The sequence below is a fragment of the Bos grunniens genome, chromosome 28, assembly GCF_055505025.1.
Source record: "Bos grunniens cultivar Pamir isolate PY7600 chromosome 28, Bosgru_T2T1.0, whole genome shotgun sequence".
NCBI classification, from domain to species: Eukaryota; Metazoa; Chordata; class Mammalia; order Artiodactyla; family Bovidae; genus Bos; species Bos grunniens.
Genome location: NC_141192.1, coordinates 2368187 through 2626871, shown reverse-complemented (window position 1 = coordinate 2626871; position 258685 = coordinate 2368187). Strand labels below are relative to the sequence as shown.

Sequence of the window (258685 nt, the reverse complement as noted above, 5' to 3'; positions counted from 1 at the left end):
GGCGAAAGGGAAGCAGAGCATGGAGATGTGGAGCAACTTCCCACAGTCAACAGCCACGGAGTGAGGAGCCCACTCACACGCCCACTCTCTCACCTCGGGGTGGGCACTCAAACTTCCCACAGTCAACAGCCACGGAGTGAGGAGCCCACTCACACGCCCACTCTCTCACCTCGGGGTGAGGAGCCCACTCACATGCCCAGCTCTCACCTCGGGGTGAGGAGCCCACTCACACACCCAGTGCTCTCACCTCGGGGTGAGGAGCCCACTCACACGCCCATCTCTCACCTCGGGTGGGGAGCCCACTCACACGCCCAGCTCTCACCTCGGGTGAGGAGCCCACTCACACGCCCAGCTCTCACCTCGGGTGAGGAGCCCACTCACACGCCCAGCTCTCACCTCGGGGTGAGGAGCCCACTCACATGCCCACTCTCTCACCTCGGGGTGAGGAGCCCACTCACACGCCCAGCTCTCACCTCGGGGTGAGGAGCCCACTCACACGCCCAGCTCTCACCTCGGGGTGAGGAGCCCACTCACACGCCCACTCTCTCACCTCGGGTGAGGAGCCCACTCACACGCCCATCTCTCACCTCGGGTGAGGAGCCCACTCACACGCCCAGCTCTCACCTCGGGGTGAGGAGCCCACTCACACGCCCACTCTCTCACCTCGGGGTGAGGAGCCCACTCACACGCCCATCTCTCACCTCGGGTGAGGAGCCCACTCACACGCCCAGCTCTCACCTCGGGGTGAGGAGCCCACTCACACGCCCACTCTCTCACCTCGGGTGAGGAGCCCACTCACACGCCCATCTCTCACCTCGGGTGAGGAGCCCACTCACACGCCCAGCTCTCACCTCGGGGTGAGGAGCCCACTCACACGCCCACTCTCTCACCTCGGGGTGAGGAGCCCACTCACACGCCCATCTCTCACCTCGGGTGAGGAGCCCACTCACACGCCCAGCTCTCACCTCGGGGTGAGGAGCCCACTCACACGCCCATCTCTCACCTCGGGTGGGGAGCCCACTCACACGCCCATCTCTCACCTCGGGGTGAGGAGCCCACTCACACGCCCAGCTCTCACCTCGGGGTGAGGAGCCCACTCACATGCCCAGCTCTCACCTCGGGGTGAGGAGCCCACTCACACGCCCAGCTCTCACCTCGGGGTGAGGAGCCCACTCACACGCCCAGCTCTCACCTCAGGGTGAGGAGCCCACTCACATGCCCACTCTCTCACCTCGGGGTTAGGAGCCCACTCACACGCCCACTCTCTCACCTCGGGGTGAGGAGCCCACTCACATGCCCAGCTCTCACCTCGGGGTGAGGAGCCCACTCACACGCCCAGCTCTCACCTCAGGTGGGCACTCAAACCCTCAGTCATGTGTCTCTAAGTGTGGTCCACGGACCAGGAACCTCCACAAGACCAGGGCACTTGTTAGAAATCCAGAGTCTCCATCTGTATCTCCAAAAGATCCCCTAGTGATTCGTTTGCACATCAGACTTTGAGGAGTGTTAGCAGCCCCTGTTCAGCCTGGAAAGGAGAAGATTTAGGGAAACAAGTTGATGTCTTCTTGTCTTTCAATGTAACTGTGGGTGAAGGAAGAGAAAGCTACATGTCAGGGTGGGAGTTGAGGGGGTGCTGACTCACTGACTGAGAAAGGCGTCTCTAATGATGACAGCTGTCTCCACATTTGGCACGAGTATCCTGGGGAGAACTGAGCTCAGTGTCACTAGGGATGTTCAGTAGAAGCTGATGACCCCTCTCCCAAGACTGGGATGGATGCGGAAGTCAAAAGGGACCTAATGCCAGCTTTTGAGACCCCGGGTTACATGTGGGGCTGCAGCGTGCCAGTGTCATGAATCCAAAGTCTATGCAGAGGTTGGCCACATGAAAGAATGCTTTCACTCACATGAATTCTTTCAAATGAGTGAAATAATTGCATATAAATGAGGGGAGGTCAGGGCAAAATCTGGACTCTAAGCACGTGGAAAGCCTTTCGGCCCAGATAACAGACACGCTCTCGGTGGACACAACTGTCTTATGTGGTCCTTCCACATCACTGGCGTCAGTGAAGCCCCGTCTCTGTGCTTCCTTGCACTGATACCCCGTCATGCATCTGTGTTAGGAGTACATCCGAGAGCCCTCCATCCAGGGAAGTGTGATTTCAAAAGGCCTCCGCATCTGTCCTGATCCACACATGTTAACTACACTTCCACTGCCAACTTTGCCAACTTCCCAGAGGATGGATCCTCTCTGTTGGAAACCTTTTGACCAATGTTCAATGTCACTAATCACTGGGGACATTCAAATTCAAGCCATAATGTGGTGTCACTTCAGACCCATTAGGAGAGTGACTATAAAATTAAAAAAACAGAAAACAAGTGTTGGTGAGGATGTGGGGAAAACTCAAGATTTTATGTATTACTGGTGGCAATGTAAAATTGTGCAGCTGCTGTGAAGGCAGTTAAGGCAGGTCCTCAAAAAGTTAAACAGAATTACTATGTCGTCTGAAAATTTCATTCCCCTGTACGAAAGAATCAAAAGTATACAGATCTCCAAGAGATATTTGCATACCTGGATTCATAGCAGCATTATTCACATTATCCAAAAAGTGGAACCAATCCAAATGCTAGTCAACAGATGCACAAACAAAATGTGATATAGACATACAACTGAGTATTATTCAGCCTTTAAAGGGAGGGAATCCTGACGCACGCTGCTACACGGATAAACCTTGAGGACATTAAGCTGAGTACAACGAGCCACAGCACTTCATGGTCCCACCTTTATGAGGCACCCGAGTAGTCACACTCCTAGAGACAGAAAGAAGAATGCCGATTGCCAGGGACTGGGGAGGGGGTGGGAAGGGTGGGGAGCTGATGTTTAATGGGTACAGAGTTCCGGTTGGAAAAGGTCAAAAATGGCTAGAGTTGAATGGTGGTGAGTGTACTTAATGTACACTTAAAAGTGGTTAAAATGGCAAATCTTATCGTATTTAAATTTTGGAAAACAAAACCAAAAAAAAAGCTATTGAGCAGCACAAACATCCCACTAACCCTGAGGCCCCAGCGCCGGGTTGGAGTTGGCAGAGCCAGTACACATGCCTCCACAGAGGATCGAGGAAGAGGAAGCTCCGGGGCCCTGCCTCCCAAACAGGTCCTCATCTTCCTGGCTCCCACGCTCAGCAGCCCACTCAGCAGCCCACGCTTCCCCTGGTGGCTAAGCCACAGTTCCGGTCACCGTCCCTGCTGCTCTCAGTCTCCTGCCCCCAATTCAGTCAGACCCCAAATCTGTCGACTCTACCTCCAGATATCTATCAACGCATGAGCCATCTGCACCCCACCACCCCTCACCCCCACTCAGAGCCCCCTCACTGCCACCACTCCCAACACGACTCCCTTCCAAACCGCCACTCCCCTCAGGTAGCCCAAGGTCCCACCTAATACCCCAGGGCTCCCTGCTCACCCCAATAAAGAGTCGGGCTCCAGAGCAGGGTGTGCAAGGCTATCCCATGCTGCGGGACACCAGTCTTTCCGGCTTCATCTCCTGCCTGTTCCTACAGCTCCCTTGGACTCCCACCACCTTGAGCCTCTGTGAGTTGGTCATATGGGCCATTCCCAGCCCCTCTGCACACTCTTTGGCCCTGCCCACCGACCTGTGCCCAGCAGAGTGGAGTTGGTGTGTGAGTTCAAGACCAAGTCAGAGAGCACCATGCCACTTCCACAGGTCCCCTGGAATGAGCGCTCTGTGCGTCCCCAGCTCCCACAGAGCAGTCCACGTACTGGGTCACTCTGCTATCGAAAAGCCCACCCTGGCCCACATCAAGATGGCTTAGAAAGACCCTGAGATGATAACAGGAAGAGAGAGAGAGCCCCGCCCTCCTGTTTCAGCTCCAGCCTCTGGCTGTCCAAGCCAGAACCACCTTACCAAGCCATTCCCAGATTCTGGATGCACAAAACTGGGAGAGACACTGAAACAGTGAGTGCTGCCGTTGGAGGCTCCAAGTTTCAGAGTACGTATTACACAAGAGACAACTGGAGCCTCTCTCCCAGCCTCCCTTCCCTCTCCACGCTCACCCTCTCCCTGGACCCTCTGGACCCTCAGCCCTCCCCACCAACCTGCCCGTGGCCACTGCTGCCCTGGGGTCTTCCCCTAGACCCCGTCTTCTCTAGAAGGACAGCCCTGATGCCTCAGCTCCTCACCGTGCACCTCATTTTCCAAGTTCATGGCATGTTGTACTTCCCCACCACAGCCCATATTATAGTTGCCTGTCTTTCTTGCCCACCCAACCATCAGGTTTGGAGGGAGGGATCTTGCCTGTCCACATTCTCCCTGCATCCCCAGCAGCTAGCATGGTGCCAGGTCCAAGGTAGGCCACAGGTAAACATCACTGAAACTCCATGGAATTCTTCTTCAAAATTCTATAAAATATATTTTGGGAGATGCAATCAATGCCATTTTGATCTTCTTTGCTCACTTTCCAGATTGTTAATACCACCTAGAAGAGTTAAGCCACTACCACACCAGAGCAGGCATTCTTCTGCCCCTCTCCTGTGATACGGGCAGCCAAGGAAGGAGACTGTGGCCCCACAAATGGGGTCTCAGGCCCCCAAGGCCCAGGAACAGATGCTCCACAATGTAACACATAAGTCGGCATTCACATTTAGCTAATGTTCTTTGATGAGAAATTCCAGGCCTGCCAACAAAAGGGGGCCAAAAAGCTTGTCCAGGACTGACAACATCCAAAACCCAAGTCAGAACCAAGTTAATCTCTGGTCTCGTGGCGCTAAAGTGATGACATTAGACAAACCGCATTAAGTGAAAGTGGCAAGTGTTTCTGAATTCTATGTATTGATACAGGGAGCACTCGGCATCAGACCACAGTCTTCTGAAGTATTTCATCATATCTGGCTGCCAAGTGGTAAGGCCAGGTTAGTACACATGTGGGTTTAACCTGTAAGTCACCTAAAAAAAAAATCAAAGGTGCTCTCCTTCAAGACAAGAAGGATAGTTTCCGCTGGTTTTCTTTCTTCTCATTTCCCCTCAATCCAATGAAACTAACTGTAGTTCCATAGACAGAGAAACTAATATTATTACAAGAAAATTAAGTGGCTCTAAAAGGTAAACAGCATCACCACCTAAGGTGTCCACACATCCATTTTAACTCTGTAAGTAGAATTTGAAACTTATCAAGCATGGAAGAGCTTTAGAAAATTCTAGAGGAAACATTGTTTGACATCCTCACCTCTCAGTGAATTTCTCTATGAGTTTTTGAAACAAGGTAACTCTGAAGGTTGCTAGGAAGTCAAACCAGCCACGAAGAGATTTTTCATATTCCCAAAAGTTCCAACAACTTCCTTTTGAGCATGTTCTTGGGGCTTCAAAAATTTAATACTAGCTGATCCCAGCTAAGCACATTTGCTAAAGGAACCCTGACCACATTATCTTTGCTGACAGGGAATCCACCCCTGAGGAGACCTTTAGGTCTTATTCTTGGCATGGCAGATGGGGAGAGGGACAGGGCAGAAGCCACCAGAAGCCAGGAGGGAAAGAGAAGCCATATTCGATCCTCTCCAAAAATGTCTATAGCATACTTGAATCTAATCTGAATCCCCCAGGCTATTGGCAGAAGATGCTAAGAGAAAGGGTTTTTCTAAGTAAAGCTGAGCTCATATTGGTGGCCTTGGTCTAAAGTAACTCTCAGTACAACTCCCTTTTCTTTGCTGCTTGAGCAGGGAATCCAGCAAATCAGAAAATATGTGTCCCTCCAAAGACGTTGGACACCTCTGTCTTCTCTTAGTACAAAACAAGGTTTTCATAGACAAAAATTAGGGTAAAATAAAATAAATAAAAATCAATAGAGTTATAATAGAGTTCAATAAATCAATTGAACTAAATTATAGTTCAATCAATTATAGTTCAATTTCATATAAAATATGAAATATTCCTATAACTGAATATCATATAGAAAGAAGTATGAATAAACTTAAACCAGACGTAGAAACACAGATGACTCTTACTGGCTAAATATTCACAGCAATAAGATCAAGCCATAGAAGGAAAACATTTAAATGAAACTGAATTAGTTATTATCAATCAAATTAGAATAAGGAGTAAATAGAGACACTTCATAACGGTGAAAAGGCCAATTAATCAAGAAGACATAATGATCCTAACTATATGAATCTAATAACAGAGCCACAGTGAAATGAGTAGCATTACCCAACAGATGGACAAAATTAAACATTCTGACAATCCCAAGTGTTACCAAGGATACAGTGCAATGAGAATCCTCACACACTGCTTGCGAGACTAGAACTTGGTACAAACACTGTGTTAGTTATCTATTACTGTATAATGAAATAACACAAAACAAAAACTTTTTAGAAAATTAGTAGTTTAAAACAACAAACCTTTATTTTCTTGTGATATTGTGGGTCAGGAATGTGGGAGTGGCTCAATGTCCCCCTTGACACTGAGTCAAGATGTCCTGTGAGCTGTATATATCTGGCCTTCCTCAGTCAAGCAGTCTGAGGGAAGATGGAAGGTGCCCACTCCCACCCCCTCCCCAGGAAAGGGGGCCCTGCAGACTTGCCAGCCACATAAGCAGAGGGGCAAACCACCACCTGTGCCCACCCCACAGAGGTACCTCTCAGGCACTGCTGACAAGAGGCCCCCATCTGTCCAGAGCTAAGGGTCAGGCCTGGAATCAGGGTTCACACGTCCACTGGCCCACTTGTAATCGAGGAAGTAGGCTTGTAACAGAAAGACCAAACACCAAAACAACAGTCTTTTGTAGAGATGAAAGCCTTTATTACAGGGAGGCCAAGCAAGGAGACAGGAGGCAAAGCTCAGCTCTGTCTCTCCCATCAGCTTTTTGAGCAGGGTATTTATCGTGAGAGTAGGGAATAGGAGGGAGTCGGAGCTAAGCACTGCCTCTTGGACGAGTAAAGGGAAGTTTCAAGAGTCCTCTGTGCGGGCATGACTGTTTTTCCTATCTGTTCATGGGACACAGTACGCATTGAGGAGGGTTCTGTGTGTTACATGTGGATTTTTAGCCTGTGACATCCAAAGTTCACTGATGGGTTATTCTGGTCCTTCAGAGCATCTGCGCAGGTGGACTGGAAGAAAGTCATTAGCAGGCTGCTTCCTCATCTGAGGTTTCTTAGGTATGCTGTAAAACAAGAGATCATGGTTAACCATCTCTCTTTTATGCTGTGGCTGTGGAGGTGCTACTTCATTTTTCCCTTGTTTCACATTTGGTGACTGAGCAGTCCACTCTGACCCTCAGTATCTTTATCTGTAAAGTGGAGACCATTCTAATTCCAGATTCCTATGATGGTAATGAAGATTGGGTACTTTAGTATGCAGAAAGCACTTAGCCCGTTGCCCAGCACCCACTACGTGCTCATCAGCCTGGTTCCCGGGACCACAGCCCCTCATTGCTTAGTAGAGGTCTGTGGGTGGCCTTACAGACTCAGGGCTTGGCAGTAGCCAGCTCCAGGATGGGTGAGGGGTCTTGCTCACCGCACCCACATCTCCCATTCCCGAATGCTGAGGATGTCATTGTTTGTGGGTTTCCTCTCACCAAGCAGGCCTGAAAAAGCTGCAAGAGGAAAACCTCCAGGAACACAGGGCCTCCTGGTACCTGGGGGACGTCTCCTGATTTTGCTGCAGCTGCAGTTCAGGCCCAAGTTTAATAAAGGATAGTTCCTAGACTGAGGGACTAAAGGGGAATTGGATTCAGTTGACAAAGCAAATGCAGCTTAATTGGAAAAAAGTTGCTCCTCCCTCCCTGTGCCAAGTCCAAGACCAGAATCCTAGAAGCGAGCCTGGTGGGAATCGTCATGGCCTCTGGGAGTGAAGGAGGGAAGGGAAGGCTTGTCTGCTTGGAGTCCTGGCACAGGCCACGGGCACAGTCAGGACGACCCGCTCCCTGAGAACAGAGGCCTGTCAGAGCCTGTCCGAAGCCCCTGCACCAAGAGGGACAGGGCTGAGGGAAGTGACAAAGCTCCCAAATGCACACAGGAAGTAACAGCCAGGAGTCTGGATATGAGCATCAGGAGGTAGACCTCCAACCACGAAGCAAAGTCCAAGGTGCCTTGCAGTCCAAAAAAGAGGTCCGGACAGCTTAACAGGCTGCAGGGCCTGCGGGCAGCCAAGCCCAGGCAGGATGGGAAGGTCACAGTCACAGCCGGGTGGAAAAACAAAGGCTGGACCTCTGCAGAGTCCATGGGGGAGCTGTCAGAAGGACAGCGGAATGAGAGCTTCCTGTCCCTGCTCAGACAGGAGACTCAGCAGCCTCTGTGGGGCCCCGGGATGAAGCTGCATCCCGGCTGGACCACCACCCCCTGGCTGGCCAGTGGGGGAGGCCACAGAGTCAGTCCGAATGCCTATGATGACAACAGATCTTTCTAAGTCGAGGAGCTTTCCTGATGTCAGTCATGGGGGAAAATGTGGGTCCTTCCAGCCACGGCCCCTGTCCCAGGGCAACCACACGAAAAATCCAGAGCCAGAGCCACCAGGCAAGCTGTTCTCAACTTCCTGACCCACTGAACCCGTGAGATGTAATAAAGCATCAGCATCTTAAGCCACTAATTTTAAGGTGATTTGTCACTCAGCAAGAGATCACCAAAACAATGGAACCTTCCAGCTGGGATCCTCTGTGCTCCACTGTGCTAGAGAGGACAGAGGAAGATGGAGTGCTCTGCTTGGGTTAAAGCAGACAGACCCCTCAGGAGGAGGTGGCTGGCCAGGAAGAGAGCAGAAAGGAAACCTGGCCGGGTACAAGCTCTGGCAGCCAGCCCTCCCTACTTCAAAGGGCTGGGCTCACTTTTTAGGAGCCTGGTGAGTGCCTTTCAGGTAGGCTATTATGATCGCCATTGTACTGAAGAAAACCCCGAAGCCAGACAGGTCAGGACACACACACACACAGAGCAGAGCTGGGATCCAAACCCCAGGTCTGTGCTCCCACAAAGCCCACTGCAAAGAGCTGCTTTTCCAACACCATGGATCCCCAAGGGAGAGCCCAGCCACACTGTTCAGCCTGCAAGTGTACGGGAAGGGTGGGGAAGGGTCCTGAAAGCAGAGCACCCCAACCTGGCTCCTCCGCTCCCTCCCCTAAGCAGAAGTAACTCCATCCATCCACAGAAACATGCTCCTCCCCACAATCCCATCCCTGCCCACCAGCCCCATCACTGAAGCCCTACACAGACCTTCAGAGGAACAAGAGGGGCTCACTTTATGGTCTGTTTAGCTCTCAGCAGTCAGACAGAGAACAGGCACAGAGATGCACCATGCCTCAGCAGGCTATACTGCAGATGACCGTCCCACAGCCTGAGGCTTAGTCTTGGGATCTGCAGGCTTTGGGCGAGGCCCAGAGGCAGAGCTGTCATCTAGGGACACTGCAACAAAAGGTCAGGCTCCCCCAAAGTCAGAAAGCTCCACTCCTGGGACCCGGGTTGGGTGGGCAGCAATAGCGAGACAGGCAATGAGGAGCCTTAGACTGCGGGGCTGTCTATGCAGCAAATGACCCTTACCCCCAGGTCTGCTACAGGGCCTCTCCCCAGCTTCCAAAGTCTCCTAAGAATGTGGGGTTAGAAGATGGTGCTGGGATTAGGCAGAGAGGGATGCTCAGAGGCTCAGAGGGTGACAGGATGCTAAGTTTCCCTAAGTGAGATAGGGGGAGAGGAAAGCATGAAGAGATCCCCAGACTCCCTTCTCCCAGAGTCCCTGGTAACGATGAAGCTGAGCTGAGCCTGCAGGTGTGTCTGAGCTAGGAAGGGAGGCAACCTAAGATGGTGGAGGCACCAGGGGACCTGGGCTGCTGGGTGAGGCGGGCCAAAGAGGGGATAGGCTCCTGCACCCACAAACCTCCTCATTCCAAATTCATCCCACCAGTAAACAGAGAGGCATCTTCCCCATAAAGAGGGATTCCAACTGCTGCCATTACTAATCACTGGCAATAAAACTGCTAAATAAAGACGGAAGACAATGATAAATCTACAGGAGGGCTGCCCAACAGAACAATTATGCTTGGGAGACAAGCATTCATTCATAGACATCATCACTAGGCATGTATTATTAATAAAATAGACATTGAGCTCAGTAGATAATGAAAGGAAAGGAGACCCCAGCCTCCCCCACCCCAATAAAGTCTCCCACCACCCCTCAACCTTGGCAATGAGCTCTATCATGAGCTCTCTGAGACTGGTGAGGCTGCCAGATGGTGCCCCGGCCTAGTGAAGGCATGCCCTCTGTTTCTTTCCATCCTGGGGACAGGCACAGATCCCTCAGTCTCCACTGCTGACTCATGCCTGGGCCCAGCTCCTCCATTCCAGGTTTCAATATCTCCCCTCCTATACGGGCTTCCCTGGTGGCTCAACGGTAAAGAATCCACCTACAATGCAGGAAAACCAGGTTCGATCCCTGGGTTGTGAAGATCCCTTGGAGAAGGAAATGGCAACCGAGTCCAGTAATCTTGCCTGGGAAATCCCACAGACAGAGGAGCCTGACAGGTTCATGGGGTCGCAAAAAGTCAGACACGAGTGAGCAACTAACACTTTCAACACTTTCACTCCAGTTGTTACATAACAAATTATCCCCAAATTGAGCAGCTTAAAACATTTACTATCTCACAATTTCATGAGTTAAGAATTGGCCCTGCTCAAGGTTGCCGTTGAGCTTCGGCCAGGGGTGCAGTCTCATCTGACGACTGCTGGGGAAGGGTCTCCCCAAGCTTGTCTGGGGGCAGGGGGCCTCTGGTCCTCCTGGCTGTTGGCCTCTCTTGGTCTCTCACCACATGGCCCTCTTCACAGGGTGGCCTCTCCATTCCCTCAGTGGCATTCCTAAGCCCCACAGTAGCAGCCCCCGAGATGGGAGCTGCCATCTTTTCATAGCCTAACCTGGGAAGCCATACCCCACAATTTCTCCTGTTCTTTTGAAACGAGTTAATGTATGCAGTCCACACTCCAGGGAAGGGGATTACACAGGAGGCAGGGATCACTGGGCTTCCCTGGTGGCTCAGATGGTAAAGAATCTGCCTGCAATGTAGGAGGCCCAGGTTTGATACCTGGGTTGGGAAATTCCTCTGGAAAAGGGAACGGCAACTGACTCCAGTATTCTTGCCTAGAGAATCCCATGGATAGAGAAGCCTGTGGGCTGCGGTCCATAGGGTCACCAACAGTCGGAACGACTGAGTGACTAAAACTTTCACTTTCAGAGATCACTGGGGGTCATTCATAAAGTGCTTGCCATACCCATCCATGTGGGAGAGTGGGTGTGGGGAGATGGTGATGAGATGGGACTGAGAGGCAGAGGGGCCTGCAGGCTCAGAGGAAGTGCAGAGCCAAAGAAGGTGAAAGGAGGAGGGAGGGAAGGAAGGAGGGAAAGGAGGGGAAATGTTTTCTCCCAAGCTGTGTTTGCATCTCCTCCAGCAGAACAACATGCTGAGAAAGTGACAAGGAATTTGGGGATACGTGTCAACCCCACACTGGCTCCTTAATTCCCCAATTAAACATAGTGATGCAGATAAAAAAATAGGGAAGGTGAAGAGGATCCTTGCAGAAAGTGGGGCAGTGACGTGTGGTCAGAAGTCCTGTTCCAGCTGTCCGGCACCTGCTCTCTTCTCTCTCAGCACTTCTCCACCCATGCCCATCACCCCTGCCCCCATGAGAAGGGGTGGCCCGTGGAGAAACAAGAGCCCAGCAAGAGAGTATCTGTTCAGGACAGGAACAAGCCAGCACAGTGTGGATGGCAGTGGGCCCCACTGCCCTCAGGCTCCATCACACTGTTGCTCTGCCTGGCTCCTGGGAGGAAGGAGGTCAGAAGGACCAGCACCGGGGTGCCAGCTCAGAATAGACCTCTAGAGAAGGAGATATGGACATTATCGAAAGCAAGAGAGTGGATGTGCCACCCATTTCCATGAGTAACTGATGACCACTTAAACTGTGAAGGAAGGGCGGAGCCGGGGCTCCAGAAACTAGCAGAGCCAGGGAGGCACACTGCCTCAGTGGGCCCCAAAGATGGGATGCAAGGATCCCAAAAGCCCTTGTAACTGCGCACACTTTCTTCCACCACCTACCCACACACCTCCAAGGGACTTTTCCTCACCATGCTGGATCAGCAGGAGAACTAGCTCAGGCAGGCTGCAAGACTGAATTAGACCCAAGTGCCAGAGGCACCAGAGGGGTGGTGTGCTGCCTGGTCCCCAGTCAGCCTCCAGCCCACTCCGCTCTACCGACGATCTCCCCGCCCTCTGCCTTCCGCCCAGGCGATGGGGAACAGGCAGGCAATGGGAAGCAGGAGGAAGTGGGGGAGGAATAATTATCACCCCAGCTCTCTTGCCAGGAGACTGCGGGGTGGCAGTGGCTGGATCCCTCTTCTGGGCACCAGTGCCCCTGCTCGTCAGTCCCCTCTAGGGGAAAGCAGAGCCCACTGGTGGCAGCGCCCTCTCGTCAGGCCCAGGGGTGGGAATGGCTCTCCACGGTTACCAGCCCTTCAGGTCGTCCACCACCTCTCGTTGGCCCTCTTTTATCACACCTACGTGCTTGAAAACAGTCCCTCTCATAAGGTCTCCTCCATCACCCATGGGAGTGTGCCAGCTGGGCCCTGACTGATGGAGATGAGCTGGAATCAGTCAAAATATGGGAGCTGATGGAGATCAGGTGGAATGATAACCAGACAGAAAAGGAGGAAGGCCTTGGGAGTGGGGGCCATGGGCTGAGCCACACGGGGTATTTGATGGCTGTGCACGAGTGTCTAGCTGCTTCAGTGGGCAGTGAAAATTCCAGGGAACTCTCTGTAACTCCATGCTTGGAATACCAGTCTGCTCACAGGGAGGGGCATGATGCCTGCAGCAGCCTTGGAGAAATGGGAAGTGGGGTGCCTGGCTCACCATGTCAGCACACAGGGAATCAAGCTGTCTGCCTTGGTGTGGGCAGGGCTGAGGAAGTCTAGAGAAGGTGCACCGTCCAATCTGCTGACCCACTTTGCTTCAGCAGGATGCTCTTCCCCTCCAACAAGGCAGGAGGGCTCACAACACCTTGGAGTTCACCAGAGAACATACCTCTGCCTGGAGACCGTAGTAGTAGGGAAGGAAGTGTAGCAAAAGGCAGAGCCGGGGCTTTGCCATCAGAGGACCCCATGTAAAAATTCCAGCCCCAACAGTCACTAGCTGCTTCACTCTGGTTGGTACTTAAACCTCTGAGCCTCACTTTTTTCAGATGGAAAATTAGAAAAACAATAGTAAATTTCGTGAGCATCAGAAATAATAAGTGAGAAGCATCTGATAGAGTGCCTGGCACATGGACAGTATCCATTAATTATCATTATTTTTATAATAAAAGATAAAGTCAACCCAACAGCCCTTCATAGTCTGATACTGCCCTGCATCTCCCATAGGGTGGAGCTGACTCTGGCTCACATGGCCTCCTGCCTGTCCTCAGCCTGTGCTCCCCAGTCTCCCTCCACCCCAGTCCTCCTTGGCTTCGCTCTTCTCACTGTGGTCTGCACTGACTCTTGACATGAAGACATCAACTTTCCCACAGGCAGAAGTTCCATCCATTATACTGAAGCCTCTAAATCAAATTTCTCATGCTAAGACTTTGGAACATCAACTGATGAATGGACAATTTAAGTTAGTCAGGGGTTTAGTATCCACATATGTATCCATACAGCAGTGTTTGTGTTATACAGACTATTGGCCTTTATTATCTTAAAAAGAAAAGTGTAATGGAGATCAAGTTGCTAAGTGGAATTAAAGCAGGAAATGATCAAAATCCTTAGGCATGCTGCCACAAACAATGCTGTGCTTTCACACTGGTGCTGACTGGGCCAGTCTGGACACTGGGTGCTCATCTGTGTAAGGAATAAACCAGTTGAAGTGCATTTGCTAAATGCTGAGAGGAAACATGAAGAGAAGCTTCTAGAGGCTAAGGGCATCAGTGGAGGAAATGCAGGCATGTGGATTGAGAACTCACTTCAGAAGAACATTCCAGAAGCAGAACCATATATGCTAATACGGAATGTTCCCCAAAATAAATACTTAAGAGAAAAAAGCAAATATCAAACAGTATGTATGATATGCTGCTACTTATATGACAGAGGATACATACATATTAATATCTCTGGACAGATAAAAAGAACCAGATTGCAGAGGGCATCTCTACATAGAGAAACCAGAGGAGGGAAGAAGATATAATTTACCCCACTTTTTTTCTTACCATGTGATTGTAGGTTATAATGATTTATATGCATAGAAAATTCATGCATCCATATGTTCTGCTTATAGCTTGCTATAGATTTCTTAGCCAAAGCAAACAGGCTGGCATTCCATCTCTTCTTGACAAATTATTCCAAAAAGTGAATGAGTCGTCACCAAAGTCAACTTCACTTCTCCTACTCAGTCCTTTCCAGAATCCCTATCAGCAAGGCTTTTGCACATTGAAAGATGTTCAACAGACTCGTGAAAAAATGTTCAACACCACTACCATTAGGGAAATGTAAATCATGAGTATGTACTCAAAAGAATTGAGAGAAGGGTCTAAAAGAGACGTTTTCACACCCATATTCATAGCAGCCATATTCACAGTAGCCAGAAAGTAGAAGCAACCCAAGTGTCCACTGATACATGGATGGATAAGCAAGACGCGGTCTGTACACAATGGAACCATGCTCAGCCTTAAAAAGGAAATAAACTCTGACACTACAGCGTGGATGAACTTTGAACACATTACGCTGGTGAAATAAGCCAGTTACAAAAGGATAAATACTGCATGATTCCACTTACACGAGATACTTTGAGTAGTCAAGCTCACAGAGACAAAGGATAGAAGGGTGGTTTCCCGGGACTAGGGGGAGAGAGAAATGGGGGGTTGTTGAATGGGCAGAGTCTCAGTCATGCAAAACGAAAACTTCTGCAGACAGTTTGCACAAGTATTATGTTAAGAATATGTGAATTTACTTAACATTACTGAACTGTACACTTAAAAAGGTTAAGATGATAAATTTCATGTTGTGTGTACTTGACTACAAGTGAAAATAAAATAAATTTCCTCTGTCTTATAAATGTCAATGTAGTTATCTGACAGAGCCCCTTAGAAGTTACGTTCAGTTCAGTTCAGTTCAGTTGCTCAGTCATGTCCGACTCTTCGCGCCCCCATGAATCGCAGCATGCCAGGCCTCCCTGTCCATCACCAAATCCCGGAGTTCAACCAGACTCACGTCCATCGAGTCAGTGATGCCATCCAGCCATCTCATCCTCTGTCATCCCCTTCTCCTCCTGCCCCCAATCCCTCCCAGCATCAGAGTCTTTTCCAATGAGTCAGCTCTTCGCATGAGGTGGCCAAAGTACTGGAGTTTCAGCTTTAGCATCAGTCCTTCCAAAGAAATCCCAGGGCTGATCTCCTTCAGAATGGACTGGTTGGATCTCCTTGCAGTCCAAGGGACTCTCAAGAGTCTTCTCTAACACCACAGTTCAAAAGCATCAATTCTTCAGCACTCACCCTTCTTCACAGTCCAACTCTCACATCCATACATGACCACAGGAAAAACCATAGCCTTGACTAGACAAACCTTTGTTGGCAAAGTAATGTCTCTTCTTTTGAATATGCTATCTAGGTTGGTCATAACTTTCCTTCCAAGGAGTAAGCATCTTTTAATTTCATAGCTGCAGTCACCATCTGCAGTGATTTTGGAGCTCCCCAAAATAAAGTCTGACACTGTTTCCACTGTTTCCCCCTCTATTTCCCATGAAGTGATGGGACCAGATGCCATGATCTTCGTTTTCTGAATGTTGAGCTTTAAGCCAACTTTTTCACTCTCCACTTTCACTTTCATCAAGAGGCTTTTTAGTTCCTCTTCACTTTCTGCCATAAGGGTGGTGTCATCTGCATATCTGAGGTTATTGATATTTCTCCCAGCAATCTTGATTCCAGCTTGTGCTTCTTCCAGTCCAGCGTTTCTCCTGATGTACTCTGCATAGAAGTTAAATAAGCAGGGTGACAATATACAGCCTTGACGTACTCCTTTTCCTATTTGGAACCAGTCTGTTGCTTCCTGACCTGCATACAGGTTTCTCAAGTTACGTTACATATAGTTAATGTTTGTTGTTTAGTAGTTAAGTCGCGTCCAACACTTTTGTGACCCCGTGGACTGTAGTCTGCCAGGCTCCTCTGTCCATGGGATTTCACAGGCAAGAAAACTGGAGTGGGTTGCCATTTCCTTCTTCAGAGGATTTTCCCGACCCAATAATAGAACCCAAGTCTCCTGCTTTGCCAGGAAGAGTCTTTACCACTAAGCCATCAGAGAAACCCAGTTAATATTTACTTACTCCCTCTAGTTGGTGTTTTAAATCATGATGACTAGCACATCATGTTGAACTCTCAATTTTTAAAAAGCATATAGCCACTCTATGACCCAGATACAGAGCAGCGTGAAATGACAGGGAGCAGAGGTATAAGGGTGGGGGACAGACCGGTGGTTGCCAGGTTAGGGTTGAGGGAGTCTCTTAGGGGCGATGGTGAGTTCTGAATCTTGATTGTAGGAGATGTTTACACAAAAATATACATGTGATAAAATGCCATATCCTTCCCCATAAAAAGTCAGCATATGTAGAAACAAGTAAAACCCAAATCAGGTCTGTATTTCCGAGTACTATCCCAGTGTCAGTGTCCTGGCTTTGACCTTTGTACTAGGGTTCTGTCAACATTTTCTCTGGCGGAAGCGGTGACAGGAATGAGAAAGCTCTGTGCTGTGTTTGCAACATGCTTGTGAGTCTAAAATTATTTAATAATATAAAGATGTTTTATCTTTTCTCACGATTTTAAAACAATTTTTTTGGAGTATTGTTGCTTTACAATGTTGTATAATTTTCTGCTGTACAGCAAAGTGAGTCAGCCTTACATATCCCAATATCCCTCCTCTTGGATTTCCTTCCCACTTAGGTCGCCACAGAGCATTAGGTAGAGCTCCCTGTGCTATGCAGTAGGTTCTCATTAGCTATCTATTTTATACAAAGTGGTACATACACATATATATTTCAGTCCCAATCTCCCAATTCATCCCACTCCCTCTGACCCCCCTTGGTGTCCATAAGTTTGTTCTCTACATCTGTGTCTCTGTTTCTACTTTGCAAACAGGTTCCATCGTAGGAAAAGAAAAGGGTTTTTTAAAAATTATGTATCCAGTATTTTGAGAATGGGTGGTATTTTGTAGCTGTCCAGAAACAGAGCCTACTTTGTAAGAGGTAAGGTGCAGCTGGACCTCTGTCCACAGGACCTCCACGTGACTCAGGCAGAAACAAGGCCCGTCTACACCACACGTGGGGTGTTCTGGTTCATTGTGCTCTTGTGTCCCTTGTCCCTTCCACCTAGAGGGCTTTCTCCCTCAGCCCAGAGGGCTGTTCCACCCTCTTTGTCATCCTTTTCTGGGAGAGCTCACAGCCCTCCTGGGCAGCAGTAACCCCCGTGTGCCAGGCACAGTGCCCCCACAGCTAAGCCCCATTGTCTCCATTGACAGATGAGGACACTGAGGCTTGGAGATGACGAGGGACTTGCCAAGGTCCCACAGACAGTGGGTGGATTCAAAGCTACCCCCTAGCTGGCCTCCTGTTCCCCCTACGGGCCACCTCAGCTGCAACCTGCAGACTGGCCTCTGGCAGCAGGTGCCAGGCAAGCCGATGGCGACAGGGTGCTAATTCAGGGATGAGGGCAGAGCAGCTGTTCTCTGAGTCCTGGTGGCCTGGGGCCACGCAGCTCTTATGCTCCCCGTTAGATAAAGTGCTCCACTTAGGAGAAGCTCTCTCCCGGCTACGGGGCCATTAGCTCGCTGACTCCTGGAAAAGCCGTTTGGCCGGCACTGACAGATGTGGCCATTACACAACCACTTAGCCTCTCCCTGCCCCATCCAGACCTTTGCAGGGGGAGGGGGCCTTGAAGCAGGCAAGGCCCAGGGGAGGGTCTGCAGGATTCACTTCCTGGCCACCCACCTCCTTTCTGCTCTTAGGCTGCATTCTGCCCAGCCCACGCTGCTGCAGCAGGCGGTGGCTTCAGACAGCGTGGTTTCAATGTGCCGCAAAGGACCTTGTTATCCTGAGAGTTGTTCACAAACCGCCTTCACATGCACCGTCTCCCTTGATCCTCACCAGAACCCTATGAAGTCAAAATTAGGATAATTACTTCCTCTGTGCAGTTAAGAAATGAGACACAGGAAAGTTAAACAGCTTGCCCAAGATCACCAAGCTAATAGAAGGCCTTGACCTCAGGCCTCTGATTCCCAGATCTGTGGTGCTTCATCCACCGCACACTGCCGTGATCCTGCGGGGGTGTTCCCACGGATGCGGAGCTCAAACAGCCTCAAAGCAGGGTCTCCAGCGCCAGGGGGTAGGACAAGGGTTCTGTCTGCCTAGCAGAGGCATCAGGCCAGAGTCGCAGCTTTGCCCCCTAGCAGCAACTTCCCCATTGGCAGAACCCGGGCAGCCCTTGCCCTGGAGGTACCCTGGCTTGGGTCATTTACCTCCCACGCTCTCTGGACCTTTTGTTCAAGCTGGATGAGTGCCCCCACCACCCGCGTGGTACAGCCATTTGACAGCTGGCAAACCTCCTCTTCCCTCCAGCAGCACAAGCTTCTCTGCACAGAGGTTGCTGTGACATCTGGGGCCCCCAGCTGATCCAGACCAGGGCTCCACGGCCAGAGCCGCAGCCTCAGCACTGTCTGATAGCGCATCTGGGTCCCTGACCCTGCACAACAGCCAGGATGCACCCAGCAGAGTCAAGCAGCCAGTGACCGGTGGGAGGGGTCAGTGCCCACGTCCAGAGGAAGAGCTCTAAAGAGCAATGGCCCATCTCCTGCACAGAGCAGGCTCAGAAAACAAGGAGCTTTGCTCTGCAGAGGCCGTCCTCCCAGCCCAGAGGCCCGAGAGCAGATGGCAGACAGTGGTGGCAGCAAGAGAAGGCTCAGTCCTGAGGCCCAGCCTCCAGTGACCTCTCTGACAAAGTGCAAAGAGAACACCCTGGGGTGCTGGGTATGTATGCCCTTGGATGATGCTGCCCTCCACTAAGATGCCTTGTTTTGCCCTGAAGTGACTCAGAAAAAGGTGGCTTATAAATATCTGTCCAGGTAGGGTATAGAACTTTTCTCTAAAATATCCTTCCTGGTGGTTATGAGGATAGATCCTGGTTTATCCAAACCTGTCACCATGCCTCCTGCCACAGGACTAAGGGAGCATGTGGGCCTGGCTTGTTCAGGAGGACAGCTCCTGCAAGGGAAAAGATGCTGCTCTTCACACAGACAGAAGACCCCTGGGGCCTGATGCCCCACCAGCACTGAGCTCACTACCCACCTTAGACAGCACCAAGTAGTGCTGGGACCGTGACGTGAAAGTTGCTCAGTCGTGTCCAACTCTTTGTGACCCCATGGACTGAGGCCCGCCAGGTTCCTCTGTCCATGGAATTCCCCAGGCAAGAATACTGGAGTGGGTTGCCATGCCCTTCTCATGGAGATATTCCCAACTCAGGGATGGAACCTGGGTCTCCTGCATTGCAGGCGGATTCTTTACCATCTATACTACCAGGGGGTCTAAATGCTGAATCAATTCTGAGCTTTATTATCATCAGGAGGGGATTCTAGACAAGGACAGGCAGTGAGGATGGCTCAAGGGGACGCCTAGCATGTCACAGCCCCAGGATCCATGACTTTCTTGGGCACAGGGCTGGGCACACCTCCATCTTTATGTTTGTACACAAGTTCACCACCTAGGTGTTTAGCCAAGTCCCGGAGAAAGTTCATCAAATGTTGGACTCTCTGGAGTCTGGCTATGCCCAGGAGTGGAGCCCAGGAGTGGAGCCCAGAATTGGAGCTATCTTTTTTTTTAAGAGTATTATAAGTCCTTTATGGTGCCTGTCTCTAAAGAGCATAAATATCCTCCTTGAGTTTAAAGTGTCTAAATGAGTTGGTTTTTTCACATCTGAGCCCTGCTCTACTGCTGGTGTGCTCTCCAAGGAGGGGGCATATTTCCAGTGTCCACCCAGATGGCATGTCCCAGGGCAAGGCCAGGACCACGACAATTGATATCTGATAAGACCAGAGGTGGACACCCAAGCCATTCTCTTTTCCTGTCCCCTAAACAACCCACACCTGACTCAGCACCCCAGCTCTTACTCCAGGCTCCCATTCAAGCTCTGGGACCCCAAGACCCAGATGGCAAGATACATGGATGTGAGTCTGCAGAGGAGTTGGGGTTTGCCACCCCCGCTTCCTAGGAAAATCACGTGAGCTGTGGGAGAGTATGACCTCTAGGAGAAGGCACATCCTCAGGCTCTGAGAGCCAACCAACCCTGTTTCCTTCTTGAGAATATGAGGTTTTTACCCCCAAAAGGTCTTCCAACCCTTGATATGCGTGGGGCTCGGTCGAAGAAGAACTAGTGTTTACATTGCACTTCCTCTGCGCCAGGCAGCACTTAGCAGTCGATTCATGTAAACTTCAAAGAACCCTGTGAAGCTGGTACCATAATTTTTCCCACTTTACAGAGAGAACCAAAGCACAGAGAGGCTAAGGGACTTGTTTAGAGTCACACGGTCAGTAAGAGCTGGGATTCTGAACAGGTAAAACAAGCTCTTAACCACTTCAGTCAGGTTCTGAACTCACCAGAGCTCCACTCTTCCTGGTGAGGCCAGGAAACAAGAAGAGAGAGTGCGGCTCTGTGATGCGGAGTGGGGGCCCTTCTAGGTGCTCCTCTCCCAGTGGCTCCAGGCACCATCAGCGGCCCCAGTCCCTGCTGGGCGGGCCCTCTCCCAGTGGCTCCAGGCACCATCAGCAGCCCCAATCCCTGCTGGGCGGGCCCTCTCCCAGTGGCTCCAGGCACCATCAGCGGCCCCAATCCCTGCTGGGCGGGCCCTCTCCCAGTGGCTCCAGGCACCATCAACAGCCCAGTCCCTGCTGGGCGGGCCCTCTCCCAGTGGCTCCAGGCACCATCAGCAGCCCAGTCCCTGCTGGGCGGGCGGGCCCTTGGACAGGTAGACACGATGCAAGGGCCAAGTGTGCTAGCCAAGGGGCAGATAAAATGGGTTCAGGCTGACCTCTGCCCTGCGAGACTGGACCCAGGAGAGGGAGAAGCTGGGGTGGTATCTCCTCCCCTCCACAGGCCATCCCCACCTGGACACAGTCCATAGATGGTGAAAAACGCAAAGTAGTTACCCCAACTCTCCGCCTGTCACCTGCTTCCCTGATGGCTCAGAAGGTAAAGAATCCACCTGCAATGCAGGAGACGTGGGCTCAATCCCTGGCTTGGGAAGATCCCCTGGAGAAGAGAACAGCTACCCACTCTAGTATTCTGGCCTGGAGAATTCCATGAACTCTATAGTCCATGGGGTTGCAAACAGTTGGACACGAATGAGCAACTTTCACTTCACTCACTCACTCTACCTGTCCAACTGGCCCTCATTACACCTCCATTGTCCTCTTGGGGTCCAAAGACTGAACCCAGTTATTCTCATGAACCCATATATTCAGCCCTCTCAGGGTGACAGGCAATGAGGCCAAGCTCTCCCTCTTCCCGCTGAAGGCTACCATCCATGCAGCTTTGGAGAAGTTGCCCAAACTTGCTCTGCCTCAGTTTCCCTATCTATGAAATGGAGTAGTAATGTTTACCTTGTGAGTTGTGAGATTAAATGAACTAACTTCTGTAACGTTCCCAGACAATGAAAGGGTGGCAGAGTCTTAATAAAGGGAATTATTTATTAAGGGAGATCCTTCTACCCAACTGAGAGACCAAACACTGGGTATTCCTAATCAAGCACTAAATCTGAGAGATGGAGAAGGGAGCCCTGAGTTCCATAGGAGCCAATGTCGTATGCCCAGGCCACCTACCTCCGATTCCTTGTCACCCTCACTGGTGCTCAGGTGCCCACAGGTCATCACCCCCAACAAGACTGGGCCACTGACCCCATCATGCCTCCAGATTCCTTTCCCATAACCCAGAGAGCATTGAGGAAAACGCTTCCGAGGGCTTCAACCAACAGAGGGATACTAATAATTAATCAGTCACTCAACCCCAGGGGCTGCACCTCCTTCCCAGCTTGAGCCCAGCTTCCTTTCTAGAGTGACATTATGAAACCCTGCAGATGGGACAGCCTACAGGGGTTCCAGTGTTCCTGGGTGGCTTAGCGGTGAAGAACCCATTTGCAGTGCAGACCCGCTCCAGCAGGGTGCTCTTGCCTGGAAAACTCCATGGACCGAGGAGTCTGGCGGCCACAGAACACGGGGTCGTAAGAGTCGAACACAGCTTGGTGACTAGACAGCAGCAGGGACTCCATCAACGGCTGCCCTCACTGCTTCAGAGGGCAGTTCTCACCAGGGAGGGCCAGCGAGGGCGTCCAGTGAGGCCGTGTCCATCCAACCATCCCTCCGTCTGTCCCAGGACACAAGAGCTGACTCCTATGTGCGCCAGAACCGGGGAGGTTCTGGCCTATACAGAGGCCTGTCTTGTCCCAGAATCTGCTAAAAGTTTTCAGAGCCGAGGCCTCTAAGCCCTCCCCTGGAAGCTCCAGAAGGACTCCATTTGCAAGCTGGCCCAAGTGGAGAAGCTCGCCTGCCCGGGCCTGTGGCCGGGGAGGCTAGGGGAAACAAAGAGAGAACCTGAGCTCTTTGTATCTTTCTTTTTAACTCTTCTAAATTTATTCAGGTATTTAAACAAACAGAAACTACAGCATGCAAGGTGATTTTCCCCTTTGTACAACAGAACTAAGTATTCCATATCTCTGCAGAGGCTTGCTGCTTTTTTTTTTCCTTTCTTTCAGTAATATCAGGCAGACTTTTCGATGTTATCCAGTTTTGCACAGTCACTAGAGTGTCGCATCATGAATTATTAAATCAGTGCTTCGTGGTAATACATAATTTCTTATCAATTATTCATGCTAATGTGTGTGTAGTTTACTTAATTGTGTTATTGACGATCAAAAGTAATTTCCTGAAAGTCCTCAAGGACACAAAATTTAATCAGCGTAACTACTTTTCAGATGCAATGCTGTTAAGTATTCTTAATTTGCTCAACAGTTCACTTATTTATGTTCCTTTCTGGAGGAAATACGAGTTTAATCAAACAATTAGATTGAAGAGTTAGTGTACATAAGGGCTTGAGCTTACATCGTTCAACGGAACATTCGTAATTACAGAGAAACGGAAGCAACTTTGCCGCTTTTTGGCAAATCGTTTCATCTTTGTACTCAACAAGCAGAATACAGCAGGAAGGACTTGATTTTTTTTTTAAGGAGACAGTGTATTTTATCAAACGCTTTGTGGTAATCAGAGAACGAGGCACAATACATTAAGAGTGTTATTTGGGGGGCTTCTGGAAGGGAAGGTAAAAAGGGGGGCAGGGTGATCTGAAGCTAGAACCTTTGATTATAATAACTGAAAGAAAAACAATCATAAAAGCAATAACGGTTTGCATGGAAACACCATGAGCAAGCCATCAGAGACTGCAACCTTTCTGGGAACAGATATCCCTGCCAGGGAGCGACAGGACCCACGTATTGCACATTTCCCCTGTGATCTCTTCAAGTTCACTGTCCACACAAGAAAAAACAGACACGCCCAACCGAAATGGAAACTTCTAGGAGATCTGGCCCTTTGGAATTAATTCTCTGCACACCGAAAGGGAGCCCTCTTCCCCGTGCTCCACTTCTGCACATACGCCATTCTTTTTTCCTACTTCTTTTCCCTTCCATTTAAAAAAAAAAAAAAGAAGAAACAGCTAGGGAGCCCCTTCCACGTGCCAGAGACCTGCAGACAGGAAGTTCATCCAGACGCGCACTTTTCAGAGGCATTCCCGGGGGTTCGTCCTCCTCTGAGGACTCAGTGTCTCCTGGACCACAGCACTGCTTTCCAGATGGTCAGCGTCCCACCAACCTAGAGATCCAGTCCAGAGAGGCAGGGGCTGCAGGCGGGTGCTGCTGTTACGGGGCCCACACTTGCTCTGGGGCTTCAGCGTCAAGGTGGCAGCGCCAGTTCTTGGAGCTGACGGCCCGTGTGGTTGGCCAGCAGTGCCCAGTGGCAGAGCTACCACGTCCCCCCAGGGACAGGCTCTGTCCTGCTGGCACCTCCCTACTCCACAGCTTCTTACCTTCCAACCCAACCACGCCCACAGCCAGCATGGGAGAGAGGGCACTGCTGCTCGTCTTGCTGGAAGGGACAGAGCTGGCTGGGATCTCAGCAATTGCCTGGCTCTTAATGTCAGGCGGACAGTCCCATTTCATAACATAAGACTGAGCCCTGGGCATCTCTCAAAGATGACCCATGCCACAGTTCTCTGGGTTGATAAGACCTCCAAAGGCGGCCCAGGAGAGGGACAGGTAAGTGAAGGGTGAAAAACTCGCCTTCTCTCCAGACTTCTGGGCTGAGATGGAAATCCCAGGGGTCTCACCACAGAGCAGACTCTGGTGCCCACGAGTACCGTCGGGGCCTGACACCAGAGAAGCCAGGACAGAGCAGCCCCACTGGGGGGACTCCAGAGGCACTCTCCACTCACTGGGGGAGCTGTGGTGCTCGCTTCCTTTCCTGAGTCTGTGAGGAGGCCCAGGGCAGCAGGCTTCTTCCTCGCTCTTTGGAGAGTTTTCCGTGGGGGCCGAGGCTGGGAGAAGCAAGGGGGGAGGGCACGGCGGGCTTGGCTACTCGGGCCCCTCATACGCTCTTCTCGCGCTCACTCTGTTCCTTGCTGGGAGGGGTCTTGTCCTGGCTGCCGTCCGGGGGTGCCGGCTTGGCCACGGGGCTGGGGCTGCTGCTGGTGGATGGCAGGAGGTTGGCCGACTGCAGGACGGCCTCCGAGTGCTCACGAGCCTTCATGCGCAGGGCGGCCACGCTGGCCGTGCGGTTCGTCTGGCAGCCGTAGGTGGGGAGGAAGGAAAGTCCCATGGGGTCGGGGACACAGCACGAGCACAGAGGGCCCCCTGGAAGAAGGAAAAACAACAGGCTGCCATCACTGTCCACATTCCAGTCTCTCAGACTTAGGGTTGGGGTCAAGGGGTTGATTGATGCTGTTTATTTCCAAACACTTTAGGGAGAGCTGACAAGACCTCGGGATTGATAGGACAAAGGATTACTACCAGAGCATCAGGGAGAACCGACCAGCCTTGGTTCCCTTACCAACAGGTTGTGTGGCCTTAGACTAGTATCTTGACTTCTCTGAGCCTGGGCTTGTCCTTCTATGAAATGAAATGATCCCCACCTCACAGGATCATTATGAGGATCCAATGAAGTAATGCCACACGCTCCAAACTATGTGCCGAAGCATCCCCAAGGACTCACAAGGGCCCTGCAAGGATGTTTAAATTTTCAAGGGCAGGCGGAAGCCAGCCACATCTATCAGATGCCACGCCAGCTGCCACACGAGGCAGCCCACGGCTTCAGCAGGAGACCTCGCTGCACTCCTTTCAAGGATGTCATATTTCTGTGAAGCCAGATTTTGCAAACACCAGACAAATAATCCACACGGAACAGAAAATGAGGAGCAATGCCATCCAATGTGATTCCAACTTTAGAGAAATCATGCAGAGCTCACTGATGTGCTTCCCATTAGAAAATAATGGTAGCTCTTTAAGAATAAAAGAAAACTATTATTTTTCGTTCAATACATGTGTTATTTTCAAATGACTACTAAGCTTTTGGGACAGAAACACTTACTGAGTTGCTTGGACCTAACCATCTAATGAACAGAACTGCAGGTATTTTTTATAGCCCAAGAGAGACATGAAACATTAACCTGAGGTTCAAGGGACACTCAGGGCACCGTGAACTAAAGTTTGAGAAGTTCTGAAGGTCTTGGTTGGGAAAGGACTCAGTACAGGTTCAGTGTGTGGAAGGGGGCTTTGGAACAATTGTCTGTCTCCAAGGCTGCCGGCCAGCACTGCATGAAGCTCTCCAGGGCCAGGGCTGAGAGGAGACCTTTCCTTTCATGGGTCACCCTCGACTGTGCACTTAACCAGTGGCTGTCTCACAGGCGCCTGGCACTGTTCTGAGCCCTAATGACCGCTCAGCAGGAATAAGGCAGCAAGAGCACCGGATCATGGAGCACAGTTCCAGGGGAGAGGCACAGTGTAGTCCAGGCACGCTTCATGTGAAGGCAGGCAGTGGCGAGCACTATTTAAAAAGTGAATGGAGTGTGATGCTTGGTAGACAGCTGAGTGCAATGTCAAAGAAACAGGGACAGGAACACCCAGGAGAGAACATGACAGCTAGGGAGAAGACCAGAGCAGTGGCACTGAAGTGGGGACAGAAGTCACCTGCAGCAGGCATTCAGGTGACCAAAGCCAGGGCTGCAGGGGAGGACGACCGCCAAGGAGCCAAGGAGCCACCAGGGCCAGGCAGGACGCAGGAAGAGGAAGCTTCAGCAGACTTGAGTCAAGTGTCTGGAGCGTAACTTCCTTGAGGAGAGGATGGGGAGGCTGCTGTGATGATGGGGTCCCAGCTGATGGCACTCTTAGCTCAAGGTGGCCAGAGGGGAGGTGGTGAGAGATGGCCAGATTCTGGATTTATGTTCAAGGTGAGCGCCTATACACATTGCTCACAGACTGTAGGTGGAGGGTGATGGAAAAGAGAATTCACAGATGACACCTGAGTTTGAATGAATGAACGGAGGTGCCATTTCCAAGATGGGGACCAACAGAGAGAAAGGGGTGTACGTGTGTGTGTGTGCGTGCGTGTGTGTGTGCGTGTGTGTGGAGGAGGACATGGAGAAGCTAGCCATGGAATCCTGAGGTCCTAATGACCATCCAAGCTCTGCAAACAGAGCTGAACCATGCTGGCACCCCTACAAGGGCAGGCGTGGGGGCAGGAGACACACAGACCTGCCTCCAGACTGGGTGGGTGGACTCAGCTGCTGGCCTGACGTGATTTGAGAGATTTCCTGAGCCTCTGGACAGGTCAAATGGCGCCCCCCACCCACCACAGCTTCTGCCCCAGCCAGTCTGGGCCAGCTCCAGAGACTATCCCACCAGGGGAGCAGGAGATGGGAGTCAGTGCCTGTCCCTGAGGCCTGAGCCCAGGAGCAGGCAGCAAAGCCAGCCCTTCTAGGTTCCACCCACCCCTTGGCTCTTCTAAAAGTGCTCAGCAGCTTTGGAGGGAGCAGCATTGCAAACAGGGAGTAGTTTTGGACCAAAATCCACATCTGTTGAATGAATCGAAATTCCCCCCTGTGGTCTTCAAGACCCTGAGTGCTGGGGCCCCCAGTGCCCTCTCCTCGTGCTTGTCATGCGCTACCCACGCTTCCTTTCGGATGTTCAAACCACCATCACACTGAAGCCCTGCACAGGAGCTGTGCTCACGGGAGCAGGCCCTGTACGTACCAGCACCGCAGCTCTCAGCACATTGTGACTTTGTGCACCTCGGCTTTGGAGCACTCCTAGGCAGTGGGCTCTATCCCCTTTTGCAGATGAGGAAACTGAGGTGGAATAACAAGCGGCAGAGCTGGACCTCACACTAAGTCGCTCAGTCGTGTCCGACCCTGTGCGACCCCGTAGACGGCAGCCCACCAGGCTCCCCCATCCCTGGGATTCTCCAGGCAAGAGCACTGGAGTGGGTTGCCATTTCCTTCTCCAATGCATGAAAGTGAAAAGTGAAAGTGAAGTCACTCAGTCGTGTCCGACTCCCAGTGACCCCATGGACTACAGCCCACCGGGCTCCTCCGTCCCTGGGATTCTCCAGGCAAGAGCACTGGAGTGGGTTGCCAGTTCCTTCTCCAATGCATGAAAGTGAAAAGTGAAAGTGAAGTCGCTCAGTCGTGCCCGACTCTTAGCGACCCCATGGACTGCAGCCCCCCAGGCTCCCCGTCCCTGGGGTTCTCCAGGCAAGAACACTGGAGTGGGCGCCATCGCCTTCTCCACTAGGCAGAGGACTGGTGCCTTAACAACCATGTCCCTCTGTCTGGAGAGAGGACACACTCCTTCCCCTGTCTTGGACCCTTCATCGGGTTCTGCCTGGGAGTGAAGAGACCTTTCCTCTGACTCGGGGTTCTTGTCTCTTTTTAGGGCTCCATTTGACCGTCGTGGCCTCAGGGAGCCCCTCGGGACCTCCCGTCCAAAGCAGGTTCCCGGGTTATACTCTCCGTCAGAGCCTCATGCTCTGTCTTCACGGCACCGGCCACAAACAGCAGGTGGGTCACTAATGGTTTGGGACTGGCTTGTGGTCTGTCTGCCCCATACACCCCCAAGGGGGCCTCAATCACTACTCTGTCCCCAGCCCTTAGCACAGCACCGGAACGGGCCAGGCCTTTAGAAATAGCTGTGGCAGGCAGAAGGGAGACAGGCAGGGCCACCAGGCCTGGCACCCGCTTGCGGGATCAGCCTTCAGGAGGCAGCCTCAGCAGCATCAACCATGCCCGCAGCTGGGGCATGCCCAACCTCCTTTCCCAGGGACAGGCTTCCCTGTACTGGAGTCAGGCTTCTTTCTCTCCCCAGAAGCACATTTGGGCATCTTTCTCTTCCTCTCCAAGCCCGCTCAGAAGGAAAAGGAAACTCACCCTTACAGCGCCCACTGTGGCCCCTTGTCATCATTCTGGCCGCCCTGAGCGGAGGGCATCATTCAGCCCCACGTTCCAAGTTAGGAAACAAGGCTCCAGGAATTGCCCAGGTCCACACAGTTTATTACAGAAGGGGGCCTTCTCCTGCAGGTCGTCCCCTTCTCCTCGACTATGCTGCTGCTGCTGCTGCTGCTGCTAAGTCGCTTCAGTCGTGTCCGACTCTGTGCGACCCCATAGACGCCAGCCCACTAGGCTCCGCCGTCCCTGGGATTCTCCAGGCAAGAACACTGGAGTGGGTGGCCATTTCCTTCTCGAATGTGATAGGAGGTTAAAATGCAGCCGTCACTTCCTGCCTCAATTTTGATGGAGGGGCCGATGCGGCAGGCAACAGATGGCGAGACGAGCGTGAGCGGATCACAAGCGCCCAGTTTACACACAGAACTCTGAGAGCCCATTCCACAACTGCACCCCCAGCTGGCTTTCGCCTGGTCGCATTTCCAGCGACAGCAGGAAGCAAACAAAAAGTTAAAGGGTTCAAATTCCACATCCTGCTGGTTCTGCTTCTCCCAGCGTGCTCACAGGCAGCCACACACTGACAGCAGTCTTGGCCTCAGTGAGACCGGGGGTCGAGATCTTGGGCTGGAACAGTGCCTGTGCCCTGAGCCCAGGGGCCACACCAAAGGCCAGGACTCACCCAGCAGGGGAGGTCTTCCTCCCCTCCAAATCCCTCCAGGGGGGAGCCAAGCAGGAAGAGAACAGAAGACGAGCACAGTGAACCCTCTCAGCAGTGGAAATACTGATGATTTTCCTTTCTGTGCCTGCTTAGAACATTTCTCATTTTTCTACAATACCTGTGCATTTCTTTTAAACACATAAGTTTGATTTTAAATTAATGTTCAAAAGAAGGAAGACTGATACTAGACCCCCACCCTCAGCACATTTGGGGAGGGGCCACGAGGGGCTGGGGGTCTGAGGGCAGCTTGACTGGGGCTGTAGGCTGCGGGGGACCCTCAAGAGGCCACAGTCCCCAGAGCCAGGCCTGGGCAGCCAACCCCATGTCAGACAAGCCCCAGAGGGGCAGGCTCAGCATATGTGTCTCGGGCTGGTTCTCGTCCCCAGCAAGGCCTTACTCTGATATGACACCAGAGAGGGCGTTGATCAGGCTATGACTCGGTGAAGAGCTCATCACCTGCGAGATGAAGAAGTGCCACTTGGACAAGACACAGCCTCCTGGATCCGCAGCCTACGCCTGCTGGTTCACGCCTGCAACAGGCAAGTCCCCACAAAAGTCACTGATAACTACGTTCCTGGCCCACAAAACCCAGATTCAGAGGTGGAAGATACAAGTTAGTTCATGGAATGGAGGGAGGGACAGAGTCTATGCGGCTTGCCCCCTTCACCCCGACACTAGACATGGGGAAACTGAGGACCGGATGAACCCAACAACTCTGGGAGACTCTGCTTATAAACGCTAAGGGCTATGCGTACAGCCTTTTTAAAAAAAAAAAAGGAAATTCCAACCTAGGCGACAACATGGATGAACCTCGAGGACATTATATTAAGGGAACTAGGACGGTCAGAAGAAACACAAATTCTGTTCGATTCCACTTGTATGAGGTACCCAGTGGAGTCACATTCGTAGAGACAGGAAGTAGAATGGTGGCTGCCAGAGGCTGAGGGGATGCGAGCGAGGGGTGGGGTGTAACAGGTGCACAGTTCAATTTGGAAAGATGACAGGGTTCTGTAGATGGATGGTGACGATGGTTGTACAATAATAAGGACATATTTAACACTTCTGAACTACACACTTAGCCGTGGTTAAGACAGAAATTTTACCATATGTGTATTTCACCACAATTAAAAATAAATTCTTCAAAACAAAACTGTAAGAGCCAAGGGAAAGTGAGGTCAAGGTCCTCGAGAGGATGAAGACCGCTCAAGACTGGGACTCCTTGTTGGCCCTCCAGTGGGTGAGGACCCCCAGTGCGTCTCAGGCCACCCACACACACATGTCCATGAGCAGCACCCTCAACCCACCCAACCCCCACACCTCTGGCCGAGGAAGCATCATGGTACGCACACCTCCCTCGAGTCCTTTCTCTGTCCCTTGACTGTACAGTACCGGTCAGGTGGGGACTCCCAAAGCAGGACATCAGACCCTGAGAGATGTGCCCAGGCCAACAAAAGTCTTTGGCATGAAGCCGTCACAGACATCTCCCTCTTTCCTCATCAACACCCCAAGTCTGGAGAGCAGCTGACTGTCTATCAAAGGCGGGCAGGGGGGGTGGCCGCCGATGCTCTTTGTGAAGTGAAAATCACTCAGTCTTCTCTGACTCTTTGCGACCCAATGGACTATATAGTCCATGGGATTCTCCAGGCCAGAATACCAGAGTGGGTAGCCTTTCCCTTCTCCAGGGGATCTTCCCAACCCAGGGATCAAACCCAGGTCTCCCGCATTGCAGGCTGAGTCTTTACCAGCTGAGCCACAAGGGATGTTCTTTGGTGGAGACACAAATGTCTGAAAGCCACACGGAGGAGTGCTGAAAAAAATGAACCACTGCGACTCACCTCCTCTCTGCTCTGCCCTGCCCTCCCTGGACGAGAACACAGAAGGCATGCCGATACAGAAGGCAGACACAGACAAGACCGAGAGAGGCCATCTGAACCAACAGACGAGCTCAAAGGCAAACACGGAAACGAATAGAGTTCAATGATATTTATCCGGGAAATGGGTAAAGTCTACGATCTGTGCCCAAAGACCCAACTGTCCAGAGGGGGATGTATCTCAGCAGTAGAGCATGTGGTCAGTATGGCTTCCCAGTAAGTTTGCTGTGACACCGTATGGTTGTGGGTTGCCTTAACAGAGGCAGAACCTGCAGAAAAAATGGAGGGTAAAGTCACAGTCAGACCGTCAGGCCAGAGGGAGGAAGCTGTAGGGAGGAGTAAAAAGTGAAAGAACGGGGCCTTTTAGGCACAGTGGACATGAGGAAACTGCGTCTCCCTGGTTTAGGGCAGAGTAGAAGCAGCAGATGGAGGGAGAGAAGGAGGGGTTTCTTTTCTTTACCATCAGTGTGGATGGTGGTCTCTCTCTGAGGGTGATGGGTTTCTGGTCATGGACACTGAAGCCCCCTTGACAGGATGTTGTAGAGAATCTTCATGCACACTATGGGCTAACAGACACATTTTTAAATCCCCTTCAACAAAAAATGAGTGGTTTTAGAATGGGATGTGAATTATAAAGCTACGTCTTCCTTCCAACTTAAACATGCTTGCAGAATTTCAACTGATTTCAATTGAACTTAAATTGTCCAAACACCAGCGTCTCCCTTAATTTCCATAACCATTTTTTAACATAGGGGAAAAAATGATTTCTACAAATAGGATCCTTTTAGACCTAACTCTTGATTTCTCCATGATTTCACAGAACCAACAGCAATGAGATTTCTCCAAGTGTTCTCCTGCCCGAACACCTTCATCAGCCTGGAGCACTGTGGACAACAGAAATAGCAAAGTATGAACGCACGCTTTGCAATGCTCAAGGCAGCAGATGACCCCATGGTCACCAGGTGAAAACCCAGACTCCAAAACATGCATTTTGCCCTCAGAAAACAGGCTCAAGGCCCTCACCACATACGTGAAGACTTCCAAATGCACGGCTAACATCACTTTTCTGTCTTACAAGGCTGCCACAAGCTAGAAAGCAATGAGACTGTTAATAGCAGAAACATTGATGGACAGTACTGAGATAAAAGACAAAAAATCTATAAAACAGCCAAAACATTCAACATGCGTGGTAATCTGGAGCCATTTAGTACAAGGCAAGCAAAGTGTCAGGCTTCAGAATGGCCTGAAGCCGTCGGTCCCTGGCCACAGGAGCCACCGCAAGGGACAATGATCGAAAGGGCTCTGCAAACCACACCAGGCCTGTGTCTGCTAGTGATGGGGTGGCGTGGAGTCAGCCACGAAAGAGACTGTCCTCCTCTTGTAATGTCAGGGTGGTAGCAGATACTTTAGCAAATGTCTGTGCCAAAACCGAGTCAGAATTATCAACATGCTATCAGATGAGAACGGTGACAGGCCACCTGTGGTCTGACAGCCAGTGGCAGCCTGCAGACGAGGAGGAAATGGGCTCTGAAGTTTGACTCCTGGTTCCACTGTTAACTGGCCATGGGACGTCACACCTCTTTCCAAGCTCCAGCTTCCTCATTTATAAGAGGTAATATATCCACCTCTATAAAGCACCTAGTACTAAGTCCTCCAACAATTAGGATTTCCATGACCACATGCAAAATCAAGGGCAAGAGTAAGTTACAGCACACAGCTTGTTCTAGTTAGCAGTTCAGTTCAGTGACCAGCGAGGAACTAGACTTGCTGTGAGCATCCCCGGGAGGACACACAGATCCTCCTCGAGATGTGTGGCTGTGCTGCGAGCATCCTCCACCCTGCCTTACACACAATCCCGACACTGCTCTCACAGCTGGGGGCTTCCCTGATGAGCCCATTCCCATCAGAGCAAAAAGTAGAATAGTTTATAGTGGGTTACCATTTCCTTCTCCAGGTAATAATAATTTATTAATAATAAATAATTAATAATAAGAATAATTTATTAAGAATAATTTATTCTGCCAACAGAATCTTGAGGAGTGAGCCAACAAACTTTAAAAGTCTCATCTTTTAATGTCTGGATTTCCATACTTGGGGCTCTAGTTTTCTTTTGCTTTTTATCTGTCAAAAACCTAAAATCATGAGTGGTATAAAAATTAAATTAGTACAAACAAAGTCATTCCCATGTGGCAGATAGCAACAAAAAATTATAAAGAAACTAACCACCCAATTCTAGAGAATTGACTGAATAAGTTATAATCACCTTATTGAATGCACTAAAGCTATGACAAAATTATATTGTAAGAGGATATTTGGTGCAAAAATACAGTAATAGTAGAATATTAAATTTTAAAAAGTAGGTTAAAAAAACAGTAGGTCAAAATTATCCCATTTTGTGTGTGTGTGTATATATATACACACACATATCTGTATATACACACACATACATATATACATAGTACATACGTGTATATGCACACGTGCAGCCATGTACCATATCAGTATAAGGTCACAGGCATGTATAGTAAATAACACAATTTAGAAATAGAAAATATTTATAAATTTAAACATTTGATTTTTTAATTCTAAATAAGCTTTAAGATACATAAATTTATTGGAGATACATATTTGTAAATGGGAAGAAAACAAATGTACCAGTAACAAACATTCATCGTGGCTGATGCTGGGTGCTAAGATTATGAATAAGCTTTATATTTTTGTGCTTTGTGTTTTGTTGTATTTTCTGCTTTTTCTAAACTGACCGAGCATTACTCTCACAACAAGTGTCTTTCTCGTGACTCCTGATTTCCCATCTCCTTTCATTCAGATGATGGGAGAGATGCTCTCCTTTAGAAGGGAGTTCCACTGAAGTTTCTAAGGAGTAAGAACTGTGTCCTCAGCACCCAGCCAAGACTCCATGGCTGCTAATGGCCTCAGTCTGCACTGGAGCTATTGACTGGCAAGCATGGAGCTGAGGCCTGGCTGTGGAGGACCCACCAGGAACATTTCATCCATTTCCTGTTTGGTGGGGATCGAAGTCAGTGATCCCTTGCATGGGATGCAACCCAACCTGCCAGCCAGCAAAGCCCCTACAAGGCCAGGACTTCTTCCCTCTCACCTACCGTAGGTGCCATCACCCAAGCCTGTGCAAGAGCCTCCTGCTCCCCAAATGCAGACTGAAAATTGTTTTGTTTGGAGAACTTACTACCTCCTGGACACTAAATTAAAACACACAATTAGATTTCCATTAAGTTACAGCAAATTCTGCTGAATTGATTTAATCGGCCTACATTGCTATATGACATCATGCTTTAAAGGCTTGGCCTGAACATAAATACTTAATGTAATAAATACAGTCTGAAGCATTTGATCTCCTCGGCAGTTTAATTGATCTACTACAGAGTCTGACAGGAAAGATTAAGTTAGTTCTGTCTCGTGTCTGCCAATAGCATATTTTCATCATATGAAGGCACAAGAACGACAATTTCGGTTACAAGTAGAGCTGTTGCACACCAATTTTTTGCTAAATGTTCATGTTAAGAGTAAGACTATTGAGCAAGTAAGTGCGCAAGTGGATTTATGAAACTTTTCATATACATATAGTTCATTTCTTTTTTGCTTCATTGCAAAGTAGAACAGGCATGTTCTGTGATTCCTAATACCAGATCCTTACAGTTTGTAAAGAGTGTGGGGTAACAGTGTTGGCAGACGCCTATAATATTTAAGCAGAGATTTTTCAGTGCCATGGCTAAGTGTGTTCACCAATAATCAAATATACAGTAGGGTCCAATTCACTCAGGTGACTTCTTTCACAGAACTCCCAAAGCGCTTTCTCCCATCTCTGTGTTACGGTTCTTATTGCCTCTTTAACAGGAGTTGTGTTTATTTTTGTACCCACCTCACCTCCCAAACTTGCAGGGTAAGAGCCTTCACCTGTCCTCACCCCACAGCCCTGATTCTAGAGCTAAAACGTCCACTCTGGATACAAAGCAAACACTCGATTACATTTGGGGGAGGGAGGGAGGAAGGGGAAGTCTGTCTTTCCGGATCTAGGAAGCACATTTTGATTCCTCAAAGTTGCCATCTCCCAGGTCCTAATCTGCCTCAAAACCCCACGAAAAGAAAAACTATGGTCACCACAAAGCTACCCAACCTGATTAATGCCCAAAATCCCCAGGTTCATTTGCCAGGTTACCCTGGGGTGGTTTAGTTGCTAAGTCATGTCTGATTCTTGCGACCCCATGGACTGTAGCCTGCCAGGCTCCTCTGTCCATGGCGTTCTCCAGGTAAGAATACTGGAGTGGGTAGCCATTTCCTTCTCCAGGGGATCTTCCTGACCCAGGAATCGAACCCAGGTCTCCTGCAGTGCAGGCAGATTCTTTACCAACTGAGCCACAAGGAAAGCCCCTACCCTGGGGGAGTAGACGCTAAATCCCTCCCCGTCAACCCCACGTGTGCACGCACTGTCCCAACATTTGTTTATTCACCCAGCAAATGCTCCCTGATGGGAGTCAGCTCAGCCAACCACTCCTTGTGCTGTGGCCCAGTCTGGGGCCAGGATTGATGTCCCGTTTCTGCTTGGATGCCATTGTGGGGGCAAGCAAATGATGACAGCACCCAGAGCCAAGAGCCCTGCTCAGCAGGGGAGCGGCGGGACAAACACTCTAGGTGGTCTGATGCCAGTGAGTGCCACCCTCCCTCCTTCCAGCAGCCCCCAGAATGGGCAACCTGCCCCCCTGCTGGCTCTGGGCATAAGCCAGGACCTCTGCTCAGCTCTGCACTCCAGGGCCCCATTGATTAGCAGGAAGGGCAAACCCATCAGCACCCATAGGAAATGGCTTCTGGAAAGTGAGTTGCAGTTTTTAAAGCCAGAGAATGACAGCAGGGGCCTGTAAAAGGAACAGAATCAATATGGGGTGTGGGGAACTGGACACTGGGGCACTTGGGTCCCTGGCCTGTCTTGCCTCTGGCAGGCACGCTATGCGACCTTGGGCAGTCCTAGCCACCTCTGAGCCTCAGTTTCTCCCACTGTATCCTGGAGAAGCGGGGGTAACATACTCATCAAGGAGATTCCTTCCAAATGTTAAGTGCTGGCGTCCTCCACCCCCGTCTTCCTGACATTGGCTAGGCACAGAGGAGCTGGGGCTGACCCAACCACGTCCCCCACGAGGACAGATCACGTCTAGCCCTCGGGCGCCCTGCTGCCCCCGCACCTGCACCTTTGGAAATAAGCCAGGGCTCCTGCAAGGCGGCGCTGCTTTTCTGAAGCTGCACACACGGTGGACCTTAGGCCAGGAGCCTCTCCCATTGAGCAGTCAACTCTGCAGGAAGTGGGATCCTCTGCCTAGTCAGACTTCACTACCTTCTACTCTGCACCAGCCTCTGTGTTAAGGGCAGAGGTGAATGCCTTGGAAGGATCTACAGGTGAGTCAGATAAGGACCGTGCCCTTAAAGCACTTATAGTCAGGACTGGAAAGTTAGGTGAGTTCAGAAACAAGCCTCTCAGGGCTTCCCCGGTGGTCCACTGGCTAGGACTTCCCACTCCCAATGCAGGGGGCACAGGTTTGATCCCTGGTCAGAGAACTAGATCCCACGCGCCACAACTAAATTCCCACATGCTGCAACTAAAGCCTGGTGAGGCCAAATAAATAAATAAATATTTGTTTAAATCCCAACTCACGTCACAAGGCCAGAGTATCCTCAATACCTGCGCAGTCAGTCTCCACAGAGGGCCTTCAATGAACCACGCTTCAGTGTTCACACCTGTGTGCAATTCCCTCACTTGCATCTGAGCTGGCTCTGTGAGCAGCTTCCATCAATAGAATTCAGCAAAAGTAGCACTGTGCCTGTTCTGAACGTAAGTCTTAATAAGACCTGGCATCTTCTGCTTTTATAATCTCAGAATCCAACCAACATCCAGCTCCCACCAAAGAGAGAGAGAAAGAGAAAGGCAGGGCATTCTCAGCATCCCTGCCAGGGCACCAGGCACAGAGGCCTTGCCATCCTGTATGTATCAGCCCCAGCCACCATCTGAATGCAACCTCATGAGACACTCTAGGCAAAAGCAGCAACAGAACCATCCAGCTGAGCCCAGCCCGTCCTTGGAATTGGGAGAGACAATAAAACCGCTCCCTGCAGCCGCTTTTATTATACTAAGTTGGGGGGTAAAGTAAAACAGTGTGGAAACTCGGAATAGAGGTTATCAGGGAAAAAATTTATGAGCCAATTTCTTCAGGATCGTAGACAAAAAAGCCCTAGACAGAATACCAGCCAGTCCATCTATATATAAAAAGAATAATATGTCACCTCTAATTTGGGTTAATTCCAGGAATGCACAGTTGGTTTAACATTAAACAATCAACCAATGCAATTTACTGTATTAATATTTGAGAAAGAAAAATCCTGTGGTTTTCTCAACAGCAGCAGGAAAAAGTATTCCATGAAATTCAACATCCCTTCATAGTCATGATTTTTTAAAGTAATAATTAAAATAAAACTCTTAGAAAACTAGTGCAAGAGGAAAATATCTTCGCTTGATAAAGCGTATGTTAAAAATAAAAAGGCAGACAGCGAACACGATGGTGAAACCTTGGTGAGGCTGTGAGAGCTTTCCCCTGAGATCAAGAATGAGGGCATAAAGCCAGGATCAGTCACAAAGCCCAGCTGTTGTATGATATGATTCCACTCAGTGAAATATCCGCAGTGGCAATGACAGAATGTCCACAATCTGCAGAGACAGAAATATTAGTGGTAACATGGGCCAGGGAGGGTTGGGGGTGACTGGCTGCTAAGAGGTCTGGGGTGATGAAAATTTTCTAAAGTCGATTGTGTGATGGTTTCACAACTCTTGTCTATACCAAAAAATCACTGAGTTGTTCGTTTTAATGGATGCATTGCATGGTATGTGAATTGTATTTCGATAAAGCTGTTACTGAAAAAAAGAACAAGGCAAGGATGCCTATTTTCACCACTTCTGTTCAATACCGTGCTAGAGGTTCTGGCCAGCACAGCTGGACAAGAGAGAGAAATAAGTGCAGTCTGCCCTCTCGTATCCCCAGGTCTTACATCCTCAGGTTCAACCAACCAACTGAAATCTATCCGCCAATTGGTTGAATACAGAGATGTGAAACCCTCAGATATAAAGGACCAACTGTACTCACTATATTACCACATTTTCTATAAGGGACTTGAGGATGGGCAGGTTTCAGTATGGCAGGTGGGGAAGGGCACCCTGGAACCAATCCCCGTGGATACCCAGGGACGACAGTATAAGAACTGGAAAGGGAGAGACGTATTATTGTCGTTATCTACAGATGATCTGATCATGAACAGAGAATACCACAAAAAATCGACAACTAAACCTAATTACACAGATAAATCTCCCACATATGCCGAGTCAAAGGAACCAGGCAGGAAAAAGACATCCCATGCGATTCTATTTATATGTATATACATGTACCATTCAAAAAATTCAGACTGGACAATAGCGTTTCAGAACGCCTACTCAGGTGGCTGGCAAAACCGCATTACCATTGCAGTCAGCATGACAGTTTCTTTTAGGGGGAAGGAAAGTGACATGGGAAGAACGGGGCTTCTAGGGCACAGGCAGAGCTCCAGAAGAAGGCTGGCACATGAGTGCTTAAAAGTATTCAGCAAGTTCTACATGCATATTTTCTGAATTTTCCTGATTATCATAGTTCATAACAAAATAATTTTAACTGCTTACTAAGATTGTGATTTTTCTTTAAAAATCACAACACACAGGAAAAAGTGATTAAGAGAATTAAGAGGAAAACATTTCCAGGGGCTTGAAAGAGGAAGAGGCTGCCTCCAGCTGTGAGTTTAAGCCTGATGGGGAAACACTTATTGGCCAGTAAAGCCCTCCCAGTCTCAGATTCTGGACGCTTTACCTTGGCTTGGAAGCCCAAGGGCCAAGTCGGGAGGGCACATTCTGGGGTAACTACGGGGCTTTGTTCCCAGGAAGGACATGGCCAGACCCTTTCCCAGCACTGGATGCCCTGCCCCTGGCCTCTCGCCTCATCCTCACACATGTGATACAGGCTCAGGAGGCTACTCTGCAGAATCGACTGAGCACCCACTGCATGTCAGAATACCCTCATCTGGAGGGACCCAGAGGGATGGAGCTAGGCTAGAGTTGGGACCAGGTCTGGCTGCCCCCGGGCTCCTCCACACCTGGGCCGCCCATGGGACCAGGGCCTCACCTGGAGTGGGTGGAGAGGGGAGCGTAAGAGGAGGTCAGACCTCCTTCCTCAGCTCTGCTGCGCTTCTCTCAGCTGAGGCCTGACTCCAGGGCTCCACAGACGACACAGAGCGTCCCCACAGGACTGCCTTGCCACGCAGGCGGCCCATCTTCCCCCCTGTCCCCATCTTGTTGAGGACGGTCAGCTGCGATGCCCCGCCTAGCCAGTAACAGCGACTCCATGGCTAAATTATGAAAGCTGTCCCCTGGCAGCTGTAAGGAGTTTCCACCTCACACCCAGCTCTCCAAATCACAGGCTAGATACAGCCAGGCTAAGTACACCAGGGAGAGGGCCTCCGCGGACTGTGGCCCGTCCTGCGGCCAGCACTTCCCCGGAACAAACCCAAGCACTTCCCTCGGCCATTAATAACCTCCTCTGCGTTAATGAATTGTGAACACGAGGCTGGCCATTAAGACAGTGCAGGAAAACTCTTTGTGTTGCAAAGGCTTTTTCTCTGGACACTCATTACTGTTACGCAAACCCTGGCTTCATGGGGTAGGGTCCTCCTGCCTTTTTCTTTTCTGGTTTCCATGGGACATCCAATACAGAAATACCCTCACTGCCTGCCTGGTCAGGATGGGCCCTCTCTGACCACCCCGGAGTACAAAGCACATCACTGGCTGCGTGAAACCCCAGGGAGGGAATGAGTGCCCTGACCAGCAAATCTTACCAGGGATGGGAAGGAGCCACCATCACCGCCAAAAATCAGGACAATGGGGGTTACAGGAAATAGGTGAATGTCAGCAGTAACAAGGACTCCCCACGTGGCACGAGTGTAAAGAACCCACTTGCCAAAGCAGAAGACACAAGAGATAAGCGGGTTTGAACCCTGGGTCAGGAAGATCCCCTGGAGGAGGGCATGGCAACCCACTCCAGTATTCTTGCCTGGAGAATCCCATGGACAGAGGAGCCTGGCAGGCTACAGTCCATAGGGTCGCAAAGAGTTGGACAGGACTGAAGTGACTTAGCACGTCTGCATGAAAGTGATAAAGTTCACAGAAATAGGAGAAGCTTGGAAGAAAAGACGTTTTATTGGGTCTTAGAAATATGAGTGGGACCCAGTGACTTGGAAATGAGAATGGAGGAATCCAGTTAATAATGATAGTGTTAACTCACACCTCCCACTGGTCTAGAAGCCTCAGGTATTCTAACTCATGCTCCCCCCACTTATTCCTATAAATGCAGTCCTATAATGTCAAATCCCCAAATTTACAGATGAGGAAGCAGAGGTAGAGATTCCCAGTACTTTACTCAAGATATACATGGCCAGGGACTTCCCTGGGGGGCCAGTAGTGAGAATCTGCCTTCCAGTGCAGGGGACACAGGTTCGATCCCTGGTTGGGAAACTTAAGATCTCACATGTCACAGGGTGACAAAGCCCACAAGCCACAACTAGAGAGCCTGCATGCCAAAACTAAGAGCCAATCCAGACAAATAAATCGATTAATTAAAATACATAAGTAAACTTCAATAAAAATTAAAAGATTAGCATGGCTAAAGAATGGAAGTGTGAGAATCCTCAAGGCCACCCAGAGCCCTTGCTTAAAGCTACGGGGCTAGTTGGCTGCTTGGTAATTAAAGGAGGGAACTTTCACAAGTGTGTGGTTTTCAACCACCTGGCTCTGTCACCACTGGACAGCCTCCTGGCCCCTCTGTTGGACTCAGCCCAGTGCCCACCCAGGGGCCTGCCCAGCAGAGACTACAGGCTAGTCTGCCACACCTACACACGTAGGCTCTCTGTTTAACCAGCCCACCCAGAGGGTTCATAATCTCGTGTCCTTCAAGGGAGCCAACCCCACCTCACATGCTTCCTGGGCTCCTGATTGCTTCAGCAGCCTTGCTGACCCATCTAGCTACATCTCCCCGTGAAAACCCCTCCACTCACCCCAGCGCTGAACCTGCTGAATGGCTGTCCCCAGTGCTCCAGCCCCAGAGCGGCCCCCCAGCCTCCTGGGGCCTGGCAGCAGAGCCGCCCAGCCCAGGATGTGGCAGGGGCAGGACTCCAGGAGGCCTCTGCCCTCAGCCCCTGGCCTGAGGCAAGTCCACCAAGCCAGCCCAGGGTGTACTGTGCCAGTTCTGAGCTGTGCATATTTTCCAAAGCCAGGGGTCCTTTCCAGCTTCATCTTTGTTTTCCCAGCTCTCCAGCTGCTTCTGAACCCCAGGACTCTACCCTCAACACGTCTCTCCGTGCAATGAAAATGAGGGCCTCTAATTTCCTAAGAAAACCATAATCCAGAGTTTTCTCCTACTGACTTCTCAGTCTGGGTACTAAAGCTTTGCTAAGCAGCTGGGAGACCTGTTCCCCTTCATCTTTTCTGGACCACATTCCCCCTTAATAAAAAAAATTAAAAGCAGAATCTAGACACACCGGCATGTGCTAAGCCACAGTGAAAGGGCTGCCAGCACTCAGCCCGTCCACCCATTCACGTTGGAGGCAGAGCTTGGCGACACCCCACAGCTCTGTGCTCTGGCACCCCCACCTAGCACAGTCCCTCTGTAACTAGCTCTCTGCATCCACTCTTGCTTGCCTCTTTCTCCTCCAGTGCCACCTGCTCCCGGAGGAGATAGTCAACATTCCAAGAATGCTTTTGTTCTCAGAGCACATTCAAAGCCAGTGTTTCCAGGAAAGTGAGTTCAACAGTTACTTTAAGGACCTAAGGACTTGAAGGACCAACAGCTAAAGCAACTCAGCGCGCTGCACCTTGCCAACCTCCAAGCTGCCCGCAAACACTCCTGGAGGCTCTCAGCGCGCTGCACCTTGCCAACCTCCAAGCTGCCCGCAAACACTCCTGGAGGCTCTCAGCACGCTGCGCCTTGCCAACCTCCAAGCTGCCCGCAAACACTCCTGGAGGCTCTCAGCACGCTGCGCCTTGCCAACCTCCAAGCTCCCCGCAAACACTCCTGGAGGCTCTCTCAACGTTCCCCAGGCAAAGACTGCACATCTGTCACAAGAGCACCTAGAACCAGAGGACCAAGACTCCCTACTCAGAGTCCCTCAACTTTATAGAGAATGCTCTGCAGGCAGTCAGCTCTAGAAGCACTGGCCAGGGGTGCTCCATGCGCCTCCAGGGAATTGATCCTGCCTGGGCACAAGCAGCCCGCATCCCCCTCACACTTAGGGCGAGCTCTGGTGCATCCTTGGCTTGGATCCTCAGGCCCTGGTCTGGAGTCTTGGGAGTGACACCAAGAGCACCGTCCAGAGCAGGGTTGGCACAGGGCTGGCTTTAGTCCGTGGCTATACGATCCTACCAGGACCACAAAGTCTGGGGAAGGAGACACGAGCACTGGTCTGAGTCCAGAAGCTGAGATTCCCTTTGATTCCTTTCCTGGGGTCATTTGCAAGTTGCCTCCGGCCTGGAGGAGTGGGTTAGGATCTGTGGGCTGGAAGGGCTGTGGTGCTCAGCTGACAGTGGTCCTGGTCTCTGGGTGAGTCCAGACTCTCCCCCACCAGGGCTCATACCCAGTGGATTCCTAGCTGCTCTCATTTGCCAGGGAGAAGAGGTGGGGGGGGGGGGTGGTCCAAAGCCCCTACAAGCAGGTGCCCACCCAAAGGAATGAATGAATACATCGTGTCTGGAGGAAAGAGCGCATCAGGACCCATGGCGATCAGCCCTGATCTGAAAGGGGAGACCTTGCTGATATAAACGACATGTGAGCAAGTGGTTTTCCTTCCTTGAACCTCAATTTCTTGTTTACGAAAAGAGGGATGGGCGTGGAAGTCCAGGTATACACCTTCTAGCGCCCACATGCATCAAGTTCCCAACATGAGGGTGCCCCCTTTTTGCCAGAAGCCCCTGAGAAGCAGAGTTCAGGGCACCAGCTTTGCCAGCACCTAGCTGCCCAGCCACCTGTGTGGGTGAACTCAGGAGAGGGAGGCTGGGGGACAGCCCAGAGGTCCTGGCCCTGAGCCAGGCCTAGAAAATTGGGATTGCTTCTCTCTTGGGTCCAGACTGGGCCACGCACTTAACTTCTGTAGCTCGAGGAATCCTGATAGAAAGAGACATTGGCTTTAAGAGTCTACAGGTCATAGGCCTCAAACCACTGAACAAACACTCCACAAAACAGTCAAGGGTTGAACCCCGGGGCATCCAGAGCCCACTTTCAGATACACACTTGTTACCCCAGGTCCTGAGGCAGAAGTGAGTCTACCAAGCACATCTCCAGGGATGGCCAAGCCCACCTGGACTGGAGCAAGGCTGTGCTGATCAGCTGACGTGGTGGAGACTTCTAGCTCAAAAAACCCCAGTGTGGCAGTGCCACCTCACAGGTCAGGCACTTTTAGAATGCGAAAGAGCCCCAGCTAGTGCCAGCTGTTACCTCAGAGCCATCCCAGCCCCACGGACCTACTGTGCTGCTCTAGAGCCTCCCTGATACATCGCTGACTCCACTGGCCTATGTGAGAACTAAATGGGACCAACCACGAGACGGTTTTAAACAGCTAGATTACTGGCATGGTTTGCTCTTCCCTCCTCCAGAAAGAAGAAAGAAAGAAGGAAAGAGGCAGAGCGCGCAGAATCGATGCTTTCGAACCGTGGTGCTGGAGAAGACTCTTGAGAGTCCCTTGGACAGTAAGATCAAACCAGTCAATCGTAAAGGAAATCAATCCTGAATACTCTTTGGAAAGACTGATGCTGAAGCTGAAGCTCCAGTACTCTGGCCACCTGACGCGAATAGCTGACTGATTGGAAAGACCCTGATGGTGGGAAAGACTGAGAGCAGGAGAAAAGGGTGACAGAGAATGAGGTGGTTGGATGGCATCACCAATTCATTTGATATGAACTTGGGCAAACTCTGGGAGACAGTGAGAGACAGAGAGAGCCTGGCATGGGCGGTCCACGGGGTTACGAAGAGTTGAACGTGACTTGGCAGCTTAACAACAGCCACCACCAGGCAGAGCACAGAAAAGGTTTTTGATAATCACTCACTTCCCTGCCTTTCCAACACAACTCAGCTTGCAGAGACTAACAAGCCAGCTGCTCAAAGAGATCAGATAGTAAGGGCCATGGCGGGTAAGGAGTAAGGATGAGCAGCGAGAGGGGAACTTTGCTGGGAAGGGCAGAACTGAGGAGAAGCTATGACTACAGGGAGAAGAACACAGAAAGCAGAGGCGGGCGGGATGCAGTAGAAGTGCCCCACAGGGAGGCAGGCCACAGGCTGGCCTGGCCAAGGATGTGCCCATTCGGCCCAAAGACTTGGAAGCCATGTTTAAAACATGCAATTGTTCTAAAAAATATCTGGATTTCCAGCTTCTCCTGAAGTTTCAGTAGTTCTGGCAACGTTGGTTCCGTATATCCATCTGCCTACCAGGGGCTGTCTTGAATGGCAGTTGACACTTGAATGGGCAAATGCTCCCCAGCCCACCCCCCAGCCCCACCCAGTTCTGCTGAATCTCCAGGCGCCCCTTAGCGTGATCCTTGCATAACTGCTGATGGTAGGGAAGCGTGCCTTTTCCCCACCCCTCGCTCAAAAGTGGGAGAAAGACACACAGACTGAGCAGCTTGCGTGTTTCAAAAGATCAAGAGCTCATTAGTATCTGGGGGAGCGAAGGCAAAGCCTCATGTGCTCGCTTCGCTCACTGCCTGCCTCGCTCTGTGAACGTGGAGTGTGCCGCCTGCCCCAGCACACCTCGTGTCCCTGACTGCAGCCAGGAAGGCCCTCCAGTGAGGATGCCCAGGTTCCCCGAGCAGGTGCCACCACAAAGCCAGGATGTGCCCTGGCATTGTGTGCACTGTGGTTCCCACCACCTCTGCAGAGCCGGCACACCCAAGCGTTCCCCTCCATCAAAGGAGAGTCTGCTTCCAGCCAGGCAAGTTCAGGGCAGGCCCCAAGGGTGTACTGGGGTGGGGGGAGTACCCACAGCAGAGGAAGAAGAGGAGGATGACAGATTCGCCTGCCCCTCCCCCCGCCCTGCTTCCTCCTGAGCTGTCCTGCGTCCCCCTCTCGCCACTGCCTTCGGCCTCTCAGGGACAGTCAGGCACTCTCTCCTGCTCCCTGCCAGCAACCTGGGCCTTTCTCCCCTCCTTCAGCCACCACAGGCCTCCACCAGGGCCTCAGCTTGCCACAGATCCCTCAAAGGCTGTCCCAGCAAAGAAATGTAGGATTCATCTTCAACTCATGAGGCTGGAGTGAGGCAAGCAGAGAATGTTGATAAAATAGTCAGTCACTCCCAGGAGCTGAGCTGGCCCTCACCAAAGTAGAGATGATTCAACAGACACAGGATTGCTCCTCTGTCTGGACAAGCTCCCTGAATGATGCCTACATCCCACTGGTAATCTCTTTCCGGAACCTCCTCGTAATTGAGACCCCCACCTTCACTCTCGGAGCCCTGTCAGTCTATTAGTCTGTGACTGTGTCCCAAGGCCACTCTGCAGAGGGCCTCTACATGGCCCCTGGAGCTGAAGGAAGCAGTAGGAGGGCACAGGTCCAGAGATGGATGGCGCTGAGCCTCATCCTCCCACACCAGGATTTGCCCAGCTGCCTGGACCACTCAGAAGTGGCTGCAGGCCTCAGGCCCCCACCTCCTACAGTGAAAAATCCCACTGTGGGAGCGCGGTATCCAGGGCCTGCAAGCTCTGGCCCTGCACCTTATCTCTCGGCACCATCCCATGAGCACCCAACATACGGGCCATTCTCCAGACAAGCCTGGATCTCCTCCCTGCTGCTCTGCATGCCTGTTCCCTGTGCCTAGAACACCCTTCTGCCCTTCTCACCCTTTAGGAGATTCCCCAGGGAGGCTCCATCATGCCCTCCTTCAGACTCCAGAAACTACATTTGCAATGCAGATTGCCACGATGTGCGTGTATGTGTGTGTGCATGCATGTGTGTGTGTGTGTGTGAGAAGAACCTGCTGGAGGGAGACCCCCCTGAGGCCAGGAAACCCCAGACCCTAAAAGAGAACTCACAGGAAACACCCCGGGGGGCCTCTCCCACTACTAAAAGGCCAGAGCCCACACCTGCACCTCTACCTCCGAGACCCACTGTGACAGACAAACCCCAACACCAACTTGCTGCCCACACCCACTCTGGGGCCCAGCCCTGCTCCCGGCCATCACAGCTGCCTGGCTTCCTCACAGAGTGGCTTTTGGGCCAAGAACTAAAAGACACTGGATGGACCCATTCATCCAGTGGGTTGCCTGAGAAACCCCCAACGGACAGTCCCACCAGAGTCCCTCTCTGTCGGCCTGACAAAAATGCCCCAGATGGTTTCCACCCTTCAAACCATAGCAGCCTTTGAAAAGAGAGCAAATCTAAGAAAACCACAGCTTTAACAGTTCAGACCTCTGACCTGGAGTAGGAAATAGCAATCCACTCCAGTATTCTTGCCTGGAAAATCCCAAGGACAGAGGAGTCTGGTGGGCTTACAGTCCATGGGGTCGCAAGAAGTCAGATATGACTGAGCACGCATGCCGATCTCTGACATCAGGAGGCCCCGGGGAAGGCTGGTGGGCGAGCTGCGTGCATGGAGAGGGTCCTCACAAGGTGGGACAATTGTCCATCGCAGGCCTCACCCATGAGCTGCAGGCTAGCACCTAACACTGATCAACTTGAAGTGGGGAAAGGAGAGGGTGGGATGAATTGAGACAGTAGCATTGGCACATACACACTGCCACGTGTCAAATAGACACGCGGCGGGAAGCTGGTGTGCATCACTGACAGCCCAGCCTGGCGCTTGGTGATGGCCTAGAGGGGTGGGGTGTGAGGAGGGCACGAGGCTCAAGAGGGAGGGGAAGTATGTATATATACAATTATGACTGATTTGCGTTGTTGTATGGCAAAACCCAACACAACGGTGTAAAGCAATTTTCCTCCAATTAAAAAAATTTTTTTTCGCTCTTTGAGGAAGACGCGGTCGCGGCTGCAGCGGACTTGTGTGCCGCCCGCTCCTGCTCCTGACTCACCGCTGTTCGCTCTCGCCGAGGAACAAGTCGGTCAGGAAGCCACGCGATTTAAAAAAAAAAAAAAAATTTTTTTTCAATTAAAAAAACATAAAATCAGTACCAATGCAGTGGCCCCTCCTGAAATAGCCACCTCTCAGCCAGTCCTTTGGCCAGCGCACTGAAACTTAATGACATTCACCTGTATTCTCAGGACATATAGAAATCAGGCAAGATAGCACGTGTGCAAGGGGATGCTGTTTGCAGCCCTGGCGGAGCCTGAGAGAAGGAGAAACAGAGCTGCACCCGCCCCAGGCGCAAGGATGGGCCAGACCAAGAACAAGCTCCACGATCCCCGGGGAGGAGGCGCAGGCCAGCCGAGTCCAGACTCACCTTTCAGGGAGGCGACGTGTGACAGGGCCTGGGCGTAGGTGGCTGTATTCAGGAGGGTTCCCGGCAAGCAAGAGGGGAAGAAAGGCCCTGTGGGACCCACAGTGCGTCCCAGGCTGGCAGAGAAAGAAAACCACAGGGTGAGTTCTCCACCCGGCGTTCCCGCCAGCCCCCGCCCCCAGGCCCGGGGTCAGCCAGCCTCACCTCTGCTGGGCCTCCAGGGCCTCCTTCTTGCTCCGGGCCTGGTCCCCCGGGGGCGGGGAGTTGAGGTTTCTCACGGGTGGAGGCGTCACCTCTGCCATGGGTTCCTTGGCTCCTGGCTCCTGGTCAGAGGCCCCTCTCTCCGTTTTCCTCCATTTGGCTCTTCGGTTCTGGAACCAAACCTGAGTCCATGAAGGAGACACACACACCCGGAGAAGGCAGAAAATCAGACAGAAGGAAGCAGAACCTAAACCCAAAGGCCTGGTCCCCATGCCTGGGCCCGTAGACACCCAACAGCAGGTGTGTGGGAGCACAGCCTCCTCTCTCCAGAGATTTAGCAAAGCGATGCTCCCTGAATTGCAGCTTCAGACCCACAGGTGGGTCGGAAAATCAGTGTAGAAAATGTGATAGGCATTTTTAAGATTTTATTTTTAATGTGGACCATTTTTAAAGTCTCTGTTGAATTTGTTTGGAGAAGGCAGTGGCACTCCACTCCAGTACTCTTGCCTGGAAAATCCCATGGACCGAGGAGCCTGGTAGGCTGCAGTCCATGAGGTCGTAAAGAGTCGGACACGACTGAGCGACTTCACTTTCACTTTTCACTTTCATGCATTGGAGAAGGAAATGGCAACCCACTCCAGTGTTCTTGCCTGGAGAATCCCAGGGACAGAGGAGCCTGGTAGGAGGCTGTCTACGGGGTTGCACAGAGTCGGACACGACTGAAGCGACTTAGCAGCAGCATCGGATTTGTTATAATATTGCTTCTGTTTTATGTTTTGGTTTTTTGGCCATGAGGCATGTGGGATCTTAGCTTCCTGACCAGGGATTGAATCCACATCCCCTTGCATTGGAAGGCAAAGTCTTAACCACTGGACCACCAGGGAAGGCATTCTTAAATGAGGATCACATCACAGCAAGTATCCAAATGCACCGCCCAGAGTAAGGGTGAATTACCCTCTTGTGGAAATTCTCAGTGCATGCAAGTTCATTTATTTGATGTGGAATGTGTTTCCTACGGGGAGTAGGGGGGATTCATCATCAAAGCAGTTTGTAAAACACTGCCCTGCGGTTTCCTCCTGCAAAATACTCATTCTCTCTTCCAGCAGGTGTGGCCTGAGTGTGTCTGGACTCGTGCATGTGATTTAATCCTGACATATCATCACATCACGACAAGTACATCACTTGTGCACCGAATAGAAACACTGACTCTGGAGCTGGGTCCGGCTCAGAATCCTGGATCCCAGTGAATCTGATTCAGAATCCACTGCGATCTTTTCAGGCAGGAAGCTCTTCTACCCCCATTTTACAGATAAGAAAACTAAACACAAAGTATTTAACCTGTCCAAGATGATTCAAGTGCCATGTGGCAGATCCACAATTTGAAGCCCAGTGGCTTAGCTGGGGACCGTGATCCAAACTGTTTGGGAGTAATAATAGTGGGCCCCCCCGCCACCCGCCACAAGCATTGTTGAGAAAAGAACACGGAGCGCGGCGCCTGGCACAGAGCAATTAATCACGCAGTGCACATGGGCTGGTGTTACTGTCTGCACCATCTTCAGGTTAGGAGGCAGCTCACGATTCACCTCCTCTGAGCGCCTTCTCAGAGGCGGGTGTGGAGTTCTTCAAGCCCTGGGAACTAAGACTGTGTTTGTAGGAAAGCCTCAGGGCAGCCAGGCAGACCGGGCCCAAGGTGTCCCCAGAGGTCAGGGAAATCCTGCTGTTCTTAACTCTATGCAGCTAAACCTCTTTCCCCTCTTTCCTGGGAGATTAGTCCTGGTTTAAAAAAAAAAAAAAAGCTTGGTAGACCTCCTCCTATTCCCCTGGGCATCCTCTCCTCCTGTCGACAGACTGGCCCAGGAGAGAGCCTGGGAGTTGAGGCTCACCCCACCTCCAAATTTTCATTCTCCTTTAACTGCGTTTCTTTCTTTTTTAATCTAGTTGGTTTTTAATTGCACATATCAGCAACCATTGAATAATGATTTTATCTATATTCTAAATTTAGGGCAGTTAAATGCAAAGCAAAATGCAGACACTTTCTGGCGTCTTAATTGAATGAAGGTCACAGCTATAACAACATTTAATTGAGCTATTTTTCATTATCATATTTTAATGACTTTGCACTGACAGTTCGCCTGCTTCTGAGGAAAGAGCATGATGGAGTCGTTTATTTCCCTATTTAGTTATTGTTTGACAACATCAGCTTCGATTAAGACCCTGCTTTATAGAACATTAATCATATTTGAATGAGCAAGGGGTATAAATGTAAACACATTTCCCTTCCCGCCAGCAAAGCCATGTCCCCACATGGAGGCTCACTAAACAAATGCTTCACAACCATCGTCTGTTTGCATAACAGCCAACAATAGCCCGAACAACAATCCCCAGCTTTAACTGTCACCGCCCCTATCTCACCCTTGCACCTTTCAGGGAGAAGTTATGATCCTGCACTTCTGAATGCTCAATAATTGTGTCATTTATCTCAATTTGCAGTTCAGTCTTTAGGCAGCTATTGGCAAGCTGGCATTAAAAAAAGAAAGGATAAACAGCATCCTGGCCAAAGGAGATTTTCATTTCCAAATAATAATCAGTTTAATTTGCCCGCATATGACCAATGATTCATGTTCAGATTTAATAATCAGGATCACATAATCTGATTATAGGGGAAATAATTTGTTTACAACCCCCAATTTACTGCTCAGAATTCCATTATCTCTCTTCAGCCATTGGTTTTTAAGAGATACTAACATGACCCAGGGGAACCGAAAGCAAACTATTATATTTCCTACAATTAGATCTTTGCATAGTCTTAACCCCAAGCCCCTACATAAAAAAGAACAGAAACAGCATGGAGGAAATCCCATAAATAAAATGAATATATAATTGTGCTCAAAGAATAGCTCTCCCGGAGAGGCGGCGCTGCGAATCTATTCCTCCTGCATTCGGGCACATCTGCTGGGCTCGACGGGCTTGTGCACTTAAATGTAATCACCATGGAGCTTCTAAAAAGAAATCCTGCTTAGAGACGGTCACCGCGGGCCACACTAGGCTCAGAGGCAGCCCTTCGATGCTGCCGTTTAAAGATTTTTAAATTGCCCATGTTCTTCACATCCACTTCACTGAAAGAGTCCACACACTGGAGAAAAGTTGGACATGATGCAATTTCTGGAAAGCAGATCCTACCCTGTTCCCATATGAAAACAGAGTTCTCTGCAATTGACCGGCCTTACCCCAGAGCGGTCAGAACTGCTTTGAGAATAGCATCTCAGCTCTTTTTTTTTTTTTTCCAAAGCAAGGAAATGGATGTGCATTGATGTAATTTAGTACCTTAGAGACGCGGACAAATTAGTGTAGAACATTATCACTAGTTAATTATGAATGACCGATTAATCAACCTAATCTAATATTCCACATTATGTTGATGTTATTAAAGTGCATCATGAAAATGACAGATAGTCTTCATTTGCTTTCTTTGGCCAAATGTGCACTCTGCAGTCATGATGTCAAAAAAAAAAAAAAAGTTTGCCAGTTTTAATATTAGAGAGTTAAATAATTAAAACGAAGGTTTACCTGCACTCTGGCTTCTGTGAGGTTGATTTTCATGGCTAGCTCTTCTCTGGTAAAGACATCAGGGTAGTGTGTTTGGGCAAAAACTGCCTCCAGAGCTTCTAGCTGGTAAAAGGAAAAAATATTTACTGGTGAGAGGTTGCGGCTAGGTGAGAGGAAACAGAGGCATATTTCAAATTTTCTATGAGTGGTGAGGAAGTCATTTCACAGATCAAATAGGGGAGGAAGAGGAAGAAAAGAGCTCTTTGAAAAGATCCCACAGAATTCAAATTTCAACTGCGATGACTTAGGAGCGAAGACTCACTAACAACCTCAGGGCTACGCCAAGAGGTAGGAGAGAGCAGCTAAAATGTATATGCCTCTACATTTAAAGTGCAGCCTGCGGGGCTTTCACTATTGGGCTTGGAACAGCAGAAGCAACTTGCACAAGCCCTCACTGCGTCAGCTCCACGGAAGCCGCCCAGGCTTTCTGCTCCAGGGTGCTCTGGGAGAAGGACAGGTTTAAGGGCCCTGGAAACACTATGTCAAGGCTCCAGTTGTAGCCCTTCCACCGATGGACAATGATACCGTCTACAATTCCCTCAACCTCTTGGGCTTTCTCGTCTATCTGCTGGGGGTGAGAATACCTGACCTGCCTCCCTCAGGTTATTTCGAGGTTGAAATGATATTGCTACATGGCTGATGTGAACATGTCCCCGAGATTATCAGCCTGACACAAATGGGCACCAGCATCACTGCCTCTTCATTTACTATCTAGGATGACAACAAGGTCCTCTGCCCTCTCTCCAAACAGATTCCTCGACACACAAATTGTTCAGGAAAACAGAAAGATCCGGTTTAACATAATTAAGTCGGCGGCCTTATTTTAAAAGACAAAGAAGAGCTGCTCAAACTCTGAGTGTTTTGGAGGCAGGAAGTGGCTGGCTCTCAGAAGGGGGACATCATCACCTGCTGAAGAGTGAACGTGGTCCGGTTACGGCGCTGTTTTCTCCGCAGAAATCCATCGTCGAAATCTCCCGTGGAATGGTTGCCAAAGGGTGCAGTGCCTGCGGTGAGCGAACTGGGTCAGTCTGAACACAGCTCCACCCCACGGTCCTCACGCAGAGCCCCTGCTACGCACCCTCACTGGGAGACCGTGGCCTGTCCCCTCCAGACGGAACCTCGTCTGGCTACAAGTGTTTTTCTCTGCTCCTCTTTTCCACTCTCGCATGCGCTGTCTCTTTCTGTCCCAGTAATCTCTGACTTTAAGCTCAACTACGCCTATTTCATAGGGTGATGGCAACCTTGCTCCCCTAGACAGCCAAGCCCACTTGTGAAATTCGGGACCCTCTGAGTCAGGAAGGGTCACTGACTTGAGATGGAGCCTTCATCAGCTTTCTGGCTCCAGCTGCATCTCTGCACCTTCAGCTCATCCCTTCTACTTCTGATCCTTTAATAGAAACCTTGAAGTTTCCCTTTTGCTCACCTGTTACTTTACTTTTCCTTGTTTCTATAAACAATAAGGATTAAAGGCTGGGAAAGGGAGAAGAAAGAAATCTCCAAGAGATTTCCCCAGCGCTCCTCTCCTAGAACTTCAAGGCATGAGCAAGAAAGAAGTTTATAAATGAATATTAATACCATTGGTCACAGCTCATCGGCGCCATAGTGGATCTGTTATATAGATGTCAATTAATAAGAAATCTGCTCTAATAGTGACTGTCCTGAATTCCAATCAGACTTCAACAGAACCATTCTCAAAGGGCATCCCAGCCTCTGGCCAGGCTCATAAAAGACCCACTGCTCCTGATTCTCTGAAAAGAAAGGCATTCTTTCCACAGTTCTCTCTGGCAGCCTCCAAAGCTCGTATTAAGCCGGAACAGAGTTTGGCCCCAAACGTGCATTCAGATCATTTTCCAAATGTGCATCATTTACTTGACAGTCCACAAAGACTTCTTAATAAAACAAATGAGCAAGTTCCCATTAGCCAATGAATGCTGTACCTGCCATGGGCTCCGGTCTCAGAACCACTGCATGCTCGGCATTAGGAGCTGACAAGTCACACCGCCCAGGCATTATCCCTCTGAAGGACCCCAGGCCCAAAGTAGCAGGGTCCTTCGGGCTTTTAAAAATTCTATGTACTAAAAGGAGTCCCTCCTACTCATTACGCTACTCCCCTCATCCTATGCCACGAGACCTCCACTCTCTGGTGAAGACTTCTCCCTCCATTGTCTCATCCAAATTGCTTTCTTCCTTGAAATCCTCAAAATATTTTTCTCTAGCTCATTGGAAACTTCAAAGAGACAGACTCTAAACAGTCTTATTCCCATTATTTTGTGGGAAACCAAATTGTCTCCTTTTAAAACAAAGCACCTGACTGGTGAGGATGAAGGGTAACCTTTAAGACTCTCCAATCACAATCAGCCTCACAAATTTCTGCTTGCTTGTCCCAAATTGTATCACAAAGTGTACATATAATATCTTTAAATGAAACCCTTTATGCCATACTGGATCCTAAAAAAGGGTGACAATTGATCAAATTAATAAGAACAAAGATTGACAACCTAATAGAAAAGAAAAAAATATGAGAACATGTTTTTTACTTAAAAATAAATAGAATGGTTGATAATATTATGAAAATTTAGACCTTTAAATAATTAAACAAAATATTTTTGCAAAAAAAAAAATAAGATGCACAATTATAACCAGTACAGATAAAAGCCTAATGCATTTTACACGCTCTTCACCATTCGTAGGAGCACAAATAGGTAAAGACTTATTAGAGGATAATTTGACAATATCTGCCCAAAATTTTAAGTGTATATACAGGTATTTAGTCTATAAATATACTTAAAAAGTGTGCCAAAATAGAGAGAGAATATTGTTCCTGGTAACATGATAACAGAAAAAAATGGAAACAACCAAAGTGCCCAACCGTAGACATTTTCTGTGCAACATATAATGGAATACTACACAGCCGTTTAAAATAAGCCAGTAGATCTGCATACGTTAACACAGAAAAATCACCAAAACCTGTATTAAGAAGAGGAAAAACCAAGCACTGAGTGATGTGGCAGTATGATCTCAGTACAAAGAAGGCATAACGTATACAGGCAAAAATACATACATGGGGGTAAATGCAGGTAAAAACATATTTTTCTTGAATGAATCACAAGAAACCAACAATAGGGAGTATCTTTAGAAACAGAGATAGAGAAGGAGGATCTCACTTTTCAGTGTACAAGTTTCTGTTCTATTCGAATTTTCTGAGCAGGTAGATGTAGTCCTTTTTAATTTAACTTCAGCAAAATTAACTGAGAAGTGAGACTATGAGCCATGTTTGCTCTCACCTGTATGACTTTCTAGATTAATAAAAATTAAAAAGCCAATAGGCAATAATGAGATGTCAGATTCCAAAGATCTGTCCTCAGCCTTTCCATCTGCAGCAGTCACCTCCTCCCCAGCAAGACTAAACTAAAACACCCCTTTCTGTAAAGCTGGCTTTGAAACACATCTGCCAAGGAATAAAAAAGTTCTTAAAATCCCATTTCCTTTTCTTCTGGTCACGGAAATCAGAATCACCGTTGAGGTGGATGTGCCCAGATGCAGGAAAAAAAGATGAGCTGAGCCGAGGGTAGCAGCAGCTCAGTGCTCTGGGGCCACGACAGGCTGGCCAAGGCTCTCCCCAAGTGACTTCTGCAACCCACTCTGCCGGCTGGACTTTCCCCTTCAGTCACCCTGGCAGCCCACCATGCGCTAAATGCCCAAACCTCAACCATCCCACTTTAACTGGAGAGGTGAGCTGCCGAATACCAATCAGTCCAAACCCGAGATTCAGATATGCAGAAAAGGTGTGTCTACTGCAAAAGCAGAGGCTCTCCCTGCAGTCCTAGGTCAGGGGATGAATCTCTCAGACCTTTATAAAGCCCATCAGCATGGGTCCTTGGGAGTAAAAGGAGGTAAAATGCAGTCACGTGTCTGTCCTTCCCTTCTTAGGAATGCTGATCAAGCTGGCAGGGCTTCAACACTGGTCTTCCTTAGCCTGCTTTAGAAAATCTTACTGAACTCTTAAAAGCTTCTATGGAAAAAACAAAACAAACTTTCTGAAATCCCTTGCGTATGGCCCAGCTCAAGCCGGCTACTGCTGCAGGTAACCAGCGCAAGGTGAAGGAGCATGCTCTGATATTTCAGGTCCTCCACCATCTCACTACCTTTCGCCCTGCCCCATGCCTTTGATTTCTTTACCTCCAAAACTCACTCACCTCCCCCACCCCCAAATAAATCAGAGGAGTAGGTTGCCACCAAGTCTTGGTATTGCTCCCAGTTATACGTCATGAGACTACTGGTCTGAGGAAGGTGCTGTTAAAGGGCCAGAGTGTGTGGCTTTGCATTTGCCTGAGGCATTAGTAATCTCCTCAGTTTGTGGAGGGCCCACCCCTGAGGAGTCCTCAAGACTAGCCATCCAAGCTCTCCCCTTCTCACCAACTTATCCCCACCTAACAACCTACGGCAGGGGCCATGCCAAGGTTCCTGAAGGGAAATTGATTCTAAGAACTGGAGACCCTCAAAGACCCAAACCCTGGCCATGGGATGCCCATGGGAGTGGGAACTGGTTAGCATTGGGGGTCAGAAAACCAGTGAGTCACAGAGGAGGAGCCATGCCAGGGCACTTGGTGGGCAAGGCCACCAGACTCCTGAGGGCCACGTTGTCCTGGAGCAGACCTTGAGGACCCTGAGCAAGACTGCCTTGGGCAGGGAATGAGAGCAGCCTGGCAGAGGGTGGTTGGGCCATGCAGGCCGCCTAGTCCACCGTGAAAGATTGATGCAGCCCCCTGGGCAGGGGAGTCTCGATTAGAGGCGTGACACCAGCATCTGTGCTAGGAGGATCCGCCCGTCCTGGCAGGGCACATTGCCTGGGGCTGACCAGCCCAGGCAGGGATGGGGGAGGTAGGAGGCAGGTGGCCACGGGGGCGGAAGGCTGGAGCGGGATGTGGGGAGGGGTCTAGGGGGCCTGTACCCAACTGCGGGTGGCTGTGCCCCTCTCCAAGCGGGGACCTAACCTAACCAGCCCCAGCTGCCGCTTGGGCCCTTTCTGGCGGGCACCGGCTTTTTGGAGCAGCTTCGGCTCGGCGCTTACTCACCCTCTAGCTGTGGTGGACAGTGGAAATAAAACATCGCCGACGGCCCGATTGACTGCACGGCCAGGACTCGGGAGGGTGACCGCAGAACCGCCAAGGCACGCGTACGCGTCGATCTGGCCCGGCTGCAGAGCAAACAGCGATAGAGTCGAAGTCTCCCTCTGCCTTAGCCTCCACCCGGCCCGGGAGCGCACTGGGCGCTCCCTTCCTGGAAAACCCCCTCCCAGCGCCTTCAGCCCACTGTGGGCACTGGAGGGGAGGTGGAGTGCCGTCGCAAGCCGGAGACCCTGTGGGCAGCCCTTCCGTTCGAGTCCACCACCCGGACAGACGTCCCCCAGCCTCGGCCCCAACACCAAGCCTACGCAGTCTGGTTCCCGGCTCTCAGGGGTCCCCACCGCAATCCCTGCTCCCAAGCCACCTCCGCAGAGTCGGCGAGCGCGCCAGGGCGCACCGGGCTCGGTGTGTGGGTGGGGAGCCGCGCGTACCTCGGCGGGCGGCGGGAGAGGAAGGCCGGAGCGCGACCGCCTCTGGTCCGTTCGCCGGCTCGACTGGCAGCGGGCGGGGCTGCGCGCGGCTGGCGCCCGCAGGACCAGAAAAGTGACTCGGGAAGTGGCCAGATGTCTTGCTGTCTGTCTACAGCGCGCGCCGCCGCTCAGCACTCGCCTTTATAATCTCACGCATAATTGGCCTTAATCTGATTATTTCCAGCGCTGTCTACAGCGAGTAACTTGGATAGGTCTACTGGGCCTTACAAATGGCCCACGTGGTGTAAAAAAAAAAAAAAAAAACCCGTCATTTCTTAGCAAACATCAGGAATGTCTTTCCTCTTTTTCTTTAGAGGGTTGAAACAATCACCACTACCACCACCCCCAAAAGGCATTATTCTCTGACCACTCCACCCCACCCCCACCCCGAGTTCCCTCTGCCTCAAACCTTTTTCTCCGCAGGAGCTTGACTTTAGGCTCCCCTTGTCAGAGGCCTGGTGACTCCCGGGCTGCGAATTGACAAAGAGCTGCTAATTGTCGCCACCGGATGGGTTTTGGGGGGACTCTTTGCACACGGCTTCCCTTTCCAAGCGACCGTACAAAAGGAAAGTTTGATTTTGTTCTCAGCAAGGGGTCCCTGAATTTATGTTCGCTTCTCCATGCAAATGATATGCGGTGGGACCCTTCGCAATTACTTTTAAAATGCATCCGAGGCAGTCACTCAGCGGAGAGAGACCGCCCTTCCCTCTGCCTGGGTGAAAATTAAACTCTAAAGTACCGGGCTGAAATTTTCAAGTCAGGGGCGCGGGATTGGATCAAATCACATAAACTGCAAAAAAAGCAAGTCTAATGGCGCATAATTGGTTCTGTAATAGCATTACACTAGGATAATAGCCCGTTACGGCCCCCTGCACTATTAAGTGCTTCCCTGGCGGAAAGCCTTTATGATATTAAAGGGGGAATATAATGATATTTTGGTTATTAAATGCGTGTAATTAATTTATGCACCACTGAAAATAAAGTTGGTATTATGACCCACTCAAGATGCATCAGAAGATGCAAGTCAGACAACTGTTGATAAGTTCTGGTGTCTGTGTTCCGTCTAGACTGCTGATTTTATTTTGGGACGATGGCTTCTTGGACAGACTGCATAAATTGAATATTTTATAAACATTCTAATGCTGTGTTCAGGATCCCTGGTGAGGCAGTAGGTCGGGTCCTGCATCGCCTGGGATCCAGCCTTGATCTTAAAGACACAGTGAGTGGGAAGCAGAAGGCCTGGGGGCCCACACATGCACACCCACCCCCAAGGAAGGTGCATCGAACTGGAGGGCAGATTGGCTGCCAGGGCCCTGGACCACCCGTGGATGGCCCTCTGAAAACCGCCAGGAAGAAGAACCAGGACGGCTTCCTCAGAGACAAATCGGGCCGCTACACTTCAGAGGCCCCTCCTGGGCTCAGCCCACCCAGGCGCAGAAAGCCGACCTCATCTCAAGGAAGAAACCACTGGAAACGCTGGCTGGATTCTGAGTGGAGACAGCCTGCAGCGCCAGCTTCACCAGGGCCACCGACTCCAGGAGTCCAGGCAACCCGCCAGCGGGGAGCATGCCTGCAGGTCTGGGCGGCGGGCGCAATAGCAAGCTGGGCTGGTGGGGTAGTGAGAGAGCCATTTCCACTCCATCCGGAAAGGGCTAGAGCCCTGAGAAGCGACCCTGTTTCAGCTCAGGCCAGGAAGCTCAGTGCGCTCTCTCTCTTTGTCTCCCTCAGAGCACCCGTGCTCTCTGGAGTTCTTTTCAAGAGTCGGAGTCTCCCCCTTGAGTGTCTGGGCCTGCCAAAAGCTCCCTCAAACTCCTACTTACCCTAGGCGGCCTCCTGCAAGCACCCTGCGCGCTTCGGAGCCGAGTGCCTGTGGAACGAGGTGAGGAAAACATCTGGGCTGGCTCCACAAGATGCTCCAAGGAGCACCTGAGTATCTGTGTAGGAACCCTAGGAACCAGGCGCCCAGCGCCGCGTTGGCCCCAAAAACCAACTAGGTCCAAGCCCATCTCAGGTCCCCATTCCTGACATCGGCCGCAGCAGTTTCCTGTCAAGGCCCAGAGATGTCCTAGGCGCTGGACAGGCTTGTCCTGGGTCTGCAGGCGGGGCGCTCCCCGAGCCTCCCTGTCGGTCAGAACCCTGGACAGCGGCACCTGTTTCCACCGGGAGGCTAAAGGACGCGACCAGTCACAGGGTCCCCTCTGCGGCCCTGTGCTCCGCGGCGGCGGGACGCACCCCGCCAAATTCTGGGTGTTGGGACCCGATCCCCATCCTCTTCTTGTCCCAAACGAGAAAGTTACTTGGGACGCTCGCTCAGTGCTCGCAGCAGGGGCCGAACTCTCCGTTCCGCAGCCCAACGCCCAGCTTCTGCCCCGCGGCGCCAGCCGGGAAGCCTCCCACGGCCGCTCTCCGTCTCCCCGGCCTTCCCAGCGTCCCGCACCCGAGCCTGGCTGTCTCCCCGCTGGGACGCTTAGCCGGGCTCCCGCAAAACACTCACCCAGAGCGGGGCTCAGAGCCAGCGGGACCCTCGGTCTCGTTTCCCCGAAGTTCCTCTCCCCCAGCCTCGAGGCCGGGCTCGTTCCTGTTGGCAAAACAGCGAATAAACAACCAACCAAGCAATCACGGAAAGTAAAGGCTACAGCAAACTTTGATGACGGCTCTTTTTTTCCTCGGATTGTCTCCGACCCTCCGGGCCGGGACCGGAAAGAGGTGACTAACACGTATTGCTACCATTTCCCTCCCCTCTAAAAAAGAGCTTCGGTAACGAAAAGGTTATTTTTTCTTAATTCTTGTGCGGTAAAATGTATTTTCCAATTAACCAAATTCACCGATCTGTCCCGCTTGGACACTCTGATAATTTACAACCTAAAAGTGTACTTTCTTTATCTAAAGACCAAGGTGACTGCTTTTAATTTTCTCTAACCTCTTTACACTTGATGTTCACCAGACTCATAATGTTAATTGGCTTCATATACGGATCATCAGTTTAATGAAGAAATAAATCCTGTGTTGCTTTATGTTTTAACAGTGATTGCTTTAATGAGGAATGTGACGTGTTCCAAAATCAAAGCTGCAGGAGACATTAGAGGGGGCTTCTATTAGGACGGGAATGCTTATTTAAAGTTAAAACCACGGGTCATATTTCAACAGATTCTATATCAGCACGGGCCTTCCTCACTCCCACCTGGGTTGCTTCTGTCTCTAGAAGGATGCAATTGTGTGGTTGGTCTTCAAAGGCTCCTTCTCTGTATTTAATACACAGCAGCCGCAGTCTTCATTCTAAGAATCATTTTCTAGTTACTAAACAAGCATGCTACCTTACCTCCTGCCCAGCAGAGCAAAGAGAAGCTGGAACAGAGTAGTGAGTCCAACTTTCAAGGTTGTTCACTTAAAAAAAATAAAATCAAGTGGGAAGACAGTACCACACACCCTAAGATTTGTGTGCAGCTGTTACAGAGCGGTGCCCCTAGCGCAGCGCATCCCTACCACTGAAAATTCAAGCCTCCACTCTTAAAAGACAGACAACTTCATCTTGGGCAGAGTGGGCAGTTGCTGACCCAGGCTCTGGCCCCTGAGAATGTCTACAGGGGACGCGCTGGGCTCCCGGCTGGGTGATGGTAGCTTTCCATCTCTGTATCAATTAATAGGAGAGTAAATCTGCTTTCTCTAATGGGTGTTTGATTTTTCTAATTTTAAGCTTGTTCTCTATGAAGAGAGAACTGTCATCACAAAAATACTGAGAGCAGCAATAAAATGCTGGAAATTGGAACATCTATACCTGGAAGCCCTAAATTGTCCTTCTGTTGAATTATGAGTTATTTTTAATTGATTCCTGGAAAGAATTCCAAATCCTTAAAAAATGTAGGGGGTTGAAACTCCAGGTCAGTGTCTCCAACATCACACATGGTATTTATTTCTTACCATTTGCTCTGTTTTAGGAAAATGGAAAAACATTTGGAGACACCACTGTCAACATCTTTTGAGTCCGGATGCATTGTGTTGGATTTGACACTTCAGCTGTACTCAGAAGAGATGTTTCCAACCTCCCTTTCAAAACCTTCTTTAGCAGAAAAAATTTCAGTAAACGCAGTTTAAAACCATAACAATGGGGTCAAGCAGATAAAAATACTTCAATTTTCAGGGAGGAAAAAAGAACAACTGAATTCCTGTTTACGAGCTTCCAAAGTGTCCGGATGATCCGTAACGTTGTTTCCCTGTTTAAATCCTTTCAAGCCTCTCAGGCGTAGCTCCCTGCGGCCACACAGCTTTCCCAAGACAGAAAGTGCAGGACGCGCGCGCTCAGCAGGGCCCACACACCCTCTGCAAATGTATTGTCATTTGTAGTTTTGGAAATGGCCAGCCAAGGAAGTTTGGTTTGCCAAACGTGATGGAATATGTGGGGGAAATAGCAGCTAATTGAAATTCCAGACGAATGGGGTACTATGAATAGGATAAACACACACACACCCATACACACACACACACACACCCATATATACACACACACACCCATATACACACACACACCCATATACACACACACACACATATATACACACACACACCCATATACACACACACACACCCATACACACACACACACCCATATATACACATACACACCCATATACACACACACACCCATATACACACACACACATATATACACACACACACCCATATACACACACACACACCCATACACACACACACATACACACCCATATATACACACACACACCCATACACACACACACACACCCCCATACACGCACACAAACACACACACACACAACAACAAGAAAAAGACAGGCATTTTATCATCTTGGAAATTTCCCGTCATTCGTTAGTTTCACTGTCATGTGAAAGCAAGAGCAGCTGCTTAAGCACAAGCCGGCGTCCAGTAACTCCACCTGCGATGCTGCAGGACAAAGCGTGTCCCGTGTGGCTCTTGGGGCTCTCCTAGCTGGCTCCAGTCTGCCTGATCCTCACGAGGTGAGAAAGCATTGCACCCGAGGCAGGCCCGCTGCCTGAAGAGTCTGTGCGTACTTGTTGTCATTCAAGCAGGCTCCAGTCCTCAGGAGCAAGGTGAGCTTGAGCCGGTCACACGCCCTTTAAAGACCCCCATGACTTTCTACACAAAGAGGGGATAAAAACGCCTACATCAAGTTCTGGTGGGAAGATTAAAAACAGTGCTAAAGGGCTCAGGGCAGTGAAAATATTCTGTATATCACAGTGATGGACAGGTGTCACTATACTTTTGTTACAACCCAAAGACTGTACAACACCAAGAATGAGCCCTAATATGAACTCCGAGCTCTGGGTGATTATGATGAGTCAGTGTTGGTTCACTGACTGTAACATCTGATGGGGGTGCTGATAATGGGGAGGCTATGCATAGAAAATTGCTCTAAAAACACAAAGGCTATCTTGTTCAATTAAGGGGAGGAGAGAAATACTGAAAACAATGCCCAGCAGGTAACAACCACGCGTTTGCGACAACAGTTACACTATCGTTATTGTTGTCTTGCCACTACTGTGATCCACTAGGGGGCCACGTTCCTGGAGAGATGCTCCTCTGAGCTGCTCTGGAACTCAGAGATGGCACATGCCTCTTCTGGCTGTCTCTAAGATGAGCCCACCTTGGGCTGAAGCAGCACCACGGGGAGAGTCCCTCTTTGGCACCTTCTCCTACCCCATCTGCCAGTCGACCAAGCTTGTTTCCTTATATTTTTCCCTTCATGCTTCTTTGCTTGGTTTGCTGAGTATTACTCAGCACACGCCTATTAAGCTAGAAAACCTAAACCAAGGCCCTTTAAGCTATATCAGAGGTGTTTTACCTGGCCAAGAGAAATCTTTTAGAAATTCAAATTGAGTGCCTTTAGCCTGGGCGTGTCAACTCTACTTGCCTACAGCCCTCACTGTGCCACCCTACTTTCCTCCAGGTTGCCTCTCATATTTGTGTGACCCACCAGGTTCCTGCAGACATTTGACTTTCCTACCTCTGACATAAATTCTGTGAGTCTAGCATAATTTCCAGACTGTTAATGCATTCTTATCAAATATTAGGATAGGAAAGGGGTATATTGAGGAAGACAGAGTCCACAGTCCCTGGAGTTTCAGAATCTAGTTCAGTCCACTTCTGTAAACATTTATCTAGCAACCCCTCTGTGCTAGGCACAGGAGACGCAGACCTGATCTCTGGCCACAGGAGCCAATCTCTAGAGGTTTTGGATAGGAAAGGAAATGGGAGGGAGCAGGGAGAAGGGAAACTGGCACCATCTGGTACTGCTCGGAAAGGCACTGGATTCACTGGTCTTCTCTCCTCTGCCCTAGAGAGCTCTCTAGAAGGGCAGCTCTCATGGTATAGCCCACCTCCTGCTGGGGGAGGGGCTCCCAGGATGCTCCTGCATCCTTTTGCAGCTTCAGATGGAGAAGCACCCTCTCTGCCCAGAGCGCACAACCGAGTCTCCCGTTGCTCCTCAGCATCCTGGCAATCACACCGGAGCCCAAGGGTCTTGACAAGGCTCAGTATCAGCCCTCAGCCTCTTGCTTCCCAATTCCTGCTTCAGGGAAAGTCTCAGGGAGCTGGACCATAGTCTGGGATATGTCCTAAAGCTGAACCTACAGGAATCAATTTCTAAGATCCCGACATCCAGGACTACTCTGCTGGATCTACTGAAGTCACTGACTTGGAGCAAAATCATTTTAGCAACATTTAGTTGTTAATTGTAGCTGGCTATTATTAAAGACATCATAATAAGTTGCTGAAAATAAAATGAAATCAATCCAAGCCTAAAATAGAAGAAAGATCTGTCTCCAAATCTAAATGATCTCACCAATAAACCTCTAGGACAAATAGCTTTCAAGGTCAACCCTTCAGTGTAAAACAGTTCTCCCCATAAGAATAAAATAACAGAGTTGCTGAACGTTAAGGGGAAGTGGGGAAGTGGCGCCTGGATGGACTGGTTGACAACAGAAGCAGGACTGGAGTCCGTCTCCCAGCCACAAGCCCTGCGCTCTTGACTGGCCCTCTTTAACAAGGCATGTTTCTCCTGAAACAAAATACAGTCAATTGTCCATGCTAAGTGTTCAGTAAATGTGTAGAATTTAATTGAAATGACTATTAAAGAGATGAAATGTTTGCAACATGAATATTAGTAAGCACAATAAAAGCTTTCTAATTTCTAATAGACTCGAATTACATAAACATCTATGGTGCAAAGGGAGTAGGTTTGTAATCACACAGACTTGGGGTTAACTTTGGCTTCTTAAACCCCTTTCTTGTCTATAAAGCAGGATTGACAATGCCTGCCTTTCAGTATCTGGCTGGCCATCAGTACATCAGAACATCAGTACCTTATTCTCTCTTGCTGTTTCTGTCTCTCTCTCTCATACACACACACACACTCACACACACACACACCCAGTAGGTGCTTCAGAACTGTGACTTCTCTGTGACATCCTTGCAAACCTGGATTTAGAGGTAGCCCCTCCTTCTCTTCTGACCAGCCCACTGCTTTCTGTGGTCAGACCCCGCCTCTTCCAACCTACTGGCCCTGCCCCCACAGCCAATTCACAGTTCCTCTCACACTCTCTGGTTCTGCCTTTGTGACTCAGCTCACCACGATCCTGCCCAGCATGGACACGCCCTGGGTGTATGGAGCAGAGCTTCTCAGCACACTCCAAGAGGAGGGCCCACTTTGCCTTCCTTCCCTCCTGCCGGCCTCATTCGGAGGGAGCCTCTCAGAGCCCATTCAGATTTCAGCATAAATATTCACTGAATGAAACTGACTGATGTCTGAGCAAGGCTGGTGCAGGCAATTCCCCCGACTCTGCCCCATCACCGATCAGCCCACAGCGCCCCACAGGCCAGCCTGGCGAGTGGCAAGCCTCAGCTTGACATACTGATACACACTGGGGACATCCTCCGTGTACCTGTCCATCCATCCGTTTCTTCATTCATTCCACAACATAGCTGTGGAGTCCCAGTCTGTGCCAGGTGCCTTCAGGGGATGCATTTGTACACAAAACCCCCAGGGACTGAGGAGGTTGCTGTGTCAGGAAAGCCTCTCATAACCACTGTAGCAGAGCTCACCAAAGTCCAGGTTCCAGTGACAGGCTGTACCCTGGAAGGACAGACCCCTGTTCCCCAAGGCTGCCCCCTCCCAGACCCCCAGCCGCATGGTCCAGAGTCCAGCCCAGAGAGGCTGAGCCCAGCTGCTGCAGGAGGGCAGCTGAGGCAGCGATGGACAGGCTCAGCTTTGCCGGGAAGTTGGGGCTCCCGCAAAGCTTCCCTGATGCCATGCTGAAGCTCCAGTTTTCCTCTTCTTCCCCTCTCACTCCTCCAGCAGTTGCTCACTGAGAGCCGTGTTGTGCAAGAGATGGCTTTTCTTTCACTATGCTTAAAATCTCTTAATTTTGTTTGTGTGATTTTTTTTCGAATATTACCTCCCCAAGTAGACTAAAAGCCTTGAAGGTAGAAAACAGGTCCGCGTGGGTCCATCATGCCATTCTCTGCCCTTAGCCCGGTGCCTAGCACCTGCCCCTAGACGTGCAATGCAGAACACATAGGAATGAGACAAGCTCTACGCTCAGGTTCAGGAGGACAAGGACGTCAGCAGAGCATGTGGCGACCAGTGCCTCTCCCTCCAGGGCTCGGCTGTGTCCTTCAGTGTTCCCTAGGATAAGCCGGGGCACAGATAAGTACCTGAATCAAGGGCCAACCAATTGTCTCCTCTTTCCTGTATCTCTTACTAATTGCTGCAGAGGGCTTTTGAATAGTCACAGGCAGTCGCTTCTGAGACAATCACGAGCAAAGTGGCCACGCCGTGCAGTTTTACAGGAGGAAAGCTCTTCTAGGCTGTTTTGCCTAACTTGACTCAAATCATTTGAGGGCTTTCGCTCTCCCCACTTCACAACCGCAGTACTAGAATGTACATGGTGCCTCGCGTCTGAAATCCCCTGTGCTGCTTTCCAGCTCCTGAACATCATCTCCTCATCCGCAGCAGATAAATGATTTCCATCTCAGAAGAAGTGCCTTATGATGTGGTAAAAGGCTCCGTAGATGTGGTGGTGGAGCTTAGCATGTGTGAGGCCCCGGCCCTACAGAGGAGCGGGCTTGGGAATTGGGTAATAGCCTCTCTGCTTTTGCATCTTCCCCATCTCTCTCCCTGTTCCCTCCCTCCCTCCCTCTCCCTCAATGTCCTGTCTGGTCCAGCCCCTAACTGGCAAAGCCTGTGCTAAATTCTGTCCTATCTAAGGGATGCCCTGTATGCCTTAGCTATCCCAAGATTGTCTGTGTGGGCTCTGACCTCTCACCACCTTTGCCCCTTTAAGCAAGAAATAGAGTTCGGATGGGGGGAGGTACCAGTGAAGAAATGGGGGAAGGGGAGAGGATCCTCAATTTTTAATTTCTGAAGGGGTGTCCACTTGGCTATTGTGGAGAAAGTTTTGTTGTTGTTCAACCAGAATCGATATTGGCTTTATTACGTTTGAAATGTGTAAATGATTGTCTGGAATACCACTGACCAAGGTCCACACCCTGCCTCTTTGTAACACTGGTCCCTTTACACAAAGATCATTTCTACCTGACATCTGAGGGCATCTGAACTTATAATAGATTATAAGTTTTTTTAAGTGAATAGATTTTTTTGAAGTGATAGGTTCCTTTTATTCTGCTCCTCAGAAAAAGTGTTTAAAGGAAAAATCAATGAATTGAATGTGAAGATTTTTAAAAAGCACATAAGACAATGCAATTTAAAACATCCACAATATTACAACCTAAGAGAACCATTATTAACATTTTATTGTCGAGCTTACAGATGTTTTATATGAATTTGTTTTATGTATACTTTTTAAAGAACAAAAGTGGGACCATAACATTACCTGGTTCTTACTCACTTCACAATATATTGTGAATGTCTTTCTGTGTCATTAAATGTTCTTCCACAATATCCTTAGTGGTTCTACACGCAGTCAGGATGTATGTTCAGTTGTTGGGCTAGAGACCTTTAACAGTGGCTCAAACAAGACAGTGCATTTCCCTCTCATGTGGATGTCCACTCTGCTTTGATGGCTTCCTCTCTGAAGCGGCAGGGCTCCTTTAACCTGCTTTCTCCACCATCCCTCAGGTGTGGCCCTTGTCCACATGGCCCCTCCACATCTGCCTCACAGCCAGCAGGGAGGGTAGAGAAGGAGGGTTGGTGGCACACCCTTCACGGGAGGGCACGGACCTTCCAGCGTCTGGAAGGCACACGTGCTACTTCTGCTTGTATCCCCGTGGCCAGGAGCAGGTCTCCACCCAGCTGGCAGGGAGACATCTGTGTGCCCAGGTGAGCATCACAGGGTCTGTTATCCTGGGAGAAAGGAGAGTGAGCACTGGGGGACAGCCGTCAGCATCCGCCACAGTGCTGCTTCAGTGAGGGACTGTGGTGGGACATTCGTACAGCCACCGTTTTTCTCCTAAGATAAATTTTCCAGTAGACAAACCGCTTGAACAAGCAATAAACATACTGAAGATTCCTGAGAGTCATTCGTGCGTATTCAGTCACTGAGCTCTGTCCAACTCTTTGTGATCCCATGGTCTGTAGCCCACCAGATCCCTCTGCCCATAGGATTTCCCAGGCAAGGATGCTGGAGTGGGCTGCCGGTTCCTTCTCCAGGGCATCTCCCCGACTCAGGGATCAAACCCACATCTCCTGCAGTGGCAGGAGGATTCTTTTACCACTGAGCCACCTGGAAAGCCCGAGTCTCCTGTACTTGCTCCCAATTCTGTGAAAGCCTATGCTGCTTGGATATTTTTCCTTTTGTCTTCCCTTCTACCTTGAGCAGGCTTCCCTGGTGGCTCAGCTGGTAAAGAATCCGCCTGCAGTGCAGGAAAACTGGCTTCGATCCCTGGGTTGGGAAGATCCCCTAGGGAAGGGAAAGGCTACCCACTCCAGTATTCCGGCCTGGAGGATTCCATGAACTATATAGTCCATGGGGTCAGAAAGAGTCGGGCACAACTGAGCGACTGAACTGAACTAAACTGAGCGCCTTTCACTTTCAATACCTCGAGCCCTCTTCAACCCTCATCCTTTACCAAGGAGACCAGCCCGCATGAGTGGTAGACATCAGTGACCACCACCCCAAACTGAAAACTGTAACACAAATCCCACAAGCCTGCATCAGCCCTCTCTAGTCTTGGGTGGCAACACACAAACCAGACAGGGTCTCATCACAGCCCAGAGAGTCAGATGCAAAGACACTCAGGCCATGGGACAATCTGGATGAAGACCCTAATCCCCTAAACAGACCCTTGGGAGGCTGGTTGCGGACTCAGTCAGGAAACCCAAAGCCAGGGGACACTGGGGTGGGAGCTGGAAGGTGGTGTAGGCAGGTTCTGGGAGAGGCATGAGGTCAGGGCTTTCTTTCCCAGGCTAAGGAGGAAGATAGTCACAGGTCAAATACCAGGGGAGTCAGGACTCTAGCACTCTAGCCTGCTGGCTAATTTCTCCTAGAGCAGGGGCATAAACAGTGGTCCTCAGGACTCCCCAAATCTCCTCGGCTCCCCCACCACCAGGGCTGCCACCAGCAGATGGGGCTCTGTTCACACACCGACAGAATGGCCGTACATCCTGGGTCACAGGTCAGCACTAGTGAGTTGATGAAAATGTGAGCTCAGCTTAAAAGGAGAAGAGGGGAAGTGGGAGGAAGGCAGGAAGGAGAACCTTGAGCAACCCCATCTTGGGGACCAGAAAAGGGGAAGGGGAAGGGCTCTCTCTGTCCCCAGGTGGCTCAGCCCAGTTTCCTCAGATTGGGCTGGCGAGGAAGTGTTACCCACTGGCTGAGCTTCTGAGAATGCTGCTGTTATCCTGACGTCCCGTGGCGCTGCCCCAGCCCAGAGTCGCCCCTATTGAGCCAGAGCCAACAACTTGCCACTAGGTGGCACCAAACTGCAAAGACACTCGCCCCTTCCTCTTCAGCAGGAAGTCCTGTACAGACAGCTTTCCAAGGAAGACTGGAGCCCCCGCTAATTTATCCGGGTGCTGCCTGCTCCCATCAAAGCCCTGGCACAGGGTAGGGGCTCAGAATGTGTGAATGTCTTCTGGCTGCAGGACAGACGGACAGATGGACGGATGGATGCATGGATAGAGCTGATACCCCTGCAAAAGCTGGGCATGTCTTCTCCTCCAGGTGGGCACTACAGATGAAGCTGGGATCCACCCTGGGCCTCACAGGTAGCTCTAGCTCAAGAACGGGCCTTTCCGGATGCTTCTGCCTCTGGCTCCTTCTGGGCCCACAGACTGGGCAAAGGGTCTTTATTATACAAATTGGTGGTTTACCTGCTTATGGGGAGGAGGGTGAAGGGGGTGGGAGGTTGAAGAAAAAGAGATCACTGGGAGTGTCCTAATGATCTCACCCAGGGCGATCAGAGAAACCCCTCCTGTACCCAGTCCCCACCCCAGCCTGGCCAGCCGTCTTCCCACCTTCAAAGCTCCGGCCTTCCCATTATTCATTCCCAGCTCAAAGTCATCTCTTCAAGAGAAGACTCCCAGGACCACCACAGAACTCTCCCCACACCCCCAACTCTCAGCTCTTCTCCTGCTTTAATTGCCTTCTTAGCCATCAACGCTGTGCCGTGTCTTTTGGCCCGCCTCCCTGCTAGCATGCAAGCTCAGTGGAGCATCTCAGTGTCTGGAACTGCATGTAGCAGACAGCATTCTGCTAACCAAGCAGACTCCAGCTCTTCCCCTGGTCCCCTCCCCCACCCCAGCCAGGACTCCCACCCCCAGGGAGAGCTCATTACCCCTAAGAAGTGCTCCTTTGCACAACAATAGGCAACTTCCCCTTAACTACTCTGCCGATTTAGGTCTTACATACTTGTAAGACGGTAGGTGTTGCGAGAGGGCATCAGAGGGCAGACACACTGAAACCACACTCACAGAAAACTAGTCAATCTAATCACACTAGGACCACAGCCTTGTCTAACTCAATGAAACTAAGCCATGCCCGTGGGGCCACCCAAGACGGGTGGATCATGGTGGAGAGATCTGACAGAATGCGGTCCACTGGAGAAGGGAATGGCAAACCACTTCAGTATTCTTGCCTTGAGAACCCCATGAACAGTATGAAAAGGCAAAATGATAGGATACTGAAAGAGGAACTCCCCAGGTCAGTAGGTGCCCAATATGCTACTGGAGATCCGTGGAGAAATAAGGAATGATGATAAAGCTGAAACTCCAGTACTTTGGCCACCTCATGCAAAGAGTTGACTCATTGGAAAAGACTCTGATGCTGGGAGGGATTGGGGGCAGGAGGAGAAGGGGACGACAGAGGATGAGATGGCTGGATGGCATCACTGACTCGATGGACGTGAGTCTGAGTGAACTCCGGGAGTTGGTGATGGACAGAGAGGCCTGGCGTGCTGCAATTCATGGGGTTGCAAAAAATCGGACATGACTGAGCTACTGAACGAACTGAACTGATTTTAGGTCCTACAGTCCTAGCTCTGCACCAGCACCATTGCAAACTTCATTCTCTTACAAAGTCCAGGATACACAAATCTATTTTGTTTTAATTATTGCTGTTTAATGAGCCATAGTGAGACTACGGTGAGGGTGCACGAAAGGAGATCATTTAGGAGAGGCCAGTGCGGAGGTGTTGGTGGGTGAGAGCCTTACCTGAAGTTTCATCTGCTGTCGCATGGCTGCCTCTGCCTGATGGAGAGCAGTTGCAACCCAGGACCACAGGGACAATGGGAGCTCCCACAGGCCAGGTGCCTGGCTGGTTCCCCATACTCAGAGAGGCAGCAGACAACTTTTTAAATAATTTCTGACAGTCTCAGATATTCTCAGATAAGCCTCAAACAAAAATGGCATCTTGTTTTCTCTTTTTTTTTCATTTTTGGGTGGTTAAACAGTTTCTTGTACATATATTCTGTTTGTTGCTTGGTGGCTAAGTTATGCCCCACTTTTTGCGATCCTATGGACTGCAGTCCTCAGGGCTCTGCTGTCCCTGGGATTCTCCAGGCAAGAATACGGGAGTGGGTTGTCATTTCCCTCTCCAGGGATTGAACCAGCGTCTCCTGCATTGCAAGCTTATTCCACTGCTGAGCCCCCAGGAAAGCCTATACTGCTTTACTGTAATGTATTTCTTTGGGGTTTTTAGGGGGGCTCTGAGTATTCCATGCTTACTTTCCTATTGGAAGGCTCACGATTCCTACTGGAGGACTGATGATTTGTAAGAGCTGTAAATGCAGTAAGATTTTCCCCTTCTGCCTGTCATCTTGTTGTATATATTTAGTTTACTGTACGGCAGTGGCTGTCTGTCTACCCAGGACAATCCCACCTGCTCTGGGCCTTCACCTCAGTGAAGCAAGGCTGTCCTCTCACTGCCCTGGCGATGAGTCGGGGGACGCAGAACCCTCGTTCCTCCTCAAGGCATTGCTTCTCTGGCTACCCAGGAAGGGACACCCCTCCTCCCTACCCCAGGAGGACCCCATTCTCACCATCACCTACATCACTTTCTCTCCGCCCTGCACGCCCGCTTCCCTGTTTCCTAGACACTCCCTCTATTCTAGTGTTACATTTAGGCTCCTGGATCCATCAAATGTTTGTTTCTGCTTAGGAGGGAACAGGAGAAAGAAAAGACAGCCCTGGAGCAGCACTGAGAGAATTCAGGGGAAAGGAACTCTCCAGAAAAACCACACACAGAGGAGCCTGAAGGCTCCCTGCGTGACAGCTGGCCTTACTTGTCGTGTTCACCTTCTAAAGTCAGGGTCCGTCCAGGAGCGGGATGAGTGGGGACTGCTTTCAGCATCTGCCGCCCCCTCAAAGGAGCCTCTGATGGAGGATTCGGGGAGGCATTGTCAGCTGCAGAGAAGGCGGATGGGCCTTGGAAACAGCTGAGGCCTCCCTCAGGTGACACTCTGCTCTGCAGAGCCACAACTGCTCACTCACAAACTGCCCCGACCATTGCAAGAGCTGCAGCCCTGGGAGGAAGGCGCAGGTACCCCCCTCCTCCCCCTTGCGTGGGGTTTCCTGGCTCAGCCTGACCCTGGTCCTGGTCACACAAAAGCATGGAGGGGAACAGAGGCATGAGAGAGGCTTGTCTGCCCACCACCAACTACAGACAGGGGATTATTTGAAGAAAGTGGGCATGGGTGGGCTTTCATCTATTCAGTCCACAAACTGTTGCCAGGCTAGATGGGCCCAGATATACCCAGAGGTGTCCTGCATGTCCAGGGGTGTCAGGGCATGTCCATAGCAAAACAGCAGAAGGCTCTGCAGACTTAAAGAATTCTTTCCCATTTGGATCTCCAGACAGCCAGTGTTCCCAAAGACATGTGCCTATGCAGTTGGGTTTTCCTGCACAATGATAAGCTTCTGTCTGTGATGGGGATATTGATGTTTGGGAGCTGGGGGGGCTCATGAACCAGGGTCTCTGACTGCCAAGTGGCTCTGCAGGTTCCAGCCCCACAAAAGGGGAGAGAGGAGGATAAAACCTCAGAGCCACGGAGGGACTGAGCTGGGGCACGAGGCGGTGACAGTCACCCCCAACCTCAACTCCACCACGATGGACTGATGGAAAAACGGCCAGGCAAGACCCTGCAGGGAAAGTGATCAGGAGAGAGGGGAGGGTCAGAGTCCAGCGAGAGCTGGGGAAGGACTCTGAATGCAGCTTCTACTCCATCTGGGCCAGTGGCCAGCATACCCATGCTTTGGTCCTGCTCATTCAGGGTTTTGACTAAATCCTCAGTGTGCAAAGGGCTAGTTCCAGACAGCTTTCATCTCTAATGTCCCCCCTGCCTGTCAGAGGGGCCGTGACACTCAGGGCACTGTCAACAGAGCGCTCGCTCTCTCAGAGTGTGAAGCCATCCGCATCGTCGGGCAGGGCTGGGTGGTGCCCCAGGGGGATTCTTGCCCCTGTTGGTGTAGATGACACACAAGGGGCTCCTGTTCTTTCCTGTCCACTTCCAGTTGACCTTGCCGTAGCTGTCCTTCTGCAGCATGCCCACTTTGTTTGTAGTCAGGACCACAAAGAACAGAAAGCTGCTGGCCAAGGCCTTCTTCTAGATCCAGACAGACACCTGGAGATGCCAGGATCCGAACAGCAATCAAACAGGATGGCCCCGCAGCCTTACAGCCTGGGTCCAAACTCTGGGTCTTATTAGCAGAGTGCTTTTTCCCCCAGTGGTTAACATTCTACATGCCAGACACTTAATATTTTGCATTATCTGAAACCAGTCTTCAGAGTAATCCCATAAAGTAGGTGCTGTATTTATTCCTATCTTACATATAAAGAATCAGAGACTTAGAAATAAGCTGTGTCGAGATAAGTAAATTTAATACGGACCAGTTCCCCATAAGACAAACCAAATGAGCAAGTCATGGTTTTCTGCCTGAGCAGACCCAAGCCAGTGCATGCTTTTAATGCATGCCCCTCTCCCATGAGATACTATATTCCTTGACTGGAACCTGAAAGAGGGAACCCCATTTTCTAGGATTACAGATTACCTGGATTATAGAATCTGTCATCACACTGAGACGGGGAGGAAGCAGGGAAGGAATAGTCTGTGTCAGAACTCACAGACTTTAGCTGTTCTTACCAATATTTAGCAGATTTCTTGACTGTCTCTTATTTACAATATACCCTCAGGATTATTTCCAGAAACATTACATTTTCCAGGGAGGGGAGAGGTGTTTGTCTTCTGGAATTTCATCCACTTACAGTTCTTTTCTGGATTGCACTTCTGCACAGCCCTTCACACTGCCATTCTAGGAGTCTAAAAGATGTTTTAATGTTGGAAAATTACTGTGAACTTTACAACACTAAGAGATTTAAAGGGGAAAAACAACACAATTAAAGCAATAGACGCAGAAAAAGCATTTAATAAAATTCAGCACTGGATTCAGAACTGGAAAGAGCATTTCTTTAACTGATAAAAATCATTTGCCAGGAAATAAAAGCAACCACATGTTTAATGGTAAAACTTTGGAAATTTAATCTTCAGTGTCAGGAATAAGGCAAGGATGCCGATCATTATCAAATATATTCATTATAATATTGGAAATATGTAATCTAAGTATTGAAATGAAAGAAATACAATTGTCATTACTTGTAGCTGACAAGATTGTCACATACAGGACAATTTATAGACTTACTGGATTTAATAAAAGAGTTCAGCAAGGTTGCTAAATACAAGACCAGTATGTAAAATCCAACAATACTCCAGTTCATAAACTAAAAAATGGAATATTTAAAATGTCACGATAGCAACCAAAACTGTAGAATTAGGAATAAATGTAAGATGTGCATGACCTTATAAGATGTAAGTGAAAGACACAATGGAATTATGTCTTTATAATATGTATCATAAATAGACTGACGTGTTCTATTCATAGTTGAGAAACTCAGTATCCTAAACAATCCTCCACGAGCAACCTGTACAGTCATTATAATTTCAAAAACAAGATCCAAATGTAACAAGCTGATTCCAAAACTTAGGAACAAAGGTCCAAGAAGTCAGAAATTTCTTAGAAGATGAAGGGAATCATTCTATTATATTATGATTGCCAATTATAAAGCCACAATGATTAAAACAGTGGGTTATTGGCAAAATTAAGTTAGTAGACCAATTTAACATGAGTACAAAGACCAGAAATATTCCCATAATTACATGAAAATCAGATATAATGTAGATGAAGGCTTATAAATCAGGAGGGAAAGGATGAAATATGTTTTTAAAGGTGCTAGAAAAAGTAACTATCCACATGGAGCTTACAAGAGAATTTATGAGAATGTAATCATGGCTTTAGTTAGGAAAAGGGTTCTCAAGGAAAACTAAATGAAACTGAGTTTGACTATATTTAAAAGCTTCTGTATAATATCATAAATTCTCTGTTCTAATTCTCCATTATCTTTATGTAGAAGTAAAAAAATCCCTAACAGAACAGCTAATAAATAGCTGCTGCTGCTGCTGCTAAGTCGCTTCAGTCGCGTCCGACTCTGCGCGACCCCAGAGACGGCAGCCCACCAGGCTCCCCCGTCCCTGGGATTCTCCAGGCAAGAACACTGGAGTGGGCTGCCATTGCCTTCTCCAATTAAATAGCTAGGAACATTTTAGGAATAGGAATAGGAATCAACCTAATATGAACGGTGCAAGACCTTTGTGAAGAAAGTTATTAAAATCACTCTAAAAAAATGAAGCCTATCATGATACTAATGGCAAGAAGATGAAGAAGATGAAGATGAAGTCGCTCAGTGGTGTCCGACTCTGCGACCCCATGCACTGTAGCCTACCAGGCTCCTCCGTCCATGGGATTTTCCAAGCAAGAATACTTGAGTGGGTTGCCATTTCCTTCTCCAGGAGATCTTCCCGACCCAGGGATTGAACCTGGGTCTCCCACATTGTAGGCAGACGCTTTACCGTCTGAGCCACACTAACGGCAAAAATTATATTAAGTCTATTATCCTCAAACTCATGTATAAACTAATACAATCTCAATCAAAAGAGCAACACAATTTTAGTGGAACTTAACAAACTGATTCTAAGCTTCACCTGGAACAGAAAATGCGTAAGAATAAGACAACAGCAGTGAGGGAGAAGGAAAGGACGCCAGCCTGCAGACAGCCCAGAGCTGTGCGAGTCAGACGGTGACGCGTGCAGCCGAGGGAGCAGAGTCTGGACCCACTGTCCAGAAACAGGCAGGGGAACGTATGATAAATCTGGCATTCTTCAAATGCTCGGAGAAACGACTGGACTATTCAATAATAGTAGGAACAATGGCCTTTCTGCCTTAGAGGACGTCTAAGACAGAAAAGAACCTATAGTAAAACTAGGTAAACGTAACACGAATGGGTGACTCGTAAAGGAGGATCTACAAATGGAAATGTCTGTTTTATAAGGAATCAGAAAAATTGAAGTTAAAACAAGGTATTTTCAACCACAACACTGGCTAGGAAAACAAACTCCCGAGACTGACGTGGGCTACTGTTGGCAGAGTGTGGAGGAACAGTCCTTTGATGGGGTGTGAACTGAAGGAGGTAGTTCCACAACATCCATTACATTTAAAAATCCACCTAATTTGAAGTCCAGCGATTCCATGAAGGTAGAATTACACTTAGAGAAATGAAAAGGTGTCTAGCATGTGTTAAATGAGAAGTTAGTTCTTAAATAATGAGGCTGATGATAATTGCATTTTTATAAATCACATGTAAAACAAAACAAGCTGCTGTAACAAAGAGACTCCAAAAGACAGTGGTTTAAACAAGTCAGGAGTTTATTTTGCTCTTAAGTAACAGGTGAAAAGGAAGCAGTTTGAGACTGGCAGGCCAGACTCCCCATCCTCAGCACACAACGCTGACCCTCTTGTGTCACTGCTTAAGCTCTCACAGGCATGTTGGCCAGCACGAGACGGGAACGTTGAGTGAAGTGGATACACAATTCCTTATTTCAGGGCATAGTCTGGACATTCTCTTCACATCCCACTGCCTGTCACGTGGCCACATTTAACAATTCAGCAGAGTGTTAAGTGAGCAGCCTTGGTGTCCAGGTAAAAAGCAGGAGTCAGTAGGAAAGGAGAAGGGAAAAACGGACATTATAGCAGCAGCTGCTGCCACATGTATCTGCAAAGGCATGGAAAACAGCTTGCAAGAATACACACCAAATATAGTACTTATCTCCGGAGCAGGAGCAAGAGGAGTGGGAGGCAGAGTATTGCCTGAAATGTTTTAAACAGTGCTCGTGTTTTAACTAAGGAATTTTCCACATTTCACAAAGATTTTACAATCCTTTATTGTAGCTTAATACCAATACAACCATAGTTGTTAAAATTATGATACTTGGAGCATTTTCACCTACGTTATCTCCACCCAGAGGCATGATGACAAAGCTTACCAATGTCCACACTGAGACACAGGCAAGGCAGTGACCAGCCAGGGTCTCCGCTGCTGGTAGGGCTGAGACAGGCTGAGAGTGAAGACCATCGCCCTGTGACTGCATCATAACTTTTGCCAGCATTTTCTACTTGAAGAGAAGGCTACAAGTTCCCTTGCTCAGTAGGCTTTAGATTTCAGACAACAGAAGTATGATGCCCAAGCACTTCATACTAGTGAACAGCATCAGTACTTTAATCTGAGAACAAGAGGGATGCAATTTTCTCATAGGTTAAAGATAACAACAACAACAAAAAAGAACTTCCCAGAAACAAAATTCATGAGTTTTGACTCCCTTCTGAGCCAAGTAGTTAAGTCTAGGATGTACCGACCCGTTTAAAAGTCTATTATTTCCAATGACGGCAGAATGAAGACGATAGGATCCTCTTCCTCTAATAATAAACCACTCTAAAAATTGAATGAAATGAACAAGCCAGAATCCAGAAAAAGAAGCAGAAAATCCTGCCGGGAATTATGACTCTGACTATGACATTTCCTGTCTAAAGGGAGGGAGTCCATGGAGCAAAGTTAACAAAATCTCAGAAAACAACTAAAACCCAAGTCTTCAGTCAAAGGCTTCACGTTGCCCAGTAGAGCCTCTCCTTGACTCTGAAACCCACAGCCCTCCTCCCTGAGTGGCGGAGAAGAGCACAAGAGAGCTGGGCCCCGCTGCTCACCTTCAGTATGAGCTAGACGGGAGGAAGGCAGACGCAATGCAGAGAAATCAGAAAGCGCACAAACAGGAAGCCGGAGAAAACAGCTCTAAGGAAGAAACAAACTGGACCAGGACAGATCTAGAGGACACAGGAAATCTGGTCAGTTTAGAAAACAAGACTTCAGAGCTGAGATGATAAAAGGAACAGTGAGAAGGAAAGAAAAACAAGGGTAAGAAAACACCAAGGATCGAAACGACAGCGTAACAGAACTCCAAACACACAGGCAACAGCCAGAAACAGCTGCAGATGAAAAGCAGACCTCTACAACAGTAGAGTCATGGTGAACGCAAAGGGGAAAGAGAGACGAAAAGGCCTAGACAGAAGGAGAGCAGCGAAGCCTGACAGAACGCTACCAGCGTCCTCGGAAAGGAAGACCACGAGTCACAGAAACAATGTTCGAGGTTCGCTCCCAGCACGCCAGCGGTCTGGGAGGAGACGGCGGTCACCATGTGGTGACGGCGGTCTCTCTGCGTGTGTCCGGAGTCACATTCCTGTGCACGGGCACGTGTTGGTGGTTTTATCTGTACTAACTTTTGGTTAACCTTGGGCTTTCTGTTTGTTTTTTTTTTTAAGATAACACATTTCATTTTCCTAAAACCAAGAGTCAATGTAGGAGGAAAAAGGTGTCCTTTGCTTAAAATAAAGCAACTTTAAACTGAGAAAACTATAACCTTCTGCAAATACACACCTCATCATTTATTACCAAACTATTCCATGTTTTACAAATAAAAAACTTGCCAATTTAACAGTACCTTAATGGAAGACTGTTTAAAGGCAATCGATAGGATTCAAAGGTAACAAATTTGATCTCTTTTTTGAGTGGCCAATGATCAGTTTAAGCATCGGTATCGAGGTACCCAAACAATACTGTTAATAGCTACTGATGAACTGATTATCTGAACAGGTCTAACTGAATATAAGACATGTTTTTAGCACCAATAACAAGAATTCTTGCAGTTCTGGTCTATAAACTTCCAAGGAGTAGTAAGTAATGTGTTCCCTGATAGCATCTTCTGGGTAAAGGAACAAATGTGTTCCAAGGATTAACGGTTAGGTCCCTGATTTTGTAACATAATTTATTTGGGGGAAAAAAAAAGTCAACCCAGGTATTTTTAAAACAAGTTTTGGAGAAGAATTTCTTCTTCTCTAAAGTTTTGTTTATGAGGTAGCTATCATTCAAAGTAAACGTCAAATACAGCCAGCTTCCACTGACAAACATGATGATTAAATAATTAACGTTTTCACCGGAAAAAGTCAATTAGAAGTCCAGAAAGTAATGCTGCTCAGCAGTATTCTGGCTTGAGTTTCCAAATGCCTTCGCCAGCAGAAGTTCTATGAAAAGTGCACAGACTTCTCAAGAGTTCTCTAAAGACACAAGACTGTGATGCTGATAACTTGGACTCGAACTCCTGCAGAATCTCCCGGGTGCTGGCCTGGCCATCGGCTTGGGCCTGAAAGGCAATGAAGTTTCTCATTTCCACCAGCAGGTCATCGTGTTCTGTGCTGCAGGGCAGCGGAGCAGCGGCTTCTGGGAGGCGCCCACTTTCACTTTCTAATCGCTCTGGCAAAATCAGGTGGTTTCTAGCTCTCATTTTCGCCAACAGTGAGGACGAAGTGAGAGCCCCGGATGAAGACTCTACGTCTTCAGCTTTTCCACTAAAATGCTCCGAAACATGATCTTTTCCCTCCTTCTTCACAGTGCTGTCCTGGAGAAAGAAGACCAATGCATGGATATATTTAGTCTCCTGTTTATGCTCCCACTTATTTCTCCAAAGGCTCTGAGGGGCCATAAGATAACACACATGCCCAGGGTGCTGCGGCTGATGGGGGAAGAACGAGACACCGTCTGACGTAAAGGGAAAGGAGGAGAATTAAGTGTCTAAATTCACCTGCTCTTAGAGAACATTTCCTAAAAAAACCCCAAACTACACTATTTATTTCATCACTATCTTGAGTGATGAGCACAGAGGGAGGGCCAGGATTCCAGAAAACTGTCTCCAGGAGGTACGGGCTCTGCGGGCTTTTCCTGTTCTTCCTCCTAAAGTTTCCCTGATCTGGGCACCATGGGATAAGAAACAGTATCAGAGCTGTACTTCTTTTCCTTCACTTTTAGATCTTTTACTCCTGTATACCTCATGTGAGTTTCCTCAGAACAGCAGCAGAAATCTAGCTTTTCTTCGTATTCCTACTGCTAAAAGAACGTAACGTGGGAAGTCAAAAAAAGCTTCTCTACTTCTAGATGTGTTCAAATTAATCTAAAAGTAGGAATCTCAACCTCGGAGTTTTCAAATTTCATAAATAACACAACCCTTAAACAGAAAAAAAAAAAAGAATTAAACAATACGAACATGGCCTATTATTTACTCTGAGAGAAGCACTCCAGGCCTTTAGGGGTTGCAGGGCAGGGAGAGACGGATGTGATGCTCAGCTTGTAAATTACAAGCAACACTCAGGTGATTTTCTAGATCTTTATTCTAGACAGCAGTGGTCCCTCGAGCTTGCACGTCACCTCCGAGTGGGGCAGGCAGTATGGGCAGCAACACCTGTCACCTACCCTGTGTGAACTTCTGGAGGACAAAACAGAGATTCTGCCACGGATCTTGGGTCAAAGGCTTTGTCTTTTCTAGGAAGTTAGCTGGCCCTTTTAAATTCACACAAAAGTGCTTCATAAATGCATGAAAGTGCATGAAATACAAATAGTAGATGTCATTATGCACCTTACATGTGGAATTGAGTGAGATTTCCATGGCAGTTCAATCAAGTGAATCTTGTGAGTGAACGCAGAAAGGCTATCAGATTACCTGGCATTTCTCCTTAGGAGATGTTGAAGAGGGACGCTGCACGGAGAAACTGGAGTTCCTCTTCTGACCGAACCTGCTCCTAAGGAAAGAGAGAGTCATAGTTGATAAAGTGTTACTTTGTGAGTTAGAGATGAGAATGCCCTTCCACACCTGAACTCTTCTTGGAGGAATTTTCTTCTGTGTGGTTATTCTCTCATAGCTGCGATGTGTCTGCTCTACCCACCTAGATTCCTACACTCTACTTTTCTGGGAAATTACTACTGCATCCCCAGGTAAGAACCACTCAATACGCTTGCTCAAGTCACAGTGGAAACCACCCTCCAATTCCAGGTAGGAAAACTCCTCCAAGAGCAGAGGAATTACTGATTGCTGAAACACAGCTAATCACCTTATTAAAGTTTAATTGCTATTCTACACCTCTATTTTATAACATCACCTCTTAAATCACCTCAAAAGAGGTTTCTCCTTTCCCCAGAAAATTAGCTCTGGAAAGGAAGGAATGAACGCAAAGAAGGTAAGACGGCAGGTGTATTTCTCTTAAGTTATGCACATCTGGCTGGGCCAATCCCTCCCTGAGGGACTTTCTCCTCCTTCAGATAAACGGCAGGAGTGTCTCCACCTGTCCCAATTTTATTCCCAGCCCAACCAGCCTGGTCTCCTCACAAGCATGTCAGGGCGGCGACCTCTTACTTTTTTCCTGCTGGTGCACCGGCAAGCGCTCTGTGGCCAGTCCACGTGGGGACACCAGACGCTGCTCCCAGACACTGCTGCCGAGACAGCCTCAGAGCTCTGAGGGCATCCTGAGCCACGCGGTTGGCCTCCGCCTCCACCAGGACATGGTCTGGACTGGCTCCGTCCATGATGGCGTCGTGCTTCATGACGCTGTGCACGCCCGCTGGCAAGAGCAAAGCGCGCCGTGAGCGTGCATTCTCAGCTCACACACGACCACGCGCGCTCCTCCGTCCAGGCTAGTGTGTTGTGTGTGGAGAAAAAGCCAGGAACATTTTTGGCTGCTACTCACCCACGACCACCAGGACCCACAAACTTTGACAAACGTTGCGGATCTTCACCTGCATCTCTACCCAATGAGGGATGGACTGTCAACTATCACTGCGTTGTATCATCAAAGCATAATGCTTTAATCACCACACTTCCACAAGCTCTTCCCTGCTATCTAGAAAATTTTTAAGCCTTCTACTAATCTATCCTTTATTGAAGGGGGAAAATATAAAAGTATAAACAAAAATTACACAATTTCTAAACAGTAATGATCACAGAAACACTACACACCAGAAGAATTCAATAGTCATAGATGGAAAATTCATAGACCTAAATATTTATATTAATAAAAACAAAAGAACAAAAATAAGTGAACTGAATTCCAAGCCAGTTTTATAAAAATTAGGACCAAAAACATTAAAACAACAACAAAAACAAAAAGGAAGAAAGTACTGAAGATAAAACCAAAAATTACGGAGGCAGAGAACCACCATGGATCTAATTAATTAATCAAACTGACCAAAAATTACGGAGGCAGAGATCCACCATGGATCTAATTAATTAATCAAACTGACCAAAAATTACGGAGGCAGAGATCCACCATGGATCTAATTAATTAATCAAACTGACCAAAAATTACGGAGGCAGAGATCCACCATGGATCTAATTAATTAATCAAACTGGTCTATTGAAAAAAAATCAAGAAACAATCCACTGGTTTAACCTATCAAGGAACAAGGAGAGAAACAGATAATAATTGGAAATGACAAAAGGGAAATTATCTTGAAATAGTCAATTAAAAAAAATTATTACAAGAGTATTTTCTACGCCTCCATGCAAATAAACTTGAAAATTAAATGACACATAATTTCTTAAGCAAGCAGATCAGGAACTGTAGGAAAAAACAGAGAAAGTTACCAGTGAACTACCTTACAAGAAAGCACCAAGCCCAGAGGCTTTCCTTCTGAGACATTGTACGTAAGCCTGCTTTCCTGAACAGAGACCCATTCGGAGACCTTTGGTAACTCAAGACCACCACCCTGGGAACACAATGACCTGTGAGATCTGAGCAAGGCAGTCCCAGGGATGATTCAGCTGTGCAGGCTGGCCTGTCCTACAGGGTCCTGAGCAATTGTTAAATCTGCTTTCCTAATTTTTCTCCCTTTATATTAGCTATCAGCTTTCCTCCTTCCAGAGTGCCTGCCTCTGGCCACGCCCCTTCCTCTCCCCATGACCTGTCACTTGACTGTCCTGTGGCTGGAAAATCAGACATATAGAGATAAATCAGATATAATCAGATACATGCAGAGAAATGTTCTATGAATATTCAGGTGGTGCAAAGCTGTCTCAAGCACTGCACCCCTCCTGCGTGTGGTCAGAAGTCAGGTCCCACTACTCACCCAAGATTCAAATTCTCCTAGGAAAGAGAGGTGAAAATGATTTTTTTAAATGTCAGCACAGGGCTCCCCTGGTGGCTCAGTGGTAGAGAGTCTGCCTGCTAACCAAGAGACAGAGATTCGATCCCTGATCCGGGAATATCCCACATGCCTTGGAGCAACAAAGCCGGTACGCCGTAACTACTGAACCTGTGCTCCGCAGCCCTCGAGCAGCAGCTACGGAAGCCCGTGCGCCCTAGAGCCGGTGCTCCTCAACAAGAGAGGCCGCTGCAGTGAGCAGCCTGCACGCCACAACGAGAGAGAAGCCCGCACAGCAAGGAAGGCCCAGCACAGCCAAACATGAATGAGCACACACAATTATTTCTGAAGCGTCGGAACACTTCAAATCTGACTTCTAGAAGGAAAAACCCTTCCAGTTGCGTGCGCATTCCGCTCTGTCAGGGATGCCTGCTCCCACAGAAGCAGCGCCTCGGCTCTCTTCCTAGCACACCCGTGGCAAGTTCGGCAAGAGGAAGTACCTGACTTTCTGAAAAGCTTCTCCAGGACGTAGTCGTCGTGGCTGTGCTCCTTGGCCTCGCTCTCAGTCGCAGGGTCTCGCCTCCGGTACTGCCTCTTCTTCACCAGGTGTGGAATTCGAGTTCCCTCAAACTTGGCGTCTCTGCGGTGCTTAGAGCTCTTCGGCTTCTGATTCGGCCTCAGGTGTTTCTCCATGGGCTCTTCTGCCACGTGATGTTTCATTTTCGACTTGTGCTTATAAAAATTATTTTCCGTTTGCTCATTCTCCCAAAGAGCTTCTCTCTGAACCTGGCAGCTTTCTCTTTTATCAGAAAGACTCTCCTTTTCATTGATGCTTTCCTCACCAGACACCCCGCACGTTCTGCTGACTCTTGGGGAATCTGAACTGTCCCCATTTCCATGGATCACTGAGGACTCCCGTGGTCTGGAGACTGCGTCTGCCTCTTCTCCAAGCCTCTCACTGCTGGTTAGACTATGAGGTGTCTGAACGGCATCATTCAGAGGAATGCCTTGGTCAGAAGTTACTGCATTCACTTCACTGACCGATGCTGCACATACCTCTTCAGATGACATGGCAGCACTTGCAGACGTCTTACAATCAGGGAACTGTTTGTCCACTGGGACACTCTGGTCTGTTCCACAGGCCTGTTGAAGTCTTCTTTTTAAATGGCGTTTGGGTGTCTGAACATCTGAACCAGTTCCTATAAAAGAGAAAAACAAGCTAATGTCATACTGCATAATCCTTACTATTTCATTACTTTAAGTTAAATTATTTCATGGAATACCTGCAAAAATAGCACTTGTTTCAGTGCTCTGGGATGTATCAGGACTGCTCAGAGTGAACAGCTCATAAAGATCATTGGACTTGAAAAATCGTCTTTGCTTTGGATCTTTCAGCACTCTATTTGTCAAAAACTGCTTGAAGATTTGTCTAAAAAGATAAAAATTAAGCTGGTATGAAACAATGTTCGGCTGCACCTCAGGATTCTAAACTTACAGCAACTGTTTATTAATAAGGTTAAAAACAGACTCAGAGACATTAAAAAAAAAAAGCATACACAATAAGCCATCTAAGCTTATTTTAATGAGAAAGAAAAAAAACAAGAAATTATTAAAAAAAAAACATACATCTCTCAGGTTACAGCAACTACTTCAAGATTTCTTGAAGTAATACTTCTTAAAAATCCCCTGCTCCAAACCCTGGCAGCATGTCTCTCCCGCTCACACAACCACAGCCTGGAAAGCAGCTGTGGTCAAGGGGCGCAGCTGGGTGCACTGACCGGTGGTAGATCTTTTCTTCAATGGTGCCTGCGGTTAGAAGCCTGTACACCGTCACTTGCTTCTTCTGGCCAATCCTCCACGCTCGCTCCCGGGCCTACAGCAGAGAAAACCACCAAACAAAGAAAGGGAAGTCGCTCAGTCGTGTCCGACTCTTCGCGACCCCATGGACTGTAGCTTAACAGGCTCCTCTGCCCATGGGATTTTTCAGGCAAGAATACTGGAGTGGGCTGCCATTCCCTTCTCCAGGACACAGCAGAGAAATGTAACTCAACAAGGGCCCTTCTCAGCAACAAGCGCTGACTCAGAGCCCATCACTTCCTTCCACTCCCCAAATTAGAACTTTGGCTAATGAGGCTAAATACACCCAAGGGCTGCTAAGGAACACAAACAGGCAGGCGACAAAACAGACCAAGCCAGCTCTGCCTGAGACACAGTGGTGTCAGTTCCCTCCCACGTCCTTTCTTTACACAGGTCTCGTGCGGATGCTGCGGACACACTGAGAAGACCCTCCCTCCAAGCAGAAGACAAGACATAGCCAGGACGTGAGCTCTAAGCTGAGGCTAACGTGGCGTGGAGGGCTGCTCCTGAGGGTAAGCCATCAGACAGCATGTCACCAACACACTCCTTTCAGAAAATAAACAGACCTGCGTGTCTGTGCTTGGGTTCCAGTCGGGGTCATAGATGATGACGCGGTTTGCCCCCGTCAGGTTGACTCCTAGGCCACCCACCCGAGTGGTCAGAAGAAACACAAATATGGACGTGTCCTGGAGGTGAGACATATGACACTCAGTACACACACAGTCAGCCACAGCTGTTCACCTCGGCCCCACACGCTCTACACACGGAAGCCTGGCTGCAGGGCAAGCGAGGGGCCGTGCCGTAGAGACCTTTGGGAGGGGGTTGAACACCCTGGAGAAGCAGGAAGGGATGAACAATGTGCACCCCTCCCCAGGCCTGAGAGCGTGGCTGCAGGGCAAGCGAGGGGCCATGCCGTAGGGACCTGTGGTCAGTCAAGATGGCAACTCACAGCCTCTGCTTTTCACAGCAATTACATTATCAATGTCTGAAAACTGGATTTTTAAAAAGGAATACACATTCTTTGTTTAAACACATACACACATCCCAGTAACCCAGAAACGCATCTAGTCAACAGCTGCCCAATCCCAGACGTAGGCACCGCGGGCGCAGACCCCTGCTTCCGTCCCCTCTGCACAGCGCCACCACGGACTTCACGGCTCTGCTCACGTGTTACCTCATTGTATCTTGTAATCAGTGGCTGTCTGGAAGCTATCGCCGTGGTGCCATCCATCTTGAGATAAGAATACTTTTGGGCTCTGAGGAATACTTCAAGGATGTCCAGCATCTGTTTGGGAAAAGTGGTGGAGGATGTAAGAGTTTAAAAATCAAAGGTACGCCTCCATGAGTATGCGACACTCATGCAAACAGCACCACACCTTCCCCAACAGGCTTAAATTAAAAGGGGTGGATAAAGAAAACTACTACAACGGTATTTTTGGTATTTCCATACTTTTCTTACAAATTTTGTAAAAAGCAGGACATCTGAGTTCAGACAAAACTCAACCACACCCCAAAATCACATGGTAATAAGTCTCTTTTTAAAAAAGCCAACGTCTGGGCACCAACTCTAGAGAAAGATCCATCTCCTGAAGAGCTTTGCAGCTTCCACTTCAGTATCAGTGGGTGGATGTGCCTTTGGAACCATTTTAAACCATATCCTTTTTTTTTTTTTATTATTGATCATAAGTCATAAAGAACCAACTCGCTTCTTGTACGAGGCTTGTACACGCACCTGTCTGGACTGAGAAAACAGCAACACTCGTTGGCCCTGCTTGTGCCATATTTTTAGCAAGGACTCAACAACTATCATTTTCCCAGAACGTTTCCAGTATCCAAACTGATCTTCTCCTAGTTCCTCGTCTGGAATGCCTTTAAGATTCTTGGGGCCTCCGGAAAAGAGATCAGGGTGGTTGCAGATTTTTCTTAGGGCTACGAGTCCAGAGAAAATCTATGGTACAAAAGAATTATGTCCACTCAGATCACCCCATGGAAAATAATATTCACTTGAGAAGGAAAGGAAGGAGGCTGTTCAATACATAACACAGATTAAGAAGTAATCTTTCATCAGCTTTTTAGTTTTCTCCCCACTCACAGCATATTAGGAATGGGAAGAACCTTTACACATCTTTTCCTGACAAAGTTCTCTAAAAACAAAAAGTCCTGTTGGACCAAACATATCTACTGGGGTCATATTCAATTGCTGATGATTCTCCCTCTAAAAAAAAAAGGTATGCGTATATATTCACAGTATATCAAAAATTGGTTCATATTTTAAACATAAATAAGAAATATCATACCCATTCTCAACAGAAATATGGGCTTCCCTGGTGGCTCAGATAGTAAAGAATCTGCCTGCAATGCAGGAGACCTGGGTTCAATCCCTGGGCTATAGCAAGATTCCCTGGAGAAGGGAACAGTAACTCACTCCAGTATTCTTGCCTGGAGAATTTCATGGACAGAGGAGCCTGGCAGATTCCAGTCCATGGTGTCTCAAGGAGCTGGATATGACTGAGAGGTTCCAAATAGGAAAAGGAGTACATCAAGGCTGTATATTGTCACCTTATTTATTTAACTTATATGCAGAGTACATCATGAGAAACACTGGGCTGGTTGAAGCACAAGCTGGAATCAAGACTGCTGGGAGAAATATCAATAACCTCAGATATGCAGATGATACCACCCTTATGGCAGAAAGTGAAAGAGGAGAGTGAAAAAGTTGGCTTAAAGCTCAACATTCAGAAAACTAAGACCATGGCATCTGGTCCCATCACTTCATGGGAAATAGATGAGGCAACAGTGGACAAAGTGTCAGACTCTTATTTTGGGGGGCTCCAAAATCACTGCAGATGGTGACTGTAGCCATGAAGTTAAAAGACGCTTACTCCTTGGAAGGAAAGGTATGACCAACCTAGACAGCATATTCAAAAGCAGAGACATTACTTTGCCAACAAAGGTCCGTCTAGTCAAGGCTATGGTTTTTCTAATGGTCATGTATGGATGTGAGAGTTGGACTAATAAAGAAAGCTGAGCACTGAAGAATTGACACTTTTGAACTGTGGTGTTGGAGAAGACTCTTGAGAGTCCTTGGACTGCAAGGAGATCCAACCAGTCCATCCTAAAGGAGATCAGTCCTGGGTGTTCATTGGAAGGACTGATGTTGAAGCTGAAACTCCAATACTTTGGCCATCTGATGCAAAGAGCTGACTCATGTGAAAAGTCCCTGATGCTGGGAAAGATTGAAGGCAGGAGGAGAAGGGGACGACAGACGATGAGGTGGTTGGATGGCATCACCTACTCGATGGACGTGAGTTTGGGTAGATTCCAGAAGTTGGTGATGGACAGGGAGGCCTGGTGTGCTGCGGTCCATGGGGTCACAGAGAGTCGGACATGACTGTGCGACTGAACTGAACTGAGTGACTAAAATTTAGGGAAATCTGCCATGTAATTTAGCAAATGCATTTAAGTATTACACTCCTAAGAACCTCACTATAAGTTCTATAGTTTACTATGTGAGTCAGAGGTTGAAGTCTATCAGAAAACATGCCACAGAAAATACACAGATGGAAACAATGTGTGGGATGGCTCACAAGAGGGCTTCGGAGCCCCAGAGTGAGAGCGCCCACCTGGCCACCCGCAAGCAAGCAGGCACCTTCTACAGCTTTCAGCCCGTAACTCAGGTCACACTCACAGTATAAAAGTTCAAATGAAAACGATAAACCACAAATTGAGCAATAATCAAAGAGTACGGTTATTCTAACTAGTAAACAGTTCAATAAATAACACATGATGTGAACAAAGCAGAAACACCGTCAGCACTGATCTTTCTTCCTTGAGATCTCTGCTGTCCAACACAGCAGGCACGAGCCACATGTGGCCACTGAGCACATGAAGTGTGGCAAGTTCAAACTAAGATATGCTAGCAATGTAAAATACCCGATTCTGAAGACTCAGTACAAAAAAAGAAGAGTAAAGTATCTCAGATATTTAAAATCTGATCACATACTAAAATGAGATTTTAGATTTGTCAGGTTAAATAAAACACATTATTAAAGCCGACTGCACCTGTTTGCTTCTCACCGTTTTTAATGTGACCATTAGAAAATTTAAAATCACACACATGGCTTGCATTCTCTCTCCACTGGACAGTGCTGATCCTACCCACCTAAGGCTTCACAACTCGGAGGCACATGAAGGTAAGTCAGGGGAGATACAGGAGAGAGGAATAATGTGAATGGCTTAACACCCCCTACAGATGCCAATGATAGATGAAATAAACTGTTAAGAGATGGTTAAAGAAAAAAATGACTTGATCTGGGGAAAAAAACCATGTAGATGTTATGGGATAAAGAAAAAAATGACTTGATCTGGAAAAAAAAACCATGTAGATATTATGGGATAAAGAAAAAAATGACTTGATCTGGGAAAAAAAACCATGTAGATATTATGGGATAAAGAAAAAAATGACTTGATCTGGAAAAAAAAACCATGTAGATATTATGGGATAAAGAAGAAAATGACTTGATCTGGAAAAAAACCATGTAGATATTATGGGATAAAGAAGAAAATGACTTGATCTGGGGAAAAAAAACATGTAGATGTTATGGGATAAAGAAAAAAATGACTTGATTTGGAAAAAAAACATGTAGGTATTATGGGATAAAGAAAAAAATGACTTGATCTGGGGAAAAAAAACATGTAGATATTATGGGATAAAGAAAAAAATGACAAAAAAAAGAAAAAAATGACTTGATCTGGGAAAAAAAACCATGTAGATGTTATGGGATAAAGAAGAAAATGACTTGATCTGGAAAAAAAAAAACATGTAGATGTTATGGGATAAAGAAAAAAATGACTTGATCTGGAAAAAAAAAAACATGTAGATATTATGGGATAAAGAAAAAAATGACTTGATCTGGAAAAAAAAAACATGTAGATATTATGGGATAAAGAAAAAAATGACAAAAAAAAAAAAAGAAAAAAATGACTTGATCTGGGAAAAAAACCATGCAGATGTTATGGGATAAAGAAGAAAATGACTTGATCTGGGAAAAAAAAACATGTAGATGTTATGGGATAAAGAAAAAAATGACTTGATCTGGAAAAAAAAAACATGTAGATATTATGGGATAAAGAAAAAAATGACTTGATCTGGAAAAAAAAAAACATGTAGATATTATGGGATAAAGAAAAAAATGACAAAAAAAAAAAAAGAAAAAAATGACTTGATCTGGGAAAAAAACCATGCAGATGTTATGGGATAAAGAAGAAAATGACTTGATCTGGGGAAAAAAAACATGTAGATATTATGGGATAAAGAAAAAAATGACTTGATCTGGAAAAAAAAAACATGTAGATATTATGGGATAAAGAAAAAAATGACAAAAAAAAAAAAAGAAAAAAATGACTTGATCTGGGAAAAAAACCATGCAGATGTTATGGGATAAAGAAGAAAATGACTTGATCTGGGAAAAAAAAACATGTAGATGTTATGGGATAAAGAAAAAAATGACTTGATCTGGAAAAAAAAACATGTAGATATTATGGGATAAAGAAAAAAATGACTTGATCTGGAAAAAAAAACATGTAGATATTATGGGATAAAGAAAAAAATGACAAAAAAAAAAAAAGAAAAAAATGACTTGATCTGGGAAAAAAACCATGCAGATGTTATGGGATAAAGAAGAAAATGACTTGATCTGGGAAAAAAAAACTTGTAGATGTTATGGGATAAAGAAAAAAATGACTTGATCTGGGGAAAAAAACATGTAGATATTATGGGATAAAGAAAAAAATGACTTGATCTGGAAAAAAAAAACATGTAGATATTATGGGATAAAGAAAAAAATGACTTGATCTGGAAAAAAAAAAACATGTAGATATTATGGGATAAAGAAAAAAATGACTTGATCTGGGGAAAAAAACATGTAGATGTTATGGGATAAAGAAAAAAATGACTTGATCTGGAAAAAAAACATGTAGATGTTATGGGACACAAGCAGTCTTGCCACCCATATTCACGTCCATCGCCTCCATGTTGGGGCGGGACAGTGGATTTCAGAGCGTCCTCTGCTCCTCAGCTGTGCCTCCAATGAGGACGAACCAAAGACTAAGGAATTTTACATGTCAAATAAATAAATAAATAAATAAAATACAGTTCACACTTTAAGATACTGAAGCACAAAGAAGCTGAAGAGTTTACATGGAGTTTCTGAGTAAAGCTGATGGTAAAATTACTATGTAGGCTTAATAAAGAGACATTTACCCACATATATTGCTGAGTATGGCCAATAACTAAAACGCTATTACTTATACAAAAATGCATAATAATAATTCTTCCTCCATGCACCCAGCAGCCCCGGGCTGCTCCCGACATTCTTCATAGGACCAGCAATCGCTGTAGGACCCCCCGTTACAGACCCCGTGGTCTAGTGCATTTTCCCACTAGACCACACAGTACTGGGTTCAAATGTAACAGTGCTGCAGTACAGATAAAAAGGCAGCTTCTCAAACTGTGTGTATCTGACTTCTGGAAGGGCTTCACAGAAGTAAAGGTTCACACGCGAATGCTTTCAAGACGGCAACAACAGTGAATCTCTGAGTAGTACTAGTCTCCTTTCCTCCCCCGTGTCCCTTGGTCCACAGTTCTTTCTCTCCAGCTTCTATTAATACTATTTGGCTGACCTGCATCTCTCCATTGAGAATCCTGTAAACTTCTTTGGAATCAATGAAATTTTGGTAGACTTTATGTTGTTCATCTGTAAGACGGCAAAATAAGACCTAGGGGGAGAATTTAAAAAAAGACTTAAAAAAATTTAACGGTACAAAATAACTAAAATAACAAAATAAACTAATCAAAACAAGCATGATGTATATAATTTTTACAATGTGCTCTTAATAAGAACAAAACAAAACAAAAATACATCTTAGAGCTGAACAATGAACAGGCCCCTCCTTCACAGCCCCTCCACTTCCGTCATCTTTCCACCTGTGATCCCCAGGCCCCATGGTCCCCACCCCACTGTCTCTGAGTCTCTGAAGCCTGGCTTCCTGCTCCCAAGGAAGCTTAGGACCAGGTCCACAGCCCTTCCCCCATGCCCGCCTCCAAGGGCTCAGACCCTCTCAGCTCACAAGCCGCTCACCCAGACTCCGCTTCAGCAAGCCCGACCAGGCTCCAAAACGTTGCTTGGCGCCCTTTTTCCTTCATTCTAAGCCACACACAAGATTACCAGACTGGTCTCTTGACACCACCACCTACCCTTCCAGCCAACTGCCCCTACTACTCCACGCCACTGCCTGTCTCAACCTCTGATTCATGTTGATGTATGGCAAAAACCATCATAATATTGTAAAGTAATCATCCTCCAATTAAAATAAATAAAAGAATTTTTTTAATCCAACAAAAACAATAAAAATAGAAACTGAACTATCATGCCTGATTTCCTAATCATCAGTCTCAAAAATAATCTATCAATACTTCTTCATCTGCCACATGTGGTTATTTTCCTTTATTTTCAGACCAACAGGTCCCTACGTGAGGTCCAGGACAATCCTTCCATCTTTGCTGCTGCTGCTGCTGCTAAGTCGCTTCAGTCGTGTCCGACTCTGTGCGACCCCAGAGACGGCAGCCCACCCGGCTCCCCCGTCCCTGGGATTCTCCAGGCAAGAACACTTCTATCTTTGCACTAGATCCAAAAACCTACTCGTCCTCATCAGGTCAGTGCTCCATGCCTTAGACGCTCCAAAGTCCAAGGGGAAAAACTCCCTGAAAGAATGTGCACAGTGGCCACCTCTTCTTGCCTTCCAGTCCCTCCTGAGCCCAGAAGGTTCACCCGTCACAGGCAGGGGCTACAGCAGGCCCACCTGCCCTGCAGCACCAGCAACCACACCCGTTAGCCTCACCAATTCTACTGCGAAAAGCAGAAAGAATGACAGGCACATCGTGCTTTAGTAATGTTTTGATAATGCCTGGTTTTACAGACCTGTTCGTTTTTATCTGGCAAAGAAAGGCTCATTTTGACATCCGACTTCATTCTCCGCAGTAGGTATGGATTTATGGTATCTCGTAAGACACACGCACACTTATAAGCAGTTTTAACCTTTAGTAAGAGAAAAGGGAAAACAATTACTCTGTCTAAGGAATGCATTTGCTCTTACCTCACAACTGATTCCAAAGTTTAAATTCTTTTTAAAAAAAGGATGATCAATGGTTGTACAAAACTATTGGAAAATGGTTTGGAAAAATTTAAGTTCCATACACTCCAGGATACAATAGCTTTCGTAAGATGATCAGTAAAAACAAATAAACAAAAAAAACTTCTCATTAACCAAAAATGTACAAAAGAGCAACCAGGTAATTTTGTGCCCTCTTCCACCTCTATTTAATTACTGCTATATACTTAAACCCTAAAGTAGAGATTTATTCAGTGCTTGACCCCACCCCCCCGCAGGGAAAAAACTGCTTTCAAACAAATCTCAGTTTATAATCTTATATTCTCCAATGGCCACAAAGGGGCTGCTACTTCACAAAACTGAAGATCAAACGCTAACTCTAGGGAAACGCCGCAGCAAGGGAAACAGCAGATAATAAGCAGAGATTACTGCCCACAGGAGATTCAGAGCGTAAATTCAAGGAAAGCCCTATGATCCCAGAAATGAAAGGTCACTCACTGCAGCCTAAAATGCAGCAGATGGCTCTGTAATGGATCTTGGCCACAGGAGATGGGCATTAACCGCCCAGAGAAAAACAAAGACCCACAGCACAGGAAACCACACCCCTGCCATTTACTTAAAGGCAAACAAAGACTTCAATAAATTATTGATACTTAAAAAAATCTACATAGGCTTAACAATCTACTATATACTAGTTAATGGAACAAGAAAATCTCCAACCAAAGCTTAAACAAGTTACCAGCAAAATGAATAATAAAAAGAGCTTGACCATAATATATTAATACAGAAAAATTCATGTTAAAAAATTAACATGGTAGAAAACACTTCAAAACATCCTAAGAACACCTCACTCAAGTGTGTATGTGTGCTAAATCGATTCAGTCATGTCCAACTCTTAGAACTGCTATGGATTGTAGCCCGCAGGCTCTTCTGTCCATGGGATTCTCCAGGCAAGAATACTGGAGTGGATTACCATACCCTCCTCCAGAAGATCTTCCCGACCCAGGGACCGAACCCGTTTCTCTTATGTCTCCTGCACTGGTAGGTGAGTTGCTTACCGTCTGAGCTACCCAAGAATGGCAACTATGGCATTACCGACTCGATGGACATAAGTTTGAGCAAGCTCCAGGAGTTGGTGATGGACAGGAAGCCTGGCGTGTTGCAGTCCATGGGGTCACAAAGAGTCGGACACGACTGAGTGACTGAACTGAACTGATGATCTTAAACAAAAAGGAGCAAATAATAGCAACACCCTTGCTCCCAAGGACTTTACAATCTAAAAAAGGAAAAAAGACAAGTGCACAGACTTCTGAAACAAAGACTTCAAGGAAGAAACGAGACTATTTACATCATCCCCAAGTGTCCCCCCATGACTTATCAACTATACAGAAGAAGAGGTAACTGCAAAGCGTTTAGAAATGTGGCACGCTCATCACCCTACCCAAGTAATCAGACCACCACCAACAAAGGGATAAACCCACAGCACGTGCCTCCAGATAGGAATGGAACGCTAAGAAACGTCATTTCTGGGATATTCTTGCCAATAATGTGTAACCTGATTCCAATCATGAAGAACGGAAAGACAAACCCAAGGTAAGGGACATTCCACAAAATAACAAGCCTATAGTCTTCAAAAATGTTAAGTCAAGCAGGCAAAAGAAAGATTAGAGGAACTATGTCAGATGAAAGGAAAGGGAAGAGACACGGGACTTACTGGACAACCGACACAATGTGAATGGCACACAGGTCACATAACAGAACCACGCCCCTGCTGCAGACCGCCTCCTGACTCACACTCCTGCTTACAAGGTGGTGTGACATCTCTGTCCTTAGTGAATACAACTGAAGGACACAGAGGAAGGGGTACAGTGTCTGCAACTTACTCACATGATTCAGAATAAAAAAGATAAACTTTGTGTGCGTGTGTGAGAGGTAGGGGAGAGGGTGGGAAGGAGAAATAAAGCAAATATGGCAAAATGTCAGCAAAATGCTAAAAACCAGGGAATCCGGGTGAAGAGTGTATAGGTGTTCTTTTTACAATTCTTGCAACTTTCTCTTAAGTTTGAAATTATCCCAAAATAAAAAGTTAGGAAAAAAAACAAAAATCAGGATACCTAAAGGATAATGGGGGCTCAATGGAGGAAGAGAACTCTTATAAAAGTTAACTGAAGATCAAAACTCATTTAATCTCAAAATTTTAAAGGTATTAAAATGGTTTTCGATAATCTTCCAACTTTAAAAATCTAATATTCTTTTTCTAGTTTTAATATTTCAAAATCTGTGACCACCTCTTTTGGTGGCAGGCTTTATTTCTGTCATAACCTGGCAGGTACAGGCCCCGCCTAAGGCTGTGCAGAGACTCTGCCCCCAAATGCTACAAACTGCCCTCCAGTTGGCCCCATGTTTCTGTGAGTGACAATTCCACTCTGTCAGTCAGCCAGGCCTGAAAGCTCAGGGGTCAGCTGCAGCAGAGCTCATCGGGTCTCCCCCACCCAATCTCCTTTACCAGCTTCCTTATCTGCCTCCACGTCTTGTCTGTTCTGTCTAGAAAAGGCCACCTGGGACTCTTGCTCTCCACCTTCTTTTCTCAGGACCGCCACCCACAGCCAGGTCCAGGCTCTCTTCACCCTCACTCCCAACAACTCCAGCAGGTCCCTCAAAGCCAGCCTCTCTCCCACCACTACCTGCAGCCGGAGCAGCCCTCCGAGCACAGCTGTTCCCAGCCCCCTGCTCAGACGCCTTCAGCGGCTCTTCCCTGCCTAAGCCTTTCTGCCTCCCTTCACGACCCCACTGCCGGCGTCCACAGCCTTGCTGAAACTCCCCAAGCACCTCCAGTTGCGGCAAGCATGCCTCTCCACTGCCCGGGGCCATACAGAGTACCTGCATGCAGACAGCTGCTCTAACCTAGAATGCTCCACTCTTTCCAGCCTGTTTTCCCAGCATCAGGTTAAAGGATATATGTCTTCTTAAATCTTTCCTGGTTTCCCCTTTTCTAAGCGTTTACACTACTTTATAAGATGCACTACCCCAATTTGCACCATTATATGCTGTCCAGAACGAATTCACTCGTCTCATAAACCTGACTGCTCTTGAATATTTTACGTGATTTTTTAAAAGCTCATCTGGAAAATTATGTGCTTTTGAGCAAAAATAACTGTGATTTTTATAAGCTGGGCCATTGGCCTTACATTCTGAAAGACTTGGCTACAAAGCATAGTACTTAGTAGGACTGTTTGTTTTAAGTATTAAAATGACAGAAATGTTACCTGCCCAATACATTACCTGTACCGGGGAGGCGTTTGAATACCCCCCCATGGTGATGGGGACTGAGAACTGCTCCATAAACACAGGCAGTGTACCCAGCTTTCCCGGGAAGATGAAGTCGAAGAGAGACCACAGCTCTCGCAGGTTATTCTGCATCGGTGAGCCAGACAGGATGATGCGATGAGGCGTGCGGAACTATTACAGGAAAGAAAGGACTTTTCTATTAAATTCATCTTTTAACACATGATCACCAACCCTACCCCAAAACACTCCCATGCAATCCTGTCATTTAACACAACTACATATCATTTTGGTCTCCTCTAAAATGTAGACATTTCACGCAACTTCAATTCTTCAATTACACATAGATAAAATATATATATACATAGATAATGTATATATATGGAAGAATTTTTCTTACTGTTCAAGTTGAAGACTATGGACTAGAGTTGGATGTGGTTACACTCTAACAACTGATCTATACAAGAGACATTCAATAACATAAACAATTAGAATCTGAGGAAACATGATTAAGGGTAAGAACAAAAAGTGTTCAGCTTTAAGGCAAAACATGTATTTCAAACTCCTTATGCAAAAGCACGAGGAAAGATTCCCTAAGTGTGTTATTAAAAGCAGAGAGTGTATTCTCAATGAAATATCATCCACCTGGATACCCCCCTTGTTGTAAGAGGTCACACCTGTTTGCAAGCAAGGGTGACGGCAGCATTTGGATTCCGAATTTTGTGTCCCTCATCCAAGATCACATAGTGCCAGTCATGCCTGCTGATATCATCTTGCATCAGTCGAATGTAGGAGTAAGAAGTGATCAAAATCCCGTGACAACGAGCAATGTCTCGAACTAGTTTCTCCTACAACGATGACAAAACGGCAAAGCCAGTTTTAAATAAGTTAAATGAACGTGACTGTTTTTTTCAATTCTTTTTTTTTTAATTGGAGGATAATTGCTTTACACGTTGTGTTGGTTTGTGCCATACAATGTGAATCCGCCATAATTATATATATATATACATATGTATACACATACACACACACACACATCCCCTCCTTCTTAAGCCTCCATTCCCTTCCCATCCCAAGCATGACTCTTAAAATCTACCTTTCAACCATGATACAGTCTAAGGCACTTTATAAACATGTACATAAACATAATACATACAACCTAGTTACGTACTATCACACTGGAAATCTACTTTATGTTTCATTAATCTGTAAGCTGTAAATGCTGATAATATATTCACTATTATGGGGGAAGAGAGTCAAAGAAAACCAGAAAAAGATGTAACATGTAAACACTTGCCCAAATTTTATTTTTCCAAAACATCCTTTGTGTTACTCCATATTAAACTTCCTTCCATATTAAACTGGGCTTCCCTGGTGTCTCAGACAGTAAAGAGTCTGCCCATAGTACAGGAGACCTGGGTTCGATCCCTGGGTTGGGAAGATCCCCTGGAAAAGGAAATGGCAAACCACTCCAGTATTCTTGCCTGGAAAACGCCATGGATGGAGGAGCCTGGAAGGCTACCATCCATGGGGTCACAAAGAGTCGGACACGACTGAGCAACTTCACTTTCACTTTTCACTTTCATATTAAACTTAAAACAACAAGGTAGATGAAAAATGATTTTTGATTTTAAAATGAAAGCAAGAAAATGAAGGAAAAGTCAAGGCAATAAGAAGGACAAACCCAGAAGCTCTAACGATGTGTAACATGGATTCAAGGAGGACAGAGCACAAGGGATTACAAGAGGTGACTTTTTAAAATGATACCAAAACCTTCTGAGAAGACTAGAGTCCATGGAGCAAAACACTGCTGAGTGCCAGGCAGACACACTGAAAAAGCCGCACACCCACATATATGCCGACTAGATGTCTGAATTCCAAAAATAAAACCAAACAAGAGAAATGCTGCAGCTTCTAATTAGAACAAAACAGATTTTTTAAAAAGATTCCCTTCAGAAGAAAAGGACTCTACCTGTGTTGAATATCTTTTCTGCAACACTAAAAATGTCAAAGAGCAAAGGGAAAATCTTTCCATAATTCTAAGGAGAAAGCAAAGATTCTGCAGTTCTGCACTGATCCAAACTAGCAGTCATGCTTGCCAGAAAAAAAGTAAATTCCACCTTCAGACAGTCAAGGACAAAAAATAAACCAGCAGGAGGTGGCCTTGCAGTGGCGTGCTACATCCAGCTGGTGCGGGGCGCCGCCACTGTGAGAACACGGTCCCTTTGCCTGGTGGGAGGAGGGAGCTGAGGACTCCACACTCTGCACCAGAGTGGACAGCAGAGCTCCCCACCCGAGGCTCAGCACACACGGGGAGCTCACAGCACCTCTGAGAAAGGACGGAGGTCCTTACCTCAACTTACCGATGACAGAACTGTGGCTTAGAGAGAGTAAATGATATTATCAGGCCACAGAGCTGGGAAGAGGTGGAGCAGGATTTGAGAGTAAAAAAAAGAAGCCAACTCCAGAGCTAGTATTAACTAAGCATTAGGCAACACTGCGGAGAAGGCAATGGCACCCCACTCCAGTGCTCTTTCCTGGAAAACCCCATGGACGGAGGAGCCAGGTGGGCTGCAGTCCATGGGGTTGCTAAGAGTCGGGCACGACTGAGCGACTTCACTTTCACTTTTCACTTTCATGCCCTGGAGAAGGAGATGGCAACCCACTCCAGTGTTCTTGCCTGGAGAATCCCAGGGACGGGGGAGCCTGGTGGGCTGCCGTCTATGGGGTCACACAGAGTCGGACACGACTGAAGCAACTTAGCAGCAGAAGCAGCAGGCAACACTTCCTCTTAATAATGAAAGAAAATATTTTTAAGGGATGATTACATGTAATATACGTACCAATCTTAAATTACTACAGCAATAATTAAACATTAAAATAGTTAAATAATTAAATGTTAAAATATTATTTTAAATACTAATGAAATGGCTAAGGATCTAAAATACAGATCCTATATATATATATATATGTATAAAATATATATATAAAGGATGTATTTTTGCATTACTGCAAGTCCAGTATAACAACCAAGAGTGAAAACAGGAGAAAAATAAGAGTGTACTAAAAAAAGAAAAATCCCTTCTCCAAGGGTAGAATGGGGTGTACACAGGTAATGAATACTGTTCAATTCTTTACCGTGACAGAAAACAGGCTAAAGTACATTTGCAAAAAACGCAAGCCCATTTGCTGATTAATAGCTGCTGCTGCCGTTCAGTCACTAAGTCATGTCCAACTCTTTGTGACCCCATGGGCTGCAGCACATTGGGCTCCTCTGTCCATGGGATTCCCCAAGCAAGAGTATTGGAGTGGCTTGCTGTTTCCTTTTCCAGGAAATCTTCCCAACCCACAGATAGAACTCGGGTCTCCAATTGGCACGCAGATTCTTTAACACTGGGAAGCCCTAATAATGGTGGTTTAGTCATGTGTCTTCGGCATAAATATCAGAAAAGAACCAGACTGTAGGACTATCAAACCACTGTAAGGCAAAGAAAGGAACAGGCAACAGACAGGTGGTTTCAGACCTAACTGGAGAAGGCGATGGCACCCAACTCCAGTGCTCTTGCCTGGAGAAATCCCGTCGACGGAGGAGCCTGGTGGCCTACAGTCCATGGGGTCGTGAAGAGTCAGACGCGACTGAGCGACTAAACTTAAAAAACTAAACTTCAGACCTGACGTTTATTTCGGGGTTGCCATGTGACAGTGGGCTGGCAGCAGTGACATCTTCCACTAGGAGAGCATGGCCAAAGCCCAGACTGGCACTGAGAATCGAGTACACGGGACGATTAAAGACATACCAAGGAAATGCAAACAAAAACCTGCGGGACACGCCACTGCTTCTCAGAATTCCACCTCAGGAGACAGAGGAAGACTAAAGGCAACTGAAAGTGCAAAAGTTAGGTACAAAGGAGCCGAGGCTCACCGTCAGTGAGCTCCTTTTGACGACTCTTAGCAGAGCCTCAGCCCACATACAGGCCCTCATTCCTCACACCCCACTGAGGCAGAAATCAAACCTAGCAGCCATAGCACGAGGTGAAAAAGGGACAGTGAGACAGTGAGATAAAAACAAAAACCAGGGACGCTTAAGGACAAAACTCGCAGAACTGATAGAGAACGCATGTAAACAGCTCTTTGAAAAGACCCCAAAAGAGAGAGACCCCTGTAAAGTCAGCCTGCAGAACGGACTGACCCGGCAACGTGGGGGACGTCAGTTACACAGAGGCAGCACACAGAAGAGCAGCCACGCAGCGTGCGATCTCACGCCGCCCGAAACCTGAGAGGACGCGCACTAAAAATAGATAAGTTACCGAAATGGACCCAAGAGAAACGAAACAAACCCATCAGACCATACTTAAAGACTTGAAAACAATGCTAAACTTTTCCCACCAGAAGTCTACTAGACCCAAGGGTTTTATAAGTGAAGTAGGTATCAACTCTGTGATTTAAATGGCCCCAAAATACAGAACAAGACTAGCAAAATACTGTCTTCAAAACCGACAGAAGCAACATACTCACATGTACTCCTCACTAGAGATTCATTGCTTTATAAATAAAAATTTAGCACTATATTAAGTGAATAAGGCATCACAGGAGCAGAATCACTAAATATTAGGAAAACCAATACAATTATTCATATAATCATACATCATATAAATTTTATAAATTCAACATCTTCAAAAATACTACCTTAATAAACAAAGAATTAGAATATTTTTTAATTCAATAGAATATAAGGGGTGTAACACTGACCAAGACAACTGTGAAAGAGGAAGAGAGAAACTGTCTTATATGAGACACACCTCAGGGCTCACCTAGAACTTCAGAGGTAAGAGCCATAACGCCTGGTGCTAGTGAAGGTTCGGCAAGTGAGAGCTGCACCACTGACATGACGCTGCTGAACCTCCTCCCCGTTCATGATGTGCAGTCCCTGCACAAGACCGCACAGAGGCCACAGGGAGTTAACCATCTCCTGACTATCTTTCTGGTACCTTATGATGAATACACTGCCCGCCACCACCCACTTCTCCCTGACCACAGTGCTATCCATGGCCTTGGGCCCCACCATGGCAGCGAGTGTCCAGCGAAGACGTGCAAGGTGTCCAGAGATACACTGTTCCACCTTGCACTCATCCCACCAGTGCTGAGATCCCACCTCTGGCTGAGTCAGAAGCCAGAGGTGATTGCAGCAGCTCCTCTGCATCTTAATTTTCCACTGGAATTCTGAGCAGGCAGCCATTGCAACTCTACCCCATCTCCCCCTCCTCCTGGGAGAGCAGGGGCTCCTAGAAACCATGAAGCAGGCAGGGTGAGGGACAGCAGCAAATGGACGCACAGCCACGTCCTATGCCGAGTTCCAGGCACGGAGCTGTGTGCACAGAAACGGGAGAGGAGAATGACGACTGTTTGGGGCCTGAAATACGGCAGAAGTGAAATCACCACTCATGTTTATAAAGTGTCCACTGCATCACAGCCGAACCCTGCCCGTGTGGGTCCACGTGTTCACGGCTTTGGAACCGCTCGCTGCTGAATTCACCAGCTCAGCACCGTCACTCCACTACACTCCAAGGAACACCACCCTGAACTGGATTCTGGACGTCCCTGTACCCCAGTTAAACAAATGGGATGCCACGCCCCCCAGTTACGCACCGCAAGGGCGATGCTTAGCTTCATGGGTATGTCTAAGAGTTGAAATTTATTTGGAAAATTCTGTGATTTAAGCTATAGCTATAGAAATACAAATTTTCTACTATATTCAGAAAGATGTATGATGATGAGGAAGAATCAAAGATGCTTTTATAAAAAAGAGTAAGAAATTTGCTGAACGTCTGCCCTGAAAATACAACCTCCACTTAACAGCCACTGGGTAAAAACACATCTAAGACTATTTGTTTTCACCTGATTCAATCTCAGAATTCTGTAACTGCCTAGACCGGAGTTTCAATAATGGTGAATTGTTGAATATTATGGAGGTCTCTATCCAAACACTTAAGACAAATCATCTCGGGCGGTTTCCAAATTAAAAGCTTGTAAAATATGTAACCTCTCCTAGTTTTTGCAATTAATAGGGTACATCTGCAATTAGCCTGACTTACTGAATGCAGCGCTGCTGTCATTAAAAGATGTCTGTGAAAGTGCTGCTGTTATTATGGAGGCTCAGGAGACCAATCCCTCCTAGAGGGCAAACAGTGGACTGGTGGAAAGCAGCAGCCATAAATCACACTGTCAGGCAGCAAGGGGAGCCGGGAGGAGCACAGGCACGTGAAGGCCATTCACAGCAAACGGCCCGGCGCTGCCCAGGAAGAGTTTACTGCACCTGTAATTAATTAAAATTTCCTTCAAGCCAAATCTTTAATAAACAAGGATTTGTGCTGACAATGAAGAAAAAAGGGCCCCGGCAAGATAATTTTACAATATCCCTTACAGAACAAGCGCAGCATCGATCATCTCTCGTATCAGGTGTGCACGCCGTCTCGAAAGTTAACAGGAACTAACATCGCTTTGTGTTATAATTTGTGTACTTGCAGCGGATCTGAAATATTTAGGATGCCTAAGGGACCACGTGGTCCTTTTCTACTTTTGTTATGTTTTCTCTCGACTCCCAGCTTTGAAAAAGCCAAGTCTTTTCATGCTAGCGTTTCAGAAAACGGGCCTTTTTAAAGAACATGCGATGGCAGTGGTGCCAGACGGCCCATCCTTGTGTGGACTCTTCTCTGGTCACACCCTGCCTTTCCCAAAAAAGAATTTTAACATTCTCTTTCACTGTATCCACTTGGAGCCAATGTACCTAGACACAGGGTGAAAAAGGTAAAGGATTGTGAATATCTTTGATAAAGCGAGTGTGAACTATCTCAAGCATAATCATACTGAATCAGTCAGAAGCATCAGAATGTCTTTTCTCAAGCACTGAGATGAAGAGGCCAGCCACACTCTGTTTTCAACACCAGGAATCACCTGGGTGAACGCTGCATGCTGGGGAGCACACTAAGTTTACTGTGCACCCGTACGAACCCAACACATTCTCAAAAGATTACTAAAAAAAATACCCATTTTCAGGAGTTCAAACAGGGCTGAGAGAAGCTGAGCAGCTTGCCAGGTCACAAAGCTATAAAATGGCAGACCCAAGACCCAAGCCCTGGCCTGGCAATTGTAACATCTAAGCCTTTAGATCTTTATGCCACTGCTGCCTTTCCTAATCCTACGGCTCTAAATACCATGAATGAATCAAAATGATCAGTCTCCTTGAATTATTAACATCAAAACTATTCCACAGTATTACCATGTCCTACAAAGCAGGGAAAGGTGAGAGAGCTTTAAAGTGACAACTGCTTCGGAATATAAGCAAAACATTTCTCACGAGACATCTTCCAACAACTTGAAAAAAGGGTACTTAATAATTAAACAAACTTTACTACACAGTGCTAAAGATGCCACCACCTGCTGTGAGTTAGTAAGTATTATAAAACTGTCTTCTTTTATTATCTTTTCATGTATTTTATTTCCCCAAGAAAATGGTTAGTTTTCCAAGCCAGTTAGAAACATAATATCCATTTTTTGCAACTCAAATAACATCACACACCTACAGTATTGTATTTAACATTCAGAAAACGAAGATCATGGCATCCGGTCCCACCACTTCATGGGAAATAGATGGGAAACAGTGGAAACAGTGTCAGACTTTATTTTTCTGGGCTCCAAAATCACTACAGACGGTGACTGCAGCCATGAAATGAAAAGACGCTTACTCCTTGGAAGGAAAGTTATGACCAACCTAGATAGCATATTCAAAAGCAGAGACATTACTTTGCCAACAAAGGTCCGTCTAGTCAAGGCTATGGTTTTTCCTGTGGTCATGTATGGATGTGAGAGTTGGACTGTGAAGAAGGCTGAGCGCTGAAGAATTGATGCTTTTGAACTGTGGTGTTGGAGAAGACTCTTGAGAGTCCCTTGGACTGCAAGGAGATCCAACCAGTCCATTCTGAAGGAGATCAGCCCTGGGATTTCTTTGGAAGGACTGATGCTAAAGCTGAAACTCCAGTACTTTGGCCACCTCATGCGAAGAGTTGACTCATTGGAAGACTCTGATGCTGGGAGGGATTGGGGGCAGGAGGAGAAGGGGACGACAGAGGATGAGATGGCTGGATAGCATCACTGACTCGATGGACGTGAGTCTCAGTGAACTCCGGGAGTTGGTGATGGACAGGGAGGCCTGGCGTGCTGCGATTCATGGAGTCGCAAAGAGTCGGACACGACTGAGCGACTGATCTGATCTGATCTAATTCAACAAATAAAGATTAATCAACTTACGTATCAAGTTTCTCTCCATTAGAAAAAGGGATCATAAAAGATAATGAGAAAAGGAAAATCCTAGATTCCTAGTAAATGAGATTTCAACTGACCATTAAGGAGATTCAGAGCCTGAAAATGTTCTTATCCGATTTGATCATTTGATTGAAAATATTGGCCACATTTTTTTTTGCATGGTTGCTGAATATTCATTTGATAATTCAAAATTATGCTGTCAACCAAAATGAATATTAACAAAGATAATACAGGATTACATGGTGAGAGAGGTGGGAAGCTAAAAGGAATTTAGGGAAGAAAAATGATAGCTAAGCTCCATGAGAAATTGCTTGATCATTTGATATCTATTTTCCAAATGAAAAACTTTAAAAAATTTCAAAGTTTAACATCTGCAAGTTACAACAAAACTTTAGAAAAATAATAATAATCTACTGAATAATAATTCTGGCATTATTACACTGTTAAGCTTCCCAAAGAGAAATTCTCTTCCCTTCCCTATTTTCTCCAGCACTGAATGTCCCTATACCAGAGTGCTGCCATTTTATTTAGACAGGACAGCCAGTGGCACAGAATGTTTCCCCATGGAAAAGAGGAATTTCAGCCTACAGGATGGAAAGGTAGACATCAAATGCTGGCTTAGAGGACAGAACAGCACTTGCAGGATTTGAAGTGTGATTAAGAAATGTAAATTCTGTTGCAATTTAACATACACCTGTAAGCCAACGAGTGTGCATGGTGGTAACAACAATCTGCACACAACAAAACACATACAAAAGGAAGCAGCAGAGCGATCAGATGCCGCTCAGTGCTTCATCCAGAAGCCAGAGCTCTGATCTCAGAAATGTTCAGAAAAAAGGAATTTTGTTTCCAGAAATGGAAACAAGGCCTGTGTGGAGGAATTAGCACATTTTCCATATGCTTTCATCACAAATAATAAACTGATACTAATATTAATAATAAACTGTGTTTCTAAGTGGATAGTATGGTTTGAAAGATACAGAAGAACACCTTTTCAATCTTTTGCATAACAGCTTACATCTTTAGGGATATGAGACACTTCATAACGGAAAAGGAACCATACAAAGAGTTAAGGGTCAGAGTCAAAACACAAGCCTCTTTACTTTTTCTCAAAACTTAAGTAAGAAACTTTCAAATTAAAGTCCTCGGTAAACCATTAAGTACTAGAAAAACTATGAACAATTATATGTATGCACGTATCTGTGCATAACCAGACATCTCAGAAGGTGCAGATCACTGTTAAAAAAAAGTGAATAATCTGTTCTTTAAGGTTTTGTTTGCCCTCCAAGCAAGTTAAGGAAGCAAGACTCATCAACAGAGGCACTGACCAATGTCAATTCTATTTCCATTCGTTAGTCAATGCATTTCATTTGCTTGAAGGCTGCTTTTCAGGCTAACAGAGGAAATACAAGTGGGCCATGATATGGTGAAGGTGTAACAGAAAAAGCACAGAAGAAAATAAAAGGATAAAGAGGAACATGTGAAAAATATGCTTTTTAAAGATATGCCATCAACTAAAGAATTCTAGTACAGGATTCTGCAATACAAAACATTAAGAAATGTCAAAAGACAAAGAAGTGAAAAAAGCAATCAAAAATATTTTACAAGGGTGATAACAAGATAGTTACAACAATTTAGTTTGACTAGAAAAATGATTGAAACTTATTCTCATGCTACTAAAAAAACCACTTTTTAAAAACTGCAGCATTTACCTCACTTCATTAATTATTTCAACTCACTTGTTTTCCATTTATCGTTTAAAATTCAGGGCAAAGTCAGCTGGTTTCAACAACAGCTAGTAAAAGCAAGATTCCACCTCACCAAACTTGAGCTACCAAATTATAGATACTCCTGTTTCACTTCTAACAAAAGCTCTGCTTACTCATCATCATGAGCAAATAGGAATTTGGAGGAAAGGGGGTCTTGGCAGAATTACAAAGACATTGGAGCTTAGTGGCTCACATGTACTTAACTCAGCAGGGTGAACACCAGCCCTCTCAGGGGCACTGCTCTCACGGGCATGCAGACCTCACTCACGAGCTACGACAATCAGCAGAGAAGGCACGAAGACCTCACTCACGAGCTACGACAATCAGCAGAGAAGAGCTCATAACAAACTGCCACTGCTCATCTACAGAGAAACCTGCAAACCCCAGTGAAAATGTGTAATTATCATCTATTCAGCTATAGGGGCACTTGGGGTACAAAAATGATGAAGACATAGTCTCCACTCTGCAGAGTTTACAGTCTAGATGATAGACAGAAATGAGAATTAAAAAAGCATAATACAAGCTATCTATGCTACCCACAGAAGAACAGATGATAAACTTCCTTTTGGATGATGTGGCTAAAACAACAAGTAAGTGAAGAAATGCCACCTTCAAAGAACAGTGATTATACTTAAATGGCAATCAAGGATTCAGAGAACAAAAAGCAACTTAATTAACTAAAAGGCAATAATACAAATAACGAAAATGTCAAAATGGCAGGCTGTTCTTTTGCTCATTAAAAACACATTTTAAAAGCATGTTAACAAATGCCTTTACTGATTAAAATACTAATTGCATTTTGTACCTACTTTCCTAAAACTGTTAAAGCCAGTAATGCCTCAAATCCAGCCAGTTAACTACTGCATAAGGCCCTTGATTTCTGGTCCCACTCAGGGTATCAGGCTTGTGTTTCACTGGACAAGAACATGTCTTGTCATCACCATGGGCTGTTAGAATGATAAAGCCTGCATTCACAACTGTTCTGAAAATACAGAGTTCTAAAATGAATCAAGAACAATCAATGCATGAAAGAAATATCAGAACATACATCTGAGAAATAAATGGATCAAAGCAAAGACTATCAGGTAAAATGGAAGGTTTTAAAACAAAAACAAGCAAAAAGGTGCTGAAGTATTGTAATGTTACCTTCTTGTGGGTAAAGGACCCGGTTTCGTGCAGAACTGCCACTCTGAATGCAGGCCACCACGTGTGAAACTCCTTCACCCACTGATGCATCACCGTTGTCGGACAGACAATGATGGTCGGACCCAACCCCTCGAACCTGCACCCAGAATGTCCAAGAGGAAAAGACAGCCGTGAATGACATATACGAATGATTAACTGCCAAAACATGAAAAAAGAAACAAACAAAACTCTACAGCTCAAAAAGGAAAATCCTACTGAGGATAAGCCCACCTGGTGAAATCCCTACAGCCCCATTCATCAATGAGTGGACGCATGTATTAAGAGGAACCACCAGCTAATGTGTTAAAAATATCATCTACAGTGAAGTAAATCAAACAAAAACTACCTAACAAGGAAACTTTTCTCTCTTCTTCTATTCCAGATTAGCGAAGGCATAAACGGTATATATCAACCTAAGTGAACATAGAATATGTTCTATCAGTTTGAAGCTTTATAGTTTATCAAGAGTTTTCACCCACAGGATTTCACTCAGTCTCACAGCCCCGGGAAGCCAGCAGGATGAGAACCCTGCAGTGTTCAGGCTGCCGAAGACTGGTGTGCCCAAGGTGCCACAGTTACCAGGAGACGGAGCGACGCCTCAAGTCAGTCTTCTGACAGCTGCAGCCCGCTTTTGCACTACAGCATGCTGTTCGCTTCTCCACGTGATACAGAACCAGTGGGTGAGCGCCAGTGACCATTTCTCCCAGAAAGCCCCAGTCAACAGAGCTCAAGCGTCACAGTGTTGTGGAAAACAGCCGAACACTACAGAGAAAGAGCCTTAGCAAGAGCCGCATCTGACCAAGCGATCCCAGGCAGACATTTGTGGACGGAGATACAAGAGCCTCAGCAAGAGTCGCTGCTGACCAGACGATCCCAGGCAGATATTTGTGGACCAGATACATGCTGCAGCGTTCTTTGCGCTGCAGAAAGAGTGGGCACTACCTGAACACCTGCAAATAAGAGACAGGCTAAACAAACCATCCTCTTTCTTTACTACTGCACAGGCAAGTAGCTAGGAGCACTGCCTGGGTCTGAACCCCAGCTCTGCACAGCTCTGGAACTTCAGTTTCTCATCTTAAAATGGGAACAACAGCCAGTTATATGAAGTTTAAATCAGTAAGTATAAAGTGCTTAGAATAGTATATACTAAATACTATTAGAGTTTCGAGGTCTTTCTAAAAACCACATAATTTATGGAATCATCCCAATTCATTTACACATAGGGAGCCAGAAAACTGGTCATTGCCACCATGTCAACATTCATCTCTCCCCCTTTTCCTTCTGAACGGAACAACTTTGTGCAGGTGCCCCCTCTTCCTTCCCAGACATGTACTTGATGGGACTCTGACCACCGTCTGGTTACGGCAAAGAGGGAAGAAGCTGGAAACACAGGTCATCTTCGGCCTGTTAGCACACAGCATTCCCCTAGAGAGGCTCGCCAGTCCATTGAGGGGTCTGGGAAGACTGGCTGGCTCATGGTGAGGAAGCACTTAGGCTCTAGGTCAGGGGTCGCGTCATCTCTTGGTCTCTCCTGCTGCATGTGAACGAGGAAACAAGAGCTCAGCAGCCACTGGCAGTTGAGTTCCTGTGCAAAGAGATCTTATGACCACAAGAAGAACTGGCCTCAGGAGAACCTGGGCTGCTTCTGATGACGCTGTGTCTACAATCTGCCTCCTTGGTAGGTTCCTAGATGTAGCACACGTTATGTAAACATTTAACCCACACTGAAGCCAGGATTCTTTCTACTGGCAGTCAAAATATCCTGATCCATAGTATACCGCAGGCACCTGACAGTCAGTGCCCTTCCGCCCTGCTTCCTGCCTGTCCACATGGAACCAACGCCCTTTTCTTGTCTCAGCCCAGACCCCACTACATCAGTGTTTCTACCACTTCACCTTCAGTCCTGCTGAGAGACGGGTGTCAGTCGGTGCAGAACATGAAACCCAAGCCAGAGTCAAACTAGTGGTGGGAACCTCTTCCATACAAGACTCACACTCGGCCACCAGCGGCAACCAGGAGCTGAGACGGACAGACACTGGGGCCTTCATGGCCTACCTCTCACTCTGCAGCAGAGTCACCGGTGCCTTCAAACTCTCATTCTCTGTCCCCTGCCTATTTCTGCCCACAAGGATGTGGAGTATCTGAAGCTACCCACTGCACAGACTCTCCCCATGCTACCATCTCACTAACCCTCACAGTTTCACTCACTCTCTTTACACTGGTAACGTGAATCTAGGTCTTCAGCCCCAGTCTCTTTTCTGAGCTCAGAAGTACCATTCGCCCAGACGTCCAACTGCCGGCTGGTCCCTCCACACAGATGTCCCCACAGCACCACACGTCACCCTCCCCTGAACTGTCCCTCCTCCCAGATTTCCTGATCCAATGGAAAGAGCTGCCACCCATGCTCCAGGCACCCTCAGTGGAAATCCAGGCCTCTGCCCACTGCTGTTCTTCACCGCATCCAACTGACAGAGTTCATGTCACACACACTTCCTCTCTGAGTCACTCTGTCTCTCCACTGCTAACACTCCCTTCTGGCCACTACCATCTCTTACCCAGGATACTGCACTTTCTAGCACCATCTTTTCAAGAAAGCACAACAGAATGCCTCATCCCTTTGCTTAAGAGCCTTTTCGTGTTTGTCCCTCACTCTTGAGACAGTCCAAACACCTCACCCTGCTGTCTGAGACCACAAGGACTGGACCTCGGGCCGCCTCTTCAGCATCACCTCTCTCCAGAGCCCTTGTCCTGACCGGCCCCTCACAGGTCCGCACTCCCCTACTAGCCCTCTTTCAGCTCTTACAAAGCGTACACTCCTCTGACCTCTCAGCCTTCACCTTGTCCCTTCCTTCCCTCTTCTTCCAGCCACACTCCACCTGTCCTTCAGCCCTCAACTTCCTCCCTTCCTGTGCCTTTCTCTCCAGGCAGGTTAAGGACCTTCCTTGGCGCATCCACACGAGTTAGGACTCCACATTAACCCTGTCATAATATATGTCTCCCTGGGGGTGTGTGTGTGTGTGTGTGTGTGCGTGCGCGTGCGTGCATTTGTGTGAAGCTCCTTCACAGTACAGGGATAGCTTCTTCTTTAAATGATCTCAATGTCTAAATCACAGAAGGCAATGAAAGAATATTGGCTTTTTTAATGAAAACTTCTTTTAAAAGGTTGAAAGAAAATTATATTGAAACATTAAAAGAGATTATTTTCGAGTTGGAGATCATGGTTGACTTTTTTTTTTTGCTACAGTTCAATAAATGATTCTCAAACTTAATATTTTTTTTGTAAACTAAGCCACACAGCACTGGAAATATTCATCTGCACAACTGAAAAATACTGTGTAATTTTGTAGAAAAACAAGCCACAACCTAAATAAGGCTGACCTTTTACTCCAATGTAACAAAATACCTCCACCCATTTCTAAATCCTCCCACCTTTAGCTAGTTCCTGCCCCTGCCCCTCTGCTCCAGAGAATGGGCTCAGATCACAAGAAGCCAGGAGCTGACAGCTTCTAAAGCATTCCCAGCCATGTCTCAGCCTCCCCCCAAGGGCAGGTCCCCTCAAACTCCTTGGGGAGAGTACAGCTCTGCCCTGGCCCCTTCTGTGACAACATTCCCTAATAGGATTAAATGCAGCAACTTCTTATATCCTCCAAGAGCAATTAGAGAGCTATCAATATTCACTTACTATCTAAAATATTTAAAAACAAACTCACTTTCAAATAAACATAAGTACGTACATATGCCTTTGCACGTCACACAGCATTTATACGCCTTTTATAACATGGTCGCTGTCAACTGCTACAACATTACGTAAGGCCAACATTTTATTCTGGCTTATGGGTCGCAAAGAGTCAGACACGACTGAGCGACTGAACTGAACATCTATCTGGCATTATTATGCCCTTCAATCTCTGCCATTCTCCTAGGAAACCATGGAGGTTTTCACAGAGTGGGATCCAGGAGCAGACCTAGACTGCTGCGGAGCCTCAGAAGGGGCAGCCACACCCACCAGCAATCACACCGACTGTCCCACCCTTCCCCAGTCCTCAATACCAGTGAGACGATCTTAAGAAAGAGCTAAAGGTACTAGAGCAATTAGTACCAAGTACTAAACTGGCTACAGTTTCTTTCATCTTTGATTATCATTGATTACCTAGTAAGTTTACAAGTCAATACCTCCGTGGTCAAATATTTCAACCTGCAGGATAGAAATCTGCCCCTCATAGCCTTGAACTTATCAGGAATTACAAAGTAAAAATATTTACCTTTGAAAGTTTATTAACTTTTTCAGTCCATTTATTTGTAATTAGGAATTTCCTAAATGATATCCAAGACTTCAGAGTATTAACTAAAGTTTGCAAGGTTAACCATTTATTTCTTCTCCATCGTTAAGTTCAGGGGCCTATCACTATAATACGAATGGCAAAGAGAAAAGTATATAGTATATACGTTATGAACCGGGAAAACAGGCAGTATAGATTTTTATTAGCCCAGTAAGTACGCTTTTCCCTCTTTTTAAAAGACATTACATATAAAACACATTAAAGAAACAAAAATTAAAAACTTCTTTTTACCATTAAGTTCCTTCTTGGTATCCCAGAGACATCCATGGTTTCAGGATCATTGACCTTAAAATTACGATACTAAGACCATTCAAATAAAAGCCCCAGAATCTACAGCTTGCAAGAGTTCAGAGGAAATTTACACAGCCCATGAAGCAATGCTGGCTCATGCAGAACTTGGTTTGACTACACATCTGACCACTTCTCTTTAGGACATAAACCTAGAGAAGACTCCAAGTTCATCTAATTTCAAAGGAGGACAGACTATAAAACTGTGAGAAAAAACGTTATACAATTTGCCCTGGCACATGCACAGAGAAGGGACCAAGCTCCTCTGAACACCTCTACTCACAGAGACCAGTTGTTTGGCTGATATATAACTGCATTCTGGGAAGCCACTTCTACCAATACTATCTTAATAAAGATGATCTGGGCTATAACCCAACGTGCCACACTATTTCATTATGGAAAAAGGAGATGCACATCGACAGTTAAATGATTACAGCTGCTGCTCATTATTAGCCCACAGCTCACTCCTAGCTGGATTGTCACCACTCGAGAGAACATGTTTTAATTTTTCAATCAAAACTACACGGCAGGGATGATTTTAGGTTTCCCAGGTCTGGCATATTAGACCCCACGCAAGTTTCATGGTAACAGGAAAGGAAGGGAAGAAAAGAGATGGGAAATAAGAAAATCCCAGAAATCATTTAAGAAAAGAAAGATAGTCTTAGAAACTATCTGGAGCAGCTTGGGGCATTCTCGTCAAAACCCAACCAAAGCGAATGAGAAACGCAGAGGCGAGCCGAGCAAACGGCTTGTTTAGAGAAAGCATTTTATAAACGGTGAATTAATGATATGCCTAGGCAAGAAAACACTAAATGCCCATTTTCAACTTTGACTTTTCCATTCAGACGGAATGTTTTCACATGAAATGTAGCAGAATTTCAGTATCAGAAGAAAAAAACTCTGCTTCAACACTTTATTGTAGTAACAACAGAACATTTAATATTTAAAAATCCGCCAATATATTTTCCCCTTCCTACAACTGTGTAAGTATTTCTAAAATATCCTAAAACTTTAAGTACTGCTCATGGGATGTGTTGATCTGCTAAATTAATGAGAAGAGTAAGGAATAAAAGCAAAGCAAAAAACTCTGAAGATTAAAATAAAAAGTTCTTTACTTAACAGTTTATGGTTTGTATTTGACCCACTCCAATATTCTTGCCTGGAGAATCCCGTGGACAGAGGAGCCTGGCGGGCTACCGTCCATAGGATCGCAAAGAATCGGACACAACTGAAGCAACTTAATCCACAACACACACAACATTCCAGAAAACATTTCTCTGTTGATGAACCAGAGTGTAGACAGTCACGTTCTGCTGTGGCCGCCTTCAGGCACACTAACACTCTTGTAAAGGGGTCGTCAAATCGCATCCTGTGACTGCCTAGGGTTTCTATAACCTAAGTGTCTGGTAAATATCTTGCTGTTACTCATTAGGTAAAGCCTATTAGAATCCAAGGAGCTGTTGGATTATCTGGGTTTAAAATTAAATACTCTACATAATTCATCAAGCATTAATTGATTTACATAATTCATCTACCATTACTGATTTACAGAAAAAGTCAATTTACAGCTTAAATATGGAAATGCTCAATGGATTTCAAGATAAACTATTTCAGTCCTACCACAAAGAACAAGCATGTTTAAATGTTTATTCTTTCAGAAGATTAAAGTTTTAATAGTTTATTTGAATTCCTAAAGAAAATAAAGATTACAACCAAAAAATAGTTTTCTATCATTTTATATTTCTATTATTTAGACTTTGACTTTCAAATTTATATAAAATTCTTAAAGACTGGGAGAGTAGGGAGAAAGCATAGTGAGCAGACAAGTATGTAATGTCATTTGAAAAAAAAAAAGCAGCATCTACAAATGCTATCACGCATAATGATTATAAAAGAAATCCTCCAAAGATTCAACTTTCCCCATGAATAGACTTTGTACTTACTGTAATGCTCACCTGGTCTCCTGCCAGAACAAATATTTTAATGTAAAATTTAATAAATGGAACTAAAGGTATTATGTCTAATTTAAAATTCCATATTGTGTAAACTATTGATATTAACATAATTGAGTTTGTAAACAATCCATTTGCAGAAGCTAACCTTAGACACTGTATTGACCCAAAATATCTAGTGGGGCTCATCTGCAAAATGAAGCATCAATGCCTGGAATTCATTAGCAGTGTTACATGTTTAATTTCTCCTGCCCTACAGCTCCATTGCCTCGTAAAAATTTTCCTTTGATGTCCCCCACTAAAAGAATTAAAGGAATATTGTAATTGAAATGTCATCAATAATTCACAAGACCCTCCTCCACAGCAATACATCTGATGAAATATTAATTGAGCTCCACAGACTGACAGTCTGCAGAGGAGCACTTGCCTGTAATTTGAACCACGAGTCCTGATCTTGCTGTAGCTCAGACCTGCCAAGAAGGCAATTATCTGGATGGTCTTGCCCAATCCCATTTCGTCTCCCAGAATTCCTCCTGCCTGCTGGCAGTGCAATTCCCACAGCCACCTAACACCTGTCTGCTGGTACCTACAACAACAAACACCAACAAGAAAAAGAAAATGGCAAATGGTGGGTAATACAGATCATAACGCAAAGTACTCATGAATTAATCATTTAGCGAGGTTCTAGCACCAGTCAGAGAAGCATGCCGGATGTGTGTTTTACATGAGTATTATATTCATAAGGTCATACATTTTTGATTACCTAAAGCATAAAATCACACATTTTTCTTTACAGAACATTAACACATTTCTAATTAAACTGATAGATAGGGCAATTAGGGACTATTTCATTTCTTTTTCAACATTAGAAATAGCCTGGTAAACAAGCATAAACTTATTATCTTTTATTCAATATCCTCCTGAAAAAAAACTCAAATGTTTTTAGTTATATAAAGTTCTAATAACTTTTCTATGAAAAGATGCATTAACATTTACTTTTCCAATCTGAACAGCATAAAAAAGCAAGACAGAGAAGACTACAATTTACAGTACATACTGTTGAAAAGTCACTTGGTAATCATATTATCTTTTTATAGGAAAAATTAAATTTTAAGGCCATAAACTAGTCTAAAGAATAGGGCTAATCACAAAATTAGTACATAACAGATGAGTCTGTCATATTACTAGCAGAGGCAAGAAAAAAACAAAAACAGTTTAAAGGCTCAAAAACACAAAAGGTCTTTTAATATTCTAAAGTAGAACTTGGTTCAGTGACTTCATCATAGATACAACGGTCAGTGCTATTAAAATTTTAAATAAATAAATTTTAAGCTTGATTTTAAATTTAAATTTTAAATAAAATTTCAAATAGAAATAATACATTCCCCTCTAAAAAGAAAAGAGAGTTGGTATTTGCCCTTTCCCATCAATGGTATGTTTAATTCAATCATCTAAAAGTGAAGTTTAAAAAGGAACAAAGCAAAATGCATTTCTTAGCATGAAAGAAAGATTTAACACTATGCAATGGCATGAAGATTATCTGCCAAGTTTAAAAATCTAAAGGAAAAAGCACTTAAAAGACAATGACAGCTAAAGATCCCCCCCCCAAAGAAAATACCAAGGCTAGTGAGATGGCTACCCTAAAAGAAGGCGGTTTTGCTGTTTTACTGCCCAAATGTTTACTCTTTGCTGCACGGTATCTCTACCTAAAATCTCACGGATTTCAGTCCCTGTGAAACTAGTTTTATTTACTCTTCTCTCAGTAAGTATGTCATCATTAACTTTCCCCAGTATTTTGAAAATCAGCTGTGGAAAAAAATCTAGTCCAAAAAGTTCCCCAAAAAACTGATGCACGTTGACAACCCACTACATTCCAGTCAACCAGCCCCCTCTCACTGAGGCACAAAACTAGGGGCCGACCCCTCTGGGCAGAACAGGGGCCAAAACGTCCAGGCGGTCGTTCCAGTGCTTTCCCACCACACGAAGCCGTCTCCACCCCACACGGCCCCCGTCCCTCTCTGTTTGGGGCCAATCAACTGAAAGAACCTGGAGAGGGCAACCGAGAAACAAGGAGAGGAGGAAGGGTGACCAGCGCGGTATCCAGAGGGAGTCAGGTCGTCCGGATTCTAGGTGACCCACGAGAGGACGTCTCCTCATCTACAGATGTAATTTCCAAGGGCGTTCAAACAGCATCTAAAGGATGACTTAAGGAAAAACAGCGACTAGGCAGCCTTGTAAGTCACGTCACCACATGGGAATCCCAACCACACCTGGGGACACCGTGCAAAGGTGGCGGAGGACAGACCCCTTCCCGTGAGGGCCCCGGGCCGCGTCAGCGCGCTGGACGGCAGGCCCGCACCGCTGGACGGGCACTTCCGGGCCTGGGTTCTGATGCCAGCAGTGTCACTGATGGACTCAGGCTGTATTGCCCTAATTTCCTTAATAATAAAACACTGTAAAACAAGTACATACTTTAAAGGAAAGCAGGCTATGGAATTCCGTTTTCAGAACTGTTTTGAAAACATAAAAAGTTACTCTTCAGGAAAAGTTAAAGATTTTTACAAACTGCTGTAAAAGAGTAACAGAATTACTATACTCCGCTTCCCCCATGAGACTGAAGCACCACAGAAGAACCACAGATCACTGTCACACTAAGCTAAGACTGCACTTACTAGTGTGGCTAAAGATTGACTTTTGTCACGTGATTGCTAAATTACAGAGTCAAATATATTTTCTGGGCAAATTTTCAAAATAGAGTTTTAAAAGTTAACCAGGATGGTGCAGAAAATAGCACTTAAATAGGTAACAGTATCTGCTGACTCCTTTGTGTACAAATATATCCTATTAATTTCATTCCACATAGTGTGGTAAATATGGTAAAAATATATCTACAGCTTAAAATTAAATTGGCCTGGCTAAAGCTTAGTCATGAAAGAAAAATGGAGACTCTGCCAATTATAGCAGAATAAAAGAAACAGAAGTTTTGTAACATTTATGAAATATTTAAAATTCTGCTTTTGAGGTGAAAAATGAAAACAAAATACTTTCAAGGAATGTGCAATTGACACAATATTTTTTTAAACATGTATTTACATTAACTACAATAAGGTTAACAGTCAATACACTGAATTTGATACACTCTTAATAGTAAGTTTAGTTCTATTAACTGTGAAATTTCTTTTGCTAGAAACTCCCACATTTAGACAAAAATGCACATTCGACTTCATTCTTGAGGGTATTTGCCAAATCACTTAATACTCATGTAGAAGTATCCCGTCTTCATTAAGTTAATCTGTAACCTGGGTATTCCTTCCGCTAGTACAACACAGATACTATTTGGCCTGTTTCTTACTAAGAAATCACTTTAGAGAAGATGAAAAGAGTTGCCAATAAATATTATCTCTATTTATCTTTCCATAGTTAATTTTCATTTGGGAAAAGCAACAGCCAAAGTAGCCACTTCTACGGGCTATAAAACACCTCCAAAAATTACTAGAGATTCCCTACAGTTCTTTATAGTTCTGTCCAGTATAGCAACCCCACCAAGATACTTCACATCTTTAGGATTCAGCTGTCTTATATGTTTATTGGGATAAAATAACTACTCCCTCTGTCCCCTCCACCCTCAAGAGAAAAGTTAGAATTATAATAAAAGCTCTTTGAGAGGAAATATAAAAAGCAGACTCTCTTTAAGTAGACCTCTTGCACAAGTTTCAGGCATGGCTATCAGCTCAATCTATGAAGGAGATTAAACCTAAGTGTCTCAAAGAAAGACGTTTACATCCTGCACCCGACCACCAAGTGATGATACGAGAGACAGAAAGAAGCTACCTAACGCTTTAACTTCCTGCGTGCGTCAAGGAAGCGTTCCTAAAGTACCTTGTTAAGTAAATCCCAGGAGGGATGAGACTGCACACGTGGCTCAGGATTTACATTCATCACAGAGACTGTACCGGACCTCGTAGGCTACGGACACGCACCTACCACAGGGCATCCATTTATCTGCAACCCTGGGCCACTTCACACATAAAACACAGTTTCAGGTACAAACTCAGTCCTGAAGGTGTTTGCCTACATCTTGCCTTTTTATATAAGAATAACATTTACAGGAAATACTTAGATACACATTTGGTCAGCTCAAAAGTATTATATCCTTAGGTACAGTACAAGACAGTCAAAAAAATAATCTTTACAAAGTTTTTATTTCAACACAGAAGTATAAGACCTCTGCAATATTGATTTTAATAAGCAATTCTTAATTAATCTGATTTAAGAAATTAGAGATTTGGTCCCTTAAAAATGCTAAAAACAACAACAAAATAACTTGATATAAATAGCTTTTAAAGTGTTGTTTTTAGTCTGCTGATACAGGTCCACATAGATTTTTAAGTTTATAAACACACTGAATGCACACTTTAGTCAATTTATTATCATCTAATTTTAATGAACAGCATGTGGCTAAAATTTCATTTGACAGTAACCGTATTCAAAATAAACTGCTGCGAGTACCTTGAGGGCCCACAGGTAACTGTATGCAGTTCCTAAAATATTAATTTGTAACAATGGCTTGACGACAGATGTAAAGAAAGGAACACACAGCACATACTTAAAAAGCTTTTTGAACAGAAAACCCGGCATTTTAAAACCTTCGTCAAATTCAGCATCGCTTTCCTCAGAATCATCTTCAAGCCTCAGACTCTTCTCTTTGTCCTTCAGTCTCAGTTTATTCCATCTCCTACCATGAAAACAAAAATCGTATTTTCATTACTTTGGTTCCAAATCAGATTAAAATAGACAGTTCAAAGTAATACAAAGAAAAAAAAAAAAGAAAACAGACAAAATAGCACAGTCCTTTAGCTTTCTGCTGCCATCATTACCCAAAACACTGATGTTCAAGAGAAAAAAAAAAGATTATCCTTTCCCTCCTCTTTAATTCAATTCTCACTTGAATTATTATAGCTGCTCTAGAAATATTCCTGTAAGGTCTCATTTCATTATCAAAACTACTTGCTCCTCTCCCGGCATACCCTAAGGGAAAATTTCTCTGCTAGTTCCTAAGATATATGAACTTAATTCTAGAAAAGATTCAGTGGAAATTTCAATATAACCAAATTTATAGATACTAAATGTCATAGCTCCAAAATGACAATGTAAGAAAAAATAAATTTTATTTATAATTACTATTTCTGTGCTAAAGATATGATGGTCATAGGATAAAACAGTACAACATCTTGGAACATAAAGCAAGTTTTTGGTCAAAAGTACTGAGTATCAGATTCACATGTTGATTACTTAATTAGGGAGAGGCATCAACAATATAAAAGTATGGATAATGATACGACTGAGGAAAAAAAAGCATTCGCTAAATACAATCTAAGTTATAAACTCAGTTATATGATGCTTTTCAGATACGAAACAGGATGAACACTTATGCTTCAGAAGGGTGACCCCATGCGTGCATAACAGAAGAGGCGTCTGAAGGTCTGAGAGCATCAGTGACGCAGCAAGGCTACTGGCGAGGTGCAGCCGTTTAGTCAGACGGATGTTGCACCCGTGTAACTAAAATGGACGCTGCTGTCGTAGGGGAGGAAAAAAAGCCAACAGCCTCACATTCTAGTTGCTTCCAAAAATCAGGACAGCTTTTTTAGTATGCATGCAACTGACACTTTGAATCTCACAAAATGGTGGAAATGAAATAGAGCAGTAACAGAGATAAATGCCTTCCAAGTAGAAAGCTCACAGGAAGGGGATGAGAACAGCAACGCATTTAGGAAGTCATTAACCTGCTCTGACCATGCAGGACTAACAGAGAAAGTGTGAGGGAAGGTAGAGGAAAACACGAGAGGATAACACTGCACACGCAGCCCAGGGGGAAGAGCGTGCTTCCCAACACCAATCACCAAACCAGCACGGAGGCCAAACACGGGGCGACAGGCAGCCCCGCGCGTAGATGCCGGAAGACCTTAGAAGCATGTCCTCTGATTAATTCCAGCCTGGTGACAATTTCAGCGCTTCAGATAAGGAAAAGAGGGGCTAGCTGAGGCTTACCTGTGATCAGCAAGGAAGAACCAGTTGGTGACCTGAAACTACTTCACAGTGCCTATAAGCAAGCACTGCTGCTGATTTTCAGAAAACAGACAACAGAAGAGGCAGTGCATGGCCAAGCCTAAGAAAACAGCCCCCACATAACCATGAAGTTTAATATGTGACTGTTTTTTATGGGAAATTTTTAATGGCCTTTTTGTGCTTAACCTCTGCAGGCAATCTCTTCCTCTCTTCAATTAGTATTTTTCTTTCTTAAAAGTCAGCACCATGCAATTCAGGAAGTACCTCTAAGTGGCTCTAACAGTCTTAGCTCCTCTTCTGAGTTGCACATTATCTACAAATTTAGGTAAGCGCAACAGCATACAGTAGTGGTTCTCAATACGGGGGGCAACCGGGGCACCCTGAGGGTGACCCCCACCCCCACCCCAGAGTAACTTGACAATGTCTGGAGACAATCTGGTTGTTACAGTGCTGGTGGGAGGGGAGACATACTATTAGTATTTAGCGGGTAGAGGCCAGGATGCTGCTAAACATCCTACCACGTCCAAGACAGTCCTCTACAACAAAATATTATCCGGTCTCAAACGTCAACAGTGCCAGGCTGAGAAAGTCTGATATAAAAGTATCCCTTACAATTAGAACTTAGAAACTAAAATGATGTATATCCATTTTCCTGATATATATGTGGCTCAGACGGTAAAGCGTCTGTCTGCAACGCAGGAGACCCGGGTTCGATCCCTGGGTTGGGAAGATCCCCTGGAGAAGGAAATGGCAGCCCACTCCAGTATTCTTGCCTGGAAAATCCCATGGATCACGGAGCCTGGTAGGCTACCGTCCATGGGGTCGCAAAGAGTCGGACACGACTGAGCGGCTTCACTTACACTTTCATACATATCTGAAATTTAGCAATCAAGCAATTTCAGATAATGAGATAGCCCTCAGTACCCAAATTCTTACTATCAGAGCTCAGAACCAAACATCTGCATAATAAAAGATATTTCTTTTTAGCAAATTTGTGGATAATACAAATTTTGAGGGAAAAAAAAAATCACAAAAACTTAAAAAAAAAAATCACAGCCACTTAAAAATACTTCATTTTGCATCTACTCAAAAATAATGTTACAGGAAGAAAAAGAAAGCACCAGATGATGCCAGCTTTATAAGTCAGGCACAGCAAGGTCATTGAATATTTTGCACACAAGAGTTTCACACCTTAAACTTCACAGACAAATGATAGATAGCTATTTCCTCAGACTAAGCCAGTTAATCTTTGTGGCTATTAAATTTCCCACCACATCACGCTGCTTCAACAGTTTCAGCTTCCTCCCTCTCACTTTCTTCTCTGAAATATATAGGCATCATGTTGCCACAGAACACACAGCACCTAGGAAACCACATAAGCCACCACAGAATGATTGCATTCCAGTGCCTTCCGCTTCATAAAGAAAGATGAAAAGAGACAAACATTTATCCAGTTTGGCTAACAGATGACTAAAGGCGGTGAGGAAGAAAATCATTATTGCCTACAAGTATTTGTATCACTGTGGAGACAAATTGCCCCAGTAGAATCGTATGCACATATTAAAGACAGGAACTCCCAGCGTTATAAACCACAGGCACGTGTGGCTCCAGCTAAGAGACTCTCCCGGTACACAGAGCAGCCTTCCTCCCGCGCAAACCACCAGGAGGCCTGACCCCCCGCCGCCCCGCCCACGCCACCAGCGCCGTTAGCAAGCACCAGCACGCGGAGCGCTAGGGGGTGGAGGGGAGCCAGACTCACCTCAGCTCCGGGAGAAACACATGTCCTCCCATCCCAGGTGCCGACAGGCTCTAAAACTGCTCTCTTCAGGGTGCTTAACTCGTGGTCCTACAGTCTGGCAGGCTGAGCGGCTGCCCAGTCTGCAGGTTTATATAAAAGGGGCTTCCGTGCTGTGAATAAAGGGGGTCTGACATGTGCCCAATGAGCACAGGCTCAAACCCTCAGGCTCAGATGGTCCAGAACCCAATCCCACTCCCATGCATTACCACCTCAGCCCTCAGCAAGCAACTTAACCTCTCTAGCATCTACATTTCCTCGTCTCTGAGATGCGGGAAGAGGGGCATCTGCGTCACTGGATTTGGGGGGGATTAAATGAGGTGCCACATATAAAGCACTTATCATAAGACAAGGGTATAATAGGTGCTCAATGAATTAATGTATTATATATAACCATATGTACTTACTGAAACCTCACACAACTCTGAGTGAACTGCCAGTGTTCACTTACAGAGGAATAAACAGAGGCATGTACAGTTCAACAAATCTGCACGAACATGCGAGAGGACTCTGCAGCAGGCACCTCTGCTCAAAAACCACGACAATCTGTCAAATGGGTGCTCAGTAAATGACTGTGAAAAGCGTGAGCACCATGAGTAAAGACTCTTAGCCATCAGAAGATATCTGCAGGAAAATGGCGATTTAAAAGTGCTATAACAGATCTGTAAATAGTTAATTGTCATGAAGTGTGGCCACCTTTTTATATGATAGTAACAACTATAGAATAACCTAAAAATGGTTGGGAGTGAGTCAAAATTAAGATCTGGACCCAGAGATGTGAAATCTTAAAAGTGGCCTCAGAAATGTCTAAATTCAATTATCTCAATAAATAAGCTAGATGAAGGATTTTAAAAGTAGAACAGGGCAGTAAATAGTCCAATATTTACATTTTTGAAAAAGTAATCACTTTTCATGTTTTCTATCCCCTCATTTTAAAAGAGTCACACATGTAAGAGTCACAGCTGCAGCCACATAAAACCAAGCGGGCCTGGTGTTCTCTGGCAGGGTTTCCAACTCCCCACACGGCTGCCATAGTCAGCCCGCTGCTGATGCTGCTGGCAGCTACTTAGAAGAGAACCCAGTAAAAAACATAAACTTATAATTCTAATCAGATGCAGGCAGGGCAAATGCTCCTTGGCTTCGCCACATTCTCGCAAGAGTGAGAACCTGGCCCAGGCTGTGGGCCCTGGGGCTGATACTGCAGTAACGATCTGTCAGCAGCAGCTAGGACCCAGGGCCCGACAGACAGCAACGCTGCACAACCAGCTGAACTGCACAGGAACAGTATGTCCTTCAGTTGTAACCTACTGGCATGCCTTGTCGATGGAACCCTGAGGATACACCTGAGAAGTTAATTTCTTTTCAAAGGAGAATTTCCAGCATTTCAAGGATGTTCAAAATGCCAGAGCAGAACACAGCCAGCTGCCACCATGCTGAACCTTGAGCCCACTCACCGCTGAGCATCTGCATGCCCTGTACTGTCCCCAAGCTCCCTCCTGCAACACACACATTCATTCACACGCCTGGGGACCCTTCAGACCTCAGCCCGAGCAGCGCCTCTGGAAGAAGTCTTGCACAACCTGTCAGTGAGCTGTCCAGTCCCCCAGGTGCCTTCCTAACCACGCGCCTTGGGCACACCTGATGTCTCCACTACCAGAGTGTGAGCATCTTTTGACATCTGTATCTGTCTCCCCTGTTAGACTGGGAGCCACCTGAGGTCAGAGACGGTCTCAGTCATTTTCATATCTTTAAAGACTAGCATAACGCCCACCTCACCAGAGGCTCGATAAATGCTAAAGAAATGAATCAACAGGGTTCAGAATTGGGTGAGGAAGACCCAGGGGCAGAGAACCATGGCTTGAAAATGGTCATAAAATAGATCCCTCAGCAATGGTTCCAGAAACGTCCTGTTCTAGCTCCTGCCGCACTTCCTGCCCCTTCTACATGCATGACTCTGGGCTGTAGCCACTGCATAAACATGGCTGGGTCCGCTGCAAAGAACGGGGCTTGGCCAAGAGCGACTGCAAAGTCAGAGATGTTTAATTTAGAATTTTATAAGGAGGAAAAAAAAAAGAGAGGACGCTCATTACATTGAATGACAAAAATTTTGTAAGGTGTTTTCAATTCCTCGTTTCTGTTTTTCAGGGTTTCCCAGGGGATTCACCTTGCAACAGGACTGGTCTTTGCACACCAGCTGATGGGAAGAAATAAGGAGTCCTGAGTTTGGGTCCAAGGCTCCCAAGGACCAGGTGGGAAAGGCTGGGCAAAAGATTCAACTTTTTATGAAAGGATTCATCTCTTGGCAAAGGAAAAAAGAAGTTTACATAGCCCTAATCTATATTTACATTAACAGAAAGGAAGTAATGTTTCTAGTGTTGACACTTTCATCTTTTCTTTAATCCATACATATAATAGTCACAGCTGCAACCCAACAAAATGAGGTGAGTGTGTTACTCACTGGGACGTTTTCTAATTCCTCTAGTCCCTCAGACTCCAGTGGTAGCTACCAGAGCAGAACCAGCAAAACACAGATGCAAGCTACCCGCTGAGAAGGGGACACTGGACGTGGGCAGAGAGCGACGCTACAGGTCTGTCATTAGCAAGCGGAGGCCTGAACTTCAGAAACATCGTTTGACAACGCTGCATCTGTCTCCTCGACCACCAAAGGAGCCAAATAACAGGTTCCTACAGGACTAAGTGAAGTAATGTTTACTATATGCTTTGGAAACTATTTTTAATACTGCATACATGTCAGATACTATATCACAATTATTGGCAGATTACACAAAAAAGCAAAACTGAGAAATCTGAATTAATTGTAGGTTAAATGTGAATAGTAACAAATGTCAGGACACTGTGGAACTGCAATCTAGGGTGGGCAGGAGTTAAGCGTACCAAGTCTAGAAGATCATCACGCTACTGTGCCTGTACTATCAGCCAAGATGAAGATTATCGTGGTCACTCTGAGCACAATGTCCTACTCGCTGAGTGAAGCGAAGATGCAGAAAACCAAGCCTTACAAGGCACGAGAGAAGGATCTGGAACACTGACCTCTAAACAGAGAAAACTATAAAGAACCAGTGTAATCTTGACCCACCCACACTCAGAGCCAACGAGCAGGCTACTGGTTAGAAGAATGCCCCCTGGGCAGATGTCCAGTGCCCCTAGTGTGTTCAAAGGAGAAATAATGTTTTATTTCTCCCCAACTGTTAATAATGTACTTATATAGATATTTTATCACTAAATGGACATAATCATATTAATAAGAAATATATGAAAGTTAAGAAAAGCCTAACATTAAACAAAACTAAGTTTATAACAGCATATGCAGTATGAGATGGCAATGCATATTAAACATAAATGTTAATAGCACTTTTTACCCTGGAAAAACGTTATCTTTTTCTCGATATTTATATAAGCTCTTCCTCATGATTCTCATAGACCCTCTTACTGGCTTGATGAAATCTTACTAGAAAATGTTTTATCTAATGGACATACAAATAACAAGACTAGCTAATTTTTGTTGAGTGTCTGATATCTGCCAATGTCTCAGATATATTACCTTTTGTAATACTAACGTCACCCTTGAAGAAGGTACTGTCATTTACAGACGTGGAGATACACAGGACCTCATAGCTACTCGGCAAAACTTAGGCATTCTGACTCCATGGCCTGTGATTTGCACCCACTATGCCGTATATCCTAAAAGAAATCCAACCTTGAACATTCACCGGAAGGGCAGAAGCTGAAGCCCCAATACTTTGGCCACATAATGTGAAGAGACAACTCTGGAAAAGACTCTGATGCTGGAAAAGACTGAGGGCAGGAGGAGAAGGGGGTGACAGAGGATTAGATGGTTGGATGGCATCACCAATTCAAAGGACGTGAGTTTGCGCAAACTCTGGGAGACAGTGAAGGACAGGGAAGCCTGGTATGCTACACTCCACTGGGTCACAAAGAGTTGGACACAACTTAGCGACTGAACAACAACCAAAATGCCCCCCTAGCTGTGGACAAGCTATGTTTTGAAATTATATATACATACATATTATGTTTTAATACATAATATATTTTTTAAATTTAGAGGCAGAAAACACCCTAATAATAACAACTAAGAGTAACTGATTAAGCATGCGGGGTGCTGCTGTAAGTGTTTTCATGTATTAAACAATTTAATCCTTACAACTCTATGAGACAAATACTATTCTTAATCTCTTTTTCTTAATTAAAGAAAGGTAGGCAGGGACAGGTAAAGCAGCCTGCTCAAGATCACCAATGTGAAGGTCTTAACCTGGAGTCTGTGCCCCTGTTACATAATCTTGAGTTTCAAAAACATTTTCAAACTTGCAAAAAAAATCACCCTTTTTCTCACAGCACCAGCCAAAAAGGTCAATAATCACCTCTCTCAATGCTATACAATGAAAACACTTCTACAAGAGCAAACTAAGCTCTAAAACGTCAATTCAAATTTGTCTCAAGAAACATCAGTGTGAAAGTCTAAGGAGAGGAGAGATGGCCACTGTTTGTGTACAATAACACGATTCCCTCCACACCTTGCTGCTGTGCAGGGTGGGTCAAAACTCACTCTTCACTGGACACCTGCTAACTTACCCAAGTAACAGTGAAATCAATTTAACAGTTCTGATTACAGATAATCTGGGCTGAAAAAACACATCAGTTCAGTTAAGTCACTCAGTCGTGTCTAACTCTTTGTGATCCCCTGGACTGCAGCATGCCAGGATCCCCCGTCCATCATCAACTCCTGGAGCCTACTCAAATTCATGTCCATCGAATTGGTGATGTCATCCAACCATCTCATCCTCTGTCCTCCCCTTCTCCTCCTCCCTTCAACTTTTCTCAGCATCAGGATCTTTTCAAATGAGTCAGTTCTTCACATCAGGTGGCCAAAGTATTGGAGTTTCTGCTTTAGCATCAGTCCTTCCAAGGAATATTCAGGACTGATTTCCTTTAGGATGGACTGGTTGGATCGATCTCCTTGCAGTTCAAGGGACTCTCAAGAGTCTTCTCCAACACCACAGTTCAAAAGCATCAATTCCTCGGTGCTCAGCTTTCTTTATCATCCAAAACTCACATCCATACATGACTACTAGCCTTGCCTAGACGGACCTTTGTTGGCAAAGTAATGTCTCTGCTTTCTAATACGCTGCCTAGGTTGGTCATAGCTTTTCTTCCAAAGAGCAAGCATCTTTTAATTTCATGGCTGCAGTCACCATTTGCAGTGATTTTGGAGCCCAAAAAAATAAAGTCTCTCCCTGTTTCCATTGTTTCCCCATCTATTTGCCATGAAGTGATGGGACCGGATGCCATGATCTTAGTTTTCTGAATGCTGAGTTTTAAGCCGTCTTCACTCTCCTCTTTCATCAAGAGGCTCTTCAGTTCTTCTTCACTTTCTGTCATAAGGGTGGTGTCATCTGCGTATCTGAGGTTAGTGATGTTTCTCCTGGCAATCTTGATTCCAGCTTGTGCTTCATCCAGCCCGGCATTTTGCATGATGTACTCTGAATATAAGTTAAATAAGCAGGGTGACAATATACAGCCTTGACATATTCCTTTCCCAATTTGGAACCAGTCTGTTGTTCCATGTCCAGTTCTAACCGTTGCTTCTTGACCTGCATACAGTTTGAACATTCTTTGGCATTGCCTTTCCTTGGGATCAGAATGAAAACTGACTTTTTCCAGTCCTGTGGCCACTGCTGAGTTTTCCAAATTTGCTGGCATATTGAGTGCAGCACTTTTATAGCATCATCTTTTAGGATCTGAAATAGCTCAACTGGAATTCCATCACATCCACTAGCTTTGTTCATAGTGATGCTTCCTAAGGCCCACTTGACTTCGCATTCCAGGATATCTGGCTCTAGGTGAGTGATCACACCATCGTGGTTATCTGGGTCGTGAAGATCTTTTTTTGTGCAGTTTTTCTGTGTATTCTTGCCACCTCTTCTTAACATCTTCTGCTTCTGCTACGTCCATACCAGTTCTGTCCTTCACTGTGCCCATCTTTGCATGAAATGTTCCCTTGGTATCTCTAATTTTCTTGAATAGATCTCTAGTCCATGCCTGAAGAACTATGGATGGAGGTTTGTGACACTATACAGGAGGCAGTGATCAAGACTATCCCCAAGAAAAAGAAAGGCAAAATGGTTGTCTGAGGTCTTACAAATAGCTGAGAAAAGAAGAGATGCTAAAGGCAAAGGGGATAAGGAAAGATATACATATTTGAATGCAGAGTTTCAAAGAATGGCAAGGAGAGATAAGAAAGCCTTCCTCAGTGATCAATGCAAAGAAATAGAGGAAAACAACAGAACGGGAAAGACTAGAGATCTCTTCAAGAAAAAACACATAATATACTTAATACCAGACACACCAGTACACAGGCACACCTTGGAGATATCACAGGTTCGGTTCCAGACCTCCACAACAAAGCAAATATTGCAATAAAGCAAGACACATGAATTCTGTGGTTTCCTAGTACATATAAAAGTTACGTTTATATTATACTGTAGTCCAGTAAGCGTGCAATAGCATTATGTCTAAAAAAGTAATGTACATACCCTAATTAAAAAATGGTTAGTTAAAAAACTGTTACCCATCATCTGAGCCTTTAGAGAGCAAAGGTCACTCATCACAGATCACCATAACAAATACAATAATGAAAGTCTGATATACTGAGAATTATAAATGTGACACAAAGATATGAAGTGAGCAAATGCTACTGGAAAAATGGTAACGGCAGACTTGCCTTGTCTTGCTTAAGGCAAGTCTATCTTCAATCCGTATTGCCTATACTAAGATGCCCATACTAAACTACAGAAAAAGCAGACTATACCTCTTACGGGAACTGTCAAATACTAGGAGGCTGAGATCATAAATTAATAAAATGAATATGCCCGCTCCAAAACTTCCAAGGAAGTCACATATTTTGCTGCTTGAAATTTACAACTGACCTTATTGCTCTGTTTTCAGTTTTAAGTTGCAAGGGCCACTAAGATCTGTAGTGACTGTGAGGGGAAAGTCACACATCATACAGTTAAATCATTCCTAATATAGGGTGAAATTTCAATATCAGGATCATTCTCCACTTATTGCAATATCCATGGAAGAAATTCTACAACAGAAGCACAGTGCATACAATTTGATTTTTAAAAATATATTCAAGGCACCAAGCTGGGTGTTTAATATAGTTTGCATTTCTGTGGTGCAATAGGTTTTCTATTTCAGACAGCTGAGAATCCCTCACAGATTAGTCTAATTTGCTAAACTGAGACACGCGGTGTTTTACTTTTCTTATCTGCCTTTTTATGGTCTATCTGGGTGGACTTAATTGGCACATCTGAGCAGATGAAATACCCTCAGTTAGGAGTCCAGATCTCACAGAGTAAATTAAGACTGATGCAGACAATTATGCACTGGAGCTGAGGATGAGAGGTGTGTGCGGAGCACAAAGCAGAATTAGTCTTCATTTGTGTCTTAGCTTCGTCATTTAAAAGAAGCCAAGATGCTCTCTATGAAACCTCCTTAAGGGAGTTAACTTTTTCTTCTCTTTAAAATATAGATTACTACAAGAAAAGAAAAAGGAAAAAAAAAAGAATAGAAGTTTATTTCTTAAGAAAGCAGTTAACTCCCAGAAACTGATGACAAGAACTGTCAATAAATAATTATAGTCTCTGGGTCAAATCTAGATAAATTTTAACCAAATTCAGATTTTTAGAGATCAAATGATTTGGGGTTTTTTTTGTTCGTTTGCTTGCTTTGTTTTTAAGGCACAAGCAAATCAGGCTCTACAATGTAATTTGGCCTTTGCCTAACTGTGACCTGAATTTAAGTGCAGTGCAAACAAAAATCTAATTGAACGATACACATGGGACAATCACAATGCAAAGGGATTGGCTCCAGAAAAGAGGAAGAGGCTCTGTGAAGACAATAAAATGGAGACAGAGCAGCTGGGAATGTGGGAGCCACAGACTTTAGCACCATTTCAAGCCAGGGCTGGGACCTGCAGAAGGCTGAAGTTGTCCTCATCAAGCCATGGGAGAAACTGATCACTGAGGCCACACTCTTCTGGGTCCACGGCACCAGTCCACGCTGACAGGCCACTCCCTCCTGACCAAACCACCCGCAGCTCCAGCCCAAACCCAGACTTGTCACTTGCTGCTACCCTGGGCAAAAGACCTCAGCTTTCTCGGCTGGGGATCCTATCTCCTAGGGGCCATGAGGACTACAGCACTGGACCCACAGAGCCCGCAGCACTGCCAAGCGGTAAGCATGCACTAACGTCAGTCACCTTAGTCCTCATACAACCTCCTCCCCTTCCTCCTGGATGCCCCCCTTGCTCAGGCCTCCAAATTTCGAATCCAAGAGACTTTTTCCAGCATTTATCCTCCTGGCACCTGAAAATAACAACAGCCCTCCCCTTCTAGAACTAGGCATGTATACAGCCAAACCCTGCAAACCAGGGTCCAACTCACCCCTGCCACAAGCCACAGTGCTCAAGGTGGGGGGGGGGGGGAGCGGTGATGAAGACACCATTTCCCAGACAGTTTAGCCGTGTGGAGGCTGCAGGTATTCTGCAAGATTCACACAATGAATGGAGTCATCTGACTTTTTAACTCCAAGCTATTCACACTAAAATAAAGTTTAAAATGTGATAAAAGAAAAACCTTTAAGATTAAAAATGTATCAGAAACCAGTTTTATCAATGGGCACCATGACTACAGATTCGGGTTACACCACACCATGAGGAAAATTCTTTCCCCATCCACATCAGACCTGTCAAGTTTTCTAGACACCCCAACAACCTCCCCAAACCTTCAGCCGACTGACCTGGGTTTGGGGTTTGGTTTCAGTCCAGGGAGGCAGGGGTGGCCATGTCCTGCTTCTTGGCACCACCATGTGGCCGTATACAGACATTGCCCATTTCACCCAACTCCAAGTCCTGGCTTCAAACCCCAGCTCTTAACCAGTGAGATCATGGGCAAGTTGATAACTTGAAAAGGCCAAGATAAAGTGTACACCCTGCTATAATTATAACATGTGACAGATATATACGCACAGGATCAACGACTGGAATGAGGGACTTCCCCTGCAGAAACAATGATGCACTGAAGTTTGAGGGTAAATGTGGCAAGTGTTTTAACCTGCATCCTCAGTCCATATCAACATATCTGCACCACTCCACAGACCAGGCCCAGTGCTGGGACCAACTTCCTCCACAAAATCTCCCCTAAAGCCCCTCCAGCTGATGTCATTACACTCTTCACCCTCTAGGTCCCATCTGTGCCCTTGTTCCCTAAAAGACTGCAGATTCCTTGCAGGAATGGCGTCAGGCATTCATGCAGTGAGAATAAAGATGAAGCAACGGAGCTGACCTCACATCTCGACTGGGAAATGAACCGTCTACACTGGGGGAACCAGGACTGATCATCCGGCGGGGAAAGGTGCGTGTATGAAACGTGGTCTTCCAGGCCACTCTGGACTCAACCTGGGACACATCACCCAACACCGAATGCGTCTTATTTCTATTAAGTGCTTGGCCCCGGGAGATCCTAGATCCTAAAGCAATGGATTTTACGGAAGCCTTCACAACTGACAGCCATACCCTAATGGATACTTGAGTACCACAAAATTAAAATAAAAAATTATGGATGCTTTGTAAGATCTGTTAGCACTGACTTGAGTAAGAACCAACAGAATAACTGCTTCTAAGAAGTGGCCTATTCATCCCGGTACATAACCAGACCTATGAAAATCAGGGAACACCACTGAGGGGACAGCCTGCAAATGCAACAGGAGAGAAGAAAACAGGATAAAAATGTGGAAAAGGCGAAGTTCACAGACAGTACAAAAGATGGTTAAAACTTCCAAGCCTAGCCTGAAATCTTGGCTAAGTCAGAGAAAGTAGGATTGTAAGTGCTATTACCCAGATCCAGAAAATGTTAAGCTGTAGAAAAGGTCTGACAGGGTATTCCTGCTGAACATCAACTAAAACCAAAGATACCTAGTTAGAACTAACCTAGGGCTAATGAAGACATAAGACTCTCAAGCTGAGAGAACTAGGCGGGTGAGATGTCTAGGAATCATCCACTTTTACTTCCAACAGTTCAAAACAATTAGCATGGTTATAATTTAAGCCCTGTTATATAAATATATATAATTCAACACATACTTAAGTTCAAAAGGTACCTGCCCTGGACATATACTTCTAAATTCTAACCGTCAGGAAAAACTCACTTTCTATGTTGTAAACTGGGTGGTGTTGTTGCTCAGTTGCTAAGTCCTACTCTTTGCAGTCCCCACAGACTGTAGGATTCTCTGTCCGTTGGGTTCTCCTGGCAAGAATTCTCGAGTGGGTTGCCGTTTTCCTCTCCAGGGGATCTTCCCAACCCAAGGATGGAACCTGCATTTCCTGCGGTTCCTTTACCACTGAGACACCAGGGAAGCCCCATGTAAACTATATGGGGCTTTATTCTGATCATCAATCATCAAACCATGCTATTAATAAGATAAGAAATCCTAATTTTTTTCTTCACTCAAGGGGTTACCATTACAATTTCAATCTGTCTACAAAGATCAACAACAAGAAATAACAAAATATAGAGTGACTGGCAGTTTTAAAATATCCTTAATATGCTTCTCAATCCTGAGCATTTTAGTTTCTTTTAACATCCCCCAAGCCCAAGAGTACCAAGGGAGATGCAATATAAACGTTTTAATGTAGATATCTACAGTTTAACAATTATCTGCCTTAATAACTATAGCTATAAAATTTTAAGAGCTATAGTATTTTGGTGGCAATTAAGAGTTATTGACATTTCTAAAACTCATTTGAGATTCTACTGTAACTTGAGCAAAAACTGACTTTCTGATATGGCTTTGGATATAACAGTTTTACAATCTTAACATTATTAAGAAAAACTTATTGCCATGAATTTAAACCCATATTTAAAATTCAATCAAAACAAACTGCTCTTGATCAAAATACTGATATACTTAAAATACATTTAATATTGACTCAATTTAATGGCAAGAATATTCATTCCACTTACAATCAATATGGTGAGATTAACACTTTTATTAATTCTCTACAGTAGTCAAGGAAAAAATATGCCACTCACTGTTCAAGAGTATTGAGCAATACCCCTCAAACAACTTTATAAATATGGAACATGCGAGGTAACTTTAAAGTTGAAATAAGAAATGACAAATATTAAGCCACTCCTCAACCCTGTCTTGCCACGTAAGGTATTACTGCAGTGTTGAGTGTAAGGGCTCCCTTAAAGACCTGGATCTAGGTTGCAGGTACTCAAATCATTTATGAAAAGAACTATGCTCCATCTACTTCTAAAAGGTTAGGTAGGGAATATGGATATGTGGCATATCCATATGTGGCAAAAGGAATGGAGAATATCAGCAGTTCTAAACAAGAAGAAAAGAATATCAGGTTAATCTTCATTCTCCAAGGTTCAGTTCAGTTCAGTTCAGTCACTCAGTCGTGTCCGACTCTTTGCGACCCCATGAATCGCAGCACACCAGGCCTCCCTGTCCATCACCAACTCCCGGAGTTCACTCAGACTCACGTCCATGGAGTCGGTGATGCCATCCAGCCATCTCATCCTCTGTCGTCCCCTTCTCCTCCTGCCCCCAATCCCTCCCCAGCTTCAGGGTCTTTTCCAATGAGTCAACTCTTTGCATGAGGTGGCCAAAGTACTGGAGTTTCAGCTTCAGCATCAGTCCTTCCAATAAACACCCAGGACTGATCTCCTTTAGTTAGTGGGAAGCTACAAAATTACAATAAACTAGGTCTCCCTACACTGAGGAAAAAGAAAAAACTGTTGAGGATTGAGAAAAAAATATCCTGGGAGCAAATATTTTAAAAGTAATCTGGAAAAAAAAAAAAAAGTTATCTGTTAAGCAGATTCTCACACCCCCTTGAGTTTCTCAGTGCTCTTGGCAAGCCAAGTGCTGAGCCCTGAGTCACACAGCACAGTGCTCCCTGAGACACAGTGGACACTGCAGCGTGCACACTGGTCTTCTTGGTTCGCAAAAAATGTGTGGCAACAGGCAATGCCAACTCCACAGACAAACGTGTCCACCTTCCTTTTATCTTACTTACACCAGATACTGACAAAATCATGGAAATAAGAAGCCAAAGTTAGTCTCTAGCACACACAAAAAAGGCAGTGGGAAGGGTATCTGGACATGTGAAGCCCATCTCGGGCACTAGAAGGTTTAAATTCTTAAACAACGACTTTTTTAAGACAAGGAAGGAGGGATTGAGGAAAGCAATCTTATTCTTTCATACACTAAAACTTAAACTTCAGCTCTCTGGGCTTCCTGGGGGCACTAGTGTTAAAGAACCCACCTGCAAGTCCAGGAGACCTAAGAGACACAGATTCGATCCCTGGGTCGGGAAGATCCCCTGGAGGAGGGCATGGCAACCCACTCCAGTGTTCTTGCCTGGAAAATCCCATGCACAGAGGAGCCTGGTGGGCTACAGTCCACAGGGTCGCACAGAGTCAGACACGACTGAAGTGACTTAGCATGCACACACGTTCTCCTGAAATTACTTCCACCCAGCATACGCCACACAAGCCAACCTCCTCCTCCTCCCCAGCCTCGTGGCAAGGCACCCACTCTCCAAAGGCAGGCACACAGCTCCTACTTTAGTCCTTCGCATGCCTCTTGACCCAGCCTTCCCCTTAAGCTCTTCTTCTTAGACTTGCCCCCAAATCTGAATGATGACCCAGAAGTAGAAACATCTTGGGTCAGCTCCACTGAGGATTCAGGGGTTCTGATGGTTCTATCACCGACCCAATGGACATGAGTTTGGGTCAACTCTGGGAGTTGGTGATGGACAGGGAAGCCTGGAGTGCTGCGGTCCATGGGGTTGCAAACAGTCAGACACGACTAAGTGACTGAACTGAACTGATGTTCTACTGGGCTAAGGCTGCAGGAAGTCCAATCTTTGGATGAACAGGGGTCTAACACACTAAGCTAGGCCAGAACTCTTATTTATTAATAAACCTGCCACCTACAATACATGCATTGAAGAAGGAAATGGCAACCCACTCCAGTGTTCTTGCCTGGAGAATCCCAAGGATGGCGGAACCTGGTGGGCTGCCGTCTATGGGGTCGCACAGAGTCAGACACAACTGGAGCGACTTAGCAGCAGTAGCAGCATAATAAAACACGGCCCCTGTGGACTGACCTTAATCGCTGCTTATAATAGTCTTCATCTCCATCGTCTCGGCATCTCACTACTTTCCGGCCTCCTCCGGTGGCTTCAGCTTCTTCCCCAGAACTTGGAAAAAAGTCATCATCGATCTCCTGCATAGTGACTTTCTTCTGCCGTTTCCGGCGATTGAGCACCAGCCTCTGCTCCCAGTCAGAGCCTTCCCCGGGCAGGTCAGCACCCACCGTCTCTTCCAGCTCCTCCTCCGTGGGCAAGTACTCAGACTCTTCATCCTCAGAGTCCCCCTGTGCGTTTGGTCTCACATCACAATCCCAGGGTTTCCTTCCCTTTAGCAATCCGACCTGCCCCTGGAGCTGAAGAGCCCTCTTCTGGAGTTTCTTGATCTGTTTTTTCAGGCGTTTATCTGTTTTCGATACAGCTTTGTCTCTCTCATCTGGTTTGTTTTCATTGAGTGCTGAGCTCGGTTCAGAAGTGGCCGAGGCCGAAGCTTTTTTAGCTGCTCTTTTATTACAAGCTTGCTTCTTTCTTTCAAAGGACAGTTTCGCTTGATCTGCCAAATACTTTTCAAAGCCTGATGCTTCATTGAGCATTAGTTTTCTGGGCTTTTTCTCCTGCTTCTGAGGGATCTTGGTACCAAAAGGTGTCATCTGACCAGTGCGGACGAGCTCTTCCCAAGCGGTCTCCTGAGCGGGCATGAGCATGCTGCCAAGGCAGGAGGGCTCTGCTTCTGAAAAAGGGATGACAATGCATTGGGTACTAACATAAAACTTTCCAGGAGAACAACAGACATGTGTGCTACTCAACACGGAGACACACACACACACACACAAAATCAGTGATGTACGATACTATGCATGAAGCACAGAGTGAAACCGACACACTCCGATTCAAAACAGTAACTTCTCAGTAACTTTTCCCAGAATACTGCATTATTAATATGCTTTCCGGGCATCCAAAGACAGACCCAGTCATACGTAACATACAGAGAGGGAAATTTTGCCATGTTTCCTTATCAAGGAAAGAGTAGTCCTTGAAGAAGCAACCTCCCAAGTTTGCACATCACTGCTAACACCAGCTCTGAGAGGGACTTAAATTCAAGAGACAGCAGGACTGAAAACAGAACTCCAAAGAATTAGTATGCACCTAAATAGGTTAGACATAAATGGTAGCTCTGCTCCATTCAATAGGATAGCCACCACGTGGCCATTTAAATTTACACTGAGAATTCATTTTTTTCAGTTGTACTTGCCACATTTCAAGAGCTCAGTAGCCACACGTGGCTGAAGGCTACCATGACGACCAACACAGACAGCGTTTCCACTACTGCAACCACGTCTACGGGACGGCACCACATTAGACACGCCAACTGACGGAAGGGACGCGCTGAAACTGGAGTCACGCTGTAGCGACAGGGAGCCGCCCAGAAACCACCGTCTTTCATCGGCTGAGATCGATCTGTAGCAAAATTACTACATCCATAGCCAAAACATCAACGGAAGTAAGGCTTACTGGGAAGGAAACCGTATTCTAAAACCTGTCATCTCTGCAGGCCAACAAGGCCAGCACAGTTTTCGTTAAACGGACACTAAAGGAAAACGTGCCTCAGAAAGTGCAGAAATCCTAAGTGTACAGCCCAGTAAGCTTTCAGAAAAATATACCCATACACACCTGAAGAAGGACATAGCAACCCACTCCAGTATTCTTACCTGGAGAATCCCATGGACAGAAGAGCCTGGTGGGCTACAGTCTGCAGGGTGCAAGAGTAGGACACGACTGCGCAACTGAACCACCACATACCTAGACGCTAGCATCCAGATCAGGAAGCATAAATCGCCTTTGATGGTGTCTCCCAGCTTCTAGTCCACTAGATACTGACCTGTTAACACTGCAGATAAGCTGGACCTGGCATTGAACTTGGAAATGTCTGTGCTTGTGTCTGGCTTCTTATGTTCAAAATTGTGCCTGTGAGTCATGCCTGCTGTTGAATTTGGCTGCAGTCTGTTGGTGCTCACTGCTGTTAGTGCGGTATTCTATTATATAACTCCACCACAATGTCTCCATTCTACTGTTAATGGACATGTGGGTAGTTTCCAGGTTTGGACAACTGAGAATAACGCTGCTACGAGTATTCCAGTACATGTCCTTTGCTAACGCTATGTATACAATTCTTTGGGTATATTAAGCTTTGGTAGACAACACCAAACATTTCCAAAGTGGTTCTGCCAATTTTAAGCTCTACCAGCAGTGTTTCAGAGTTTCAGCAGATCCACACCCTTGCCCTCCCATGTCAGCCATTCTGGTGGGTGTGCGGTAGAGCCGTTCCAAGGCTGTGATGTAGATTTCCCTAAGTGAACGTCTACACAGATCTGCTGATCTTTTGGGTAGCCTCTTGTAAGGAAATGCCCAAATCTTTTGCCAATTTTTGTCACAGGTGGTCTTTAAAAAGAAAAAAAAAAAGATCTCTAGGAATTCTTCATACATTCTAGACTCAAGTCCCTGGATTAACACAGACACTACAAACATTTTTTCCCATTCTGCAGCAGCTTGCCTTTTATGCGATCTTTCAGCAAACACAAGACCTTAGTTGTAATATAGTTCATTTATCAAATCTTTTCCTTTACAGTGAGCATTTTGTGTCTTGTTAAATCTTTGCCCCAAGATCATGGAAATGTTTACTTTGTTATACTATTAAAGCTTTTTTTATCCTTCACATTGGAAGAATCCATTTGGAATTTACTTTAGTGCGCTATATGATGGGCCAATCTTCACTTCATCTTCATGTGGATTAACCTGGCACACTTAACGGAAGGATGATCCTTCTCCACGGCATGCACTGAGACATGTATCATGAAACCAAGTGCCCACATGTGGGTGGGTCTGCTTGCTGGCCCTCTATCCTGCCCACTGGTGTGCTGGTCTGCCTTACGCCACGACTGCACTGCTGTCTTACTTACTGTAGCTTAGTAACGGGTCTGGATAGTTTACTCTTCTTCAAGATTGTTGTGGCTACTCCTGACCCAATGCATTTTCATATAAATGTTACCATCCGCTCACTAGTGTCATTCACCTCAGCCTGCTCTTCCTACCCTACACCCTTCCTACCCTACACCCTCTCCCTCAGAAAACTCCCTGAGGTTCATACTGGGGTGGAATGAAGCTGCAGAAGGACAGAGCTGACATCATTACAACATTGTACCTTCCATCTATAACCATGGTGTATCTCCCTCATTTGTCTTCTCTTAATTTTTCAATGACATTTTGTTGTTTTTAATGTAGAGAGCACCAAAGAAAACTACTTTTTTAAACTAAGAGTTATTGCCAGGTATTTTGATTTTGATTACAATTGCCATCTTTACTAAATTTTTATTTTTTACTTTTGCTCATATGCAGAAATATGACTGATTTTTCTATATGGACCTTGTGTTCAATGACACTGCTAAATTCACATAGAACGCCCACTGATTCTTGAAAGATATGACTTTCGATACGATGACCAATCACACATTCCATAAATAGTGATGGTTTTCTTTCTTTTCTTACATTACTACACTACAGTACAATGTAACAGGAAAGGTGATAGCAGCACCTCATATCATCCCGGATCAGAGGAGCAAAGCCAACCGTTGCAAAGTTTATCCCACCGAATTCCAGGGAAGGATTCTTTAATCAGATAATCCTCACAATGATTAAGAAATGGATCATTATGTGGAGAGCAAGGGAAAGGAAATCTCAGAAAAGCATGGGAGCAAAGAAAGGAAGGTCTACTATGCTTATGCCCATCTCAAGACAGACTTGGAAGGTTAAAGAATGCAGCCAAGGTCTATACCTGGGCAATAAAGAGCTGGGGCGCATAAAGCCCGGACGCTCTGCTCTCCTGCCTCCCCAGACAGGGCACAGAGCGCCAGGGAGAAGGGACCTGGGCAATAAAGAGCTGGGGCGCATAAAGCCCAGACGCTCTGCTCTCCTGCCTCCCCAGACAGGGCACAGAATGCCAGAGAGAAGGGACCTGGGCAATAAAGAGCTGGGGCACATAAAGCCTGGACACTCTGCCCTCCTGCCTCCCCAGACAGGGCACAGAGCGCCAGGGAGAAGGGACCTGGGCAATAAAGAGCTGGGGTGCATAAAGCCCAGACGCTCTGCTCTCCTGCCTCCCCAGACAGGGCACAGAGCGCCAGGGTGAAGGGACCTGGACGATAAAGAGCTGGGGCGCATAAAGCCCAGACGCTCTGCTCTCCCGCCTCCCCAGACAGGGCACAGAGCGCCAGGGCGAAAGGACCTGGGCGATAAAGAGCTGGGGCGCATAAAGCCCAGATGCTCTGCTCTCCTGCCTCCCCAGACAGGGCACAGAGCACCAGGGAGAAGGGAGGGAGCACAGAAAGGATGGACGAGGAACGGTGATAAGAGAGACCAGGAGCCTAAGTGCTGGCTAGAGGCCCAGTGGAAAGAGATAATAAGAAACAGGAGTTCAGAAAAAGGGAGAGGCCGTAAGTGTACAGGTGGCTAGAGAAGCCGTAGGGAAGGGGTAAGATTATTTGGGGAGACGCAGTATTATAAAAAGAGGGCTCAGCGAGAAATTCTGAGAGTAATTACTATTTAAGATAAGCCTAGAAAATCTGGTCAAAAACAACTAAATAGAAATGGCCAGAAGGCTGAAAGAAAAACCAGCAGAGAGACATGGCTCCTGAGAGGCAGGGAAGTAGCAGCTGCTATAGACAGGCCAAGCGGAGCTCTTGGATTGGGGGAAGCAACAATTACCCCTGGGCCGACTTTTACTAAACAAACAATAGGAAGCAAAAGATAACAGCAAGTTCTAGGCAGCCAGATCAAGAAACGGTTTTTTACTAACGAGAAACAACAGCATTTCAGCAGCAGGAAGCACTGGCCACAGGCCCAGTGGACCCTGTAAGACAACTCTGATAGCACAGCTAGTATTTTTTTCCGTCACCTCAGTTGAGTCTTCACAATTCTCTTGTCTCACTGAATGGAGCCAGCACAAAATGTTTGCTTGAAGGGCTTAAATCTGTATTTCAACTAGTAAATAACTGAACAGCTACCAACAATTTCTAAACACACACACACACACACTGACACTCAAGGCATTTCGTTTCAGAGCTTATGTATCTTCCCAAAAGGTTTTCCAAAAGACACCCATCCAGGGCAGTGATATAAGCAAAATCATGGCCATGAACTAAATAACCTGAATTAAGATGCCTTAACAACAGAATTGATGGTTAGAAAGCCTGTCAAATAGGTTTCAAAAAGATTTGTAAAAGCAATTCTATGAATGCTGACTGATGATACTGGGTCAACAAAACATAATTCAATCAAGATGTTAGGTGTCTTTATGAAGTTAATTATACAAAATGTTAAGATTTCTAATTTATTAAACGTAATACTAAATGGGCACCAGGAGCCTCTATTAGGCTGAGTTAAAAATTTACTTTCATTCTCTGAAGCCCCCAAAGACTTCTAATTCGTTCCATCTCACAGTTTCTCTCTCTCTGAGCAGTCTCTATCTAAACATCAAAGAGCTGCTAAAGAAACATAGGAAAATACAAACGAGTCAGACTGGTAGACCCAGGTTAGGGTTAGAGTTAGGGTTAGGCTAGGTTCTATAGGTGTAGAGAATATAATGGCCTGCGTTTGTTTTGACACTAAGCAAATAAATGTATTTGTCCAAACACCCAGGCTGGGACTGAAGAGACACCCTCCACGGAGCAGAGGCATCAGGCGGCAGTTCGGAACAGAGACCCCATCCCCAGGACCTCACCAGCATCCTCCTCCTCCAGACCGCCGAGACCTAGTTCCACTTTCACCTCTGCTCCTCCGAGGATGGCCTGGAGTCGTTTTTGTTTTGCCGTGATCTTCTTCAGCTGTTGTTCCTTAAATGGTAAATGGTGAATACAAAAAAACAGCAGTGAAATGATTAAATACAAAAGGCAGCATCATAAAATTTTAAACATTTTAATCAAGGCCAGAATAAAAATAAAACACAATGGCCATATGTTACTATTACTACAGAGAAACTTATCTGAGTAACTGCTACTTTTCTCGAAGGAAGTAGCGTCTTCCCCCAGGCGGCACCCCGTCCCCGTCCCCCTGACCGGGTGGCACAGTCCACTACTGGTAAGCACCTAAGCCCCACATGCACTGACTGTTGACTTGGGAGGCGGCCCTGCTCTTCTTGGCGTCCCCGTCACACACTGGGTAAATCACTGCATTTGTTTCTGACCTTAGCAGCCAAAGGGCTATGAGGTCAATAGGCTTTATGGCAAAGAAACACATCAGTGTTCAAACAGTGGAAACAGTAACCCCCCTGATAACCTACCACATTTATGACTGTCCTTTATAGTACACTACTCAATCACAACATTCGAAAATAAAATCTATTTTGACAGACCCTCTTACTCTGTCCTTCCTGGGCCCCCCTTTGTTTTGTCTTCCTCCTACATCACCAGAGCTCACTATGTGGCCATTTCTAGGGACTCCCCAGTTAACTAGGCCTATGGTAGGTGGTTCTTCTTTCCAAGGTCAAGAATGTTTAAACAGCAGACATGAGCGTGGGGCGAGGGGACATCCTGATTATGGACACCATGTTGTAACGACTTGTAATTTGTTTTATCTTGCAGGTTTTTTCTCAGCAAATTCTCATTTAAAACAGCCTGTCTCTGAACAGTCTCTCTCTAAACATCAGAGAAGAGCTAAAGAAAGACAGGAGTAGACAAGCATGTTAGACTAGTACCTAAGTGCTCCTCGCTGCTCTTTGAAACTCCAACCCACCAGAAGCCCCGTATTCACACGCTCCCACAGAGGCCAGACGGTCCCGTCTGCTCTGGGGAGACCCCGGCTGCCTCACTCCACTGTAAGCAATGAGTGAGCTGCTGCTATGGAGTTAAGTGAGGAGTCAGTGTGGTGAAGACCACGAACCGTTGAGTGGAAGGCAGAAGGAGGAGCCAAGGCTAACGAGACCCCCAAAGATAAAGCCCGAACAGGCGTCGTGAGGACCCTACTCGCTGCAGGGGATCGACTGCAAGCACAAGGCCATGTGTTAGCCACCCTGGACGGCAGCAATAAGGTGATTAAAACGAGTCATTTCTACCCCCTGCCACATGTTGTCATGGAGTGTACGTAAGTTCTAAAAAATGCTCAGACTTTATAAAAACAATGTCAAAAGTAGTAGGCATTTCCCCACCCGTAAGTCCAACAACCCTAAGTGCAGCCCCGTCAGTGTAGCTGGGTGCCAACTAAGGCCAGCCTCTTAGAAGAGGGCGGGTGTGGGGTGGGGCTGGGGGCGGGCAGGGCCTCGCTGGCGGGAAAGTCAGCACAGGCATGGGCCGGGCAGGGAAAGGGCCAAGTCCACGCGAGACGAGACGGCGAGAGGCTGGCGGGCCAGAGAGGAACCTCAGCTGGGGGAGAGAGAGCGGCGACGCGAGGGAGCCCGTGAAAGCACGGGAGTGAGGCGAAAAGTCAAAACAGGGAGCTTCCTCTCAGTTGCCAAGGTGCCTGCACATGTGTGTATGTATTTTTAGAAACACTCTTTAAACCGAGGATGTTCAAGGGAAACAGCCAAAAAATTAAATGCATAAAATTTAATTCTCTATTGTAAATCTGCTCCACATCTTACAAGTACTTCTCAGAAATACTTATTTCCTAAATATTACATGAGCTTAAATAATGACTTTTTTCAAAAATCCGAGACTTGAGTGTTTTCTGGAGTCACCTTGTTATACTTCTGTCGTTTTACAGAGTCTAGTTTCCTGTTGATGTCTTTGTTGGTGGCAGCTTGAGGGCCAAGTTGTTCAATAATTTTATCAATCTGTCTTAAGGATGTGGTACATGACCTGAAAAGTAAGAGAAAATCTCTATTTTCCACTCTGGTAACATTTTTTACAGAAGAATATGAAAAGAGGAATGCTAACAACATGTCCTTTTTACTTCTCATTAACTAGACACAAGAGAAACCAAACCAGACTAACATACTCTTTCTGGCCACTAACAGAACCTGAAGAATTGTTATAAATATAAGACGACCGCTCATGCTTTTTTTTAATCTGGCTAATTTTAATCTGCTTATTCCCACTGGCAAACTGATTCATTCAGCCTATAAGCATTTTAAGTGTCTATTCAAGAGATTATGCAAAAATGATGAGCAATGTCCTTTTATATGAAAAAAAATGCATACACTTTTCTTTAAGACAATTTTTTAGAGCAGTTTTAGGTACACAGAAAAATTGAGAACGCAGTGATTTCCCATATACTCCTTGCCCCAAATACGCACAGACTACCCCATTAGCAGCAACCCAAACATGGGTTTTTAAAGCCCATTATGGGAATTTCCCAAAGTTTGGAAAAGTACTAAACATATTTAAACATTTCTTATATAAATCAGACATCTGTGACAGTATTTTTCTTTTGCATGACTAGAAGACTTACAGCTATATTATTACACTTCGTAGTACAAACAGAAAAAGCCAATTTATAATAGACTGCTCCTAAAATAAGACATAGAATTGCAACTCCCAACTTTCAAAAGACAAATTCAATATTGACACTTGTGTAATTTGCTGTCTGTATCCTTTGTGGATTTCAGCAGAAAAGACGTTATCAACGCAACTCACTGGTGGTCCTGGCACCACGTGTCACCCTCTGTCTAGCACTGGGCAGCTCATGACTCTGCAGCACCCTGCTCTGTCACCTCTGCAAGCAGTGGACACATTTCCAGGGTCCTCACACCTGAAGGTCAGACTACAACTATTGGAGAACACCTGCTGCTCAAGAGGCTCAAAGAACACACCAGAAAACTGTGAGCAGAGAACAGGCCCTTTGGGTGCCAGGAGTGCACAGCGCCCTCCGCAGGGGCAGCAGCTCCATACTCTCCCCTCCTCCTCCCGCCGCCCCAGGATGCCGCCCCACCCCTCCACCTGGCCTCCTTCTCGCCCTGCTTGCAGCACGCTCTGCTGAGCACACTGGCTATGGGGGGCAGACTGGCAATGGAGCGTGAGCTCACCCCAATCCTCTGCCCCCTCTTTCAGCCCAGGTCCAGGCCTCTCCACAACCAACGCATTCTGCTCAGCACAGCCCAGGTCCGTTTCTCCTCTAAAGCCTAAGTGAGCCTCCATGGAACTTCACCTTTCCTTAGAGAGGCAAAAGTACAGTGGAAGAAAGGAAAAGCAGGGAGGGATTTCTCACTGTTTCCAGAAATGCAAATCTGAAAAGGTACCAAAAGACTGGTCCTCGGTTCAGGAACAGGAAACTAGAAAGAAACTATAGGATGGGGGAGAGGGCCGGGGGACGTTCCTGCTATCTGGAGTGGACACATCAGATCTTCACAAACACCTCTCCTGAGAACCATCTGTGCACAAGCTTGCGAGATCTGGGCCAGAGAACAGCACTTCTCTCCAGGACATCATGTGTAAACAAGCTGCCAAGAACTGAACTGAGTAACTACTGTTTACAATGCTCCTGAGGGCTGGGGTTTAAACACAGGTCAAGGACTTACTGACTCCATTTTCTGATTAAAGGTTCTATAAATCCCCTCAATTTCTGGACTACCACGGGTATTGTCTACATTTTTCAGTCGTAAGTAAAATCAGAGAGAAGGTGGTCCACACTCACGTGAGGTCGTCCAGGACTGACCGGTACTCCTTCTCCGCCTCGGCGAGCTGGGCCACGCAGCTGGCCTCATGGATGGCGCTATCCACCTGCTGAAGCACCCCTTGCTCCAGCACATCCTGGTCGTAGACATCTACACCCAACCCCTGCAGCTCCAGGGCCTGTGCACCGGGCTCCACGGCCTGGATCTGATGTCTGTCGATGTGCAGCAGGGCTGGCCCTCTCCTGGGAAGTTCCAAGAGACACCCTTCGGTGGAAGTGGAGGGTCCATTAGCAGAGGAACAAGAGGGGAGGCTCTGCCCCAGGTCCATGTCGCCATCCTTCTCCTGCTTGATTGTCCCCTCCTCACTGCCACTGACATCCTGGCTCCATGAACAGTCTGGCTCCTGAGTCTGACTTGAGTGGGGGATTCTTTCATTTGGCATCCTCTTCAGACTATCTAAAAGGAAAAAATTTTTCAGCAAGCCCATCAGTTATATAGAATTGTATTTATAAAGTTTAGCAAATATTTCATAATTAAAGCAGATTGATTTCTCAAAAGACCAATAATCCTCCAATTACATAAATTCAAGTTTCCAAGTATTATTTCTCTTAAAAGAGCAAAAACTATAGATCTTCTTGAGTTCTGATCATAATTAAGAAACATTCCCAACAGCAGAAGAAGAAGTGCAGTGTCATCAAGAACCCTGGGGCGCCCGGCCGAGAAAGCGGGCACAGCACCCCAGGGACGCCCGCAGTCTTCTCCAAATCAAGAACCCTGGGGCGCCCGGCCGAGAAAGCGGGCACAGCACCCCAGGGACGCCCGCAGTCTTCTCCAAATCAAGAACCCTGGGGCGCCCGGCCGAGAAAGCGGGCACAGCACCCCAGGGACGCCCGCAGTCTTCTCCAAATCAAGAACCCTGGGGCGCCCGGCCGAGAAAGCGGGCACAGCACCCCAGGGACGCCCGCAGTCTTCTCCAAATCAAGAACCCTGGGGCGCCCGGCCGAGAAAGCGGGCACAGCACCCCAGGGACGCCCGCAGTCTTCTCCAAATCAAGAACCCTGGGGCGCCCGGCCGAGAAAGCGGGCACAGCACCCCAGGGACGCCCGCAGTCTTCTCCAAATCAAGAACCCTGGGGCGCCCGGCCGAGAAAGCGGGCACAGCACCCCAGGGACGCCCGCAGTCTTCTCCAAATCAAGAACCCTGGGGCGCCCGGCCGAGAAAGCGGGCACAGCACCCCAGGGACGCCCGCAGTCTTCTCCAAATCAAGAACCCTGGGGCGCCCGGCTGAGAAAGCTGGCAGCCAGCACCCCAGTGACGCCCGCAGTCTTCTCCAAATCAAGAACCCTGGGGTACCCGGCTGAGAAAGCTGGCAACCAGTATCCCAAGTGATGCCTGCAGAGTCTTCTCCAAATCACGTGAAGTCACTTCACTGCTGCTTTCCAAGTGAGCCTCTTCACTGCATTATTGCACAACGGCCCGCATTAGAGCTGCATGATCAACTGTGACATACAGACCCAGTGACTTAAGAAGACAGACTTGTAGAGATTCTCTACAAATCTAACACTAGAAACTTTTAGGTTGACTATTTATTCCAATAAGTAGAAACCTCTGAAAAGAGATAATAAATAACACCACTCAAATCAGAACCTCAATTAAAAGTCTTAAAAATAACTCCATTTCAATGCATGGTATTTCTCACCAACAAGCTGGCAAAAACATGATGACTGATAATATCCACCACAGGTAAGAAAGAGCCACCTCCACATAACGTTGGTGGGAATATAAATTAGTAAAATTCTTTTGGAAGGCAGTTTAGCAATATCTACCAAGATTTAAAATGCACATTACTAGGCACTTATTCCAGAGAAATATTCATATATACATAGGCTATTTATTGTAGCATGTATAATGGTCTTAAACCAGCATTAAATACTCTCAACAGTAACAATATGAAAGCCAAATAAAATGAAAAGCCATGTCGTATGAAGGCATTTATATTGGAAAAAAATGTGTACCCACATCTGTGTGCAAGGAATGCATTCAAAATGATGTGAAGATACATACTAAACCTTTAGCGTTGGAAGGGGGAGACAGAAGGAGAAGGTAGGAATAAAGGGGAACTTTCACATTTTACAACAAGAAATGAGGAACTCCTCGAATGAAAATGAAAATATGTTTGCTATACTGCCTGTATAACTCCATCTAATAAATACTTTTAAATAGATTTAAGTGACAGCTTATCTTTTTACTTAACCGTGAATAAACTCTTTATTTCTATGGAATGTTCACAAGTTCCCCAACAAGCTCCACTCATTCCTCATTAAATAAAGTGATGCCAGTGGCCAAGCACGAGGATACAAAGATGCCAGGAACTTAGTGTCACCCTGTCCCGAGGGGCTCACTCTCCACTGGAAAAGCATGCCAGTGGGGCATGTCGATAAAAGAGGCACAGACAAGAGGCCAGGCGGACACAGAAGAAGGGACAGTGCACTGGATCTGGAGTTCAAAAAACACAGACAAAGTGAGTTCTGCACGTGACCCACGATCTGACACACATAAGGTGTTCATACATGTGGAAAGGCAGGCTCAGAGGGGAATCTAAAATAACAAGTCTGGTCTGGACAACTGAGTCACTGGTGAATTCAGTCACAAAATTTGAATCAGAAAGGAAGCAGATGGTAAGCAGCCAAAGCTGTCCGGCCAGAAGGCAGGCAGAAATATAAATCTGGGCTCTAGAGAAAATCTGGAAATATCAGCAGAGTAAACAGCCCCAGGGATCCCAAGGCACTTGACAGGGACCAGAGATTCTTTTGGAGGATAAGAAAGAGGCTAAGGTTGAAAAGGTTAAAAGTGAACAGCAGAGAAAGAAAATTCCTCTACCTGGGGCCCTTCTGATTATTTCCAGAAGAAAGGATCAGACTGGCACTCTATTACTTTCAACAGAGAGGATTCTGGCTCCGAGCCTTCATACTAGCTGGAATTTTTTCATTGTTCTTATTTGTATGTATACAAGGATTTCCTTTTCAGTTCTTAAAACATATACTAATCAATCAAAATATTAAGTAATAACTCTGTAGTGCAAAGACAAGCTTAAAATAACGATGTTTGGAGACAACGTCTAATAAGGAGTTAGGAAGGAATGGTCAAATAACAGGGCAAGTTCTAAGGAAACTCCAAAGGTTCCAGTGGATTTGGAAAGCTGATCAGTGGTTATCTTAGTAAAAGAAATCTTAGCAAAGCAAAGGGGAAAAAAAAATCAGACCGTAGAGGGATAAGAAATGAGCAGATAAGGAAATAGAGGCCTAAGGATAGGCTATGGCAGAGAGAGATCACTGGAATAATAAAGGAATTAAAGGATGGGGAAGGAAAATTTGGTCAAGAAAAACTATAGGATGAACAGCGAGTGGGGACTAGGGAGATAATCTGCAAAGAAAGCAGTATATGAGACAGCAGCAAGTACAGAAGTGAAGAGGGCACAGCACACCTGTCTCTGACTCTGGCAGGAGGATGACTCCTGATGGACCTGAACGTACAGGTGCAGAGAGAAGCTTAGGTGGACCACAGAGAAAATACTCTATAAGGCAGGAAATTGGGCATTACCTGAGTCACGGGACACAGCTGGGATGGGAGGTGGGGGAGAGTAAGAATCGGAACTAAGTAACCTGTAGAAGAGAAAAGCTGACGGGGAACGAACACTGGTGACAGGTGCGGAGGCCTACCAGAGGCTGGCTCCCCAACCAGGAACTGCCAACAACCCCAGCTTCCTCCTTCAGTAATCAGCAGTCCCAGGGGAAATGCCAATGTTGGGCATCTTCAGGGTAGAAAGGCAGATGTTGCCTGGGGGTAAAGATGCTGAGAAGACGTGCCAGAAGTCAATACAACGTGGTAAAAACAATTACTCTCCAATTAAAAATAACTTTTTTTAAAAGATGCTGAGTATTTCAAGTAACTGACCTTGGGGTCCAAGCTGGGCAGATTAGGGGAAAAAAAAAAAAAAAAGCCAGGAGGCACTGAAGAGCGAGGAAGGAAAAGGCAGGTGAAAAGGAGAAAAGAAGGAAGAAAGGGATCAAGAAGCCACTTGGAGAATACACTAAAGGGCAAGTCTCCTGGGAATAAGAGATGAAAACCAGGAAGTTCCGGTTAGAAGGCAGAATTTCAGAAGCGAAATAAATCAGCTGACATTCAATAGATATTTACTGAGTCAATTACACCAGACAATGTACTCTGCCAAAGAGTTTCTGTCTGCATAGAACTTGGAGCTCTTGCGGATGACACATATTTTAAGAATTATACATACGTATTTACCTACATAAATACATGCACGCTTAGTTGTTCAGTCATGTCTGACTCTTTGCTCCCCCATGGACTGTAGCCGGCCAGCCCCCTCTGTCCACTGAATTTCCCAGGCAAGAATACTGGAGTAGATTCCCATTTCCTTCTCCAACATAAATAAGTATTTATACATAAATTAAACACACACAAATATAACTGTGGTAACTGCTATAGAAAAGTACAGACTTCTTATAACAAAATAACACAGGAGCCTAACTGATATTAGAGAAGTAGATGTGAGGTCAGGGACACCTCTTTGATAAACTGATATGTGAACCAGCATCTGAAGGATGAAATAACAGGCCAAAAGTGAGTATTTTGCAAACAAACAGCATGTGTGATTTCTAAGGCTGGTAAGAGTTGGTGCTATTGAAAAACTGGAAGAAGGCTGGAGCATTCTGACAAATCTTTATTGTACATGAATTACAGAGTTAAAGAAACTGATAATGACTCATTTACAGAACGTCTTCTAACACTCTGCAAGACTTAACCATCTGGAAAAACAGTATCTTCATTGTCCTCCTTTCAGAACTGGGGCGTCTGTGGGAGGCGCTGGATACTGGTTTGGAGGTTTAGTTGTATATATGCAGAACTGGGAAGGGGAAGGGGTGTACTTGAAGATGGAGCCATGGGCAAGGACCAGATCACAGGGAGCCTAGGGAAACATGAACTTGGATTTTTCTCCAAGTGTAATGGAGTGACTCTAACAGTTTCAATCAGGGTGATAATGCCATGACCCAATTTATGTTTGTAAAGACCAGCTGGACTACAGTACGGATAATGGATTGGAGGAAACAGCGCAACATGGACATGCTGGGGCCCGTACGGGTGACAAGTGACAGGAGCTTGGAACTGGTGATAGCAGTGAAGATAAGATGCTACGTGGGAAATCTTTATGCTACAGCATTTATATGCGGACTGCTCAATCCTCCTTCACATACTCCCACTTGACTATATCAACTGCCTGACTTGTTTTTACCCCGAATGTCTCGTTCAAATAACAACTCCAGTTTTAACCGAGATCAAACAGGGCCGGGCTGACCCTAATTGCGGGGGGCGGCGGGAGGCGGGGGGTGCAGGACACAGAGCCGGAAAGCTGATGCTTAGTCGCCGGCCCACCTTGCCCTCGGCGGAGCCAGGGGGCCCCCCACCCCCACCGGTCCTCCCAGGTGAGCGCTCCCGAGCAGCACTTCCGGCCGCAGGTGGGAGGGCGCGACAGCCGCGCGCCCAGCCCGAGGGCCCGCTCCTGGCCGCCCGCGCGAAAGGGCTCCATCCCGGCTGCCAGGGGTCCAGGCGGGGCTGCGGCCGCCTGGAGAGTCGGAGCGGGCCCCGGACACGTCCCGTCTGACATTCAACCAGGCCGCCAGAACACTCACCCCAGGGCCGCGCGGCCACCCGTACGGAAACGTACACGCAGCAGCCGCAATCAGCCGCCGTAGAACTTGGACTAGGACCGGGCGCGGCGCGTGCGTCTTCTACGTCGCCTGCCGCCGTAAGCACCGCCCCCAACAATGACCCGACGGCCGTGCGCGGGCGGGGCCTAGGGCGCATGCGCCGGCTGTAGGGGTGATTTTTGAACCCGGGTGAGGCCACGTGGTTTGAGCTCGTGACACAGCCGTGCTTTTCTACCTGCGAGCCGAGTGCGGAAGTGGTCCTGGTTGCTGATCTCTGGATTGTGGCTAGCGCTTCACGCGTGGTGAAAAATACATCTTTAGTAAAGGGGATTATAAGAATTAAAAGAAGGAATAAGAATGTTTCCAGAAAAGGTAGAGAGGGATACGCAGTGTGCGGAGCGACTGTGCTGACAATTAACCATGAACCCCAAAGAGAAAGTAAGCTTGGGGAAAGGAGCTGTCTTGAGCTCCGCTCGTTCCAGTATCTGGCACGGCTGTCAGTACGTGAGGAATAGGGAGAGGGCTTATTTATCTTTGTTCCCCCTCTTACACACACACACACGCACCCCGAGTGGTGTGTGTACATAGTGGGCCTACGTCAGTGTCTTGATTGCTTTAGTCAGTCACTTAATATTTGTCCTCAGATCAAAAAGGAGGATTTTTGAGCCGGGTGACAATTCAGCTGGGAACGTTTGAAGAAACAAAAGGGTCACACACAGGTTCAGAACAAAGGGAGAAAATTGAGCTTCACCTGAGGAAGGAGTAGCCCCCTTTGGGTGGCAGCTGTCTCAAACAGCAGCAGCTTCTTTGCCCAGAGATTCCTGCTCTGGGAAAGGGTGGATTTTCCAGGGATCAGCGCCAGAGAGCCTTCTGGGAGTAAGTGACTGTGGGAAGAATCTTCCGGGTCTGAGCAGGAAAAGGGAGTGGCAAGTGTACTTGTAACACTCAGTAATAGCACTGTATCTGTCCTGTTGGCATTGCCAATCTACATATGCCTAGAGCCGTCCCACATCAAAATAACTTGTTTTCTTTTCTCAAAAGGAAAAAAGAATTCTGGTCATGTCTTGACCAGACATGAAAATAGTAATGCATTAGTAAGATATTAGTTTGAATGCTTGAATGGGAGAGCAGTTTTTCCCAGGTATACAGTGGTTGCCACTTTGAGAATGAGGTCCCCTTTCTAATGTGTACTGTTTGGGTGAGCCCCTATAAATCATGCAGAATTTGGACAGGAAGCAAATGGTATACTAAGACTAGGTAGTTGGGGAGAGTTAATAACAGTGTTTACAGAGGTGTGGGCAGGATTTAGGAAAACAACTCAGGATGGGATAGTAACCCTGGGGCTAGTGAGAGGCCAGGAGCCTCTGTTGCCATCTGTTTTGGGCTAGATTGCATCCCTCATTTATTTGAAATTCTAACCCCCAGGACCTCCAAACACAGAACTGTATTTGGAGATAGGGTCTTTAAAAACCCTGAAAACTGTTAAGTTAAACTGAGGTCATTAGGGTGGGCCCTAGTCCAATGTAACTGACGTCCTTATAAGAAGAGGAGGTTAGGACAGAGAGACAGAACGAAGGCCATGGGAAGACACGGGGAGAAGATGACCATCTACAGGCCAAGGAGAGAAGACTCTGAAGAAAACAACCCTGCCAACACCTTGATCTCATACTTCTGGCCTCCAGAACTGTACAAAAGTTAATTTCTGTAATTTAACACCTAGTTTGTGGTACTTTGTATGGCAGCCCTAACGAACTAATAGATACATCATCCCTGGTCCTCAAGGGATGATGGGAGGACATGGGTTCAGAAGACAGTAGCTGAGTGGAGAAGACCGCTTGACCAGAGAAATGCAACAACCTGTGGTCACTCAGCAAGGGGGAACCGGGGAGGTAAATACCCTGGCCTCACTCTCCTCCATTATTTTACCTGCTGGAGCCTCCCCTGTCAAAACCACTGAGAGGTAATTCCCTGGCAGTTCAGTGGTAAGGACGCCTCGCTTCTACTCTTGGGGGCATGGGTTCGATCCTTGTGGGGAACTGATACCACATGCTGAGTGGCACAGCCACAAGCAAAACAAAAAACACTGAGAGCCAGAGGGCAAGGAAGCCTGTTGATGCCCGTCCGTATGGACCAGTCTCTTAGAGCACAGGGCAGGGTAGAGAGAGATGCAGAATGAATCTGGAACGTCAAACGAATATGCAACATATCCCATGCAATTATAATTATCCTTTTAATATCCCTTTAATTTCGAAAATGCATGATGATTCAGAGTCACTCTTAATTCAGTAAAGCTTTTTTACATGAATTTGTATTTAGTTAATTAAAGGATCTGTATACTTTCAGTCAAGTTTCCCCTGACCTCTCTAGACAGAGAGTAGTAATAAAGTCCTATCAGAAGCAGATTTTGTTGATTCCTGTGCCCACCTGAACACATAGGACCCTTCTTTTTGTCCACATCCTTAAAAATGAAATAAGTGCACTGTAAAGGAGATATTCCCTCAGCCTTTCCGCCATATGAGGACAGCACAAAAAAGGTGGTGGTCCCAGAAGTAGGCTCTCACCAGACACAGAGCCTGTTGGCATTTTGATCTTGAACTTCCCAGCTTCTAAAACTGTGAGAAATTTCTGTTGTTTGTAAGCCACCCAGTCTATGATGTTTTGTTAGCAGCCTACATGGACACAGAATGTAATAGTGGGATTTTTAGTAACTTATTCGTAATACTCATTTACAAACTGAGATATCTAGATGTCAATCAAGACCTCTTCTTTCCTCCATATTCACTCAGTCCCTATTGGTTCTGCATTATTGTTTTGGATTTTAATGCATTTGACTTAACAAGCACTTGTACAGCCCTGACTGGGGGCCAGGTTTTGTCCTGAGTGCTTTACAAATATTAACTCATTTAAATATGACCAGAGTCCCCCTCCCACTCCAGTGTTCTTGCCTGGAGAGTCCCAGGGACCGGGGAGCCTGGTGGGCTGGCGTCTATGGGGTCGCAAGGAGTTGGACTCGACTGAAGCGACTTAGCAGCAGCAGCAGCAGAGTCCCCCTCCTGCCTTTACTTTCTATTTAGTTATCAGTGTAAGAAACTGTCCCCCTGCCCTTACAAAGCAGAAGAGCTAAGTCGACTCTCTCTGTTAAAAATTTCAGGGTAGTGACGATGCATCAGTTTGGTTCTCCATTCCCCATAACCATGGCAGAAAAAAAATGTACTGGAGGTGCACTGAATACTGCGCAAATTTGATATATCCAAAAACAGAGGTAAAAGCGTATTGTTTAGAATTATCTTGGCAGCCACTGGAAAATACTGTTAAATGTATGTTGAATAAATGAGCTAATAAATTTAAGAACAAAGGCCATATAAAACCATATGCTTCCAATGAAAATGTATGTATATCTATATGTATGTGTGCAGTGTGTACGGTGGGGGAGCATGAGGGATGGTCTCCTTACTTTTGGTCACACCTCCACCACTGTCTCTCTCATTGATAGAGCCTCTGTGTCTCTTAATCTCAGTTTCATATATTCTGTCCAGCTTTGTTATTTTCCTGATTTTTCACAAATCCCTCCCTGATTAGTTTTGGGCATTGCTTGCTTGTTTTCCAAAACATTAGGGTCCTTTTGGTAATCTTCGGCAAACACCTTGCTCTCCAAAGCTGATGTAGAAAGAAGAGAGCCAGATGTGTAAGCAGCTCTTTTACCTAAACTTCAGAAGGACGTACCAGCGTGCCCTGATTTTAGTAGGCTCCACAATTTCAGTGTGATTTTTTCTCGTCAGTAACCAGCATTGTGACTGTTCTCTGTAGCTGTACATTAAGGAGATGTCTAAGGAACTTGTGGTGATTCTGAACACATGAGAAGAAAAGTTATCACTGATCTAGTCTTCGTATCAGTGGAAACTGGTGACTGATTAAGAGTGTGAAGAATTTAGCGACTGTAAGAATAACCTGAGGACATGGACGTGTTCACAGAATATAAGACTCCAGCTGAAATTCGTGGAGAGAATAGACTGACATAGACCGTGTGCTGCACTGCTGCTGCTGCTGCTGCTAAGTCGCTTCAGTCGTGTCTGACTCTGTGCGACCCCATAGTCGGAAGCCCACCAGGCTCCCCCGTCCTTGGGATTCTCCAGGCAAGAAGACTGGAGTGGGTTGCCATTTCCTTCTCCAATGCATGAAAGTGAAAGGGAAGTCGCTCAGTTGTGTCCGACTCTCAGCGACCCCATGGACTACAGCCTACCAGGCTCCTCCATCCATGGGATTTTCCAGGCAAGAGTACTGGAGTGGGGTGCCATTGTGGAGCAATTTCACATATTTGTTCTTTATCAGAATAGCTCCCTCTGAGCAGCCAACTCTCAGAGAACGCTATTACACCAGTGGCCACTAGAGGAAGCAGAGCATCAACTCTGGGTTGATTTCAACGGATACATTTGCTTGAGTTGCTACAGTAGTAACCAAAAGTGGAAGTCAGGGTGCTCCCTGTTCAAAAGCCAATAAAAATAGGCAAGGTTGGTGGAAAGGAAAGTTTGCTTTATTTTGGATATAGACAGCTGGCAGGGAGGGGAGAGAGGAATGAATGTGGGGGACACAGAGGTGAACAGGGCAGAATCTCTGCTCTCATGAGACTTACATAAAATCAGAGGGAGAAAACCACAAATGCTTTAAGCAAAAATATGAAATAATAAATGCTATAGGAACATGAAATAGGATAATATCTTAAGAGAGTGACTGGGATGCCCTCCTAGCCAGTGTGGAGTAGTATTCGATAGGAGACATTACAGCTGCAATCTGAATGATAGGAGGAAAGTCACCGTGTGGGATTAGGCAGGAGAGGATCCTTGACAAGAAGTAGAGGAGGGCACGTGCACGGCTGGACCACTCAGGACGCCTCTTCTCTGTGCATCCGCTGCGTGACCAGCGCCTGTTGCACCTACACCCTATTCACGTGCCTGACCTTCCTGCATACTTGCCCCAAGCCCAACCAGTGACTGTTCTTATCGAAAGGGCAGTGAGGAGCCTGCTAGTTTCTCTGGTAACCAATGATGTCACACCACAGATGTCAGTCCCCCCTGTAACTGGCAATTTCCCCTTGCCGGAGTAGAGACTGCTGCCATGACCCGTACAGTGGGGTGCCATTCCAGGACGCTGCTTCAGACATGTACACTCCCCCCAGCCATTAAACCACTGATGTCCCTGTCACTGACTCAGCTCTTTCTTTGGTCTTAAAGCTGGTCAAGCACAATCCTTGTAGGCCTGTGGGGTGCAGCCCAACAGCAGGGAAACACAAACTTGGCAAATTTACACACTAGAAGATTGGGCACTGTGGCTAAAGCCATGGAAGGCAGGGGCTGGATACCTAGAGCTCTGTCAACCAGGCCTAGAATTTAGATGTTATTCAAAGTGCAAATCAAATCCACTAGAAGTTTAAGGAAGTTACATGATAAGATTTTATTTTAAAATATTTTTGTATACGGGTGGTCACAGGTGAGGGGCTAGTGGTAAAGAACCCACCCGCCAATGCAGGAGATGTAAGAGATGCAGGTTTGATCCCTGGGTTGAGAAGATGCCCTGGAGGAGGACATGGCAACCCACTCTAGTATTCTTGCCTAGAGAATCCCAGGGACAGAGGAGCCTGATGGACTACAGTCCATTGGGTTGCAAAGAGTCGGACACGCCTGAAGTGACTTAGCACACAGCACAGTCATAGGTCAACGAAATAAAATTCTGAGTCCAGAAATAAACCCACATATCTATGGTCAGTTGATGTTCAGCACTGGTGCCAAGACCATTCAGTGGTTACCTCTTCAACAGATGGTACTGGAACTGGATTTTCACATGTAACGGAATAAAGGTGGAAGCTAAAACTAAAGCTCTTAGATGAAGACTCAAGAGGTAAATCTTCATGACCTTGGATTTGGCAATGCATTCTTAACTATGACACCAAAAGCACAGCAATAAAAGAAAAAAATAAATCAATTGTACTTACCAAAATTAGAGATTTTTGTGCATCAAAGGACACTCTCTAGAAAGGAAAAGACCAGCCACAGAATTGGAGGAAATATTTATTTGCAAGTCTTTTATTTGATAAGGGTCTAGTTTTCAGAATAATGAACTCTTCTGAATCAACAACAAAAAGGAAAGAAAAACCAGTTAAAACAAGCAAAGTACTTGAATAAACATTTCTCAGAAAACATTGGCTAAAGTTATCAGATGTGGTCTGAGTTAATATTGTCTAGAAAGAAAGCCAGTTTTCCTTCCTCCCACATTCGGGAACAGAAGAAGGACCTAAAAAAGCAATGTTAATGGTAGTGATTTTGAGGGGGATGGGGTGTATATGTACGTTGCAAGATTAAACTCCCATTTCAGCCTATTACATCCTTATTCATCCCCCCCCCCATATTTGGAGCTAGCAATATGTCTGACCCTTGGAAAGTGGAGAAGTAAATGTCTGAGTCTTTGTTCATGTGCTTCTCTCTGGGCTGTGAGTACAGTGATATTCTATAAGTCCTTATTATTTACTTCAAATTCCGGTCCTTTCCTAAAGCTTTCCCATCACCTTCAGGCTGCACCTCCTTGCTCTCTGAGTCCAGCACACTGTTCAGCAGACTGTTGTGTAACTGGCTGGGCCAGTGTCCATTTCCCCCAGTGATGAAGAAATGGGCTTTCTGCTGCCCCCACCTGCTCACCCTTCCCCTCCAGAGGCACCAAATGTCACTCCCAGCCCTGTCCCCTTTCCCAGAGCTACAAGGACTATCAAGCACTTCAGATAAGGAGGTCCAGCCACTGCCTCTCAATGCATCAGCCCCTTGGGGACCCGCTGATCTCAGAGCCGTCAGTTATTGTACCAAGGTTGTACCAAGCGCTGAAGCTTTAAAAACTTGCCTCCTCCAGCCTGGCATGAGCCTCTACCCACAACCCACCTCATTTCTGCGAGGGCTGTGCTTAGAGACCCACGAATTCCTCAAGATGCTTTTTAAGACTTCCTGTTCTTTGCTGGTAAATTGTTAATCAGTTTGTGGCAGCATAAATAAAATTAGAGGGTTTAATTAAAACTAATGAACGAGTGAGTGGAGACCAGCCTGGCCGCTTTGCTCTCTGAGCCTCAGAGCAGTAAATAATGAAAATGTCACACAGCAAGTGATATATGGTTTAGCAGAAGTGAAGGGCCAGCAGAAAGGAGGCCTTAGAGAGCTCCTCCACCGGGGTGTAATTTGCAAGGAGGTGGAATCCCCATTTTGGTGTAACCTATTAACTAATTCCACAGGAACTGTTCCAGTTTTCTGGCTCTTCCCCCCTGCCCCGCACCGCCCAAAAAAGAAAGAAAAGAGTAGCACGTGGGATGTCCATTCTTTGTGTAACTGTGGCGTGCTTTAATGTTCTGATCCTCCAGAAAGGGAGCAGTAGACACAAAGATGGGGCCGTACTGTGGGCGGTTAGTGGGCAGAGGTCTGGAATTCTGACTTTCTCAATGCGGAGGAAATAAAAGCGAGAAGTGTCCCACATCCTGCTTGCTTTTCTCTTTTTTTAAAAATATCTTTATTGAATTTGTTGCAATATTGCTTCTGTTTTGCGTTTTGACTTTTTTGGCCAAGAGACATGTGAGATCTTAGCTTCCTGACCAGAGTTGAACCTGCACCCCCTGCATTGGAAGGTGAAGTCCCCACCCCTGAACCACCTGGGAAGTCCATCCCACTTGCCTTTCAAGTGCTTTCCCAGCCATTCATGTAAGTGAAAAGCTGCTTGTGGTCGTTTGGGCTTAGACCTGGACTCCACTTAATCATGAAGTCCTTCTTGCACGGTTTTACTAAGGCATTTTCCAGGTATGCAATGACCATGCAGACAGGAGAAACAACCCTCCTCCCAATATCCACCTCTCTGGTATAAGAGCTGCGTCTACCTGCACTGTAGCTGGTCACCTTAGAGGTGATTCTGTGCACAGATGCAGGCATCTGATGATTCATTTTGTCCCTGAGTGGAGGCCTGCCCAAGCATAAACATGTTCAGACGAATCTGCCTTTATTATGAATTGCTTCCCTTTTATTTTATGCAGCTGGGGCTGAATCCAAACAACTGTGTGCATATGTGCAGGGAGTGGTAAGAAATATCTATTACATAAATGATGCCTCACACGGGATTCTATTTGGTATTTATGAAATGGATGGGAGGTTGACACGTGAGGTTCTGGAATGGTCTACTGGAGAGTTTCCTTCTGCTCCTGGGTCTTCTTAGCTTGGAACAATGTTTCTCCAAGTGGGGACCGATGCATACCTACCTCAGCATCATGTGCTTATTAAAAACAGGTTCCCAGGCCTCCCCCGGACCACAGAGCTGGAATTCCCAGGAGTGGGCTGGGAACAGGACTATCTTCAGCTCCATGAGACCCGACACATGATGAGAAGAGGCGCCTGGGACTTCTGGACCAGGGGAGGCCCTTTTGACTCCTTTCCCCTCAGGGATTCAGGGAACCTCTTCTCTTCCTTTGTCCTCATCCTCAGGCACCTCCCCCCACCCTGGGATTTAGCCAGCAATTCCTTTCCTTACGTTTCCCTCCACCTCCTGTTGTCTCCCTCTGTCAGCTTGGCCTATTTTGCACACCAGTATAACTATTGTGGAGTCTGGTGGTAATGTTTTCTGCAAAGTTACACAGATTTATATTTCCCACTCGAGAAATGCGGTATCTCATGTGCCCCTGTTCATAGCAGTGCTATGCACAACAGCCGGGACATGGAAACAAACTAATGTCCACTGACAAGTGCGTAGATAGAGAAGGTATGGCACATACATCCAAGGGAATACCACTCAGCCATAAGAAAGAGTGGAGCAATGCCTTTTTACAGCCACATGGACCGCTCGAGATTATCGTGGTAAGCAAAATAAGTCAGAAAGAGAATGACAAATGCATGATATCACTTAGATGTGGGATCTAAACTATGACACAAATGAATTTATCTATAAAACAGAAGCAAACACAGGGAGCAGACTTGTGGTTGCCAAAGAGGAGGGTGGGTGGGGGAGGGACAGACTGAGAGTGGAGTCAGCAGATGCAAATTACTATATATAGGATGGATAAACAACAAGACCCTACTGTGTAGCACAGGGAAATCTATCAATATCCTGAGATAAAATGTAACAGAAAAGAATATTAAAAAGAATATATATGTATGTGTAACTGAGTCAGAAATTCCTGTGCAGCAGAAATTAACACTACATTGTAAATCAACGATGCTTCCAATAAAATATTTTTTTAAAAAAGAATTGTGTTACTTTATTTGTAGTTGGCTGTCCTAGCTTGAGCCTGTATCATAAAACTGATACAGGTAGGGATGGAGGAACAAACAAAAATTAGCAGAGGTCCCAGGAAAAATCCTAATTTAACAAAACAATATTCAAGAACAGTCTGCAAAACCCTTTCAAACAATCAGTGGCTTGAGATCACAGCTCTAAAGTTTTAAAAATCCACATTGGAGATATGGACTGTGTACCGTAGCCAGCGTGGTGTGTATTGTTTTCTGACTGAAAACAACTGAGGCTTTGGTCTAGGAGGGAAAATGTCAGGTTCAGCAAGATGCCAAAGTGGAAGCAATTTGAAAATGGTTTGGAGATCAATTCCCTGCCCAAAAGGCCTAAACAAACCCAAACCAGAGCTTTTTGCACAAACAATTAGAAATAAAAGCAAAAATTTCATCAGAGCAAAGATGTGCGCTCTCAACATATTGGCCCCTTGGTGTCATTTGAGGGAAATTAATGTGGAAGGCCAAAGAGATGGAGTCTGCATTATGCAATGCTCGGGAGACCTGCCTACTATTTTGTTCCTAGTGTAGCAGAAATAAATTCTGCCCGCAAGCCTTCAGGGAGAAATAAGACATGTGCATAAGTGAGATTAATCAGTGAAGCTAGCATCGACCTAATGAGTCATCTTTGACATCATAAAGCTTGAAAACATAAGGCTGTGGGCTGTCAGATATGTGCGTTCTCATAAGAAACCAGACAGGGCTGTGAGGTGCACGGGTGGGCAGCTCTTCAGCGTGTTGGACCCAGCAGAGAGGAAGTGATAGAAAACTGACTGCCTTGAGCCAGTTTTTCTTACAATTGTTACGTATTTATTGGCTGTATCAGGTCTTGGCTGCTGTGCCATGGCTTCCTCTAGTTGTGGAAAACCTAGGGGAGGCAGGGATGGGGGGCGCTACGCTTTAGCTGCAGGGCACGGGCTTCTCACTGCCGTAGCTTCTCTGGCTGCAGAACACAGGCTCTGGGGCCTTGAGGCTTCGGCAGTTGCAGCACGTGGGCTCAACAGCTGAGGCTTGCAGGCTCAATATTTGTGGCACACGGGCTTCATTGCTCTGCGGCGTGTGGAATCTCCCCAGACCAGGGATCGAACCCATGTCACCTGCATTGGCAGGCATGTTCTGGACTACCAGGGAAGCTCCTGCCTTGAAGTTTTGTTGACCTACTGTGGGACTGCTTCTGTGGAGATGTGGGATGGAGTGCTGGGCTGAAGAAAAATGAAGGTTTGGGGGCTCCTGTACCTTCTCCCCACAGGAAGCCCCAGCCTTCTGGTCAAATGGAGCTTCCAGGGAGGCTGCATTCCCATCCAAACCACCCACCAGGATTTCCTGGAGTGTAGCAAACGCTTCTGAGAGACTGGGAAGAGAGGGACACAGAGAATGGGCGGGACAAATGCCCCTGGGGTGGGACCTACAGAAGTTTCCGGGCCTGCAGCAGAGTGTTTGCAGTGGCCTCGTGTCCACCTCTGCCGCCAGCGTCCCACCCGCCTTGTCACCAGCTCCTCCTACCAGTCCAGCGTCCCACCCCTCTTGTCACCAGCTCCTCCTGGAAGTCCAGCGTCCCACCCCACTTGTCACCAGCTTCTCCTGGCAGTCCCCACCTAGACCCGGCCCCTCTTTTTGCTGTGCATCTGCACTTGCTCGCACACAGCCTTTACTTCCTTTGAACCTGACAGTCTCTTCATGTCCATCTCCTTCCACCCCCGATTATCCCCAGACTCTATCCAAGGAAAGGCTGAGGACCATGGTGCTGTCCTCACAAGTCATACTCCCTTTTAGAAGGCGGCATGTTTCATTCGGTGTCTTGGATGTCCCCATACACTTAGCTGTCAAAACGCCGGACCTCTTCCTCACGGAATCCTGGTCACCTGGCAACTCAGACCACGATTTCTCGACCCTAGCTTTGAGAGATGTCTTTAAGCGCCTCAAAAGCTGAACCCCGTCTTCCTTCTGTTGACTGATTTCATTTAGATGGTAGACAGCATGCCCCAAGGGCCCTAGAGAGTTTCTCTGTGGTTAGAGCTTCCTGAATGGAGAGCCAGGCCCCTCCACTGCCCACAGCCAGGTTCTGTGAGAGCAGCTTTCTCCCTGTAGAGACAGCCAGCATGGCACACCAGTGCTGGCACCTGGCCCACCCCAGCCCCTGGCAGCCACCGCCAGCCCTGCTGCCTGGCTTGTTACACGAGACTCAGCTGCAGCATCCAGCATCCAGGACACACAGCCACACACCTTCCCCAAGTGGCTGATCCTAAAAGTCCGCAGCAAGGACATCAGATCTGGCCCTCCTTCCTGAGTCATGCGCACATTTTCTGTCTATGCAGGCAACTGGAGGAGAGTTTCTGGGACTCTTGCTCATGACATCCACTGAGTGCCCCAAAGGGCACATGCTTTGGAGCCATGTGGCAACACGACTTCCCTGGTGTCCTGGCTCAGTCGCTGACGTGCATCCTGGCCAGTGAGTTCACAGCTTGGAGCCTTCGTTTCCTCATCTATCACTCATTCAGTGCCTGCTATGTGCCTGCACTGTTCCAGGCACTGAGGATACAGCAGCAAATAGAAAGGATCCGATCTCTACTCTCCTGGAGCCGACACGTTAGTGAAAGATAGGCGGACAATAAATGAGTAACCAAAGAACTAAATGTCAGTGGTACACGCCACACAGGAGGTCCACGTGGCAGAGGGGTTGTGGCTAGACAGGCGAGCGGGGACTTGGATAGTGCGGTCAGGGAGGGCCACTCTGAGGAGATGAGCTCTGAGATGACGTCTGATGACCCAGTGGAGGAAAGGTTGCTGAGGTCAGAATAAGTTCCACTTATTCAAGGAGCAGAAGGGCAGTGAGCACAAAGAGTGGAGGGAAGCAGGGTGACAAGTTCCAAGACAAGGGTGGGGCTGGATCACGTAGGGTCTTGTGAGCTACAGGATCCTCTGTTTAACTTTAATTCTTGTTGTAACAGAAATCCACTGGCTGATTTTCCCCAAGAGAAGGATAACAGATTTCAGTTTTCAGAACTTTGTTGTCTGTTTGCGTGTGATGAGTAGATGGTGGTGTTGGGGGGCGGGGATTGGGAGTGGGTGGCGTAGAAGTGGGTGACTATTACTGCCCAAGAAAGACTGGGATGGAAATAGTGGAGTATAACAGGGACAAATTTGGAATATGCCTCAGGAGAAAACCCAGCATATCTTGCCAGCAGATTTGATACGAGGGTTGAGGAAATTTGGGATGAGTCTAGGAGCTTTTGCTGGAGCCACTGGTTGGCTGGTGGCGCCACTTGCTGAGATGTGGAAGTCTGGAAGAGCAGCAGATATATGCATTAGGGGACGAAGCAGGGAGAATGTTTTGGCCAGGCTATATTTGAGAGACCTATTATATATGTGAGTGGAAATTCAAAGTATGCAGTTGGAGATAAGAGCCTAGAGTTGAAGAGAGAGGTCCAGGTGGAAACGTAAGTTTGGACGTCTTCAGTACCTGGATGGAACCTAAAGTCATGAGGTCAGATGAGAGCACCTTGAGGCAATATGTAAATAGAAAAGACGGACCAAGCTCTGTAGCCTATAATCTTTAAAACTCAAGCACAAGAAGCCAGTAAAGGAGACTCCCATCCCAAATGGGGTGAGCATAAATTACAGGTGTGCAATACAGTGGTTCGCAGTTTCTAAAGGTCATACATCATTTATAGTTATTATAAAATGTTGGCCGTGTTTCCCATGTTGTTCGATATATACTTACAGCTTATGTTCTGCCTAATAGTCTGTATCTCTATTCCTTTACCCCATCTTGCCCCTCCCCTCATCCCTGTCCCCCTGGTAACTGCTAGTTTGTAGTCTATATGTGCGAATCTGCTCCTTTTTTGTTACATTACTATTTTGATCTACTGTTTTAGATTATACACTTAAGTGGTACCAAGCAGCATTTACCTTTTTCCGTCTGACGTTTCACTCGGCATAACGTCCCCTAAGCCCATCCATGCCACTGCGAATGGTGAAGTCTCTTTTTCTGGCTGAGCTGTATCCCACTGTGCATGTGCGCAGCCTCCCTACCTGTTGATAGGCACTCAAGCTGCTTCCATGTCTTGGCGATTGTAAAGAACACTACTTGGAACACTGGGATGCATGTGCATTTTAAAATGGTAAGTTTTTAAAAATATATACCCAAAGAGTGGAATTGCTGGGTCATACAGTAATTATACTTTAGTTTTCTGAGAAATCTCCATGCTGCTTCTCACCGCGGCTGCACTAACCGCCTGCGAGAGCTCGGGTCCCCCGTCCTCGCCAGCAGTCGTTGTTTGTATTCTCTTTGACGATAACCGATCCTGGCGGCTCACCTGGACCCTGTTCTGCCTTTAGTCATCTAATTATTCACGAGCCCTTACAAAATACCCCACCCACCTGCCCATCCAATAAGCGTTTGTTGATCACTCACTCTTTTCCAGATTCTATGCTTGATGCTAAGAGGTCAGAAATAATGAGAAACTCAGAATAAAACAAAACAAGATTTTGAGAGGGGATACTAAGACCCATATTTACCCTCCCACATGGAACAATAAAAAATTCAATTAAAATATATGGAACAATGGATTTCAACATATTGGACAGCAGACAAGAAAATACAGGGATTCCTGAGAAATTGAGATAAGCCCTATTATTGCCTTGGCTTGCCACCTGGAGTTTTTCAGCCCACAGTACACAGAGAACCCAAACAGAACCAGAAGACTTTATGATTTGAGAACATGGAGCTGAGAGTCTGGGGGCAACCAAGACAGAGTTCTAAGAACAGAGCACCAGAGAAAAGAGAACTACGGTGACTTACAGTGAGTCCCTTTTGAGTATTTAGCAGAGTATTCACCAGCACCTTTGTGTAAGGAAATTGCCCAAGTCTGGGAAAGGAGCCATCCAAGACTGTTAGGGGGAACCATACCCAGGGCTCACACAATGCTTGGAATAATGCCTGCTCCCACCAGGCTGACTGGAATACCTCATAATTCACAATAGAAATACTTAGGAAAATCTTGCCTCAATAAAGCAGAATAATTAACCCAAGACTGGGCACTGCTCCAGACTCACCTAACGAATCATAAATCAAAACTTAAAGGATAAAACTGTCTCCAAGTAAATTAACTTCATCCTAGAACAAAGCTCAAGAAGATTTATAACAAAAAAAATTATTCAGCACCTAACAAGTGTGACATCCGGTCAAAGATTATCAGGCATTCAAAGAGCCAGGACCCACTCCAGTGTTCTTGCCTGGAGAATCCCAGGGACAGGGGAGCCTGGTGGGCTGCTGTCTATGGAGTTGCACGGAGCTGGACACGACTGAAGCGACTTAGCAGCAGCAGCAGCAGCAGCAGCAGAGAGCCAGGGGCTTCCCAGGTGGGGCTAGTGTAGAGTCTGCCCACGAATGCAGGAGACACAAAAGATTTGGGTTCTATCCCTGAGTTGGGAAGATCCCCTGCAGTAGGACATGGCATCCCACTCCAGTATTCTTGCCTGGAAACTTCTCTGGGCAGAGGAGCCTGGCAGGCTACAGTCCATGCGGCTGTAAGAGTCAGACGTGACTGATCATGCATGACACAAAGAGGCAGGAGAACATGATCCCTGATGAGGATAAAAAGTTATTTTTAGGACTCCCCTGATGGTCCAGTGGATAAGAATCTGCCTGCCATGCAGGGGACACAGGTTCAACCCCTGGTCAAAGAGGATTCCACAAGCTATGGAGCAACTAAGCCCGTGCATCACAACTCATGAAGCCCACACGCTCTGGAGCCTGGGCTCACAGCAAAAGAAGCCACCACGATGAGAAGCCGCCGCACAGCAACCAGAGAGGAGCCGCAACTGGAGAAAGCCCAAGCGCAGCAACAAAGACCCAGTGAAACCAACAATTAATTAATTAAAAAATAAGAAAAGAGACTTATTTTAAAAAAAGACCCAAGTTAAATTCCTGAGGTGAAAACCATAATGTATAAATTGAAATATACCCTGGATGGGATTAATGGAGGAATAGACATGGTATAAAAGATTAATGAATTTGTGCTCGCTTTGGCGGCACATATATTAAAATTGGAATGATACAGAAAAGGTTAGCATGGCCCCTGCACAAGGATGACACTCAAATTCGTGAAGTGTTTCGTATTTTTACATTTCTCCAAAGAAGACATACAGATGGCTAACAAATACATGAAAAGATGCTCAACATCACTCATTATCAGAGAAATGCAAATCAAAACCACAATGAGGTACCATTTCATGCCAGTCAGAATGGCTGCGATCCAAAAGTCTACAAATAATAAATGCTGGAGAGGGTGTGGAGAAAAGGGAACCCTCTTACACTGTTGGTGGGAATACAAACTAGTACAGCCACTACGGAGAACAGTGTGGAGATTCCTTAAAAAACTGGAAATAGAACTGCCTTATGATCCAGCAATCCCACTGCTGGGCATACACACTAAGGAAACCAGAATTGAAAGAGATACGTGTACCCCAATGTTCATCGCAGCACTGTTTATAATAGCCAGGACATGGAAGCAACCTAGATGTCCATCAGCAGATGAATGGATAAGAAAGCTGTGGTAGATATACACAATGGAATATTACTCATCCATTAAAAAGAATACATTTGAATCAGTTCTAATGAGGTGGATGAAACTGGAGCCTATTATACAGAGTGAAGTAAGCCAGAAAGAAAAACACCAATACAGTATACTAACGCATATATATGGAATTTAGAAAGATGGTAACAATAACCCTGTATGCGAGACCACAAAAGAGACACAGATGTATAGAACAGTCTTTTGGACTCTGTGGGAGAAGGCGAAGGTGGGATGATTTGGGAGAATGGCATTGAAACATGTATATTATCATATGTGAAATGGATCGCCAGTCCAGGTTCGATGCATGATACAGGGTGCTCAGGGCTGGTGCACTGGGATGACCCAGCGGGATGGGGTGGGGAGGGAGGTGGGAGGGGGGTTCAGGATTGGGAACACATGTACACCCATGGCGGATCCATGTCAATATATGGCAAAACCACTACAATATTGTAAAGTAATTAGCCTCCAAAAAATTAATTAATTTAAAAAAAAAGATTAATGAATTTGTAAACATTGCAATAAATTGTACAAAATTTGAATTTTTTGAAAATGAAAACAGCATCAGTGAATTATATGACAATATGAAGTGGTCTAATACATGTATAATTGAAGGAGGAACAGGAAATATTTGAGAAATAATGGCTGAAAATTTTCTAACCTTGATGAACACTATGAACCCATATGTCTATGAAGTTTAGCAAACCCAAAGCACAAGAAACATGAAGAAATCAGCATATCATAATCAAACTGCTCAAAACCAGTGATTAAGAGCAGATCTTAAAAGCAGTCAGAGGAAAGGGACAGGTTTTATCCAGAGAAACAAAGATGAGGACGCCTGTCAATTTCTCTTTGCAGACAGTGTGGCCAGGAGCACAGCGGAGTCACAGGTTTAAAGTAAAGGCAGGCGAAACACCCATCTAGATGTCTATTCCCCACGAAAAACACCTTTCAAAAATAAAAGTGAAATAAAGACTTTTTCTGACATGAGAACTGAAAGGATTTATCATGAGCAGATCAGCAATACAAGAAATGCTAAAGGAAATCCTTCATACAGAAGTAAAATAACACCAGATAGAAATCTGAGTCTATACAAAGAATACCAAAAATGGTAACTATATGGGTAAGTGTGTAAGACGTTTCTTAATTATTTAAGCTGACTAGGAGAACGGACTTGGAGACACAGGGGTTGAGGAGCTGGAGACGAACGGAGGGAGTTGCATTGCACATATGCATGACCACGTGTAGAATGGATGGCTTCGGGGAAGCTGCTGTCCAACACAGGGAGCTCCGTTCAGTGCTCTGTGATGACCTAGAGGGGTGGGACGGGAGGATGGGAGGAAGCTCACGAGGGAGGGCATATATGTATCAGTTCAGTTCAGTCACTCAGTCGTGTCCGACTCTTTGCAACCCCATGAATCGCAGCACGCCAGGCCTCCCTGTCCATCACCAGCTCCCAGAGTTCACCCAAATTCATGTTCATCGAGTCGGTGATGCCATCCAGCCATCTCATCCTCTGTCGTCCTCTTCTCCTCCTGCCCCCAATCCCTCCCAGCATCAGAGTCTTTTCCAATGAGTCAACTCTTCGCATGAGGTGGCCAAAGTACTGGAGTTTCAGCTTCAGCATCAGTCCTTCCAATGAACACCCAGGACTGGTCTCCTTCAGAATGGACTGGTTGGATCTCCTTGCAGTCCAAGGGACTCTCAAGAGTCTTCTCCAACACCACAGTTCAAAAGCATCAATCCTATACATGTAGCTGATTCTCTTTGTTGTACAGCAGAAACTAACACAACTTTGTGAAACAACTATATTCCAATAGAAATAAATAAAAATAAAAATTTAAAAAGATAATAGTTTAAACAAAAATGAAGACAATACGTTATCAAATTTATAACATATGTAAATGTAAAAAGTGGCAACAACAGAATACAGATTGGAGAGAATACACTCTTATAAGGTTATTATACATGATGTCAGTATTTCTCCACCACGGTTAGTATTTTGGACTGCATAGTTTTTCATTGTGAGGGACTATTCCATGCATTGCAGGATTTTGGGAAGCATCCCTGTCTTCTGTCCATTAGAGGGCCCTAGTCTCTAGATCATGCTATCTTCTGAAGGACAAAATTGTCCCCAGTAGAAACCCACCTCTATATACGAAAAAGTCTAATATGACTTGAAAGTAGACTAAGTTAAGCATATATACTATAAACCCTAGGGCAACTGCTAAAATAACAAAACAAAGAGTTAATAGGCCAACAGAGAAGATAAAATTGAATATTAAAAATATTCAACCCAAAGAAAGCATGAAAAGAGTTAAAAGGGAACAAAGAACAGACAGGATACATAGAAAACAAACAGGATGATAGATTTTAACTGAATCACATCAAAAATCATATTAAATGTACATGGTTTAAACACCCAATTAAAGTCAGAGATTGTCAGACTGGATTAAAAAAGCAATACCAAAACTACATGCTGCCTGAAAGAAATGCACTTTAAATATAAATACAGAAATAGATTAAACATTAGGGTGGAAAAAAGCATACGCCATGCTAACACTAGTCAAAAGAAAAAGCTGCAGTGGCTGTATCAACATCAGACAAAGAAGATTTCAGAGCAAAAATACTATCAGGGATGAAGAACGGCATTTCGTAAAGATAAAGGGTCGACCTATCAGGAGGACATAACACTCAAACGTTTATGACCCTTAACAAGGGAACTTAAAAATATATGAAGTAAAACTGATAGAACTATAATGAAAAACAGACAAATCTACATTATACTCAGACATTTCAATACTCCTCTCTCCATAATTCATAAACAAGTACACAGAAAGTAGCAACATGGCAGATATGAACGTTCTCACCAACTTGACCTGTTTCACACCTGTAGAAGGCTCCATGGAAAAGGTCTCATTTTTCTCAAGTACACATGGGACATTCACCAAGATACCCCAGGCTATGAAATACGTCTTTTACACTTATGCATATAGTTTTGAAATCACTGGATAAGCTCATGAAAGTTTCCAAAAAGTCCTGCAGTAAAATAAAACACAGTAAGAACAACAACTAACCCCCAAACCAAAACTGTTCCACTTTGTTTAATGTAGTTCAGGACCTTGCCCTTCATCCCCAATCTGAAATACCTGCAGAAAATGATGTGCCACTGCCAGAAGTCAAAGAGCTTGGAGGAATTAGAAATTAGGCAAAACAAGGTCAAATTTCAATCACTGAATAGCCTGACATTGGATGTCAGCATTTCCCCGACGCAAATAAAATAATGACGCTCCTTGCTATAAGAAGTGAAGTGAAGTCACTCAGTCGTGTCTGACTCTTTGCAATCCCATGGACTGTAGCCTACCAGGCTTCTCTGTCCATGGGATTCTCCAGGCAATAGTCCTGGATTGGATTGCCATTTCCTTCTCCAGGGGATCTTCCCAACCCAGGGATTGAACCCTGGTCTCCCACATTGTAGACAGACAATTTACCGTCTGAGCCACCAGGGAAGCCTTGCTATAAGAGATCCCAGGGAAATGCCTTATATGTAAATGCCTTATATGTTTCTCATAGTGCTGAACACAGCTGGGAACTTAATTTTCCTCTCCTGGGGACAGATGGACTGTCCGCTTGTTCTTCAGCAACGCATGCCAGACCTCCATGTGTCTTCCAAAAGAAAAGTGGTCTAGGGATCTGCTTTGAGAAAGGTAGACATCTATCTTCTGTCTCAAGTAGATGTTTGAAAGCCACTTTAAAAAAAAAAAAAATTATAGTTGATTTGGGGCATCCCTGGTGGCTCAGACAGTAATGAATCTATCTAAAATGTAGGTGACCGGGGTTCTATTCCTGGGTTGGGAAGATCTCCTGGAGAAGGCAATGGCAACCCACTCCAGTATTCCTGCCTGGAAAATCCCATGGACAGAGAAGAGGCTGGTGGGCTACAGTTTACGGGGTTGCAAACAGTTGGACACAACTGAGTGACTAACACTTTCACTTTCCCTTTCCCTGTGCTGTATAGTAAGTCCTTATTGGTTATCTATTTTATATATCAGTTCAGTTTAGTTCAGTCACTCAGTCGTGTCCGACTCTTTGCGACCGCATGAATTGCAGCATGCCAGGCCTCCTTGTCCATCACCAACTCCCGGAGTTCACTCACTCTGTGATGCCATCCAGCCATCCCATCCTCTGACGTCCCCTCCTCCTCCTGCCTCCAATCCCTCCCAGCATCAGGGTCTTTTCCAATGAGTCAACTCTTCGCATCAGGTGGCCAAAGTACTGGAGTTTCAGCTTTAGCATCATTCCTTCCAAAGAACACCCAGGACTGATCTCCTTCAGAATGGACTGGTTGGATCTCCTTGCAGTCCAAGGGACTCTCAAGAGTCTTCTCCAACACCACAGTTCAAAAGCATCAATTCTTCGGCGCTCAGCCTTCTTCACAGTCCAACTCTCATATTCATACAAGACCACTGGAAAAACCATAGCCTTGACTAGACAGACCTTTGTTGGAAAAGTAATGTCTCTGCTTTTGAATATGCTGTCTAGGTTGGTCATAACTTTCCTTCCAAGGAGTAAGCATCTTTTAATTTCATGGCTGCAATCACCATCTGCATTGATTTTGGAGCCCCCCAAAATAAAGTCTGACACTGTTTCCACCGTTTCCCCATCTATTTCCCCGTATAGTAGTGTGCGTATGTTAATCCCAAACTCCTAAATTATACCCTCCTCCTTCTCCTTTGGTCACCATCAATGTGTTTCCTGTGTCTGTAGGTCTGTTTCTGTTTTATAAATAAGTTTCGTTTGTATCATGTTTTTTATATGCCACATATAATGAAATCCTCTTTCTTTAAAAATTCTGCTTGTTTTATTTATGGACTACTTTGAATGAATTATATATGGTAAAGCATGCATAAGTCAGTTTAGAAATCCCGCTTGCATGCTCTCTTGCTATATGCCTCAATAGATAAATTGGGGGAAATCTTTGTCTCTTTCTGCCCCAAATGTGCGATGTGTGTGCTGTGCTTAGTGCTCCAAAGAGGACGAAGGCGATGTTTCGTGACTGTCACTGTAGACACAGTGCTGCCCGGGAGAAGGTGACAGAGGTCAGCACATTCCCAGCTTTTGTTGAAACAGTTGTCCAAGAATGTTGATACCATGAGAGGGAGAACATGTCATTCTCAAGAGCAGCCAGACAGTGGCACCAAAGGCCAGTAATGGAATCATCCAGGCCAGTGTGGTCTCTGGACCAGACGCCTGTTTAGGGAACAGAGCAAAGCCCAGCTAAGACCTTGTTAGAAATACAAATCCCAAACCCAGTGAATCAGAAACTGCTGGTGGTAGGGCCCAGGACTCTGCACTTTATCAAGCTTTCCAGGGGATTCTGGTACCTGCTCAGGACACCCTGCATCCAAGCCCAGCTCAGTTTTCTCTGAAATTGGCAGGTACTATTATAGGAGTTGATTTCATGTTTCTTTATTTCACCAAACAGCTTCTGCCTAGCCAATAAACGGCTTTTTTTTCTTTAAAAAAATTTTTATTGAAGCACAGTTGACTTACAATGTGTTAGTTTCAAGTATATAGCAGTGATTCAGTTACATAGAATCGTTTAGAAACGTTACATATGTTTTTCATTATCTGCCTTCATGGTTCTTCCTTCCTAGTGGATTTTTTTACTTCTTTTTAAATTACAAAGATATGATACCACATTTACAGGAGACCTGGGAAATACAGAACAAACTTACATATAGTTCCACTGTATATTACAATTTTTTATGTAGATAAATTAAGACTTTTTAAACTGTTTATTTTTAAAGGAAATAAAAAGCGACTGACTCCATGTCAGACCTGGAAGCCTGCCGCTTTAAACCTTGTCTCCAGCTTTGACACAGGGATGGACAGGTCACAGCCTTGTGTCTACAGGAACAGCTCCCAGGCTGGCCACCTTCATCCCCTTGTCCTCCCAGCCTGGGAACTGTGACTGTCCTGTCTGCAGCTTAACCTCCTTCTCTCACCTCAATGCTTCTCACATTGGTGACCCGCAGATAGCAACTTCCCTGAATCTTGGTTCTCCTCTTGGAAAAGTACCCTGTGATCAACCCCAGGAAGCAGGATCTGCATTCCTGGGTCCTGGCCCCTCCGCACCCGGGTGCTGGCAGTCAGACCTTATACACCCTGCACCTCTCTCTTTCCATAGTCTCCCAGTTAGTAAATTAGAGGGAACATCCTGATCTGACCAGCCCTGGTTTCTCTTATGAAAGCCCGGGCAGCATTCACAGTCACACCCCACGGGGATATCACACCAGCAGTGAGTGGAGGGAGGTGATGAGATGGAGATGATACTGTCCACAGAGCCTTGGAACGAGCTCTGGGCGCAGCAGCTGAAAGAGCAGGGGCTCCAGAAGAAGACAGGCTGGAACAGTCTAGTCTTGGTGACCCCACATTGTGCAGGATCTACACAAATCACCAAGTCTTGCCAAGCCTCAATTTCTACATCTGAAATGGAAGAGCTAAAACTGCATTTCTCTCAGGCTTACTGCACTATCAAGCAATCTCTAGCATGATGTATAGTACCCACATGGCTCTCTGCATGTCTTCCCTTCCCTTAGGAAGCAATGAGCTTTCTGTGCCAAGAAGTATGTAAAAGAAGATCGCTGTCCATTTTGCCAGAGACATTTGTCAGAAGCAGAGATGACAAGCTCAGATGCTCACGGTATGCAGCGGACTAACAGAAGTTAGTGCAGTAGCCAGATGGGGCCTGTGAGAGGCTGGGGACCGCATGGCCTGTCTATATGGGGATGCTGCTGCTTGGCTAAGCGGGCTGCTGCAGGGAGAAAAAGAGGGCCCTGAGTGGTCAGTTTGTTATTTTTCGAGAGAAACCCAGTTTGACCTGCCTCCTGAGGGTAGAGAGGAGGGGCTCCACGTGCTGAGTGAGTGACAAGCTGACGCCATCAGCCTCGGAGGCCTTCCCCCTGGAACACGGAGGAGGGAAGACCATGGTTCCCAGTCAGCAGACACGACTTTGCATCTTGGCTCCAGCGCTTTCTGACCATGAGATCTTGTAGCCCACCATGTACCCCAACACAAGCCTCCTCTTGTGTGCAAGAGGTTGCAGTGTTGGGGTACATCACAAGCTTGTACCCCAACACAAGCCTCCTCTTCTTCATCTGTAAAATGGGGGCAGGTAATAACACCTGATTCACCAGTCTGTAATGGGGTTGAGTAAAACTGCATGTGGGAAAGGGCTTTGAGACTTTTCTGTTAATCAGTGATAACAAAGCCCATGGGATAAAGACCACGAGGGATGCACAATCATAGCCCAATAAAATTAGGATGGTTAACTAGGGAGGCTGCCCGCCATGGGTAGGGAGCCATGGGCATCCTACCAGGGGAGGAGCAGGGCTCCTGGGGGTTTAGGGGAAGGAAGAGCATAGGAGCACATCTAGACAAAGCGGTGTTTGACACAACCAAGTCACAGAAAGGCTGTGTGTAGCGGGCTCCTCTCTGAGAGGTGGAACCTAGGGTCCCATTTTCTTAGAAATCATAAAGGTAAGATCATATGGGATGCTGTGTCTGATAATCCCTCTCTTGGGGCCCCAACTTGGGTTGGAGATGGGACTGATTCTGAATCATAGCCACCCTCTGACCTGGGTCCTCCTGTGTCTACCAGGATGTCCCGTTCTTGCTCAGGATTCCAAACAGCCAAGTGTCTGGCCATATGGGATTTTAGGAGTCAGTTTCTTAGCATCACCTCCTCAGTGGCCTTGCAGACATGCTGTTAAGAACAGCAGTAGGTGCCCCTCCACTGCTGCGCAGGTTCAGAGACTGTTACTGGAATTAGAGAGCCTGCCCCCTCGTCCCAGATCTGCTACTTCCTACTTCTGCCGTCACGATACCTCTCAGAACCTCAGTTTGGGGATGAGTAGACCCACAATCTCTAATCTGCCATTTCAAAATCTAAGAACTAAATGCCAAGAGATGGCTTGAAACTCACGTGGCTGCAAAATCTGTCTTGACCTAACTCTGCTGCTAAGTCACGTCAGTCATGTCCGATTCTATGCGACCCCATGGACGGCAGCCCACCAGGCTCCCCCGTCCCTGGGATTCTCCAGGCAAGAACACTGGAGTGGGTTGCCATTTCCTTCTCCAGTGCATGAAAGTGAAAAGTGAAAGTGAAGTCGCTCAGTCATGTCTGACTCTTCACGACCCCATGGACTGTAGCACACCAGGCTCCTCCGTCCATGGGATTTCCCACGCAAGAGTACTGGAGTGGGGTGCCATTGCTAACTCAGTGGGTGGCAAAACCTGTCTGAACTGACATGAGCCTTTTTTCTGTTTCTTATGGTCTCTATTGATGCTCCAAAATGTTGGCTGTTCACACATTTCCCTGCAGAAAATACTGATGCATTAGATTATAGGGGGCTTTTCCGGGGTGGAGGGGCTGGAAACTTAGAAAACATGCAGTATATGCATTATCTTTTTTTTGCTAAAATAAGAAAGATTTTCAATTCCAAAACCCCCAAGGCTTTGGGGTTCAGACAAGAATTTGTGGATCACAGAGTGGCTGGGGAGTAAATGTTGCAGCTATGCGAAGTTGCTCTGGGTACAGCATGTGGCAAGTGCTGGGTGAGGGAGCCATCAGGATTGTGGCTGCATGTTGGTGGCACCCTCCTCCTCCTGCACCGCTCCCCACTCCCCTTCCCCTGGTTTCACCTACTTTCTTAGGGCACCTTTGGCTCCTTGTCCTCTCCCCAGCCTCGATGTCCCCTCTGGCCTTGCCAGTTCTGCAGCTATTCACGGGGTGAGCCCCCCTCCCAAGATAGACCAGTTATGGCCCTCCTGTCCATAAATATGCCCCAGAGCCCACCCTTCATTCACCTCAAGCCCTCAGTCAGGCTTCCAAATTCAGAGCAAGGCCAAACCAGCTCTGCTAGGCAGCTTTCTCCCTGCTTTTGCCTCCCAAAGATTGCCACATCCCGCCTCTGATGCTGAAGAACCAATTAAAAGGGGGGACCTCCCAAAGAATTCACGGTGTCACCTGTCTTTCCATCAGTCAAGAGCAGAATCCGCTTGTCCAGTTCCATGGAGCTTGATGCCTGGGTTACTCAGAACACTGGGAGGCTAGAGGCTTCTCGGCAGCTCCTCGGGTCTCCTGGGGTTTCCAGGCCTCTGGAACGAGCCATTCAGAGACTGTCTGGGCTGCTTCACTCAGGTCTGGCTGCTGGAGGACACGGCCTTGCCTTCCCAGTGAGTGAAACTGGGATGCACGTCTCCCAGCCTGGGGCCAACTGCTAAGGGAGTGTCTCCACTTGCAAGGTGTGAGCTCTGATTTTCACTAAGACAGAGCCTACCCAGGCTTCACCCTGGCAGCTTTCATTTCTGCTCAGGCCTGGTTTTGACCTACTCTCTTCTAAAGAGCTGTGGCCAGCTCTCTGCTGATGCAGACTTCCAGCCCAGTTGTCTTAAGCAGGGGAGGAGGAACTCAGGAATCAAGGCCTGAGAGCCAGAGGCTCTGAGACAGAAGGACACATACCCCCCAGGCAAAAGGGCCAGGTGACAATCTCAGTGATGGCTTGTCCCTGGATAGGCTGAAGGGCAGTCTGGACCACCAGCAACTGTGGGGACAGAGGTTAGTTAAGGTCACAGCTCAGGACACTTGGGCTGTGTCTCAGCACTTTCATAATCCCAGCAGCAGGTAGATGCCATTAACCCTCTCCCCTCCTGCTTCGCTTCTCAAAGTCACAAGTCGTTGGCTCAGCATAGCCCTTCCTTCACTACCTGGTTCTTGGATGAATCCTCCATTATGCTTCCCTTAAATACCCGCTCCACCTCTGGGCTTTACTGAAGCCTGGCTTTCTCCTGGGACAATCTCCTTCCCACCCTTCCCTTGGATTACTTCAACAGCCCCTCAAGGTACCAGTGCCTATCACCTCCAGTGCCCCACCCAGGCCACTTCCCCTCTGACACGTCCCTGTCAGAGGTACTGTGTACTCAGCCCCATGCATTGTCACTCAAACTGCAGCTGAGGCAGAGAATGTCCCGGAGGTCTCCCTTGCATTAACACTCTGCTGGGGAACGGGGTGAGTGAGATGCTCCCAGACCCCCCGAAGAGCAGAAGAGAGGTCAGGCCCCAAGAGGCACCCCATTCTTCACCACCCTCAGCTCCTCCCTCCACTCCAGCTGAGCAGTCGTTGCTGGGTCCCGGGGTCTGGGGGGCCAGGGGTAGGTTCTGGTGGGGGAGGGCATGACTTCTCTCTTTCTAGCTTACATTCAGCTCTGCACCCTCTCCTTCTTTCCCTTTCCATGTGTCTTCCTGGAACATCCATCCTAGGGAAGGGAGACAGACAGTCAACATAATCTATAAACTGTGCCTATGGTGACAGGCACATTGGAAAAAATAAAGTAACCAGGGAGAGATGAGAAGTACTCAGGTGCAATTTTAAGCAAGGTGGTCTGGGAAGGCTTCGTCATTAAGTGCAGATGGGAAGAAGACAAGGGAATAAGCACGCAGATGGACCACTTTCCAGGCAGCGAGGAGAGCAGGTGCGAAGGGCCTGAGGCAGGTGAAGCAGGCACTCGGAGGACAGGCCAGCTTTGGCCAGGATGGGGTCTAGACCAGAAGGCAGGGTGCTCACATCTAATCATCAAGGACATTAATTAAACAAGACGGCATAGTTCCCAGGTAGCTTGCTCGTTTTTTAAGGTAATAACCCTGGGTGCTGTCAGGGTGGAAAGAAGCACCCTCACAGTGGGAATGGGATCCACATCTTGCTTTTAGAAAGCCGTTTGGTTATACAAATTAAAGCACATAAAAATGATCTTACCGTTTGAACCAGTCATTCCACATCTGTGACTGTATCCTTAAGAGAAATCCCAAACACAGGGATCCTTATATTGCTCCCTTCAATTAGCCATGAAAAGCCAATTGGCTCCCTGGAGCCCTGGCACACTACCCTCTGCTGAAGACCCAGGCCTCGGGACTCCAGCACCCCACTCCCTCCGCCAGTCCCCTTGCCTGGACTCCCATCTGGAACATCTGCCTTAGAGCATGACCTTGGTCTCCTCCTCCCACTGCACAGGTTGGGGCATGCCTGCCCCACCCCCTTTTTCCATCACTAGAAGGACAGAGGCTTTGTGAGCCCTTCAACTATGCAGACGAAACCTCCACAAGGGAGGCTGGAATTTGCTCAATGTCTGGGATCAGACAAGAAGAACGTTCCAGGTCACACCGTCTGCTACCAGATGGCATCTGAGATGTTCAAGTGAGGAAATGGCATTGGTCCACCTGTCATTTATTCATTTACAAACCCACAGACAGTCCACTCTGTGCCAGCCAATGGCTTGGCCCCCAGCTGAGCCATTACAGCCCAGAGGAGATAAGGACAATCCTTATGAGGGGTGTGCACATGTGTCATAAAGAATTAGTTTGAAACTAGCTTTAAAATGGGAGTTTAATTAATAGCATCTTAATTACCTGGGAAAACAATGCTCTGGTTAGTTTCTTGATGCTCAAAGCTGATCATGTTTTTAACTGAGTCAGATGATATTCCCCACAGCCTCCGGGTACCCACATCCACATAGGGAGAGGTCCCCACACAACTGCATTTATGTCTCTGGCTATGAAGTCTCTTTGTCCCTGCCAGTGTCACCATCCACAGTTACAGGGCTATGCAGGGGATTCCCCTCCCCTACTCAGCCCACCCTGAGTCAGGACTCGCTATGGGACTTGACCTGAGTGATCAGTATGGCTGGAGTTACTGTCAGTCAGAGGTGTTTTGGGCCACCTGTCTGTGCCCCAAGGGGGCAGCTCTTTCCACCAAGATAGAAGCTTTTTATGGAAAACCTCCCAAGACATCACCAGGAGTTTGGGGTTTGGAATCCCCAACTTAGTGGCCTAGACTTTCTCCCCTTTGGGGCCCCATCTTATCACCTGTCTGCAGTACAGGCTCCCTAAGCTCTTCAGTTGTATTTTAAGGTCTTTGTGCTTCAACAAGAAAGGGTTGAACTACTCTCACTTTCCTCCCACAAATGTCTCCCCCAGAAAGCCACTCTCTGTTCCACAGTCATGGTGCCAGGTGCTGGGGACCCGGTGGGGACAGATCTGAGAGAGTCACCGCCCATGCATGAGATACACTGGCTGAATAAGTGAGCCAGTGTCAAGTTTTCAAACTGCGAGTCACCAACCTCTATTTTTCTGGTTATAAAACCAGGTTAGTGGATTGTGACCAGAATTTAACACAGAGCGGAAACAAGAGTGTGCCTGGCTTTGGAGGCTTTGGTGCACATCTGCATGTGGATGTGGCACCGACCATCCCCAGATATTTTTCTGCCTATGAGGCAACATTGTGGGCTTGGGAGACGTTAGATGGATTAAATACAGGCCAAGCTGGGGGAAGACATGCAACCAAAGCCTGGAATCCATCTTCCAAGTGCTAGGCTCAAGGTGTGTGCACACGGACCAAGGTATTCCCTGTGGTGAGGACCCTGTTTCTCAGCCTACTCTGTTGGGAAAGAAAACATGGGTGGCAGGCATCGTGGCATGTCAGGACCCTGGTGTCCGGGACAGGCAGCTCTGCGTGTGTGGCAAACAGCGCCAAGAGAAACAGCAAGAAGAGGACATGAAGTCATATACTGAGGGCCTTGAAAGTCAAGGTTACCTTTTGAACTTGGCCCTAGGAAACAGGAATTTAAAGCAGGATGACCCATTTAACAAATATCTGTTGAGTGCCTACTATAGGGAAGATTCATGTTGTAAAGAGTTGACTGTGAGAGCAGTTTGGGGGCCCGGGACCTACTGGCAATACTGAAGAGAGAGGGATCTGCTATGAGGCTACTGCAACAGTCCTAGCATGAGATAATAAGGCCAGAGGTCAGAATGTCTGGAGAAGGAGGAGACAGGTGCAGCCTCTGTATCTGGCTGGCTGGTCCCCGGTGCCCAGGGAAGGATGGTGGCCATGACTCTGCACATATGTCAAGGGCAACGAGCAGGGCTTTGGAGGTCACAGAAAAATTTCCACACCCCCCAAAAAGCACGGAAGTCACATGGTCAGATGGATAAACCCACGGGCATGAGTCAGACGGCCTTGTGACCTTGGCACATTACTCAAGCCCCTGCATTGCCAATTTATAAAATGGGGCTGGCCTAGAAGAACACTTAGCTCACAAGGGTGTTATGATATTGGAAGCTAATAACGGTAAAAGCCTTCTACTGTGTCTGGCACAGGGCCAGGGATCACACTAGGACTCCTTGCTGACCTCTCTTACATCACAGATACGCCTGGAGAAGGTGCTGGCAGACAGCCTGAGAAAGGACCAACTTCTGGCCACTCACAAGTCAGGAAAACCGGGCTGATTTTATAATACTGCTGCCCTCTCCAGCCCCCTGTTCACAACTCAGGCCCATCCCTCCCCAGTGACTTGGAGCCTCAGGGTATGTAGTATGCAAGCCTTGTGTGGTTGGCTCTCTCACCTGAGGAGGGCCCCACCATCCACACCAGAGGTCTCCAAGAGGGGAATCCATTTTCAAAGGCTTTAAGACAGATGATCTTGAAAGTGTGGCCACACTACCTGAGCACAGGGAATTTCCCTGGTTCTCTGTAAAGATGGTCACTGCATACCCATTCAGAACAATTTGCTCCAAAGCAGGTATCACCTTTGGGTTTTCACTGAGATTTTCTGTGTGCAGAGAGTGTGCTGGGTGTTGGGTGCACTCAAGCAGGCTGTGGCCCTGTGCAGCACACACCTGCAAGGAACATCCTTCCGGGGTAATCCTCCACCTTCCCTCCCTGCTGATTGCCAAGACTTCTCTGCCTTAAACCTACACGTCTCACGTCTGACAATGGACTGATCAATGCTCCCTTTTTGGATCAAGACAAGCCTCCAAACCCAGGAGAGATGGCTGGCAGTCTTCATTGATCTTCTTGGTTTTCTCAACAGAGCCACTCAGAATATAAAACACAGAGTTTCCCTTGAATATCTTTTGCCTGCCTGACTGTTCAGTCAGGGGAGATTTTCAGTGAGGCTACATTGTCAATATGCCTTAAAGCAAATCCGTTTCCTGGCTTTCCCCAGGGTATATCTGGAGTATTTTTCAGGAACACTTAAGCTTTTCTCTAAGTGTCCCTCTATCCACTCCAGGCTCAACAGAATTTTGGCACAATGAGCAAGCCTATCCTTTTTCAAAAGTGATAAACAGTTTTATTCTTCCACTGCATAGTCATCTACTGAGGGTGTTGTGTACCCAGTGCTGAGCACAACCCAGCCACCTCAGACTCATCCCACAGGGACCCACACCTTGGTAGAGAAAACAGACGTGTGAGCACATCCCCATGATACAATATGACAGATACAGTGATAGAAACCTAATACTGGCCCAAGGGAAGAAGAAATCAGCTTTATTTGGAAGGTGGGACAAAGTGGCTTGATTTTGATCATAAAAGATGAGCAGAAGTCATCTAGGAAGCTAGGGAGAGGTATAAATAACAACAGCATCAACTCACTTCACAAGGAATCTCATTCCAAGAATACAAAACCCTGTGAGGCATTGTCAAGCCACCCATTTTACAGATGGTGTAAGTAGGGTTGGAGAGGTTACACAATTTGCACAAGGTTAGAGAGTCAGGAACTTGCAGAGGACAGACAACTCTGTACAGTTTTTTAAATGATGAAAACTAGATCCAGAGCATTTAAGTAAATTTACTTAAGGTTGGATAGGTGATGGAATAAGGAATCAAACCTAGGCATCATATTGAGACCACAGAGGTAGATGAATTATAGAGGACCTTTTATGTCAAGCTAAACAATTTGGACTCTTTCTCATTAAGATGAAGATGCTATGAAGGGTTTTAATTGGTGTGGCACTTTGCCACACCCACTCTGATTTATCCTGCCCAATAACTACAACTGATCATTTCTAGTAGTGAAGAAGTAGTATCAGTTACAGCCACAATGGACCTGTCCAGAATAAAGAGATATTACTTAATGAGGCTATTCTATTGAATGATGATGTTCTATTTAATCAGAACTACTACAGCTCAGGAAGAAAAAAAGACGAGGACTCTAATAGATGGGGAAGAAAACTAACAGGAAATTTACAAAAAAAAGAAAATACAAATGCTCAATAAACACATGAAAAGATGTCAATTAAAACAACTATATAATTAAAACAATAACGAACACCATTTTTATCCCCCATGAGACTGACAGAATGGAGAAAGAAAAGAGTGACTGTTAGCGAGGGTGTTGAAGGCTGTGTCCTCTGCTTCGTGAGGGTCTACGCTTCTACAGTCATTTTGGGGGGCAATTTGGAAATTTCTTTTCAAATCTAAAAAGCACACAGATTGCTCATACCTACCAAGTTGGTTTACCTCTGGGGAAAGCACCTCCAATAGAAACCCAAGGAGGTTCAATACAACATTGTCACATGTAAAAATTAAACATAACCCCAATGTCCGCCTAAGGAAAGAGCTATAAACACTGGTGTATGCTGTGCAGCAGCTAAGAAACTCATGCTATTTCTGTGTAGACTAAAGTGGATACATTGTTGAGTGGAAAAGGAGAGAACTGCAGAATGATACATATATAACAGCATTTATGTAAAAATATGTTTATTTAAATATAGAGGCTGTTTATATTACATTTTATATGAGTTCATGGATATGTATAGAAAGGGTTTAGAAAGGGCTTGGAAAATACATATTAAAAACAGTAACAGTGGTAGTATCTATGAGGTAATAGAACAAACCAGGGTTGGGAGCCAGAAAGAAACATTTATAATGCCCTAATTTCTATGAGCCATCTCTACAAGCAATTTCTATTTATGTACTATTTATGTGATTAATTTTCATTTTAATAAATGTAGAGATGGATTAATAAACCACTGACCCATCAGTTCCTATGCAAAGTCCTATGACCAGCACTCTGCTGAATGTGTACAAAGCAAAATCTTGTTATTAGATACCCAGACTCAGATCTTGCCTTCAAGAAGCTTCCGGCTGGGTGTTGGGGAAGAAGTCCAACGCCATGTGTGATAAATTCATGAAGAGGAGTAGAAGACACAACAGAATTCAAGGTGAGAGGAAAAGGAGGTCATTCACAGTAATTCAGGACTCAGGGAAGTATAAAAATCAGGCAGAGCTGGGCTGGACCAAGAGAACGTCCCGTTCAAAGTGCAGAGGTGGGAGCTCCTGTGGCCAACCGGGAAGACAGGAAGGATAGGGGCTAGGGGGAACGTGGTGGGAAGTCACGAGGCTGGGAGAAGAAGCTGGACTGTAGTCCTGGGCAGCAGGGGCCCTGCAAGGTCTGTTGGTGTCTGAGAATGTGCCAGAAACTTTACAGAGAAAAGAAGTTTGGCATCCATGCAGGAGTGAGTAGGCCGGGTTAGGAGGGAAGGGACAGGTTAGTGGGTAGCTGGCTGCCCCAGTGCAGGAGAAGATATGGTGTCTGGGCCAGGAGAAGGGGTGATCTTGATGGAGGAGGGAGATAAACCTGAGAAACTCATCGGATTGGGGTGAGAAGTGAGTGGAAGGGGCAGAGACAAAGGGGATTTTGAGGCTCTGCTTCCACTCAGTGATTTACAGGAAAGCAGGCCGGGGCAGCCCCCTCTCTGGGAGCTGTACAGAGGAGTTACGAGTCCCACACGCAGCGCAGGAACTACAACCCCTTTCTTTTCCCATTGGAGCCTAGCTATGCTGTGCACAGGCAGGTCTGGCCCCTAAGGACGGGCTGGCCAAGGGCAGGCGGGCACGTAGTCCTTCTGGCTTCCAGCCACCAGACTCACAGGCTTCCGGGAAAGGCTGACAGGGCCGCTCTGTTCCTTTGAATCTGAAAATATGTGGCTAGGGAAGCCTAAATTAATTAAGTGATGCTGAGGCCCTGAGGCCCTCCTGAGGAAGCACACAAGGGAGGGGATAGCGAGGGCAGGGTAAACTGCACCCCCACTCCCAGTACTGGAATCCAGAGAGCTCATGAGCATCACTGGAACTAAGCCTTAAGTGCTTTCTGGAGACAAAGAAATAATAAATCAGGAGCAGGTGCCCCGCCCACACGCTGCCACCAACATCAACCTGCTTCTCCACAGAAACATGGCCGTTTCACATCTCCGGGAACAGATGTCTCCATGAAGCAACAAATGGCAAGGCCCTGGAAGTGACTTGGTCCATGACCTTCTCAGAAAAGAGTCCAGGACGGACTGATGCCTGTCTCCAAAGCAGCACCCTCCACACATCATTCCCTCAGGAGTCCCCTGCCCCAAACACACACACACACACACACCACACATCACCTGGGCACAGGTGCATTATGGCTTTCCTTTCACTTTCTCCCCAAGCTGCCATATTCCAGGACCCCCCAAGTCCCTAACAAGCTCCACTATGGCTCTAGTACAGAGTGGAAAGGACTCTTTTTCCTAGCAGAATGAGGTCACAACTATAAACAATGGATAAAATGAGAAGAAAGATCATCAGTAAGAAGGCACCAATCCATACAAAGCAACAATAATTAAGCTCTCACTAAGTGTCACGCATTGAGCTAGGCCATCTCATAATCTTCATTCATCCTGGAGCAGGACAGCATGGTTGCTGAGAGCTGGATGCTGGCACTAGCCTGCATTTGAATTCTATCTTCACAACTTCTGAGCTTTCCGGCTGTGAATGAATTTCTATACCTCTGTGTCCCTACCTGTAAAAAGTTATTATGAAGGTTGACTAAAAAAGATTAAATGAATTAATGTTTGTAAAGTGCTTGAAACAGTGCCTAGCACTATATAAACACATTTATGTATCTTATAAGTAAGTTTCTTCCTTTAGTCATTCCACTTATATATCAAGTACCAGATATGTACTCTGTAGCAACAGTTACTATATCTGGTTGAGAAAAAAAGAGGGGAAAAAAACGCTTCCATTTTCTCCTACAGAACTGGATGGGAAGTTCCCTTTCGACTGCAAATCATGCTCAGATACAGGAGTCTCTGGGAAGGAATTTACTAAGAGTTCTAGTGAAGAAGCAGTCACAGGTGCAGGAAGATGGAGGGCTGGGGCCATTGTGGGAGGCTGGTTGGCGAATTGGAAAGCCAGCGCCAGCACCCTGGACAGCTCCCTGCAGGCCAGGGCCAGAATGGAGATTGCTCCCTTCCTGCCAAACCTCAGCCTCTTGCTGAGGCAAGGTGTCTTGGCCTCCCTGCTAACTCCTCCATCCTAGCCCTTGGGGCTGCTGATACATGGGTGGGGAGCCCTTCTAAGCTGGAAGCTGGGTGAGGGAGTTTGGTGTCCCTGGAGTTTCCTTAAGGAGCTTTCCTCTTCCTTCCATGGATCTTCATCTGCCCCTCTCCTTAGCGTTGCCAGGGAGAGTGTGTTTGCCTTGCACAACGAGCAGCAGAGGTGCTTTGGAAGCAGCATGAGGATCAGAAGCCTGGACCCATGGCCCCAGTTTAAATCCAGGCTCTGCTGCTGGACTCTCAGGCACATGGTCCAGCTTCGCCAAGCCCAACGTCCTCATCAATAAGACAGGCGGAATAGCACCCACACTGAACCAGGGTTGAGTAAGAGTTAAACAAAATAACATACACAACACCTCTGGCACAGAGATGTGCTTAATAAATGAGCCTGTTTCCTGCCTTAGAGGGAAGGAGGACTGGGGAATTACGCATGAGCCCAGAGATAACTTGCCGTCATGCTCAGGAATAGTCATGAATTCTATGGGCCAGAAGAGATCTGCATCTTGAAAGCCCTGGGAAAGTCACCCTTCTCTAAGATTTCATTGTTCTTTAGCCACGAAACAGAAAATTTCTGCCTTAAATTTCAAGCTCCCTTTTTCAAATCACATGAAGCAAACAATATAAATAATAATTGCTCAGTAGGTTGAAAGACTGTGCCTTTAAAAGCCTCATAATGAGAGAGTCAGAAGGAACTAGGGATCTCAAACTCAAATGACCAGAGAGCACGAGGCAGGTGACATATATTTGTGAAGCCAGCTGGAGAGAGACTGCAATGAGCTGGAGAGGGTGTGTATTGACTTATGGCTTTCAAATAAAATGTAAAATAATTATATCATACAGAGCCCTTCTATAGCACCCATTTGACCCTGAAGGCTGTGGCAAGTTAGGAGTCCCCAAACCCCTTACTTAACAGAGACCAAGGCTGGGGCCCAGAGAGAGGCTGTGACTTGCCCAAGATCATCCAGAGGCAGGCCTGTGTCCATACTGGAACTTCTTCCCTCCCTCAGACCAAGGACAGTTTGGACACTTCAGAGCCGGTGTCAGCAGCTCCTTAAGTGGAAGAATTTCTTCTCCTTCCCTGGGGTGAATGAAGAGATTGGGTGACAGGTGGCAAGGCTGCCTGCCACCTCTCACCCTGGTGTGCTGGTCTCCATCACCTCTCTCCATAGCTGTCTCAGGAAGAGAAGTTAGCTTTCCAGTGCCTTCTGGGCCTCCCACCAGCCAGGACAACTTAACCAGAGGGACTAGCTAGGAAGCCAGGGATACCCCCTGAAACTTTTATCTGCTCTTCACAAGACCCACATCTGTAAAACAAAGATAAAACAACACATTTTACAGATAATAATACCCACAGCAAGCACTTACATTACTATGTCCCAAGCATCCTAAGCAGTAGGAATCATCATCCATTTTGCAGATAAACAAACTGAGGGACGAAGAGGGGAAGTGGTTTCCCCCTTTCCCTCTAGACACCCTAACTAGTATGTGGCAGAGCCAAGAGCCATCTCAGACCTTTGCCTCAAGTTCTTTCCACTGCATGCTGATGTCTCCTTGGGGTGGGGAGCACCGTTAGGGAAGAAGCTGAACCTAACTGTAGTGTGTTTTTGAGGCCAGAGGGATGGGAAGAATTCTCTCTGACTCTGGAAGAAAGAGACAAACTGTAATCTCAACAGCACAAATCTCCCTGCCTCCACTGACTCAGAGCCTCTCTCCCGGGCAGTCTGCAGACCAGAACATGGACTCGATGTGCCATCCACGGTCAACGCTGGGGACGCACTAGGCCCAGCGCACATTCGGGGCTGCTCACCTTGTGTGCTGAGAGCTGGGTGTCTCAGTGGGTGTGGCCCTCTTAAGATGAGCTCCCCGCTTGAGCCTCTGCTGGGAGCAAAACTGATGGTTCCTGCCTGGAAAGTGGTTGCGGCGCCCACGCGGGGTCTCTTACAGTTCCGAGGGTAGACCATGGCTACATCACTTCCTGAGCCCACCCGGGACTTGGAGGTAGCTCTAGAGACTGGAGGTGGGGGTGGGGGTGGGAAGGGGGCGGGACCTCACTGGAGGGAGGGAGGCCTTGGTGTAGTGCGGGGACATCCTGGGAGGAGTTAGAACAAGGAGGGCGTGCGGAGAGGGAAGGGAGAGGAGGCGGAGCTGGGGGACCCAGACAGTTAAAACGGAAGGGGGGGAGCACTGGTGAGGAGAGGGTGGTGAGGAAAGCGGGAGGGTGGGCGGGACAGAGCTGATATTGAGGGCCTTGGGTGGGGACGAGGCGACTTCTCCCCTGCGTTCCCAAAGGTTCATGGTCAGGAATTCTCTGCTGTGGCATTCTCCCGAAGGGCCGGTCGGTCTGAACCCGGTCCAGCAATCTCTGAGCCTCCCTTCCCCGGCTTGGAAGGGGCCGGGGGGCGGAGCCAGAGAAACGGTAGGGGGAGTCTGTCGTCGGCGCCCCTCCAGTTCCCGCCCCGCAGTCCAGCTGAGAGAACAGATGGATGAAGCCGCGGCTCACCTCGGGGACTCCTTACCCGCTGTGCGCCGAGATGCAGACTGAGGAGGCGATCTGGAGCCCCTAGCTCCCCCCTCTCCCCCCGGGCCGGGGGGAAGCGGTAGCTGTGTGCCCCTTTCCGCGAGGAGAGACCGGACGCGGACCCCACGAGTCCTAGAACTGCTGGGGCCGAAAGCCCGCTTGTCGCGCGGCGCACCCATCCTCAGGGGCTTGGCCAGGACTCTTTCCACACCGAGACCCCTTCCTGGGCTTCCAGCCTGGGTGCATCTGGGGAGGGAAGCCCCTCCGGGCAGCGCCCCGCCCCCCGCCCCCGCCCCGCCGACGCCGTATTAGCATGAGCGACGCAAGTGGCCCGGGCACCACTCGGGGGCCGAGACTCGCCGCGTCACAGCCCCGAGTGTAAAGGGAAAAAAAAGAGTAGGCAGCGGAGGAGGAGGCAAGAGCCGACGCGAGGGGAGGGGAGAGCGGCGGGGCGAGCAAACCGCGGGCTGGCGGCAGCAGTATGCCCCTCGGCCGGCACCGGCGGCCTCTCAGCGCTGCGGGGGCGGCTCCCGGCGCGCGCGAGGCACAGCGCGCTCAGGCTCCGGTCCCGGCCCCTGGGCCAGCCCTCCTTTCCTGACTAACCCTGAGCCCAGCGGCGGCGGGCTCGGGGCTTGGTTCCGGACAGCGGCGGCGCCTCGCTGTGTAGGGTCCTTGCCTTTTCTGGCGCGCAGGGTCCCCCGAAGTTCCGCGCCTTCGTCTCTGCACTGCAGGGCGCCCGCGCCCGACCCCGGCGGCAGCGTCCTCGGAAGAGCGGCGGGGTGGGGGTGATGGAACCGGAGGCCCCGGCGGGTCAGGCCCCGGCGGCAGCCAGCAAGCTGTCGGAGGCGGTGGGCGCGGCACTGCAAGATCCCCGGCGGCAGCGGCGTTTGGTGCTGGTCATCGTGTGCGTGGCGCTATTCCTGGACAACATGTTATATATGGTCATCGTGCCCATCGTGCCCTACTACGTGCACGCGGCCAGCGAGAAGCCCACCCCGACCCCCAGCCCAACGCCGCCCACTCCGACCAATGCCAGTGCCGTCACGGTCAACACCTCAGAGCCCCCGACGGCTGCTATGCCGGCCAAGTCTATTGTGAAGCCCCAACACCCCAGGGACAACGAGGACGTGAAGATCGGGGTGCTGTTTGCCTCCAAGGCCATCCTGCAGCTGCTGGTGAACCCCCTGAGTGGGACCTTCATCGACCGCATGAGCTATGACTTGCCACTGCTTCTGGGCCTGGGCGTACTGTTCGCCTCTACGGTGATGTTTGCCTTCGCGGAGGACTACGCGACGCTCTTCGCTGCACGCAGCCTGCAGGGTCTTGGCTCAGCTTTCGCGGATACGTCTGGCATTGCCATGATTGCAGACAAGTATCCGGAGGAGCCAGAGCGCAGCCGCGCCCTGGGCTTGGCGCTGGCCTTCATCAGCTTCGGAAGCCTAGTGGCGCCGCCCTTCGGAGGGTTCCTCCACGAGTTCGCCGGAAAGTCTGCGCCCTTTCTGGTGCTCGCCGCCGTTTCGCTGTTCGACGCCCTATTGCTGCTGGTGGTGGCCAAACCCTTCTCGGCCGCGGCGCGGGCGCGAGCCAACCTGCCAGTGGGCACGCCCATCCACCGCCTCATGCTGGACCCCTACATCGCAGTGGTGGCAGGCGCGCTCACCACCTGCAACATCCCCCTCGCCTTTCTGGAGCCCACCATCGCCACGTGGATGGAACGTACGATGGCAGCATCCGAGTGGGAGGCAGGCATAGCCTGGCTGCCGGCCTTCGTGCCGCACGTGCTAGGCGTCTACCTCACCGTGCGACTGGCGGCGCGCTACCCACACCTGCAGTGGCTGTATGGCGCCTTTGGGCTGGCGGTGATCGGCGCCAGCTCGTGCCTGGTGCCTGCCTGCCGCTCCTTCGCACCGCTAGTGATCTCGCTCTGCGGCCTGTGCTTCGGCATTGCGCTAGTGGACACCGCGCTGCTGCCCACTCTCGCCTTTCTTGTGGACGTGCGCCACGTCTCGGTCTATGGCAGCGTCTACGCCATTGCCGACATCTCCTATTGCGTGGCCTATGCGCTTGGGCCCATCGTGGCGGGCCACATCGTGCACTCGCTTGGCTTTGCACAGCTTAGCCTTGGCATGGGCCTGGCCAACCTGCTCTATGCGCCCGTCCTGCTGCTGCTGCGCAACGTGGGCCTCCTGAAGCGCTCCCGCTCGGAGCGGGACGTGCTGCTGGATGAGCCACCGCAGGGTCTGTATGACGCTGTGCGCCTGCGGGAGCGCCCCATGTCCGACCGGGACGGCGCGCCTCGCAGCCCGCCCGGCCCCTTTGACGCCTGCGAGGAGGACGACTACGATTACTACACGAGCAGCTAGCGGCCCTGCCCCTCCCCTAGGCCACCCACCTGCTCCCCAACCCACCCCCACCCGCGAGTCAAGGGGGCTCCTCTGGGCAGCTCGGGCTCAGGGCTTGCCACCTCCAGCGAGTACGCAGCCCCTCGGCTGTCTTTATTTCCCCGGCCCGAGTCCCCTCTCTAGAATCTCTTCTGTGTCCTTTCTTTCCTCCAGCCGGGCGTGGAGCACCTAGGCACGTAAAAACTGACGTGCTTTGGGAAAAGATGAAGAGACGCGCTGGCCGCCACGTCGGGGCTCCCCGATGTAGAGCCGCGCCTCTGCCTGTCCTTCCTTGCGTTCCTTCCAGTGCCAACTGGGCCCGCTGCACCACGGTGCCTCCGGGCCGGTTCAATAAACTATATCTGTGCGAGGCCGAGTCTCTTTACTGATGGGGGTGGGCGGCCGGGCAAGGGACCAGGGAAGAACGGGAGGATGAGCTGTGCCTCTAGCCCCAATCCCAGTCTCAGTCCAGCGGGCACGCTGGAAGCCCGTGGCTCTTTTGCAACCCGGAAAAGGAGATACGGAAGAAGCGAACCCAACAAGGGCTCTCACGCACGAACACTCTGTTGCACACACCGCCCTCAGCCCGCCGCAGCCCCTCCCTCACCCAAGCCCAGCGCTGCGCTCCGGGGCGCCGCCCCGGGGAGCCAGAGAAACCGCTCCATCCGGGTGCGCTGGTCCCGCCCCTTAAGGACACACCCTGAATCAGCCACAGAGCTCTACACTAAGGCGCCCAAGCTAGCTGGTCTTCCACTCGAGACTGGCAGCCTGTCCCGTCCAGGCTCCAAGAGAGAATGGGTCCGAACTGTTACGGGCAGCCGAAGAAAAACCGGCCGTGTCTTTAAGGGCTCGGTATCTGGAAACTGCGCGTGTGGGCTGTGTGTGTGTGTGTGTGTGTGTGTGTGTGTGTGTTCCCTAGAGAGCTAGACTCCATCCTACGAGGAATACAGGGAACAGTTGTCGATGTGTCAACTGGTCCTGGCTGTGCAGACTTGAGTCAGGGCTGGAGAGGATGCGAGTATGTGAGCTGATACCAACCTCCACCCTCCCTGGTCCTGAGTAGAAGAAGCAAGACCCTGGGCTGTCAAAGAAGTCTCCCCACCTTGAGTGTGGGTCCCCAGAGTCCCAGGCTAGCATTTGTCCAGCATTCCCAGCCCCGCCGCCTGCTGAAGGCCACAGAGTCCCCGGATTCCGCCATGGAGAGGCTGCCGCGTTGGGGGTATGCCTGTGTGTTAGACAACGTCTGTGAGGGTCTGCACTGCTGGTGTCTGCACGTCTGTTCTAAGTCTGCGTGTCCAGCTCTGTGTGCGTTTGAGCAGGGTCTGTCTTTGTGGGTCTGTCTGTGTGTGCCTGCGGTGTAAAGATCTATAGGGGAGGGGGCACGCTTTGTCTAGGAAAGATGTCTGCCTCTGACTACAAGTCTCTAAGCATCCCCAGGTGTGTGTATCGCGCATATTCCTTATAGTACCAGCCGAGATAAGTGGGAACAGAAAAGGAGGGCCTGCAGTGACGGACAAACAGATTTATTAGTAGTACTACCAATGTTATTATCATTATTATATTCTAAAAGAAGTTGTAATAAGGTTTGAACCTGCCCTAGACGGTGGGGAGGGCACAGATTTACCCAGACTCAACCCTCCCCAGAGTTCTGCAGAGTCAGCCAGCCTCTGCTAGGATAAAGGGGATGGGGGAGCGCGGGGACTGGGAAGGCTGAGCTGAGGGCGATGGGCACCGGCGGAGGCGTGTTTTGACCCCTCTTCTGGGGCCTGGATTCTGGTGCCTTTCTGAAAGCTCTATCCGGGAGGCCGTCAGAGCTAGGGATTGGGGTCGGGGAGGTGGGATCCCGGAAGGCGGGAGGAGGGGGGGGAGGACGGAGGATGGAGAGGGAGGGAGGCAGGGGTGGGGCTGGGGGAGGGAGGAGAAGGGAGAAAGGGGAGGGAGGAGGAACAGGATGAAAGCGGGGAGGGGACTGGCGCGGCCGGCTAGCTCGCAGCCAGTCGCGAGGCCTGGGGACCCGGCGACGTCGGAGGCTCTACCACGGACCCCGGCGGTAGCCCCAACCCCCCCACGGCTGACGCGCCCCGGAATCCCTTCCGGCTCACATTCTAGCCCCTAGTCCTGCTGGGTGCGATGAGGCGGCAGCAGAGAGGAGGAGAGCAGGAGGAGAGCAGGTGAGCAGGGCTGGGCTCCGGGAGCGGGGAGCGGGGAGCGGGAGCGCGGACCGGGAGCGGGGAGCTGAGCTTACGATCTGAGGGAGGCTGGGTCCAGGGACTGTGCCGGGGGGAGAGACCCCCAGAACCTGCGGAGTTCCCCCAGTCCCCCGGGCAGCCGCCGTCGGGGAAAACCAGGAGGATGCGGGATTCCCTGGCTCTGGTGTTTCCCCACTCGGGGTGGGGACAGGAGGACAGGGGGCTAGATGATGATGTCGAATTTAAAATGTTGTGCAAGTGAGAGTTGCGAGTTAAGATTTGAGGTAAAATGAAGGCTGCATTCCGTAAGATAGCACCTCAGAAAGCTGAGACGCTGTTCGGAAGAGGCGGTGGGGAAGGGCAGTATATACGTGATTTTGGTGAAGGGAGAATACATGCAATCAAGCACATATTTTCCCAGAGAGTTTCTACTAGTCTGGCGAAGCTTCCTGCCAGTCACCAGGATCAGTCTTCACCATGAAGGACTGTAGCAGACCCATAAAATCAGCTCCTGAAAATATTTTATCCGCAGACCTGTGGTGCCGGTCCCCCCACCCCCATTTCTGTTCTTCACCCTGGACTCCTTTCAGGGGGTGTTGAAGGTCAGCAGCTGCAGCAGCACTTGATTTAATCCTTGTGGAGGTAGATGGCAAGTGCCAGTTTGAAGTTAACAGGGCCCCCTCATGGTTATAAGTTCAACAATACTTGGGGAGACCTTTCAAGACCATTTTGTCCCACAGTACTAGGAAGGCTCATTCCTAAGTCTGGTGAAGATTTCTCTGATAAGCCACTTAATGTGCAGCTACTGGACTGGGTTTATCAACAGTAATCAAAGGGCTCTGGACCAACCTGTCTTACTCAATCTGTTATGGTCGAGGAAAAATTCCCTCTTGTAATATCTTCCCATATCTAGAGTTATGTTATTACAAACATTGATTGCATTTAGAGCTATATATTTGATCAACTGCTTCAAACCACCTAGTCATCATTATATTTATTGGTGGTTCAGTCACACATTTGGTAATGCAAGAAACAATAATCTTGTAATACAGGTAAAGTACAAATAATATAGCTAGCAGTATTATTAAAGTCATAAGTAAGAATTAAACCAAGAACTTCCATTAGGTGCAATCCAGTATATCCCCCTTTCACTTTTCACTTTCATGCATTGGAGAAGGAAATGGCAACCCACTCCAGTGTTCTTGCCTGGAGAATCCCAGGGATGGGGGAGCCTGGTGGGCTTCCGTCTATGGGGTTGCACAGAGTCGGGCACGACTGAAGTGACTTAGCATTCTATTCTAATCTTTATCTTTCAAGGACGTTATATATTGGCACTATCCATAAGGCTCTTACCTGATTTTCTAATTACTAGGCTGGTTATCCTTAGTATAATTTAATTGTTCCCAAGATAAAGGTTCCCTTTAAATCTTAAATGACCACAGCCTAGTTTTAACCACATAAATCCATCCCATAATTGTGGGAGGTTTTACTCCTTGGCTGAATTTGTGCTTGTTTCTCTGATTCATCTTGAATAACTTAGAGGAAAATTCATATTTATGGCCAGTACCAGAGCAGGTATTATTAATTGACTAGGTGAGAGGATCCCACTTAGCAATATCAAGAGTAGCCTGAATGGGACTGAACTTTCTTTCTCTAAAATAAAATTTTTTAAGGCTTGTCCAGTTAGAGCTTTGGAGTGGAGAAATCCACCTAGGTAATCTACACGTGCTAGACACAGATAATTGGCCCCAACCCAGCAATTGGACTGATTTTTTAAAAACTAGCTTAGGATTGTCTCCATGATAGAAAACATTTGGTCCATACGCAAAGGTCCAAGAAGTCAAGAAAACATTATAAATGATCATACCAATCAGGTCCTGCATCTTGGGTAAGCGGTCTGCTTTTGATGCTGTCTTCTCATCCTGGTATAAGTATCTGAACATCTGAACATCCTTTTAAGGTGAGTTTGAGGTCAGCAGTCCTCTCTATAGACCAGTATGGTGTAGGGGCCTTTGCAAGTGGGAAATAATCCAAGGGTCAGTTTACCTTCAGATTCACCATACATGAGCTACTTAAAGAGTACCTGAGAAAAAGTCCTTTCATCCAGGCTGGAGAAGGTACTTTAAAGTATGTCTTGTCCAGTATATATATAATATGTATTTTATATATATGTATATAAAATGTCCAGTTTATATAATCCCCAAGATCATATCGTGGAGCATCTCATCTTCATCCAAAGATTACTGAGATAAGCTTCAGAAACAAAACTTAGAGTCTTCTTTCAACAATTCAATTAAACCTTACATTAGTATAGCATAAAGACAAGGGACTATGTGGGATGTGAGTCAGTAAATACAGACCTCCATTAACAAAACTGGGATTTAATATTCATTGAAATATAATCTTTTTATCTCCAAAGTTACCTCATTTCTACCACATATATTCCAATTAAGACTAATCTGTTGCAAAATAAGTCTGATCTCAAAGAAACTTGGCCTGATATTTAGATAACTATAATTGATCAAAAGTTTTTGCATTGTTGAAACTTTTATAAGGAGTTTCAGATTGAACTTTAAAAAACAAACCTCTCAAGGCTAGGAAAGTCACGGCAAAGACTTATCACGTGTCTCACATTACAGATCTAGGTGAACTTCTCCCTTAGCAAGGTCCCCCAAATACCTTGAGATTTTTGTACCTGTTGGTGAGGTAGCTTTCCTTATTTATCTGATAAAGTTGCTGGAAACGTAAGAGGTTACAATCTCTGGAGGGAGCAGATAGAGAAAAAAAGATAAATGTTTCAATTTTGCTTACAAAAGTATAATTTACCAAATTATTCTGAGTCCTAATTAGTTTGAGGGGAAGATTTTCCTTACCCCTGGAAAATGCAGATTCAAATTTGTAATTTTTCAGACAGAAACCGTAAACATCATAGTCATATTCAACAGTTCATGTATCCTTATGTAACTAATTTTTGTCAACAGTTTGTGAAGCTATCAGGTTTCTCTTTAGGATTTTTCAGTTTCTCACCTAGTTCAGCATTATAGTCTGAAAGTCAGAAACTTGTATTTTTCCAAAGTTCTTTCTGTTAATCTTTTTGAAGAGGCAGCATTTTGCAAAGGCACCAGAATGAAATCATAACTGTCAATAATGACAGAAGACTTAAGAAGGCACGTTTAAAGTCTGATTACAATACACAGAAACTTGGTTACTGCTCTGACAGACAACACTGTAAGATAATAACCAGAATTGTGACTGATAACATTTTAGCAGAACATACCAGATTTTAGGAAAGCTATATAATTTTTAGAAAAATTTTATTAGTAACATTTACCATTCAATATAACCTAAGAATGTTTATCAGTCATTTGACAATGCTTCCCGTGTAATTGACATACCAAATGAACACTGTTAGTTTAGTATCTCTCTTTGGGATGTTTCAGGGGCCCTTTGAAGCGTCCCAAAGTTAGCAAGAGGTCAAAAAGACTTTATTAGAATTTGATTTAGGAAGTTTGGTCAATAAATATCAAAAGAGTTTAGAACACCCAGGCAAATGGGATCATAGGTCACTTGAGAAACAATAATTACTCACTTAGCCAAAGTTACATTAGAAGACTTCAAAGGCAAATACAACAGATCACTTAAGAGGTAAAGAAACTTAAAATCTGTTATTAAAGGCAATTCAACATCTTAAGAAAAATTGTTCCATACACAAAATGCAGGGGAGAGTCAGCCCTGAATTTTCTCAGGGTCTACTTGCCACAAAACTTCCTAATTTTATGTAGCCATCACTTAATTTGCTTATCCCAAACCTGTAAGTCAGACCTAATTCCTTTTCCCATAATGAAATGCAATTCCATTTCTCCTGCCTTCTTCACTGAAAACTCACGTTCTACTTTCCTTAAGCAACCATGAACTGTCCTTTATATTACCATTCTATAGGTTGGTGAACATAAGTACCAGTTATAATTTCTGAAAATATTTACTTTCTTGGAGAGACAATCTCAGGATGGCACCAAACATATTCATTATTAGTCCAAATATCTTTAGTTTCTCTGTAAGAGGAAGTCAGTATTCAGTAATTAATGTTTTAGTGTCTTATTTTATTTGGGAGTGAACTAGCTGTTCAATAAACTTAATTTAGCACAACTCTAAAATTTCAAGTTGTTGACGGGAGGAACTAAAATAGATAGACATTCCTAAAGCATAATTATTCTTAAGAGAGTTTATCAAAAGCTCTTATCTAATTTACATTATCTTGTCTTAAAAGTTTCTTCACATTGAGTTATTTTCCTTGCTGACAAATTTGTAACAGATATAATAAGATCTTATTTAGCTTATATTAAATCTAGGCGCAATGAAGGTATTATACTGATTATTATATTGGTGACTCTTAAGACATGTCTATATAGTTAGATCAACTAACTGAAGCATGAATACTAGGTACTAATTTAATATTTAATATTTACCAGTTCACATGAACCTGAAATTCATTTTTCTTATATTCAGAATGGTTTGATTTGTAAGCACGTACTCTTCTTTAGGCCAACTAACTGAGAGCTCATTACAAATTAACTTCAGCAATATTATCCAAAGACAAAGACACATGCTAAGATAGTATGCTTTTGCTGCAAGAAGAGGCATTGGCTTCACTGTCTCTAGGGCCCTTACCAATTTGACCTTGCCCTCCTCATCCTCTCAAAACTCCCATGGCACTAGGGCTGACTCTCCCTTGAATGTTGCTGCTTCTGCTTTGCAGTGGGTAGCCACGGGCCTATGCTTCAGGGCGCTCACCTGTCTAAGGACCTCCTAGTCCCAAGTGTTGTGGCATGGGACCCACAAGGACTCTACATTCTCTGGCAGTGCTGCCAGGAAACCCCTGGCTCCCCCACCCCTGGGCCAGAACTATCTCTCTTTCTGGATGCTCTGCTTTTGAGTTCGCTGTGCCTTGCCCCCAACACCCACTCCGCCACCTTGCCCACCTGCCAGGAGCCAGCACGGGGTCCCCGCCCATGACAAGGTCATGTGGGAGGGTTCTGGTGGGCAAGGCGAGCCCTCTGGGCCTGCCTGAGCATCTACCCCAAAACCAGAATCTATTTTACTATTTTATGACTTTCACCAACTCTTCTGACATTAACGGGGGGCTATCCCCAACCACCTTTCTCTGTAAGAAAATCAAGTTAAAACTCTAGTTAATAAGTCTCCTGGACATAATAGGAGTGTTTCAATTCAAACCCCTCTAATGACTTTCTAGCTTGCCTGACAGGTTTGTTCAGATTCACAGCCTCCCAACCACTAGAGGCACAGGAAGCTTAAGATATTCTAACAATGCAGAGCTTCTCAGAGAGTTAAAATTGTTAAAATAGAACTAGTAGAGGATTTCTTTGTTGAGCTAATGCTTGCTGCCAAGTTTCCATATCCCTTACCTACTGTGTCCCTGGGAGTGTATTGATTAATATAGTTGGTGTATAGAAATGTAAGTAGTAGCTTTAATGTTTGTAACCTTGGACCCTTGAGTTAATTTTTTTCTTGTTATAGCCCACCACACTTTTGCCCTATAGGAATGCAACTTTATCTAATGCTTTCGGAGAGTGGCGCCTGACTTTAGAATAATCACCTTTAGAGAAAAATAAGTTTTCTGAAGAAAGGGTCATAAAACGTTACCAGGCCTCCTGGCCAGATGATGTAAATCACCTAAAGCTTATGCATATGATAAGTTTGCAGAAAGAAAGCCTGGCTTCGATAAGGATCAAGGACTGCTGACCTTGCATGACTCTACCCCTGCCCCGCGCCCCCCGCCGCACCCCCCCCCCGCCCCACCCCGCCATTATCCTCTATGCACAACTTAAGGTATAAAAACTACTTTGGAAAATAAAGTGTGGGCCTTGCTCATCAGGCTTGGTCTCCCCATGTCATTCTCTTTCCTTTTCTTATTCAGGCTGATCCCATGGAGCGCAGGGGCTCTCTGCATTCACTTTCCTGCCTGGGCTTCTAAGACCCACTCGAGAAGGTGCCTAAGGTGGGGCACCTTCCGCAATTCGAGAGGGCGCCTGCAGCCTACGTGAACAGAGCAAGTCCCGCGCTGGGGCTTTATTGGCTTTCTGCGTAAACCAAGGAATATCAGCCTCTTTTCTCTCCTCTATTTTCTTAACTGCAAAATTCTTTCCTTAACTCTTTATCTACTCTTTCGCTGATGCTGTCCTCCCGAGGGAATCCCTGCATCCAACCGGGGCTGGACCCTGGTACCTGCCTGAGGGTAGAATGGGCTAAGCCTTAGATCTAGGCTCCTGAGAGATAATAGGGGTTGGATGAGTGGAAACCATGGGTGGGAGCTTATGCTGAGTCAAGCTTATGCTTAGGGGCAGAGGTTGGGCCCCACTAGCCTTAAAAACTAGCTTTTGCCCCTCTTGGCCTGGCTCACTTCTACTGCACCTTCAGAATCAATCCACCTCTTCCTAGGCCTAGTCAGGTGGCCCCTAGGGCCTGGGCTGCCCAGCTTCCCTGTACCATCTCCCACAGCATTCTCATGCCACCTACATGGGGAGCCAGCAGACTTGAGACCACCTGTCACAACCCATCCAGCAGGGTCCTCCCTGCCGCGGCCACAGGCCCATCTGCAGTCAGCCTAGAGTGCCTCCTGGAGCCCAGAGACTTAGAGGACCTTGTATTCATTCATGGGCATGTGCATTCCTTGCACTCAGCCACCCAACACTGATTTTACTTCATGCCAGGCCCAGGGCTAGGGCCCAGAGGTGAGGAACTGAATATGACAGGTGCAGTCTTACCTGGAGAAGCTCACAGTCAGTGGGAAAGAGAGGCTTTAGCCCGCAAAGCAAAGGCAGAGACAGCACGAGGGCTCTGCCAGCGGCCCTGTGCATTTGGAGCCGGTTAGCCCAGCCCTGCTGCCTGCCGTGCTGCTCTGGGCTGGTAGGTCCAGGCTGGATGACCACAGTCTTGTGGAGCAGGGGCCAGCCGGAGACTCACTTCAGGTCCCACCCTCTCCTATTTGGAGCTGCAGAGAGGATGCTGTGGTCAGGGGGACTGGTCTTCCCAGTCCCAGGGAACCCTACTGATCAGAACAGGGGCAGGGGGACAGGCTGTGGGAGGTGAAGGGTCCTGTGGCAGGTCTGGGTGGCTGTTGTGTTGATGCCTGTCTGCTTCTTGGTCCCCAGGTCCACACCTCTGCGTCCACAATCAGAAGCCACCAAGATGCCCATCTGTGAAAAAGCTCCCCCTAAGATGGCGGCAAAAAGTCCAGGCAGTGAGGAGGAGCCTGTAAGTGATGTTCAGAGCCCCCTCTCTCATCCCTGCTCTCCCCATTCGCAAGCCCTTGCTTCCAGAACAGTACCGTCATGTGAGTGTATGTTCCTCGGTTCTTTGTCTCATCACAACAAAGATTTGGAGTGATGGACATTAAAGCCCTTGGCGCGTCACAGCTCTTGGGTCTTGGACAAGCCGTGTTATAGCTCTTAGGCAAATCAGTGTTACAGCTCTATTTTATTTAGAAGATAGCAGGAGAGAGAGAGAGTGAGAGAGAGAGAGACAGAGATAGAGCGCACGCACGCGGGAGAGAGAGAGAGTCCGTGAGAAAGCGCTTTGGCTCCTCCTTTTATATGTTTTTTCCTCCACCTGGGCCTGCCCTATGCAAATTGGGCTTAGCCAGGAGTGCTGTTTGTTCTGCCTGAAGTCTTCACTCTGGTCCTCGGACCTTCCTTTGACCTTCCTTGTCTTTTAGCCACCGCCATTTTGGACTCCTTTTCCCTATTCTACCTACCTAACATTCCCCCCTCAAGAGATGGGAGGCCCAATTCTTTGGGAATAGGGGTATCGAGATCTTTCTGGCTACTTCCTGCTGAACTGGGGTGGCGAGGGGTATTGGGCCTCCCCCTCTTGCTAGTCTCAATCCTCAGAGTCCTTATAGCGGTGTCCAAGGGTGTGTGATATTTTCCGTGGTTGGCTGTAGTTTTATATCTTTGTTGAACTGGCATTGCATGTTGTAGCTGGTTGACCTGGGCAGAGACAAAACAGGTTAGACAATTGACAGTACATGGAATAATCATAACAAGGACCAGTAGGGACATTGGTCAATTTTAAATTCACATGGCCAGAATGGCTCAAGTCCTTCCTTGTTCAGGGATCAGAAGATCTATCTCCTGTCTGTTTTGGAGTACAGTCTCTGTCAAGCTGTGTTGGCTCTTTAGAGTTATCCTGAGAAATCTTATTCCCAGAAACCAGATTTTGGGGGTGTTCGTTAGAATGGCACTCATTGGTAGTCCTGAATAGGTATCTGAGATCTCCCAGGGGCTCACAGGTGTATTGAGTGTCCTCTTCTGTTTTCTTCCATGGCTTGACTTGTAAGTAGTGAATTCAGGAGTCATGTCCTGGTACCTTGACTGCTGTGGGGGTAGAAAGTATTACAGGGTAGGGGCCCTTCCATGTGGGCTGGAGTTGAGCCTTTGGGGACCCATCTTTCCAGACTTTAATTAGGACTTGAGTTCCTGGAGCATATAGTGGTGACTCTTTAGAATCTTTTGTGTCCTGGTTCATACCCCACAAGCGTATATCCTGTTGGAACTGCCCAATGGCCATGGTATAAGACTGGAGGGTCTGAACCTCTGGATCTAGGAAGAGGTCAATGACATAAACAAAAGGTCTCCCATATAGCATCTCATAAGGACTAAGACCAACTTGTTCCTTAGGGGCAATGCGGGTGCTGAGGAGAGCTATTGGTAAAGCCTCCTTCCATCCCAGGGAGGTCTCCTGGGTTATCTTTTTTTATCACTGATTTTAAGAATTGATTGGCTCTTTCTACTTTTCCTGAAGATTGAGGCCTCCAGGCACAATGGAGATAATACGTAATGCCCAATGCTTTCGAGACTCCTTGGGTGACCTTAGAAGTAGATGATGTCCCATTGTCACTTTGTAATGACCTGGGCAGACCAAATCTTGGAATGATTTCATGGAGCAGTTTTTTCACCACCTCCTCAGCCTTCTCAGTCTGGGTGAGAAAGCCTTCAATCCATCCTGTGAATGATTCTATCATAACTAATAGGTATTTATACCCTTGAGAAACTGGCATCTGGGTGAAGTCCATCTGCCAGTCCTCTCCTGGGTAGGCCCCACGTCGTTGGATGGGCTGGGCCAGCTGGGGTCTTCGAGCTCCTTGGGGGTTGTTTAATTGGCAAGTGGGACAAGAGGAGACCACCTGTCTTATAGTTGTTTGGAGGCCTGTTCCTCTGAAGGACCTTCCTAGTAATCTTTGGAGGGCCTTTTCTCCTAAATGAGTGGTGGCATGTAAGGAGTTAACCGGCTTCCACTGGAGGTTCCCAGGCAGAAAAAGGAGTCCCTCCTTTTGGAACCACCCCGTATGATCTTGAAAGCCCTCGCTCTTAGCTTTAAGAGTCTCACCTTCAGTATATGAAGGAGTTTCTGGAAAATTAGTCTGTGGAACTAAGGTGGCAATCCCTATTAGGTCATGGTTCTGTAATGCTGCAATCTTACCTGCCTGATCAGCTGCTTGGTTCCCTCGTGCCACTTCCGTGTTCCCTTTTTGGTGTCCTTTACAGTGGGAGACTGAAACCTCAGTGGGCAGGTGGGCTGCCTCCAAGAGTCGAAGAATCTGATCACCATATTTGATTGGGGACCCTCGGGTGGTCAAGTGGCCCCTTTCTTTCCAAACAGCCGCATGTGCATGTAGCACCAGAAAGGCATACTTGGAGTCAGTGTAAATGGCTATTCTTTTTCCTTTTCCCAGCTCTAAAGCTCGAGTCAGGGCTATGAGCTCAGCTAATTGGGCTGAAGTGCCTGGTGGCAGAGGCTTAGCCTCTATGGTCTCAAAACTGGAGACTACTGCATACCCGGCTCCTCTTTTTCCATCCAAGACAAAGCTGCCTCCATCAGTGTACCAGCTTTCCTCAGGATTGGTCAGAGGATCTTCTGACAATCCCTCTCGGGGTGTTGTCCAGTGGTCCAAGGTTTCTAGACAAGAGTGAAAGGGGAGAGAGCCCTCGGGGGTAGGGAGGAGGGGGGCTGGGTTAAGAACCTCACAAGGGGATATAGTGAGGCCTGGATTTTCCATCAGCATTACTTGATATCTGAGGATTCTTTGATCAGACATCCATAAATGGCCTCTCCCATTTAGGAGTTGTTTTACTTGGTGGCTGGTAAAAATAGTTAGTTTGCTCCCAAAGGAGAGTTTTGAAGCATCTTCTATCACGATTGCAATAGCTGCAAGATTTCAAAGGCAGGGGGGCCAACCTCAGGAAGTTGGATCGAGCCTCTTGGATAAAGGCTGGGGCTCAGATCCCAACCTTTGAGTTAACACTCCCAAGGCTATTCCCTCTCTTTCATGGACATAAAGTTGGAATGCTTTTTCTGGGTCTGGCAACCTCAAGGCAGGTGCCTGAGTTAAGGCCTGTTTTAGTGTAGCCTCTGCCTCCTTTTGAGGAGTTCCCCACATCAGTGGGATTGAATCATCTCGTCCCTTTAAGCTTTCATATAAGGGCTGGGCAATTAGACCATAGTTGGGTACCCAGATTCTACAATAACCAGTTAGCCCCAGGAAAGCTCGCAATTGTTTTCAAGTCGTAGGGGAGGGCAACTGGAGGATTCCGTGTACCCGATCAGAGGACAGCCTCCTGGACCCGTGTGTAATCTGAACTCCCAGGTAAGTGACCTTTTTCTTGACCATCTGTGCCTTAGCATGGGAGACTTTATGTCCCCTTTCTGCCAAGAAGTTTAGAACCTGAATTGCATGTCGTTGGGCACTTTTCTCATCTGGAGAGCAGATTAGTAGGTCATCTACGTATTGTAATATTTTCCCGTTAGGTCCCAGGTCCAGATCTAGGAGATCCTGGCTAAGGGCCTGTCCAAACAGGTGGGGGCTATCTCTGAACCCCTGAGGTAATACTGTCCAAGTCATCTGTTGGTGTTTTTCTCCTGGAGCTTCCCACTCAAAGGCAAAAAGATATTGAGATTCTTTAGCCAGTGGTATGCAAAAAATGCATCTTTGAGATCCAAGACTGTAAACCACTTGGCACTGGGTGGGATTTCTCCCAAGATTACATAGGGATTGGGTACTGTGGGATGGAGGGGGACTACAGCTTCACTTATGATCCGGAGATCTTGAACCATTTGCCAGGTTCCGTCCTTTTTCTTTACTGAGAGAATTGGGATGTTACATGGGGACCAATAGCCCACAAGCAAGGACTTTATTTATTAAAGGCTGTAGTCCCTCCCGAGCCTCTCTTTTGAGAGGGTATTGTTTCTGATTAGGAAACCGAGTGGGATCTTGGAGGACAATGATGACTGGTTCAGCTTGGTGGGCTCGTCCAGGAATCCCCTGGCCCCACACCTGGGGGTTAATTTTGTCTTCCCATAGGTTTTGGTCCCTCTCTATTGAAGAAGGTGTAATGGGTTCTTCAGTAGTAACCAGGAGCTGTAGAGCTCTAGGGGCTGAAAAGCTTCCCATCACAAGGGTGGTTCCCAGTTTAGTGAGTATATCTCTTCCCAATAAGGGGGTAGGACACTCAGGGACCACCAGAAACTGGTGGGAAAATATTTGTCCATCCCAGCAACAAAGAAGTGCTCGGGTGAATCTTTTAGGAGTTGCTTTTCCTGTGGCACCCAAAATGGTACAGGTTTGGGAGGAGAAGGCTCCAGAGTAGGAGATCAAGACAGAGTAGGTAGCCCCTGTGTCAACCAAGAAATTCTCAGACCTACCTGCCACATCCAGTTGCACCCTTGGCTCCAGCCCCGTGATGGTTATCTGTGACAGCGGGCTGGCTGGAGCGGGCCGCTTCAGTCCTCTTGAACCATTGTGAGGGTAGGCTTGGCACTTGACCTTGAGGCTCTTGGGTCCCGAGGGCAGAGTGCCGCCCAGTGTCCCAGTTGATGGCATTTGTGGCAAGCCGTTCTAGGAGACTTCTCACAGTTTGGACACTCTTTGGCCTAATGCCCCGCCTGTCTACAGATCAGGCATCTGTCTCGTGCCTTGTCCTTCAAGGACTCGGGGTTTGCCATAGGGCTTCTCTGGAGGGTGGCCAGCATCTGGGCATGCCTTGTCTCTTTCTTTCTCTCCTTCTCCTGGGCCTTGGCCTCCTTCTCCTGTTCTCTGTTATAAAAGGTATTGGTGGCTGTCTGGACCATCTCATCTAAAGAGGCAGCAGGATCCTGCTGTTGTAGCTATTGTAACTTAATTCTGATATCTGATGCACATTGGGACAGGAATTTGTCCTTTAAAATCACCTGTCCCTCGTAAGAGTCTAAGTCCAGATTGGTAAACTTTTGGAGTGCCTCTTTTAGCCTCTCCAGAAAGGCAATGGGGTTCTCATCGGGCTCCTGAGTTATTGCTGAGACCCAGGCACAGCTAATTACTTTTTGTTGGGCTGCTTTCAGTCCTGCCTTCACACAGATTAGAAAATGATCTCTTTCCCAGATGTGCTCCGGGTCCTTATAATTCCAATTAGGATCGGAAGAGGGGACTGCAGTTTCCCCTACTGGGTATCTATCACTGGACATGTGGAGCCCTGTTGCATACCTCCGGGCTTCCTTTAAGACCCTGGTATGTTCAGGATCAGATAAAGTTTGACTAAATATGACCATGATGTCTTTCCACATCAAGTCAAGGGCCAAGGTAATATGTTGGAATGTATCTATATATCTGCCTGGGTCATCTGTATAGCTTCCCAGGTCTTGTTTGATCTGCCTTAGTCCTAAGAGGGAGAAGGGCTTATGGACCCGGGTTGGTCCGAATTCTCCTCCAGTTTCCACTAAGGGACATACTCGAGCTGGCTTTTGTGGAGGAGGTGCTCCCGGATATGGGGGCACGTTTGGATACGAGGAAGGAGCACCAGGCAACTCGGGAGCTGTGGGAGGTGAGCCTTCACAAGGGGTTCCTTTTCTTGGTTGTCTGTGCCTAACACCATTTGCCTAGTGGGCTCACTTTTAGGGCGTACTACAATCCCATACTTAAGACAGAGTTCCTTCATATCTCTTAGTTGGAAGAAAATTCGGACATAGGGGATCTCTGTCCATTTCCCTTGTCTTTTGCAGAATAATTCTAATTGCAGGATGGTATTATAATTTAAAGTTCCATCCTCAGGCCAGTGTTCCTCGTCCCCCAGTGGATACTGTGGCCACTCATTGGCACAAAAGAATTTCAAACGACTTCTCCTTAGAGCTAGAGGGTCGAACAGCTTCCAGTTATCAAGGATGCATCTCAAGGGCATCTGTCAGGAAGTGGATTGGTTATTTCCCATCTGAAAGACAGTCATGGCAGGGAGAAAAGAAAAAGACCTCTTTCGACTTCCTTAGGGTGAGTCTTTCTGAAGCTTATCCTACCCAGAACTGCTGCAACCTGAGAGCCAGGCGTCCCCGGGCCAGGGTGCAGATCCCCAGGCAGGCTGAGGCGTGACAGCCTCCTGGGACCCCTGGGACTCGAGGATCCTCGAACAGGTTGAGGCGTGACAACCTTTTGAAGACTGATCCCTAGGCAGGTCGAGGCGGGATGACCTCCTGGGACCCCCCGGACTGGAGTTTGGGCGTCCCCAAGATCTCCAGTGTGACCAGTATTGGGTAGGATTAGGGGGTTGGATATTATAGAGTATTTCCCTCCCAAGGCCAGCTATTTTCTGGTTGTCTCTCCAGAAGATTGTAGAGGCAACCTTGTGGGTCTGGATGGGGCTCAGGAAAAGAGCATGAAACAGGAGGGAAGGGGGCAGAGCACAACCTTTGAAAGAATGACATAGCACAAGGGTATAATGTAAACCAATTAAAATCAATTGGGTCCAAGATGACAAGTCAATTCAAGTAAACCTTAATCCCCAGTCTATAAGCCAACAGACACACCCAGAGGACAGCTCAGGTGTCAGAGGCGACAGCTCCAAGGCACAAGGTCAGGAGGGAGGAGAGGGTGGTTCCCCAATGGCTGAGACAATCCTCTCATTAGCATATGAATTCCATCCCTTCACAAAACCTAGCCAGGCCTAATTCCATGGCCCCAGCCCTTGTCCTCGGCAATGGTTCACACCCTGAAGAGTGGCTTCTCTCTGGATTCTTACAAATCCACCTCTTTGTCTCTCAATGAATTTTTGCAATGAGACATCAGAGCCTGAGTTTCATTAGTTTTGGCTGGGCTTGAGTCCTGGGAGAGAGCTGAAGGACAGGAGGAAAAAGCAGTGGGAAAAACGTGCCAAGGAATCCCCTTCATAGCCCGCCAGAAAATTTGCTAAATATCTGACCGGTGCTCAGTTTCACTGGTCTGAGCCTTGGCACAGAGAAGAGAAAGGACAGAAGAACCCCCACCTGCTTGGGTAACAGCTACTGGGGCTCAGCAGATAGCGCCTTTGGGACATGCTGAGGAGTAGCCTCTCCAGAGTCCCTAATTGTGCCCCCTGCCACCTGCCTGTTCTCGGGAGGTTCGAGGAAACAAGAAACGAGATTGTAAAGGTCCCTCCAGCCATAGGAGAGAGGACCTCTTACCTTAATCAGAGGTCTTCTGGAATCTGAGACTGGGCCGCGTGAGCTTTCTGCTGAGTTCGTTTTTCGCTGTCCCGGTTTCCAGCATGATGGGCCTTTCCCTGCGCTGGGTTTCTTCACATTCTGCTTCTAGCCCAGGAGCTTCGCTGAGTTGGGCTCCTGCTGTGCTTGGCCTCTTCCGCGCGGAGGTTGTTTCAGCCAGGTTAAACCCGAGTCACGGCACCATAGATGTCACGCGAGTGTATGTTCCTCGGTTCTTTGTCTCATCACAACAAAGATTTGGAGCGACAGACATTAAAGCCCTTGGCGCATCACAGCTCTTGGGTCTTGGACAAACCGTGCTACAGCTCTTAGGCAAATCAGTGTTACAGCTCCATTTTATTTAGAAGATAGCAGGAGAGAGAGAGAGAGCGCTGGCACGTGGGGGAGAGAGAGTCCGTGATAAAGTGCTTTGGCTCCTCCTTTTATATGTTTTTCCTCCACCTGGGCCTGCCCTATGCAAATTGGGCTTAGCCAAGAGTGCTGTTTGTTCTGTCTGAAGTCTTCACTGTGGTCCTCGGACCTTCCTTTGACCTTCCTTGTCTTTTAGCCACCGCCATTTTGGACTCCTTTTCCCTATTCTACCTACCTAACAGTATTAAGTGGGACTGGCCTCCGAATCTTGCCTGGCGCCTAGCCTTGTGCTCTCCTGGGCATGAACGCCAGCTACAACCCTGCCTCTAGTTTGCTGAGGAGGCTGGGAGGGCCTGGCGGAGCTGGGAGTGTCTTCAGGGAATACGGAGGGAATGCTGACGGCTACCCCCAAAGCCAGGGAGAGTCCTTGATCTGGGCCAGGTACTCTCTTTTCTCTTGGCGCCTCCCACTCTCCAAGTTCCACTTCCAATGGCTCTGAGCCCAGTGGAATTGCCTGAGGATGAGGCTGAATTCCCTGCTCTAAGCCTTGTCGCATCGCAGCCCCTGGAGCCTTAAGGCTCCAACTTCCCCACTAGTTTGAGACAACGCCACCCTTCCCTGGGCAGGCATCCTCCTTCTGTATCATACTCACCTTCTAAAGTGAGTGTGCCACAGCTGTCTTCTTGACACCTCTTTACCCCAACCTGCACCCCAGGGCTTCATGTGAAAACTTGATCAGAACTTTCTGGCTTCTCTCTGTGAAACTGCTCATCACGTTGTCTAGACAAACAGTCTGACAAATACTTCTGTTGTCTCTCCCTTTGGACTGCGGCTGCCTTGAGAGCAGGCTCTGTCTCTCCATTGTCCCTGAGTTCAGCCCAGGACCTGGCTCATATAAATTGCCCAGAAATGTTTATTGACCTAAGATCCCAGGACCCAAAGGCCCTCCTTTGTACAAGCCCCTGTCTCTGTACCCAGGCAAAGTCAGAAATCCATGAGAGTCTGGGAAGAACCCTGAGGGGCTGAGACATTTCAGCAGAGTTCCTGCTTCATTCCGTCTTCCGCATCACTGATTCCCCAAGACCCGGGCTGAGCCACTGGCACAGCCCTGAAGAAGGGTGGCTCCAACCAGACCTGCTGCCACTTTTGCACAAGTCACCAGCTGGACTGGGCTTTCTATACGTGTTTCCCCACTCACCCACCACACGGATCCCCAAGACCCCAGGAGAGAGAAGAGGGTAGGGGCAGGGGGCTGGACCTGGCTCTCTGGGAGTGGGCTGGGCCACCTAGACTGCTGCTCAGACCCATCCTCAAGTGTTCCCCAGGGCAGCAGGAGCAGCCCATAGTTGGCAGTGCCACCCTTCTCCCTCCGCCTAGGGCAGTGAGCTCTAGAGGAACAGGCTCAGACAGGCGGATCCCCTTCTCTCATCTGCGCATGTGCTCCAGCTCACTCACACTCGCCGGGGGTGGGGGGTTCACCTCAGTCCCTGCAGCAGCGGGAGCAGAGCACAGGTAAGTACGCAGTGGACCCCCTTCACTGCACAGCCCAGCTGGGGTAGAAAATTCACTCCCTTTACCACCCCACAGAGGACAAACCCCGGAAAGAAGGCTGTCTGCTCTTTGCCAGCTTTGTAAAGTTTAGTCAATAATATGAAAAATCCTGGCTTCTCATTGTGACCGGCTAAGTGAGGAATAACGAGAAGGATGGATGGAAAAGGAAGCAAGGATGAGAAAGGCCGAGGAGGAAGGAGCAGGAGGGCTGTCGGTGGGGTGGGGTGGGGGGGTTATTTCAGGGCCTGACTCTGCCACTGAATGGCTGGATGACTTTGGAGTAGTCTCTTCACTCTTAGGCCCTCAGTTTCCTCACCTGAAAACTGGACAAAAATTCCTGCCCAGGCTAAGCCATAGCCCTGTTGAACACACACGATCCCATGAGTTTGTTAACTGGGAAACCCACGTCAGGAGCACGTGGGTGGGGAGTTCTACTGAGATTCTCGAGATGCTTTGGGACCCCAGGAGTTATGGGTTTTCTCTTAGCAATCCCTTTGGAGGTAGAAGGATAGTCATATCATGACATTTTATGACGTGCCTAATGGGGCCAGTTGTTCTTCTTATTTACCTGTGCCCCTCTCAGGTAGGGACTGTTGTTTAAGTCCTGTGGGTAAGGAAGCTGAAGCTTGGAGAGATTAAGAGTGGAAGAATCGCCCCCATCCCCGTCCCATACCCACATGGAGCTAAATGCCCCTCCCTGGGTTTCACAACAGGGAGGGGTTTAAGAAGGAGTCCAGTGCACGAGTCACCCTCCCATATCATGAATATCAGACTATCATGCAGAATTCTGGTCATTAAGGCAGGCAGTGAGCTATTCCTCTCTCCATCTTTCACCTGTCCAAACCCCTCCATTAGAGTCACACCCTTTGGGTCCAGAGATCAGTTGGATTGTGGAGCCCCAGCTGGGAACAGCTCCTAAACTAAGAGTGGCCAGCAGTCAGTATCAATAACAGGACTGTTTCATCTTAGACTCATTCTTAATGGTTCATAAGCACTTTCACATCCATGATCACTTTGATCTTATAAGAAGTGGAGTTTCTTCCTCCCATTTTACAGGGGAGGAAACTGAGGCACAGAGGTAGGGGTCATTTGCCAGAGATCACACAGATGGCCAGCAGTTTGTTCTGCCTGGTGTCAGCACCAGAGTCTTCTCCTCTGCACTTGGTCCCCTGCTAGGGGCAGGGCTGAGGTGTGGGAAGAAGCAAACAGGCGTCTCCTCAGTTCACAGCCCTGCTGAGCTGAGCTCTAGAAACAGACAAGTCCCAGGATAGGGGACAGGGATGGGCAGATGGAGGTAGACACAGGGGATCAGTCTGGGGACAGACGGGGGCCACACTTAAGGTCAGGCACAAGAACCTGTGAACCTTGTCTTCCAGGGGCTGCCCAAACTCCCTGTGCCCCCACTGCAGCAGACCCTGGCCACCTACCTGCGGTGCATGCAGCACCTGGTGCCCCAGGAGCAATTCAGGAGGAGCCAGGCCATCGTGCAGCAGTTTGGGGCCCCTGGCGGCCTTGGCGAGACCCTGCAGCAGAAGCTCCTAGAACGGCAGGAGAGGACTGCCAACTGGGTAAGAGCTGCTGGGGCAGCAGACGAGGAACCCATGGGGCAAGGGGCAGAAGCTAGATAAGAAGATAGAGGGATTTGGATAAGGGGCAGGTGGGTGACCGAGATGGGGCAGAGGGAGGGACAGGCATGGGAGAGACACAGAGGGATAGGAAGGGGCAAGGGTGAGAGGCTGAGAGGGGACAGATGCAGATAAAGATGGGGTTATGGGGAGAGACAGGGTACAGAGATGGCGGACAGATGGGGGCAGATGAGCACTAGGGTTGGGAGCAGCAGGGGTAGCATGAAGTCAGGGGCGAGGGATGAAAGGCAGGAATGAGACACTCATAAGATTGGGCAGGGGACATGGATAGAGCGGCACACACGCAGGATGAACACTGAGAGGGAAGAAAGGAGATGGCGTTGGAGGAAGCTGAGCGACAGGCGGGACGGCTCAGAGAGCCACAAGCTCCAGCCCGTAACTGGGGCTTAGTGTATGTTTGTGGAATGAATGAATGATCTAGTGAAGGGTCCCCGTTTCCCTTCCTGGATGCCAAGGTGGGAGTGATGTGTTCCCCAGGCAGGGTGTGTGTGGCCCCTGGGCATAATGGCACCCTCCTTGGCAGGTGTCCGAGTACTGGCTGAACGACATGTATCTCAACAATCGCCTGGCCCTGCCTGTCAACTCCAGCCCAGCTGTGATCTTTGCCCGGCAGCACTTCCAAGACACCAATGACCAGTTAAGGTGAGGACACCAGGCTCCCGGGCTCATAGCTTGGGAGTCTGCCCGGAGGAGGGGGCCTGGCCCCACCCCCAGGAAGGAGAGGCTGAAGCTTGTGCCTTGGCTGAGCTTTCTGAGGCCAAATGGCCCTGAGACAGTGGCCATCCAGGCCAAGGGGTCAAAGGAAGAGTAGGTGAGGGGCACGTGGGTAACACACACGGGGTCTTCCTCAGGTATATCTATTTGGGGTGCAGTGGGATGGGGCGGGGAGGTCATGGGCCCCAGGTGCCCCCATGGCAGTCTGGCCTGGCTGAGGTCCTGGAAGGAAATCTGTAGTCTCTTGATCCTGCCGGTGCTTGAAGCTGGGGCTTGCCACTGGGATGCGCGGCCCCAGTCTGATTCAGAGGCCTCTGCTCCCTGCAGCCCCCAGCTCTGAGCAGAGGCTCCCGGGGAGTGGGAATGGCTCCTTCCCACCAGCCACCACCAGAGTGTCTGCCATCTGCTGCAATTTCAGAGCTCACTGAGCCGCTAGAACGGCCTATGGGTGCGCTGATGACTGCGACAGAGGGGCCATTTATGCAGGAGTGGAGCAGGGCGGAGGGTCTCTCAGAGCCAAACCCAGGTCTCTGGCCTCAAGACCAAAATGTGGCACAGCGTGGGGACAGTTCAGAGGGAGGAAATAAAAACACGAGGCAGGCTGCACCTTGGCCTCTGATCCAGTCTGGAAGACCCCCGCCCCCTCCTTCTTCACCCAGCCCAAGCAACCTGCTGGCTGGAGGGGGAGGGGGTTCGGGAGCCTTCCCCCTTCCCCTACAGCTGGGCATTCCCTGGACAAAGGAAGTATGTGGACAGATGAATGACTTCTGTATACAGTTCTCAAAATTGCGTTGAAGCAGGGTGTTTTCCTCCTGAGGCAATTAAGCCAGGTTCATTGTCCATGGGCAGTTAGGATGACAGGGTCCCGTGGTAAGGTTTTCTGGTGACTTTTTTCTAGCCGACAGCACCTGGCTTTCTTTTACATTAGCACTAAGGAGACCAAATTGCTAACTTTTCCTGGGAGATTGGATCTCCCAGAACCCTGGGATTTTGGCCCAGTCCAGTCCCAGCACAGGCGTTCCCCTGGAAGAACACCGCCCCTAATGGTCTAGCCTCCTCCTGCCTGCCCCGTGGCCTCTCCTGGCTTCCTCTCCCTCCTCCTCTCGTTCACCTTCCAATTTCCTCTCCTCCCCCAAGTTCTCTCCTCAGGACCATTTTTAGTCTGTGTTTGTGAAGGTTTGTGCAGGAAACTGACAGCCTGGGGGTAGGGATGGGGCAGCAGGAACCCTAGCTGATTACTGCACCGTTAGGGCCAGTCATCTGGTGGGTGGCCCGTGAGCATGGGAGAGACTAGAGGAGCAGGGAAGGACGGGGAGGGGGAGAGAGAAAGAGGAGGAGAGAATGAAAGAAGAAGGGGGAGAGGAGGGAGGGCCCCTGGGCCCCAGAGAGGAGACACTAAGGCCTCATCTCTTTGCGCAGGTTTGCAGCCGACCTCATCTCTGGCGTGCTCAGCTACAAGACCCTGCTGGACAGGTAGGACTGAGCCCCCCTGGGAAGGGCAGTGCCCTCTTCATCTGGCTCCTGCCACACTAGCCAAGGAGCTCGTGGAGGCAGGGACCGTGTCTTTTCTCAGCTCTGTGTTCCCGGCTTCTGTCACTGAGCAGATGACCCCCTGCACATCTCGAACATCAGAACAACCTTTTGAACTCTGACACCTACAACACATGATGTGGCAACCTGGAGTGAGTAATCACTCTGGTTACTATAGACTCCTGCGTGTCAAACAGAGATAACAACGGTGGCCGCCTCTTGGGGCTGCGCCACTGTCCTGTGAGATGATGCCTGGGAGGCTTTTGGCCCTAAGCCAGGCACAGCAGCTCTCTGTGCATTTGTGTGCTTCTGCTCCCCACCGGACCTCCCGCGCTGGGTCTCCAGGCCTTCCAGCTGCTGCCTCCCCGTGATGTTTTCTTGTTGTCTCTCCTCCTCACCAGGAGCTCTCTGCCATCCCCCAGAACTCAGTGCTGATGACCCTCCGACTGATTTCAGAGAATCTCATCCTTTACCTTGTCCGGCTGAGCAGCAGGGCGAGAATGGCCTAGGCCCCCCCCACAACTTTGTACCTGTCCGTCACTGACAGTCTAGACCCCAGACGCCCACGTGTGTGTGTGCACACTCGCGCGGACACACATACCCATACACGTCCACATGTAAGCTCCCACATCTAATCGCTGTAAGGGTTATAAAGCTAGAGCTTTATGCCATTGCTCAAGGGCCTGCTTTGGACCCTTCCTTCATTCACTCATTTATTCATCTGCCCACTTTTCTTTTTTAAAGCAATTTTTTCTAATTGGAGGAAAAGTGCCTTCCAGTATTGTTTGGTTTCTCCTATTCAACAACGCAAGTCAGCCATAATTATACGTATATCACCTCCCTCCCACTCACACCGCCCCCAGGTCGTCGCGGAGCTCCGGGCTGGGCTCCCTGTGCTCCACAGCAGCTTCTCCCCAGCTGTCTGCATGGCAGTGCGTGTATGTCTGTGCTACTCTCTCCATTCACCCCACTGTCTCCCCACCCCACTGTGCCTGTGAGTTTATCCTCTACATCTGCGTCTCTGTCCCTCCCTGCAAATAGGTTCATCAATAGCATCTTTCTAGGTTCTGTGTATATGTGTTATTACACTGAATTTGTTTTCTTTTTCTGACCGACTTCACGCTGTATAACAGGCTCTAACTTCATCCACCTCACTAGAACTGACTCAAGGTCATTCTTTTTTATTATGCCTGATAATATTCCATTGTTTCTATGTGTCACAGCTTCTTTATCCGTTCATCTGTCGATGGACATCTAGGTTGCTTCCAAGTCCTAGCTACTGTAAATAGGGCTACTGTGAACTTTGGAGTACATGTCTTTTTCAATTATAATTTTCTCAGAGTATATGCCCAATGGTGCTATTGCTGAGTCATATGATAGTTTTTTGTCCCTAGTTTTTAAACAAATCCCCATGCTGTTCTCCATAGTGGCTGTATCAATTTACATTCCCACCAGCAGTGCGAGAGGGTTCCCTTTTTTCCACATCCCCTCCAGCATTTATTGTTTGCCGATTTTTTTCACTTTTAAAATTGATGCTGGAAAGATGAAGGGAAATAAGGCCCCATCCCTGTCTTCAAAAGGTTCTCAGACTATCTAGCGAAACAGACACATAAACAGCACCAAATACAACTGCGTCCATCCTCTCTGAGCCCCTCACTCGTATCTGACCCCCTGACATCCCCACCGGGGCACCTCCTAGTCACTGCAAACTGAGTCATCCCCAGCGGACCCCTGGGCTCCCTCCCATGGCCCAGCAGGCTCTTTACCTCGTCCTGCCGTCTCAGTAAACGTGCCGCACAGCCCTGGGGTGAATCCAGGATCCTGTAAGTCACCCATGGTATCTTTCTCTCTCGCCTGCTCATCTAGTCCAAGCTCAGGGATATCACACTCCCTCCAGAACCCATACTTACACCCTCCTCTTATTCCCATCACCCTCCCCAGGCCCGTCACCTTCCCAGCAGCCCACAGCCTCCTTCCCGTGACCGGCTTCCACCTGTTCTCCACCTGGAACTGGGGCCATTATGACAGCAAAGCGGATCAGATCATGCCCCTGAGGGCTCTCACTGCCCCAAGAATGAAATGGCACCGACTTCTGCTGCCAAAGAGGCCACAGGCCTCCCCGCTTCTCTGTCCATCTCTTTACTCAGCTTTAACTGGCTTCCTTTCATCTTTGACCAGTGTTCCTCAAACAATCTGTGGTGAAGGGCCAATATATATTTTATTTAGTGAAATGTTTTTGAAAGTGAAAGTGTTAGTTGCTCAGTCTTGCCCAACTCTTTGCAACCCCATGGACTGTAACCCACCAGGCTCCTCTGTCTGTGGAATTTTCCAGGCAAGAATACTGGGGTAGGTTGCCATTTCCTACTCTAGGGGATCTTTCTGACCCAGGGATCGAATCCAAGTCTCCTGAATTGCAGGCAGTTTTTTTTCTATCTGAGCCACCAACTGAATTAGCAGAAAAACGGTATATAGATACAAGACACAAGAACTCTAGTTTCTGAAAGCTCCCCCTGGAGTCCCACAACCAGCCTATCATCAGCTGGTCATTCCAGTTCAATCTGACACCCACACTTGGAGCAGCAGGACAGTGGGATGCTCCGCCCAGCCCACCTGGGCCTCACTCTGCCCCAGCTCACCTCGTGGCTGCCTCTTGATCCCAGGGCTTGGCTTTCAAGTCTGATCCTCAGTGAGACCACCCCTGGTCGCTCCTCCTGCCCTCCCAGTTGCTGTCCCCTCACCGCATCTTGCTGCCTGCCTGCTTCTTTGCGCCCTTACATATCCCAGATCTGGGCCCCGTCAGAACAGGAAACTCAGCTCTTGTTTGCACCTGCTCCCCAGATGCTCCAATGGTGCCTGGTCCAGGAGACTGCTCAGTCACATTTGTTGGCTGAAAGGAAGGAAGAAGGGAGGGAGGAAGGGAGGGAAGAAGAGGCAGAAAGAGAGAGAGAAAAAAAAAAGGAGGAAGAGGAAGGGAGGTTGACTGTGGAGGGGAGGGTGAAACAGGAAGAGGAAAGACAGAGGGAGAGAGAGTGAGAAGGAGGAAGAAGAGGAAGTCAGGGAGGAGGAGGAAGGAAGGAAGTACCTGAGACATGCTGAGATCATAGGAGAAAGAGAGCTTTCCACCTTGAACTCAAAGGAGGCTTCTGGAAGAGCTGATGAAGGAGTAAGCTCTCAAAAGAGTGAAGGGGGTCTTCTAAACAGATCAGTTGAGTGCAGGGCTGAGGGTGAAGGCGTGCCAAGCAGAGCAGCAGTGGCAAAGGCCCAGAGTGGCCAGATCTGTACCTGCCCGTGTCGTGCATGAGGCTGGAGTGAGGGAGACTAATGGAGGCCGGAGAACACGAGGGTCTCCCTGGGGCGCTCCGCTACTGTAGAAAATGGGAATCTAGCTCTTGAACGGCCATCATCATGCAGTTCTGGCGTCAAGTTAGAGTAGAACCGATTTTGATTCCCAGCCTCTCTTCCCTCCCTCCCCCACCAGCCACTCCATCCCCACCGACTGTGCCAAGGGCCAGCTATCAGGGCAGCCGCTCTGTATGAAGCAATACTACGGGCTCTTCTCCTCCTACCGGCTCCCCGGCCACACCCAGGACACGCTGGTGGCCCAGAAGAGCAGTGTCATGCCCGAGCCGGAGCACGTCATTGTGGCCTGCTGCAACCAGGTAAGCGGCCCCTTGCTCCTGCAGCTTCTCGGGCCTGGGGAGGGGTGCACATTCTTCATCCCTTCCTGCCTCTCCAGGGGTTCAGCCCCCTCCCAGAGTCACACGGTGAGCTGGGCAGGGTGGCCCCGAAATGGGGTCTCCTGATTTCTGTCTGTCCCATTTCTCTCCACTGGTTGGATTTTAAGAAGGAGGAGCGTCGTCAGTCGAGATGCCTTTGGTAGGCTCCCATTTCAGTCCTGTCCAGCCAAGTCAGGTCCAATGAACTGCCTGGATGGACTGAGGGTCGTCAATGAGACCCAGCATGTCTTCAGCCCTTCCACATGCAGTCACCCAGGTCGTGGCCTTCCTGGAGACCACACACAGATGGACAGCTTACAGACTGACTGTCTGGGCATCCCCGTCCAGGTGGGCCTGGTATCTGTCATCCCATCTGATCTTAGGATGACCTTGCAGAGGAGGCCTTGGATCTCCATTTGACGCATGAGGAGACGAGACTTAGGTTAAGTGGCTTGTCCAAGGGTGAGAAGGACTCCTCCGTCTGCCCATGTCACAAGCCCACGCTCTATGCCCTGCAGCTCTGGTCCTCAGACTGGGCTCCAGAGAAACAAAAGAGCCTGTGGGGGCCCCGGGGATGCCAGACAGTGTACTTCATATACTGAGGCTCCACATAAAAATTTCATTTGATGAAAAGCTGTTTGTTTTCATTAAAATCCGTTTGTTTTCATTAAAACCCAACTTTGACACCCACCCAGGGGCTCCCCTGGTATTTTTTTCTATAGTCTTTTCTTCTTAGGTTCATTTGACATTTTCCGTCTAAATTGGGAGCCCTAAGTTTGCCAACAAAAGATGGCTGTTCCCAGGTTGGAAGCCCACCTGACACCTGGCTGGCCACAAGACAAGAAGCTTTCTCCACCTTCATTCAAAAGTCAAACCCAGAATATCCCAGCGCCCCCCCGCCCCGCCCTGCCACACACACACACACCATAGTATCCATCCCTCCCAGAAATGCTAAGACTCCCGCTGTGAACCAAACCACCTGTATGCGGCTCAGGGCGTGGGGCCAGCACACGCCAATCAGCAGAGAAGGGACCTTGACCTGGGACTGTGACTAGAACCCTTTACAATGCTGAGGCTCTAGCTGCGAAATCACTGAGTGCCGGTTCACAGGCCTCACCTACAGACTCACGCGAGTACACGCGTATAGGTGCACATGCACGCGTGGAGCGTTTTGTGTGCTGTTCTACAGACTCACGCGAGTACACGCGTATAGGTGCACATGCACGCGTGGAGCGTTTTGTGTGCTGTTCTTCCAGTTTAATCTTTCTCTGCATATTTTTTGCTGCCATTTTTTTCTCCACTCACCAGTGTGTTTGAAATCTATCCCTGTAGCTGTATCTAGAGCTAGTTCATTCCTTTTAACTCCTGGATAGACATGCATTGGACAGGTGCTCCACGTTTTACTTAACCATTCCCTTCCTGCAGAACATTTGGGCTCTCTCTACCAATTTTCTACTGCCAACAAGGTTGATATGCACATTCCTTTATATGTCTCCCAGGGCACAAGTATATGTTTCTCTAAGCCTTAGACTAAAGTATGCATTTATAAGAGCAGTTACTGAATCATCGGGCACGCACCGTTTTCAGTTTTGATTGACACAGCCCCCCAACAGCAAGCAGATGTATCAATTTCCACTCAGTTTCCCACAAACATAATGGTTTTACATCAAATAGAACTGCAGAAAAGAAACACTCTCTTTAGTTAAGTTTAATCTGGCCTTCTTTGATCTGGGAGAGCTTGGAGTCCAGCACAGTTGACAGTGTCGGGCTGGTCCCCACACTGTGGCTCTTCTGAACCATCGATACCTTGGGAACCAGGGGCCTGAGTGCCCCCCGTCCTGCTCCCACATGGAGGCTCAGGGAAGGCCTGACGTCTAGGGCGGGCTGCCCTGAGTGAAGTCTTTGACCTGTTTCCCCCACAGTTCTTTGTCTTGGATGTTGTGATTAATTTCCGCCGTCTCAGTGAGGGGGATCTGTTCACTCAGTTGAGAAAGATAGTCAGAATGGCTTCCAACGAGGATGAACGCTTGCCTCCAATCGGCCTGCTGACGTCAGACGGGAGGAGCGAGTGGACTGAGGCCAGGACGGTCCTCATGAAAGGTTAGCAGCAGTGCCCAGCACGTCTCCATGCTCATCTCATCCTCACACCCATTGGCCTCCCTCCCTCCAGGGGTGTACCTCATCCCCATTTGCCATAGTGTGGGAAGCTCAGGCCTCCTTCCAGTCCAGGACCCAATGGCATATCCTGCAGTTGGCCTGCGGTCAGCTGAAGGCATCTTTTGTACCCTTGTAATTCATCTGACGGCATGCTGACTTTCTGGGTGAGGCTGACTAGACCCGGAATCCGAGGATGTCTGGGAGCATGGTGGGGGGCAAGGTTTTTGAGTTGAAGGAAGGCCAGCTGCAGTGAAGCAGTGGTGTTTTACTGGTGGGCAAGGAAGGTGCTCATTTCCGGGATCTGAGTTGCTGGGAGAGTTGTCAGGTAGAGGTTTGGGATGGGCCCACCTCTGGAAGGGTAGTTGGCTGCCTCCTTCACGTGATTTCTTGGTCCCAGAATTCTTCATCTTCAAGCTGATCTTATCCTTCTGGCTGCTGCTCTTAAGAAAGTTTCTAAGCTTTCCCATAAGAAATCCAGCAACAGTCTTACATTTTTCAAATAGTCCTTCTGGAAACTACTTTTCAAACCCAAAGCGAGCCCTGTTCTCAGGAACTGGGTGGAGAGTCTTGCTTTCTTGCCTACATTCCCAGAAGAAGGGTGGGACTTCTTTGAGCCTCTGTCTGCCCCTTGGGCTTTCATTCCAGCCAGGTGACCATTCAGAGTTCTTGAGTGTCTGTAAGCTGAGGACCTGGGCTAGGCCTGGGGTGTGTAAGGGACAAAAAGGATGGAGCCCTTGGCCTTGAGCAGCCCCCTCGATAGGAATCGGGGATGGATTCAAGTACCTAGTAATGCAGTGTCTACCCACGTAAGGCAGTAGAGCCAGTAGCTACCACATAAATGCTCCAGGACTTCAGAGAGGGGAGGGAGCCCTTCTAATTGGGAGGCTTTTGAAAGGCTTTGAGGAAAGAGGTGGGAATTGAACAAAACCCTGTGACATGAGAGGGACAGGAGGGAGGGACAGTGTCCAGGCAGGCAGACCAACTGCAGGCAGAGTTAACCGCCCAGCAGGGCCATATCCGACCTGCCCAGTACCGTGAGGAGAGCAGTCTGGCCGGCAAAGATGGCTGTTCTAGACGTACCGGGAGAACGAGAAGGTGGTGGGGCTTGACCGTCCAGCAGCAGGCATGTCCTTCTCCCTAGAAAGCTCTTCTTCCAGGGCTGGCTGGCTCCTTGCACTGTTCCAAGCTCAGCTTAGGGGTTCACCCCAGACTCTCCTGGAATATCCCCCACCTCTCCCCAGCACACTCTGCCCCTTGTCCTGTTTTTCATCTTGGTTGCATTTCTTACTCTCTGAAGTCAGTTTTTTGTCTGTTTGATTCGTGCTGATTATCTGTCCCTTTCCCACACCGCCACCCAAGTCTGTAAAACCCAGGAGGACAGGGGCCTTACCTGGCTTAACTTCTGAATCTGCTGCCCCAAACACAGTTAATCCCCAGTCATGCTTGTTAAATAAAGGAATGAAGGACAGTAAGGATACTGGGCCCCAGACTTATTTCCCACTTACCACTTAATTTCCTTTCATTCAGTTGTTGGGCACCTTCCAGTGCTTGGTCTTAAATTGGAGGCTGTGTGGATCACAGGTAGGTGCCAGAGGTGACCCTGTTCTTACCAACCTAATGGCCATGTGGGAGAATTAATAAGTTATCATTTGAAAGTGAGTTAATTCCCTCAGGAGACCATGGTATAATCAAATCCTACTCTTCTCCCCTCCAGGGACAGAGACAGGCATCAGAAGAATTGCCTCTGCTTCCAGGAGGCTTCCCACTTTATTAGCAGGCCAGGCCCAAGCCATCACCCCGCACGACTGACCAGGATTGCCTTGGGGTCTGAGTGCCTGGGTGCGCTAATCGGAATTAATTTGTTAATGGCACTTGATCTGGCTTTCTGAATGGAAGTGCTGTTTCCAAAGGAAGCTGACAGAAAGGAGGAGAGTGCACCCACAGCTTCGCTCTGGAAATCTGATTTATCCAGTTAGCACTGGCTGTGTCATCTGCACAGCGGGAATCTGATCCTTCACTGAGCTCTCCTCTCTGGAGCACCCCTTCCCATGGAAGGAAAACGGGGAAACCACTTAGGAAATGATTTGAGTGTCAAAGTGAAAGATTCAGGCAGCTTGGGCTAGAGTTGAGAGTGAAGATGGAAAGATGGAAAGACATAGGTGGGGTCTAGAGAAGTTTCAAAGTGGAAGCAACAATAAGGAAAAGAGGATGAGCTTTTTTTTTTTAATAAGTTTATTAGAAATTTATTTCTTTTATTAGAGTATAATTTACAATATTATGTTAGTTTCTGCTGTACAACAAAAGTGAGTCAGCTATATGTATGTAATGTCTGCTCCCTCTTGAGCCTGCCTCCCACCCTCTCCATCCCAGCCCTCTGGGCCATCACAGAGCGAGAGCTGAGCTCCCTGTGCTGCGCAGCAGCTCCCACTCGCTGTCTGTCTCACATCAGAGCCTATGTACGTCAGTGCCACTCTCTTTATTCGTCCCACCCTCCTAGAAAAATGGTTCTGATGAGCCTATTTGCAGGGCAAGCATAGGGACACAGATGTAGACAGTGGACTTGTGGACACAAGGGAGCCCTCGGTTTTTGATGTGAGCCTCTGAGTAGGTGGTGGGACTGTTCACTGAGATGAGAACCAGCCGAGGATGGTTCTCAATGCTGCAGGGAGAAGTCCTCTCCCCATGTGCCAGGGAGGCGGCGCCTCGAGCCATCTAAGTAGAGACGTCAAGTTAGATCTATGTGTCTGGAGCTCAAGGGAGAGGTCGGTACAGAGATATAAATTTGAGAGCCATCAGCACAGAAGTGATATTTAAAGTCATGGACCTTGATGAGATCATCTGGAAACAGAAGATGGGGCCTTGGAGGTCAGTAGAAAAAGATGCAAAGAGGATAGAGAAAGAGCAGCCTGTGAAGTCAAGACGAAACCAGGAGATGAGTCACAAAGATCTAAGAGAGAAGGAGAGAGCCGCCAACTACGTCGGATGCTGCTGAGAACTCTCGGGAGAATTGGACAGAGAGGAGACTCTGGGCTTAGCAACCCTAAGTCAGCCATGACCTTCACCAAAGTCAGACCAGAGTACTAGACAGGGGGGAAGGTGTATGCGGGTGGAAGGCATCCCAGAGTAGGAAGAAACTGGTAATGAGACAGTCACTGAACAGAATCAGTTAAGGGTGGATGGTTCTTTTCAGACATTTTGGTACTAGAAGGAGCAGAAAAACAGGAGTGATTGGAAGAGGATGGGGGTCAAGGGAAGTGTTTTTAGTAGGAGAGGCAAGTGCATGGAAATGATCCAGTAAGTGAAATTGTTAGTGAGGAGAGAGGAGACAAATGGAGGGCTGGGATTCTTGCAAAGGCAAAAGGAGATGGAGCACAGAGAATCAGAGACCTTTGACTGATACAGGGAAACTGAACCTGGCCTGAGGCCAGCAGAGCCATGTTGAGGGGGGTTCTGGAGGCAGAAGAGAATGTGTGATACAGCCTCATGGGAAGTGAGAAAGACAACCTGCTCAGGAAACTTGCTGAGATTCATGGACTGTATTGAGCTCATATTTGAGGGCCATACACTTTAGCATTATTTTGCAATCCCCCCTCTCCCCCACATACAACATTGAGGTGCTGAGGTTCAGGCAAGGTCAGTGAGTATAACTGAGGGAGAGAAGGCGGGTGTGGAGGGGAATGGCTACAGTGCTGGAATCTGAACTGAGTAAGCAGGTGCGTTGGTCTGCTCAGGCTGCCACAGCAACCTACTACACACCCTTGTGGGGCTTAGACAACAGCCATTCATCTTCTCCCACTTCCAGAGCCTGGAAGTCCAAGGTCAAGGTGTCAACAGAGGGGTTTCTTCTGAGGCCTTTCTCCTTGACCAGGATGGCTGTCTCCTCCCTGTATCTTTACATTTGTCTTCCCTCTATGTGCAAGGATGGCTGTGTTCTCATCTCTTTTTCTTATAAGGACACCAGTCATGTTGGATTAAGGTCCCACCCCAGTGACCTCATTTTAATTACCTGTATAAAGACCCCCATCTCCAAATATAGTCCCTGGGACAGGGGTTAGACTTCAACTTAGGGATTTTGGGGGGGGGACACAGTTTAGCCCATCATAGGAGGGAAGTGAAAGATGGAGGCGGGTGGTGGAGAGTGGAAATAGGCAGTGGGGCCCAAGGGTCCTGGAGTGAGTGGTCCTCGTCAGTGAGACGAGCTGCAGTGGGAGGTGACAGTGTGTGAAGCGGGAATCAGTGTGTGAAGCGGCAGTCAGAGTGGTCAAGGTGTGGGGAGCTTGAGCTGATGCTCCAGAGTGGCTTGGGTCTTGGTAGTGATATGCCTCCAGATGTGGTGGTAGGAGTAGGTGCTGAGTTTGACTGTCAAAGGTGAGAGGTCAAAGGGCCGAGAGAGGAGGATGCCAGCCGGGCCACGCACAGGGTGTTCAGGCTACCGAAAGGATGATGGGAGTGGTGATGGTAAGGAAGAGCTTGAGCCAGGTCCTGGTGGTTGGACATTGCGAGGAGGCCAGAGGAGCACAGCAACAAGGAGGATAACGCGTGGGGGGAGGAGGAAAGCCCACCGGCTGCAGCTCCACAGAGAGAGCCGGAGGGTAGGGTGAGTCATTCAGAGCTGGGAGGGGATGCCCCCTGCCCATCTGCTGCTGGGCTGAGTGTGAGGGAAGATGACAGTCCTCGAGGAGGGGGTGCAAGGAAGTGGGCCCTCAGAGGGGGCACCCTTCAGTTGCGGCAAAGGGTGCACAGAACACTTTCAAAGAAGGTTAACAGGGCAAGGGGAGAGCCAGTCAAGCACTGTGGAGAGTCCAGGAAGGAGGAGAGGAGAGCAGGGGAGGATCGGGTCCACCCAGGGGACACTGGAGTATCAGGGCTGGGAGCGCTGGGGAGGGCGGCCGTTGTTGCAAATGACGCTCCCAGAGCGCTAACCTCTGCGAAGCCTCTCTCTCTCCTGGTTCCAGGAGAAGCTGCTGACTGTGGTGAGGCCTGGGGTCTTCCTGGCTCTCTGGAGAACCGCCGCTAACACTGGAAAATGGGTTGAGCTTTCCAGGGCATCTCAGCTGAAGTCCCAAGGTCTCTACCTCCCTTCCAGAGACGCCAGCAGAGACCAGTGCCCATGGGCACTGGGCCCAGGCTGGCATTATGCAGTAGAAAGTTTCAGCCAAGCTGAGCTCCACTTGTCCTGGTGGCTGTCTAGACCAGGAAGCCTGAGCTCAGACAAAATTCCCCCTTGAATTTCCACGGGGTCAGCTGACACCCACAGGGGCGGTTGATTGCATCAACCCGCTCTCCTTCCAGTGATGGCCCCTGATCCCCCAACCAGCTTGGCCCCCTCTGTAAGCTCCCAGGCTGCCCAGCCTGACCCTTTGCCAGGACATTGAGAGGGTGGAGCTCGCAGAGGTCCAGGAACGGCCAGTGGGATGCAGTCCACATTGAGGGACCTCCAGCGGGGAGCTGAGGGCTACAAGACCTGCGAAGACTGTCTCTGCCCCTGGGATTTGCCATCTTGCTGGGGAGACTAGAATAAATGAAATCGTCAGGACAAGAGCAGACAGGATAAAACCAAAGGGAAGGTCTCCCTTAGGAGTCCTGTGGGAATTTGGGGGCCTCACCCCTCTGCATCCTGTGCTAAGTGAGACTTGAGGCTAAACCAAGGTGGGTTGAGGTCAGTGTGGCTGGGGCTAGTTGACAATATGAGGGTCATCCAGAGAGCTCAAAAAAAAAAAAAAAAAATTCAGAAAACCAAACCAGATTCTTGGGTCCTGGTGATTTTCCAGTGGCATTGGAATGAGGCTAAGGAATTCACATTATTAAAGCACCCTCAGGTACAGTCCAGGTTGGAACCCACTTATTCAGACGTTAGCAGCCACCATGCATGGAGGTTCCCTTTATTGCTGGGCCCTGTCCTGGCTGCTTTCTGGCCCTTGCTGCTGCAAGTCTTCAGAACAGACCTGTGAGGTGAGACTTGCACCCCCACGAGCAGAGGAGGCTGTGTCTCCCACAGGTTAGGTGGAGGGTGGTGGAGCCGGGAGTGACCAGGGAACATCTGTCTCCCTAACCTGACATCTTCAGGGCCTGGCACTCGGGGGTGAGATTTGGGCCTCAGGAGGGCTGTGTGCATCCTCTCAGGACCTCCCTCCGCACCCAAAGTGAAGCTATGGCCTTCCTGAACCCGGGAGGAGCCAACACCGTTATCCTGGTCTAGAAATTTAATTAGACATCCAGCCCTGAGTCTGGAAGACTACAGCACTTGTCAATTTGCAGGAAAAGGATCGCCAGCTAGGAGATCCGCCCCTCTGCTGGCTCGCCTGCCCGGGTGCAGTGGAGCTCCTGTGAACAGACTTTGGAAGCAGATGCCTTCGTTTGCACAGTCCCGTAAATATTTATTCCCAGCAGCCAATTAGAGCTGAGCCACAGCTTTCAAGGAGGGAACTGACAGAAGGTTGCTGTGTCTGCAGAGGGCCTCTTCGGTCATGGTTTACAAGACCCACTCGGGATGGGGCGTCTTGCTCTTTAAATATTGTCATCCAGAGATAGGCAAGCCTGCTGATTTTAAAACCAATTACACATTAGCAATAACAGCCTCTCTGATTTAATTGCCCGAGAAATATCTCCTGGCTCTTGAAGCTGAATGCTGTTTTCTTTCTTTGGGCCAACCCCTCCCTCTCATAGTGGAAGCGTGAAGGCTTTCCTGGTTGACAGCAACCAGACAGGGAGAGGCCTGTGGTCCGAGGCAAGAGGTCTGGGCTTGACTGGCCCCTCGCTGAGGTTCTGGAGTCTGGCTCCTTAGGCCCAGACGGGGAGGTGGCAGCCCATCTAAGGGATGCAAAGCTGGTGTTCCGTGCCTGCTGCACAGAGGGCGATCACTAAGGATACCTCTTATTAGATTCAGGGAAACACTCTGGGGATGTTCTCCCAAGCCCAAAACCACCCTGAAAAAATCCAGTGAGCTGAAAATGGACTTGTGTGGATGGGCACTGCTCTTGCAGTCAGTGACCTCAGACTGAATGGCTATCGTCCTGGTGTGGAGCCCTGACTCTTGCTGACTCTGGGGAGCTCTTTTGCCTCCCCCAGGCTCCCCAGACGCCACATGCCCTGCATGGACACACTCCAGACTCCTCTGCTCTTTCATTTCTCCCTCTGTGCCATCTTTCTGGCCCTCACTTTCCATTTCACGGGCAGCACTGTGCTGTTTGGTTTCAAGGCAGCTGAGAGGTTGTGGGTTTTGGGTTTGTTTGTTTGTATTTCCTGCCTTTCTCCATGTACCACCCCTCCCCTAATTCTGAAATTCTGAAAGTATGATAGCTCTTTAAATCTGTCTTTGTGGGAAGGGTAGCTGGAACCCAGAGGGAAGAGCAGTTCTTGGCTACTGACTTCTTTTTTAAAAAAATTAAATTAAACTTCTTTGGAGATAATTATAGACGCACATGCACTTGTATGAAATAAACGCTTGTACCGTTCAGCCTCCCCAGCCCCACCCCGCAGGGAGTGGTAACATCTTGCAAATCTTCCAGTATCACAACCAGGACACTGAGGTTGATACAGTCAAGACAGAGAACATTTCCATCCCCACAAGGACCCCTGATGTCCCTTTACAGCTGCACCTACTTTCCCTCCAACTCCAGCCCTCCTTAATCCCTAGCAACCACTAATCCATCCTTCATTTCTAGGATGTTGTTTCAAGAATGTCATATAAATGGAATCATGCAGCATGTGACTTTCTGAGATTGGCTTTTTTGCTCAGTATAATACTCTGGAGAGACCCATCCCGGTTGTTGTATGTGTGAATAGTTCATTCTGTATTCCACACTTTGGATGTTTCAACATAAGTGATGTAACCACCCACCCATTGAAGGACGTCTGAGTTGTCTCTACTTTGTGGCTACTACAAATAAAGCTACTGTGAATACACGCATAGGTTTCTGTGTGACCCTAAGTTTTCGTTTCAAAGAAAATGTTCAGGAATGAAATTGTAGGTCATATGATATTTGCATGCTTCGTTTTACAGGAAACCGTGAAAGTGTTTTTTAGAGCGACTTTACCATTTCACTTGGAGAAGGCAGTGGCACCCCACTCCAGTACTCCTGCCTGGAAAATCCCACGGATGGAGGAGCCTGGTGGGCTGCAGTCCATGGGGTCGCTGAGGGTCAGACACGATGAGTGACTTCACTTTCACTCTTCACTTTTATGCATTGGAGAAGGAAATGGCAGCCCACTCCAGTGTTCTTGCCCGGAGAATCCCAGGGACGGGGGAGCCTGGTGGGCTGCCATCTATGGGGTCGCACAGAGTCAGACACGACTGAAGCGACTTAGCAGTAGCAACAACCATTTTACTTACCCATCAGCAATGCATGAATGATCCAGTTTCTCTTCATTGTCATTATTTTTTATTTTTTATTGCCCTCTGATAGGTGTGCAGTGATCTTATTGTTGTTGTAATTTACATTTCACTGATGACTAATGATGTTGAATATTTTTTCATGTGCTAATTTTCCCTCTATATCTCATCTTTTGGGAAATATCATTTCACGTCTTCTGCTCATTTTCTAATTGGATTGTTTGGGGCTTAGGTTTCAGGTTTTGGATTTTTTTTGCTGTCAGTTCTGAGAGCTGCTTATATATTCTTTACTAACCTTTTATTGGATATGTGGCTTTATATTTTCTCCCAATCTGAGCTTATCTTTTCATCTTCTTAACAGGGTGTTTCACTGAAGAAATGTTTTTAGTTTTGATGAAGTCCAATTTATCAGTTTTTTTCTTTTGTGGGTCATACATTTGGCAACAAGCCTAAGAATTACATGTCTAGTCCTAATATCCCAAAGATGAATTTCTCCTAAAAGTTTTATAACATTGTCCTTTTAAGCTGACAATCTATTTTGTGCTAATTTTTTGTAAGGTATCAGATTTTTATCCAAGGTTTTCAGGGAGGGGTACCTATGGATGTACAGATGTTCCAGTAATATTTGCTGAAAAAGCCATCCTTCCTCCATTAAATTACTTTTGCACCTTTGTCAAAATCAATTGGGCATATTTGTTAGTCTATTTTGGGGTTTTCTATTCTCTGCCATTGATCTATATGTTCATCTGTCTGCCAGTACTGCACGTTCTTGGCTATGTGATAAGTCTTTAAATTGGATACACTGATTCCTCCAACTTTATTCTTTTTAAAAATTGTTTTAGCTATTCTAATTCCTTTGCCTTTTCACACAGATTTTAGAATAATCTTGTCTACAGCTGCAGAAAGTCTTGCTGGGCTTTTGATGGGAGCTGGCTGAGCCTGTGTGCCAACCTGGGGAGAACTGGCATCTTCACCACACTGAGTTCTCCCATGCACGAACATGATACATCTCTCCATTTACTTAGATCTTCGATTTTTCGCACTGGGTGTCTTGTAGTTTCTTTGTATAAGCCCTGCATGCTTTTGTCACATTTACGCTGGAGAACGTGGTTCATTTCGCACGATCTGAACGACGCTGCGTTCTCACTCTCGGTCATGTCTTTGTCACTGGGTGGTTCATTCCGCACGATCTGAACGACGCTGCGTTCTCACTCTCGGTCATGTCTTTGTCACTGGGTGGTTCATTCCGCACGATCTGAACGACGCTGCGCTCTCACTCTCGGTCATGTCTTTGTCACTGGGTGGTTCATTCCGCACGATCTGAACGACGCTGCGTTCTCACTCTCGGTCATGTCTTTGTCACTGGGTGGTTCATTCCGCACGATCTGAAGCCGATGCGCTCTCACTCTCGGTCATGTCTTTGTCACTGGGTGGTTCATTCCGCACGATCTGAACGACGCTGCGCTCTCACTCTCGGTCATGTCTTTGTCGCTGGGTGGTTCATTTCGCACGATCTGAAGCCGCTGCGTTCTCACTCTCGGTCATGCCTTTGTCACTGGGTGGTTCATTCCACACGATCTGAAGCCGATGCGCTCTCACTCTCGGTCATGTCTTTGTCGCTGGTATTGGGTTTTTGTATGTTTACTTTATATCCTGTGAACTTCTAACTCATCTATTAGTTCTAGGTGGGGTTTTCTGGGGGTAGATTCCTTATGATTTTCTACACAGATCATGTCATATGAAAACAGGCAGTTTTTTCTTGTTGATATTTTTCTTTTTATTCCCTTTTGCCTTTTGGTGTGGCCAGAACTTCCAGTACTAGTTGAACAGCAGTGGTAAGGATGGGTATCCTTTCTTGTTCCTTATCTTAGGGGCAAGGCGTACAGTCTTTTCACCCTTAAGTATATTAGCTATATGCATTTTTGTTTTGGGTAGATTCTTTTCATGAAGTTGAGGAAGTTCCACTCTATTCCTAGTTTTCTGAGATTTTATCATAATAAGATGTTGAATTTTGTAACTTGTACTTCATCAATTGATCTAATCATGTGATTTTTCAATAGCGTGTTAATACTGTGGATTACATCAGTTGATTTTCAAATACGGAATCAGGTTTGCATCCCTGGAAGGAGCCCCACTTGGTCACAGTACATAGTTTTTACATGTTGCTTAATTCTGTTTGCTGATACATTGTTAGCTCTCTTTGTTTCTATATTAATGAGGGTTATTTGTCTGTAGCTGGTTGTTTTTTTTTTCGTGTGTGTGGTGTGTGTGTGTGTTTATGGGTGGTGGTGGTGGTGTACTGTTTTGTCTGGTTTTGGTGTCATGGTAACACTGGGTTCCTAAAATGAATTGGGAAGTGTTCGCTGTTCTTATATTGTCTGGAAGAAATTGTATAGACTGGGGTTAATTCTCCCCTAAATGTTTGGTAGAATTCTCTAGTGAAACCTTTAGGGCCTGGAGATTTGGGTGAGGAGGGGAAACTTTAAACTTACAAATTTAATTTCCTTAATAATTACCGGGCTCTCCAAATTATTTGTTCACATTTTGTGCATGTGGTGGTTTATACTTTTTAAGTGATTACTGCATTTCATCCAAGTTGTCAAATTCATGTCTGTAGAGTGGTTCATAGTATTTTCTTAGTATCCTTTTGATGTCTGCAAGATCCATAGTGATGTCTCTGTTTAATTCCTAGTATTGTGTCTTTTCTTTCATTTTTCTTTGTTAGTCTTGCCAGGGATTTGATTGAATTTTTAAAGGAACCAGTTTTCTTTCCATTATTTTATTTTTTTCCTATTTTCAATTTCACTGATTTCTACTCTTTGTTATTCCCTTCTTCCTACTTGCTTTGGGTTTATTTTGCCTTTTTTCACTAATATTTTAAGGTGAGAGCTTATATTACTCATTTAAGTCTTCCCCCTTTTCTAATGTCAGCATTTGTGTTACACATTTCCGTCTTAACAAAGCTTTAGTTGTGTCTCATAAATTTTGATATGGTATATTTTTGTTTTCATTCATTTCAATGTTTGCTTTTTAATTTCTTTAAATTTCTTCCTTGATCCATAGATTATCTGGAAGAGTGTTGTTTACTTTCCAAATGTTTGAAAATTTTTCTTTTATTTTTCTGTTATTTAAAAGAAAAGCTTGATTCCAGTGGTCAGGGAACACATTTTTGCATGATATCAATTATTTTCAATTTGTTGAGGGTTTTCATGGCCTAAGATATGGTCTACTGTGGCATATATGTCACTGGGGCGCTTGAAGAGAAGCATTCTGCTGCTGCTGATGAAGTGTTCTGTATACATCAGTTAGATTCTGCTGGTTGATGGTGTTGCTAAGTTCTTTGATATCCTTGCTGACATTCTGTGGTTGTTCTGTTAAGTATCAAGAGAGGTGTATCCGAGTCTCCAAATTATGGATTTGTCTATTTCTTCCTTCAGTTCTGTTAATTCTAGTTTCTTTTTTTTTTTTAATTTTTTTTTTTTAATTCTAGTTTCAAAAAATAACAGAGCTATGTTTGGTTGATACACATTTAGATGTGTATACACAAGATGATGTCATCTTGACATCAAGACTGATCCATTTGTTTTATGTAATATTCCTCAATATCTCAATACCTCTTGTATCAATACCTGTCTCTGAAGTTTACTCAAATCTGATGTTAATTTGTCCACTCCTGCTTTACTTTCATTAATATTTGCTTGATACGTCTTTTTCCTTTTCCTTTCAGCCAGCTTCTATCATTATATTTGATGTGAGTTTCCTGTAGATAGAATGTAGCTTGGATATACATTTATTGGCATCCTCATAGCCTCTAGGGGCTGGGAGTGTAAAGATCACCATGAGCCATAGAGTAGAGAAGGACTGGAGAGAGGGGATGGCAGAGTTTCCTCCCAAAAGGGGCTATGATTCCTTTGCGGAGTAAAGATGCTCAGCTGCGCCTGACAAATGTTTAGAAGTTCTTAAGTATCTGAGAGGAGCCCAGCGCCTCCCTCCCCAGACTGTGTGAGGCAGGACAGTAGAAGTCTGATGTGGGTCCTTTTCCCAGGGACTAGACCAGAGAAGGCAAGTGTCCCAGAGAGGGCTGTGTGTGTGTGTGCGTGTGCACAGGCGGGTGTGCTGAGGATCGGCACCTGAGAGGTCTGCAGACCTCCCAAGGCAGAGCTGCTGTGTTCATTTTCTCTTCGCTCACCTTAGTCACAGACTGGGAACTTTCAGCCTCGAGCAGAAGCTCTAGGGTCCTCCAAGGCTCATGGCCTCTGGAATTTCTGCATCTCCAAAGTTGTCGACTCCCCAGGCGTGGGTGGCAGAGCAAGCTCCTCCTATTACTCAATTCTGACTTCTACCTATTAAGCAGGGGCTCCTTGAGGAAGATTGATTTACCACATTAAGCGAGCCTGCCTGTGCTCGATGAGGATGTCACAAGACAAACGGCTCCTGCCGTGTGCCTCCGGCCCACCGCCCCATGTTTCCATTACGCTGGGGCCAGAGTCGTGGTGGATGAGTTTGGATGTAGTTCATTCTCTGCCTTACACGATAAACTTGTCAGCGCCTGGCCGATCAGCTGCTCGTGCACAGGGAGTTCATTTGGAAGGCCACCTGGCGTCCTGGCTCTGCTGTCCTGCTCCCATTTCACTCTGTTTAATGAGCCAGGACCCAGTTCCTGTCGAGTGGTGCTGAGCTCCGGGGTCCTGCTCGACCTGCATGCAGCGGTGGTGGCTCAGCCCCTTCTCAGGGGTCCCTCTGTCTTGCCTGGAGGTGGCTGGGGCACGGATGCCCAGGGAGCTGTCCTTTTATGCCACCAGCTTCGAGCCACCCAGCTGAAAAGGAGGGTGCCCAACCCTCACTCTTCCGCCAGCGGCTGCCTCAGGCCTGCTCCCCAGGCTCTGAGCTGGACAGGCCTGCCATGGGCTTCCCAGGGAGCGGAAGCCTGCCTAGTCCACACTGCCCTTGGGGCTGTTTCATAGGCAGAGACCAAGCCTGGGCTCTCAGAGCCCACTGAGACACAGGCCGACGTGTATAGCACTGGGGCTGCCGTGGTCCCCAGGCCTAGGCCCTCCCCAAGCGGCCAGGCATCATGGACAAGCTCCACTCACCAGCCTCAGAGCCTTTTCCAGCACTGTGACTTCCTTCCTGATGTGTTCCTTCCTTCCTCTCCACTTCTCCATTGTGAATCAGACCCAGGCCTGGCCAAGGCCTCTCTGAAGTCACCAGCCACCCTGAGCCCAAGGACCCCCAGAATAACACATAGTCCAGGGCCGGCACCATGGCTGTTGGCAAGGACTCCAGTAGCAGCCAGGGTGGGGGAGTTTTGCAGAGGGTAAGGAATCCCTTTCTTGTCTCCATCTCTCCTCCACCCCTTTCATCCTATGAAACTCTCTGCCCCAAAGGGCCTGGAAGTCTGAGCTATGCCCACAGATCTCAGCCTCACCTGTCCATGCACGCTCAAGTCCATTGCCAGACACAGATACTTCCTGTGCCCACCTAAGCCAGAGAACCAGGCCCTGCTCTCTGTGAGCTCAAAGCTTGAGAGAGGGCAGCCAGATCAGGATTTTCGGGCTGGATGGTCAGTGGCTGGGGTCTGGGGCAGCTACAGGGTCCCACACTGTAAGGTCACGCATTGTGCGGTAGGAGGCAGTGTGTGTAGAGGTAACTGGTCTGGCGCTGGCTCAGGTTCTATGTAAGGCCAGCCTGGTGGAGCAAGCAGAGGGTCCTTGTCTGCCCTGGGCAGGCACCCGAGCCAGCATGTTACTGGGGTAAGGCATTCAGGGCGGGGCAGGAGCCCTCTGGGTTGCTCTCACCCACACGGGATGCAGGGCCCACACTGTGATAGGGTTTGGGATCTCAGGAGCATTTGATGAGCAGAGCTTTGATAGACAGAGGAGAAGGGCTCCCACCCAGGGGGTAGCCGGCATGATCTGAGGGGATGGATGTGCGCGGTATCCAGGAGCAGCAGGAGCTCCTGTGACGTCCATGCCAGGATTCCAAGGAGGTGACCCAGTGGGGTAGCATAGGCGAGCCATGGAGTCCAGAGGGGGGTGTTGAGAAGTTTGGAGTCTATCTTGTGGGTAGTAGAAGTTGACTCAGGTTGATGAGGGTGAAGCGGTGACTGTATCACACTCAAGGGAGGAGGAACGGGAGTTTCCCACCTCCCCTCTCTCACACTGACCACCACAATGGAGTCTCATTGAACGTTCAAACCCCAGGGCTGGGACCAAAGCCTGGAAGTTGATCAGAGGAGGCAGGAAAGTCCAAGAGGCCAAGTGGAAGGTGATGAGTCACTCTGGACACATAGGGATCAAGAAGAATCTTGAACACAGAGGGCTCCCCTAATCCATATTCCAGACGAGTGTGAGGGGAGGAAGACCCAAGGCAGGGCTGGCTTGCTGGCCAGCCTCATTCCAGAGTGGAAGGCCAGCGTGAGAGACTTCTCCTTCCCCCAGGATGTGCAAGAGGAGGGAGGAAGGCGATGATAAGGACCACAGTCTCCTTTCACTGGAGGACATCTGTGGACACCTCTCGTGAACCTGGAGAACTCACCCCGGCAGAGCAGGGACTGCTCGAGTGCCCTTAGCATCTGTGTGTCCAGGAGGTGCTGCGGAGCCCCAGGGAAGGGTCTCAAGTGTTGCCTCACTCGAGGCTGCCTGTGCCAGGAGCGGGGAGCAACCCAGAGAGCCTGGGATGAGGCCAAGAGGAGGGAGGAGCAGACAGGAGCTCCTCGATGGCCCCTCCAGGCCCTTAGCTGGACACAGGAAAGGCCAGACAGGCTCCAGACGCGGTCTTCACTGGCATGTCGGCTGTGGATTCAGCTGCCCCCTGACTGGGGAAGGTGCTGCTACTCGTGGCTCAACCCGCGGGCAGGACCCGGCTGGTGAACGAAGGCTGCGGGGAGATCTGAGCCTCAGGGTGTGGAAGTCACACCTGCTCCCACACGTTCCCTGGACTTCAGGAAGGCATTTTCCAGATGACTGTGACACACGATGGGTATATTTCTTAGCTTAAGGCTCTGAAGAGAAAGAAAGCTCCAGACCTGGGGGCTGGGATGGGATGGGGGTAGGCTCTGAAAAGAGGAATTCAGACTTAGTCCCTGGGGTTCCAAAGGGAGGGGGAAGAGCCTGAGTGGAGAGGAGCAAGTGGCTGCCGAAGCAGAGGGCTGCATACCCGGGCTCAGAATTGGGGAGCACAGGAGGGCCAGGACCAGGACAGGGCTGCCCAGAGATCTGCCTTCATGCTAGGACAGGAGGGAGCTGAGAGCTGACTCAACCAACTGCCTTCTCGGAAGGATCTTCAGCCCCCAGAATGTTTCTATCTGACACAGAGAATAGCATTCGGGACAGGGACCTTAAATATCTGCCGAGACAACAGAGTTAAATAAATGGGAAGACTGTGGCAAACCAAGGCACAGCTTCTCAACTCCAGCTCATTCCTGCAGCGTGAGGACGTGGATCCAGCATAACTACACGGTATAAGATTAGTATTAGAATTGGTCACATGTGACCAAAAATCCAAAATATTAGTATCTTAAAGAAAACAGAGGTTTCTCTCTCTCTCTCCGTCTCTCTCATATATACCCAAACCGAGCCCTCCAGAGCTGAGAGATGGTTAGAGTTCTTCCATCTCACTCCGAGGATGTGGGCTGCACCCTCCTGGCCGAAAATGGAGGCTAGGGCTCTGGCCACCACACCTGTGATCCAGGCAGCAGGGTAGAGGAAGGTGGAAAAAAGAGCAAAGAGAATGTGCTCTCTGTATTTAAGGAGGTTTCTTGAAAGCTGTCAGATAGTGTTTCTAGATTTTTGTTGCCAGAACTGAGACATGATTTCCCCCAGCTGTGAGAGAAGCTAGGAAATGTAGCTTTAGTTCTGCTCATCTATGTGCCAAGCTACAGACCAGGTGTTCTATGACTGAAGTGGGTGTGGGTATTAGAATATGCCATGTAACGCTCCTTTGCCTCCATAACACGCACCCCATCTTCTCATGCATGGAAACACTGGGACTGGGGGAGGGGTGTAACCCTGCACCCCATCTAGCCCAGAGGTCAGGATGCCTGGGCGATGGCAGCCCTCACCATCGGGTCCTGATGCCCCACCGCCTGTGTGCGATGGTGCAGAAATAACAGTCACCACAATGAGGACTCCTGATTGGGAGAAAAGATATCTGGCCCCACAGTCATGGCAGCTGTGGCCATAGTCAGGTCCCACTGGGCAGGCTTTCAAACCTTCTTACACTCAGGAGAGGAATCTGCCTGGGGCAGCCCATCTGGCTGGCCCAGCTCTACTTTGGAGGGAACTCCATGCCCACTGTCCCCTGTGGAGAAGTCAGGCTCTCTTAGTGACATGTCTTTTGTACAACTCCGTGACCTTTATTTGTCCTGATGAACTCTGCATGCCTGAAACTGCCCCAGTGGGCTCATCTGGCTACAGATTCAGGGGCACACTGGCCCTTCCACCTGCCCTTTGCATAGAAACAACAGCTGGGGTGAGGGGTCACCTGCGACAGCAACACCCTCACTTCCAATTTTCATGTGAAATTGACTAATTAGAACTTTTTGGCAACTAATGTTTGAAAAATCACAATTCAGGACAAATGAACTTGCCTGTGTGCCAGACATGGCTGGCAGGTGTGAGTAAGGGGGCCACTGGATGGGGGAATTGGGGCTCCTCTGACACAAGCTGGCCTGGGAGACTAATGCATCTGGGGAAGACCCCATGCCACCCCCTTCATCTTGGCGGGCAGGACTAGTGACTGCACATCTTGGGGCGGAACTGGCTACAGTTGGAGGGCAGGACTCTTACAGGGACCCTGGGGGTGTGCCACCCCCGGGGGGTGAAGCTCAGGACAGCAACCTGGACTTACCAGCCCACCCCCTGGAGTACAAGGGAGGGGGCTCAGGATTGGCTCAAGGTCTGGGTGTCCACGTGTATCTGTCTACGGTTTGGGTTCCGTAGAAGGGACCCCAGGCCCAGGGCTGGGCAGGTGCTGAGTCAGGCCGTGCTGGCCCACCCTGCAGACTCCACCAACCGGGACTCTCTGGATATGATTGAGCGGTGCATCTGCCTGGTGTGCCTGGATGCCCCCGGAGGCGTGGAGCTCAGTGACACCAACCGGGCGCTCCAGCTCCTCCACGGTGGAGGCTGCAGCAAGAACGGGGCCAACCGCTGGTACGACAAGTCCCTGCAGGTAAGCCTCCCCGTGGCGTGGCCAGTGGCCTGCGCCACCTCGTGCTCACGTCCAGCAGGCTCGCTCAGTGGCCTCTGCTGCCCACCCAGGGTGCGTATATGGGGCCAGAGAAACCGAGGAGATGTGCTCTTCCTGTTGGCCCCTGGATTGGCCAGAACTCTTCTCGGGAGCAAGTGGCGAAACCTAGCGCTAACTCCCTGACTTTCCTGCAGCCTGTGCTCAGCCTAGGGGGCCTCTGGGGCAGACCTGGGGCTCATTCCCCATTTTCCATCACACACTGTCAGGTGGGGGCATGCCAGGGACTCCCATCAAACCAGCCCTCAAAGCATGCATCAAGAATCACGTCTGATGCCAGAAGACAACAGTGTTTCTGAATTTCCGTCACCCTGGCCCCGACATTTCAACACACCTCCCTTCATCCCTGAGGAGTACGGCAGCCCAGCATCTCCACAGAAGAGTCATAAAATGAAACAAAGCCATTCACAGATTTCTCATTCACATGACGTCAGCCCAGAAATAAGACATTCACTTTGGCCTAGAGAAAAATACTCACAAGGATGGGGATGAAGTTCGGGCCATTCGTTCCCATCCCCCGTCCTTTTTCTCCAGCACGCTGACCCTGAATCGAACCTTGTGTATTTGTAAAGCTCCAACGCTCTCACAACGACTGCATTAAGTGGTACCCAACCATGTTTGTGTTTTGGTTTGGTATCGCTCAGGTTTCGGTTTAGCTCCCACTGGTAAGCTTTTCTAGGCTGCCTCGTTTTTCTCTCTCCATCCCCTGCGTTCTGCAGGTTATCCTTTTTGTTGGTTTGCATATTGATTCTGCTATTTCTGATGAGTTCTCTCCCTGCTGTGCTGGCTATTTAGCCTCCACCAGTGGTGTTAATGGCTTGCAATCTTTCATGGAGCAGCTGCGGGAATGAAATGATATAATGGATGTACAGGGCCTGAAACATCGTAAGCTTTGGTAGTGGTTTTTAAAAGGCACTGTTTTCCACCCTTACTTTTAGTGACAGGAACAGGGAAGCACTGATGTGTGAGTGGGCACGCCCTCCCCTCCTGCCTTATGTGTGCGCACTTCTGGGCTCTTTTTTGCAGGCAGGACAGATTATCAGGGGAGCTGGAGAAGCCCAACAAGTTCCGTGAACCTGAATGGAAAGGTTTGAGAGCAAGTCTCAGGACAGAAAGCAGAGGGCATGGCGGAGAGAGAGAGAAGAGCCTGCATGGATGGGCCTGGAGAAAACCTCTGTGGGAAGTGTGCTTGTTTGAAGAAAAGGAGTAACAATTCTGGGAGCTGGCATACAGTGAGACTGGGGGAGACTGGGGGTCAGCTCAGAGGTGTGCCTTGCCACAGTTCCCCGAAGGTCTCACACAGATTTCAGGAGCTTGTGTATTTGTTTGCTTGTTGGTTTTTTGCTTATGGATGATGGCTTAGTACCTCTGGAGTGTAATGCTGTGCTGAGGTGGACTTCAAGGCAGCCTGACTGTATTCAGGTTATGCTTTTAGAATCAAGATCTCATTCTTTTCGTGATTTCCTGCTAGGACCTTTGCACACACTGAGCATCTCCCTTTCTGAAGTCAGCTAAATCCAGCCTTTGTATAGTTAGAAAAACCATGAGTAATCTTTATAGCTCCCATGGGCCTTACATAGACTGTCTCTCTAATCCTTGTATTGATCCTGTGAACTGAGCCTTATTGGATCCATTTTAAACGAGAGCAAACTGAAGCCAGAGGTTGATACGACTTGTCAGAGCGCTCCCGGCTGGAAGGTGGTAAGCGCAGAACTGGAATCAGGGGTCCTGACTTGAAGCCCAGGGAGCAGTGAACGGGCCATCCCTGACACACCTTTCTTTCACTCCTATCAAGAGATATTTTATTTCTCCTGGGAATCTGCATGCCACCCAAATTGGGTCATCATCCTTCATTACTCATTTAGAGAAGTCATTAAGCACCTACTATGGGGTGGACACTACGTCCTGGGGATAATATCAGTGGTGGCCAACCACACAGTGTCCATCAGAACATAATCACACAAAGCAGACCCGGATGGTGGCCCTGATGTGTGCTGTGAAAGGGAAACGGGGCTAACAGGAGCTGAAGGGGCTTGCCCAGGACCTAAGGAGAGCGTGCACAGCCTCAGCGTGAGCACTTAGCAATCGCTGGGCTACCTGAGCCAGGCAGCTATGGCTCTATCTTCACTGCCCAGGGCACTACCCTCTTCTGGGAGGAGGTCACACAGTTTCGAGCTGTCTTGAGGCCCCTCTATTCTCAGGCCATGGCAACTGTGTTCTTCTCAGGAGATGATGTGCTTTAGTGTTCCTGGAGAAAAGGTCTCCCTGAGAGGTGGGGAGGTGGGAGGGATACAGGCGTCCTGACCTGGAGCCAAGCAGCTGATTTGGAATACTGACCCAGAGGCCTGCTCACTTCTCTCTGCTATTGCAGTTCGTGGTGGGCCGAGATGGCACCTGTGGCGTGGTATGTGAACACTCTCCTTTTGACGGCATCGTCTTGGTGCAGTGCACGGAGCATCTGCTCAAGCACATGTGAGTCTGGGGGCAGGGCCCCTCCTGAGCCACTGAGCAGCCACGGGAGGCAAAGCCGGACTGCCCAGCAGTGGCCAAGCTAGGCCAAGACAAATGTGGGCGGCCACTGTGGAGCTGCATCAGTCTGGCATTGTCCTAGCAAAAGACGAATTTGAAAACCAGGTTGAATGAAACATCATATGCTTTATCGATCTTGGACAGAAGGGGCAGACTGAGCAACAAGTTAGCGCAGTTAGGGCGATATTTGGCCAAGAATTCTCAGCTTTAGCGGAATATTTGCTCTGGTCCAGGGAAGCCCAGGTCGATGTCTATTGCTTGTCCAGTCAGGTGTGGGCCCACTGTTGACCCAGAATGGAGGGAGCTGCACCTGTTTCTCTCCCCTCAGCCTGGGTCTCTCTCCTTACCTTCCAAGGTCTCCAGACTGAGTACTTCTCTGTCCCTTGGATACACTGGGTCCCTTCCTCCATTCATGATTCTGCTCATTCTCTCCTCCTAGAATCTTCTCCCTGAATCTGTAAGTTCTGAATCTCTTCCATGATTTAGGGACTCTGTGCGTGCGTGCTAAGTCATGACTTAGCATGACTTCAGTCATGTCCAACTCTTTGTGACCCCATGGACTGTAGCCCACCAAGCTCCTCTGTCCATGAGATTCTCCAGGCAAGAATACTGGAGTGGGTTGCCATGCCCTCCTCCAAGGGATCTTTCCCACTCGGGGACTGAACCTGAGACTCTCATGTCTCCTGTATTGACAGGCAGGTTCTTTACCACTAGCGTCACCTGGGCTTCCCTAGAGGGACTCTCTAGGATCACTGAAAACCCACACCAGCCCTCACCGACAGGAAATCCCGATTTGCTTCTTCCATTTGCCCCCAGGTGTTGTTTTTTTTTTTTAAGAGTTATTGGTGTAGCATGGTCAAACAGGAAAACATGAAAAGAAATCCTGGGCTTTGCAGTCAGGTGGAACTGGATGGAACCCCAGCTCGACTGCTCACTAATTTCGGTGTCCTCTAAGAGCTTCGGTCCGTTCATCTGTGTCACAGTTGGGTGGGCACACCAAACTCCAACAGCTAAGATGACTGCCAGGCAAAGAAATAAGCTGCCCACAGCCCCCCGGCTGGCAGGCCACAGGAGTCACCCCATTGTCCCTCAGGGTGAAGACCAGCAAGAAGATTGTCCGAGCTGACTCAGTCAGCGAGCTCCCAGCACCCAGAAGGCTGAGGTGGAAGTGCTCCCCGGAAATTCAAGGCCTCTTAGCCTCCTCAGCAGAAAAACTTCAACAGTAAGGAGAACCCCAGGTCTTTGGGGGTGATGCTCCAGGGGGTATCACCATACCACTCCCCCACCCCACCAGCTGCCAAGGTGTCCTAGAAGCTTCCAAAGACCCCAGCTCCTCTGCCTCCCCTCACCCGCCTCTGCCCACCCCCCTCATGGAAATGCAGTCAAACTAAAGGGGAGTTGCACCTCTCGGGGAAATAACCTTGCCGAAGTATCCTTCATTTCCATAAAATGCAAACGTGCATCTATTTTTTTCCACAGGTTTCACCTGACTGAGCTGAGTCAAGGCGGGGAAATCATCTCCATCTTCCAGGGGAGGGGGGGTTATTTCCAACTGGTTTGAATAAGTCATTTGAATTCAGGAGATTTCAATTTGCTTGAATTTACACGGCAACTTGACAAGGGGCCTTGTTTCCCCAAGGGGAGCCCTAACGGGACCCCGCAGGAGGCCCCGGGGGGAATATGAGCCCTTGCTAGCGGTCACGAGGTGTGCTGGGTGTCATGGTCTGGCAACTAGATACGGACTTTGGCTCTTCATTCCCTCGTTGAATAAACGAGCAGGAGTGCATTCATTCATCCATTCATTCGTTCATCATGCTTGTGCAGAGCTCTGGTGTGTTCCAGGCCTCCGGTAGGGCTCTGGGGACACAGAAATCAATGTGCCACGAGTCCCGCCCTCCATACTTTGGTGGAGGAACTGGATCCCCAAAGCAAAAATGTCAGATGCAATAAGCGCCCAAACCAGAGACATGTATTTGGTCCTGAACCCACAGAGGACACTGGAGCTGAGTTCTGCCAGGAGGTAGAGCGAGGGCTTTGCAGAAATGGGCCTTGAAGGATAACTAGGAGTTCGTGGTGCCAGCAGCTGGGAAAGAGACAGGTTCATAAGATCAGGTTGTTTGGAGGCCAGCAAGTGAGAGAGTGACCAGAGCTGGGGCAATGAAGGGAAGCTGGGGTCACACTGCAGAGAGCTTCATGTCCTTACATTCTGGGGACTGGAGGCTGTGCTGCGGTGGTGCGGAACCCCTGGAGGATTCAGGCCATGGGGTTTCTGGGAACCAAGGAGCCTGTGGGGATGGCGCAGGTGAGCAGGGCAGAGCGTGGCTGGGCTCGGACACCAAGGGATGGGGAGGGTGCGTCCACAGCGAGCTGCTGGAGGTGTTGACGGACTTTCCAGGGGGAAGGAGAGAGGCCTCAGGTGTTCATCTGTAAGGGCTCGTATCTCAACCCCATGGGGCTGCTCTTGGGACATGAAGGTGAGTGAGTTGGTGGGCTGGTGAGCCCTGGGCAGAAGAAAGAGTTGGCTTATTTCAGGGCTTCAGGCAGCTGGCATGTGGTCCCAAGCGCCCAGCTTTCCTTTCTAGAGAACCAGAAGAACCAAGCAAGGCCTGTGGGTGGGGAAGCAGAAGCCGTGGGGTCCTGAGCTGCCGTGGAAGGTAGGTAGGGTCTGAGGGGCCAGGGCTTGGCCAAGAAGTTTTCCAGATGGCTGGGGTGACTGTGAGCTCAGCCTGTCCAGGGACAGTGGGTCAACAGGACAGACTGAAGGGTGAGTTCCCATGAGAACTGGGCCCTCTCCAAGTCCTGCTGGGTCCTCAGAACCTGGCATGGACCAAGCAAGAGCTGAGCTCACATGACTGGAGGAATAATTCAAGGCCAGGCAGGCAGGGAACACCGAATCCTGAGGGAGGGTGGGAGCAGGGGTCAGGGCTGCTCACCCAGGGCTCTGCACACACACACACACACACACACACACACACACACACAGACACACATATGGCTGGTGACCAGATATGGGGATTGCTACATGTTGCTCCTGCAAGCCATCAGCCCATACCCCAAACCCATTATGAAGGAGACTGGTCAATATAGTGAGGGGAAGGGAGTGGGGAGACAGGTGCTGAAGGTCTATCTCAGCGTGGACTCAGGGAATCTTCCTTCTACTTGACAGTGATTGTGGGCAGCAAAGGTCTGGGCATATCACGGGAGGCTCAGCATCGATTTCCAGGTAAAATGGATTTTCAGTCACCAACAAAGCCTGGATGAGCAGCTTTAGCTGTGGTGACTGTGGCCAGCGGCCAGGCCCCAAGCCTTTCTTCCCACAGCACAACAGGGACGAGTCTCAGTGAGAGATGCTTGCAGCCATCAGAGAAGCAGGCTTTTCCCTGAGCACGAGTCTCAGTGAGAGATGCTTGCAGCCATCAGAGAAGCAGGCTTTTCCCTGAGCACGAGTCTCAGTGAGAGATGCTTGCAGCCATCAGAGAAGCAGGCTTTTCCCTGAGCATGGGGGCTTGGCAGGTCTGGCAAGATGGCCAGGAGGCCCAGAGTCCACGGGGATGCTGGACACACTTCACACACAGGTCAAAATGCACGGCCTCCGTAGGCCTACTTCGGGGGCAGTGACTCCCTAGGACTTTGTAGGTTGTTTGCTCCTTGCCCACGCAAATGACCCTCGTGCTTCTGCATCCCTCCCTGCAGCCAGGCCCCCTCCCCACCCCCAGTACAGAACCACTGCCCTATCCAGCCGAGCCTCACCCTCAGTTCAGAGTCCCCCTTGTCGGCATGCCCTCTGCCACTTCCATACATCAAGGCCTGTCTCTGACTGTGTCCTGGACACCTTACTGCTTTGACATGGACCAGGCTCGAGAAACTTCATTAGACTCTGTAGTGAGTGCATTCTATTTTGCATGCAGTGAAAGCTTCTTTCCTTTTTCTTCCACAGAATAGTAAAGAATCTCGACTTCACCGTTTATAAGTTTGATGACTATGGGAAAACATTCATTAAGCAGCAGAAATGCAGCCCCGATGCCTTTATTCAGGTGGCCCTCCAGCTGGCCTTCTACAGGTAAGCACAGCCTGCCCAGGGGGACTGACTGATGAGCTACTCTTGGGTCTAGAAGCATCTTGGAGGGAGGGATGACTCCCTGTGAGCCTAGAGGATGGGGGTATGACCAGGGCAGGCTGCATGGAAGGACCCTGTCACCTAAAGCTGGCAAGCAATGACCCAGGGGCGCAGAGTTCATGGGGGTGGAGGGACGCAGAGCTGACAAAGGCCAGGCAGGTGGCGAGAATATCAGGTGGTTCCCTCCTGATCTCAGCCAGCCCACCTGGGGCACTGGAGCTGTGACCTGTTCCACCCAGTTTTCCTGGTCTTGACAAGGAGTTGGAAGTAGCATCCCTGCCCACCCCCTGGTGGGTCAAGTCAAACATTTGGGGCTTAACTGGTTTCCGTTGCTCATTCCCCTCGCCCCACAGCAGTTCTCCTCCATCCTCTGCCCTCCACCTCCAAGCCCCCGCCATCTAATGTTTGGTCAACTGTAGCCCGCCTTTGCAGGTCTCTGCTTCCACTCTTGTCCTCAGTAATCCTGTCTTCACGAAGCATGAACTTTGAAATATCCAAATCAGATTCCATTACCTACCACCTTGAGCCCCGCCAGTGGTTTCCCATCATGCTTAGAGCAAAGTCCAGGCTTAGAAAGGCTCTTTGTGAACCAGCCTTCCCGGGGCCCTGCCCCCAAGCTCTCTTCCACCTCCAGACCTTGGCTTTGTGCCAGTGTCTCTGCCTACCCACCTGTCACCGCCACGCTTCACACACCAGCTCCTTCCCACAGCCCAGGTCTCTGCTCAGGTGCAGCCCTCAGAGGCCACCTCGGAGCCTCACGCCACCAGCTCTCTGTCACAGCGTGCTGCGTTCTTTTTCATTCATGGCAGTTGTTATGCATGTGGGCTCCCTTGTTCATGGATTTGCTGACTTTGTTTTCTAAACTGTCTCCCCCAGGCGTGATGTTCTCAGTTATCTTGCGTGCCTGGGACAGAGTAGGCATCAGGGACTGTCAGAGCCCTGAGAAGACCCTGCAGGGGTTTTAGCCTGGGGTGGCATGGTCAGTGTGTGGTTTAGAAAAATCCCTTAAGTAGTAGCTCTGTCCTGGGGAAGAGATACAGAGTTGGGAGTAAGAGTTGAAGGCAGGGTAGGGAGCCAAATTGGCCTTTTATGAGAGGTGAAAAATTACGCAAAATAGATCTTCCTCAAGACAGGGCTGGCTCCTGTGGGTCCCAGCATTCCAGAAGCAGCAGCTCATAAGCTAGCACAGGTGCTGTGTAGTAAAGGGCACCACACCCCCGCCAGAACCTGCTTGTGGTCTGCAGTCAGAATGGGCATAAAGTGACTTGGAGAAGGCCCTGGCACGGAGGCATCACTAATGAGTGGGTGGCATCCCAGACTCCAGTGTCCCTCGCAGGGGGTGTGACCCACGGGGAAGGCCAGAACCTGCTTGTGGTCTGCAGTCAGAATGGGCATAAAGTGACTTGGAGAAGGCCCTGGCACGGAGGCATCACTAATGAGTGGGTGGCATCCCAGACTCCAGTGTCCCTCGCAGGGGGTGTGACCCACGGGGAAGGCCAGAACCTGCTTGTGGTCTGCAGTCAGAATGGGCATACAGTGACTTGGAGAAGGCCCTGGCACGGAGGCATCACTAATGAGTGGGTGGCATCCCAGACTCCAGTGTCCCTCGCAGGGGGTGTGACCCACGGGGAAGGCCAGAACCTGCTTGTGGTCTGCAGTCAGAATGGGCATACAGTGACCTGGAGAAGGCCCTGGCACGGAGGCATCACTAATGAGTGGGTGGCATCCCAGACTCCAATGTCCCTCGCAGGGGGTGTGACCCACGGGGAAGGGAGTGCAGCCACTCTGAGTGTCATCGGTCAGGTTGACATCACCCCCCCACACACACACAAGGACTGTGCTCACGGCCAGGCATTGGGCTATGGAAGGACCCAGCCTCTAGAACTGCAGTCAGTGCCGTTCTGACACTCAGATGGCATGTGGCTGAAATGGGCCATGAGGTCAGTGCCCTGCTCGTGCCGTGGCTGGGGACACTGCTGCCCTGGTGCTCAGCACTTCAGAGCTTCAGATCCAAATCCCAGAGGGGATGGGGACAGAGCCCCCTTCCTCTACCCTCCAGGGATCTTTGCTGTCACTGGACATGGCCAGGAATAGATGAGGCCAGAGGCTCCCAGGCTCACTGAATAGGCAAAATACCACCTGCTGCCTATGGAATGAATGCTTCGGAGTTTCAACTGTAACCAAAAAAATTTTTTAATCTGCTTCTAGATTCAGCAGAAACGCGGAAGCTGCCTAAATTGGGGCTGATAAGCTACCAGCCAGTGGTGGCGTCTACTTCTGTGCTCAGCATGGTGTTTGCTCCGAGGGGCTGTAGAGATACAGGAAATGAGCTCCCTGCCAGAGTCTTGGGCGGGGGGAAATGAGACATGAGTACAGGAAATGCCACTTTCTCGGCAAGTCATACAGTGTCAAGCACTGTACCCAGTCAGACTCTCGATTCCCCACTCCTGGAACTCACCCAGGGCGAGGGAGACTTGCCTGGAGGAGGCCAGGATACCAGGCCACCACATGCGTGTGACTTTGGGTGTCACTGCCCTTCTCTGAGTTCTGTGTCTTGCCCCTCCCTGACCCCTTAACACCAACAGCCTTACTGACTGGTGGGAAAGGTGTTTGCCAGCCTGGTGTGCAAGCCTAAGGGTGCTTGCTCAGTTCACATATCTGAGAAAGAGACTTGCCCTGACTGGCGGGGCCAGCGGTCACAGACGTGAGGAAGGAGAGACACAGCCCTGGTACCCATGGGTCACTTTGAAAGCAGCACTGCCCCTGGATGGTGGGCCTGTGCAGCAGCTGGCACCCATGGCCACCAAGGCCCCCTCCTTGCCTCGATCCACAGTCATGCTTGAATTGTTTTTAAATAAAACAGGATTCCCTCAAGAGTGGGAATGATGAATTATTCCATGCTGTGCTATTAATCACTCACTCATTGGGTCTTGCAGAAAATTCTAGGTTTCCCACCAGATTGGGACTTTAAAAAAAAAATAATAAAAACAACTACCAGTCATGTCTCCCTTATATTTTATATCCACACAGTATCACCCTCACAGGAAAGTGTGCTCAGCTCTTCATATCAGAGGCTCCCCAGCATTCATCTTTGGGGAATCTCCTCCAGAATTCTATTAGCATTAAAATGAAAGACTGCCAAGTGAAGGCAGGACTGTAAAAATCAAGGCAGGCGAGGCTATTTTTCCTTCAGCATTTACGACTCCCTGAGAAGGCAGCACCGTCTACCGTTCCCCCTTCATCCTGTGCAGGCTCCACGGGAAACTCGTGCCCACCTACGAGAGCGCCTCCATCCGCCGGTTCCAAGAGGGACGGGTGGACAACATTCGATCGGCCACGCCGGAGGCGCTGCGTTTTGTGAAAGCCATCGCTGACCACCACACAGCCGCCGTGCCGGTAAGTCTTGCTGGCCTGAGGGGTCTCAAGGAGGTCAGTGGGGCAGCTGTGGGCCGCCTGTGGCTCAGCCCCGGGACACCCAGCTCCTTTGGCTGGTCTGTACCTGAGCAGCCTCTTAAAGCCCCGTGCACTGTGTCTCTGTCCATTTATAGGATTCAGAGAAGCTGTTGCTCCTGAAGGATGCCATCCGAGCCCAGACGGAGTACACGGTCATGGTGAGTGACCTCGCCTGAGCTCAGGACCCCCACTGTGCCCAGAGCCGGGGCCGCAGCACAGCCTCTGGGTGACAGCTGGGCCACCTCCTATGCAGCGACTTGGTGAGGCCACCTTGCCTCCAGAGCCTCCTCTTTCTTATTTTTAAAAGCTGCGTAACACAGCACTCCTGCTTTTTATGTGGATTTTACAGGAATACAATGACTGGTCTTTGAAACAACACCAGTAATAACAGCACCGACATGTAAAGCACCTTACAGCTTGTGTAAGAGAAGGCAGACCTATATGGTCTGCACAGTCTCGGGTGAGGCAGTGTTTTTTCCCCCCAGGGCTGTTTCTGCCTTCTTATTCTCCATGTATTTATTTATTTATACTGCTTGTGAATACAAAGATTTTTTTTTGCTGAAAGTTAATGGTGAAATTGAAATGGTAAGGGAAATGCTTTCCTGGGTTAGGAAAATAATATATTTTCTGGCACTGCAAAGCCATCATTTGCATACAAACCAAAAATAAGCTACTGCTTGGACTGGTGATCAATATATTAATTGTGAATCATTCTGATATAGTCTCTGAAGGATCATACAATCTATGGAAAGGAATTTACTTGGTGTTTACTCTGTTTGCTATCTATATATCTGAAAGCAAGCACAACATAGATCTGGGTTTTAGAACTAGCCAGCATAGGCTTTTCTCCAGTTCAGTTGCTAGGTCCTTGATCCATCTAAATGGGTGTCTGTTCTGTTTGGGGAAAGTCAAGCTTGCTGTCATGTCTTCTGTGGGTGTCCTTTGTTTTTCTGCTCTATGCCAGGCAAGGCGTTAGGTGCTGGCAAATAAAAAACGAAGCCCTTTCCTTGGGGAGTTCACTACGTAGTAGGGAAAAGAGGCCTTAACTGTTTCAGGAAGTAGCAGAGAACATGGAGGAGTAAGTTCCTTCCACTTGGGAAAGCCAGGTGAGCTCCCCAGAGGAAGTAGTGCTTCATCCAAGACTTAAAGCAGGAGGTGTTTGTCGGTAAACGCAGACGGGAAGGATGGCCCTAGAAGGGAGCAGCGTGCGCACAGGCAAGGGCTTACAGTTGTTACTTATCGAGCTCTCTTTCTAGTAAAACTATTGGAGGATGTAGACCACTAATGTAAGAGAATAAAACACAAAAGAGAAAATCACAGACTTAAACATCAGAAGATTCTACACCAGGAGGAGGTCGAGAACAAGGATGAGAGCAAAGGGAGGTCCCAAGCTGAGCTGTTCAGCAGACCCAGGGAACAGTCAGTCCACAGAGAAGCAAGAAGTGAAAGGAGAAATTAAACTGGTAAATTGTCTGATACATTTTTATGCATTAAGGGAAGTTTTACAGTTCTGGCTGAGGACTTACGAATCATAAATTGTAGATGCATAGAAAGATAAGCAAGTGGGAAAATCATAATTTAATCATTTACAAACTGTCAATTCTAGGGAACACAAAAAAACTGATTAAGGAAATCTAATCCTAACACACGCAGGACTCAGGACTCAGCTGTGAATACTTGCATAATTATAGCCATGTAAACACTGAATGTTGATCAAGTGACAAGGAGTTCAAATCTAACTCTGTTGGAAGCATTGGGGAGTGGAAGTATATTTGGGAAGGAGGGTATCAAAGAGCCAAGTTTCATCTTCTATAATAAGGAAATTGAAAAACGCAGTAGCAGCAGTCTAAGCATAGTATTCAGAACTAAGAAAGCCAGTTGCTAAAAGGGTTCCAAGTGATTGCTTCTGTGGAGAGGGATTCAGTGCTGGCAAAGTGACATTAAGTCTTTGGCTTATTTGGTGTTTTTTTAAACTATAAATATACAACTTTGATAATTTAAAATTTTATGAAAACTTTAGGGAAATATTCTCCAAAGCATTGCCATAGGGTTCTGCTGTGTTAACTATTTTAAGTTGGTGGAAACAACTAAATAAAAGAGATCAGGGATGGGGAGAGGAGAGCCATAAAGATGCTTTGTAGGTCCCTGGTTGGATGTGCGGGGTAAGGGACGGAGGAGGAAACCAGGAAAGCTCCATGTATCTGGCAAGTATATTTGGCAGAGGTTCTGGAGAAGGAAATCCCAAGGAAAGGAGCGGATGTGGTCCAGACACGCTGCCACGTCCCCTCAGCACCGTGTGCTTCTCCTTCCCAGTACTTACGCAGTTTGTGATCCGAGTTTATTTGTATGATTGGTTAATACGCCTCCCACCCCACCCAGGGCTCCAGGAGGCTGAGTCCGCGACTGCTTTGTGTTCCAGCAGCTTCTCAGGCACATAGTAGGCACTCAGTTCAGGTTCTTGAATGAACAGAAGACCGGATGTTGAGTCATTTTGCTCGTTACTACTCATGGCTCTGATCCAAAGAATCTGTTGAATCAACCCCAGTTGCTACAGGAACTTCAGAGATGGTGAAAACCGGGGTGGACTGGCTGCTGTACAGTGTAGCTGCTCTCACAGATCTGCACAAAGCAGTCAGTACATAGCGGCGACCTGAGAAATTAAACGCGCGTCTACTTCATAGCTGGTCTGTCTCACAGCTCTTCGCCTCTGTCCTAACGGGGCATGTCCAAAGTGAGTGGTGATTGTATAACATGTCTTTTCAGCCTATAATTAGGTGTGTTTGGAGAGACTGGGGCCCCTGAGTCATCTTTATGCATCCATTCTCACCTGAAAGAGAACAGCTGTCAAATTCCAAAACGTACCTTGTAAACCTGAACAAAGTTCACTGTGGTCGAAGATCTCCGCCTCTGTGGGGCCTTAACAGCTAAGGGGCCGTCTCATGTAACCGTGAAACCCCCAGGAATTACTCAGTTACCCTGATGTTGATCCAGAGGTTATTACAAGAGGCCAGAGGAGGGACTTCCCTGGGAGCACAGTGGATAGGAATCCACCTGCCAATGCACAGGACACGAGTTCAGTCCCTGGTCCGGGGGGATTCCACATGCTGTGGAGCAGCTAAGTCCGTGAGCCTCAACTCTGAGCCCACGTGCTGCAGCTACTGAAGCCCAGGAGCCCTGCAGCCTGTGCTCTGCAGGAGGAGAAACCACAGCAACGAGAGGCCCGCACACCACAGAGAAGAGTAGCCCCCACTCACAGCAACCAGAGAGCGCCCACAGAAAGCAGCGAAGATGCAGCATGGCCAAAAAGAAAATAAATACATTAAAAAAATTATTTTAAAAGAAAGAGGCCTCTATGTCTCCTTCAGCCCCACAAATTGCCCCAATCAAACATGTAATCTGTGCAAAACCCCTGTGCCTGCTGCACACAGCCTCCTGTGGGGAAGACAGAAAAGACTGCCCTGGCTCCACTGTCCCCTTCCAGCCACACCACCACCCCTGAGCTCCTCCTGTGTAGGAGTCTCCACTGCTATTCTCTTATCCTTTGATAAGATTTCAAGTACCTGTGACAAAAAGAAAGACCTTTTCTTCATCCAACAACCCTTGAAAATGTGAGCTGAGCCTCTGCTAAGCTGTCTAGCTCCTGTCTCAAAATTACTCTTAGATTATGAGTCCAGTTCAGTTGAATTGATTCTGAGCCTGTGAAACAGCAGCCAAGATTCGAGGACACCTCGGCACCCTCTGCCCCTCATTCCTGGGGCTCCTGCTGGAGGATGAAGTGTTGGTTGTGGTGAAAGCCCATCAGTGACAGCCTGGGGTACCCCTGCCCAGGCCTGGATGGGTTCCAGCCAGCACCTGTGCTCCTGCCCAGGTTCTGCCCCTGCAGGGGTGCCCAGGAGGGCCAAGCCAGCCCTGCTGTTTCCACTTGGAGCATGAGGGGTTATACACACTGAACCTTGGCAGGGACCATGCTGTTGGGGGGCGGGCAGTCAGACTCACTGGCTTTTAACTCGGGCATCCTCATCTAGAACCCTACCTGCTCTGGCTTATCCCGGGTGTGGAGAAATACACAAGGAGCAGAGATCATGTAGGAGTGCTTGGTCCTGGGTGGCCACCACACACGGATGTGGTCCACAGCAAGCACTGGGTGGGCAAGAGCCATCAGAGTGCCCACGAGCTTTGCAGACTAGAGAGGAGAGAAGGAGGGGAAGCCCGTGTCTCAAGTCCTGTTCTCTGTCTCAGGCCATAACAGGGATGGCCATCGACAACCACCTGCTGGGGCTGCGGGAGCTGGCCCGGGAAATGTGCAAGGAACTGCCCGAGATGTTCACGGATGAAACATACCTGATGAGCAACCGGTTTGTGCTCTCCACCAGCCAGGTACTGCCCCAGTGCAGCCAGCACCTGAGAGCATTTAGTGGAAGCAGTGGGCTTTCTCACAAGCTGAGTGATTACAGCCCACTGCTCGGAATCAGCCCGGTCCTGGCTCTGCTTCCAGTGAACTGCATGCCCTTCAGCAGAAGGACCAAAATGCTCAGAGTGCTGGTTTCCCCGTCTTCTAAATGTGCGTAATCACAAATGCCTCCTTAGCAGTGGTGGGCAGGATGGGAGAATGAATGCCTCCTTAGCAGTGGTGGGCAGGATGGGAGAGCGCCCACTCTGGTGCCCTAACCACTAGGCAGGATGGGAGAGCGCCCACTCTGGTGCCCTAACCACTAGGCAGGATGGGAGAGCGCCCACTCTGGTGCCCTAACCACTAGGCAGGATGGGAGAGCGCCCACTCTGGTGCCCTAACCACTAGGCAGGATGGGAGAGCGCCCACTCTGGTGCCCTAACCACTAGGCAGGATGGGAGAGCGCCCACTCTGGTGCCCTAACCACTAGGCAGGATGGGAGAGCGCCCACTCTGGTGCCCTAACCACTAGGCAGGATGGGAGAGCGCCCACTCTGGTGCCCTAACCACTAGGCAGGATGGGAGAGCGCCCGCTCTGGTGCCCTAACCACTAGGCAGGATGGGAGAGCGCCCGCTCTGGTGCCCTAACCACTAGGCAGGATGGGAGAGCGCCCGCTCTGGTGCCCTAACCACTAGGCAGGATGGGAGAGCGCCCGCTCTGGTGCCCTAACCACTAGGCAGGATGGGAGAGCGCCCGCTCTGGTGCCCTAACCACTAGGCAGGATGGGAGAGCGCCCGCTCTGGTGCCCTAACCACTAGGCAGGATGGGAGAGCGCCCGCTCTGGTGCCCTAACCACTAGGCAGGATGGGAGAGCGCCCGCTCTGGTGCCCTAACCACTAGGCAGGATGGGAGAGCGCCCGCTCTGGTGCCCTAACCACTAGGCAGGATGGGAGAGCGCCCGCTCTGGTGCCCTAACCACTAGGCAGGATGGGAGAGCGCCCGCTCTGGTGCCCTAACCACTAGGCAGGATGGGAGAGCGCCCGCTCTGGTGCCCTAACCACTAGGCAGGATGGGAGAGCGCCCGCTCTGGTGCCCTAACCACTAGGCAGGATGGGAGAGCGCCCGCTCTGGTGCCCTAACCACTAGGCAGGATGGGAGAGCGCCCGCTCTGGTGCCCTAACCACTAGGCAGGATGGGAGAGCGCCCGCTCTGGTGCCCTAACCACTAGGCAGGATGGGAGAGCGCCCACTCTGGTGCCCTAACCACTAGGCAGGATGGGAGAGCGCCCACTCTGGTGCCCTAACCAGGATGGGAGAGCGCCCACTCTGGTGCCCTAACCACTAGGCAGGATGGGAGAGCGCCCACTCTGGTGCCCTAACCACTAGGCAGGATGGGAGAGCGCCCACTCTGGTGCCCTAACCACTAGGCAGGATGGGAGAGCGCCCACTCTGGTGCCCTAACCACTAGGCAGGATGGGAGAGCGCCCACTCTGGTGCCCTAACCAGGATGGGAGAGCGCCCACTCTGGTGCCCTAACCACTAGGCATATTCTTTCAGTGTTGCCCGGGAGGTGGTGTCCTCTGGGCCCAGAGGCAAGTCCTGGCTCAATCAGATGCGATGATGTAGGTAGAAAGCCCAGACCCCCCGTGCTTGGCACGGACAGGGTCCTCCAAGCAGGTCACAGACCTCATCATAAGGGGCCAGTCCGGCATCTCCTAAACCAGCGCTACCGCCTTGCTCTGTTGGAGGACCGCCGACGCAAAAACAGAACACGATCTGTTAGAGAAAGGCAGCCATCTGGAAGAGAAGATACCTACCCCCCTCCCCATACCCCGCCCTCCAAACGTCAGTTTACTGAAACTCCACCTCATCTGCGAAAAGCAGAACATGGGCAAGAACAAGGGCTGATAAAGTTGTGTTTGAGGATAAGAGCCCACTCGGTAATTTCGTTTTGTCATTATGGCAGTGAGCTTGCAGCCATGAGTAAAAGAGGACAGAGCACAGCAGCATAAATTCTTCAGGAAACCATCCATGGGCACGAAGTGCCTCGGAACGCTGTATGGCCTTCGGCTGTGGCACGGCAAATTGATCTGACAATGAGGTGACTCTATTAGCAAGACTAATGGTCTGTTCTGCCCCATTAAAACGGCCAGTGTCATTTCTGAAGGCCTGAGCACACAGATCCTGTGGGCTTAAAACACACACCGCCCTGCACCTCCACAAGAGCGTGCTCCATTTCCCCTCTGAAACCAGCTAATACAATTAATTCAGGGTGTGGTGGTATTTTTTTTCTCCAACTGCAATGAACATTGATGGCTTCAATGCCTTCAGAAGCACTTTTTCTTGGCTTGTGATCTGCATTATAAAATCGCAGCCCTCTGAATTCAAAATGTATCAGGTACATAACTAAAAACTCCAGTTGATGGCAATCTCTGAGACGCCCAGTGCTGGGTAATTGTGCGTGACCAGGCTGTGGGGAGAAAAGCAGACCAGCCAGGCAATACTGACAGTAATTAAGGATGTGGGAAAAAATCGACAGAGAAGAGGAGCCAGATTTCCTCCAGTTCATAAATTACTCCCTCTGGGAAGCCATCTAACTGTTGGGTGCCACCAGGGTGCCGTTTAGTAAATTGCTCTGATTGCCTGGGTGATTCAAACAGCCCCCAGGTGAAGGAGAGATTCGGCCCAGCACCGGGTCACTCTGGGAGCTTCCAACTCCACGAGTAGCGCAGGTTTCACACCAGGGAGGGGCTTATGGCCTCCCTTCTGATTCATGCAGTTAGATGGGTTTCTTTTGATGACTCTGGCTGTGGCCATGCATGATGAAGCAGTCCGTTGATGTGCTTAATTCAGTCACACACCCAGGTGGGAAATAGTCAAAGAGAAGCAAATATCTCCTTGAGGCCCCTGGACTGCTACAACATCATGCTTTGCGCAGACTTTCAGAACAAGCAACTTCTGACCTGTCCTCTCCTCCAGGTACCCACCACCATGGAGATGTTTTGCTGCTATGGTCCCGTGGTACCCAATGGGTACGGTGCCTGCTACAACCCCCAGCCAGAGAGCATCCTTTTCTGCATCTCTAGCTTCCACAACTGCAAGGAGACATCATCAACCAAGTTTGCCAAAGCTGTGGAAGAAAGCCTTCTTGACATGAGACGCCTCTGCAGCCTGCCACTGTCTGCCACAGGCAAGCCACCGGCAACAAAGGAAAAAGTAACAAGGCCCAGTCAGGGGCACCAACCTTGATGGCTGCCACCAGCTTTCAACTCCTCAACCCAGCATTCTGCAGCTGCCAGGCCCCGCCGAACCCCTTGCTCCCAACCTTCACCCCAGCTTTCTGTAGCTTCTCTATAACTCCAGACCCAACACAGACCACATTGAGGCATCACACAAAGCTGGACTGGTAGGAGGAATGCATCCCTCATGAGGCATGGGAATTGTCATTATTTATCAAGGTGTCCTCGGGCCTGTGTGTTGGGAAATAAGACTAGCCTGGCTCTGAGGCGGCCCGGGTGAGATGTGGAAGCCACCACTGACTTCCCTCTGTAGCCACAGCAGCTCAGTATAGGTGTGTGCTTCCCAGCAGGACCTAGCATGTCCAGTGAAAGAATGAGTCACCTTATTATGTGCAATGCACCCAAATGAACCATGAAGGAAGAGGCTAACCCCAGGTCATTGCTTTGTGTCCCTTGGGGAGGAGTAGAGGGCTTTGTTTTCAGATTCAAAGCAGTCTGATCCTGGCATTCAGAGCGACCCGCCCTGAGACATGTGGTCCTGTAAGCAGTACCCACCCCTGACACACACACACACACACACACACACACACACACACACACACAGCCCAAGTTAATTTAAAATACAGTGATCTGGGCCTACAAACACTTTTCTCCTTTTGCCTCCCGGAAGCAGCCTTCCACTGAGTTCAGAAAATCTGGTCTGGCTATTCTGAAAGGGGAAGAAAATGGTCTGCCATTTCCCTGGAGCAGCTCTGCTCCCTGCTTTCTCCGGGGGCCTGGCAGGGCCCGGTCCACCTCCCCAGGGATCTGCCACTTGCTTTTTTTCTGGTTGCCTTCCCACTCGCCTTCACAAAAAACATGCCCTGATAGGTGATCTGCCTTTAGGAGGAGAGCAGGATGCTTCGGGGGTTTCTGCTGCTGCTGTTTACTTGTTTTGTTTCGTTCATTCTTGAGAGGCTTTTAAGAAAAGCACTGTGACATTAATTTCAGAATACGGTCTCAGTGGCCTAAGCTGGACATCCGTGGATAGCTGGGACTAAAATGCATGTGGAGGAGCCGAAATCAAAGCTCTTAACTGGCCTGGGGGCTGAGGGCACAGCTGGTGAAGAGAGGGGCTGGGAGGAGGGAATGGCTGTGCACAGAGCCAGCCCTGATGGAGGGGCCAACAGTCCACAGAACTGAGCTGAGAATGTCCGGGGAGGCAGTGCTCATGGAGGAGATGGTGAGAGGCACTTTCTGCTAGGGCATATTTTTATGGGAAAGCAACCAGAAAAATCAAAACTGCAAATAGCCAAGGCAGCTTGCTTCTGTCCAGAGGAGGTGCAGAACTGGGCTCCTATCACACTGAGTTCTGCCATGCTTCCTGTGAGTTTTCCTAAAAAAAGAAACGCCCTTTACTCCTCCCACAAAGACACGAGCCAATGACCTCCCCATCCCGCTCTGTATCACCCTCCACTGTGGCCCGGGGACCCTTAATGTGTCTCTTCTTCGGAGCACTGTGCAAGCTCTCTGCCCTTTGACTAACATAGAAGCAGGCAGGCTGAGATGGGGGAATATTTTGACCTTTGCTGGGACCTTTGATAACACAGACATCCCTAAGCTGTGAATTCCTTGAGCCAATGGTTTCAGGCTGAGAATTTCTATTGTATGATCCAGGAGATTGTGGCACTGCCCCTTCAAAACCATTGGTCTGCAGAGTCCACGCTGCTTCCCTCGCGTGTCCACCTTTCTGCTCCCCCTGGAAAAGCACAGCCCAAGAGTCCCAGGGGTGTTTGAAGAACTGCTGTCCAGCTGCTGTAAGCCGACTCAAAGCTACCTACTTGTTTCCAGCAAATGACCACGGTGGAGATCCAAGTTCTCTTCTGGTTTCTCTCCAAAAGTTTCTGGGTGGGTAGACAGCTCTGGTTTGGGGATCAAGCAGCCTCACTGGTCTTGGCCAAGAGACTTAAAAAGCCCAGAGACTCAAGTTCTTCCATCATCAAATGGGGACAAGAGCATCCCGGCCTTGTAAGCTTGTCAGGATGGTAGGTCACGTGTGTAAAGGGCCTTGCATGAGCAGGTGGGCACTGGTGCCCGCTGTCGGGATGATGTTACCCCAGCAGGCACTGTTCAGGTGATGTTTGTTTCACACTTTCTCTCAAACACTCATTCGTCAGAACCAAACACATCTGCCATTTTCTGAGCTTGGGGAAAGGGAACTGACTGTGCATTCCGATATCAACCATGTGTGGATGGCAGACGTTTGGCAGGAGGGAACAGCTCCTCTCTCCGAGGGAGGGGCTGGAAGCTGGTCTTCCCCCTCCAAGTTCAGGTGGGTACACTGAGCCTTTACATAAAGGCAGTGCTGAGCCATGGCCTTGGCCATCTCTGTGGGGACCCTGGTAAAGGAGACTGTCCCAAGAGTCCTCAGAGAGATGATGAAACTTGGAGACTCAGATTTGGGGGGACAATGATGCATAATAAAAATGTATGTGGCCACCTTACAATACTGCTAAGTTGCCAAAATATATAAAGTTGATATTTGAGTTCTATTTTTATAAAACAGTTCTAGATTTATGGCAATATGTACATGTGTATTTATAGCCTTTTGATTTTAAGTTATAGTTTTGTGCTTTAAAGAAATATATGTGTGATGAAAGAACTGTATATTGAAAGCACTATATTCAAATTATTTAAAGACTGTAAGTCTATATTCAATAAACAGTAATGCCAAGAAAGATGGCATTGGCTGCTGTTGCTGCCCAGAAATGCTATAAAAACTTGTGTAGTAAATTCTGTCAGCTGGGTCAACAATTCATTCGCCTTTGTCTGAGGTCTGACAACAGCAACTGCTGCTGCTGCTGCTGCTGCTAAGTCGCTTCAGTTGTGTCCGACTCTGTGTGACCCCATAGACGGCAGCCCACCAGGCTCCCCCGTCCCTGGGATTCTCCAGGCAAGAACACTGGAGTGGGTTGCCATTTCCTTCTCCAGTGCATGGAAGTGAAAAGTGAAAGTGAAGTCGCTCTGTTGTGTCTGACTCTTCGGACCCCATGGACTGCAGCCCACCAGGCTCCTCCGCCCATGGGATCTTCCAGGCAAGAGAACTGGAGTGGGGTGCCATCGCCCTCTCCGACAACAGCAACAGTGGATGTCTAAAACACAGGAGCTGGGAGAGAAAGAGCAGGAGAGAACTTGGTTTCTCCTAGTGTGTGGCATGTGTAGGGTGAGGGACAGAGAGGTTTCAGGGGTATTTGTGATCAGGTTGGGTATAGAGATGGGTGTCCCCACTTAAGTCTGTAAGAACATGCATGAGCAGAGTGAAGTGGAGGGAAAAGACCCGGTTTGGAGGCGGGATGCCCGAACTACAGACACAGCTCCGCTCTAACAGCAGGATGGGCTGACTCTGGGGTGTCACTTTCACCTCCCCGGCCCTCAGTTTCCTCATCTGTAAAATGGGAATATTGATATCAGCACTACCCATTTCCAGGTTGTGGCAAAATGACATAAGATAGTCATTGTTCGAAAATTTGGAAGTGATATAAAAATTCGACATTCTTATCGCAGGCTCACAAGTACATGTGCATACACCCCCTGAACCCTGCATGGCCCTGCACCCTGCACAGATATATTCCAAACTGCAAAAGCCCCTCTGCAACCCCAAGAACCCACAGAACCTGAACTGTTGTTGCTATTGTTTAGTCGCTCAGCCATGTCCAACTTGTTTCAACCCCCGTGGACTGTAGCCCACCAGACTTCTCCGTCCATGGAATTCTCCAGGCAAGAATACTGGAGTAGGTGGCCATTTCCTTTGATCCCCAACCCCGGGAATGAACCTGAGTCTCCTGAATTGGCAGGAAGATTCTTTACCTGGGAAGCCTGAACCAGAACCAAGATCCCTCCAAATAGAAGCCCAAATGCTTTCTGAAAAGCCCAACAGGAATCTTCAAGTGCATGAATTTGTGGATTGGGATGCAAAGGAGGCATTATCCAAAAAGACAATGGCTAAGAATGTTCCAGGAGCAATGAAGGGGATACGAAGGAACAGGATGAAAGTAACGTGGCTTTGCTCTTGTTGGCCCCAAAATAACCAGATGTAGGTGACAGAGAAGAGTAACAACAGGCAAGCCAACCCCCAATGAGCAAAATAATGCCCCCCCTCCTGTTCGTCTGAAGGTCCTGGAGGTGGACATGGGTACATTCAGGTAGAAATGTTAAGAGGCATCGCTCCCAGGTTCACAAGAGCAACCACAATTTTCTAAATTACACCTAAGCGGTTCCCTTGGGGACAGAGGGAGAACCAGTACGTGGCTTCCCTTTATAAACTGAGGCAGCCTCTCAGCTTCTCTGTTTCTCTGAGTCTTCCTTCCACAGCAGCCCCTTGAGTCTGCAGGGTGAACAGTGTGGCATCCTCCTATCACGAGAGAGCGCCTTTCTCAAAGCCCCGTTCACCCTCGTGTCCTAAGGACCAGCTCTCTCTTTGCTCTCTTCTACTGCTTCTTCCATCTCCTCGTGGGATTTCACTTCCTATTTCTGTTCCTTTCATGTCATTGGATCCATCTGTCCTTGGTCTCTTACATATAAGAAACTGCAAAACAGCAGGCTGAACTGATAGAGGAGGGCCCCTTCCACTATAAAAAGATACACACAAAGAGGAAAAAAAAGTTTAAACACATAGTCAAGTTCAAAACAAAGAAAATAAACCCACATTCTAGGGGGGAAAAAAAACCCGCTATCCAAAACAGAGCAGTGAGCAGGAGCTAAAGGTGTATCGGAGCAGATACAGACTCCAGCAGTCGACAGTGGTCTTCTCCACCCCTGCAAGCTGAGAGGACATAACCTCAGCCCAGCCAGGGTCAACACTGAACCAGAACCTCAGAGAGGTGTCCTAACTCTGTAAAAAGAACTAGAAGCACTCTGCCCATCAGTCCACGCGAGCACTGAGGAACCACGCTATTCACATAGGGCTGCAGATGATGGGAAAAGACATCCACAAGAACTTTCATTATAAATTTATGCTATATGTGGATGTAGAATCTGAGTCTTATCTCTAAAGCAGGAATTCCAAACCAATAATTTATTCAAATTGCCTAGGTCAGTAAGATCCAAAGGACCTCAGCAGGATCAATTACAAAACCAATTTCCACAACCCTGAACACACCAAAACCCCCATGGGGGAAAACACTCCATTAAAAATGAGGTCACGGGCAAAAAACACAAACAGCACAAGAAATGGCTTATAGGAGGGAAAGCAGCAGATAAGACAAATAGGTGAACAACACTGCAAAGGCTAGAGAAAAGAGATGACTGAGAGAGCTATGAAATAGATTCATTTAACACTGCAAAGAAATAAAATCTATGGAAAAGGGAGAGAATAGGCGGAAAGCACTATTTAAAGAGAAAATGGCTAAGAATATTCCAGAATCCAAAAAACACATCATTCTAAAACCCACGGTCAAAAAAGAAATAATAGTGGAAATTTTAAAATATTTAGAGCAAGAAAATAGAGATACCTCATATCAAGACCTCTGGGATAGGAACTTCCCTGGCAGTCCAGTGGTTAAGATGCTGTGCTTTGAATACAGAGGGCCCTGGTTCAATCCCTGGTCGGGGAACTAAAAT

At 47.9% G+C, this 258685-nt stretch overlaps 5 protein-coding genes and 1 non-coding gene across 22 annotated transcripts; 3 read left to right on the top strand and 3 right to left on the bottom strand.

Annotated features, from left to right (window-relative positions):
* Positions 1 to 22642: 22642 nt before the first annotated feature.
* DRGX (dorsal root ganglia homeobox) lies at positions 22643 to 53449 on the bottom strand. Its single transcript, XM_086381209.1, has 7 exons — positions 53377 to 53449; positions 52346 to 52443; positions 51401 to 51502; positions 50246 to 50350; positions 47837 to 48015; positions 47636 to 47748; positions 22643 to 24937 (listed from the first exon to the last, which is right to left on the bottom strand). The coding sequence occupies exons 1-7, from the start codon at positions 53447 to 53449 to the stop codon at positions 24672 to 24674; spliced, it is 936 nt and encodes a 311-aa protein (XP_086237335.1). The 3' UTR covers positions 22643 to 24671.
* Positions 53450 to 76279: 22830 nt separating this feature from the next.
* ERCC6 (ERCC excision repair 6, chromatin remodeling factor) lies at positions 76280 to 153800 on the bottom strand. Of its 5 annotated transcripts, none has more exons than XM_086381588.1 (21): positions 150422 to 153800; positions 144734 to 145169; positions 142839 to 142959; positions 140889 to 141000; positions 135134 to 135845; positions 118654 to 118782; positions 114475 to 114633; positions 107429 to 107564; positions 96872 to 97042; positions 96192 to 96368; positions 92720 to 92836; positions 91422 to 91517; positions 86473 to 86688; positions 85915 to 86025; positions 85307 to 85426; positions 84662 to 84756; positions 84167 to 84312; positions 83384 to 84082; positions 81160 to 81364; positions 80470 to 80548; positions 76280 to 79374 (listed from the first exon to the last, which is right to left on the bottom strand). In XM_086381588.1, exons 1-21 carry the CDS (start codon positions 151023 to 151025, stop codon positions 78952 to 78954), a joined length of 5064 nt encoding a protein of 1687 aa, XP_086237714.1. In that variant the 5' UTR covers positions 151026 to 153800; the 3' UTR covers positions 76280 to 78951. The 5 variants fall into 5 exon arrangements, with proteins under 5 accessions (XP_086237714.1, XP_086237715.1, XP_086237716.1 ...); XM_086381589.1 differs by having other exon boundaries at positions 144734 to 145165; positions 150422 to 150558; XM_086381590.1 differs by lacking the exon at positions 135134 to 135845 and having other exon boundaries at positions 150422 to 150563.
* An 11947-nt stretch (positions 153801 to 165747) lies between these two features.
* LOC147342738 (U6 spliceosomal RNA) lies at positions 165748 to 165854 on the top strand. The gene has a single exon (XR_015157209.1). It is a non-coding gene; the product is annotated as a U6 spliceosomal RNA (small nuclear RNA).
* Positions 165855 to 186699: 20845 nt separating this feature from the next.
* SLC18A3 (solute carrier family 18 member A3) lies at positions 186700 to 189968 on the top strand. Its single transcript, XM_086382902.1, has one exon. The coding sequence runs from the start codon at positions 187816 to 187818 to the stop codon at positions 189388 to 189390; it is 1575 nt and encodes a 524-aa protein (XP_086239028.1). The 5' UTR covers positions 186700 to 187815; the 3' UTR covers positions 189391 to 189968.
* A 147-nt stretch (positions 189969 to 190115) lies between these two features.
* On the top strand, positions 190116 to 255846 carry CHAT (choline O-acetyltransferase). Of its 11 annotated transcripts, none has more exons than XM_086381647.1 (16): positions 190116 to 190627; positions 191518 to 191579; positions 198767 to 198869; positions 209393 to 209584; positions 210186 to 210304; positions 211796 to 211849; positions 215385 to 215565; positions 217545 to 217722; positions 235116 to 235285; positions 237732 to 237832; positions 238983 to 239111; positions 241827 to 241949; positions 245258 to 245402; positions 245555 to 245617; positions 249699 to 249836; positions 252828 to 255846. In XM_086381647.1, exons 2-16 carry the CDS (start codon positions 191539 to 191541, stop codon positions 253095 to 253097), a joined length of 2007 nt encoding a protein of 668 aa, XP_086237773.1. In that variant the 5' UTR covers positions 190116 to 190627; positions 191518 to 191538; the 3' UTR covers positions 253098 to 255846. The 11 variants fall into 11 exon arrangements, 7 of the variants coding, with proteins under 7 accessions (XP_086237773.1, XP_086237774.1, XP_086237779.1 ...); XR_015156698.1 differs by lacking the exon at positions 190116 to 190627 and adding an exon at positions 251815 to 251949 and having other exon boundaries at positions 191344 to 191579; XM_086381648.1 differs by lacking the exon at positions 191518 to 191579 and having other exon boundaries at positions 190149 to 190627.
* On the bottom strand, positions 198855 to 207164 carry LOC147342736 (uncharacterized). 3 transcript variants are annotated; one of them, XM_086381654.1, is made up of 4 exons: positions 206076 to 206496; positions 203316 to 204853; positions 201452 to 201572; positions 198855 to 199603 (listed from the first exon to the last, which is right to left on the bottom strand). In XM_086381654.1, exons 2-4 carry the CDS (start codon positions 203491 to 203493, stop codon positions 199510 to 199512), a joined length of 393 nt encoding a protein of 130 aa, XP_086237780.1. In that variant the 5' UTR covers positions 203494 to 204853; positions 206076 to 206496; the 3' UTR covers positions 198855 to 199509. The 3 variants fall into 3 exon arrangements, 1 of the variants encoding a protein (XP_086237780.1); XR_015156702.1 differs by lacking the exon at positions 201452 to 201572 and having other exon boundaries at positions 206076 to 206495; XR_015156703.1 differs by lacking the exons at positions 201452 to 201572; positions 203316 to 204853 and having other exon boundaries at positions 206076 to 207164.
* Positions 255847 to 258685: the final 2839 nt, after the last annotated feature.

Coding starts and splice junctions, on each gene's coding strand:
- DRGX (XM_086381209.1), bottom strand. CDS start 53,449: ATGCCTGGGCGGTGTGACTTGTCAGCTCCTAATGCCGAGCATGCAGTG. Junction 52,444..53,376: donor GAGACCGGAGCCCATGGCAG/GTACAGCATTCA, acceptor CGCTCACCGCAG/GCACTGCACCCTTTGGCAAC. Junction 24,938..47,635: donor ACACGTCGCCTCCCTGAAAG/GTGAGTCTGGAC, acceptor TCCTTCTTCCAG/GGGGCCCTCTGTGCTCGTGC.
- ERCC6 (XM_086381588.1), bottom strand. CDS start 151,025: ATGTACACACACCACTCGGGGTGCGTGTGTGTGTGTGTAAGAGGGGGA. Junction 85,427..85,914: donor TGATTACAAGATACAATGAG/GTAACACGTGAG, acceptor TCTCACCTCCAG/GACACGTCCATATTTGTGTT. Junction 80,549..81,159: donor GGTGCACCAGCAGGAAAAAA/GTAAGAGGTCGC, acceptor CTCTTTCCTTAG/GAGCAGGTTCGGTCAGAAGA.
- SLC18A3 (XM_086382902.1), top strand. CDS start 187,816: ATGGAACCGGAGGCCCCGGCGGGTCAGGCCCCGGCGGCAGCCAGCAAG.
- CHAT (XM_086381647.1), top strand. CDS start 191,539: ATGAGGCGGCAGCAGAGAGGAGGAGAGCAGGAGGAGAGCAG. Junction 241,950..245,257: donor CTCCAGCTGGCCTTCTACAG/GTAAGCACAGCC, acceptor CATCCTGTGCAG/GCTCCACGGGAAACTCGTGC. Junction 249,837..252,827: donor TTGTGCTCTCCACCAGCCAG/GTACTGCCCCAG, acceptor CCTCTCCTCCAG/GTACCCACCACCATGGAGAT.
- LOC147342736 (XM_086381654.1), bottom strand. CDS start 203,493: ATGCCATCAACTGGGACACTGGGCGGCACTCTGCCCTCGGGACCCAAG. Junction 201,573..203,315: donor GGTGCAACTGGATGTGGCAG/GTAGGTCTGAGA, acceptor ACTCTTGTCTAG/AAACCTTGGACCACTGGACA. Junction 199,604..201,451: donor GATGGAAAAAGAGGAGCCGG/GTATGCAGTAGT, acceptor GTCTCTGCCCAG/GTCAACCAGCTACAACATGC.